The sequence below is a fragment of the Paroedura picta genome, chromosome 4 (assembly GCF_049243985.1).
Source record: "Paroedura picta isolate Pp20150507F chromosome 4, Ppicta_v3.0, whole genome shotgun sequence".
Lineage (NCBI taxonomy): Eukaryota > Metazoa > Chordata > Lepidosauria > Squamata > Gekkonidae > Paroedura > Paroedura picta.
This window is the reverse complement of record NC_135372.1, coordinates 26,521,963-26,808,645: the sequence shown is the minus strand read 5'-3', so window position 1 is coordinate 26,808,645 and position 286,683 is coordinate 26,521,963. Positions and strand designations below refer to the sequence as shown.

Genomic DNA, 286,683 nt, shown 5'->3' with positions numbered 1-286,683 from the left:
TAAAACACAAGGAATAAGCCGCCGTCCTTGCAGATTCTGGACCAGTCGCTCTTACAATGGCAACCATTCAGAGGCATCTTTCCACCATCTCCTGTCCTCAGAAGGCACAAAGTTCTTCCGACACAGCGATCGATATTCCCCAGTCCTCTCCCGGCTGCCTGACAGCTCTGCACCTTTCCTCGCGCTGGACCTTAACTGGCCAATTTCACTAATAAAGAGCTTACACTGGGAAATTAACCAAAGAAAGTCCTTTAATGAAGCTCAAAACCTTGATCGATAACTCAGACAAAAGGAGGCTTTGGTGACGGACCGGGGATCAGCCACTAACTCCCAGAGAGTCACGCCGGGGGATTCGCGCACAGAAGGAGACACATGTTAGCGCAACAGCCTCCCAGTGGCAAAGGTCACGTCAGCTCAGGCTCACCTTTGACCCCAAGATGAAGGTACGCTGCCCCCGTCCAGGGGCGCAGAGGAGATGAGACTGTGTCCCCGATTTCACTGCATCGGGAGGATCAAACACTCTGCAGAACTGTTTCCCCAGTGCCTGTTGTTTAAAAACTATTTAAGGTATTGTTTTTAGATCAAGAATTTTATGTTGTGATGCACAAGCATGAAGAACGGCGCAGAATCGCACAGAGCGGGAAGAGACCACAGGGGGGCCATCCAGTCCAGCCCCCCGATATCTCGGGGGCCATCCAATTCAGCCCCCACCCCCCACCCCAACTTTTTATCACACACACTCCCAACAGGTGCTCATCTAGTCTCTGCCAAAAAACTTCCAACAAAGGTAACTCCACCAGCCTCCAAGGCAGCATAGGTTCTGTGGTGTCCCCTATGGCCAAAAAAGGACCTGTTGTTCTTGAATTGTGTGTACAAAAGAATCAAGGGCAGGTTCCATAGCCTTGAGCTTTAACAGTCTTATTTATAGCCTAAACCCATGTCCTGAACAGGTACCCTGTGTGGCAATATTAGCACTAAATGCTTTGCAGCTTAATAACAAGGCATGCGTGAAGATCTCAAAGTCATGGGAGACAGCACTTAGAGCAGGGATTCCTATCCCACCGCCCCATGAGTTCTCTTGTGGTTTCTGTGCCTGGGAGGGGGGCTTACACCTGGCTTAAACCACCTCCTGTTTCTCCCGCCCCACAGTCCTCCTCCAGCCTGCCTAGTAACAATGGTGGTGATGTCACTTCCAGTGATATGTCACTTCCGGGGGCATAACAGGGAAGCAGGGTCAGCTGACATCACTTCCAGGGCTCCTCCCCCTCGGCACAGCCAAGACAGACAGGGATTAAGGGGCAGGGGGTCATTTTTACCCTAGCAACCGCTCCACTTTGGTTAACGAGAAGCCATCAAACGAGAAACCTGAAGCCATCAAACCTTATCCCCTGAGATGGCCAACAGGCCTCCAGCTCCCGTTCTGTATCAGTGATGGGAGGAAGGTCCTGGTGGTGCTGAACCACTGAATAATAATAATAATAATAATAATAATAATAATAATAACAACAACAACAACAACAACAACAACAATAACAATAACAATAACAATAACAACAGTTATTGTTATTTTTATTGTTAAATTTCTTAACCGCCTCTCCCAAAAAGGCTTGTAGCAGGTTGCAAAATGTGCATTAAAAAACCAGTAAAACTTCCCTTAAAACACAGACAAAAATTACAATCAAAAGATAAATGCATAAGATACGGCGGAATCTCAGTACAATTCGACTCAGCCCATTCCCCTAATATAACCTGCTAGAGGAGGAAAGAAGGGGGGTCGATAGCACCCAAGCTATTTCCCCACATTCAGCAGTGATTCTTTGGTGATGGCTGTGAGATGGCATGTTGCATCTCAGCACCAATGGTGTCTTTGGCATTGATGCTGACTCATTTGGTCTTGGTGCCAAATAATGATGTTCAACATTGCAGCCAGCGATGACTTCCATCATCTGGCCCTCCGGTTACCAGTATTGTTTGAGAGTGTCGGCTGACATTGGCGCATCTCAGCATCAAGGAGATAGAATCATAGAATCATAGAACTGGAAGGGACCTCAGGGTCATCTAGTCCAACCCTGTGCACCATGCAGGAACTCACAACTACCTGCCTACCCACAGTGACCCCAATTTCATGGCTAAGTGATCCCTCCACCAAAAATCTCCAGAATCTAGCCTGGCCTGGAGGAAATTCATGAGATGGTGCCTGCCAACATAGAGGAGTCAAACCGTCTCTAGATGATAGCAATAAATGGGGCAACGCCCAACTCTTTCCTCCATCTCCTTCACCGATGGGATAGGTGTGGCCCTAGACAAGGCAGAGTCCTCATTCAAGTTAGGCACCACCAGGACTGGCACTGAGGTCACCGAGGTGGTTACTGGGCCATTTATCAGCCCCTTGGGCTATCGCTCCTTGTGGGCTTGAAGGCCTGAGACCATTTCCTACCAGAGGGTCTCCAGACGAGCTGCTCTTCCTTCCCTCAATTTTTGGAGTGATTCGGTGGCCAGATTGAGGTGTTCTCAAGCTCTTCTCTCAGCCACAGGGGGTGGGCAGGCTCAGTTGCTTTCATTCGGGGCCATTTTCTCTCCACGTTTAACACACACATTCATTTATTTAGTCAAACAAGGTCATGTCCTCACAACGATAATATAAGAATTGCAAGTCACTCACCTCAATCTGAGGTAAATATTCTGCTTTAGCTTGCTGAACAGTCCTCTCAGGGGTGGCAGAAGGAGAACTGAAGGAAGAGGCTTAGTCCCTGCCACTTCAAATGACTTTTGGGCAGGAAATTCAGCCTCCTCTGTGAGGGGCGGGTAGAGCACTCCTGGGATCTAAAAACTTCATTTAAAAGCTTGTTTGGCCTTCTCTGCGGCAGGACAGCGAAAGCGTAGGCCCCCGTGTGCCTGCACAGAAGCCACAAAAATGAATTTTTAAATTCCATAAATATGTCCAATACTGCAATTTTATATTGTATACTAGGGGCCAAGCCCATTGCATTCAGGAATACAATGGGCACTAGATTGGGATGGGCTGGAAGAACTCTGTGGACGGCCTCCCCCTCCTCCCAGGACTGGGCAGCTCTCACACGGCAGGGATCTGCAGCCTCCGAGCCTCGGAGGGAAGTAAAAGGAGGAGGGGGTGGTCAGGAGTGGGGGGCGGAAGGCAATTGGCTGGCCGCTGGACAGACAGGCAAGCCGGTTGGAGAAAGAGGCAGTCAGGGGTGGGACAGCCTCCCTGAGTGGGTGTTAAGCGCTGAGTGGCACTTACGCCATGAGACACACTCCTCCTCCTATCCCCTTACCAGAAATATATCATGTGGAACAGATATTTAAATAAATGAGCATTTTATATGCTATATAAGTTAGTGTTACTGTACTCTTACTGTTACTGCACTGACCAGTTCCACAGGGCCTGTAAAATGGAGCTCTTCCACCAGGCGTTAGGTTGAGGCCGGAGTGAGCTGGTGGAAGATCTTGCTTCCCGCTCTGGTGCTCCGGTAGCCCTATTACCCTGTCCCTGGATCAACTTCAGGAACTGTTTGGTTTAAGGGTGGGAACTGGAGGTGGGTTAGGGAGGGTGTTTTTTTTTTAAATTAATGTTTCATGGATATTATATTGTACAAGATTTTTAATGATTGTTGTTACCTGCTGCTCGCTGGCTAGGAGCAGTGGAAATCAAATGATTTAAATAAATGATAAAATATGGTGTTATAAGTTATAAAAGATGCATTTGAATGTGTCAAAACAGTAAATTTAATTTAGGTTTGAGAGGACACCAACCAAGTATTGCATAGAATTCAATCCCCCCCAAAATGCCCGTTTTTCCCTCCCAAAAAGAAATGCTGGGTTCTGAAGGGCTGGGCTTCAAAAGTTCTGGAAATTTTGCACGTCTAAGCCAAAGGCCTCCCTAGCAGTGAAGCTAGACAGGTGTTCAACCTCCCTCTGAGTTAGTATTCATCACATGCTATACTGCCTATGCCAACTGGGGGCTTCCACGCCCCTCCTGGCCACTGGTGGGGAAGGGAAGGAGATGCTGATTTATCAGAGCCTATTCTGCACACAACAGATAATGCACTTTAGAAGTAGATTTTCCTGTCCCACACAGGAAAATCCAGGTGCCAAAGCACATTGAAAATACATTATCCTGTGTGTGCAGAATGGGTCCAGGTTAAGCAACTCCTGCCCATTTGGGGGTGGAGTCTGGAGAGGGTATGGACCTCAGTGGGCACAAGGCTACAGAGTACACCCCCCCCCAAAAGCAGCCATTTTCTCTGCATTATGGAGATGAGCTATAATTCCAAGGGATTCATGCGTCCCATCAAGAGGCTGGCATCCCTGTGCCAACCCCTTTCCAGGAACCTCAGGCTGAGAGGGCTTTCCCCTTACCCGAGATGCTAGGTATGGAAGGTGGGCACTTCTGCATGCCAAGCTGGTGATACAGAAGCCCCCTCTCCATTCTTTAACTTTACCCCGATTGTGCTTTTCTTTTTTCACGGATGTCGAAGGGACATAAACCTATCGAGTGGTCAAGGTCCCACCCAGGCAGAAAGGAAACCCACTTAGCGCTCATGTAGCATCCTCTTCCTTCAGACTGCAGTGTAGCACTATATGAGGGTCTTTAAAACCAAAGAGAATTCCAGTTCAGCTACAAATCCCAGACCAGGGTGGGGTGGGGGGGAGCAAATGACTTACGTCTCCGCAGCTGGAAAATGGACGAGTGCAAAAGCTACTCCAGAATGCATCAAGAGACACCCCACCTTCCAGATCATATCATTTTTGCTAGTGAAATTAAGAGGTCGGGGTTTGTGCTTTTTGGATCCTGGACACTGCTGTCCTTCTGTGTGCCAGCCCCTATGGTGTAGTAATCAGGATGCCAGAACGACGTCTAAGACACACCCAGGTTTCAAACCTTGCCACCCTCCCAGCCTATTCTGCCTCAGAAGAGTTCCTGTGAGTCTAAAATGTTATCCTGCTTTAGTTGTCCCCCCACCAGACCCAAATAAGGTACAGCATAAATGGAGTACGCCTGAATGTGTCTTCTAATCCAATGACTGACATAAGATGAGCCCTATTGGATCAGACAAGTGGTCCATCAAGCCAATCAGTTCCTCTGGACAACCTTATCCTGATGTTGCTTCCTGCCACTGGGATTCAGAGGTTAACTGCCTCTGAAAGTGGAGGTTCCCTGTAGGCACCGTGGCTATTAGCCACTGCATGATAGCCTCTCCTGCATGAATCTCTCTAATCCTTTGAAAGCCTTTTTGTACTTGTAATTTGCCCTGAGTCCCAGTGAAAAAGCTGAATATCCCCCCCAAGGATCTTTTTATTATGCCAGATTTTTTTAAGTCTTAAAAAGCTTTCCTTCGGGCAAGCTTTAAATCCTTTAAATCTCGCTGCCTACAGAAAGGAGGGCTTAAGTGAAAGATGCAGGAAAACAAAATGATGTTAAAGGCGTAATATTTGTGTGGTAAAAGGTAAAGGTATCCCCTGTGCAAGCACCGAGTCATGTCTGACCCTTGGGGTGATGCCCTCTAGCGTTTTCATGGCAGACTCAATACGGGGTGGTTTGCCAGTGCCTTCCCCAGTCATTACCCTTTACCCCCCCAGTAGCAAGCTGGGTACTCATTTTACCGACCTCAGAAGGATGGAAGGCTGAGTCAACCTTGAGCCGGCTGCTGGGATCGAACTCCCAGCCTCATGGGCAAAGCTTCAGACTGCATGTCTGCTGCCTTACCACTCTGCGCCACAAGAGGCTCTTTGTGTGGTATGGGACGCCAACTCATAGGGCAGTCCTTTCTTACCCTTGAGAAACCCCTGAAACATTCTCCTGGCTTCGAGAAACCCCAGATGTGGCCCAAATGTACAGAACATGGTTGGGAAGCAGAGCTGTGGACACGCCCACCAGAGGCCCCTCCCCTTCCCGCCCCCACCAGGCCCATCAGTGGCCTTTTGGGGAGGAGTAAAAGGTGAATAAGACTATATGTATATGTATAAAAAATTAAAGAACACCCACTCAGTCAGCAAACCCTCGCAGGGCTCTCAGGAAACGCCGTTTATCAGATGACCCCAATTCAACTGCACCCCCCCCCCCAAAAAAAAATCAGAACAACTTGTTTGGAATTTTGTTTTTATTAGAAAGATTTACAAAATAGTGTTAAACAGGTATACAGTCGCTATGTACAATGTCTACATGTTTTCATTATTATTCCTGTTCAGTGTTCAACAGCCCGTGGGGGAGAGGCAGGGAGAATTTGGGCAGGGCACAGAATGAAGAACTCTCTGACGTCTATGAGCAATATAATGGGAGGGGGGGGGAGTAAGCAGTGCCAAAAAGGCTTGCTTGACCTGTGGGCATGGGAACAAGCAAACCTCAAGCAGCCGGCAAACATCACACCTGCAGCCAAGTTTCAAGGAGCGTGTCAGGAAACGGCCATCCCCGCCCCGAGGGCAGAGAGGGCCCAGGCCGTCTCCAACGCAGGAGGGTGAGACGCTCTTGCCAAGCAACGACTCCCTGAAATCCCAAGGCTGGCGCAAAACTGGTGGATACTTCAGACAGTACGAAAACAGACTTGCAGGTGTGGTGCGCTAAACACCCGTGCGGCGTTTCCTTTTGTCCGGCTCCCCAAAAAATGGCACTCAAAGGGTGTGTGACTGAAGCCAGCCAGCCAAGGAACCTTAACTGCTGATCTGTATCTGAGCACCGCTTGGGGTGAAATCGACCCGATTTCCGGCTGAGGCCTCCAAAATGATATGGAGCAAGCTGGTGACCGTGGGATATATGTCAAGGAATCACACTCTCAATGCACACCCAAGCTCGTTCCCGCCAGACTCAAGTGTCATGGGCGCTCTTGGAAGTGCAAGGGCTGAAAAGCACAGGGAAGAGAGGCAGTCACAGCCCTATCCCCTCTGCAGGGAGGGGGGAAGGACCGAAGCCTTCTAGTGCTCCCTTCCGACAGCCATCCCGGCCCCTAGCTGCTGTTACGGACAAGGCACAGCTACTCTACTGCCTCTTGTCCTGGGCAATACCACACAGGCTGCAGATCCCAAGTCCGATGGGCTGGAGAAAAACAGGGTGTCTGAATACTGTCCCCCAAACCACCTCTTCTGGCCACTGTTTGGGGAAGGTTATAAGGCTACGGGGTCAAATGGAGACTGAAGCTAAGGAGGGCAAGCCCTCGCCATGAAGCACCACAGGGGAAGGAGGTCAAAGATGCTCATTTGTTGCTGGCAGTCGAGCGTATTTGATGGCAGCTGACAATCGGGGAACGTGTCCACTGCCCCCTTTCTGCTAAGGGTGTAACAGCCCCATTGCCGGGCCCTCTGAAACTTATATGCAGCTCCCGTTACAGGGGGTCTGGAGTCTTCGCACATCCCGAGGGCCTTCAGTACTTTCAGGTGGGTAGCCCAGGGATAGTCAAACTGTGGCCCTCCAGATGCCCATGGACTACAATTCCCATGAGCCCCTGCCAGCAAATGCTGGCAGGGGCTCATGGGAATTGTAGTCCATGGACATCTGGAGGGCCGCAGTTTGACTACCTCTGGTTAGCCACATTGGTCTAAAGCAACTGAACGATGATTCAATCCAGTGGCACCTTTAGGACAAGCCGAGCTTGATTCTGGGCATGAGGACTTCTTCCAGTGCCCCAGAATCAAACTTTGTTAGTCTAAAAGCTGCCACTGGACTCAAACTTTGCTCCTTCGACGCGTGTGAGCAAAAAAAGCCCATAGAGGTGTTAGATCTGGTGGGGAAAAGATGAGTTAATGGCCTGCCTGTGCCCTTCCAGAGGCAGTACCCACTAAAGTACCAGTTAGGAACGAATTCCACTCTGAGGCTTTGGTAGGAGGGACCGCCCGGGGCCTTGGGAAGCTGAAGACTCGGGGAAATGTTTAAAGTAAAAAAATAATAAACTGTTTGGGAGCATGGGGTCCACGAAGCGTGCCCCTCTGCTGGAAGGAGAGGACCTGTTGGCCGGTTCAAGAACGGCAGATGCCTTGGGCTAGTGGGCTACCCTTTAGTGCAGGGTGGGGGGCGAAGGAGGAGAAAAGGGACAGACTGAATGATGAAGACACGAGGCAAAGGAAGGGGGCATAGTTGTGTCCTTTCTCTCTCTGCAGTTCAGCATATACCCCCCCTTTGGCCTCTGAGTGCAAGCCTTTCTGCCCAGCTGTGCCTGACAGGGCCACAGGGGTAAGGTCACACCAGCCCTAGGAAAGACCACTCCTTCCACCCCCAGTGGGTGGCAGCACCCCCCCCCCTTTCCCAAACTAGGTGCTCAAATGAGGCACCAGCCAGTTTAAATCACACTGGCAGGGCCCCGGAGGTGTAGTTCTCCATGCACCCCAGCTTGTCCGCACACCACCCCCCACCCCCACAGGCACATCTCCATCTCGGACCATCTGTGGTTTGATGTTCCCCTGTCAAGAGAGGCCCCGTGACCAACATCAGCCGGTCCCAGACCTCAGTCCTGTTGCCCTTGATGCAGTTCGTGGCCCCTCCCCTCCTCTCCCCACCCCAAACTCCCTCTTGTCCACATCCCTGGCCGATTCAACGCTGCAGCCGAATCCTGCAGAAACATCCTCGAGCGGGCAAAATTAAATTAGAAGGTTTCTCGTCATGTCCATAAATAAAAACGGGGAAGGGGAAATAGTGCTCTAGAGCCCACCTAGAGCTGGGCTGCATGGGGTCTCACATCCCAGCCTGTGTGCCCGGAAAGGGCGGGTGCCTGGTTCCCATGCCAGTAGCAGCTCCCTCCTGAGACCCAGGGATTCCTCCTAAAGATGGAGGGGGGAAAGGCAGAGAGAGACCCTTTGCAGGGACACAGGCGGGCTGCTCTGGAGACTTTTATTGCACTGTGCCAAAGCCGGAAGGAAAGGCGGGGGGGGGGGGGACGGGAGAGAGAGGAGGTCATCGCTTTACTTTTGCATCCTCTTTGATCTTCCAGATCATCAGTTCCATGCAGGCTCGGGCATCCTCACTGGAGTCATGACCTTCCACTGGCAAGAAAAAGAAATGGGAAGTTAGATCACCTGGAGCAAGCAACTGTTGCCGCAGGGCAACCAAAATGGCGAAAAAAATATGCGTGCAGCCCTCTGGCAGCTCTCCTGCTCCAAGTGGAGAGGAAATTACCTCACTATCGGCGTGGGCTGGTTCTCTGACATTGGCATGACGGCCCACCCAAGTTTTCTACTTGGGCTGCCCATCAGTGTGTGAAACCCACAGCAGACATGCATCAAATATCCTCCCACGGACCAATATGGAAGGAACAGAGGGGACATAACTACTTGAGTCTACCCATCTCTGGAAGCCCCGGGCCTTAATTTTAAGGAAAAGACTTCTGAAAGGCATTCTCTCCCTGTCCACATATAGCAATAAAAGCAAGGGAAGGGAAGGAAGATACAAATTTTGTAAAAGAAATAAATAAAAGAGAGGGATGGACCAGAATCAATGTAGTGAAATTAATTCAAAATAAATTCCGTCTCAACACCCGGAAGAAGTTCCTGACAGTCAGAGTGGTTCCTCAGTGGAGCAGGCTTCCTCGGGAGGTGGTGGGTTCTCCATCTTTGGAGATTTTTAAACAGAGGCTAGATAGCCATCTGACGGAGAGGCTGATTCTGTGAAGGCTCAAGGGGGTGGCAGGTGACAGTGGATGAGCGATTGGGGATGTGAGTGTCCTGCATAGTGCAGGGGGTTGGACTAGATGACCCAGGAGGTCCCTTCCAACTTCATTATTCCATGATTCCGTGAGAGCAACTGATACAGTTAAGCACTGCTTCATGTTGTGGGGAGTCAGTCTGAGGCACATGGCGTTTAGCCGGACAACTGAAAAAGTCAGCGGTCCACTGGACAGGAAGCAGTGCAAATTTCCACCCAAGACCAAAGGGGTCATTGGCTGGGGCATGCTAAAAATCCCATTAATAAGCTCCAGTCTTGTGACACACGTTCTCTCTGCCCTCCTCTGGGTGACCTCACCCCAGTCGCTTTGACATCAGCCTACCCTACTTTGAAGAGCTGTTAATAGGCTAAAAATGGAGGAAAGCGCCAGGTGTGGAAGAAAAACTTGTAGAAAGGCTTCCCAGGAAGGCAGGGCCCCAATTTTAATCGCCTGTGTAATTGACAGTCTTTGCCTTTCCTCTTTATTCCTCCTCCACGGATTCCTGGAAACGTGCAGGATCTAGCCCAGTGGTCCCCAACCTTTTTATCACCGGGGACCACTCAACGCTTGACAATTTTACTGAGGCCCAGTGTGTGTGTGTGTGTGTGTGGGATAGTTTACTCCTCTACTCTTAACCACTGCCCTAACGCTCTCTGATCGCTCTGGTCATGTTTAAACACCCCTTCAAAATAAGATACAGACACGCCACAACAATGAACATAAGGAACATTTTATTTTCATGGAAATTTTAACTCATGACAATGACAAATCAATGGGAACCTGGAGCTTGTTTCTCTGCAACGAGATAGTCCCATCTGGGAGTGATGGGAGACAATGACACCCGAAGTGTGTTGTAAAGGGCCGGGGGGGGATGAAGTAAAGGGCTGGGGGGGGGGGAGAAGGCGTCCTCCGGGGCCCACCTCCAATTAGTCCACAGACCACGTGGTCCGCCACCCACGGGTTGGGGATCGCTATTCTAAATCACGGGCTCTCCTTTTGAGATCCAAGTGACTCTATTTCCCATGCGCCGGTTGTGAAACCCAGTTCATCGGAGGGCTATCCCTGCAGTTTGATTTTATTGCTCTTTAATTGTGAAATCCAGTTTCACCACAATACTCAGCGAGTGGCAGTGCTCTGCTGGTAATTAGGGCCAGGTTTTCCCTATAAAACTTGTTTGGCCCTCAAGATTCAACAACACACCAAGTAAAAACAAGCTGATCCCATAAGGCGGTGTGAAATCCAAGGAAGAAAAGATGGGATGGGCTCACACTTCCTGTGAGAATGCGAGGCTTTTTAAAATGGATGAAAGGAAGAAGAGTTGGTTTTTAGACTGGTTTCTCAGTGGAACAGGCTTCCTTGGGAGGTGGTGGGTTCTCCATCTTTGGAAAATTTTAAACAGAGGCTGGAGAGCCATCTGACAGAGAGACTGATTCAGGTTACAGTGGATGAGCGATAGGGATGTGAGTGTCCTGCATAGTGCAGGGGGTTGGACTAGATGACCCAGGAGGTCCCTTCCAACTCTATTATTCTATGATTTATACCCTACTTTTCACTGCCCAAAGGAGTCTCACAGCAGATTCCAGTCACCTTCCCTTTCCTCTCCCCACAACAGACACCCTTGTAAGGTAGGTGAGGCTGAGAGAGCCCTGATATTCTTGCTGGGTCAGAACAGATTTATCAGTGCTGCAGGGAGCCCAATGTCACCCAGCTGGGTGCATGTGGAGGAGCAGGGAATCAAACCCGGCTCGCCAGATTAGAAGCTGCCACCCTAAACCACGACACCACTCCGGCTTCTGGGAGTTTCAGGGACGCTACGGGGCAGCCTCACCCCCCCCCCCTTCTCCCCATCCCCGGGTCTCACCACTGTCCTGGATGATGCGCTTGAGGTAGTCAGCCATCAAGGTGCGCAGCGCCCGCTTGTAAGGAAACCCCAGCCGATGGGGAAAGACAACAGCTGTGTCGACCACCGTGCTGTGGAGGAGCTGGTGGAGGGAAGGCAGAAAACACACCCTGGTCACTGCTACATTCCACAACTCACTTGAAGTCTGAGACCCAGCAACCTTCAGAAGGCTTGGAAGAGTGACCTGCTCAGTTCAAGGATGGCCAACTTCTTCGACCTGAAAGGCCATATTTCAGCCACCCAAGGCACGTGTTATAGTACCTTTCCTCCCAACTACAGTACCCCCCCTGCCACCTAGAGCACCCAGACAGACAAAGGAAGGTCCTTCTGCCTGTTACCTTTAGTGCAAATAAGTCGCTCTCCAAACTGTGCCCTATGAGAATGGTGTCCGCACTGAACATGTTCAAGAGAACCGCCTGGACATCTCGCAAGGTTACGGTCACGTCCTCCAGATCTGCCTCCGTGACTCCTGAGAATCTGCCGAGGGAAAGCTGGCACTGAAGACACTCAACGAGACTAAACTATGTTCTGGGCAGGGCAGGGGGCAGGGGGCAGGGGGCAGGGGAGGCCGTCCTGAGAGCGCTGGCCTTGCGGTCTGGTTTACAGATTCTGAACTTCCAACAACCGAGACCTTATTTCCAGAATTGGGTCAACGCTAAGAATGATCAGAAATCCAACCCAGCCATCTTTCCCCCTCCCAGCAGGAGTCCCCAATCTGGGCTGGAAGAAATCAAAATAGCCGTTACCAGTAACTCATGCTGAGACACAATGGGCAGCTTCCGCCGTAGAACAGCATTTTGGGATTCCCAGGAGATATTTCTCCTGGAAACCCTGCTTCCCGAGGCCTCCGCGCCTGCTGCTGGCCAGTTCCGCTCTCACCGGCTCATCAGATCGGGCCCTGCCGGAAACGCAGTTGACCCAGGCGACCCCTTTGCCCCTCCGAGCCCCTCACCTTGTGTTGAAGTCCACCACTTTGCGGTCTGGCTTGACAAAAGTGTCGTAGACCACTTTCAGCTCCGAGTTGATCACCGTAACCCGGGTCAGCTCCAGGCCTTGCTTGGTGTAAGACTGCGAAAGCCAAGGGCCGAGAGTCACGACAGGAGCCCTTCGGAAGGGAGAAGGGGCCGAAGACTCCGCAACCAAATCTTTCTCGGCCAGCGGTTTTGTGTAGGATCTCTTTTGGCAACTCACGAGTAATATTTAAGAAGAATTTTGTTGTCACACAAAACCAAAAAGGGGGGGGGAAGCACGTGCTATGGCGAAGAGAAGAGCCTAATGCTGGGAGCGAGTGAGGGCAAAAGAAGAAGGGGACGACAGAGAATGAGGTGGCTGGATGGAGTCACTGAAGCAGTAGGTTCAAACTTAAATAGACTCCGGGGAATGGTAGAGGACAGGAAGGCCTGGAGGATCATTGTCCATGGGGTCGCGATGGGTCGGACACGACTTCGCACCTAACAACATAACAATGGCTATCCCACCCCACCCCACATCTCGTGTACTGTATATTTAATATTTATTTTCCTGCATTTTATGTATGCTGTTCTATTTAAACTTGGCCACTGATAAAGGCTGCCATGCCGAAACAAGCCTGGTCAGTGTAGGCTTTAGTCTGAATGTACGCATGGATTATAATGAGGCCATACTTTAAGCCTTGGGTTTTTAATCTTAATGAATATTAATATTCAATTTTACATTACGTTCTACCCGATAGAGCAGTGGTCCTCAACCTTTTTATCACCGGGGACCACTCAATGTGTGACAATTTTACTGAGGCCCGGTGGGGGGGGGGTAGTTTACTCCTCTACTCTCAACCACTGCCCTATCGCTCTCTGATCGCTATGGTAATGTTTAAACATCCCTTCAAAATAAGATACAGACACGCCACAACAATGAACATAAGGAACATTTTATTTTCATGGAAATTTTAACTCATGACAATGACAAATCAATGGGGACCCTGAGCTTGTTTCTCTGCAATGAGATAGTCCCATCTGGGAGTGATGGGAGACAATGACACCCAAAGTGTGTTGTAAAGGGATGGGGGGGGGATGAAGTAAAGGGCCGGGGGGGGGGAAGAAGGCGTCCTTCGGGGCCCACCTCCATTAGTCGAAGAACCACATGTGGTCCGCGGCCCACAGGTTGGGGATGGCTACTATAGAGGCTTCAGCACACTTTCTTTATTTTGACCCTTTTGGGGTGGGGGAGGACTTTTTGAAGTCAGCCAGAGGTGGGCTAATGCTAAAGGGGCCTTCAAAACTCTCACAATGAGGCTTCTGGAAGCAGGGCTGATTTCCTGGACGGCACCACGCCCGTCAGCCATGCTTGGATCCCCTCGATTTGGGTGCCAACTCTGGCTTGAGAAATTCCTGGAAATCCTGGGATATAGGTTCGGGGGAACAGGGTCTCGGAAGGCGGGGTGCCTCCTCCAAAGAATCCTTGATCACTTTTTTAATTCTGGGAGATTGCCAGGCCCCACCTGGAGGTTGCCCACACTAATATACACCTGCCCAACCCCACAGAAGAAAAAGAAGAATTGGTTCTTATGCCGCCTTTCTCTACCAGGAGGAGTCTCAAAGTGGCTTACAGTCCCCTTCCCTTTCCTCTCCCCACAACAGACACCCTGAGAGGGAGGGGAGGCTGAGATAGCCCTGATATTACTGAAGAAGGTTGGTTCTTATATGCCGCTTTTCTCTACCCGAAGGAGGCTCAGAGCGGCTTACAGTCTCCTTTACTTCCTCTCCCCACAACAGACACCCTGTGGGGTGGGTGAGGCTGGGAGAGCCCTGATATTCCTGCTTGGTCAGAACAGCTTTCTCAGTGCCATGGGGAGCCCAAGGTCACCCAGATGTCTGCATGTGGAGGAGGAGCAGGGAATCAAACCCGGCTCGCCAGATTAGAAGTCTGCACTCTGGGGCAGTGATTTTCCTGCAGGGCAGGAAATCCCATCTCTCCTGCGCAACTTGGCTTCCTAGTGTCAGGTGTGAACCGGTGTGTTAATGCCAATTTTATTTTTAAATAAGGTTGTATTCTTGGGAAACAAATCAAGATGAGTAGCTGTGTTAGTCTTCCTGTTGCAACAGAAAGGAGCAGTGACTCACAAAAGCTCACACCCTGCCACACATTTGATTAGCCTCTAAGGTGCTCCTGGGCTCTTTGCGGGTTATTTTTTAAAGCGGATTTTAAATATCTTTCTTTTTAACTTGCCATATTGGGGGAAAGGAGAGGAACGCCTGCATCTCCCCCCGGCTGCCAGAGTCCTCGCTAGGGCTCACAAGACACCCTGTGCTCACACAACTGCATTGGCTCCCAGTGGAGCACCAGATTAGGTTCAACATGCTGGTTTTAACCTTTAAGGCCGTTTGCGGTTGGAGCTCAGCATACCTGAGGGACTGCCTCTCTGAATATGTCCCCTGAAGAGCGTTATGCTCTGCCGGTTCCAACAGGCTGGTGGTCCCTGGCCCAAGAGTGGTTCACCTGGCCTCGACCAGGGTCAGGGTCTTTTCAGTCCTGGCCCCTACCTGGTAGAATGAGCTCCCAAAGACACTGCCCCTGTTGGAACTCACCCAGTTCTGCAAGACCTGCAAAACAGAGCTCTTCCACCAGGCATTTGGTTGAGGCTGCCCTCCTCCCTCCTCGAAACACTCTCCCTCGTAATATCTGGACCTCAATTATAGTAAGGGAGGGCCGTGTGGGTGAACAAAATGAACAGGCCTGGACGCAAGGGATGTCAATGTTTTAATGGGCGGATTGATTTTGGTTTTAATTCTGTCGTTTTTAAGCTGCTGTACATCGCCCCGAGACAGCTGGTCCAAGAGGAGCAGGCCTATAAATCTAATTCCGAAGAAGTGAACAAACAAACAAACTGGGACAGCACTTTCAAAATCTGTGATATCCAGCCTACTTTTGCAACCTGAAGCTCACAGGTAGCACATACCCAGAATTTCTTCTAGCCAGACCCAGAACAGAGAGGTAGCCAAAACAGACCCCAGGTGCTTGGGGAGCAAAGCAGAGGCATTCCAAGGGGCAGCAGCGAATGCAAGGTTGGCCGATACGCTATTTAGTCAGGTGGGAAACTGTGGAATCAATCCAGACACTGAATCCCACTGTCAGGTCTATCTACTTATATATTCGGACTGCCAATGGCTCTCCAGGGTCTTGGCCAAAGAAAGCTCTTTCGCAACTCCTCCTTTTAAGTGCCTATGCCAGGGATCAATCCAGGAACAAGCAGGTGCTCTGCCACTGAGCTGTGGCCCGTCCTCACCCAGCCCTCCCACCTAAGCCCAGGTTGCTCACCATTTCACAGTCTAAGGCATAGATGCTCGGATAGCCGTCTGCACTGGGCAGTTTTTCAAAGGTCTTCACAAAGCCCGTCAGATTCTCCTTCCGGCCATCGTGGACGTGTTGCTGGGGGGAAAAAAGACAGGGAAGTGAGGACGCTAACTCTACTCCAGATTTTTAAAAGGGGGGAGTGGGGGGCACTGCTGGCTGTGCCGAGGCTTTTCCATTTAAACCAGTCAACACCGGGAGAGCCTGGTTTGTCAAAGCCACACTAAATAAATTGCTTTCTAGATTTCAGTAGAGAGGAACAGGTGAACTCTAGATCTGCTCTACGTCCCACTGGCTAGGTGAGGAGTGATGGGTGGGGATGCAGGCCAGGGCTTTCTTTACAGTGGAACTCCTGGCTACATGAAGTTCAGTCAGCTAGATCTCCAGAAGGCTGATCCAAACTAGGTTTTATTGCTGTTGTTGTTCTGGATTTTAAGTTTCTCACTGGCCCGAGTCATTCTTAAGGGTGCCGTGGGCAGACAGTGGTCTGTTTTAAGGACTGGACTCCTGCCACATCTCAAGGTCATTCCCAGGTCAAGCGTGCTGGCCCAAAGGTGGGCAAGGGTGGCTTGTCCAACAGGCCCATGGGGGCGGCACTTGTCTTCCCAGCTCTTATGGTTGCATGTGCCACTTTTTCAGAACTCCCTGCCCCAGGGGAGAGGGGATGAGAAAGCAAATCAACCCCATCCCTGGTTTTCCCCAAATTACTCGGAACTGAATTATTCAAGAGGGTTTGTCATGAAGTTACTTGGAGAAACAACAGGAGTGTGTACAGTTGCAGACAGGCTGCTGTGGGCTGGCTCCCACCGGGTGATTCTGCATCACTTAGTATGTCATATTAACACTTCTGCTTTGCTCTGGGTCTGTTTTTCAGACTTATGGGTCAATCTACAACCCAAATCTTAGTTGATGGCTGACTGACAGTCCCACCGTCTTGATAGGAGCCTCTGAACCTTGTCTCAGAGGCAGACCATCTGCTTGGCAGCTGGACAGTCCCAGTATCCTCTCCAGTAGAAAAGGACCCGGTAACATGTGAAAGACCTCTGCATGAGACCCCGGAGAGCTGTTGCCAGTCTGAGGAGCCCCAACAGACCTTGTTGGAACAAGGGTCTGACTTGGTAGAAGGCAGATTCATGTGTGTTCAAAGTCTGCCTCAAGTCCCAGTGAGAAAAGCAGACTCTGTTTCCTGAGGGGATTGGCCCACTCAGAGGTCTCCTTCATTGCCCAAGGCTGAGGCAAACACAGGAGAGAAATAGGATAAAGACAGAGCTCCTTAAGAGTTGCAGAGGAAGCAACACTGGGCCCGTTCTCTCTTCCACGTGTAGGGCCAGTCCCACTGGCACTTCAGATCCATGAACATGATGGTCACCGAAAGAAGGCGCCACCCAGAAACTCTCCGAGGAGGAGGAGGTTCGACTGGACCAGAGAGAAGGCAGCTGCACATGCAGGCTCCCCATCATGCTTTGCACACACACACACACAGTCCCAGGTCCAGTCCTTAGCATGTGCGATTACAAAATTCTGGGGCAGTAAAGCGGAGATACCGATGGCCCCACTCCATGGAAGGCAGTATCACACTCACCTTTGCCACCTGGCAGCCTGGTGAGCCTACCACTCCCGAGCAGCAGCTGTAGTGCGTCTCCCAGCCACCGGGCACTGCAGAGAAAGAGCAATGCAAAGTGAGAAGGCACCTGACACGCACATACACCAGGAAACAGGACAAGCCCTGCTGGATCAGGCCAATGGTCCATCCAGTCCACCATCCTGCCTCACACCCTGGCCAACCAGTGCCTCTGGACAGCCAACAGCAGGGCACAGAGGTCAAGGGTTTCCCCTGATAAGAACACCAGCCCTATTCTAGACTACGCTATGGGAGATCTCACCACGTGAGAACTGTGGTAGGCAACGGCGGCTGGAGCGGCGGAGTTATGGGCTTTCCTTTTGAACTGTTCCGCCATCTCGATGCTGTTTATATTAGATCGCTTTAATTGTGGTTGGGGATGTTTTAATTGTTGATTCATTGCTTTGTGTTTTGATTGTTTTACTGTGAGATGCCTCAGGCTGGCAGTTGCCGGGAGAGGCGTGAGTGAATGAATGAATGAATGAATGAATGAATGAATGAATGAATGAATGAATGAATGAATGAATGAATGAATGAATGAATGAATGAATGGTCCTGCTGAATCAGACCAGTGGTCCAACTCATCCAGCATCCTATCTCACACGGTAGCTGACCATGTCCTCTGGTGGGCGAACAGGAGGGCAGAGAGACAAAGTGTTTCTCCTGAAAAGAACACCAGTGGCTCAGACCAATGAAGCTCCCTCTAGTCCAGCATCCTGCCTCACAGAGTGGCCAACCAGTTCCTCTGGAGAGCCAACAACAGAGCACAGAGGTTGACGCCTTCCCTGATGTTGCCTCCTGGTACTAGCATAAAGACATCGACTGTCTCTGAACACAAGAAGCCTGGAATCCACTCAAGTCAAGAAGCAGGAGAAGTATGAAGGGCCCAATTCAGTTCAAGCAAGCGCACAACCCCAACACTGCCCCCTCCACCTTGGTGAATGATGTGGTCTGAGCATCAGACTGGGAGCCCCAGTGCGATCTCCCCCCCCCCCATCAACTCTGCTATGAAGCCCTCCAAGGTGATCATGGGCCAGTCACTGTCCAACCCTCACAGGACTGTTGAGGATCAAAAAGAGCACTAAGGCTGTAGCCCTCACTGCTTTCATATGAGGTTGAGATCTGGGGCTGGAATCTATTCAAAAGCTCTTTTTAAACTCTAGCCCTGGGCGACCCCAATGCAGGGAGAACTTGGTGTTTTGCCTTCAGGCAGGGTCTGCTGGGTGTATGCTGTCGCGCTTAGATTTTGGAGAAAGCCAAGAAGTGACACACTCCTGGTCTACGGACTCTGCCCTGCGTCTCCTAGACAAATGGCCAGGAAAAAACTGGACTGCTAGATAGCCTCTAGAAGGTTCTCTCAGCACTTGTGGGAAGGACAGGCTGGCATTCAAGCTGCAACTATGAAGACAGACCACGTTGTTCCCCCCCCCCCATGTAGCAACCCATGTGAGCTTCTCAGCACACCATCCTCACAACTAGTGAACAAAGTAAGGCGAAGCCCTGGGGCCGTACAGGAATCCAGACCTCCTCTCCTTGGCCCGAGGTTCTGAACTCTTCTCCAAACGTGCAAACCGAGGATGAGGGAGAAGCCCCTCAAGGTGCACCTTACCCCTTTGCTTGCGCAGCCTTCCCCAGTGGTGCACGCATTCTTCCTTCCGGACGCAGTTCCCAGCCGGGGTCACCATGTACTCCGTCCCACAGCGGCAGCAGACCCTGCAGGAATCTTCGAGCACATAAAAGGGGGGGTGTGGAGGGGCAAAGATCCCCGCTGCACCCTCTTGTCTTCTTTTCCTCCATTTACACGGAGATCTTTGGGAAGCCGCCCCCATGCTGCAACAGACTCTGTCGTTTCTGCAGCTTGCTTAAACAACACGGGCCGCGCCAAAGAGAAAAAAGGATTCGAGAGCTTCAGGTGTTCTGGATTTAGCATCACAGTGCCACTCTGTGGCATATCCAAGATCTGCAGCACGGAGCCGGAGGCAAAGAATGAAACAAAACATGGATGCCCTGAACTGCTATAGGCCCCACTGGAGTCAACAACCTTGATCATTTTGGGGGGCAGCAGGGATAGAGGAGACACACTGGGAGCAGGGATAGAGGAGGCACACTGGGAGAGTCACCCTTATAGCTTTCTCAAACATCGGGACTGCCAACTTTTGCCTCCCTGCTGTTGAATGGGAAAAAAGTTCTCAAGCAGCTGAATCCCGTGACCCTGTCTCATGTACTTATATTCCAATAAACTGCAGCTCCCGGGGATTCTCAAGTCTCCAGCCCTCAGGAGTTGTCTCCTTCTGTTTTAGTATACAGCTCAACCTTCCCAGAGGGGCAAGGAAGGCTGCCATACTTCCAGCAGGCCCCATCCCCAAGCCAGCACAACAATGTAATTAGAACTGTTAGCCCCATGGGGAGAGGACTGGGGGAGGGAGGAATGGTAAGTGATGCTCTGAATCCTTGGTGCTTGGGGGGGCATAAGAAAACCCACATGCACGGTCTCGCGGCCTGCCACTGCCTTCACCAACAGGGCACTTACTGTCGGCCGTTTTCTTCTCTTCTGCCGTGAATACGATGGCTCGGCCAGGCTTCTCGGGGCAAGGCATTGGGTAACCGTTCTCTTGCAGCTGCTCCTCGTTCATCACGTACTCCTTGAGCCTCCGATACAAGGTGGCTCCTGAGGATGAGAAGGGGGAGGAAAGAGAGACGCGGAAGTGGTCAGAACTAGGGATGTGCACTTTGGAGCCTCAGCAATCACCAAAGCCCGAGGTGGCGCATAGGAGGCCCGCAGGTGTGGCAGTGGCTGTGTTAGCTGGCGGCTACACATGGGCACCTACTAGATCCTTTCATTGGAGATACCAAGGATTGAACCTGGGGCCTTCTGCATGCCAAGCAGATGCTCTTTCACTGAACCACACCACCTCCTTTCACAAATGGCTTTTAACCACAAGGTATAGATGGAAAACTATTTATTTATTTGTTTTGCAACTTCTATGCCACTCCCTTGCAATTGGAAGCCTTAACAGAACACATAGCAACCAATATAAAAACCAAGAACCATCTCAGTAAACATCTAGCAGAATATTTAAAAGATAAATTAGCATAACGTGAATTAAAATTAGAACTGTTAGCCCCATGGGGGGGGGAGAGGACTGGGGGAGGGAGGAATGGTAAGTGATGCTCTGAATCCTTGGTGCTTGGGGGGCAACAATGGGGGGGCTCCTGGAATTGCGGTCCTGTTGGTGGACCTCCTGACAGCATTTGAGGTTTGGCCATTGTGTGACGGTGTTGGACTAGATGAGCCGTTGGCCTGATCCAACGTGGCTTCACTTATATTCTCACGTTTTTGCTCTGAGAACCAGCTTGGTGTAGTAGGTTAAGGGGGGGTGGGCACTGTAATCTGGAGAACTGGGTTTGATTCCCCACTTCTCCACACGCAGCCAGCTGGGTGACCTTGGGCCAGTCACAGTTCTGTCAAAGGTCGCTCAGCCCCACCTACCTCACAGGGAGCCTGCTGTGGGGAGAGGAAGGGTAGGTGACTTTAAACCACTTTGAGACCGCTTTGGGGAGTAAAAAATGGGGTACAAAAAAACCAGCTCTTTTCTTTTTCTGTTCCCCCCACCCCTCCGCCCCCAAGTAGAAAGGAGGGACAAGCAGGAGTGAATGAAAACCAATCCCGTTGAGCAAAACCCACTGGAGCCATCCCCAAGGGCTACAGAAAAAGAGACGCACCTGTCAGGTCCTCCGCCTGCAAGCTAGTGGACCGGTTGAGCGAGAAGCTGATCTTGGTGGCCAGTTTGCCTCCCAGCATGGCTTCGTGGGACACCAGCTTCCTGTTGCTGGGCTCTGGAAGAGGAGGAGGAAAACAAAAGACTCACGGCATAACACCCACATACCATGCAAGAGGGCTTGCTCCCGGACCCAAGGCAAGGCCTCCTGTCCAATGAGATGGCTGGCTTGACTAGCCCAGCGAGGCCTGCTAATGGGTTGCGGGTTTCCCAGGACCTTAACGAGACCAGCTATGGGATATCCTTGTTGCTGGAAATGCTGGGGATTCGAATTGGGGTCTCTTTAAAGCAGGGGTGGGCCAACTGTGGCCCTCCAGATGTCCATGGACTACAATTCCCATGAGCCCCTGCCAGCAATGGGAATTGTAGTCCATGGACATCTGGAGGGCCACAGTTTGCTCACCCCTGCTTTAAAGGGACAGCTTCTACTCACAAGCTAGGGGCTTTCAGTCAACACCAAGCATGTGGCAGGGAAGACACACAAAAAGAACCCTACCCGTTGTCTGAAAACTCTTGGTGGACAGCAGCTAAGGTGTCAGTGGGCCCTGAGGCATTCACAGGCACCATGCTGGGGACCCCCTGGTACAGACCAGTTCCCCTAACTCGTGGCTGAGCTCATTAAGGCAGGAGGGGAAAGCTGTCTGGAGCTCCCATGGACTTCTGCGGACCCACAGACCCCTGGTTGGGAATCCCTGACCTAGCAGCAAGAAGAAACAGCCATAACATAAAACATGTGATAAGGAACCAGATGGCCCCAGAGCCTGAAAGAGCTTGAGAACACGGGAAGGGGGAGCTCAAGGAGTACAGCCAACCAACCAACTGCCCAAGGAGTACATTGGGGTGTGGCCAAGCTGCTATGACATGAGACAAAGGCGAAGATGACGTGAACGACATGGTCCGTTCCACTTCTTTGAGGCTCGAGTGTAGTCTCGACAAGGTGAGCTGAGGCCTGAAGGACAAGTACGTACTGCTTGTGCCCTGGGAAGGGCTGGGCAACAGGCTCCGAAGCTTCTTCAGGGTGTTGACTGCCACGTTCAGGTATATGTTCCGGCTGGTGCTGCGCTCATAAGCCACCTTCTCCTCCGACAGCGCCTGTGGAGGACACCGGGATTCTATTGTCACCTTCTCTGGCCCACCAGTGTGGGGCAAGGAGAAGCTGGCCCAGATAGATAGAAACCAGACAAAGTAAACCCCACATACACTCAGTCCTGGGGGGGGGGGTGTCAGGAACCAAGTGGTTGAGACCCCGCAGACTCACTCCACAGACATCTCTCTCTGGCTTCAGGGTGAAGCTTAAAGCAAAAGTCTTTATTGGTGGAATCAGGATCAACACATCACATATGACCACAGACAGGAATCTTGACGGAGATGCGGACAAAGGGGGTAGCTTAGAACAGGGGCAGTCAACCTGTGGTCCTCCAGATGTCCATGGACTACGATTCCCATGAGCCCCTGCCAGCTCAAACTAGGGAGCCAGTGTGGCATAGCAGAGTTTTGGAATAGGCTCTAGGACAGGGGGTGGCCAAACTGTGGCTCTGCAGATGGCCATGGGCTACGATTCCCGTGAGCCTGCCAGCCATTTGGTGTCTGCAGGAGAGGCATTTAAAGGCCCAGCCAAATGGGTGCTAGAGGGCTATATGTCAGCCCCACATCCACCCTTCCCGATCCTGCTGGGGCTGGGCTCACCGGACCCCAAGGCTGCCTTGCGGCCCTCTCTGCACAGCCCTGGCTGTTCAGGAAGGGCAAGTTGGAGGCACTTATTTATTTATTTTATTTATTTATCATACTTCTATACCGCCCTCCCCGGAGGCTCAGGGCGGTTTACATTATAACAGAGAACCATACATAAAACAGTCTGTAGAACATGTACATCGATAACCAACAATTGCAACCAAACACAACACAGTATAACAGTAAACAATCGTAATACAAACAGGTACAGGGCTTGTTGATGGGATTCTGAGGGGGGTGGCTTATTGATTGAATTCTGAGGGGGGGGGCTCCTAGGACCCTTTAAATGCCTCCCAAGCCACCAAACAGCTGATTCTCAAAGAGGCTTCTCTCCTCAGCCGGATCAGCTGTCTGGCAGCAGATTCGGCTGGATCGGTTCACGTTTTCCGAATCAGCTAAGCTCGAATCGATATACCGAATCAGCGATTCGGTCCATTCAAGTTTTACCGAATCAAGAAAACTCAAATACAAAAAGTAGTGATTTTTTTCCTTTGTGAGCAACCCTAGTTGTGAAGATAACACAGTGAAGAAGAGAGTGACGTAAGCTGCTTTGGGTGGGGTATAAATTAAGTAAACAAATTAACTAGCAGGTGCAGCCACAGTGGGAGGCAATTGCTTCCATGCCCTTAGTCACAGGCTTCCAGAGGCATTTCAGCAGCTGCCTTGGGAAACTTGGGCACTGGGTGAATGGTGAAATCCAGCAGGGCTTCTCATGTTTAGACTGACTGCTCTTCTATATCAAATATTTGCCACATACCCTAACTTTTAGTGGTACAAAGGACTGAACAAAGGCAGTCCTGAGCAATTCTGCATTAAAAAAAAAATTCTGGTTGCTCTCTTTCAAAACTTTTGTCTCTGTTCCCTTCTGGCTTTGTCCAGAACTAAGTCTTACAGCAGAGCCTCTTGTGGCGCAGGGTGGTAAGGCAGTGACTTGCTGTCTGAAGCTCTGACTGTGAGTTCGATCCCAGCAGCCGGCTCAAGGTTGACTCAGCCTTCTATCCTTCTGAGGTCAGTAAAATTACCCAGCTTGCTGGGGGTAAAACGGTAATGACTGGGGAAGGCACTGGCAAACCACCCCGAATTGAGTCTGCCAAGAAAACCCTAGAGGGTGTCACCCCAAGGGTCAGACATGACTCGGTGCTTGCACAAGGGATACCTTTACGTCTTACAGCACTAACATGTCACGATTATTTCAGCAGGAAATTCTTTCTAGATTCAGAGGTGTTCATACCGTGTCTTCAGAAGGAAGTAATCAAATGGTTTTGATAGAGTCATTCACATCACCGGGCTTCTATAGGATAGCAACATCCAAAACACCCCTGGATCTCCAAGATGTGGTTTTCATTAGGCTATCTAATCTTTCTGAACACAAGTGGTCTTTGGCAAGGGGAATATGAGGGTTTTCACTTGGGCACCTGGATTAGCAAGCTTCTGATCTCTTCAAGTCAAGAGAGCCTGTAAAGATGGTTACGGCAGGGAATAATCATCTTGATGCGGTCCTGTGATTTACTGATTAATACACTGCTCTGGAACAGACAAAGGGGATCTTATAGTCACCATGTGTCTGCTTTAACAGGAATGCTTCCCCCAGGGGAGGAGTAAAAAAATCTCTGTGTCAACCACCATGTAGAAAGCTAGTACTTCACGGAGAAAAGTTCAAGCTTCGCCTTCTTTCTAATATGCTGGTTTTCCTCAGAGAAGATTCTTCTGGCTTTTGCTGGACAAGGCGGTTTATTTCCATTGCTTCCTGCAGTTTAAAATGCTTATGGCTGAAACAGCACCACTGCAGAGTCTCAAGTCATGCAGCATTTTTTTATGAGAGCTTCTACTGCACTTCTTTGCTTGACTACATTTTTTTCTAAAACAGGGACCGGCCCCTCAGCCAATTAAGAAAAAGGGTGGGGGAATCAAGCACAGGCTTCAGTGTGTTTCATGGGGCTTCTAAATTTCCGGACCACATCCCTCCAACACAGAGAGTTTCTTGCCACGCCTCGGCCCAGCTGCCACCGGGAGCTTGCGGTAAACGAAGAGGTGTCGACAGCAATGGATGAGGTGTTGCTTGTGACCCACCCAAAAAACACATTGCCCCCTCCCCTCCCCGAGCATGCGCTCACCTTGTCAAAGGCCTCCTGCTGTGAGGAACAGATCTTCAAGCACTCGTCGATAAAAAGGTTGAGGTACCTCTGGCGGATGTTGGTGGGAACCTTGGCACCAAACTCAGTCGGGATAACCGGCCGCTTCAGGGCGGCGCTCTGGAAAGAATAAAGGGGGGGAGGCAGCCAATGATGCTTAAGTGACCCAGCCTCTGCCTGGTTCCAAGAAGCTCAAGCTCTCTGACTGAACAGCTGCTGGATCATTATTTGTTTTTCAAAACATTTATGCCCCACTTTTCCTTGTGGCCCAAAGTGGCTTACAGTAGCTCGTTAAAAGGCATTTCGGTTTAAGACACAAAATATTATTATTATTATTATTATTATTATTATTATTATTATTATTATTATTTAATTTTTAGACCGCCCTTCTCCCAATAGGTCTCAGGGCGGTTTACAACATAGTTAAAACACAATAAAATCCCCATAAAAACCCCAATTAACATCAGCAAAAGTTACATATAACATATAGCGGCGGTGGTCACAATTCTGATCTTAGTTCAGCCTGGTGGAGAGAATAATATTCAGAAGAGGGTGGCACCAATACAATAGATCTAACAATGATCTCGATGTTAGAGATCTCAATATTGGAGGGGATCCTCTGATGGATTAGTGGGATATATATAACATATAACAACAAAACCCCAAATGTCTCCACCATTAAAAGATAGCTGCTAATTCAAACCCTGCCCCCACCTCCATGCCATAGCAAACAGCCAGCCCTTGTGTCACTTCCAGAAAATCTCCAAGGAAGATCCCACCCTTCAGCCCTTCAGGGAGCCCATATCACTGAGCAGGAGGTCCCTTCTGACCCTGGAGGTCTCTTCCAACTCTATGATTCTATGAGACAATGGTGGAAAAGGCCCGGGCTCAGGCCCATACCCAACAGGCCACCCTAAGCACTGGCATAACCAATGAGTGGCCACGAGACAACCATACTCAGTGCACAGGGATATGTAGAAGGAAATAGTCGGGGGGGGGGGGGGCTAGTGGGAGGGCTTCTAGAGTTCTACCCCTGCTGGTTGACCTCTTAATGGCACCTGGGTTTTGGCCTCTGTGTGACACAGGAGTGTTGGACTGGACAGACCACTGGCCTGATTCAACACGGCTTCTCTTCTTTTCTTCGGGTCCCACTCTGCAGAAGGCAGCTTGTGGTTTCATGAAGGCTCACACAACTTTCAAAAGTAAAATTCAAATTCTATTCTTGATCGGTACTTCACAGCTAAGATTAAGAGCCCAGGACAAATCATGCTGCTGTCATTACCAGAGCGACACCCCCACCCATCATGAAAGACTCACAGCATCGTAGAGTTGGAAGGGGCTATACAGGCCATCTAGACCAACCCTCTGCACAATGTAGGATCAGCCTCAAGCATCCAGGAGAAGGATCTGTCCAGCTGCTGCTTGAAAACGGCCAATGAGGGGGAGCTCACCACCTCCTGAGGCAGCCCATTCCACGGCTGAACTACTCGGACTGTAAATTTTCTCCCCTGAGATCTAGCCGACATCGTTCTCCATGTAGTTTAAGCCCATTCCTGCGGATCCTCCTCTCTGCTGCCCACAGGAACTTCTCGTGTCCATGTGAGTTTTACCTGCAGCGTGGGGGCATGTGCTACCCTCTTGGGGGCGTTTGTGGTGGTCGTCTTGGACGCCATCCCAGCCAGCGTGCGAGCTTTCAAGGACAATGCATCGGTGCCATTTAAAGATGCCGTGCTCTTGGGTGGAATGGTTTTCTGAGGGCCTCCAGGGGCTAGAAGGAAAAAAAATGATGAAGTGACAGCAGACTCTCGAGTGGCTCTAAAGAATATGCATGCCCCCTAAGCAAAGAACAGTCCCATGTTTGACTTAAAACCCAAACACGGCAGAGGGGACCAAATGACTGGATGTTCGGACCCAGAGCAAACCAAGTCAGGCATCATTAGAGCCTGCTGGGATTTTGGCGGGTGGGGGAGCTGCATTAAGACTAATCCAATCAGGAAGACCCCAGAATTAAAACTTCACCCTATTAAAAAAACAAGCCACTGGACATAAACAGCATAAAACAGAGGCAGACCCTTACAAAGCTGGTAAGATAAAAACTAGTTAAAAGTCTGGAGGGAATAAAAGGAGTTTGGGCTTGGTGCCTAAAAGAAACTAAAGAAGGCAGCAGACAAGTCTCGACAGGGAAGGCGTTGAGAGAGGTGCCACCACCAAAAATACCCTGTGTCTAGCTGTCACCTGCCTGATCACTGAAAGCTGGGGCTGGCAGGGGCACATGGGAACTGTAGTCCATGGACATCTGGAGGACCACAGGTTGACTACCCCTGCCATAGAGCATGTTGCTATTATTATTAGATTTATTACCCGCCGCTATCAGCAAAGCCGTCTCGCGGCGGGTTATGTAGTAATAAAACCCTACATAAAATACAGTTATATTATTAATCCAACCCCATCAAAATTATATATCTGGGCAGCAAAAACCTATCCTCCCCCCACTGTTCAGAGGGTTCCAGCACAGTTCTGGGTTTTCAAAATAAGCAATTGGAGACAGTCATTTCACTGACAGATCGCAGCTAGGGAAACGTCCTGCTATAAAAAGACATCAAATGTTCTCACTGTCTCATCTGCTTGTCCTCGGCATCTAGTAATCAGAGATGGAGTCCCTTCTGGTCTTTCAGCCCCCACAGATAAATCCATAATTCCTTAAGGAACCATTCTGGTCTTTCAGATAAATCCATAATTCCTTAAGGAACCATTCTGGTCTTTCAGATAAATCTATAATTCCTTAAGGAACCAGGCTACAGGCAACACGGTACAGGGAGTATGCTGCTCAGACAGTTCCCCTACGCCAGGCTCCCTCAACTCTTATTTATTGATTTGATTTATATACCGCCACACTCCCAAGACTCACGGCAGTTTACAATAGATGATAAAACAGCGATACCCATAAAATCCCCCATACCAAAAAGATGGCTTATCAGTGGAGTTAGAACAATACAGACGCACTGGGAAACCAATATGGCAATAAAATATCCAAACCGGATTTATTAAGGAATCTCTTTATAAGAGTATAAAGGTAAAGGTATCCCCTGTGCAAGCACGGGGTCATGTCTGCGTTTTCATGGCAGACTCAATACGGGGTGGTTAGCCAGTGCCTTCCCCAGTCATTACCGTTTTAACTCCCAGCAAGCTGGGTGCTCATTTTACCAACTTCAGAAGGATGGAAGGCTGAGTCAACCTTGAGCCGGCTGCTGGGATTGAACTCCCAGCCTCATGAGCAGACAGCATGTCTGCTGCCTTACCACTCTGCGCCACAAGAGGCTCTTTGTGTGGTATGGGACGCCAACTCATAGGGCAGTCCTTTCTTACCCTTGAGAAACCCCTGAGTCCACCTTGAGCCGACTGCTGGGGTTGAACTCCCAGCCTCATGGCCAGAGCTTTCAGACAACATTTCTGCTGCCTTACTACTCTGCGCCACAAGAGGCTCATTGATAGAGTATAAGGTCATACAGTAGCTAAACTTAGCTTGTGGCACGTCTGAGTTTAGCTATTGTATGACCTTATACTCTATCAAGAGTTTCCTTAATAAGTTGAAGTTGGTCCCTAAATATAAAAACCGTCCGTTGAAAAAGCTGTAAGGCGAAACGCATCGGGACTTGTGTGAAATAAGAATAAAAGAATTTCTGAAGATAGACGATTCTATATAAGTCCAGTTTGGATATTTTATTGCCATATTGGTTTCCCAGTGCGTCTGTATTGTTCTATATTTGTTTCTTCACTGGGACCCACGCCTCCATTATCAGTGGAGTTGGCTCCCCTTTAATCTCCCCCCACCCACCTGTCCAGGTAGCAGTCCAGAGCTCTTCCAGTAGGAGCAAGGGACCTGATCTCAGTAATTCAAGGGGACTCACTGATGGTAATTCTGGGACCTCAACCTGGCCTCAACCGAATGCCTGGCAGAAGAGTTCCATCTTGCAGGCCCAGCGGAAAGCTGTTTATTCCAGCAGGGCCCTTAGCTCTTCCAGGAGCTCATTTCACCAGGCTGGAGCCAGGGCCAAAAAAGTCCTGGCCCTGGTTGAAGCCAGGCGAATGTTCCGGAGGCCTGAGACAACCAGCAGATTCATACCCACAGAGTAAAGTGCCCTGTGGGAGGCATAGGCAGACAAGCAGTCCCGCAGATATGCTGGGCCCAAGCCCTTAAAAGCAATACCTTAAACTTGATCTGGAAACAGACTGGTAACCAGTGCAGACGATACAGCACTGGCTGGATATGGGCCCTCTAAGATGTATCAGTGAAGACCTTCGCAGCTGCATTTTGTACCAGCTGTAATTTCCGGGACAAAGCTAAGGGTAGGCCCGCGTACAGCGAGTTACAGTAGTCTAGTCTGGAAGTGATCGTTGCATGGATCACTGTGGCCACATGATCAGAGGACAGGTAGGGCTGGTGCAGATGAAAAAAAGCTGTTCAGGCTATCTTAGTGACCTGAGCCTCTGTAGAAAGGGAGGCATGAAAGATCACCCCCAAATTCCTGGCGGTTGGTGCAGACGTCAGCTGATAGAACTGTTCTCACAGATCAGTTCTGCCAGAGCTTTCTCAGCCCCACCTGTCACAGGATGACTGTTATGGTGAGACGAAGGGAAAGGTCTTTGTAAGCTGCTTTAAGACTCCTTTGGGTAGTGAAAAGTGGGGTATAAAAACCAACCCTTCTTCTTTGGAAGAGTTTCCAGTGAATAAGGGCTACATTCTCTACTGATCACAAAGGTTTCCAGGTGAGCAGTTAACCTGACTCAGAGGTGGCAGCTGACTGGAAACAAAAAGGTCTCCACAAGAAGCGTGGAGCAGTCCACCATGCCGCAAGAGTGCATCCACATCTGAGCCTCCAATGACCAGCCAGGTATGGGCACCAATTCTCCTCCACCCCAGAATGGACAGTGGGGACCCAAAACAGAGAAGAATTCCTGGGCACCACTTGTGCTGCAGCTGTTGAACACAGAGAAAGCAGAAAACTTTCCCAGAAAACCATTCCCAGAAAACCTCTTGGGCCAGGCAGAAGGGACTACAGGATACTAGAAGGCAAAATTGACCAGACAGATTGGGTTAAGAAAAAAGGATGCTTAGGCTGCTTTGGAAACCAATCAGGGGAGAAACGGGTGCACCCTTTTCCCTGTCAAGTTGCTACCAACTTATGATGACCCCAAAGGATTTTCGAGGCAAGAGACGTACTGAAGAGATGTTCAGTCTGCTTCTGAGCAGCACCCCTGGGCCTCCTTGGTGGTCGCCCATCCGAGGACTAACTGGGGCCGACCCAGACAAGATTGGGCTGGTGGGGTACTACTAGAGATGGTTTGCCACAGTCCACCTCTGGGCTTCCTGGGTGGTCCCCCATCCAAGGAATAATCAAGACTGACCTTTGGAGATCTGACAAGATCAAGCTGGCCTGGGCCATCCAGGTCAGGATGTGCCTCCCATTACAGAGCACAAACAAAAGGTGGCAGCGTTAAGCATCAAAATAGGCTACAAGGCACTGTCGAGGATCACCGGGCCAGGTCCAGGACACACCCAGGCTAGTATTGACCTGCACCAAGGGTTAAGGTCAACAAGCATTTGTCCCTAGTGGTGCGATGTACCAGGTTCCCCCCCCCCCCACACACACACACACTCAAGAAGTGCTCCCTTACCGCGTTGGGTGGTCACGGGCCGAACCACATTGCCGGGCACGTGGGCAATCCGCTTCTTTTCTCCTTTGTGCAGCATGAGGGAGCTCCTTGCAGGTGCCGGGGGGGCCAGCACAGGTGGCTGGAAGGCCAGCTGTGCTGCCTGCTGCTGTGCCAGGCGGATCCTCTGGTAGCAGACCTCTTGGGCGGTGGGTGGGCGGTAAGGCCGGACCACTGGCTTGCTCGGGACTTCCACCTGCAAGGGCCGAGAGGCACAAGAGTCGGTTTGCACTGGGGCAAGAGTCTGAGGCAGCTCAGGCCAGGTGGGATCTGGCACCTGGGGAGGCGGCCATGCGCATTCTTAGGGAGAGGCTGTGTTTTGAACAGGTGGATTGTGGAAGGAAGGCTTGCACTGCCAAGAGGGAGGCAAGAAGCCACTGAAAAGCCCTTTGGCCACTTTTTGTACTTTTGCTCCCATTTTCCTTTGTCCGAGTCTTCATAAGGGAGCGATCAACTGAAAGCGAGGAAAGGATTCACGGGGCAGAGAGGGTTAAAGAACGCACGGCCCGAGTCTAACCCAAGAGGCACGCTCGGGTTATCGCAGCACACACTGTCCTCCCCATCTCCACACGCACAGCTTTGCAAAGTGGTTTGCCACTGCAAATATTTGAGTTCAGGGCTTTCCGATCCATTTCACGCCAATCTCTTATCATTTGCTTTTGTGGGAGGGAGGTATTGGTGGGGAAGAAAGAAGTTAACGGGGGAAATTGACAGACGATGCATGACAGGCCCAGGGCATATTTGTGCTGACGGCAAAAGTTTTTCCTAGTGACAACAGAGAGCTTATTGATCGGGGGGGGGGGGGGGGGCAGGCACGGGAGCAAAGCAGGAAGTTGCGTTGTGAATAGGAGACCATCTGGTTTTGGGAAACAGGCTAGCATCAACCTCCCCCCCCCCCCAACAGGGGTGGAACATCCTAAGGAAGTGGTGAGCCAAAGGAGTTTGTGTCACATAATGGGAGGTTGGGTGCGAACCTGTGCTGTCCCAAGTTGCATGCATGCATTTGAACGCTGGTGTTTGTGTGAATGTACACATTCCCAGAGAAAAGTGCGCTGTATCTAAAGCAGCAAACTGCACCCTAGTAGGAGCCAGGGCAGTGTGTGGCCGTTAAAGTGCTGGTTTAGGATCTGGCAGATCCAGGTTCCAATCCTCACTCTGCTATGGAAGCTTGCTGGGTGTTCTTGGCCCAGTCACACAGGGACTGACCTACTTCACAGGGCTGTTGTGAGGGCAAAATGGAGGCAACTAAGATTATGAAAGCTGTTTTGGACCCCTACCATGGAGAAAGGTGGGGTCAAGAAGTAAAAAAAAAAGTAAGAAAAGCTGACGGCAGTTTTCATAGGGAGCAATCTGTCTTTTTCAACCTTCTGACCATGGAGATAACTTTTCAGGCTTCAAGGATTCCCAGAAGCAGTGTCAGCCTCCTGCCACACACCCCGGAGGTGATGTCTCACCAGAAGTGACAGCACTGCCTATGTTAGCAGGCAGGCTTGAGGAAGACAGGGGTGGGGCGAGAGGCAGAAGGTGGTTTACCCCGCAAGGCTGGTCTGTGGATGGTGCCCCCGCCCCTACCAAGTTGCTTGCTCTGCCACAACCCCAGTGAAAGGGTTGTTCGACCCCCAAAGGGGTCCTGACCCCCAGGTTGAGAACCACTGCTCTACACCTTATGTTTTCATCATCCATACCACAAGTATAGTGATTATTTTATTTTTATAAGCCTACCCTTCCTGGTTGACTCAGGGCAGGTTAACAACAAGCATATTGGTTTTTTCTGCTGTATCGTATTTCTCTTATGTCATTTTTGATTGTATTTTATGTCTGGGGTATAAAGGGGAGTTTGTTGGGGTTTTTATACAGACTTTGTAACCCACCACAAGCCATTCGGGAGTGGTAAGAAATTGAATGAATGAATGAATGCATGAATGAGCATGCAATGAAAATATAGTAATAAAAGTTGATAACAATGTAACTTTCCAAATAAAATTATTAATTAAATTATATTATTAGCTTATTAGACGACCTCTATTAAGGTCTTGTGAAAGGGGTGGGGGGAGCTTAATTTCTGCTGGATAGTTACTTTGAGAGTGGTGTGTTTTGAGGAGGGAGGCCAGCGTTGGCTGGTGTTAATTTCCTGGCCTTGACTGTAGACCTGGCAGAACAGCTCTGTCCTCTAGGATCTTGTCAGGGGAAGCGTTCCACCAGGTTGGGGCCAGGACCAAATTAATCCTGGTTCTGACTGAGACCAGTCTTATCTCTTTGGGAATGGGTATCCGGGGCAAGTGTTGGTCACTGGATCCTTGCAGGGGTGTAGCTAAATCATAGAATCATAGAATCATAGAGTTGGAAGGGGCCATACAGACCATCTAGTCCAACCCCCTGCTCAACGCAGGATTAGCCCTAAGCATCCTAAAGCATCCAAGAATAGTGTGTATCCAACCTTTGCTTGAAGACTGCCAGGGAGGGGGAGCTCACCACCTCCTTAGGCAGCCTATTCCACTGCTGAACTACTCTGACTGTGAAATTTTTTTCCCTGATATCTAGCCTATATCGTTGTACTTGAAGTTTAAACCCATTACTGTGTGTCCTCTCCTCTGCAGCCAACAGAAACAGCATCCTGCCCTCCTCCAAGTGACAACCTTTCAGATACTTAAAGAGGGCTATCATGTCCCCTCTCAGCCTCCTTTTCTCCAGGCTGAACATTCCCAAGTCCCTCAACCTATCTTCATAGGGCTTGGTCCCTTGGCCCCCGATCATCTTCGTTGCTCTCCTCTGTACCCTTTCAATTTTATCTACGTCCTTCTTGAAGTGAGGCCTCCAGAACTGCACGCAGTACTCCAGGTGTACTCAAAGCAAATGCTATTCTCAATCCTTTTGGGTTGGACTGGTGGGTGGTGCATAAAATCTCTAATCAGCAAGAGATCAAGGATGAAGGCTGGTGCCAGCTGCCGGAGTCTGTGTGCGGGAACCCCCCCCCCCCCCAAAACCATGGTATTTCGCACCTACAGTGTTGCTCCACTTACGTTTCCTTGCTTGGACACGTGGGAGATCCTCCTCTTCTGACCAGGAAAAAGGGTGGTCAAACTGTCTTCCACTACTTTCTCATCACTCTCTTCCTCTTTGGACGGCTAGAAAGGGAAGGAGGGAGCAGAGAGAAAAGTTACAACATGATATTTTAAAGAACTGACACACATGTGTCTCTGCTTTTCTCCTTGGCCATCACCTACATGGACTTCCCCATCAGCACGGCGAAGTTGGGAACATGGCGTGGGTGAACTGCTTGCATAAAAATGTAAAGGTGAGTCCCACCAGAAGCCCTGGGCCCCAGCAGCTGCCCCAACCAAGGGTATGCTTAGGGTTGTGTGCTTCGGCGCACTTCGGCTGCCTCGGCAATTGGCCAGCACCGTGGCACGGAGATGAGCCACCACCACCTCTCCTCTCTCTGCCGCAGTGCTGGCCTCCTATGCAACGCCTCGGGCTTCGGTTATCACGGAGGCAGTTGAACCGAGCCGAAGCTGTCAACCCTAGATGCCAACCCTGCAAAGGACATAAGCTAACAAACAAAAACTACACCTTGTCCAGGCCTGGCGTTCAGGAGAATGTCTCCAGTTCTTCCTTTTAAAGAAGAGTTGGGTTTTGTACTCCACTTTTTCACTACCAGAAGGCGTCTCAAAGCAGCTTGCAATCACCTGTTCCTTTCTCTGCCCCCAACAGATACCCTGTGAGGAAGCTCTGACAGAACCGCTTTGCTAGAACAGCTCTAACAGAATGGTGACTGGCCCAAGGTCACCCAGCTGGCTGCATGTGGAGGAGTGGGGAATCGAACCCAGTTCTCCAGATTAGAGGCCGCTGCTCTTAACCACTCCAACAATGCGACATCTCCATTTCATTCATTTTGAATTTTGACAGGCAGACTTTGCTTTTCATTTTTAAAACATATGTATTTCCTTTGGGCCAAAGGAGGTTCGTCTGGCCTCGACCTGGGCCAGGAATCTTTTCAGTCCTGGCCCTGACCTGATGGAATGAGCTCCTGGGAGAGACGAGGGTCCTGACGGAGCTCACACAGTTCTGCAGGGGCTGTAAGACCTATTCCGCCAAGTCTTTGGTTGAGGCCAGGGTAGATAACATCTGCCCCCCCACACACACTGAGAACAAAATAATGTGGTCATCACATTGCTCCCTATTAACCACCCCATTATTATGGGGAGGAATTTTATTGTGGGGTTTTATGGTATAGCGGGATATAAATCAAACAAACAAAGAAACACCTGCCTGTACCAGTAACCCACGATATACTGCTACTTCCACAGAAACTAGAGATGGCTCTGCCTCCAATAAGAATAAGCAGCCTGATAGTCCGGGTTAACCTGATGCAGTCAGATTTTGGCAGCTCTAGCTAGTATTTGGATGGGAGACCTCCCCATTCAGGGTTGCTACGCAGAGGTGGGCAATGGCGAACTACCTCTACTGATCTCTTCCCTTGAAAACGACCATTGGATACTAACCGAAAAGGGTCCTTCCCCTCTTAGGTGAGGGGGACAGCTTGGTGGGTGTTTCCCATCTCGAGAGATGGGAAACACCCACCAACCTCCTGACCTAGAGGGAGAACTGCAGGGGGTTGCCATGAGCCCGCTGCGAACACAACGGAAATCAATGATTATAAGTTCAATATCAGCCCGCAGGTTTGGTAACACCCCCCCCCTTCCCCCAATCCAATTTTTACCTGTTTACCCAGCCGGCCCTTGTCTTCCGTCTTCACGTCTGTGGACTCGTTGAAAATCCGAAGGCACTCCTCCATTGGATCCGACTCGAAATCCAGGTCCTTCTCGAGGATTGAAAAAGCAACGTCATCCAAAGAGGTGGAGGAGGAAGAGGAGGAGGAGGAGGGGGACGCCGGAACGGCCTTGGACAGCTTGGGACGTTTCAGAGTCGGCACCCCGTTGTAACATGGCAAGGGCGAGCCACCGTCGTCGCCATCCGAGTCTGAGCTGACGTTGGGGAAAACCACCGGAGGGGGCCGAGCCACGGGCTCCTCGTCCCCACTTTCATCGCCAAAGAGGTCAGCGTGGCTCAGGGTCCGTTGCCTTGCCTGGCACCCTCCCTTGGAGCTGCTGCCCTTGCTCTGGGAGCCCGCCAGTTTTGCCTTGGGCCGCTCCGAGGACAGCGGCTTGGCCTTTCCGTCTTTCTGCTTTGCCCCGTGCGCCTCTTTCTTGCCTGCCGCAGCCGCAGACCTTAGCCTGGAGTCCTTCTTGGAGCTTTTGGCTTTCTCGCCACCAGAGGCTTTGCCGAGGCTCTCGTTCGCGTTCTTCCCAGAGGTCTCCGGCCGCCCTTTCCCGGATTTCAGCTGGTCGGTTTTCTTTGCAGATCCGTCAGTGTGGGGCTTGTCGTGCTTCTTCCCGTTCCTCTCCCCATTTCTCCTATGAGACTTTGCACTCGGCTTCTCCTTGTTGGCGGTTTTTCCTTCGTGCTTCTTGCCCTCGGCGCTTTTCGCTTTTGCTGGGTCTTTTGCGGCCTCTTTATTCTTCCCTTTCTCTTTCTCATTCCTGTCGGAAAGTGCCTTCGCCAACTTCGCGTTGCTCTCTGGAGCATCTCTGGTGATGGCCCCCCGTTTGCTTTCGATATCCCCCATGTCATACTGCACCGCCGTCTCCTTCATCTGCCGAGAACGCAAACCTTCCTGCGGGGTCTCCTTGGCTTCGGTGACCGGCAAGTCGCCCCCCCTGCTATCTGAGCTGCCTTTCCGTTTGGACTGGCTGGCCAAAGCCCCTTCGCTTCCCAAATCCTGATCGTCTTCTGAGTCAGAGAACTTGGCGATGGGCTCCGGGCTGGCAGCCGCGTCACAGTGTTTCTTGAGCGGAGGAGAGTACGTGTCCCTGCGGTCAACCGCTCTATTCCTTTTGGTCCCCTTGGGCTCCTTGCTGGCTTTGCCCAAAAGCCTCGCCGAGTAATTGGAAAGAGGGTCATACTCCAAGTCTGTCGAAGGCTTGGAGTTGTCTATGATGTACTTGCTATTGGCGAAGGAGCGGCTGTACTTCTTCGGCTGAGTGACCACCGTGGGAATGTACTCCAGCGAGCTGCCCTTCAGTTTGGCACCGTCGGAAAAATCCAAGGTGTACTTGCTTGATCGGCTCGTGGCGGCCGCAGTGAGAGGAGTAGGGTTGTAATCAGTGCTGCTCCTTGTGCTGTAGCTACTCGGGGTGTATTCCAAGGGAGTGAAGGAGGCAGCTTTGGTCATGGAAGACGGCCCAGCAACCTTGGAGACCAGCGACGGGGACTCAGACGCGCCATACTCCTTAGTGGTCTCCAGAAGTTCCTCGTACTTCTTCTGCTCGCGCTCAACTTCATTTCTGACAGCCTCGATCGCCTGGTTGACCAGCTCCAGTTCCAGAATACTCGGGGCTGAGTCGGCGACGTCCTCCAAACTCCCGTTCCTGCTTTGGCCCGAAGGGTTGGGGAGTTCGGGGTTGTAAGGGTCATAGCCGCACTCTGTAACAGGGGGAAGAGTACATTAGATCAAATTGCTCCCTGGATGCCAAAACAACCAAGCTTGAGGCTATCGTACTTTGGTCACATTGTGAGAATAAAAGACTCAGTCGAAAAGACAATTGTGCTAAGGAAAGTTTAAGGCTGCAAAAAAACCAGGAAGACCCAGCAGGAGATGGATTGAATTAAGGAAGCCACGGCCCACAGTCTGTACGGCCTCAGCAAGCCTGTCAATGATGGGACATTTTGGAGGACATTCATTCATAAGGTCATCATAGAAGTGACTTAATGGCACCTCCCACCCATACACACACCTCAAACATACTGACTCACATCTCAGAATTCACAGCAAGCGGCAGAGAACAAAGAGCTATAAAGCAGGGATGGTCGATCTTATGGTTATCACACAGGGCTTGACAAAACTCAAGCACCACAGAGCCAGTTTGGTGTAGTGGTTAGGAGTGCGGGCTTCTAATCTGGCGAGCCAGGTTCAATTCTGCGCTCCCCCACATGCAGTCAGCTGGGTGACCTTGGGCTTGCCAAGGCTCTGATAAAGCTGTTCTGACCGAGCAACAATATCAGGGCTCTCTCAGCCTCACCCACCTCACAGGGTGTCTGTTGTGGGGAGAGGAAAGGGAAGGCGATTGTAAGCCGCTTTGAGACTCCTTCGGGTAGGGAAAAGCGGCATATAGGAACCAACTCTTCTTCTTCTTCAGTGATATTAGGGCTCTCTCAGCCTCACCCACCCCACAGGATGTCTGTTGTGGGGAGAGGAAAGGGAAGGCGATTGTAAGCCGCTTTGAGACTCCTTCGGGTAGGGAAAAGCGGCATATAAGAACCAACTCTTCTTCTTCTAAAAGTTTTATTGTAGTGCCTAGTACAGGCTTTCTCATCCAGGGCTTCTTGAAGAGCTGGAACTTTTTACTACCCGAAGAAGTCAAGGCTTACAATCCTCAACCAGGGCTTCTTGATGGCCCTGGAAGGGTTTCCCGAATGGGTGGGTCTTAATTAATTTTATATAATTAATTAAGTTAGCAGACAATGGAAAGCATTTAGGATTAGGTTTTGCGGAAGCAATAATTAGAAAGTGTCATCATTAAAATATAAAACTCCTAAAAATAAGTCTGGTCCCTAAATTTTTGGAGTGGCTCAGAAAGCCCAAGAAGACTTGCCAGGGCCTTCTAGTGCAATTGTTACGCATGCTACTTTCAGAAGCTTGGGGTGGTACAAATAGGACAACCCCCTTTTTATTTATGCAACTACACACACCGGAGTCAATTAGAATGTGAAACAAGAACTCACCCAAGACCTCTCTCCAGTAAGAATCTGCCACAGTTCTGTATACCCTCCGCTTCAGCCCTCCAGGCTATGCAAGCTTACTCATCTATGTACCTGGACTGTCAGAAACACCTTAGTTTTCCCTGAGGCATGGAGGGAGGCTATTGCATTTGGGGGGTGAGAGTTGAGACTTTGCCACCAGGTTGTCATTTTTATTGAGGGGGTCGAGTAATTCAATTTGGGGGGAGTTATCTTATGTAACCCACCATGAGAAGGCTTTGTTAATAGAGGTGGGCAATAAACCTAATAAACCTAATAATAACAACAACAACAACAATAATAATCTGTTCCACTTAATATTTCTGGTAAAGGTTAGGAGGAGGAGCTGGTCTCATGGCTTAAGTGCCACAATGCTTTACACCAACTCAGGCTGGCTCTTCCTAAGTGTCTCTTCCTCCTCCAGCTTGCTTGTCCTTCCAGCCTTCCATCCCCCTCCCCTGACCACCCCCTCCTCCTTCCACTTCCCTCTGAGGCTGCAGATCCATGCTGCATGAGAGCTGCCCCTGCTGGTGAGTTCCCTTCCCTGGGGCCTGCAGCCTTTCCAGGTCGGAGGGGGGGGGAGTCATCTGCAGAGTTCTTCCACCACACCCCTCCAATTTATCAAGTGATATGACCGTATTTGGTCATGCCAAACTGCCCCCCCCCTCCCAATGGCCAATGATGGGCCTGGAGGGGGTGGGAAGGGGAGGGGCCCGAGGTGGACGTTTCTACAGCTGTGCTTCCTAACCATGTTCTGAATGACTGTGCCACTTCTGGGGTTTCTCGAAGCCTGAAGATTGTTTCAGGGGTTTCTCAAAGGTAAAAAAGTTGAGAAAGGCTGCATGAAAGGAAGGCTCAAGGTGTCTCTGCCAGTAGAATGGATGTGCAGGTTCCAACCCAACGGAAGACAAGGAAGGAGCTAATTCATCAACTGAAGAGCAACACATGGAAGACTCAGAGCATCTTATGCCACTTAAGTCTTGAATGTGTCAAAGATTTTTACTGCCAAATGGGCAAAGCACAAAGTCCTGTGTAATATTTAGGAATAGCATCCAAACTCCAGATCTTGATAATTCATCCTGAAGGAATCCCGGAACCAAAGTGGACACACGCATTACCCAATCAGCCATACCCATGTGGCCAAAAGCAACTCTTGCCAGTGTGAGATGGCTACAAAGGATAAAATCACAGCAGGGCGAATGGAAGAGCAAAGAAGGATGCTTAGCTAATGAGGCAAGGGTGGCCCAATGAGAGCCAGTTTGGAGTAGTGATTAGGAGTGCAGACTTCTAATCTGGCAAGCTGGGTTCAGTTCTACACCCCCACACATGCAGCCAGCTGGGTGACCTTCGGCTCCCATGGAGCTGATAAAGCTGTTCTGACCAGGCAGTGATATCAGGGCTCTCTCAGCCTCACCCACCTCACAGGGTGTCTGTTATGGGGAGAGGAAAGGGAAGGCGACTGTAAGCCGCTTCGAGACTCCTTCGGGTAGAGAAAAACAGCATATAAGAACCAACTCTTCCTCTTCTTCTTCAATGCAGGCTGAAAACACCAAGGAGGTGGTGGCAGAGAAAGCCACCCGGATCTCCTGTCTTAGAGGTGCCCCTGTAATGGCATGTGGACCACAGCAATCAAAGCAGGGCTATAAAATCCTGGAAAACACTACTGAACAGCTGGTTCTTAAAAGTACAATTCCCAGAATCTTGTGCAATTGCAGCCCGTGTATTGAGGGGTGTCTCCCAGCCTCTTGACTTGGTTAGAGGAGCCGAGAGTTCAAAATAAAAACCCAGCAGCCATTTGGGATGACCTAGGTATTTATTTTAACTATTCCATTCTGTTATATTTTTTTTAATTAAGATTTTTCGGCAAATATGTGGGTTTCCCCAGATTTGTAGAAACAGCTCCCTTTCTGTATCTAGCCCAGACGTACAGATTCACTCATCTGAACTCTGAGGCCAGGCTCAGAATTAGCCTAAAAACAATCCTCTCACAATATACCTGTAACCTAATTTGAAAACCTAAAAGGTGAATAGGCTGGGGGGAGGGTTCTTCAAGAGGGACAAAACCTGCACCCAGATATTGGGGCTTTTAAGAGTGTGGGCTCTAAAAAGACTGCTTAGATTGTGCTAAGCTCTAAGGAAGGCAAGAAACGATAACTGAAAACGCAACTCAAAAGTTACTTAAAAATACCTCCCCCATGGGTTTCACTCTTGGAACCAGGGATTAAAAATGGCAAACAACTGAACCGCTGATGAGCACCTGTGGAACAAAGCATAGCCTCTTGCGTATCAGCAGTGGCATAAGACGAGTACAAGCACGGAATATTTAAAACGTAATGCAAACACCTGCCCCTCCTGCCCCACACAATGCCCTTTTTAAAAAGTAACCTCCTAAAAAGCAATCTCAAAACTACAGCAAAGCACTATTTTGTTAGGGCTGCAGTAGAACAGTAAGAATGCTTTTGAGCTCACGATAATATTCTGCACATGCTGGTACTCGGATACAGTACTACAGGGCACGACAAAAAAAGCCCGAAAATGTAGAATAGACTAAGAGCATGCATGGTGCGGTGGTTACAGCATCAGACTCGGACAGGTGAGATCTGAACTCGAATCCCCACTCTGCCGCTCTAACCCTGGGTGAGGCTGGAGCAAGTCACGTGCACAGCCTGACTCCCAGAGGTGTATTAATTACAATAAAATGGAGAAAGGAACTACGTTGAAAATCGCCTTGGGTCCCTACTGGGGAGGAAAGTGGGGTATAAAAATAAGTCGGTAAAAGAGAGCCGAGAAGGCGTGATGCAGATGGGCAATAGGACCGTCCCGACTGCCCTGACCCTGCATTCTCGCTCCTTGCAGGTGTGCAATCCCTGGGGGAACGGAACGCAGGCTTGCAGTGGGGATGGGGAAGGAATAATCTTGCGTGCATGGGATGCAGCACAGATTAGGCTGTGCTCGCTACGACAAAGACTCCAAGTCACATGCAACTGGAGTGAAGGGGAAATGGCTGCTCTCTTTTTGAAGACGCAAACAGATTGGAGCCTCAGATATGTGTCTAGTGCCAATATAAGGTCTCTTGAAGAGCCATAAAAGCCATTCGTTCTCATATCAAGCAAGGCTGCTTAATTCTGGGTTGTTTGTTATCATGGAGAGCCAACTGGAGCACCCTTTGGCTGGCGTTATCTAGTGGGTTGGACTGCATGCAGCCTCCATAGGCCAACTATCATCAGGCGAGGGAAAAGGAGGAAGGCTCCCTTAAGAACAGAAGTCATGTTGGATCAGGCCAATGGCCCATCCAGTTCAATACAGTGTCAGACAGTGGCTTCAACCCCGGTACCATCAGGAGGTCCACCAGCAAGGCCAGAACTCCAGAAGCTCTCTCACTGTGGCCCCCAAGCATCAAGAAGACAGAGCATCCCTGCCCCAGACAAAGTGCTCCATCTGGACCTTGGGGCTCAGAGCAACTGATGGACCTCTGCTCCAGATGTTTATCCAATTCCCACCAACCCTTCCCTGCAGCAGTCAATGACATATGTTAATTATTTTGGGGGTGAGTAAGTACTTTTATCTGCTCCAAGCTGACTGCTTATTAGTTGTATTGAGTTTTTTTGTATTGTGAGAAAGGCAGAAAATTACTTCTTTCTCTACCTTCTCTATCCCATGCATACTTTTGCAAATCACAATCATGTCACCCCTCAATCGTTGCTTCTCCAAGCTAAACATTTATTTTATTTTATTTCTATACCACCCTTCCATATGGTTCATGGATACATGGGGGATACATGGAACGAGTCAACATACAACATAGTCAATATCTAACAATAACAATCCAACAGTGGTTCTAAACAGCACTAACTTTGACCTTTTTTTCTAAAAAGCACTAACTTTGACCTTTTTTTCCACAGGGAAGGAATTCCATGTCCTTCGTCATTTTAGTTACTTTCAAAGACCTCTCCCATTGACTATCAGACCCCGTTGTTTCCAACTGGGGTCTACCAGACATGATCAAAAAGCTTTTTCCAAAGAATCCATGACCGCAAAAGCATCACACAAAGGCATGAGCAAGCTTCCGAGTCAACCAGAGCTCTTTCATCGCACAACTCCCTGAAATGCTTACGCCCTTTCCTTAACAAAGTAAGCAGAGAGCCACAGGAGCCGCTGGGCCTAACAGATAACACAATACGTCCAATGGGTAACATCCTTTTTCATATTAAAAGCGATTACCGTCTTTTATCATGCCACTTTGCTCAACAGACTTGAATAAGCGAAAGGTAGCATTGATCAGGACATCTTGCTTAATTCCCCTGGAAAAGCTGCTTCCCCATAAAGACATGAGCCTGGCTGCATTCTGAAGACATGAACAATTTCGGTTTCCTGTGAGGAGAGTCAGCCAGGAGGGTCCCTCAACCTATACGCATTCTATCTGGAGTGGGTCAAGATCATGAAAAGCGACCAAACTTTCAAAACTGTGCTTGGCTTTTTGCCTACAAATGAGGATTCCCAACCACAATTAAAACCTCTGGCTTTCGGAGCCCAAAATGCACACCCAAACTTCAGAATCTGTTAGAGGCCTATGTAGTCATTTCAACAAATTCAGGTTAGACTGTAAACTCTCTAAAAACAGGAAAGATGGCACAGAAACGTGAGAGAGCTTTAATAGTTGTTCTTCTATATTAGGATCTTTGTTCTGATCTGTCAGTCAGAACAGCTGCATTGTATCAAAAGAGGCTCGCACTGGCCCTATGCAATTATTTGTTTCCTATGAATTTTGAAATCCTCAGCTGCATCAGAGCAGTTCTGGCCACCTAGCAAGGACATGGCGAATGTTCCAATGAAATCTGCCAGTGAAATCTTCTGGGCTTTGAATGCTCCAATTAAATCGTCTGGGCTCTGAGAACTAGCGCCCCAGTTTCTTTGGCCGATGATCAACATTCCCAATCTCTCACAAGTTTCTTTAACAAGTTACTCATTATGAAGAAGAAGAGTAGGTTCTTATGCGCTGCTTTTCTCAACCAGGAGGAGTCTCAAAGCAGCTTACATTTGCCTTCCCTTTCCTCTCCCCACAACAGACAACCTGAGAGGTGGGTGAGGCTGAGAGAGCCCTGATATTACTGAAGAAGAAGAGTTGGTTCTTATGCGCTGCTTTTCTCTACCCAAAGGAGTCTCAAAGCAGCTTACATTTGCCTTCCCTTTCCTCTCCCCACAACAGACACCCTGGGAGGGCGGTGAGGCTGAGAGAGCCCTGCTATTCCTGCTCGGTCAGTTTTAGAGGTTCTTATTTATTGGCCTCATTTTGGACACATCATGCGCTCAAATTTGTTAGAAAAATCATTAATGCTCAGCATGGTCAGTGGCAAATGGAAACGTGGTCACCAAAGGATCCGCTGGCTCGACATGATCAAAGCCAATACAGGGATGACCATGAATCAACTAAAAGAAGCAGTCAGAGACAGGGACGCATGGCGAAGACTTTCCTATAGAATCGCTGAGGGTTGGACATGACTGAGCAGATAACATCATCATCATTTATGATGATGCAGCAGCAGCAGCAGCAGCATCACTTAAGCCCACAAAGATGACAGAGAAGTCGAATAGGTCTTGATATTCCGCTTTTCTCTATCTTAAAGTGGCTTACAATCACTTTTCCCTTCCTCTCCCCACCACGGAGAGCACACAAGGGTATAGCCTACACTCTACACTCTCCATCCCTTTATCCGAGCTCCTTCCTGGATCATTACAGTCTTATTACCCGAGTGAAAAAGCTCTCCTGAATAATGACAGAAAGCCAAAAGGTACAAGCCTTTCTAAACATATCCAACAGGCCGTTCCGCAAGGCGGGCACCACAACACAGAATAAGCGTATGCAGGCAAGTTGCCAATTTTGCCCATTGGCAGGGTGGCTCCTACAGAAGGACCCATGCTCAGAGGAGCGAGCCTGCCATGGTGGCCCATGTCACATTCAGTTGAGTTTCCAGTTTTGCACTGTTTCTGACTCTAACAACTAAGTCGCGAGTGCTTTTTCTGCATGTCCAGGAGGGCAAAAACAAAAGAGAACAAGCAACACTCCACAGCACAGAAGAGTTAAGCGCACAAACACACACAAATTGGGTGGAGGGGCCTTCCAACCTACTAAGGAGTTTCCCAGCAGGTAGGGCAGGCAGGCTTCCCCACCATGGGAACTACCTTCTTGTGCATGTTGAGGGGAAATGCAATTCTGGCTGGACTCTTCCACAGCCAAAGCAGGAGAGAAACAGAGGGGCATTTTACCTGTGCTCTCATGAGTTAGCAAGCAACGGAGGTACTTGTTCATGCTCTCCTTGAGGCCTCTCTCCCACATCCCTCCTGGTGCCCTCCTGGTGCTCCTGCCCGCGAGGATGTCACAGTACCCAGCCATGACTGCACGGGCTCTGCACAACAGAGATAACTTGGGCTGAAGGAGCGCAAGCAGGAAACCGGTCAGGGCCCCCACCTTTGCACATGTGCTGCTCTTAAAGAGACACTGATCTCCACAAAATGAATGACCCCTCCCCTCAGCAGAGGGCAGGTAAAAACAAAAGCCACAAAGCACCAACTTCATCAGTTGGTGTGCCTAAAAAGCTTTAATTGGTTAAAGCAACCCCTGGGTCCTGAAAGCCAAACAAAAATGGAGTCCCATCTTTCCCTCATAATAAAGCAGTAAGAGGGGTTGGGGTGGTCCGAGTCCGTGATCAAAACTCATGCCCCCGGACTGACACATGGAGAGGCCAATCGGGAGGCACTTGTGTGTCAGTCCGCCCCTCATGGCCGTATTGAACAGTGCGCAAAGTGTACTGCCCAAACCCACCCTTGCACTCACCGTCGGCGCGGAGCGCAGACTCCCCCAACCATTGCCCCAAATGCGGCGGCGTCCACACGGCCCCCCCCCATGATCCCGTTCTCTCCAGGCTCCACCCCGCCAGCAGAGAAGACCCCACTTTTGTCCAGGGATCGCCGCCGCACCGCTTGCGGCTCCCTCTGGCCGCGTCCCCACCCTCCTCGCCGCCCCGACATGCAGCCATGTCTGGCCCCAACGTCGCCACCAGGACTCCTAAGTTAGGTACTGGAGCCGTGCCGTGATCCCTGCCCTCCTAAACGGCTTCCCTCTCCCTTCTGGCAGCGGCCTGCCTCCAGCACCCATGGCCACACAAGCCCCTCGCCGGGTGCCAGGGAGGGGGCCCGCCTGACCCGGCCCCTTCCAGCCCCCGGCTGGTGCCCATTTAATTTCAGAGTGCAATGGGCTATATTTCTAGTTTTTAATAAAAGGTATCAGCCGTTTGTGTTTGCTTGCAAGTTTACAAGCAGGCATTGGGATCTTGGGTGCTGTCACTATTTTTTCACTTTCCCCATGGTGCTCTCATTGACTTCATTTTATCCTGGAAGTGACCCCAGGAATTACAACAGGCTGAGAGAGTGGGACTGCTCTACGGGACTTCATGGCAGGCAGGGATCTAAATCTGAGCCTGGAACACATGGGGAAGTGGGCTCCAGTGATGTCTAGAGATGTCAGCGGCCATCCGAATTTCTGGGAAAGGCCACGTAACCCCTGGGGAGCTCTTGAGTAATCCCACGGTTCCCTAGAACCTCAGTTGTGAATCCCTGGTATAGGGTCACTAAGGCATCTTCAGAAAACAGAGCCACAAATAAGGAAGTCAGAGCACAGCCACATTCGCTAAGGCAATCTGCCCTTCCACCATCGACTCGTTCCCAGCTCATTTTCTTATAGCCCGATCATGCCTATACATGGAAAAAGGAAATTACACAAAAATAGCTGGACAGAAACATTTTTTACAAACCTCAAGCATAAGAATTCAGGATGCTAAAGGTAGGCCGTAATATTTCATTGGAAGAATGGGAAGGGCTATGGTTTAAGTTACCTAAGCTTACAAAATGTCAATCTAAAGAGAAAATTGGTACAAAATGTTTTATCGTTGGTAAAGGTAAAGGTATCCCCTGTGCAAGCACCGAGTCATGTCTGACCCTTGGGGTGACGCCCTCCAGCGTTTTCTTGGCAGACTCAATACGGGGTGGTTTGCCAGTGCCTTCCCCAGTCATTACCGTTTACCCCCCAGCAAGCTGGGTACTCATTTTACCGACCTCGGAAGGATGGAAGGCTGAGTCAACCTTGAGCCGGCTGCTGGGATTGAACTCCCAGCCTCATGAGCAAAGTTTTCAGACAGCTGCCTTACCACTCTGCGCCACAAGAGGCTCTTTATCGTTGGTATATCGCAGCTAAGGTTAGGAGTAAAATAGCAAATGATCACAAATGATATTTTTGGAAATGCAATGATAAATCTGGCTCCTTCTTTCATATGTGGCGGAGGTACAGTAAAGTTAGAAAATTTGGGGGCAAAAATTCATTCTGTATTAGAGTGTATGCTTAATGTTACATTTTCTATGAAACCTGAATATATTACAGAATCTACCACGTCAAGCAGAAGCCTTCTTTTTCTACACCACGACATCAGCGAGAATGAACTTGGCTAAAGACTGGAAAATTTCGAGAGTATCTTCAATAACGGTTTGGCTTGATAGAGTGGCAGAACTTTCAAAAATGGCCAAATTAACCAGTTTGGTTAACGGGAGAACAGCTCAAGGATTTCAAGAACAGTGGCATTATTATACAGACTTCCTTGCTAAACAGAAATAAATAATGGGGCCAGGGGATTAGAAAACCTGATTGGGGGGTCATTATGTTAAACAACTGTTATATCTATAGTCATTCCTTTTCTATTTGTTATACTGTAAAATTTAATAAAATAACTTTTTTTTTAAGCATAAGAATTCAGAAAGAAATGATAGTCCATGGGCATCTGGAAAGCCGCAGTTCGGCCACCCCTGCCTTATACTGATTCAGACCATTGGCGCATCAAGGTCAGTGGCTCTCTGGGGTCTTGGCCAGAGATCTTTCACATCGCCTACTGCCTGATGCTATTTAACTGGAGATGCCGGGGCCTGAACCTGGGACGTTCGAGGTTCTTCCACTGTGCCACAACACCTCCCTAGTTAGGAAGAGATGCCCTGCTGGCATTCTATGGAATGGGCTGCTGGAAGATTTAAAAAAAAAAAAAACCTTGAAAGCAAAAGTGATTTTTGTGTCAGACAGAAAATGAAAAAAAAAAAAAAAACCCTGCAAAAGCTGGCAACTAGGTGACGTCAGTTCATATTCGGGAAATGGAAGAATCTATGGCCCACACCTTGTCATATCTGCTGTTAAGATAGAAATGACACAAAACAGCCATTTGCTACTGCTCTTCATCATGTTTGTTGTCACACTAACCCCCCCAAGACACATTTACACCAACAAACTGATTATCAGCCTTTTTAAACCTTTTGACCATGGAGGAGCCGCTGAAACAATTTTTTAGGAGCCCCAGAAGTAGTGTCAGCTGGCCACATTTCCCCAGCACACCTCCAGGAAGTGACATCACTGCCCACATTAACAGGCAGCCTGGAAGAGGACTGAGAAGGGAGAGGCAGAGAGTAGGCATGCAGACTCCGCCCCTTACCAGGCACAGAATCCACAAGAGAACTCACACTTGGAAAGAAGGAGGGGGAGAAATAGAAGCGGCTGATTCTCTAGGTTGTGGCTGGGTCTATTAAGGCAGGAGGAAGGGCCACGGACCCCCTCTGGAGTTCCTGCGGATGCCTGGAGGTCCACGGACCAGACTGGAAATCCCTGGATTAAGTATTAAACATTAAAGCTCTGACTTCTTAGTTTAACCCCCCCACCGCACACACATACAAGAGACAATTTATCAACATGTTTGATACTCCAATTAGGCATGAAAACAACAGTCCATCCCCACCAGCTTGCAGGTAGACTGCCCTTAAGCATGCAGGTTCCATTCTACTACTATGCAGTTTTTAAAAGAAGGCAGCCACACCTAACCATCACCCTTGTCCTAACTACATAAGCAGCGTGGGAGGCGAGGGATATGCAGCAAGGCCCCTTTCCACCCACATGCTTTGTACAGAGCTGATTTTTTATACCTTGCACTTCACTACCTGAAGGAGTCCCAAAGCAGCTTAAAAACACTTTCTCCTTCCACTCCCCACAACAAACATCCTGTGAGATAGGTGGGGCTGAGAGAGTTCTAAGAGAATTGTGACTAGCGCAAGGTCACCCAGCAGGAATTTATTTTTTTAGATTTTTACATCACCTCTTCTGGGATGACCGACTTGGGGCAGTTCACAAGCATAGTTCTAAAAATGCGGTTTTCATAGTTCTCTTCATTCTGTAGTCAGCCAACTGCATGGGTTGACTTATGCAGTCTGATTACATAGGTTTTTATGCTTTGTGTAATCTGCCTTGGGGGGAAAATGATACAGTACAACCAGATTTCAGCAGAAGCTTGGAATATACAAACCATTACGGAAGGCTCCACAGAAGAAAGGCAATGGCAAACCACCTCTGTTTCTCACTTGCATTGACATTTCCTTCATGAGGTCTCCAGTAAGCTACTATGACTCGGCAGGGATGTAATCCATCTTGAGTATTGGCAAAAATGGGTGCATATGTTGTTACCTGTCCTGAGCCCTCAGGGAAGGGTGGGCTATAAATAAAATCATTCTAGTCTAACAATAGATAAAATAAAACAAATTCAGAGTTCAGTGGCACCTTTAAGACCAACAAAGATTTATTCAGGGCATGAGCGTTCGAGTGCAAGCCCTCTTCCTCAGACTATGAACTGACCATCATGACAGTGGGAATATAATATTACATAAATGTTTGTTCTTCGAGGAATGGTAGAGGACAGGAAGGCCTGGAGGATCATTGTCCATGGGGTCGCAATGGGTCAGACACGACCGCACCCAACAACAACAACAACAACAACAAATGTTTGTTGGTCTCAAAGGTGCCACTGGACTCTGATTTTGTTTTGTAGTGCTGCTTCAGACCAACATGGCTACCCACTTGAATCAATCAATAAAATAATAAACAGAACAAAGGACGCATTTCTGCAGGGAGTAACCCAGGGACACCTTCCTCGCTCCTTCGCTGAGGCGGTCTCTGAGCATCTACAGAGTGCTCTCTCCCATCTCCCCTTAGAATCCGGGGTGGAGAGAGAGAGAGAATTCGGAGCATGCGCAATGCAATGAGCCTTCCTCAGATCTGGGGTGCTCACCGACCCCCCTTCCCTTTGCGCATGCGCAGGGCACCCCTTGGGGGAAGGCCCACAGCGCACCCCCTTCTATTCGGTTTACCTGCCGCTGAGGCGGAGGGGCGCCCGCTGGGACCGGCCTGGCCACTGAGGCGGCGGGCGGGGACGGCTGCGTCGGTGGCTCCCGGCGTGTGTCGGAAATGGCAATAGGGCCTCCCACAGACCGGCCCGAAGGGGCACTCGACGCCGCGGAAGAACCCCTTGGAGCGGAGCATCGCGACGGCATCGGGAGAAGGGGGGAGGAGCCGCCTCTCGAGACGCTTAACCGTCGCCTCTGAGACAGGTTTTCCCCGTCAGGCCGCTGCCATCTTAGGTGAGGGCAAGGGAGGTCGTGCGCCTGCGCGTCCCCGAGAAAACGGAAGAGCAGCCATCGCGAAGACGGGCAAATAAAAGAGAGCGCATGCGCTCCCGGGTGATCTTGAGGGAGGGGCGCCGGAGGCGGTAGTTCGCCACCACCTGATGTAGGGGCGTGAAGGCAAGTAGTGAAGAACGCAGGAGCAGGGAAGGACCCTCTCTCGGAATGGGCGGCTACTGACAATCGGGAGGTAACTACGTTACTGCCTGATAAAAAGTTGAAAATAGGAAGGGGGGGCAGGGACCAGTAGGTTGGAATGTCGTCAATAAGACTGTAACTGTAGTCTTGCATAGACTCTCTTAGGTATTAATGTTGTTTTTAATCTTCCTGATGTGAACTTAATACTTGGATCTTCCAGAATAGGAGATGGTTTCCACTATTTTTGCTTTCTGTGTTCTATGGAAATTTTTGTTGCTCCATATAGACCAAAATTTTAATCACCCCCCCTCCCGGGTCAATGGTGTCCTGCTTTACCAATGTTAAAATCTGGTCATCTTAGTGTAAATGGTAGTGAAAATTCCACAATACCCTTTTGAAAACAAACTTATAACTCTGTGGAAGAGGATGCTAGATGGACCATTGATCTAATCCAACCTTGTTCAGCATTTTGACCATGAAGGAACCCATGAGATGCTTTGCAGGCTTTGAGGAACAGAAGTGGGCACAGAAATAAGATGTAGGAGCCTGCCAATCAAGCGATCACTGACCGTTTTCATTGTGGAGAAAGAGACCAGGCCCGAAGAGCAACAGGGGAAGTGGGTTCCACTGACATCTAGAGATGACAGTGACCATCCAAACCACTGGAAAAGGCTCCATAACCCCTGGGGAGCTCTCACATAACCCCTAATCCATCAGGGTACCCCTTAACTCAAGCCACCTGACAAACTCCAACAGCAAGGCTGCCAACTTTTCTCTGGGAGGGCATTTCTGCTTTAAAAACTCTACCGCTACAGGATTTGTCTTTCTTTGCAGTGACAGGAGTCCCTTCTACCAATGCTAATTGTACTTTAAAAGGATAGATTCAAATGAGTAGCCATGTTGGTCTGAAGTAGCACAATAAAATCAGCGTCCAGTAGCAACAAAGATTTATTCAAGGCATGAACTTTCGAGTGCAAGCACTCTTCCTCAGACTAAGAACTACCATCATAACAGTAGGAATATATAAGCAAAAGTTAATCCTATTACATTAGTAAACTGTGGCACAGCTGCCAGCTTAGCTTCTACTTGTAAAAAAGTTTCACACTGGTATGGAGACAGATGGGCCAACAGTAAATAGTAGGGTGTGAGCCATGACAGTTTTATTCCTGATATATCTTTGTCAACTACAAATGGGTTCGAGGGGTTTGATTGGCTAGTTTGGCAGGGAGTTATCATGTGGCTGTGTTTGGATGCTGTGACACAGTTTACTATTGTAACAGGATTAACTTTTGCTTATATATTCCTACTATTATGATGGTCAGTTCTTAGTCTGACAAAGAGTGCTTGCACTTGAAAGCTCACACCGTGAATAAATCTTTGTTGGTCTTAAAGGTGCTACTGTACTTTAAAAGGATAAGAACCTAGTTAGGGTAAAGAAGGTGGCAAACCCAAGTAAATTATTTGGCAGGGGAGATGAACAATGAAGATATGTTTCACCTTCAGAACTGCTAATGCTTCAAGCTGAGCCTCTGACCATGTGCAGAGTGAAACCTTCCCTCACTGAGAGATAGGGTTGCAAGCCAATACATATCTGGCTTGGAGCAGACATGTGAATAATGCACACAGGATCACAGGCTTACTTAGCTGTCCCAATGCATTCTATCGGTGTTATTCCTGAGTAAATAGCGTGTGAGCAAGGGATGAGATCATTCTGTCCAGAAACAACACACAGACACAACAAATTAAAATACAACTTTTAAAAATTAAAAACCTCACTTGAGAAAAATACACAAGATTTTCAGTGCTTATATATAAAAAAAGGAACACGCAGACTTGGAAAAATACCCACTTGGGACTCTACACAGTACCCAGCAATCTACAAATCCAGATATACAGGCTCTAAAAAGAAAAACAACAACAGATTCTGAACTCATTACCAGGTAAATATTAACACATTCATTCAGTCATTCCTAGGGAATGACCAGAGCTTAGCAATTAAAGTGATTAAAGCAGAAGCCCTGGGTGCTCATAGCTCCTCCGCCCAAATTATGGCTATTTTAAAGTAAAATTATATGTTAAGGACTGATGTGACCCATTTAAAGTACCCCTGATGCTACTGCCTCATGAGGTGACTTTTCCATCCATGAAAATGATACACACAAATGATGCTAGGCACACGGAATGAAGTGCTCCTTGCACATGGAAATGCATCACCGCACCACCGCTCCCCACACCTCTCATCCTGCACCTCATACAGGACAAGGACATGTGGAACCCATTAAATCTCATCAAAAACAAATAGAGCTCTAGTACTCCGGTCCCTTTTCTAAAGCTTGCCAATACAACTTGATCCTTGCTTTGAAAAATACCTTGTGCCGGGGCAGAGGATATCGACATACATACATCTACATATCTACGTACCTCTTTCAAATGTTTGCAACTTGGAATTCATAGCCAGGCAGAATGGTCACTGAAATTCCCCCACACACGTACACACACTACCAGAAAAGCATGTGGGAATAATGGCTGCTTCTACATTGTTCCACATGCACGCATGGGATTTTATGCAGGGTTCAGAACAGCTGGTGCTATATTCTGTTCTTTTCCCAGAAGTTGGAGATTCCTTCTCCCCCTTCCTATTCTATTTGGGCAAGCAACCTGTGAGATATGAAGACCTTGGGGGGAATATACTATTCCCAACATATTAACATTCACTTATTTTATTTTTGCATTTATACTCCACCCTTCCTTGGAGGCTCAAGGTGGCTTACAAGAGGATTAAAATAAAAATTGAAATTAAAAATTAAGGTTTATTTTTTTTTAATTAATAATATTAAAGCAATTAATTCAAGCCATCCCTTCCTCAAGTGAAAAATGGGTGAGAAATAATAAAATTCCTTCAGATTGAATTAGCTGGGAAGCCAGCAACTTTAGAAGGTGCTTCTAGGCCTCAACTATAGGCATGGCAGAACAACCTGTATCTTGCAGCACCTGCAGAATTGTTTAAGATCCCTGGTCTCATTTGGCGGAGTATTCCACTAGGCAGCTTTAACATCCTTGGGGCCAGGGATCCTAAGCAGATGTTTTTTGCTAGAATAATAATATTCTTTGCGGCACAAAATGGAAGAGGTAGTCCGGTAGATTAAAAAGTCCCTGGCCATTTAGGGCTCTCAAAGTGAGAACCAACCCTTGAATCCAACCTGGTCCTCAGACCAGTGCCAGTGCAACTGGGGAAGCACAGATCATAACAAAGAACTTCCAAGGAGAAACTGGGAATGTGGAAGAACATTTTTTTTAAGACACCCTAAATTACATCAGCTGTTAAAAGGAAAAAAAAATGCTTTCTAAGGCATGTTTTGTTGGTCTCTGTGGCACTTTGGGCCTCAAATCTAAAAGCTAAATTAGGGGTCTGCAGTCTTTTTTTAGCCTGTGGGCGACTTTGGAATTCTGACAGTGTTGTGCTAACATTTTGATGTCCCCCTTAAATCCAGGGACTTCTTGTGTTGCATGCAGAGGGAAAGCTACTTGTGGAAGCTGGCAAACTTAAGAAAAAAATCTCCCCCCCCCCCAATTTTCTATTCCTCTCCAGGTCTGTCTTTTCCCCATGGTTTGTATCTCTGAGCCAGGCAGTGCACTTTTGGTAGCAACTCTCACTCTGAGAAATATGGCCTGCTTTACAAAATCCATGAATCTCAAGTTCAAAGCGTGGGGATACCACAGCTTGCCTGACCTGGGGATGTCAGGAAGAATTGCTGGGCACTAAACCCTGGGGTTCATCAGATTCTCTTAATACTGCCCCAACCAAAATTTATCTGACTAAACCAGCCCCAGACATTTTGGTCACCCAATACTTGCAGTGAGTTTTCTCAAGTACCCTGTTGCCCAAAAATTCATGCACAGAGCCAGCAACTGTGGGTCTGGCCAACGGTTACTCTCCCCAAAATAAATGCTTATGCAAATAATGGCTTGATGTATCATAATTTCTACAAATGTTGTTGTCCAGTCTTTTACTTCAGTTCATGGCTCGAAGTGTGTACAGGTAAATAAATAAATCAAGACGATTGTTACTGTCAATGACCGTTTACGCACTGGGAACTTCACTGCCCCAGCTCCCGTGCAGGAGCACAAATCCGGGCGGATGAGGCGCACCAGGCCAAATGCTCCCCCGTGTGGGTGCAGGAAGAAGTGGGGCAACCTGCCACGGCTAAAACTCCAGCCTGCAGCCCGGCATAAAACCTCTAGTCCGTAAATGGTCAATGTGACTTTTCTCAATGGATATAACGCATATAAAATTTCTCACACACTCCAGAAAGAGGTTTCCAAAAGGCATTAGAAGTTTATCGCAGCTTAACCTACATTCATCCCTCAGGCTTCAAACTGAGAAAAGTCATATTGACAGAAATGACTGTCTTGATTTACCTGTACGCTGCAAGCAATGGACTGAAGTAAAAGACTTTGAACAACAACATTTGTAGAAATTATTATACATCAAGCCATTATTTGCATAGGCATTTATTTTGGGGAGAGTAACGGTTGGCCAGACCCACAGTTGCTGGCTCTGTGCATGAATTTTTGGGCAAACCCTTATTCTAATTGGTTATTCTCCCCACCCCACTGATTTCTTTTTTAGAAGATTCCAGCTGTTGCCATTATATAAAAACGTCTGTGAATGGCCATCTCCACATTCAGGCACCACTGGCCTTGCTTCAAAAAAGGCAACACCTAGGGAACGGACCTCATCCTGCACGAAACATTAAAATTCCCAAAAGCAGACAGCTGCAAAGAGTGCGACAATGTTCCACATGAAGAACAGGACCCTAATTTCTGAGCACTAGCTCTCTGGAAATCAGGCATACCCATGGGGCCTCTGCCATCACACCCAGGCACCAGAATTCAGTCTTTAGAAAAATTAATCTCTGATTTTCCAGGGGTTGCCAAAGGCATGGCCCCTTGTGCAAAAAAGTGCTTTGATGCTCTTCAACTCATGCTAGGAAACGTGATTTGCTCCCGATTGGCTGCAGCCTGGCCACACCCATTCGACCCGTATTTCAAGCAGCTCCTCCCCTTCAGCTGAAGAGGGGAAAGCCATTTTTTTGCCTGATTCCTACCTCCTGCAGCAGACTCCTGGTCTGCACCATGAGCCCTTCCTTCAACTCCACTGAGCTAAAGCAGCACCATTTGGGTGGTCAAAGAAGGCTTCAGTGGGTGAGGGGGAAGCTCCTTTCCTTATTCATTTATGTTTCAATTCATGGCTCGTAGTGGGTCACAATCGACAATCATCATACAACACCCCCATACAAGCCTAAAAATCCCACGCCCCCATTAAAACTCTATAAACCCCTCCCTGGCAGCAACCAAATTATCACCGCTTGGCTCACAGACTCATTCATACATATTCCCCAGCAGGCAAAGTCGGGGGGGGGGGGGCAGGATCGCACTTCTCTGGCCTTGACTGAAGATCTGGCAGAAAAGTATGTTTTGCAGGCCCTCTGGAGCCGAGACAGTTCCATCATGGCCCGCAGCTCACCCAGGAGTTCATTCCACCAGGACTGGAGCCAGGACCAAAAAGGCCCTGACCCAGGTCAAGGCCAGGCACATCTCCCTCGGGCCAGGGACCTCCTCCAGCACCACTCTCCTCACACTGAAGCTATTAAGCCTCAGCTATCTTCCAGATTTGCAACTGGTGACAGGGTTGGTGGGGGAGCATCCAGGTTGGAAACTAAGGTCTCATCGACTTACAGGAAGTTCTATCCCTACAAGATCCTAGCAATTCCTAGAGCTGTCTTATACGTCTGGCTACCTCTAGGAATCATACAGACATCTTGGAGAAAAGTTCTTCAAAGATTTTCTTGTTAGTTTCCAGTTCAGCTTGTTTTGACTTGCAGCACTCCAGAAAATTATCTTCGTTAGCTTCATGGATGTTGAAACACACTGCACTAGCTGCTTGCCACTCCACAACAACCAGAAACTGTACCTGAAGTTAAGGATAAAGAAAATCTAAGCGGACAACTGTATGAAGAACCTTTCTTCGACACACCTTCATATTATTTCTACAGCCAGCAATGCACGGATGGCGGTTTTTCCTATTGCTCAATTCTGTGTATCCTTTTTTGTATATTATCCATAGGAATCACCAGGATCTCCAGGAACTTCCTGTAAACCAGTGGCTCTCAACCTTCCTAATGTTGCAACCCTTTAATACAGTTCCTCATGTTGTGGTGACCCCCCAATCATAAAATTAGGCAAGTGTTCCTTCACAGAAATTAAACCGAAACTGACCAATGACATGAAGATCCATTGTTCATGATTGTATATAAATTGGGTATTTTCCGGGGTTTCTCAGTTCAGTTCTGCCTCTTGTCCCACCATGCCGATCTCGTGGCAATGCTACCCCACCCCACCCCCAGCCAAGCTGCTCGCCCTGCCACAACCCCTGTGAAAAGGTTGTTCGACCCCCAAAGGCAGGGGTAGTCAAACTGCGGCCCTCCAGATGTCCATGGACTACCGTTCCCATGAGCCCCTGCTAGCATCCACTGGCAGGGGCTCATGGGAATTGTCTATGAACATCTGGAGGGCCGCAGTTTGACTACCCGCGCCCAAAGGGGTCCCAACCCTCAGGCTGAGAACGACTGCTATAAACTGACAAGGACTTATTTTCCTTTTTAATTGCCCCCTACCCAGGACAATGACCCCTCCCCAGGACATCCCCCCCCCCTCGCACCCCTGTGTCTGTTTGCTGAAGGTACAAATCACCCGCAGGTCTCTCACCATAAGTGGGCATAGGGCAACCCCACCCCACTGCTGACATTCACGCAGTTTTACACTTTTAATAAAAATAAGCAGATTATTTAAAAAAAACACACAAAAAGACAACAGCCACCATACCCGTTAAAAACTTCACCTCTCAAGACAAGGGGGGGAAATTATTTACAACTGGCATCAGTTAGCACAGAATAAGTACCATTGAGATACATCCTGGGGCACAAACCAACCACACGCTCCATTCATCCTTCCCTTGGTGGGTGGGAAAATGCGGACATTCAAACCACAGGGGAGCAATTCTGGAAGGTAGGGAGAAGGAAACGGGGTAGCCAAGTTTTGCTCAGTTCGGCAGATGAAACGGTCTCACATTTGAAATTCTTTCGATATCTAAACAGTCAACAGAATTCAGGACGAAAAGGGGGTTCTGTTTAAAAAGATTTGACCCATCCAGGAAGGGTGGTGATGTTGTCCATCAATCGCTACCAGTCATGACAGTGAAAAATGGAGCCTCCGCATTCAGGGGCAGAATACCTTTGGTGCTAGGAACAACACTTTCCGGGCAGCTCCAGCTTGGGACTGGCCACCGTTGGAAACAGAGCACTGGGTCTTCTGTTCTCAAATGCCGAGGAAATGGTCCAGTCTGGGAGTTGTAGAAAGCTGAACATGATGACAAAGGGCAGGTTAAAAATCCTCATGATCAGGACATTAGTTGCAGAACTGGGGAGTCTCAAACACGAAGCAACTTGGGAAGACTCCAAACCAAAAGTCATCAGCCGAAGAAGAGGGAGAAAGGAACTTTGATGAGAAATATTCTTTCTGCTTGGTGTGCTTATGTCGGAGATCTCACTCGAGCAGCTCCAAACCGGGGGGGGGGGGGAGTAAATTGGATCACAAAGCTCTCCTGTGGAGAACGGCTCCCTGGGGTCTTCCACAGTTCAGGATGGGGTCTTCCCAAGCCGTTTGGGGAGCACCAGGTGTATCAGGGCTCCTGCCCTCCAGCAGTTCAAGGAGCAGGGCTGTCCGAGGCGGGGCTGTCCGGAATGGGGCTTCCCGCCAAGCTGCTTGCGACTGAGTCACTGGGGGATGCGCTGTAGCAGTGGGGCCGGCGGACCATGCCCGGCTGGAAGGCAGGATGGCGCCGGGCGTGCTTGGTCAGGTGGTCACTGCGCGTGAAGAGCTTCTCGCAGAGTGGGCAGGCAAAGCGCTTCTCCCCGGTGTGGGTGCGGAAGTGACGGGCCAGCTCGTCGGATCGGCCGAACCTCTTCTGGCAGCCGGGCCAGCTGCAGGGGAAAGGCCGCTCACCTGCAGAGGGGAGAGAAAGGTCACAGTTCACCTTGGCAGAACCTTCATAAACAGAGGGTGCCATATGGAGGATGGAGCAGAGTTGTTCTCTCTTGCCCCAGAGGCACAGACCAGAACGAATGGGATTAAATTAATTCAAAAGAAATCCCGTCTAAACATCCGGAAGAAGTTCCTGACAGTTAGAGCGGTTCCTCAGTGGAACAGGCTTCCTCGGGAGGTGGCGGGTTATCCATTTCTGGAAATTTTTAAACAGAGGCTGGATAGCCACCTGATGGAGAGGCTGATTCTATGAAGCCTTAATGGGGTGGCAGGTTGCAGTGGATGAGCGACAGAGTTGTGAGTGTTCTGCATTGTGCAGAGGGTTGGCCTAGATCAGAGGTCTCCAACCTGCGGGCCGCGGCCTGGCGCCGGGCCGCAGCTCCCTCTCCCCGCCCCCCCCCCGCAGTAAAAAACTTCCCGGGCCGCAAGCTTGCGGCCCGGGAAGCTTCTTACTGCAAGTGGGCGGGGAGAAGGAATCAGGGCCGGGCCGCGCCCACGGGTGCGGCCCGATCCACGGGCGCGGCCCGGGGGTGTGGCCCGATCCGCGGGCGTGGCTCGCGGATGCGGCCCGATCCGCGGGCGTGGCTCACGGGCACGACCCTTCGCATGGCCGTGGACCGTGCGCCCGCGGTCCCCGCGGGCGCGGCCCGATGCCCTGCTGGTCCCCAGCCTCATAAAGGTTGGGGACCACTGGCCTAGATGACCCATGAGGTCCCTTGCAACTCTATCGTTAACCGCTCCTAGCGGAGCGGATAAAATAAAAGAGTAAGGGCTCCGTCGGCAGGCCCTGTCCAGGATGAGGAAGGGTGCCGATAGGCCCCTTCCCCCGGACTGACGAATCCACCCCCCTCCCAGTTCGCTCAGACGCCGCAGCCCGCTGCCATTCCCTCGCTTATCCTCAACGCCGCAGGTTGCCGCCTGCCTGCGGGGACAGGAGCGCCCAGCCGCCGTGCCTGTGCCACCAGTGCCGCCGTGCCCACCACCACCAGCCTCAAGCCTCCCCACTGGCCCCCGCACACGACAACGGCCCTCGCCGGCACCCGCCACCACGTTACACGGAGCCGTCACCGCGGGCTGCCCTCCACCCCACCCGCACCCAATATGGCTTGCCCGAGGACGCATGCAGCCGCCACCGCCCAGCGTCGCTTCTCCCGTGGCCCTGCCCCAGCCACTGCCAGCTCCCACCACGGAGCACCCTTCTCTGTCGCTGCCACCCCGCCGCGCGCTCCAGCCTCCCGCCAGCACCTGCCTCCTGCCGTCCACGCCGCACACCGCCGGCCCACCTCCAGACATCCAGGTAGGCCGCAGCGCCCCGGCCCCCGTCCAACAGTCTCGCCGCCTCACTGGTCGCCCCGCGCGCGCCCTTCGGTCTGAGGCCTGGCCCCAGAGAGCCGCGCCACTGAACTCCCCAGCCCCACTAGCGCCCGCTGCATTTCGGCCACAGCAGGCTTATCTACTAGTTATTCTATGATTCTAGAGGCAGTCTACCTTCTAATGCCTGGGGGCAAACAACCAGATGGAAGGGATGTGCCCAGGTTAAAAAGGACTGGACCCTAAGGCTTCCCAGCAAATCTTTAAGGTCTGTGCCAGGAAAAGCACAGATTATTAATGTCTTCTGCAAACCCCAAAGTTACCACTCAGAAAGGAGGCGGCCTACCACATCTCTGCATGCCTTAACCTAGTCTCCTGCTCATCTGTGTCCTCTGGGGCTGGGGATAGTAATTCTGCTGCCTGCACAGGATACAATTAAATTATCACAGTCACTCATAAAACACAGAGGCCCATTCTAAGAAGCTGGCTGTCTCATCTCTATATCACTGGTCTGGCCTTGCAAACCTTCACTCCAGGTAGAGTTTTAAAAAGTGGATCAACACACATACACAAAGCAAGAAGTGAATTTGTCTGAGGTCAGGGAGGAGAGAGCAGATTCCTATTCCTATTCATTCACACGCCAAAAGCAAAGTTTCAAAGCAGAGATTACCAGCCAGGAATCCTTGGGTGTCTGTGGGAGCTCTGAAAGGTGCACTACTTTTTTCTTTGCCTTTTGCCAAGTGCTCTCTGGCAAGCCATGCATTATCCAAATCGCAACCCCACCTCAACCCAGAATCTGCTGCATGTGATAATATTGCCCTACCTTCTGTGGTTGATGTAAAGATTACAAGTCATAAACGCACTCCCTCAGAGCGCCAGCATGGTGTGGTGGTTGAGAGCAGCAGCTTCTAATCTGGTGAAGTGGGTTTGATTCCCCAATCCTCCTCCACCTGCAGCCAGCTGGGTGACCTTGGGCCAATCACAGTTCTCTTAGGGCTGTTCTCGCAGGGCAGTTCTCTTAGAGCTCTCTCAGCCCCACCTACCTCACAAGGTGTCTGTTGTGGGGAGAAGAAGGGAAAGGTTTTCCTAATCTGCTTCAGGTTGCAAAAAGTGGGATATAAAAACCAACTCTTCTTCTTCTTGAATTTGCAGGTTTGCGGAGAGGCTTAGTAAGGGCAGCAGGCCAGGTGAAAAGCAGGGTATAAAAAACCAACTCTTATATAAGGCTTTAAAGCCTCCTGTTACCGCAAGCAACTAGCACAGTGCAGCTCCAAAAAATATCACAGTGGAATCCCTACTTGTGTGCAAAATTCACAGGAGATGGCACTGCTCTCTCTCAGCCTAACCTACCTTTCGTGGGGGGGGGGGGGGCGTTGAAAAAACAGAAATGGAAGAGGCGAGAACGTTGCCCTGAGGTCCTAGAAGGCAGGGCTGAGGTTATAATAAAAAACAAACACACAAGATGCTAACTGTTGTAAATGCAGCCTTACCCACTACACCCTGCTGAATATGCGTGAATTTACATGCCATGATCCACTTTTTTCCCACCTAAGAATCCTGCCCTGCTGGGAAACATTCTGGTTTCTTCTCCTGCCAAAGGAGAGGAGGAGAACATGGTTCCCAGTGGGCACGGCTAATCCCAAAAGCACCAGCTCTCCCACATACATATACGCATAGCAGGCACACCAGATTTCCCTGCCGAGGTGGGCCCCAGAGGTCCTCAGGGAGGCTGTGGGCATCTCATCTTGCCAGGATGAGTCAATGCCATCTGTGGAGGGAGGAGAAAGGGAGGGGAGCAAAGGGGGAGAGTCCTGCCTTTGTCTCTCAACAAGAAAGCACAGAGGGAACACAAAAGGCTGCGCACACATCATAAGGGTGGAGGCAGAACCACAGACAAGCAGCCCAGCAGAGAATCCCTGGCAGGGAAAGGAATATAAAATGAAAAACCTACCTGGAATGAGTTAGGACCTGAGATGTCAGATGTGCGTGCAAATTGGACGACAGGTAGCAAAAACGTATAAACGTTTATTGTGCGCAGCTTTTCGAAAAATTCTTTAAGGTTAAAAACACACACAAAGCTCATAGGCCATTGTTGAAAAATTATCATGTGCACTGTACAATCTTTGGTCTTAAGACCTGGTGGGTTTTGACCCTCACCTGCCTCTGTACGTGTGCTGATTTCATGGGGACACATCAGAATTTCTTGGCAGCCTGAAAGAAGGGGACTATCATCTGATAAATGGACATTTTCCATCTGATTCATTTTGCTTGATTTGGGCACGCTACAAAATTTCTCATAATTTATGTATTTTATATTTTATCCATGGAGGGGTGTCAAAATTAGACCTGTGAGGAAGACCCAGTGAGGGTCGAAACACGCCAGGTCTAAGACCTAAGATTGTACACATGGCACGTGATAATTTTTCAAGAATGCCCTATGGGCTTTGTATGTGTTTTTAACTTTAAAGAATTTTTTTTAAGCCACGCACAATAAGTGCTTATATATTTTTGTAACCTGTTGTCCAATCTGCACAGGCAAATTGTCCTAACTCATTCCAGGTAAGGGAGACAGGTTCAGGTGGGCAGCCGTGCGGGACTGAAGGAAGAGAACAAAGTCCAGCGGCATCTTTAAGACCTATAAAGTTTAATTCTGGGTATAAGCTCTTGTGGCAGAAAAGGTGTGCATGCACACTAGTGCATTGACACCCAGAATGAAACTTTGTTGGTCTTACAGGTGCCACTGGGCTCAGACTATGCTGTCACTTGAATGCCGTACAGGAACCTTTTTTACCACGGTGCTGAACAGCCGAGCCGCCCAACACCTCTAGCCAAACTGCCAGCTGCTTTGCCACAACCAACGGCAGCTGCCCAGGAAGATCCTCCCCTCCCTCCGAGTCGAGGGTTTGAATCACCGTGTGAAGTGGTCCAGAACTCCTTGGCCCAAATATCCCAGGATCTGACTGCTTTTTCCCCAGCTCAGGAGGTTGTTTCAGGAATCACAATACCGATGATGCTCCAGAAGGCCTAACAGTAGAAGAAGAGTCCGGATGGCTTTATGGCAGTGGTCCCCAACCCGCGGGCTGCGGCCCGGTGCCGGGCCGCGAAGGCCATGGTGCCAGGCCGCGGCTCCCTCTCCCCGCCCCCCCCCGCAGTAAAAAACTTCCCAGGTTGCAAGCTTGCGGCCCGGGAAGCTTCTTACTGCGGGAAGGGGGGAGAGGGAATCAGGGCCGCGTTCGCGCATCGCGCATGTGTGGCCGGGCTGCGCATGCGGACATGCGCCATGCACGGCCGAAATTGTGCATGCACGAAAGTGCCGCGCATGCGGATGCGCATGCGCAGCATGCACAGGCGGGCAGTTGCCCTGCCAGTCCCCAGCCTCAAAAAGGTTGGGGACCACTGCTTTATGGCATTCAGAAGCACACATCCTCCGGAGGATCCATTTAGATGCTTTTGGTAACGGCCATCAGCCAGAAACAGAACTCTCCCTTTCCCCCCCCTCCCAGCAAGGCAGAGCTGACTCATGGGAACCTCACAGGTTGCTGTAACAGAGGTGATTTGCCATTTGCAACCCTGGGCTTCCTTCTTAGCTGTCCTATTGCCCTGTTGGCTCCTATTCCACTTATTGTCCCACAGATCTCCTAGGATAGTGATCACATGGATCACTATCAAGCCAGATATACTCCAACGAATGTTTATGCATTGCGTGTTTCTATAAATATAAGATGGGAAATACCTGACTCGCTAGTGGTATATGTGAAAGGGACTTAGGAGTTCTGGTGGGCCATAAGTGGAATAGGAGCCAACAGTGTGATGTGGCAGCTAAGAAGGCCAATGTGATACTAGGCTGCCTTGCTAGGAGCCTAGAACCTAGAGAGCAAGGGAAGTCATAACCCCACTCTATTCTGCATTGGTTAGACCTCATGTGGAATCTTGTGTCCAGTTCTGGGTGCTGCAGTTCAAGAAGGATCTTGGCAAGTTGGAGCGTGTTCAGGGAAGGGTGAGTGGGGCTGGAATCCACGCCTTACGAGGAGAGGTGGAGAGAGCTGGGTCTGTGTGGACTGGAGAAGAAGAGGGCAGGGGACAAGAGGAGAGCTGTGTTTAACTACAGAAACGGTGGACATGTTCAAGAGGGGGCCAATTAGTTTCCTGCAGCTTTAGAGACAAAGATGGGTTCAAATTACAGGAAAGGAAGTTTCGCTTAAATACTAAGAATCATTTTCTGACGGTGAGGGCTGTTCATAGATGGAACATGTTGCCTCAGAGGGTGAAATCTCCTTCAATAGACAGTTTTAGGGGGAAACTGGATAAGCATGTCAAGCGTGTGCATTTTTAAAGTGGGGGGCTGGACTGGATTGGCTCTTTGTGGTCTCTTCCAGCTCTGTATGCGATTCTGAGATTCCTTCATGGTTTCCCATCCAAATACTAACCAGGGCCAACCCTGCTTAGCTTCCAAGATCTGACAAGATCAGGCTAGCCTGGGCCATCCGGGGTCAGAGCTTTCTTCCTCCTCCTTCCTAAATCTGCCTGGATCCTTTGAAAGGCCATCTTGGACAGTGAGGACACTGTATATTCATTCATTCATTCATTCATTCATTCGTACTCTGCTGTTCTCCCTGGATGGAACTCAAACAACAACCTCATGAGGCAAGCCGCACTGGGCATTTGTAACTTGCCCAAATTCACCCCAAAAGCTTCCCTGGGGCACCTGAGAATTCAGACCCAAGCCGCCCAGGCTCCCAACCTGCCACTCTATCCCAATACTACACACTGGTTGTCCTCTATCTAGCAAGGAGTTCCACAAGTTAATCCAACAACATGCAAAGGACTTACCTTCCATGGTCCTTAGACCTACTGCCCGCCATCTCTCTAAATTCTAGCCTATTTGCAAAAGTCAGGTTACCATGAAAACATGTCAGATTTAAAATACATGGGGTTTGGGCACAGGATTCCCATTTTACAATGTAATATTTAAGCCACCCCACATCTGAATGGGGCAGGGAGGGATCTCTCTTTCTCTCCCCTCTTCCCTCAACCTCATGCTTTTGTCTTTCATTACAAAATATAAATACAGTGGGTTATCCCCCTTATATCAAGTGCTGGACTCCCGTTCTATACATACAGGGCTCCTCTGGGGTTACATGCATGACAAAAGCTGGATGTTTCAAGAAATCCCAAATTATTATTGCTCAGATAGACTGCTCCTGTCCCTTTTCCAGCTTGCTTTTGTCCAGTATCATGTGCCAGGTTTTCTTCAGAATTCACTGATCCACATAGGCATGAGAGCTGCAAAAACTGCCTCTCTTTCCAATGTGACTGGCCTGCTGCCCCTACTAAGCCTCACGGCAAGCCCAGTATTCAAGAAGAGTTGTTTTTTATATCCCACTTTTCTCTACCAGGAGCAGTCTCAGAGCTGTTTACAATGGCCTTTCCTTCCTCTCCCCACAACAGGCACCCTGTGAGACAGGTGGGGCTGGCACAGCCCTATCAGGCCTGTGATGAGCCCAAAGACACTGTAAGGAACTAGCCTGTCCTCACAGTCACCCAGCTGGCTGCATGTGGAGGAACAGGGAATCAAACCTTGCTCGCCAGTTTCAAAGCCCCCACTCTTAACCTCTACACCAAGCATGAGAACAACAAATTGCCTCTTCACCAAGACTTTCATTCTGCATACATTGGATAATGCTCTTTAGAAGTAAATCCAGGACAGAATCTGCACTTACTTTGTTTATTCCATTGTCAATCCTGTTGAATTCAGATCGATTTGAACTCGGGTCTTCCTCTCCCCCCCCCATTGAAACAGGAAAGTGTTCTGCACGTGATTAGGGTAGTTCAGAAGGGGGGGAGCCAAGCCTCTTTCTTTCTTTTCTTGAAGGGGGGGAGAGGAGCCAAGCAGGGAGCTTCTTTCTTTTCTTGGAGGGGGGGGAGAGGATTGAAGAAGGCAGAGGGAGAAAAAATCCAAGACCAACAGAAGTTGAGAGAAATTAGGGGCTTCTCCTTTAAGGCAAGCTTGTCACATGGCCACCTTTGGCCAATCAGGGCATCTCTACCACGTTCAAAAAAGCCTGCTTTCCCAATCCAAATCTTGAAATATTGAGCATTAAAAGCACTATAAGATATCGCACAATAAAGGTAGGGTCATTCCGGATCAATCTTTCTGGCTGCAGAAGGAAAATTTAAATAGCCCAAAATCAAAACGGAAATCGCATTCTGTGTAGACGGCAAGGACTGAATCAACTTGGGATTGGAATAAAAGCTCTGTGCAGTTTACACCCAGGTGCAAAAGCACACTGAAAGTGCATTATCCAACACGTGCAGAATGGGCTTTTCATAACAGGGTCACCACATTAAATGCCTTTCAAGACTCATTCCACATGCCTGCCCAAGCTATGCCAGGTACCCCTAGACCTCAGCTGCAGAGATATTCTGCCCGAATGCACAACCACGCACAAAGGCCTACACAAGCTTGCCTGGTGAACAGACAGTTGGCTACAGATGGTTGGTAGGCAGTAAGTTCACAATGTAAAACTCCCCCCACCACCACCCCCACCAAGCAGGGCACAGAAGTTTTGAGGAACACATTGTTTAAACCAGATGGCATTTGGGTAAACAGCCTCCCCCCAAAAAAACAAGATTTTCAGCCTCTGTGTGTGTATGTAAGTGCAAGACTGGCAGCTGCCAACCCAACCCTCTGCCTACGAAGGCGTTAATGGCATGGGCCAGTCCTTGGCACACGCCAGGCAGTGAAGACACTTCACACGGTTCAGTGGAAGAGTCTTTGTCAGGGCAACACCCAATCCGGCTTGCTCCGTTACTCTCTCCGTTGCCTGTTTGTCTGGGAGTTGAAAACCCGGCCACGTTCCTCGGGCTGTACTTCCTTGGTGCCCGGACGGAAGCACTGCACAACCAAACACCCTGTGGACTAGAAACTTGTAAATGGCTGCCCAGAACTCACTCGCCCACTTAGAAAGAGGGAAAAATTAATTCCCTGGTGCAGGGAATTGGGTCTCAGTTCAAATCCTCAGTCTGCTATAGACCTCCTTGCATAGCTCAGAGCCTGCTATTCTCTCCCCCAACCAATCCACCTCACAGGATCGTTGTGAGGTTAAATGGAAAAGGGCAAAAAGGCCGTATTCCGCCCTGAACTTCTCAGAGGAAAGGATAAAAATGTGTTATGGTATTCAGAAGTTTCTCTCCCCCCCTCCTTTCTCATAGGGACCCTGAGCAATGGAATGAAATTTAAGCCTCCCCCTTTTTACGATGCCATTGGTCCCCCCCCCTCAAGCCCTGCCCATATCGAAAGCCAACTCTGCTATCCACAGCTCCCAACTTCCATGGTCAACCTGTGTGTGCGTCCTGAAAGATCACTCTTTCCTAGAACTTACTCCAGAGAAGACCTGCCCACCCTTCCTCTCCCCACTGCAGTCACCTTGTGAGATAGGTGACGCCGAGAGAGCTCTGAGGGAACTGCGACTGGCCCAAGGTCACCCAGGTGGGTGCATGGGCAGCGGGGGGGGGGGCTAATCCAACGCGGTTCTCCACATTAGAGGCCACCGCTCCTAGCCATGACGCCAAGCCGCCTTTCTAAGCTAAGCAGCTAGTTCTTTGGACCGGAGGCCGCCAAAGCAAGCAAGGGCGACCCACCTCGGTTCCGATCTTACCTCGAAAACCACGCGGGGTCACCCTAAATCGGCGGCACCCCAAGCGCCCATGCAGGCACGATCAGCCCACCGCCCACGGAACGCCCACCCACTCCAAACCAGGGGTAGTCAAACTACGGCCCTCCAGATGTCCATGACTACAATCCCCATGAGCCCCTGCCAGAGAATGCTGGCAGCTACTCATGGGAATTGTAGTCTATGGACATCTGGAGGACCGCAGTTTGACTACCCCCGCTCCAAACTTTGCACAAGATCAGAGGGCGGGGGCCGGACGCAGGACATGCCTCCGCCCCGCTCACCAAACGCGGCCACAGCCCAATCGGGCCACACCGCGCCCGGCCACACCTCCCAGCCGCGGCCTCGGCGCAACCAGCCGGGAGTGGGCGGGACTGGAGATTCGACGAGATCTTCCAAGGAACCGGGGGGAGGGGGGTTTGGAAAAATGCATCGCCCTCCCCCCCAACACACCACGGAAAATGTTAATTAAAACGGCTCTCCCCCCCAAGCGGGAAACCAGAGAAACCGCAGTCTCCCCGTTCGCTGATAGACGGCCTCGGGACGTGGAGGCTCCACCGAGCCAGACGGACGCAGGTTTCACGTGTCCGGGGCGGGGGCAGGGGGACGGCTTCCCTCCGCTCCCCACTCCTCCATTCAGCAAAAGTACTTTCGCTTTCGCGGCAGTCACGTGGGGGCACGCTTTCTTCTTTCTCCCCCCACCCCTTCTCCCCCAAATCGACGGGATCCAAGCCGGCCCGGCTGGCGGGAGGCGCGGACCCCACGTGGGCGCCGGCGAGCCAGCCGGGGCGCGGGACTGGGAGGTCATGCGGGGCCGCCCTTACCGGTGTGAGTCCGGAGATGCGCCTTCAGATGCGACGACTTCCCGTAGATTTTGGCGCAGCCCTGGAAAGGGCACCGGTGCCTCCTGGGCAAGGCGGCGGCCGGGCTAGGGGCGCTCCGGGGTCCCTCCTGGAAAGCCCGCGGCGACGCGTGGAGGCCGTCGGGCTGGAGAGCCGTGGCGCGGCATCCGGGCCGCGCCGTCCGGTCGTCCTGGGGGGCGGCGGCGGCAACCGGGTGGACCAGGGCTCCGCTGGAAATGGACACGAGGCACTCGGCCGCCAGGTAGTCCAAGCCCGACATGCCGCCGTCGGGGCCGTGCCGGGCAGCTCTGGGGTGTGGCGCGGCCGGGCTGGCGCGGAGGGGAGCCGGCCGGGGGCTCCGCCCAGTCGGGGTGCCGTCAGGTTGGCTGGCGGAGGGCAGCCGAGGCGGTGACCCGACCCTCTTCCTCCTCCCCGGCGAGTCTCCACCTCTTGGCACGTCGGGGCGCGGGGCGGGCCGGGGCGGAGCGCCTGCTCGCGCCCGGCTCCTCCACCCGGAGCCAAGAGGTCGGGCCACGACTGGAGCCCGCGGCGCCGCTGTTCCCTGGCCAGGGCGCCGCAGGGGAGGCGGGCGCTTGTTTCCCTCCTCCGCCCGCGGGGTCGTTTTCTCGAGCCAGAAGGGCTGCTCGCCCCCCTTTCGGACTGAACCCTCGCGGGGGAGGACTGGGCTGGAAAGAAAACAAAAGTTGGTTTTTATATGCCGCTTTTCTTTACCGAGAGGAGTCTCAAAGCGGCTTACAATTGCCTTCCCTTCCGTCTCCCCACAACAGACACCCTGGGAAGTTGGTGGGGCTGAGAGAGCGCTGACAGGACTGCTCTGTGTGAACAGCTCCAACAGGACTGCAGTGAACGGAAGGTCGCCCAGCTGGCTGCATGTGGAGGAGTGGGGGATCAAACCTGGGTCACCAGATAAGAAGTTGCCTCTCCTAACCATTACAGCTGGCACAAGATGTGCAGGGGGTGGGGGGCTGGTCGGTCTCCACGGTTTGAGAAATCTGGAGTTTGACTCCCTGACTCGTGTCTGGGAAGATGTCTGGGTGACCCACCTCGGGGGGCTGTTGTGCAGATGCAACGGAGTAGACTGGCACTTATTTATTACTAGTAGTACAGCCTGTTGCATTCTGTAATACACAGGCGCTGGCTCTTGGTTTGGTGTGGGTTTAGTGGATCACTTGGAAGGTGGCAACCCTAAGAGGAGGTCTCTGTGCACAGCAGTCTTGACCCTAGTCAGATTTATGCACACCTAGGAAGTATGGAATTCCAGAACATGACCGTACACCAATCTGGCAACCTTACCTCCTCTCTGCAATGTTTACTTGCTATGTGGCTGGTTGGGTGGCTGCAGAGGCAGTACATACTTTTGAGGCCCCACTTCCAAACCTCAAGGAATACGTTAAGAGCAGGGACAGCCAACCTCCAGGTGGGGCCTGGAGATCTCCTGGAATTGCTGCTCATCTCCAGACTATAAATATCAGCTCCCTAGGCAAAAAGGGCTGCTTTGGAGGGGTGACTTTGTAGTATTGTATCCCACTGATGTTTAATGATGCCAGCCTCCAAGTTGGGGTCTGAGAATTCCCTGGAAGTACAGCTCATCTCCAGGCATTTAGGCTGAAAGGAAAGCTCTCCCCCCTCACATTGATTCCTTCAAAAGGAACGCACATGGAACGCACATGGCCCCACGGCTAGCACAGTCTGTTGCTTGTCTCGTGATGTCTGCCCTTCTCAAGCCTGAAGCCTACTGCTGGCAACTGCAGTCCCTGTTGTTATCTCACTGTCTACTTTCATGTAAACCTAGCGCCACTTGAAATTCTGGGCCTCATGCCTTTGATTTCATAGGACCTTCCTGGCAAATACTGATTTTTATTTACCAGGCCAAGCTTGAGCAAAGTCACTTCAGTTCCTATGTCTCTCTAGCCATTTAGTTGTTCACCATTTACAGTTTCAGGCTGTAAATATTCTTTATTTAGATCTTCCTGCAATTTCCTGTCTGTGCTCCAAAATACAAACAGTTGCTGGTAAGAGCTGACCAAAGCCCATAGCCTAGGAGGGATACACCCACACCACTCCACCCCAACCTCAGTCTGCAAGCCTCTACCAGAGTCTCTAGTGTCACTTCTCATCTCTAGATTATAATGATCAGTTCTGCCGGCAAAAGTGGCTACTTTGAAGGGTGGACTCTGAGGCACTGTACCATTTGAAGGCCCTCTTCCAACCCAGGGGTAGCCAACCTCTAGGTGAGGCCTGGAGAGCTGGAATTACAGATCACCTCCAGACTATATAGATCAGTTCCCCAGGCAAAAAGGGCTGCTTTGGAGGCTGGACAGGGTAGAAACATTTAAGGCCTCCCACACAGGTTATTGTGGAGTTGAAACACTTGAGGCCTACTGCACAGGGTTGCTGTGCAGATAAAACAGGAGGCAAAAGCACCTCCACAACCGCATCCAGTTTCATCTGCACAACAACCCTGTGTGGTAGGCCTCAAATCTACAAAGTTGTGGAGAAGAAATACACATGGCTTGGCTGCATCTTCCCTCCAGCGGTGAGGCCGGCCAGAGCAATATTTTAAGTGAGAAGGGGCTTTTCTGTGGCCTCCCTGTCAGCCAACTGCTAGGTAGAAGGGAAAAGCTCCCCCCCCCCAAGGAAAAGCACAAGTACGCCCACAGACTTCTCTGCATTGCTCTCAGAAGGAAATGCCTCCCTCAGCTCAGTCAGGGGCTGTTAGAGGCTTCCTTCACAGCAGGCCTGAAGGGAAGGGGGGAGTTAGCTGCCAGGGGTGACTAATTCACCAGGTGATGGACTCCGAAGAACTGAAAGAACAGTGAGGTGAAAGAGCTACGAGGAGACGGTCAGGGGTGGGACACACACGCTGATTGGGTGGCCACTGGGTGAACGGCCAATCAGGCTGGAGGAGGACACAGCTAGGAGTCATACAGGTGACCTGATTGGCCAGTAAATGGTGAGGCCCAACTCCTCCTAGGACCCCTTACTGTCTTTATTATAATGCTAATGGTTACTGATTTGCATTTATATACCACCCTCCCTTGCAGCTCAGGGCGGTTTACAGACAACTTTAGATGGGTAACACAGTACAGGTAAGTTTGGCAATTGTCAAATATTTTACCAACAATTTTAACAGCAGTCATAACATCCAAACATGTTCAGTAAGTATCTCAACAATCTTAGCATCAACCACAGCCACAGCATGACATATGTTTCAGGTAATATTTCTTCAATCCCATAGTGTGTGCTCATTTCTCCTATGGCACGTGTGTCATGGAGTCAGGAGAGCCTTAGATTGTGTGGCTGCTAGGCAAGACACTGTTTGGAGGTGGTTTTGCCATTGCCTGCCTCCGAGCCATGCCCTTCATGTTCCTTGAAGGTCTCCCATCCAAATACTAGACAGAGCCAACCCAGCTTAGTTTCCGGGATGGGATTTGGCTCGTGGAGGTTTGTTTCTGCCTTGACTTTCTGCCGCCATCAGGGCCATACGCTCAAGTCTCTCAAAACAGCATTTGGAGCCCCTGAAACAATAGTAAGAACCAGGCCTAGAGGCGATATAACAGGGCACTCGGGGTTAGTGTTTCGTGCCCCTATAGTATTATTATTATTATTATTATTATTATTATTATTATTATTATTATTATTATTATTATTATTATTATTATTATTATTTAATTTTTAGACCGCCCTTCTCCCAATAGGTCTCAGGGCGGTTTACAACATAAATAGTTAAAACACAATAAAATCCCCATAAAAACCCCAATTAACATCAGCAAAAGTTACATATAACATATAGCGGCGGTGGTCACAATTCTGATCTTAGTTCAGCCTGGTGGAGAGAATAATGTTCAGAAGAGGGTGGCACCAATACAATAGATCTAACCATGATCTCGGTGTTAGAGATCTCAATATTGGAGGGGATCCTCTGATGGATTAGTGGGAGAGCTGCCCTGGCCTCAACCATATGCCTGGCGGAAGAGCTCCGTCTTACAGGCCCTGCGGAAAGCTGGTAGATCCCGCAGAGCCCTTAGCTCTTCTGGGAGCTCATTCCACCAGGTTGGGGCCAGGACTGAAAAGGCCTTGGCCCAGGTCAAGGCCAGGTGAACATCCTGTGGGCCCGGGACAACCAGTAAATTCATACCCGCAGAGCGGAGTGCCCTGCGGGGCTATTTATAGACACTTTGAAAAGGTTGTACGCTGCCCCAAGCCTATCTTGGGAGGGATGGCTTATACATCTAATAAATAAACATGTTTCAGGCATTGAGGAACCGCGGAAGTGGTGACATGCCCCTTCAGAGAAGTGGGCGTGGAAGGAAGAGGCGAGAGCCTGCCAGTCCATCTGTCAATCACTGGCCTTTTCGATCCATTGTAGAGAAGGAGGCCAGTAGAACAACAGGGGAAGGGGTCTCCAGTGTCAACGGCCATCCAAATTTCTGGGAAGGGCGGTGTAGCCTGTGGGAGAGGGGGGCTCTCACAGAGACTCGGGGATTCACTGCTCTGAAAGTTTAATTCTAACAAGGGCAGATTTAGGGGAGGGGGGGGGGTATTCCGATGCACTACAGTTCCCCAGTTTGTTACTGTTCTCAGTACGACATAATGCTAATCACAGTATTTTGTTGTTTATTGGGGAGGAGCCCTCCCCCCAACAGAGCTAGATTCCTCAAAATACGGAAATAAATATAATGGTGTCTCTGGCCTCCAGCGCCTCCGTCCCTTGGGCGTGCTGGAAATCAAATACCGTCTTCAGAGAAGTTGTGGAGCTCTGCCTTGGCTCCAGTAGGTGGCAGTAGACCTCCAGAACAGGGGTAGTCAACCTCTGGTCCTCCAGATGTTCATGGACTACAATCCCCATGAGCCCCTGCCAGCAAACGCTTGACGACTCCTAACACTGCATGGCTTTCAAGAAAAGCCCGTGCGCCAAGGTGGCTCCAGTCGAAAGACTGAAAAAGGCCGGAAAACAAACCTAAAAAGAAAGACTCTGGCAACCTACCTTTAGCTTTTCAGGGGCTTGGCATTTGGTTAGCATTTTCCAGGTCTGCTCGTAACTGTTAACGTTGTTACAGCAGCCCTGTAAAGTGGGCCAGCTTGATGAACCGTGTCTTGCAGGGAGAGGTATACAGTGGAAAGCAGTCTTCCTTGAGGCACCCCCCCCCCCCCAGTGAACTTCTGGCAGCAGTAGAATTTGATCCTCTCACTTTCTGCAGGCATTTATAGGCCTCTTGTCCCTTGTGATTGTTTGTATCATGGGCAAATAAGTCCTTTCTGGTTACCTGCTGTGGATGGGGGGGTAGGGTTGCCAGATCCTGGTTGGGGAACTCCTGGAGATTTGGGGATGGGGCCTGGGGGGCACAGGGACCTCAGTGGGGCACAATACCCCAGAGCCAACCTTCCAAAGCAGCCCTTTTCTCTGTAGTCTGGAGATGAGCTGTAATCCCTGGGCTCCACTTGGAGGCTGGCATCACTGCAAACCTCCCAGGGCTTTTCTGTGCAACAGACAAGGGAGTTGTAACACACACCAATGAACCACATTGATTTGTATAAGCCGATCAATAAAAGTGATTTATTGCAGTCTCCGAAAGCTACGTCGTCGGCTTGATGAAGAGAAACAATCTGATGCAAGCAAGCTGGCAGGGAAGTAAACACTGCAGACTGGTTTCTCCTGAAATCAAAATGGTGGGGCTTTTTTTCTTTTTTTTCTTTTCGGGCTAAAGCAACAGGGAGGAGGTGGGATAAGTCATCCTGAATCACAGCTTCCCCTTTTCTCCTTTGGCATATTATGCGCGCGGGCTACGACCGCAGTGTATTTTATTACAGTTTTCACTAGGCAGTATAGCTAACCTCTCCTCTTTACTGCAGCAACCCTCCTCTGTATATTAGGTGCATCCCAATGAGCCTGTTCTATTTAGGATTAGAACCACAGAATCCTAGAGTTGGAAGGGACACCCAGGGTCATCTAGTCCAACCCCCTGCAGAATGCAGGAAATTCACAACTACCTGCCGATCCACAGTGACCCCAGTTCCATCCCAAGATGATGCCCTGCCTCAAAAAAGGTAGAATCCCTGGCCAGTCTGGCCTAGAGGAAATTTGCCTCCTGATCCCAAAGTGGCAATTGGCATTCAAGAAAGGGCCACAGGAGCCAAGCACCGACACAGTCCCTTCTGCCCACCCGCTCACCAGCTTGGTGTAGTGGTTAGGAGTGTGAACTTCTAATCTGGCGAGCCGGGTTTGAATCTGCACTCCCCCACCTGCAGCCAGCTGGGTGACCTTGGGCTCGCCACGACACTGATAAAACTCTTCTGACCGAGCAGGAATATCAGGGCACTCTCGGCCTCACCTCCCTCACAGGGTGTCTGTTGTAGGGAGAGGAAAGGGAAGGGGACTGGAAGCCATTTTGAGACTCCTTTGGGTAAAGGAAAGTGGCATATAAGAACCAACTCTTCTTCAGTGATATCAGGGCTCTCTCAGCCTCACCTCCCTCACAGGGTGTCTGTTGTGGGGAGAGGAAGGGAAGGCGATTGGAAGCCGCCTTGAGCCTCCTTTGGGTAAAGAAAAGCAGCATATAAGAACCAACTCTTCTTCTTCTTCTGCCTAAGTTCACAGAATCAGCATTTCTGTCCGATGGCTCTCTAGCCTCTGCTTAAGTGTACTGGCAGAAAGAGAAAGTTTCAAACCTTCCAGGAGATTTCCTGCCCGAGTGGAAACTCGAACCCAGGACTGTGTCATCCATACTTGTGCCTCCACTGGAACCAGAAAAAAAAACAGCTGGCAACAGTTAGGAACTACAAAGATTGAATGTCTGTATTGTTGTTAAAATTATATTACTTTTATTGTGTACAATTTAAAAAGAAACAACTATAGGAATTAAAAGCATATGTCCCGCCCATAGGCTATTGCAAACCGGCCTGCTATGCACTATATGAACCACTAGACTGATGCATTTCGGCCCAGTTCTGAATACGTATTAAATATGTACAGCAGCCAATAAAAGCTCCAAAGTAAAAGCTGTAAAGTATCAGAGTCACTTAATGAAAGAAGATGTCTAGTTTTCCGTCATGAGCTCTCTTCCACAGGCTGATCGAAATTTTCAATGGTGTGTTTCCTTATTTAGTGCATGTATTACAATGAGGGAAGCTTTTATCAATGGTCAGGCATAAATAAAACGGAATACATAAAATGCAGGAAAATAAATATTGAATATACAATTGGCTCCTTTACATACAATGATATAAAATGTTAACTGTTTAGGAGACTAAGGACCTTAATCGATTCTGTGGACCAGAAGGCCAGATTCAATTCTTTGAGGCCTCAAAGAATTTTATCTGGCCTTCAGGTTTTTAATTTTAATAAATATTAAATTTTACATTGCGTTCTACCCTACAGAGGCTTGAGCACATGTTCCTTATTTTGACCCTTTTTGGGGCAGGAGAGGGGGTTTGCTATAGGACTCCAACAAGGGGGGGTAGGTTAGGAGTCAAACCCCTGATTTGCATGCCAAAAAAAGCCCTGGGTTCCACCTCCTGGCATCTCCATTGAAAAGCAAGTCAGGTGTTGAGTAGATAGAATCATAGCGCTGGAAGGAACCTCCAGGGTCATCTAGTCCAGCAGAATGCAAGACATTCACAACCCTAGTGTTGGGACTTCTTGGAGATTTGGGGGCCAGACCTGAGGAGGGCAAAGTTTAGGAGGTGAGGGATGTGTTGCCAATGAGTCCACTGTTTTCCCCAGGGAAACAGAGTGTTGTAGTCTGGAAATTAGTTCCTGGAAATCTCCAGCCACCATGCTGTGATTGGCAGCTCTTCTGGCTCAACAGTCGTGGCCAATCAGAAGAGACTTTGTTGGACCCGCCAGCACCACTGACTTCCCGCCACTCACTGGGGGGACGCTGCCAGCAGCAGCTGTGCAATGCCATGTCGAGGGGGGAGCCCCAGCCATGGCAGCCACCGGAGAGCACCAAAGGTGAGCCGGTGGCAGAGTGGCAGGGCAGCCCCCGAGGCAGCAGCCGGGGAGGAGGACAAGGAGGAGTTGCTGACCAGTACTGACTGATCCACGGACCGGGACCGGTCCCCGGACTGGGAGTTGGGGACCACTGGGCTTGAGAATCTGGCAGCTACCAAACGCTGGCCTTGAAAGGTGACTCTTCCTGCCCCAGCTGGATCTGCAGTCCCGTGGCCTTCCCTTCAGCGTCCCAGCCTCCAAGAGTCTCCCAGGCATAGGATGACAAAGGGAAAGCCACACAACCAGGGAAGGGGGGCCATGTTTTGTCTGCTGAGAGTGAAGGAGGATCCACGGCCTTCTCCCGGAATTGACGGTAGAAGAGGACATCGGCGCCCTGCCAAAGGGAAAGAAAAGAGCCATTGAATGAGCAACAAGCCAAAGGGGAAAGGTCTCTGCCCCTAAGACGCTTGCAGTATGAACAGTGAGCTTTCGTGGAGTCCACGCTATAAATGCTCTGACATCTCCTTCAGTTGCACCAAAGAGAAAAACATGACCCACCAATACCAAGTTGAGTGCTGGCCACTGGGCCTCCGTGCTTGAATCGTTCTTTGATCTGTCGACTAGAAGTCAGAGAAGATTCATTCACTTGAAACTAACTGGCACCCCAGAAATTAAAAGCCCAGCTGCTGGTAGTTTGGAAACATAAAATTATAGTGTTGGAAGGGACCTCCTGGGTCGTCTAGTCCAACCCCCTGCAGGATACCCACAACCCTATCGCTAACACAGTAATCTGCCACCCCCTTGAATCTTCACAGAATCAGCCTCTTCGTCAGATGGCTATCCGGCCTCTGTTTAAAAGTGTGTAGATGGAGAGCCTACCACCTCCTGAGGAAACAGGACAGGGGGGGGGACGGACCTGATTTGGAAGAGGTCTCCAGCATATTTATTTCAGCGTCTTGTTTTCCAGGTAGCCTACAAGGCACAGAGGTTGAAGTCTCCCCGGATGATTATTCCCCAGGAACTGGCATTCACAGAAAAAGTGCTTTGGGACATGGAGGTTCTGTTTAGACATTGTGACTAACAGCCCTGGAAAGTCTTATCTGTCATGAATTGCTCTACTGGCCTTTTACAGCCATCTGTGCTATCAGTTGTTCCCTATACACTGTGGCAGTGAGTTCCACAGGTTAATTATGCATCATGAGAAAAGGCACTTTGCAATAGAATGAACTTACCACCCGGATTTTTGGGGAACATGCACATTTTCTGCATCGGGGCATTGCAAGCAGCACAAAACTTGCCGATCCCAGGTCATTTTTCTCCCCCTTCAAAGCCAAAGATGAGAAAGGCTTTTCTATACAGTTTTATTTGTGACGGCATTGGATCAGTTCTGCTTACCAGCAATTTTAATGTATTGACTTTAGCTAGGGAAGGTTAAGTATTGTATTGTATTATATTATTGTATTGTATAAGGATATGATTTACACTGTAAGCCGCCTTGAGTTCCTATAAGGCGGAAAGGTGGCGAATAAATGCTTTAAATAGATGATTGAAGAAAAACAGAAGAGAGTCAGAGCACAGGGTACCTCTCGGTGAAGAACACAGAGGTGCATGCTGGGAACGGTCCCAAGAAGTGGACCCTTCCCCCCCTGCACACAGGTGACCTGCCGTATGGGCAAGCAGGGTACAACATACCTTACTTCACGGACACCTCTGGCCCTTGATACATCATGTAGCCTGGGAGAGTGATATTTTGGGCCTCACCAACAGAAGGCACACCAAGCTGCATACCATTCCCCAAATTAGGGTTTGCCAGGTCTTTTGGGCCAGCCTCGGGATAGGCTTGCAAGATCCAGGTTGGGAAACTCCTGCAGATTTGGGATAGGGCTGCGTGGTTCAGCAGTCTCGGCGATCACCAAAGCCTGGGTTGGCCAGCACCGTGGTGCAGAGAGGAGAGGAGAAGCAGCAGCGTGCTGTACCTGTATGCAGCCACTGGCTGGTACGCTGCTGCCACCCCTCCTCGCCACACCATGGCGCTGGCCTCCTACATGCCGCCTGGGGCTTCAGTGATCGCCGGGACGGCCAAACCGAGCCGAAGCACTCAACACTAATTTGGGGAGAACCACCCTCCAGACCAGGGGTAGTCAACCTGTGGTCCTCCAGATGTCCATGGACTACAATTCCCATGAGCCCCTGCCAGCGTTTGCTGGCAGGGGCTCATGGGAATTGTAGTCCACAGACATCTGGAGGACCACAGGTTGACTACCCCTGCTCCAGACCATCCATTTTCTCCAGGGGAAGTGATCGCTGCGGTCTGAAGATGAGCTGTAATTCCAGGGGATCCCCCGGCCCCACCTGGAAGCAGGCAGCCCTACCCCAAATCCCCACCCATAGAAAAACAGCATATTCTAGAGCTTGAAAGGGGCTGGCAGTACACCCTTCCCGGCCACGCAGACTCACATTCACCGCCAGTGCCACCCGCGAGAATGATGTCTCTTCTCCATTTCCTTACCAACCACATCTCCGGCTTGGGAAAGGGCATCTCCCCGGCGTCCTGTCCTTGACCGCGGCGAGCGGAGCGCCCCCCGGTCTCCTACTTCCTTCTGGGCAGTGGAACCCGGGTCTCTCCACGGTGCCTTTTATGCCGTAGCCATTCAGATGACAAGCACGTGAAAAGCTAAAGAGGGGAGGAGGTGGGCTGGGGGAGGTAGGAGTGGAATGAAAAAATCCCCTTTAAGAAGTCTTAATTCAGTTTGCCGGATCCCATGACCGGCCTGTGCTGCTGGAGGGGCATCCCATGACTGGGGCATGCCAGGCCCCAAACGTCAAAGGGGTCTTTATTCTTCTTCGTGACCTCTACTCCCTTTGCTGGGTGATTTACCGTCCAGGGTTGCCAACTGAGCGGGCCTCACAGTTCTGTGCAGGGATTAGATACGTCCCTCCCTCCCTCCCTCCCCAGGATGTGGATGACCGGAAGATTTCCAGCTGTGTTGGTGGAGCCCTTTCCCCAAAATTAGTGAGGTCACGGGTCAGCCAAATCTAGAGCAGGCCATATTTAGGGAGACAGGGGTCCTCAACATGGTGGACCCCCTGTGGCCCATCAACAAATTTACTGCCACCTGCCAATTGCTTTTGGACAGGACCAGGTGTAGGATGCCAAGTTTGGCTTTGGAAATTCCTGGAGATTTGAAGTGGACCCCAGGAAGGTGGAGTTTAGGGAGGGGGGGGACCTTGGTCAAGTATAAGGATATAAAGTCCTTCTTCCAAAGCAGCCATTTTTTCCCCAAGAGAAGCAGGATAAAGGTTTAAATAAATATATAATTAACAAATAAGCAGTCTATGTAGCCTGGGGATCAGTGCTCATTTTAGGGGACCTCCAGCCACACCCCCTGGAGTTTGGAACCCCTAGGTGGGTCTTTTGTCCGGCCACATTGCTATTTACCCATGGAGGCTCAGTTTGCTGTGGGAGGTTTTTAAAAATATTGTTTTGGTGGCAGCTGTTTAGGGTCTGGTCTTGCCTCTTTGGCAGCCATCTTAAGGCGGCTATTTCACCACCCTTCTTACTGCCGATCACACTGTGTCAGAAGGGATGTGCAAGGAGAAGATTCAGACTTGGTCCGAACTGATTCGTTTTCGATTTGGTCCGAACTGATTCGTTCAGATCACCTATAGTGTTAGTTTTGATTCAGCAGAATCGATTTGGATACAGCCAAATCGATTCAGCACCATTGAAGCCAGTGGTGCCACTCAAGTCTATGGGGATTTTTTTTGTTTCTGTCCTGTCCCCCCACCCCAGGATCTGTGTGTGTGTGTATGTGTGAGTGTGTAGGTTTGAGATAGAAGTGCCAGACTTGCAGCTTGGCTGCAGGAGCCTCTCCTTAAAAGAACCCTCCAAGTTGCAAAACGATCAGACCAGAGAGCCCATTTGACCATTATTTCCTATGGTGAGAAAAGACCAGGAAATGTTTTTTTCATTGTATGAAATAATGGAGAGCGGATGGGAGCACCTTCACTGGATGCCCCTAGAATTGGACCTCCTGGTCCAATCATTTTGCAACTTGGGAGATCTTTTGAGGAGAGGCTTCTGCAGCCATGCTGCAAAATTCATGCCTCTACCTCACCCACTTCTACCCCCCGAGCTCAGGAAAGATGGAAAAGGAAAAATACCCATAGACTTGAATGAGTAGCACCATTGAATCCATTGGGCTGTATCCGAATGGATTCAGCCAAATCAAAACTACACTGCAGGTGGTTTGGATGAATCGATTCGGTCAAAATCGATTCACATTGAATCGATTCCAACCAAATAGAAAACAGTCCAAATCTTTGTTTCCTTGCACATATGGGGTATGGAGTTCTGTGGTGATTTATGTCAAGTGTGCAGAGACTTCCAAGTGATATACAGATTGCTAGTTTTATTACTCCTTATTTTCATTGGTTGTTAGGAAAGAAAAAAGGGATTTTTCTCCCCTTTCCCTTTAAAGATCCACTTGCTTGAATCGTCGAACCACACTTAGTCACGAATTCAGCAATTGGAACAAAGGTTCATTTGATTATTTAAACATTGGGAAATGGCCATTTGAACCGGATTTGGCCAATTTGTGCCTGAATCAACGCTGGCTTGGATATTTTTTGGCTGGATCAAATTACACCTACCTGGTTGATACCCCTGCACTAATTCATGGAGGGACAGTCATTTCCTTCTAATGGCACTTGGGTTTCAGCCACTATGGAGCATAGGGCTGGACTGAATCGGCCATTGGCCTGATCCAACATGGTTTCTCTTATGTTCTTAATACAGCAGTGAGGACTTTATAAGCCTCCATCTCATCCTCTTATTAACCAGACATGGTTGTGGCCATCTAGCATTGTGATGGGAGAGAGGCCCTCCCCCCTCCTTGCTCCACTCACCCCAAATGCAGGCCTCCACCCCTGCAGCCCAGTTTTCTGTGGACTTCAACCTCACGCTATTCCTCCTGGCTCTCCCCAACAGGAAATCCATAGCTAAGAGGATAAACATATCCCCCCCCCCTTTGGCACAAGCCAGTCCTCTGTTGGGATTAAAGCGTTCCGGGCTGTTCCATCAGCTTTATGAATCAGAGCTCCCCTCCCCACCGCCCCGGGTGGGATAAGCAGGGACTGTGTGTGGGAAAGCTGGGTGGAGGGGGGGGGCTGGAGCCAGGAAATGGGGGGGGGCGTGAAATGAGAAAGTCTTAAGATGGAGGCAGGCCGTAACTCCAACCCCCCAAGCCCTTTTTTGCCTGCTCTCTGCCATTGTCTCCCCATGACCACGTGAAGCAGCCGCATGCTAAATCAAAACCTCCATCCACCAAGGTCAGTATCGGCTACTCCAAAGTCTCAGGCTGAGATCTTTCCCATCCCCCTTCTGCCGGGTTCCTATAACTGGACCAAACCAGCGACCTTCGGCATGCCAAGCAGAAGCTCTTCCCCTGAGCCACAGGGCTTCCCCATGTCAACATTTGGATTGTTCACGACAGGGAGCTGATCGGCAAGTGCTCTTCTGATCCAGTCCCAAACACCCCTCAAGCACTTGGGGCAGGGAGCATGTCAGCTTTGAAGCCGGCACCCAAAATCGTTCTAGGCGGCATTGCCAGTATTTTCAACATGTGCATGTTCTCACTGTGCTCTCCTGTGGTGCTCCCTTCCCTTCAATCCAGCTCAATACCTGGTTTGCATGACGGGCAAGCCTCCAGGGAAGAATGTGTTCTTCTGTTCGGCAAGTATTCACAACTGGATCGGGATCCTATGCCAGTTCAATGTCATTTGACCCAGCAAGTTATGAACATGCTCCACAATACGGCACTCTTCCAGGCAGGGATAAAGTCATAAGACACATTACAAAGTATAAGATTCATCAGGCCAAGGGAGCTTGATTGTCAAAAACTCATACCCCAAAAACCTTTTGGTTTCATAGAATCATAAAATCATAGAATTGGAAGGGACCTCCTGGGTCATCTAGTCCAATCCCCTGCACTATGCAGGACACTCACATCTCTATCGCTCATCCACTGTCACCTGCCACCCCCTTGAGCCTTCACAGAATCAGCCTCTCCGTCAGATGGCTATCCAGCCTCTGTTTAAAAATTTCCAAAGATGGAGAACCCACCACCTCCCGAGGAAGCCTGTTCCACTGAGAAACCGCTCTGACTGTCAGGAACTTCTTCCGGATGTTTAGACAGAATTTCTTTTTAATTAATTTCACCCCATTGGTTCTGGTCCATCCCTCTGGGGCAAGAGAGAAGAACTCTGTTCCATCCTATATATGGCAGCCTTTCAAATACTTGAAGATGGTTATCAGATCTCCTCTCCAGGCTAAACAGACCAAGCTCCCCCAACTTTTCCTCATACATCTTGGTCTCCAAACCCCTCACCATCTTTGTTGCCCTCCTCTGGACATGCCCCAGTTTGTCTACAAACTGGAATACCTAGATCTAGGTGTTCTACTGACTGGTACAGCTTACCCTCTGAAATGGATTCAGAATGCGTTCTTAAACTCTGCTGTCCGAGAGACTAAAGATCAGGTCAGAGACCTTCTTTGGCCAAAATGTGGCATACTAATATCAGTGTAGGGTATCCCAACCATGGCACTGCCATACTATACAGTACCATGGAAGCCCCTTAATGGTACTGTAGGGGGGGGTTCAAAACAGTGGCTGGTTAGAGCCCTCCCACCTTGTGCCTACTATGCCCGACTCCAAGTGAAGAGGAAAGAAAAGGATATTCAGTTTTTAAAATTTCTACCCTTATTTGGGCAATGATGGGCCTGGAGGGGGTGGGAAAAGGAGGGCCCCCGGCCATGGGAATGTTTGCTGCTGAAGGTCTCCTCTTCTTTCTGGGAGGGGTGTGGCAGGTAGGTGTGGCCAGCTGACATCACTTCCTGGTTCCTCAAAGCTTGAAAAATATTTCAGTGGTCCCTCTGCAGTCAAAAGGCTGAAAAAGGCTGATTTGGACTGTTAGATTCAAGCCGGGTAGCACCTTAAGAGACCGACAAGGTCTTGGGAGAAGAGGGCTTTTGACCGTCAAAGCTCTCTGGTCTCTCAAGGGCTCCTGGGCTCGCATCTAGTTGACCTACTGCAGACCAAACACCGCTCCCTTTGGAAACGGTACCCAACAAGAGATGGCCATCCTAGGCAGACTTACCTGGGCGTGAAGCCCCTCGAACACAGCGGGGCTTTCTACGCCCAGTTTGGTGTAGTGGTTAGGAGTGCGGACTTCTAATCTGGCATGCCAGGTTCGATTCTGCGCTCCCCCACATGCAACCAGCTGGGTGACCTTGGGCTTGCCACAGCACTGATAAAACTGTTCTGACCAGGCCGCTTTGAGACTCCTTCGGATAGAGAAAAGTGGCATATAAGAACCAGCTCTTCTTCTTCTTCAGGAATATCAGGGCTCTCTCAGCCTCACCCACCCCACAGGGTGTCAGTTGTGGGGAGAGGAATGGGAAGGTGACTGGAAGCCGCTTTGAGCCTCCTTCGGGTAGGGAAAAGCGGCATATAAGAACCAACTCTTCTTCTTCTTTTTCCTTAGGAGCATAAGGAGAGCTTAAGTTTATTTAGCCACATGGTCTTAGATCGGAATACAAAAGACAAAAAAAAAACGTAGAAAGATCATAAGGAGAGCTCTGCAGTCACACCACACAGCCGTCATCAGCAGAATTAAGTTTCACAAAGGTGCTGGAATGTATTGCAACATTCTTTTTAAAATCTTGTTCAGGGGTCTACCTGACCCTGCCTTAAGGAAAAGACATACAGGGAACATGATACCCAATAAGTAAACAGGCGTCCCACCCTTCTGGCATTCTGACCAATGACTGCCACTGGAAATTACTGGCAAGTGGCAGGGGTTGGGCACAGCAGAGCAATTGGTCCCATTCTCCAAACTGCTGCTTTTTGGCAGATCTCCTCAGGACTGGCCTTTTGTCGCCCCAGCTCCATACAATTTGGGAGCGTAAGCCGTAGCGTGCAAACCTGTCCTCATTTCAGGCTCTCTCATCGCCAGTCCTTTTCTTCGCCCCAGATAGCCGCTGCACGCCATGGTAGACTGGGCCCAGCCCCCGTGCATAAATCTCAAGGGCAAAGATCACAAGGAAGGAAGAGAGCCGGAAGCTGCCCCTGAACAACCCTTCCGACTGGCAAGCTGGAACTGGTGAGAGAGAAGAAGAGTTGGTTCTTATACCCCGCTTTTCATTACCCAAAGGAGTCTCCAAGTGCCTTCCCCTCCTCTCCTCACCACAGGCACCCTGTGAGGGAGGTTGGGTTGAGAGAGCTCTGAGAGAACTGTTTGATGAGAACAGCTGTCTGTAACCGGCCCAAGGTCACCCAGCTGCCTGCACGTGGAGGAGTGGGGGATCAAACTCAGCTCTCCAGCTCAGAAGCCATCAAATAACCACTGATTCATGGGGACACCATAGGGCAGGGGCGGCCAATCACTGGCTCTCCAGATGTCCATGGACTACAGTTCCCACGAGCCCCTGGGAATGGTAGTCCATGGACATCTGGAGAGCCAGAGCTTGGCCACCCCTGCTGGGTTTTTGAGGCGAGACATTCAAAAGAGAGTTTTATACTCTTGCTTTTCTCTGCCCAAAGGAGCCCCACAAGCAGGTGGGGCTGAGAGCTCTGAGAGAACAGTGACAAGCCCAAGGCCACCCAGAAGGCTTCACGCAGGGGAAGGGGGGGAAATTAGACCCGGACTTCCAGGGAAATCAGACCCGGACTTCCAGTCCCCTGCTCTGAACCACTCTAGCACGTTGGTTCAGAAGTAGTTTGCCATCACCTGCCCCTGCATACCAATCTCGGACTTCCTTAGCAGCCTCTCACTCAAGTACAGACCAGGCCCGTCCCGGCTTTGCTTCTGAGATACACCTAGCTTGGGCCATGAAGCTCAGGGCAATGCCACTTCCTGGAACTCTCTGATGAAATCTTTCATCAAGGAATGGGCACCAGGTCTCCCCTGCCCCCTCCCCCATTGAAGCCAGCAGCAAGGACCCAGCAGGTGCTCCTACCTGGGCCTGTTCAGTGGTGGCCCACCCTTCTGTGGAACTCCAAGCCACCCGCCGTTTCCGAGGGCCTTTGGGGACCCACGGGGGTTGGCCTTGGGGAACGTTTTCCTCCCGTCTGGAATTTAGAAATTATTAAGCAGCTATTTTTAGGCAGGGATGCTGAACGTGTCACTGTACAGTCCCTGCTTCTAGCATTTTCCTCTCCAAGTTCTTTCGTTTGTTTTGTTTTTTTTTAATCAGTGGGCTTCCTTTCCTGTACAGCCTCAGATGGTTAGCAGGCACCTCTGGCATCTTAACGCGTCTTAGTGTTTCGTTTCATTTTTCTTCCGATGAGGAGCTGTGCTCTAATGTTCCTCGACAGACAGAAAAATAACTTACCTCTTCGTAAACTTGGAACTAAAGCATGCACAAGCAAACAAAACGAAGCTAACAGCCACACACATCGTGTGAACCTTAGCGTTCTCTGGGAGACCCCAAATCCTCCCTCAGCCATCCCTACCCTTGGGAATACCGATTACACTCTTCGGCCCTCGCCTACCTCGTAGGGATGTTGTGGGAGCGAAAGTAGAGGAGGGGCCAATAAGTGGAGAACCCTGGAGAACATACAAAAAGACAGACACATCATCCCCCGGAGCCACCAGAGTAAACCAGGCAACGTTTCTTGGAAAAACAGTCCAGACCTTTAAAACTTTTATTCCATGTTGCTTGCAAAATGATTGGGTCAGAGACTTCATACTTCTATATCTGCCTATCTGGAATTAAGGGAAGCACAGGCTGAACACAGGGAAATTTTCGGATGGGGGAGGGAAGAGGCTAGAACAAGGGAATCCAGAAAGTGGCCAATGGATCCTTCCCCCCAAAACGACTGGCATTCACCCCCCCCAGCCCCCTCCCCCCTATTCAGTGCTGGCTTCTAAGGATCCGCAGCTGGAAGCAGCAGGATCCAGATGGCCATCGTCTCCAGCCTGATTGCTCTTCCCCTGACAGGGGAGGCTGGATGCCAGAAGTTGTTACCATCTTGATACCAGGAGGCAGCATTGGGGTTCATCCAGGCCTTCCCCTTTTCTCCCCCCCCCCCCCTTCAATGGCCTTATTGCTATTGCTTGACGCGGGGGAAATCGAGAGTTTGACACAAGATGGCATAGTGGCGGCCGAAGACGCAGGGCGGTCCCGGCGGACGTGGTCATTTCAAAAGAAAGGATGGCGGCCGTAGGCCAGTCTGTTGCCGTCTGAAGCCAAAGGGAGGGGGTGGAGGGAGGGCACCAATCCTCGGTGCGTTTTCACAGACAGATACGCCATCGCCAAAGATGGCAGCCTCACGCCGGAACCGCTGGCGTCATCCTATGACAAGACACGGCTGGTAGAGACCCGGGGTCCGTAGGGACGACGAGCCCGCCTCGGAGGGCGCAAGGGCCAGTTTCGCTTTGATGGGAGGGGGTATTGAAGTCGCGGCACCGACAGCGTCCCACTTTTCGGGTTTGCGAACATCTCCCTGCCTCCTCAACCGAGGAGCACGGGGGCAGGCGGTCCCCGGAGGGAACGGCGCAAACGGGGGTCTCAGTTATGCTGGCCGGACAGATCTTGGGAGATGAACTTGCGGAGGCGCTCCAGGTACTGGCTGTAGAGTTCGATGTCGTTGTGGCCGGCCCCTTCCACCCACAGAGGCTCGACGGCCTTGGGGCAGCGTTCAAAGAGGGCCAGGCCGTGCGAGAAGTCGATCACCTCGTCTTCCGTGCCGTGGATGAACAGGACGGGGGACGTGATGCGGGACACTTTGTCGATGCTGCAGGAGAGAAAGGAGATGAGGAGGCTGCGTGGGGCTTAGGCCGAGCTCAGAGAGTCGACTAAGCCCTGGAGAAAACGGGCATTGAAGCCATGACCTTAGACATGCCAAGGTGGTGCTGCGGCCATTTGACCAATAAAAGGCCCGCCATTTAAGCATGGGGTTGAACAGCTTTGTGCTGGCAGCGGAGTCCAAACCACACGTGACATTGGAGGTTCACAACCGTAAGGACGTAAGAGCCCTGCTTGGTCAAAGCCCATCTTAGCAATGTAAGAAGAGTCTTGCTGGATCAGACCAGCGGTCCCTCTAGTCCAGCATCCTGTCTCACATTGTGGCCAAACATTTCCTCTGAATGGCCAAAAACCGGGCATAGAGGCCAAGGCCTTCCCTGACAAGAACATAAGAACAGACCTACTAGATTGGACCAGTGGTCCACCTAGCCCAGCCTCCTACCTGGTTGGCCAACAACAGGGCACAGAGACCAAGGCCTTCCCTGACAAGAACATTAAAAGAGCCCTGCTGGATCGGACCACTGGTCCACTTAGTCCAGCATCCTGTCTCACACGGTGGTCAGCCAGTTCCTCTGGAAGGCCAACAACGGGGCAGGGAGGCCAAGCCGTTCCCTGATAAGACTATCTAGTCAAGCATCCTGCTATTACAATGGATGCCATTTGTAATTAACTCCCACACTGGGGGCTTCGATCATGCGTATGGATCCCGTGTGGTTTGGCCCAGAGGTGGTCGGAAATCCTGGCAGGCAGGCAGGCAGAGCAGGCCAAGATGTATCCAGTGTCTGATCCGGAGTCACAGCATTCACACGCCAATTTGACACCCATCGGCCATGAACTTAGCCATTGGTGTCTACGCCAACTCCGTAAGAATGGCCAGCACTCTTGAAGCCGCACCCAGGAGTTGTGAGCTGTTTAGATCAGGCCTCCATTTTTAAGCAATAAAAGTATACTAGGGGGATTCAAACACAGAAGCTCCAAGAGACTTAGCATGTCTCTGTCTCTATTAGGGTGGTGGCCAGAGCTGTGGCATGGAGAGGAGGGGCAGTGGCGGCGTGCAAGCCGCCAGCTGGTGCACCTCCGCCACCCCTCTTCTCTCCAGCACTGGCCGCCTCAGACATCAGCGATCACCGAGGCAGCCAAACCGAGCCGAAGCGCACATCCTAGTCTCTATCAACCCTCCCTGCACAAATCCACAGGCTGCACCATGAAGCGAGACCCAAGTTCAAATCCCGCACACTACCGTGAAGCTTATTGGGGAAGGAGACAGCTTGATCCTGTCACTCTTTCTCTGCCTGTTTCTCCTTACAGGAACATGGTGAGGATAAAAGGAGGGCCGTATACCCCAGCCCTTGAAGGAAAGGAAGGTTAAAAGTATCTTAGAAGAGGGTGACCCATGGGCTTACTTTGGGAAAGCATCAAAGCAATACGTCTTCTTGGTTTCCGGAAAGGCGACGCGCATGCCTGAGGTCAGGGGCGAGTGCAGGATGACTGCGGCACACTCGTAGCGAGAGGCGAGGTCCACGGTGGGTACGGTGCCAATGCTCTGCCCATACAGAATGATGTTCTCCGGGCTGATCCCATAGCTGCAGAGTGGGGAGAAGATTCCAGAGGGAGATACATTCACTGTTCCAAGTTCAGCTACTTCTCTAGGCCACGGGGTGCCCCACTTACACCTTTACTGGTGCCCAAGCATCTCTAGGAAGTGGCGTTTTGCCAAGTGAGGCTTGTCACTGGGTTATAGGGATGTGCACAGAAAAAGAAATGGTATATATTGGATTCGGCCAAATCCGAACCGGTCGAATCGATGGTTTGGCATAGTGATTTGGATCCCGATAATTTGGCTTTTGTGAAATCGATTTGATGCTATCACAACCAGCGAGGGGCGATATAGAAATTGAAGGAATAAAATAAATAAATAAAAACCTATCTGCCATTAAAGTCAATGGGGGAATTTGGCTTTTTTATCCATTCCACCGTCTGGGGGTGGGGGAGTTGAGATCGAGGCACCGAATTTGCAGCGTAACTGCTGGGGCCTCACTTCAAAAGCACCCCCAAGCTTCAAAAAAGTTGGACCCAGTGATCCAGTTCTACAGGGACCCAAAAAGAGTGCCCCCATCCAACCTCCATCGTTTCCTATGGCGGGGAGAAGGTTAAGGCCAGAGAAACAGAGAACCGGGGTGGCTTCAATTCATCTTTTTCCTCTCAGTCAGCTGCAGGGATTCTCAATCATTGGTGCATCACGGGAGCCCACAAGGTGTGCTGTGGCATGGGGGGGGATTAATTAATCTTTTAAAAGCTCCCCCCACCCCTGTATATGGGGAGGCCAACCCACCCCCTCCCAAAGCCCCCTCCCAAAGCCATTCAAACCTTTAAAAGCTGAGGCTCCTCTCATGTCGGTGGCAACTCAATGAGTGAGGGGAGTGTTTTTGTTTTAAAACTGGGGTTGGGGGGCAGGGGGGCCTGGTTCAGCCTAGCACGCAGCCATGGCTTGGCTCTAGCCCAAGCCAGGTTCCTGGTGAGGTCCGGGGCAGGGGGGGGGGGGGGGCTGCATTTGAAGCCTGCAAAAATGGCTATACAGCAAAGCTTGAAAATTCTTCCAGTAGCGCCTGCATCAGGGGTTGCCAAACTGTGCATCTCCAGATGCCCATGGGCTACAATTCCCATGAGCCCCTTGTCACAGGGCTCATGGGAATTGTAGTCCATGGACCTCTGGAGAGCCACAGTTTGGCTACCCCTGGCCTATGTGGTTAAAGGTTGAAAAAGGGCTAGTCTACTGGGTCCCCACTCCTGTGACTCAGCTCCTTGGGGGCACAGCCCTACTGATGTCTCCCTCTGCCACTCGGTAAGGTTCTGTGAGCACAAGGAAGAGACAAAGATTGCACAATCATGCCATTGTTCCCCGCCCACATTTCTTCACAGGCCCCCCAGTTTGTAGCAGTAATATAGAACGTCAAGGGATGCTTGCAGGAGGAGCTATATCGTTGGGTGTACAACGTGTACACAACTAGGAATATCAGTACTATAGGCCAGGGGTAGTCAACCTGTGGTCCTCCAGATGTCCAGGGACTACAATTCCCATGAGCCCCTGCCAGCGTTCGCTGGCAGGGGCTCATGGGAATTGTAGTCCCTGGACATCTGGAGGACCACAGGTTGACTACCCCTGCCATAGGCCATTGTGAGGCAGCAGACTCTCCCGTCTTTTGCACCCCTGCCTGTTGCTCACAGATACACTGCCTCTGCATGAGGAGGCTCCTTTCCCTAGCCGTCACGGTTTACCAAACCTCCGCAGACACCTTATTCCCTCCACCTGAAGGCATACCGGGTGCGGAGGGCCTGCCAGGCCGCGTCGACATCGGCATAGAGGTTCTTCTCCGAGGGCTTCCCCGTGCTGACCCCATATCCGGAGTAATCGTAGGAGAAGATGTTGCAGCTGATCCGGGTCCCCAGGCTGATATAGAAGCTGCACATCTGGCCCAAGTCGACGGCGTTGCCGTGGGAGAAGAGAACCGTGAACCTGGAGGAGAGGAAGGAGGCATTGGCACGAGCGGGAGTCAGGCACACTCCACAGGAAGCGGTAGAGTCCTGAGACGGTAGACAGCGCTGTACCACATCCATCACAAGTTTACATAAACCTTGAGGAGGCCCATTTAAGAAAACATACAGCAGCAGAGAGACGTTTGCTGAATTTGCAGTTAATACGGTAACTGCTCTGGCGAACAGACTGAACGCACTGGGGAGATCTAGCAACTTTTTCATGTTTCTCACGTGTCATATCAACAAGCATACTATAGAGCTATCGAATCAGAGGGATTCGTGCTCTCGGCGAAAAGGCGCCTGATATAAAATGTGCACTGAAATACATAAGAAGTCCAAAACAGAGTCATGGGAACAAAAGTTTGCCCCCAGCACCACAGGGGCATAATCTGTCTTCAGCGGGTATCCCCCAAAATCTGCCTTCCAAGGTTCAATGTGATGCCTTCCGTAGTTTTGGAAGGCAGATTTTGGGGGATACCCGCTGAAGACATTAAAATACTAATATATGGGGCCATTTGGCCCGGGTGGGGGGAGGATACCAAAGGTCAGGGGAGAGCATGTTTTGTAAGCGTCGAGAATTAATAGGTATTCTAACTCAGTCAGCCTTTTTTTAATACAAGAAAAGATCTCCCTCTCTGATAGTCGGCAGGAAATCGTAGCCAAATCCGAGTTCTTTAAGCATATCCTCACCAATTTGATTCCAACCGATTTCGGATTCTTTGAGTATGTATTGAACAGGACTCCCCTCTTCACTATCTGAGTGAACTCTTTACCACCATCACAAGTTCTAGATAATATCTAAACCAGGGGTAGTCAAACTGCGGCCCTGCAGATGTCCATGGACTACAATTCCCAGGAGCCCCTGCCAGCATTCCCAGGGCTCCTGGGAATTGTAGTCCATGGACATCTGGAGGGCCGCAGTTTGACTACCCCTGATCTAAACACTAAGGCTCCAAGTCCCAGAGCCAGGAGGCTATATCAGGGGAAGGCCTTGGCTTCTCTGCCCTGTTGCTGCCCCTCCAGAGGAACTGGCTGGCCCCTGTGTGAGGCAGGAGGCTGGACTAGATGGATCCTCACTGGTCTGATCCAGCAGGGCTCTTCTGATGTTCTTCTCAGGGAAGGCCTCTCTATGCCCTGTTGCTGGCCCTCCAGAGGGACTGGCTGGCCCCTGTGTGAGGCAGGATGCTGGACTAGGACCTCTGGTCTGATCCAGTAAAGCGCTTCTTACATCCCAGTCACTCAATCTGACCTACCTCGGAGGGCTGTTGTGAGGATAAAATGGACAAGTGGAGAAATGGTCAGCTGCTTGGAATCCCCACTGGGAAGAAAGGTGGGATGTAAATCAATGCTGAGACCCTGGGAGCTCTAGGCCTGCAGCCAATTTTTCATGCTCTAAAGCTGTCTTGAGGGTTTCCGTCTCAATAGCATTTCAGCTGGCGGCGGAGCATAGCAGTGCCCCAAAAGACCCCCTATTGCACTACCTAATAACAGCCTTTGACTGTTGAGAACCCCTTGAAACATTCTTCAGGCTTTGATTAACCCCAGAAGTGGCACAATAGTGCAGAATATGGTTGGGAAGCAGAGCTGTGGACACGCCCACCCAAGGCCCCTCCCCTCCCCACCCCCCTCCAGCCCCAGCATTGGCCATTTTGGGAGGGGGGAGGGCAGGTCGACATGCCAATATACTGTCATGTTACCTGATAAACCAGGGGTAGTCAAACTGCGGCCCTCCAGATGTCCGTGGACTACAATTCCCAGAAGCCCCTGCCAGCGAATGCTGGCAGGGGCTCCTGGGAATTGTAGTCCATGGACATCTGGAGGGCTGCAGTTTGACTACCCCTGTGATAAACGTTTCATGAAACCCTGGTTGAGAAAAACCTGACTTAACAGGTCAGCTCTTTTTAAAAACTGCACATAGATTGGCTGCTCCTTCCTCCAGACCCAAGCACAGCAAGGGAGTCTCTGTCCAATCACAGGGTCACCTGAAGTTGCCACCTGTGAAATCGGACCCTTGGTCCATCGCAGTTGACTCAGGAGGGCAGCAGACTGTTGGAGTCTCAAGCGGGGATTGTACATGGTCCCTTTGCCTGGTCTTTTTAAGGGGACGTGCCAGGACCAAACCCAGCAACCTTCAGCCTTCCACTGAGACACGGCTGCTCCCCCTCATGTGCCGAGTTCCTCCAAAGGAAGAAGAAGAAGTTGGTTCTTATATGCCGCTTTTCTCTACCCAAAGGAGTCTCAAAGCGGCTTACAGACGCCTTCCCTTTCCTCTCCCCACAACAGACACCCTGTGAGGTGGGTGAGGCTGAGAGAGCCCTGATATTACTGAAGAAGAAGAAGAGTTGGTTCTTATATGCCGCTTTTCTCTACCCGAAGGAGTCTCAAAGCGGCTTACAGTCGCCTTCCCTTTCCTCTCCCCACAACAGACACCCTGTGAGGGAGGTGAGGCTGAGAGAGCCCTGATATTATTGAAGAAGAAGAAGAGTTGGTTCTTATATGCCGCTTTTCTCTACCCGAAGGAGTCTCAAAGCGGCTTACATTTGCCTTCCCTTTCCTCTCCCCACAACAGACACCCTGTGAGATGGGTGAGGCTGAGAGAGCCCTGAGATTATTGAAGAAGAAGAAGAGCTGGTTCCTATATGCTGCTCTTCTCTACCCAAAGGAGTCTGAAAGCGGCTTACAGTCACCTTCAATTTCCTCTCCCCACAACAGACACCCTAAGAGGGAGGGGAGGCTGAGAGAGCCCTGATATCACTGCTCGGTCAGAACAATTTTATCAGTGCCGTGGCGAGCCCAAGGTCACCCAGCTGGTTGCATGTGGGGAAGCGCAGAATCGAACCCGGCATACCAGATTAGAAGTCTGCACTCCTAACCACTGTACCAAACTAGCTCACCACCAACAGGAAGCCCCACTGCGTTTGGCGAGGCTGCTGCCCCAGTGATTTATGCGCAGGCAACCCTGCTCTGAACGGGATTATTCCCTGCCCTCTGGCCAGAGACCCTTTCAGCTCGAGATGCCCTCATTAGAACTTCAGTAGGCCTTCTGCAAGCACACAGTCTTCGAAATGGAGATTCCTCTGGCCTTCCTCCTTCCCTGGAAAAACATGCTCAGCTCTAGGGAGTCTTGCCGCCAAAATGGCGGCCATCTTGGAGAGGGCGTCTGTACGCTTCAGATGTGAAAAGGGGTCTTTCCCACGAGAATTCAACTGCCTTTCCACAGCCAATCCCCACAATGCACAAAACTGCATAAGACATGTGGTCAGGGGTATGAAGGAAACTCTAAAAGGTACAGAAGTTCTGCCGCAAAAAGAATTTCCTTCACTGGAACATGTACGTGCTCAAAGGCTTTGTATATAAAAGCCAAGAATTGGGTGACCCAAATAGATCTAGAATCTGAAAGGGCAAACTGGTCAAAGGTACAGAATTAATCGCAGCTTAGAAGCACAGAGATATTCGGTGGGTTTGTTAATTGAGAGAAGACGACTGGCGTAATTTTTTTCCAGGCTGAAACAGTCTCTGTTCACACAGAAGAAAGTCCAGTTTGCTTACAAACGATCTTACTGTTACAGAAAGGAGAAGAGGTGGGTTTATTATTATCCTGCTTTCCACTACCCAAAGGGAGTCTCAGGGCAACAGGCACTCTGTGAGGTAGGTGAGGCTGACAGAGCTCGGACAGAACTGCTCTGCGAGAACAGCTCTAGCAGGACTGTCACTAGCGCAAGGTCACCCAGCTGGCTGCATGTGTCAAACTATTGCACAGTCAATATAGTTGGGGCTGGGGGGGGGGGCGGGAATTGGCCTTTACAGCTGGCTAAGCTAAGATAGAGTTGGCTACCAATCCAGGAGGAAACCGGAGGGGGCCAGCCCCGAACCGGATTGGCTCTGCCCACAAACATAAAGGGAAGAGGAGTGGCCCTCCGCATCCGCCAGAGAAAAACTGGGAATAATGGATCCTAAAAGCAGCGGCGAGAGGACAGGAAATTCCAACGAGAGTACGGCACTCCACCCAGTTCCCCTTGTCTGCCCCACACAGGGCTCATCTTTCTCACAGAGCCCTTCCCTGGCTTTTCCTTCTTTCCTTCTCTTCCTCTCCCCTGCCCACGTACGTTCTACAGCAACGCTGACTAATAACGCCAATCCGTTTCAAGACTCATCCCAAGGCCCCCAAGCCGTGTCCACTTCCCCTTCAGGAGGGAGAATTTCCACACGTGCCCGTTTTCCTGCTAGGAGGGACAAGGTACCCAAGCTGAAGACCCCTGGGACGACTTAGGCTTGCCTTTCTCAACCAGGGTTTCATGAACCCCCCTGGAAGGGTTTCCTGAATGGGTAGGGAGTTAATGGATTTATTTGTCGTTGGTTTTTAGAAAAGTTTATCGGATTAGATTTCATTTTTTATTAAACGTATTGCTGGAAGCGATCTTTGACAACAGTTCTGTGTTTAAACAGCATAGAGTGTTTTTTTAAAAATTACAATCTTAAGGCAGGCTTCCTCGGGAGGTGGTGGGTTCTCCATCTTTGGAAATTTTTAACCAGAGGCTGGACAGCCATCTGACAGAGAGGCTGATTCAGGTGACAGTAGATGAGCGATAGGGATGTGAGTGTCCTGCAAAGTGCAGGGGGTTGGACTAGATGACCCAGGAGGTCCCTTCCAACTCTCTTATTCTATGATTCTATGAAAGCTTTTATTGCTGTAGTCTGATGTTTTCCCAGGAAGCCCTGGGATATTCCACAGCAATATCAGTGAGACATCCTATCATGCATTGATTTTTAATGTATTCTTAAAATTGGTTAAACATTTATCGGGTGATATGACCATATGTAGTCCTGTCAACTCATCCTCCCCTCCCAAAATGGCCACTGGTGGGTCTGGAGAGGTGGGGAGGAGCCCCAGGTGGGCATGTTTCAGGGGTTTCTCAATGGTAACAAAAGGTGAGACACTTCTTCTGGGGTCACCCGCTGCTTTTAGAAAGCGGGCAGAGCCAGGTAGCACCTGGTAGGGCTTCTGTCCAGCAAGCCTTCTGATTGACTAAGGGACATTTGAGTTGCTGGGCAGATTTTTTTTTTTAATATTGCTTTTGCAGTAGCAGCCACCCCAGCCCAAGGATGAGCACAGCCCTGAAGATAATCCTCCCCTGGCAGGCAGTTTGTGGCAGCCCTTTTATGCTGTGCCCACTATAGCCTCTAAGAATGCCCATGAAATCAGTGGGTGGACCAAGGCGCACGTCAGAATTCCTTGGCAGAATTCCCAAAAGAAGGGGACTAGTATGTGATAAATGGACATTTTTCATCTGATCCATTACGATTGATTTTGGCACCCTACAAAATAAGTTCTCATAATTTATTTATTTTATACAGGCTGCTTTATGTATTTTATATTTTATCCATGGAGGTGTATCGAAATTAGACCTCTGAGAAAGACCCAGCGAGGGTCAAAACACATCAGGTCTAAGACCTAAGATTGTACAGTGTACGTTATAATTTTTCAACAATGGCCTATAGGCTTTGTTTGTGTTTTTAATCTTAAAGGTTTTTTTTTTTAAGCGTTCATATATTTTTGTAATCTGTTGCCCAATTTACATAGACATCCAACCTTTCCGGTCCTAACGCATTCCAGGTAGGTCTTTTGTCTTCTGTTCTGCGCAACATTTCTCCCCTCCAGCAGGCTCAAAAAGGCTGGGGATCCCTGATTTAAACTGACACGTTGGCTGCTGTTCTACTGGTCTTGCAAGCACCCTCCAGCAATGCCAATTTATCTTCACAAGAACCATGAGAGGAATGGCAAGCTGGACATGGAACTGGCCTCATTGTGGGTGGGCAGGTAGCTGCAAATTTCCTGCATTGTGCATTGGGTTGGACTAGATGACCTGGAGGTCCCCTTCCAACTTCATTATTCTATGACTCAGCCGAGGTCACCCAGGGAGCTTCACAGCTGTATGAGATTTGAACTCAGATCTCCCAACCTTGCCCCTTGCAAACTTTTCAAAATCTTCTCTATTGCCAGCTTTGAAGGGAGTAATCCCAGCCATCCCTACAACAGCCCTGTTAGGCGGGCCCGTGTTATATTACAGAGAGGTACACAAGAAGACATAGAGGTGGGATTGGAATCCATGGCTCACAGACCTTGACGTTTCTTAGGTCTTTTAACATTCAGGCAACGGACCCAAAGGAGCATTCTCCCTGGCGAGATCAAGCCCACCTCAACCTTGAACAGTTCAGCAGGGGTCTTCCACCAGGCCTGTGGCTGAAAATGCTGGCTCCCTTCTTGAGAACCTACAAAATCTCCACTAGCTAACCCAGGTTTTCCCAACCAGGGTCTCAGGAAACCCCGGGGTGTCCCGATGACCCTGGAAGGGTTTCCAGAATAGGTGGGAGTTAATTAACTTCTTATATGTTTTTAAAATTTGTTAAACACTTTGACAACCCATGCTTCCCCTCCAAAATGGCCAGGGATGGGCCTGGAGGGGGTGGGAAAGAGAGGGGTCCCAGGTGGGCGTGTCCTCAGCTCTGTTTCCCAACCATATTCTGCACAATCACACCACTTCTGGCGTTTCTTGAAGCCTGCAGAACGTTTCAACGTTAAAAATGTAACCCTCGGTTATTTAAACTACAAGGCGGGCTGTTTTAACCATGATTTTAAAGACTTTAAAACCTATCCTTTAATTTTAAATTGTTTATTTATATGTTGTACTGTGGTGTGTTTTTATCTGATGTCACCCGCCCTGCATCTATTGAGAAGGGCAGGTTGCAAGAATAGATGTGTTGTTGTTGTCGCTGTTACAACTAAGTTCACTGTGTCATTTCCCGACCATCCACAATTCAGTTTTAAAACACGATTGGCTGTGTGTTGGAGACAGTCTGCCCTGCAGGGTAGGCCACCCCACCGACGTAAAGCATTGGACTAAAATGTCAAGATCTGGATTCCACCCCCTAACAAATTTCTAGGCTGTGATGGAAACAGTTTGGGCAGGGGTGGGCTTGATCCAACCTGGATTTCCTCTTTCACGGTTTTCTCCCTAAGTCCTCTAAAGCAGCGGGCCCCAGTCTTTCTGAGGTCAGGGACCGCCTCCGGGGGTGAGGGGAGAGCCGACGGCCCGGGTGCCGCGCAAACGCGCATGCGCAGTTGCCGCGCGTGCACATTTTCACCACCAGGGGCGCAAACGCTTATGTGCAGCAACTGCGCGCATGCGCGTTTGCGTCACCGGCATGCCGGCGGCCACACCTGCCTCTTCCCTTCCTTCTCGCTGTGGGGGGGCTGTGGCCTTCGCGGCCCAGTACCGGGCTGCAGACCGGGGGTTGATGACCCCCGCTCTAAAGGCCACGTAGCCCTCTCCACTCCAGCAAAGGACAGAGAGCTAGAAGGTAAGGGTGTTGGAAGGACCAGGGAGTATCCAAGAATCCAGGAAATTGCTCAGAACAGCGATTCCAAACGGCCAGATTGCACCTAGAGATGGAGACCAGGAAGGGGGCGGAAGTTCAGGCCAAGGATACAAACCGGAGTACAATTTTGGATCAGCCACTCCCTCTAGACTCTTTCAGACAAGCCCTTTGTTTACGATACTTCTAGTCCTTAAGGTGGAAAAAATGCAGAGGAGTGCAGCCAAGATAATCAGGGGGCTGGAGCCCCTTCCCTATGAAGAAAGGCTCTGAGACTATTCCATTTAAGAAAGAGTCAACTAAAGGGGAACATGAATCCTAGAATCATAGAGTTGGAAGGCACCTCCTGGGTCATCTAGTCCAACCCCCTGCAGTATGCAGGACACTCACAACCCTATCGCTCATCTACTGTAACCTGCCACCCCCTTGAGCCTTCACAGAATCAGCCTCTCCGTCAGATGGCTATCCAGCCTCTGTTTAAAAATTTCCAAAGATGGAGAACCCACCACCTCCCGAGGAAGCCTGTTCCACTGAGGAACCACTCTGACTGTCAGGAACTTCTTCCGGATGTTTAGACGGAATTTCTTTTGAATTAATTTCACCCCATTGGTTCTGGTCCATCCCTCTGGGGCAAGAGAGAACAACTCTGCTCCATCCTCTATGGCAGCCTCTATATGAGGAAGGTTTATAAAATTAAATTATATTATAAAATGATACATGGGGTGGAGGGAGATGACAAAGATACATTTTTTCTCCCCATTCCCAAATACCAGAAGTCAAGCACTGCCAATGAAGCTGATGGGCAGTAGGGTCAGGTTAGATAAAAGAGAAGACAACTTTACATAGAGTGATTAAATGTGGGATTCTTTACCAGAGGATGTTATGACAGCCACCGGAACAAACAGCATTAAAATAATCACAGGTCAACCACCTCCCTTCTCTGGGCTGTTTCCTGTGACAGAAATTATCACTGGCGACTAGCCAGGATGCCTAAAGGAAGCCTCCACAGTGGCTAAAGACAACCTCTGAATGCCAGAGCCAGGAGGCACCATCAGAGGAAGACCTCGACTCTCTGCCCCATTGCTGGCCTTCCAGAAGAACTGGTTGGCCCCTGTGTGAGGCAAGATACTGGACTAGATGGACCACTGATCTGATCCAGCAGGGCTCTTCTGATGTTCTTACCAAGGAAGGCCTCGGCCTCTATGCCCAATTGTTGGATGTTCAGAGGAAACGTTTGGCCACAATGTGAGACAGGATGCTGGACTAGAGGGACCATTGGTCTGATCCAGCAAGGATCTTCTTACGTTGCTAAGATGGGCTTTGACCAAGGTACACAACTGAGCAAGAGAATTTTCCCTTCCCAAAAGACAGAACATCCTGGCAGATAAGTCGGGTGACACCCAGATCTTGGTTCCTGGGAGAGGCATCTGTTGATCCTCGGCTACCATTTTGTACACACAAGCACACACACACACAGACCCCAACCCTCCTGTTCTACCTTCCCGGTCACGGCTCACCTGGCACCTGGGACACAACGGACGTACATGCAGCTGACCCGGTTCCCTCGGTTGCTCTTGGTCAGGAACACCTCGATGGTGTCCAGATCCCGTTGGTTATACTGAAAATCCGCCCGGTCCGTTAAGTGGAGCTTCCATCGGGTCATGGCACCACTCCGCAGGGAGCTGGTGCTGGAACTCCCAGCTGGTTCTGGTTCCGGGACAATCGTGTAGGTGGGCTCCGGAGGCAAGAAAGCTAACTTGGCCGCAATCCGACCAGGGCAGGGCGGGCAACAGAAGAGACAGCACAGTTCGCTCACTGAAAGCCCGTTCATGGCTGCTGGTGATAATTCACAGACTTGGGTGACGAGATAATTTTCAGGGGAGAGGGCGGAGAACAACCAACGCTTCCCAAGAATTGAGGAAATCTAGCCAGTTAGGAAAGTGTTTCAGCTTCCGGGGAGATAAACAGAACCTTTATGACATGCCTCTCTGGAACAGCCATGGTCGGGGTCTCCCGCATTCCGGCGTGGGGCTTGAGAACCGCAAGGACTCTTGCTGAACACATGCTCTGCTGCGCAGCCTCCTAAAGCCTGGGGGAAAGAGGGGGAACTGGTTACCGGAGCACCCGAAGAGCACATGACGGCACACTGATCCCAAACACGCGCGTCAAGAAACCCATGGGCCTATCTGAAGGTACAAACCTCCCCATACACACAGGGCACACCCTCCGCCAACCATGCACACATGACAGACGTTCACCTCCAATGGAATGCACATGCCATGATTTTGTGGCATGGATGGAACCCTCAAATGCAAGGGACTGCGTCTCCTCTGGTGCGTGTGTGAGGAGGGAGATACTCTCTCATTCTGGACTGCAAAATGATGCAAGAGCAGCCTGGGGAACTGCCTGGACAATTCTCAGAAGTCTGACAGCTTTCTCAAGAATTTGGGAACACACTGGATACTGTCTCTCCCCAGGAACCCTGGGGGATTTTGAACCACAGGGATAGGAGGAAAGAAAATAGCCACTGTGTCATTCCCCAGATCGATAGTTACAAACTCTACAAAGGGTTGGGCAACCCTTTGGAGGCCATTGGATGGCCCTGATGGCTAAATGGAACCTCCAGGCTCAGAGGCAGTCTACCGTTGAACACAAGATGTGCAGGGGAGGGACTCTTTTATTGTGCTACCACATCTACACCTGCTGTCATTCCTTTCCTAGATTGCACCACCTTCTGGACCATAAAATCTAGGGCAGGGGTGGCCAAACCAGGGCTCTCCAGGTGTCCATACATGAGCCCCTGCCAGCAGTTTAGCCACCCCTGGCCCAGGGAATTTCAAGACGCAGCTTTCCCAGAATGTCCACATCCTCAGGTGAGACAAAATTACACACTTGGAGCCAATTCCAACAGGCCTGCCCCCTCCCCTTCCAAAATCTTCCCCTGATGCTGCCCCCTGTGGCTCCCCAGATGCCCAAAGACTACCATTACCATGAGCCCCTGCCAGTCACACCACGGAGAGGTGAGTAATTCAGGCAGTCACGGGCCACGTACTCTCAACACAAAAGCCAAGCCCCGTGACTCATGAGAGAGCCCACACAAGCACACACACACGCCCCACGGCCAGGAATTCGAAACCGCGTCTCGGTCAGCATGGCCCTCTCCCCCTTCCCCCAGCAAACTCTCAATCCGGTTGGGCCAGGAAGCAAGGTGGAAGGGGCAGTGGGCAAGCAACAGGTGAACAAGAACCGTAGGAGCTGGGCCCTGGCATGCAACAGGTCCACAAAAGCGTGACCAAGTCCAGACTGGGGAAGAGAAGGTCTGTGGCAGGGGGTCTCTGTAGGGGGTGATGCTGCCCAATCCACCTGCCAAGACAGCCCTTTCCTCCAGAGGGACCTGAGCAGGGGTCTGCACGGATCCTGACCCCCACCCCCCACCCCCCTGCACCGTCACAACAAGCAGCCAAACAGGAGGGATCCCGGCATCTATCAGCTGCAGACCAGGGTGGACTGAGCTCTTCCACATCAAGGGAGGGGCGGGGATTGAGGTCCCTCTTTGCCCAAAACAAGGGGACAGACAAACAGCCGGGTGGTGACGTCAGCCGGGACAGACGCATCTCAGGGTAGGGATGCCAGCCTCCAGGGGAGGCCTGGAATTCCAGGTCCTCTCCAATCTACAGAGCTCCATTCCACTGGAGAAACGGAGGCTTTTTTTGGGGGGGGGACTCTACGGCATTGCACCTTGCTGTCAGGGATGCCACCTTCCAGGTGGGACCTGGGGAACCCCCCCCCCCGGCATTGCAGCAGCTAAAGGCGAAAAGGGATGCTGTGGAGAGGGGGCTCTAGGGCACGGTGGTCCCTCCCCACCCCCAAATCTCCCGGAATTCCCCGACCCGTAGCTGGCAGCCCTCTCTCGGGAGAGGAAAGGGGAGGAAGCGGACCCAAGCCACGCAGCAGCGGCCATTTCCTCCGAGGGCTGGCCAGGGGTCTTTGGGCCCCGAGGCAGCCCCCCACCCTCACCCCCGCCCGCCCGGCTCACCGCCAGGAGGATCCGGCCGAGCCGAGCCTTGCGGGGCTGCGCCAAGCCCAGGGCCCAGCGCCCAAGCGCCGCGGAGCCAAGCGGACGCATTCCCGGGTCCTCCTCCGGGAAGGGCCGGGGGGGGGGGGGGGAGAGAGAAAGCAAGACGGGCACGCGCCCCCCCTCCCCGCGCCGCATCCTCCGCGCGCGCCCGCGACCTCCCCCCTCCCTCCCTTTCCCCGCGTCGTCGTCCCCCCCCGAAGGCTAATCACCGGCGCGCGCGCCCCTCGCCCAGTCCGGGGTCTGTCCAGGGCGGCGCGGTGGCGCTGCGGCTCCTGCCCGGCTCAGGCGGCCAGCCCCCGGCCGGCCCCGCTCCGCCCCTGCGCCGCCCCCGCATGACGCGCCCGCCGCCCGCCTCGCCGCCGTCCGCTCCCGGGAGGCGGATGTGACGGGCGAGGGAGGAGGCTGCGCTGGAGACGACGGCGCCCCCCCCCCCCGGCGCCCCCAAAGCCGGCCGGCCGCTCCACACGCACCCCGCGCGCGCAAGAGGCTTCCCGCCGCGCTCCTGCATGAGTCTCGGCCCGGGCGACGCAGTGTTGGCCGCTCTGGGAACCGGGGGGAGGGGGGGCTTCTTGCATCCCTGACATCTCTGGGGTTTAACCGGGGGGGGGGGGCTTCTTGCATCCCTGACATCTCTGGGGTTTAACCGGGGGGGGGGCTTCTTGCATCCCTGACATCTCTACCGGTTTATTCCCCCCTAAAGGTAAAGGTAAAGGTGTCCCCTGTGCAAGCACCGAGTCATGTCTGACCCTTGGGGTGACGCCCTCTAGCGTTTTCATGGCAGACTCAATACGGGGTGGTTTGCCAGTGCCTTCCCCAGTCATTACTGCTTTACCCCCCAGCAAGCTGGGTACTCCCCCCCTACCTCCCCCCCAAAAACTAGACCTCAGCCCTTGCTACCCGCAGGCCTCAGTCTTTCTGCCCCAAGAAACCGCCGGGAGAACCCAGGGGAGGCCTGGAGAAAACGGGCCAGGGGCGGAGGGAGGTTAAAGCCCCACCTGTTTTTCTAATTCAAACTGGGGAGCCCCGCAGTCAAAGAGCCCTGCTGGGTCAGACGGCGGGTCCGTTTAGTCCAGCATCCGGTCTCACACAGGGGTCAACCAGCGGGGCTCTTCTTAATCCAGCGTCCTGTCTTTGCACAAGGCCTTCCCCTGATACGGTGTCTCCTGGCTCTGAGATGGAGAGGTTGAGCACCTCTGAATGTGGAGGTTCTCCTCATTAACCTCACCTTAGGCATTCTTAGCCTAGCCGTCCTCACAGGATTGTTGTAAAAGCAACACAGAAAAAATATTCCAGAGAGATGCAGGCAAATAGAAGCCACTGGGATGCTGTGCACACAGCCTCTGTAGACTGGGGCAGAACCCATGAAACTGCCTCAAGTGGTAAGGAGGAGTCTGAGGGTGTGTATGTGTCTGAGAGAGAGGAAGTGAGGAGACACCAGGGAGGAGGCCGGGGAAGCAAGAGGGTAGGTGGGAGTGGGGGGGGGGGGGGAAGGAGTCTGCGTGTTTGTGTGTCTGTCTGACAGCGAGGGCGGGCAGGTGAGGGACCTAGGAGCCCTAAAGCAGGTATGTGTTCCACATACCTGTGAGAGTCGGGCTGTCACTACATTTTTTCTGAATGAAAACTGGAGGCAGTGACTCACGGCTTAAGCAAAGATGTACCAGAATGCCATGCCCTTGGCAGAGACCATCAGGAGACAATGCCAGCATGGCAACTCATACAGAGATGCAACAGGCAGCCACTTCTAAGATTGCGCCTCACAGCATTGTGAGATACTGAAGTCTCCAGTGGGATCAGATTCCTGAACATTGCAGGATCATAGATTCCAGCCCTGGATTAACCATTAAGCAAAATAAGCACCTACTTAGAACACCAAGGGAAATGGGAAGCACAGAGCCCCCCCCCCCCGGGGCCTTAGACTTGGAAGGGGCCTTAGAGGCCATCTAGTCAATGCAGTATCAGCCTCAAGCACCCAGGATAAGGAGCTGTCCAGCTGCTGCTGGAAGACCACCAGTGAGGGGGAGCTCCCCACCTCCTGAGGCAGCCCATTCCACTGCTGAATTACTCAGACTGTGAATCCCCCCCCCCCCGGTCATCTAGCAGGTACCATTCTACCCATAGTTTAAAGCCATGACTGGGGGTTCTACCATCTGCTGCTAACAGGAACTTTCCCCTGTCCTCCTCCAAAGGACAGCCTTTCAAATACCTCAAGGGAGCCTCCGTGTCCCCTCTCAGCCTCCCCTTCTCTAGGCTGAACATTCCTAAGCCCCCCAGCCTTTCCTCATGGAGCTTGGTCCCCAGGCCCTGGATGATCCTCCTTGCTCTTCTCTACACCCTTTCCACTTTGTCCACCTCCTTTTTGAAGCGTGGCCTCCAGAACTGCACACAGGACTCCAGGTGGGGTCTGGCCAATGAAGGACTAGGACACGGAGCAATTCTGATGTGACGAGGAAGTAGAAGAAGAGTTACTTTATATAAATACTAGAAAATAAGCCAGCCACAGGTAAAATGCAGCGGGCGCTAGCGGGGCGCGCCATGAGGGCGGCGGGGCTCTGCGGCCTGGTTTGGGAAGTCCGAGGTCGTCCGGGAGGGGCACCTCAGGGCCTACTGGTGTCCGGGGGAGCGAGCGGTGGGCGAGGTAGAGGGGAGGAGAAAGTGGATGGGCTGTAGTGACTTGCGCAGGGTTCCCGAGCTTGTGGGCTGCAGCCCACGCTGCCGCCTGGTCAGAACAGGTCGCCGCCGCCGCGGCCAACACATCGTCCCCCGGCCCAGCCAGTTAGCCAGCAGCGGCCGCCGGAGGAGGCTTTGGGACCGCTCGCAGCGGCGGCGCGACACACCACGGAGCCCCAGCTGCCCAGCTCCTGCGACACTGGCTGCAGCTGCTCCTGACTGCCGCGCACGCTCAGGACGCCCTGCTGCCGCCTGCGGGCTTGCAAGGCTTGTAGGTAATGGAGGCGGTCGGACGTCTGCTTCGGAGCGTGGAGGGGGTCTTCGCGCCTCCCGATTCGTCCGTCTGGCAGCAAGGGACCAATTGTGAGCCTCGCTGTGCGAGGCTCACAATTGGTCCCTTGCCGCCAGACTGACACTCGGAGGGCCCAATTGGCAAGTGCTTTGCACCTGCCAATTGGGCCCTCCGAGTGTCAGTCCAGGGGAAGGGGCCTACTGGCACCCTTCCTCATCCCAGACAGGGCCTGCCGATGGAGCCCTTACTCTTTTATTTTATCTGCTCCGTGAGGAGCGGTTAAAGATAAATGCTGCTGTTCTCTACCAGGAGGCTCAAAGCGTCTTACAGTCGCCTTCCCTTTCCTCTCCCCACAACAGACACCCTGTGGGGTGGGTGAGGCTGAGAGAGCCCTGCTCGGTCAGAACAGTTTTATCAGTACCGCGGCAAGCCCAAGGTCACCCAAGTGGCTGCATGTGGGGGAGGAGCGGGGAATCAAACCCAGCTCACTAGGTTAGTTGGAGCTCCTAACCACTACACCAAACTGGCTTGGGATCAGGAAAGCAGGAAAGGGGTGTTCCCAAACTACCCAAAATGGCCGGTGCAGGGAAAAACCAGATTGCATGCATTTCCACGTTTAGCAGTCCCAATTTAGACCCTGCTAAATCCTCCTTTAAAAATGAAAAACAGTTTTCTGGGGATTCCTTTGCTGCAGGGCAAGTGAGGGGGCAATTCAGGCCTGCATCCGTCAATGTAGCGTGGCGCGGCCAGGGGGGTGCAGGCGCAGAGCTCGGGGCCAAGGCCTTCAGGCGCAGCAGTCTTGTCGGGTCGAGGCGTGGCCTGAGCGGTTGCAGGTAAGGCCGCGAGATGGGGGAAGCGACTCAGCGTGTTCCTGGAGGGGCCAGCGTTCACCGAGGCAGCAGGGCGGCGGGGCCATGGTGAAGGGAGTCTATGTTCGTGGCGGCGGCGAGGAGTCGAAATGGGGAGGGAAGGGCGATGGTTCGTCGGCAGGAAAGGAGCAGGGCGGCCGCCATATGGGGACAGAGTGTGGGTGCGGAGTCCGGAACAGGCCAAGTGGCCAATAGGGAGGCACGCTACGCACGCCTCCCAATTGGCCACTTGGCCCCTGAGTGGCTCCCGGAGAGGGTCAATCAGGAGCTGCAAAGCGGCTCCTGATTGGCCCTCTCTGAATTTTTATCCTGGACGGGTCCCGCCCTAACTCCTCCCCAAGAGTCCTTACTCCTTTATTTATTCCGCGCCGCGGGGCGGGTTTAAAGATTCTATGATTCTATGATTCTATTTGCCCACCTCCAATCATCTAGCACCTCACCTGTTCTCTAAAAAGTGTCATAAAGAATGGACAGAAGTTCAGAGATAATATCTGCAAGTTCTTTTAGTACCCTTGGATGCAATTCATCTGGCGCAGAAGACTTTGTTACATTTAAAGAAACTAGGTGTCTATGCACTGCCCCCACAGTAGTCCTAGGACACCATTCCCATCCCCCCATTGTGTTATGTTTTTGCCACATTGAGCACCATTTCTTCACAAGGAGAAATAGGAGTTAAGCAGTTCAGCCCTCTCTTCATCATCTTTAAACCGCTCAGGGAGCGGCATACATATTTGGTTAAGGGCTAATTGGGTGGAAAGTGGGCGTGGCCAGTCCTGCCCACCTAGCTGGCCAATGGGCTTGCTTTCGCCATTGTCAGCAATTTGCCCCAGACGCTCCCCAGGACACATGGAAGTGCCCTGGGATGGGGGGAAGGGAGGGGGTTCCCTTCCCCATTGGCCCGCAGGAAGCCACAGCTTCAGCGGGGAGGGCCGGGGATGGCTCCCCCATGGTCCCAGAGCACACCCACAGCCTCCCTGGGCTGATGGGTGTGCTCGGCGCCAGGAAGGGGGCAACAGGGGGGGGGCCTTTCAAAGCCCGTTCTAACAAACGGGCTTTCAATCTAGTCTGTTATAATTTCACTTTCTTGTCCTCGCAGTGGTCCTACGGTGTCCCTATTCCTTTTCTCACTTGAAATATAACTAAAGAAGCCTTTTTTTGCTATGTTTAGCACTTCTTGCTAGCCTAAGCTCATTTTGAGCTTTAGCTTTTCTAACACTCCGCTACAATTATTGGTTATTTGTTTGTACTCATCCTTGGTAATAAGGCCTTCCTTCCATTTCCTAAATGACTCTTTTTTTATTCCTCGAATCAATTGACAACTGCTTGTGGAGACACCTTGGCTTCCTTAGGCTCCTTCCATCTTTTCTTCTCAAGGGCATTGTAGTCCATGGACATCTGGGGAGCTGCAGTTTTGGCCCCCTCTGCCCTGCAGCCCTTTACACCCACACAGAGCGAAATGCTAGCCAGAGAGGAAAACCTTCTCGGAACAGGGGCCTACCTTTTGAACAGCGGGGAATTTTTGGATTGGCTCGCTTCACCAGCAGGTGGCAGTGCAGGCCCACAATTTAGGGGTTTTGAGGCTCTGAAGAGGTGACAGCCAGAGGTCAGGCGAGATTCTAGGCCAGGGGTAGTCAAACTGCGGCCCTCCAGATGTCCATGGACTACAATTCCCAGAAGCCCCTGCCAGCATTCTGGGAATTGTGGTCCATGGACATCTGGTGGGCCGCAGTTTGACTACCCCTGTTCTAGGCCTTCACACTTGGATTGAGTGAAAGTATAAAAGAAATTAAGAGTTCACAATATTTAAAGTTAGCCTTTCAATGAATATTTATAGACGCCACAGCAAGGGACATGGTTGAGGTCCACTGAATATCCACTGGCCTCCCTAAGGACACGGAGAAATAATATCTGGACACTACGGAATTACGTTATTTCTATAGGAAAAGGGCTGGTGCAAAGGTGAGTATGGACTATGATTGAAGGCGTTGGATTTGGTCTCCTTTGGTCCATTTCCTGATATGATTATGATATTCTTCAGCATTACGTGGTTATTGGAACAAAGCACACAATATAAAGGACTGCACGAAATTTATTGGAAATAAGGCATGCTGCACTATGGATTCTTGTAAATACTTTTATTATGTATAGTTACTAGGTCATTTAAGAATTTTTGGAAAAACAGTGTTTTTCTTTGTTTTATTGCAGGAGAGAGCTCCAGAGGAAAGTGGCTGAAAATGAGTGTAAACCCTTCTAACTCTTTGGCTCTTGTGATTTAACAATAAAGAAGAAATTTCCCACCTGATGGCTGGTAACCCCAATGACAGCCCCTCCCCCAGCACTTACCTGTTTCCAGGACCATTTTCTCTCACTGTACGTTGCTTGAGTCTCTCGATTCTAGCCCTGCTGTGTTTATCACTTAGTGGCACTTCGGGGAATGTTGCTTTCCCCCCAATGCTGAACCAGTTTTTCTTTTTTCCCCATCTGGTGTGTTTTGAGTGAGGACTCGTGATCAAGGGGAAACTAACTTGAAATCCCACCATGCCCACCCAAACCTCCCTTTACAGTTTCTCTGTGCGGTCCGAGGGCAGCCTGGCTGGCCTGCTACATAGCCATTTGATCCGAGTCCCCTGGCATCCCTGGAGAAAGGACAGGGCACAGTGGTCAATCCAGCTGTCTACAGGTTACCAAAAGTAGCAAATTATCATATCATTCTTGCATGTGTTGTGCCAATGGGCTGCATGGGTTGTGTTCATATATGCCGTGCTCCAGTTCAATCTCATAGATTTCTGGTTGGTGCCAAACTTCTACATTCCTAATATAAATTGATTGATTGATTGATTGATTGATTAATTGAATGAATGAATGAATGATACACCGTTTAGTGCAGTGCTCCCCAACCCCCGGTCTGGAGACCGGTCCCGGTCCGTAGATCAGTCGGTACCGGGCTGTGGCTCCTCCTCATCCTCCTCTCCAGCAGTTGCCATGGCTGGGGCTCCCCTTCGGTGTGGCACTTTGCAGCTGCTGCTGGCAGCGCCCCCCAGCAGGCGGCGGGAAGTCAGGGGCGCTGGCAGGAAAGCAAGCGGAGCAGGGGCTCAGGCAGCAGTGACGTCCTTCAGCAAAAGACTACCACCCCTCGGGCCTCAGTAAAATTGTCAAGCCTTGACCGGTCCCCGGAGATAAAAAGGTTGGGGACCACTGTTTTAGTGCAGGGGTCCCCAACCCCCGGACTGCGGCCCGGTACCAAGCCGCAAAGGCCATCATACCGGTCCGCCAGCGGCCGCGCCTGCCTCCCCCCCTGCAGCGAGAGGGGGGGAAAAAGGCCGGCACGGCAGCCGGCGCACCAGCCGACGCGCCAGTGACGCTAACGTGCACGCGCGGAAGTGCTGCGCATGAGCGTTTACGCCCCCTGGTGGACAAAACGCGCACGCGCGGCAACTCTGCGTGTGCGTGTTAGCGCCACCTGGTGGCCAAAACGCGCATGCGCAGCAATTGGGCATGCGCGTTTATGAGCAACTGCGGCAGCCGGGCTGCTGGCTCTCCCCCACCCCCAGACGTGGTCCCCGACTAGATGAAGGTTGGGGACCGCTGTTTTAGTGGACATCTTGTCTTGCCAATTGTATTAACTCACTCGGTGTAATCCGCCTTGAGTCTAACAAGTGAGGCTCTTCCACCAAACCTTTCGCCAAGGAAGCATCACCACTGACTAGAGCCCCCAGAAGCCCCTGTCCCTACCACTAACTGCACCCAGCAGATACAGCACAGGGCAACTCCTAATCCGGCCACACACTCTGTTACAGTCACGCTATAGTTGTGCAGCTTATGGTTATACTATATACTATACTATATATTAGAAATTAAACCAGCTGGATCAAAAATACAGCGGGCGCTAGTGGGCAGTGGGTCGGTGGGTGCGGGAGGCCCCCCCTGGCCTCCCCCAGCCACCCTCCCCCCCCAAGCCCCCAGCTTCAGAGCAGGGCTTGGAGACCCGCGCTGAAGCCTCCCCCGCTGTCGTAGCTGCCCCCTCCTCCCCAAACCCCTGGCTTCAGCGCGGGGCTCGGAGCAGGCCCACCACATCTGTGATGTGGTGGACCTGCTCCGAGCCCCATGCTGAAGCTTGGCCCGGCCGAGTCTGGGACGGGCTGCATGGCTCCCTATTGGCCCCGGACTGATACTCGGAGAGGCCAATTGGCCCCTTCAAGTTTTTATCCAGGACTCGCCCCGCCCCTTTCTCCACCCACTTACCCCTTACTCCTTTATTTTTACCGCCCCCGCAGGAGCAGTTTACGGATAATGTTAGTAATGTTATAAGTTCATCATTGTAATGCATTCTGTAATGCTGTAATGTGAATCCTCCTTGTAAACCAGTCTGAGCCGCAAGGGAGAGCAGTATAAAAATATAATAAAATAAATAAATGCAATTATTATTATTATAAATAGATAAAGATTAGCCAGGGTGGCTTGGGCTAGCCTGTGCTCCTCAGATCTCAGAAGCTAAGCAGGGCCAGCCTTTGTTAGTATTTGGGTGGGAGACCTTCAGGGAAGTCCGGGGTCAACTACATAGAGGAAGGCAATGGCAAACCACCTCTGAATGCCATTTGCCTTGACCACCACCCCTCCTGCAGTTGCCGTAAATCACCTTCCACTCTAAGGCACTTTCCACCATCAGCAGCCAGGGTGACTGAAGGGAACCTCCATGTTCAGGAGCAGTCTGTCTTGGAACACCAGGGAAGAGGCGTCGGCAGCTGTGGTTTGCTTGTGTGTTGCCCAGGCATCTGTGGGGGTATCAGTGTACCAAGCGAGATGGCCTAGTCCAGCTAGGCTCCATTTACGTTCCCTGCGTGAACAGCACAGTTGTGGGGAGCATGAGGTCCTGTGTGGTTCTGGGCCCAGGTGCAGTCCTGACATCCCCTCTCCCCGATTTCCATGAGGGCAGGCTTCTATAACGCAGGCTGTCACCCCCGCTTGCTGGGCACACCAGCCTTGCAATGAAATCCCTTTCACGTGTCACAAAGAGGATGCCTGCAGCTGCAGCCAGTCTCTCTGTGAGGGCTCTGGGAACAAATCCATGGACATGGCGGCCACAGTACAGGGGTACCAACCTCCAGGTGGCGCCTGGGGATCTCCCATAAGACCAACCAGTTTCCAGGCTACAGAGATCAGCAGCCCCAGAGAAAACGGCTGCTTTGGAAGGGGGGGTGGAATCTGAGGGGTTCTGCCCCACTGAGCTGTCTCCCCTCAGCAAACCCTGCCCTCCCTAGGCTTCACCCTTGCCAACCTCCAGGTGGTCGAAAAAGGGGCCAAAAACCATTTGAGGCCAAATAAACAAGGTAAGGATCGTCTTTTAATTCAGATTCCACAAAAGGGGGGGATCTTTTTAACCATGTAAGGTGATAGATAAATCATGATATATACATACAGTTAGAGAACGCCATCTGAATTAGAGATAGATAGATAGATAGATAGATAGATAGATAGATAGATAGATAGATAGATAGATAGATAGATAGATAGATAGATAGATAGATAGATAGATAGACAGATAGACAGATAGACAGACAGACAGACAGACAGACAGATAGACAGATAGACAGATAGATAGATAGACACACAGACGCACAGACGCACAGACAGATCATTCAAAGTTAACATAATTAGAGAAAGACACACACACACATATATATATACCTTTCTCTAATTCAGACGCCATTCTCTAATTATTGTTTTTAAGGACAAAACAGCGCATCAACACTGAAGAAAAAATGTCTCTGTAGTAGGTAAATAGTGAATGAAGAGTCTCTCTCTAGCAACCTCCAGTAAAGGAGCTTTCGACTTTAAAGTCTTCATCAGGATTTGTATTGCAGCTGCGCTTCCATAAAGAACATGGTTTGATAGAAGCCTCAAATGATTTTCGCCTCTTTTTCAATCTCTCCTGTACGGCCATGTACAGTTGCCACCTCCAGGTGGTGGCTGGAGATCTCCCGGAATCACAACTGCTTTCCTTGTCAAAGGGACCAGTTCCCCTGGAGAAAATGGCTTCTTTGGAAGGCAAACTTTACAGCATTATATCCTGCAGAATCTCCCCTTTCCCTAAGCCCTGCCCTCCACAGGTTCCACCCCCCCCCCGGCCTCCCAAAAATCTCCAGAAAATATACAGTCTGGAGCTGGCAACATTACCACCCTCAAATCTCCAGGAATTTCCCCAGCCAAAGCTGGCAACCCTGCTCCCCTGCCGCCTACGAAGAATTCACTTTATTGAGTTAAAAGGGGGCTTTTTAAAACGGAGGGAGGGTAATTTTTAAAACCTCACCAGGTTTTGTTTTTTTTTTTTAAATCCCCAAACCCGGCGGCCTTTATTGTCCCTGAGAGCGATGCTAGGAGGGAGGCATTGTGTTGAGCCGCAGCACCAAGGCCGCCTGCAGGCAGGAGGCAGGCCGCGTCCTGGCAGAGAGCAGCGTCAGCGTTTCTGGGGACTGCTTTGCGGCAGAATTGAAAGCACTCTGGGCCTGGAGGCGGCAGGCCGGGGAGGGAGAGAAGCCGCTTTGCCTTCCTGGGTGACCTTGGCGCAGGGAGGAACCAGCCCCATCCCCCGCCCCTGCATTTTCTTGTCTATGCCGAGGGATGGCTTGTGGTCCTTGCACTTCTTCAGCCGTGCCGTTTTGACACAAATGTGCTTTTGGACAAGCACGGACAGCGGGGCATGTCTACTGGTGGGTGCACAGGTAACTGAAGTGTGCACAATTTCCAGGGGGGGAATGGCGTGGGTATAAGCCAGGGTTCCAGGGGGTTCCCCAGGGGCCCCGCAGCCTTTCCCAGAAGTTCAGATGGCCGCTGACATCACTAGACGTCCCTGGACCCCCTTCCCCTGTTGCTTAACGGGCCGGTCTCTTTTTCCACAATGGAAGAATGGTAAGTGATCAATGGAAGGATTGATCGGCTGGCTCCTGCATCTTATTTCTTTGTCCACTTACAGCAGTGGTCCCCAACCTTTTTATCGCCGGGGACCACTCAACGCCGGGGACCACTCAACGCCTTTTACTGAGGCCCAGTGGGGGGGGGGGTAGTTTACTCCTCTACTCTCAACCACTGCCCTAACACTCTCTGATCGCTATGGTAATGTTTAAACACCCCTTCAAAATAAGATACAGACGCGCCACAACAATGAAGTGTGTTGTAAAGGGCTGGGGGGGATGAAGTAAAGGGCCAGAGGGGGGGAAAGGTGTCCTTCGGGGCCCACCTCCAATTAGTCGAAGGACCACATGTGGTCCATGGCCCACAGGTTGGGAATCGCTAACTTACCGGGTTCCCCAAAACCTGAAAAAAATATTTCAGGGGTCAAAAGGTTGGAAGAGGCTGATATAATCCTCCCCAGATTCAATTTGCAAAAGGTAGGCAGCCAGACCTGGAGCTTGAAAATGATCCGGGTGAGCCGTTCCAAAGCAGCCATCATTTCAGGATATTCCCCACTTACCAACCCCCAAGTCGACAGATGATTTGGCTCTCTGGCAAGAACACCTCTCTGCGTTGGGCAGAGAAAAAAATAAATGCACCTGATTCAGAATTGCTATTGTGGCCAGAGAGTCCTTTATGCATTCAGTAGGGAGAAGGAGTAGCAGGGAGTTGGTGGGTTTGGGTTGTTGTTGTTTTTTTTTACACAGATGCAACACAGCCTTGATTTATGGACTACTTGCTGCTGCAAGATGCAGTCGCTGCTAGCTTGGAGAGTTAAAAAAAAAAAGATTTCACATGTTTGTCGAGGAGGAGATCGATCGGCAGCCCCTGGCTGTGCTAACTCAAACTTCACATGATGTCGGCGTCTGCAAAGCCAGATGTATTATATAGCCTTATATAGCCTTCAAAGGCAGCTGTCGGGAAGCCCCGCGATGCATTTGGAAAGTGTGTCTGCCATGCAGGTTTCCTGATCTATCCCACCGCCCCTCAGGCTTGCTTAAGCCCTGGCAAGAAAAACCAAAAAGACCAATAGCTGAGTTACACTTCCAACAGGGTGATTTTCAAGTGGGGAAGGCTGTTCATGACCCTGGAGACCCTGACCCGGATGGCCCGGCCTAGCCCAAGCACAGCAGATCTAGGGTCAGCCCTATTTTGTCTTTGGATGGCAGAGCCAGTTTGGGGTTAGTGGTTAGGACTGTGGATCTGGAGATTAGAAGATTCTACCTTTCCACATTTGAGCTTTCATTCCCTTCTTTCCCCAGTCAATATCTGCAACATGTAAATGATGGAGGCAACCTCCCATCATGCATTGCTCCCTTCCCCTTTTCCCAAATTGTATTTTTCACGACATGGTGCCTTTGTTTTCATTGTGCCCCTTAATCCCACCATTCTGCACCTTCGATCACCTCCCCTCTCCCTTCCCCCAGTGTCCGGAGTTATAACGAGGAAAGGGACGTTCCCAAAATAAATATAAATGGTGGGCATGGGGAAGAACCTGATTGCATGCATTCCCGTACTTGGCAGCCCTCTCTGTGCAGCGGCTGGACAGATCCTTCTCCTGGATGCTTGAGGCTGATTCTGCACTGAGCAGGGGGTGGGACTAGATGGCCTGCATGGCCCCTTCCCACTCTAGGATTCTGTGAGTCTAGTTCAGCAGTGGAATGGGCTGCCAAAGGAGGTGGGGAGCTCCCCCTCACTGGCGGTTTTCAAGCAGCGGCTGGACAGATCCTTATCCTGGATGCTTGAGGCTGATCCTGCACTGAGCAGGGGGTGAGACTAGATGGCCTGTTGAACTCCTTCCAGATCTATGCTTCTATGAATATTTGGCTGAGGACTGTATAAAATACACCTGTCATCCAGGAGGCACAGCTATTAATGGAGACAGTGGGAGGGATCAAAGCAGCAGAAGGGTAACATGTGCTGCTTCTTCCTCCAAGAACATTTCCCTTCCCAAAGAGGAAGATCGGAATCAGAAGCAATTTCCCCCCCTCTTCCCTTCACACACACCTGGGACGTTTGCACAAAATCATGGGGAAACTGTGCACCTTTCGAGTGTCCCCCTGCCTCACTAAATTGTTTCCCAAGCCTCGAAGGGAAAGCGTGGATTTTCTGACCTTGTATGAGTCTAGCGTTGCCAACCTCCCAGTGGGAAGTGCAGGGCTCTCTGAATCACACTTGATCTGCAGGCAACCAGGATCAAGTCCCACAGAGAAAGTATGATTACAACACGAAAAAAAAGAAGGTTCCCCCAGAGAAAATGTCAGCTTTGGAGGGTGGATTCTGTGACATTTGATGAACTCCCCCCCCCCCTCAATTTGTTCATTAGGACATGGCCTCTGAGCCCATGCAGAGAATCCATCCCAGGAGCCTTGGTAGCATTTCATAGAAAATTCTGAAAGTCCATGTTTTCTAGAGCAGCAAATTTTCTCAGAGGTCAAAAGCAGACACAGAGACAGTACGACAGTTGAAAGCATAGCTTATTTAATTTTTTATACATTTTTCTCAATTTTTTTTGTTCTTTTCTTATTTTTTTCCACTTTTTTTTTCCCTTTTTTAAAATTGTCCTTTTGGATTTTTTTTCCTTTTGCATAGGGGAGAAAATTGAGAGAGAGAGAGAGAGAGAGAGAGAGAGAGTAGAAAACCAGCGTCAACTTTTCAGTACATAAAAAGGGAGGCGCATTAGCTAACAGTAACGCATAGAAATGCTATTGAGAGAGCATCAGGGAACAGAGCCATTATCAGGAGGGGGGAATGTGTGTGAGAGGGGGCATTATTGTTGTTGCTCAAATGGAGCAGTAAGCTTCCAATTGCTGGAACCAGATTGCCAATGGAAACAGAAAAGGAAATCTGGATTACGCATGGAACCCAGTGCATTGAAAATGCATGCTTTTAGAGAGGTACCGGGTTTATATCAATCATCAACTTCCCCTTGCAAGGAATCCTGGGAATTGTAGTTTGAAGAGGGTGCTGAAAAACAGCCTCAGAAGAATAAAGAAAGATTGGACCAGTTTCTACCTGGTGTGTGTGTCTGTGGGCGGGGCGTGTAGATTTGCCATCTATGAGGAGGGAATGGCTCACGTTTCCCTGTTGCGTCAGTGTGATTTTGTACTGTGTTAATATGAAATAGCAAGCAAGAAGCAAAACAAAAACAAAAAGTGTGAGTGAGTAACTAATTATTTCTGTAAAATATAAATGACAAAGAATGGGGGCACAGGGGCGGGGTGGAGCAGAAGAAATATACTCCAAAATTAGGAATACAAAAAAGAATACGGGGATGGGGTGTGTGGAAGGGAAAGGGGCGGGAAGGGAAAAAGGACATTAAAAACTTCCCATTTGGATCTTAGGCATGCTCCTTCTCTTTGCCTCTCCTCTGGACTCTGCCTTCAACATGGCCCTCCTCAAGAGTAATACAAAGACAATGGAAATCAGAGCCAAAAGATGAGGTTCCCCAAACTGAACAATGTTGGATGACAGATAAGGAGTGTCCATTGAAGATAATGGGGAGTATAGACAAACTGGGCAGTCAGGAAGGGACAGACCTCAACAGGACAGACCTCAACCCCCTCCCCACACACACACACACATGGACCACAACCAGGCTCCCAGAGGAGCTAAGTGACAGTGGACCTCTGATCCACACCCAAGCTTTGCTCCCCATCCCAGTCATATTTGGGGTCTGTGAAAAAATGATGAAACCAAGCTAGTATGGGGGAAGGGGGTTGCCTCACCCACTGTAAATATGCCATCCTATTCACATTTGGGGAGGGGGGCATAAGTCTGAATGAAAGATATGGAACTTCACCCCACGCTGACATCCTTCAGAGCACATCGATACTTCTCTAACTGGTTTGGTTCACTGGAGAAAATTCTTTAGACTGGATTTAGAGAGTGCCTCCAAATTCAAATAAATTAGAAACCAAACGTATGTGTATGTATAAGCAAGAGACAATAGCCCCCTCAGAAGAGGCATCTTCCTTCTCTCACATGTAGGAAGGAATGACTGAGGAATGCCACTTCCAACAACAATGAAAAAGGGAATGCCTCTCCCAATACAACCTCAGAGGAAGCATTCCCCTTTCTCGCGTAAGGTGGAACGCCTAACATTGGCGTCAATTCCCTCCTTAGTTTACTCCTGCCATTTCCGGGTTTTTCCTCCCCTTTTCTGCATGTGTTTTGCTCTCTGCAGAGGTTCATTCCATGTCACACTGCTTTAGGTCCAGCAGAAATATAATAAAGACAGATTGAAAAAGAAATCTTTTCATGCGAGATATGAAACAGTGTGCTATCAAACCAACCAGCAGAGGGTGCAAAATGTGTGCTGAACGGGGGGGGGGGGGGGGGAAGCATAAGCTACAGGAATGCCGAAAATAGGAATGAGGAGAAGCCCATTTTAGCAAAGGCAGTTTTTCTGTTCAGGCCCAGAAGGTAAATGTCTCCTCTAAGACCGTTTACGCACTGGAGGTTTCATGCTGGGCTGCAGGCTGGAGTTTTAGTCATGGCAGGTTGCCCCACCTCTTCCTGCACCCACATGGGGGAGCATTTGGCCTGGTGCACCTCATCTGCCCCCAATTTGGGCTCCTGCATGGGAGCTGGGGCACTGAAGTTCCCAGTGCATAAACGGTCTAAGAGATGCTTCCCATGACATGGGAATGAAAGATTGAAAAGCAAAACAAGGATCTCCCCTCCCATTATCCAAACTAACCCCATATGCAAATTTAGTGTGTTAATTAATTGCTTACAAAGTGTACAGTTAATCCACTATGCTTCCTTCGGAGAAGTCACAATCCTAATATAGAAAAAAAAACACAAAACACCAGGCAGTGGTAGCCCTACCCTCCATGTTCCTTCTTGACCCCCCCCCCCAGCCAGTCCCAAAAGCACACTACCTTGGTGTAAAGGGGAAAGTGTACATCGGGTACCAAATCCCCCCCCCCCGATCCCCCCCGTACACACAAAAAGAAGGCCACAGATTGCAATTCGAGGAAGAAGAAATTTAATTTGGGGGGGGGAGCACGAAGGAGCTACTTGCCAGCAGTAAAGTGAAGAGGCACGGCTTGTAAATATTTTTGGTATTTCGTGTATTTCATACTTCTGCTGGCTTCTCTTTCTTTTCTTTTCCTTTTGTCGCTTGCTTATTCTGAACAGTTAATTACTTTTAATTTGACTGACTACAACTAACCCGCTGTGTTTAAGTTGACTGGCATCCAGGCCCTCTCCCGAACGGAGGCGTGGTGTGAGAGGTACCAGGAAAGACCTCAGGCCCGTCTTGGTATTCCCGAGATGACGATCCTTTCAAACACACATGCAGAGGCACTCATGTCCTTCCTCGAGGAAAATGCACACAAGCATACGGCTGGGGTGGCCAAACTGGCTTGCCAAATGTCCGTGGACTACAATTCCCATGGGCCCCTGCCAGCACTGGCAGGGGATCCTGGGGATTGTAATCCATGGACATTTGGCCACCTCCGCACCGGAAGGTCTGCAGGATGAGCTTTATGTCTATGCAGCAAACATAAACTGGTTTGAATCTAGTTTTGAGTCCCAGTTCTACGACAGGGCAGCAAAGAGTCATCGCTAACCCCAGGAAATTATCTGCTGTAGGAGCGAAACCAGATTCAAACCATTTTCTGGCTGTGTCAATGGACATGAGTGTTTACTGGTTCAGAAGCAGTCCAAAACGCTGGACCTATCACTTCCTGACCCCTATAAGTGTCTTTTTTTGGGGGCGGGGGTCCGAGCCTTGAACTGCAACCTTTTAATATTATGCCAAGATTTGGCTGGGGCTTGTCAAAGACTTCATATCCCACAGCCAAACAAAAAATTCTCCAAATTGGACACTTTACGTTTAGATATAATTCTGTTCCTTATTACTCCCTCGACTATACAAACCACCAATGCTCAAATCTAAGATCAGCCGTGTTCTAGCCAAGACGGACTCTCTCTCTTTTCTTAAAAAAAGCAGCAATTTAATAAACACATATTGCAAAAAGTATTATTTCTTTTTAATATACGCCTTACCCCCCTCACACTTAGCAAAGTTTCCTGGCTTTTATGGAAGGATTGTCTAACCCGATCGTGTGGTTCCCCCCCCCCCAGCCCCCTCCTTCAGCCAGTGACTTCTAAGAACAAGGTTGCCAACTCAAGGTTAGGAAATGCTGGAGAATTTGGGGGTGGAGCCCAGGGAGAATGGGGTTTGGGGCAGGGAAGGGTTTCAACAGGGTGGCTAAGCTATGGCTCTCCAGATGTCCAGGGACTACAATTCCCAGGAGCCCCTGACCATGCATTAGCAGCGACTCATGGGAATTGTAGTTCATGGACATCTGGAGAGCCACAGTTTTGGCCACCCCACTATAGAGTCCACCCTCCAAAGCAGCCCTTTTCTCCAGGGGGATGATCCAGATGCTGGCAATCCTATCTAAGAAGAAAGAAACTCCCCACTTTTGATGAAGTCAGAATGTTGCTGTCTGGTATGGGGTAGGGCAGAGACGCAATGTACAGCTGATATGGGTAACTGTATTCCCGATAGCACCATAAAGGTCTATATAATATGTACATTATTTATTCCCCCTTTCTTTTAAAACACGAGAACTCCACACGCACACCCCAAATTTAAAAGTGTCTTAAGGGAACTTGTAGTGCATGAAACGCAGGCAAGTGTTCGGCCTGGCCTAGAAGGGAAGCAGCCAAGGGCCGACACCCTTCCTGTAGGGCAGGGGTAGTCAAACTGCGGCCCTCCAGATGTCCATGGACTACAATTCCCAGGAGCCCCTGCCAGCATTTGCTGGCAGGGGCTCCTGGGAATTGTAGTCCATGGACATCTGGAGGGCCGCAGTTTGACTACCCTTGCTGTAGGGTTACTCTGGTGGGAATCAGGTGGAACTGGCAACCAATAGGTCTACTTTGCCTGCCCCCTACTAAGAGCCAACAGTCCCCCCCCCATCCCATTTAATCCCTTTCCTGATTGTCTAGAATAGGCTTGTGATTATTTTCCCGCTCCCCTAGGATGGGAAAAAAATCACGTCATCTGCACTGGGATTCCCCACTCCTCCACAGGCAGCCAGCTGTTCGCCTAGAGCTGTTCTTGCAGAGCAGTTGGAGCTCTCTCAGCCCCCCCCCCCACCTCACGGGGTGTCTGTTGTAGGAAGAGGAAGGGAAAGGTGCTTTGCAACTCCTTCAGACAGTGAAAAGCGGGGTATAAAACACCAGCTCTCTCTTCTCTCCAGCTACAGATGGGCAAGCAGGGCAGCCACTTCCGAAGTCCGGCTTGAAGACGCTGCGGAAGGGGGAGCAAATGGACACATCTGGGATGTCGCTGTCCAAGGTCCGTTGTCTTTGGGCAGAAGCTTCTAACAAGACTCCTGAAGGCATACACTCGTAGCCACACACCCAGAATGGTGAATGATAAGAGCCCTCATAAGATGAGTTTAGCCAAAGAGCCAAACTGAAAAGCAGGTGTCGAAGCCTGAGAAAAAGGTCAAAGTCTCTCGCAGTGCTGCTGCCCCAGGTCACAAGAGTTTCTGGGACTAGCTATGACTGGGTTAGCTGTAGCTCTGCAAAGGATGTTCCCAGGTTCTGGAAAGCGCATATATGTGTCCAGATTTTCCAGTCTTCCTGTAGCCATGAAACCAGAGGGCGAGAGGTGGGGAGAGAGCTAGAAGATCTTGCAATCCGAAGGGAAACATGAAAGGATCCCTTTACCTGGGAAGCTTCTGAATACAAGGCCTGGTTTAGGATTTTGGCCCTAATTCTCCCTTGAAACATTTTTTGCAGGGAGGACTGCACAAACGGTCCACCTTCCCCAGGCTCCTCTCATATTTGGATGATATCCTGGTGACTACTACCACCATCCTCACATGCCCAGAGGAGCAGGGGATTTATGCAGAGCAACTGGGTCAGAAAGTGCAAATAGGAGGCTTGTTCTCTTCGTTTCACAGGTGGCCCCATGTTGGAGAAGAACGTGGGAGAACTCTCAGTGGGCATGGCTGGCTCATGGTACTTCATAAGGTGCATTTATTTCTGAGATTCCTCCTTGGCTGGCTTCAGTTTCAGAAACAAGCAAGCCGACCTTAAGTGCTATATAATAATGATGATGCAGAGATGACATGTGTGTGGTTGGCAGTATTCCAACGGGTGCTACAAACGGATGCATCCAATGAGGCTAGGAAAGATTTCTTGCCCACCTCGAAGCACTCTTGTAATCCAGATGGGATGTCTGCACAACGGAAGATGAGCACAGGGCCAGAGTTATGGTTAGTGCGCGTGAGTGCGCGCACTCTTGTGCACAGGGGCAGTTCAGACTTGCTGGATCATGGAGTCTGAACCAGACAAGATTGGACTGTCCGGATTCAGGGTGCACGTTCCTCCTCTAGCTACAAAATCTGTATTATTTTGAGACTACTCTGATTGTTTGCAATCCTTCTGCTTCTCTCCTTACAGGTTGTCCAGCAAGCAAGATACAGACAGACCTGCAGGGCATGCCTTGAACATTTTGTGTTGGAATTATTGCTGGACAATTTTTTTAAAAATCAATTACTTCCTAGTTTGAAGGACAAGCCTGCTTTTCAAGAAACACTACAATGGGCAGTGCTTCCCGCCCCTCGTGTCCTGCAGTCGACTGTTTCCTTATTGCCAATGTAGTCAAGGATTTCCCAGCTTCACACTTCTGATATAGTGGCTTCTAGTCCACAGAAACCTCTGCCACCACATGTGGCTATCAAGAAGCATAAGACTCCTAGCCAAAGCACAAGGAGACGAACACAGCTGTCGCTCTGGAATGAAATGCTGCAATGAGCTCAGCTATGGCTCTCCAGATATCCATGGACTACAATTCCCAGGAGCCGTGGCTAGCAACATGCTGGAAGAGGCTCCTGGGAATTGTAGTCCATTGACAACTGGAGAAACGCCTTGGGCCACCCTTGCTGTAATGTATGCCAAAGAGTCTAATATAGCATTTTTTTTATAGATGCTTTTCTGAACAACGGCAGCTTGATCTCCATCACCCAAAAGGAAAGCTGCACAAAGAGCATGAATGTATACATATGTGTTTATTTTGGGAGAAACAGTAGGACTGAGAAAGATGTTAGAATGCATGCTATGCCTTAGCACATTATTGTTTAGGTGTCTATTTGTATGCCTCTAGGGTCTGAGGACCCCAACCCAACCCGGACTCCTATATCCAGCCCTGGATGTTTCCAATTTCTCAGCAAATTCCCTGCCCGCACACCCACACCCACAATCTATCCATTCCATGACACATGAAACTAATTTTCTTTAAAAAATAGTAGTTGCAGGGTTCTGTGTGCAGATTTCGAACCCCAGTCAAGGTCCCTCGGCTCCACACTGTTTTCTCCACAAGCTAAAGTTCTTCCCGGCCCTGCACTGTTCTTGCACTTACAGAATCTCTGGACTTTTGCACAAGGGCCCTTTGCGGCTTGGACAAAGCAAGACTTTTCTCTTCATTCATCTAGAAAAAAAATCTACACAAACGGAATAAAACAAAAAGGAACAAAGGGGAAGGGGAAGCCATACTCTACCCTTCTCAATTACCCTAAAACATTCTTTAAAAAAAACAGAAAGGAACCCTCCCCACCCCCCCTAATGCTTTTGACACAAATGTTTTCTCACAAAACAAAGCAAATCTTTCCATGGGCAAGCGGCTTAGGGAGCTGTCACTGTTTGCGGAGTGTGGCGGGACAAAAAACCATTCCCAGAGCCTGTGATGGACTCCTTTCTATGGACACTTTGGGATAAATGCAACTCATCAAACATTGGTTTCTGGTTAAGTGAGATGTTGCCAAGGAGAAGCACGAAAAAGCGGAGACTGGCGGGAACAGAAAGGAAGATGGTGAGCCGGAATTCACTCACCGATTGGACAAGTGTTTCAATGCGGCCAAGTCCGTCCTTAGGCCTGGTAATCAAACCTGCACCATGAATGACGTTCTGGGTCTCTTGAAGGGGACAAGGTGTTTGCGTGACAGATTGCTCCCAAAAGAGTCTGTTCTTTTGGTGTGGGCTCAAGCCTTGACGGTAGAGTCTGAGATGGTTTGGGGCAGGAGTTAGCAAATTGAGCCCTAACCAGCAGCAGCCGGGAGGCCATTAAAAGGATGGGACACTCCCAGTCTGCACTAAGAATTTGAGGACTGTGTGACTTCTATTTCCACATTCTAAATACATGCTTGTGTGGGTGAATTACACCATTTTAAAAAAAAATCTTGTAACACACAAAGCTGAAGCTTGGGAAGACATGTCGCCTGAAAGCGAAATCATGAATACCAAGCCTTGTACCGGAATTTAGGGGTTCCCACTTGGAAAATAAAATCTGAGAATGAGGTTTTGTAAAGACTAGCAGCGTTGCTCAGGTATCAGGGGCGATTTCATCTGCAAGGCAAAGGAAAGCTACTCCCTAGTGTGGGACAGTTCATGGCCAGTGGAGACATGTGGTCCATACCATCCACTCCTCACCATGAGATCTGGAATAGTTGCCAAATTCGGTTCAGATAACACTCCCAGATACTTTTGGAGGTTCTCGCTTGGAAGAAACGGCCAATCAGTCTTGAGAAAAGCGAGGAGAACTTCCGTAGGGTGAGAATGGTTCTCATGCAAATGTTGATGCTGAAACGAAACTGCTTAGCTTTTAAGTTGCCAAATGAGCCTTTGTTGTTTTGGTTACAAGTGGCTACCCTTCTAGAATCTTGACTCAGCTTTGGAAACAAAACTGACAACGGGAGAAAGTTAGTAGTTAAAGGCCGGGGGGTGGAAGCAAAACACAGCAGGACTGAAAATCAGGACGTGCTTCTCGTGAATCTGACATGAATGGTACAAGTATTGTTGAACGACGGGAATACCCCATCCGTCTGGGGCTTCCCACAAGCCGCTGCCACGGAAGTTTTTTTTTTTCCTTTTTATTTTTCCTTTTTATAAAACATTAAGCCCCCACAACTATCCCATCTGCCCAGCCAAATAAAACGAAGCGAAAATAATTACAAGAAAGCCACCAAAACTCTTACTCTATTCTGTTTCCACATTATGCCTTTCTACTATACAAATTTAGGTCTGGAATGTTTCCCCAGTGGGAAAACGTTTTGCAGGGTCGGAAAAGCGTAGTGCCGGGAATTGTGGCTCAAAGGTAGGGTGCATGGGGTGGGCCATACTCCACAGTATCCCATATACACATAGCAGGGCCTTTAGAAATTCCAAGATTGCCCCTCAGACGATGCTGTAAACGGGATCTATGATCATTACTGAAACCCAAATCCTCCAAATTTGATAGAAGAGTCATTCTTCAATTAGAAATGAAGGCACACTCTAAGCCAGGGGTAGTCAAACTGCAGCCCTCCAGATGTCCGTGGACTACAATTCCCATGAGCCCCTGCCAGCATTCGCTGGCAGGGACTCATGGGAATTGTAGTCCACGGACATCTGGAGGGCCGCAGTTTGACTACCCCTGCTCTAAGCCTCCAAGAAGGTTTACTTAAGTGTTCGTGAAAATTAACTGTGCAGAGTCCACCCACCCACTGAGTCCTTGTACAAGATGGTTCTGGCAAGCCTCCAGTGATTCACAAAGAGACTCAACAGGCAGCCTCCTTTGCTAGTAGACCATTTATGAATTTATGCGAAGGAACCAACAAGATTTGTCAGAAGGTTGACTCTCAATAGCTTCTACCTCACAAATCTTGTTGGCTCAATAAGGTACTGCTCGGATCAGATCTAGATCTTCTCTTTCAGGCCAACATGGCTGCTCTCCTGAAATGTTAATTTTCGCAGTGGGGGTGACAGAATGTTGCATTAGATTCAATGGACAGAGGGGGCTTAATCACGCATCTCAAGCCAAGGCTGGCTGAAGGACACAAACTTAGAACAGGGACTCATGCACAGACTCCAAAGAGACTTTAGTTCACTCTTAGTTCAGAAAGGCTTTATATTCATCCATTTTTTATGATATATATCAGGAGAGGCCAAACTGCAGCTCTCCGGATGTCCCTAGGCTACAATTCCCACGAGGTCCTAAGTGAGAGTTCAGCCCATTGCTCCAAGGTTTTGTTGAAGATAATCTCTTTATTGAAGATATGACAATGCTAACATCTCTAAACCTTTGCTAAGACTAAAGCGCCCAGGAGCCGTTGCCCCTTCTTAATCTCCAGTCCCCTGGCTGCCCCCTGCATGCCCATTGGGGCACGAAACACTCCAGATGCCATCCCTCCTAGCCAGGCCTGGAAGACACAACTGGTATCTCTGGCCCCAAGGCCAAGGAAAGATAACCACACATTTCCAAGCATAAAACAGTTTTGCAACCGGAATCCCTGGTGCAAACTACATCATCCTAAACCTTCACACCTAAAACAAGCAATTACACAGAATGAAAAGCAGATAAAAATATGGCAAAAGCTCGAATACAGGGTTCTGATACTCTGTCAGCACAGGCTGGGCTCATGGGAATTGTAGTCCCTAGACATCTGGAGAGCCACAGTGTGGCCACCCCAGGTATATACTTTATGAATGAAAGTCAGAGCAGCAAAAATGCAGAACGGCAGTATGATGGGAATTACTAGAAGCAAGCTGTATAAAAGACAGTTGTGTAGAGCTCCATACAATAAACAACTGAATTAAATTTCAAAGATGTTGCTTCTTTGTATCTGGTCATAAAACAGATGCCCCACAATCATGGCCCACGGGTCATTCAGAGGGTCTAAATTTTCCACCTCCACCCTCCCCATGAGGCGGGGCAAAATCTGGTTTCAAAAAAGCACACTTAAAAAAAAAAAAAACAACAACAACTTTAAGAATTGTGGTCCGATTTCAAACTTGGGAGCCTGACAATGAAATTGGCTGCCACCGGCTTAGCACCAAAGTTTTCCACGGCGGAGGGGACAAAACCCAATAACAGCACTTAAACTGATCCCAGTCAGGAACCTTTCCAGACCTAAAAACAAACAAAGCAGACTGGGATCTCCAGGAAAATGCACACCTGAAGGTTGCGATCTCTTTCCTCCTCACCCCGTACTTCCGCGCACGGTTCAGCACATCTCCCAAATAAATGGCAGGATGGCCCGCAGGCTGCATTTGAACAAGGCCCTCCTTTGAAAGCAAACGTTTCTGGCAGAATGGGGAGGGGGACAGGTTTGAGATGCTTGAACAACTGCTGAATTTGATCAACTGAAAAACAAAGGCCAGTACATCAGACACCCCTTCTCTGGGACCACCGCTCCTTCCTAGCTTCTTGCATTCACATAATCACAGACCACAACCACCCCTGACAAACTATGTAAGGCAGTGGTCCCCAACCCCGGTCCGGAGACCGGAACCGGTCCGTGGAGCAGTTGGTACCGGGCCGTGGCACTTCCTTGTCCTCCTCTCCAGCTGCTGCCTCGGGGGCTGCCCTGCCACTCTGCCACCGGCTCACCTTTGGTGCTCTCCAGCTGTCACCATGGCTGGGGCTCCCCCCTTGATGTGGTACTATGCAGCTGCTGCTGGCAGCGCCCCCCAGCGGGCGGCGGGAAGACAGGGGCGCCGGCGGGAAAGCAAGTGGAGCAGGGGCTCAGGCATCCCTCGTCAAAAGACTAGCCTCCTCCCCCTGGGCCTCAGTAAAATTATCAAGCGTTGATCGGTCCACGGTGATAAAAAGGTTGGGGACCACTGATGTAAAGGACATATATGCATGGGCATTTGAAAGGTGAGAGAAATGATTTTTTTTTCTAGAGATCTATCCCCAGTAGCACAGGAGGATGGTGGGAATTGCATATTTATATTTCTGGATGCAATTGGTATTTACAGCTGGAAGACAATTTGAAAGATTAGAGGGGTCGCTAGTTCGGGGAGGGGGGAGACCTCACCCCTCACCTCCTCTCTGTGAGAAGAATACATGGCTTAGAAGAAGGAGAAAAGCACACTGCCTCCCACCCCCACTTGGCACATATCTAGGTAATTTCTGGGCAGTTGCAGTGCCTAAACTACCGTTTTCTGGGTATTTCACAAATGTTTTAAACATTCGAACTTCCCTCCTGCACCCCAAAGGAACTGTGGGAACTTTAGCAATTGTAACAACCAGGAGTTACAATAGCTCAATGGAACTGCCACCTACAAAGGCAGTCTATCAGTGATTAGCAAACAGTAGCTAAAAACAGCAGGGGGGGGGGGGAACTCTTGCCTTCATTACCTGCTTGTCGGCTCCCTCAGCCCAGGTAGCATGCAAGAAAATGCAAGAAAATCTCAGAGACCACCTGCTTGCTTTCCGAACTACAATTCCCAGAGTTCCGTGGGAAGGGGGGGAGGAGCAACAGCATGACAACTGGGTTATGCTTGTAGTGCAGTGGCTACACAAAGTACACACAGTGACCTCTTTTTAAACGATTACTTCAGAATGGTGTTAGACACTTTTTAATGCAGCATAACCTCCATATTTAATATGGGCCCAAGGGTGGGGTGGGATGGGGTGGGGTGGGGTGACCAGAATGAACCTCTTCCTCTCTCAAGAGACAAGGGGGGGTTTGTGCTGGATTGTCAGTGTCTAGAGATGGCCTAATAACAAAACAAAACAAAAACATTTTAAGGGAACTGAAGGTGGCTCTAGCTTCTCACAGTGGCATACACAATATTGGATCGGTCACACAGGCACCTCCGGTCAAAGAAGTTCAGTGGGTTTGGGGAACTGTACACCCTCCCCCACAACCCCACCCCACTGTCAACCAGTCTCTGATTCTCCAAGTTGGACTCTTCCCAATCATAAGCTGAACCTTGCCCAATTCTCGTCTTGTTACATTCCCATCCTACCCGGCTTTGGTTCACACACGTTGCATGATCCCCAATGCGGTCTTTTTGGGGGTGGTGAAAGCAGACCCCCCTCCCCTCCCCACACACACACTCCCTCTCTCACCTAGGGAAAATCTAGCAGGTTCAATCCTCTTCCCTCTTAAGGAATTCTGGGGGGGGGGGACCCCAATTCCAGACAATGAGAATTCTCTGAGGGCGAGCCGTTGTCTGACCCTCCTGCGCACGTTGCGCATGTTTTTTGGGGGGTGGGGGGGAGAGAAGAAGGCGATGCCATTTGAACCCATTTGCCGTTCGTAGTGCAAATGTACCCTTCAAGAGGTAGCAAAGACCGGCCTCACGTGTCAAAAACAATCCCCCCCTCTCCCCGCAGGGCCCATCGTCTCTTCCCCCCGCCCATCACCAGATCATGTAAAAGAGCACTGAAATTTTAAACCAAACTTGAAGAAATAGAAAAATCTCACGTCTCTTCCCCTATTGCAACCTGCCCTGTCTTCACACAGCAATCTGCTTATTATTAATTTTTTTTTTCCACAAGGGTGATGCGCACACCCTCTTCCCCACCCCCACCCCGTTTTCTCTTTCATTTCCCCTCCCATGCACGCATCAAAAGCATGCAAAAACACACACCTGTGCAGTGATCTCATTAGAGTTAATACGTATTTTGTAGAAGGCAAGGCACATTATGTGATATAAAACTTATTTTTCTTTCCTTTTTTTTTTTCTCGTGCAAATTAGGAAAACGTGGATTGTTTCTGCCGTCGTCCCTCATCAAAGAGGTGGACCGAAGGGAAAGGAAGAAGAGGGGAGGGAGGGAATGGGGGAAAGAATAGCCCCTATACATATTTGCCATGCAAAATCTCAGCCAGCTGTTTGGTTGAGCTAGGTCACATGAGTTCCTGTTTCAAAGCACCATGCAATCTATATTTGTAAGGGATAATCTGGTTTTGTTTTTTTCCTTAAACATTTCCTCTCTACCAATTGCAGCTTTAAAAAAAAATTCACTTTGTAAAAATGTCCTGGGTCAACCACTCTCAGGAACTCCCTTGTTGACCCCACTGTACAGTCTAGCTTGAAGATCTCCTAGGGTGGGCTGATGGAAAAACTCTCCCCGTCCTGCCCAGTGTTCACCCTACCCATCCCTGGTTGAACCTGGCATCCACTTTTTGTATTGCAAAAGTGTTGGGATTTAAACAAGAGCTGCCGGAGACTTCCCTTCCCCCCCACCATAATATGCCAAGTTCGGGGTGGGGAAATCTAGCAAAGTTTTAGAAGGTGGAAGGGGCTAAGGAAGAGGTTTTGCAGATGCAAGCCCAAGATGTCTGTCAGACATATTTCAGCTCCAGAGGCAGAGCAGACCTTTCGTGAAGCATGGGGGTTGAGGGGACATGTTAGTTGCTAGGGCTTTTCCTCTGGGAAGTTTCACCAAAGATGGAGAGTTTTTCGTTGGGGAGGGATGGACTTCTGTTAAGCTGGAAGAGCCCCCTTAGAAACGGTAATGGATGACTGCCTCTCCTTCTGCAGGACAGAGTCTTTCATTTCTGCCACGTTCACTCGGGGATCCCAAGTGACCTTCAGGGAGAGGGTCTCCAAATATGCGAGAGTTCCACTGGGACGAGAACTGCCCCAGAAGGTCACCAGTTTTTGGGGGGTGAAGACTCACACTGGGTCAGAAACTGGAAATGTCAGGTGCTGGGAACAGACTTTGAGAACGGTGCTGGGTTATTTTGAAACAGGCTCGGGGGGATTTGTGGAACAGGATCTGGGTTTCTCTCAGAACTTGTGTCTGGTCAAAGGCATCAGTGCAATGGAGGGGTTCTGGAGACCTGAAGGGGTGCTTGAATCTTGACATCTTCCTGCTCTGGAAAACGAAGGACGGACGCCATCTCATGGCACCCGGAAGGTACATTCACACTGCAAACTGAGTCTGTTTTGACATCTGTTTCACCTCTGTGAGCACCCCTACAAAGGGATCTTGGGAGGATACGGACAATTCAGCGGACGGGACAGCTCTATTCCCTCTTGCCTAGAATAACTGTTCCAAGAAAGCGAGAGCGGATGAAGCCGCCCTAGTGATGCACCTTGGATTATTTTGTTAAAATGTAGCTTCGTTTTTAAGGGTGGAGGCGGTGTCCCTGCCGCGGCTTAAGCCAATGTGCAACCGACAACAGACATGACAGTCCGCTCTCTGCGGCAGAACGTTTTCACGTATGGATTCCGCAGCTTCCCTGTACAGTCTAAGGAAGAGATCCACGGCTGTCTGCGACCACGGGGCCCGTTTGACCTTGCTGTGTATCTGCTCGTCCGGTAAAAACTCTGCTTCGGGGAGATATGCTGCCGGAGGGATCCTTCGGTTCCCGTTTGTTTCTTTCTCGATCCCGATACTTTGGCACAAGGCTCGCTGGCGGGCTTGGAGGTCATGATCAGCAAAGGTCATGATCGGCATCGTTGTACCTTGAGGAATGGGCGAGTTCGGAGTCCATGTGTAGCTGTTATCAATTCTGCCCTCACAGAGGACTTTGATCCTTGACGGGGAGGAAGGGGTCTGATCCGTGGCATTTAAAGCTTTGGTCTTGGTTAAGAATGGGGTGCATTGCAGTGCAAATAGACCTCAGTTGCTAAGGGTGACTTGACCCCCCCCCGCCCCTCCCTCATCTCATTCCTCCCTACAGACGGGCATCCTTTGCATCCTGGCAAAGAGGACTGAAGCATTAAGATGTAGGCACTTGAACCAGTCCAAGATGGCTTCGAGACTCAGTGTAAGAAGTTGTGGGGGACCGAGCCCTACTAGATATCGTATTCCCAACTCCTCGTATCAAATCTAGCTTTAACTTCCTCCCCTCTGGCCCCATGCCTTCAGTTTCAGATTCACAATCCCATCCCCCCCAAAAAAAATAACCCCACTTGGAACCCCACACATCCCCACCCCTCACATTTTCTTTCTTTCTCTCCCTCCCCCTTTTCAAAGTGCATTTCCTACAAAAAAAAAATGTGCAATCCATATTAGCGATCATCTCTTAGCTGGGTTCCCATGCATAGCTCTTTGTATACAAGGTTGGGGCAGGCAGGGGGGAGGGAGGAGGACGGAGAACCCACCCCTTGATGCCTTGTTCGATCCCTTCCCCTCCCAAGGTTGCCTCCAAGATGCAACCCCCCCCCGCAACCCCCCTGGCTTTCGGCCCATTTCCTGCCTGAGTTTCAGATACACACACACACACACAAAGGGGTGTGTGTGTGTCTGTATAAGTATGTGTGTCTTCAAGCAGGGGATCACAGCAGACAGCAACAAACTCTGCAACAGCTGGTAGGCCATGTACACTGTGTTCTCCAGCCTCGGGTGCAAGCCCAACCCCCACTTCAGGTCAACAAACTCTATCCAGACCAAACTGGATGAAAACAAGTCTGGATGTTAGATCCAACTTTAAGGAGGACGTTAAAGTTAGATCTCCAGTCATGGTGGGCCGGCAGATGCGGGGGATGCTGGGTCAACACCAGGCGGTAACAGAATGCTTCCCGGCTATGTCACACCCCACCCCACCCCCCTGCCCAACCCCCATCCACCCCATGCAGCTCGAGAAAACGTGCTTGTTTTCGACATTCACAGCCACGTTTTTGTCGTACCCCACCCCCTAAATCCTCCATCAACCCCAACCCTTCCCCAGCCCAGGATTGCACTGCTCCATCATAATCACTTCCTGTGGCTTAAATCCATTCCTATCTCTATCTCCGCCCCGCCCCGCCCCCTCCACTCCCGCTGGCCTCTGCTGGACCGGTCCAGCCCATTCACACACAACCCCCCCCACCCAACACACATTTGGCCCTTTCAAAAGATCATGGAAGCAAAAGCATTACACACCAAGAGTACAGAAAACAAGCGACATGCCCTTTCTGTAGTCTCAGCAGCGCCCTCTCGGTAAACGGTGGGGTTGCGTGAACCCCCATCCGAAAGCCAAACATAAGGTGTGGGGGGGTGGGGGGGGGAAAAAGATACAGGTTAAAAGGTGACCCACATTTTTTCTCTCTCGGGAGGAAGGTTGTACTAACTCTGCATCTCGCACCGGATCCTCCCGACCTCTGGCTCCGCAGTCTCTTGGACATCTGGCCAACATCCCCTCCCCTCCGAGAGGGTTACAAAAAACAGGGGGAGGCGTCTGCAGCTGGCGTGGGCGACTTTGTTCTTTCTACTCACAAGAGATGGAAAAACAATCACAAACTTTTGCATATACGTCCCTTGGGAGAACGTAGCAGGACGGTGTTTTGCCGGCAAGAAGGCTGTGATGGCAGGAATTCCCCTCGCCGTCTTCCGTCCACCTTCCATCGGTAGGCGCATAGTGTTTCTGGGCAGAAGCCCCATCCAAGAGGACTGTTCAGTTTTGGGGGGGTGGGTTCTGGCAGGGAGAGGCGTTTTATAACTTTTTCAAAAAGTCTGAACCTTTCCTCCTTGCGTTCTGTCCTTCCGTAGTCTCTCGCAACGTTGTCGTTAGGTTTCTCTGGCTCTCTTTGCGTTGCCACCAAAGGTTTGCGCTGAAAGGGTAGGGGGCGGGTGGGGTGGGGCTGCGTCGCTCTCCTCGAAGAAAGCCCATAGCACAGGAGGAAAGGGAGGTGAAGATCCAGCAAGCGGCAACTACCCTAAATACCAGGACTGGGAGAAAACAGCAAAGAGAATCGTTGGATGGGGAACAGTTTCACCTTCCCCAATTTCCTCCCTTTCACAAATATCCACCCACATCACCCTTTAATTGGGATTGGGAGAGGGGGGGGGGGTCATTCAATTCTTTCCACACACATACAGAATTGTCCACCCCTACTTATCACTAGCATCTAGTACTCAGAGATACACTGCCTCTGAATATGGAGGTTCCCCTTAGCACTCCTTTCTCAAGCACTCGACACAAGTGGAACCCACCAAATCTGACGTATGTTCTTTATTTTGTTTCTTTTTTGTGTTCGGAAAGTATGAATCTTCCCCTTTTGCAATTCTCCTCCTTTGTGTATATCATTAACATACACATCTTTCTGCACTGCCCATTTTCACTGCAAGTATTTCCCAATTCACTCACTTTTTTGGCATTATTTTTGTCCAGTTTTTAAAATTATTTTTGTCCCATCATTTATGGTCCATATATATGGTAATATTACCATATATGTGTGAACGAGACCTTGGGATACTTGTGGATTGTAAACTAAACATGAGCAGGCAGTGTGATGCAGCGGTAAAAAAGGCAAATGCCATTTGGGGCTGTATCAACAGGGGCATCACATCAAAATCACAAGATGTCATAGTCCCATTGTATACGGCACTGGTCAGACCACACCTGGAGTACTGTGTGCAGTTCTGGAGGCCTCACTTCAAGAAGGACGTAGATAAAATTGAAAGGGTACAGAGGAGAGCGACGAAGATGATCTGGGGCCAAGGGACCAAGCCCTATGAAGATAGGTTGAGGGACTTGGGAATGTTCAGCCTGGAGAAAAGGAGGCTGAGAGGGGACATGATAGCCGCCTTTAAGTATTTGAAAGGTTGTCATTTGGAGGAGGGCAGGATGCTGTTCCCATTGGCTGCAGAGGAAAGGGCGCGCAGTAATGGGTTTAAACTACAAGTACAACGATATAGGCTAGATATCAGGAAAAAAATTTTCACAGTCAGAGTAGTTCAGCAGTGGAATAGGCTGCCTAAGGAGGTGGTGAGCTCCCCCTCACTGGCAGTCTTCAAGCAAAGGTTGGATACACACTTTTCTTGGATGCTTTAGGATGCTTTGGGCTGATCCTGCGTTGAGCAGGGGGTTGGACTAGATGGCCTGAATGGCCCCTTCCAACTCTATGATTCTATTCTAAACATTTTTAAAAAATTTAAATATAGAAAAAATTTACTCCCACCCATTCAGGAAATGCTTCCATTAAACCTGATTGAGAAACCTGAGTTAGGGTCATGTTTAGGAAAGGCCATGAAATTAATGAGTAGTTTTTCACTTTATTTTACATGTAAAATATGCAAAGAATGATGGATTCATATTGGGGTTTTAGGGTTAGGGGTAGCTTAGGTATGGTTCAGTTTGGAGATTGGTTAGTTTTAGGGGTTGTGTTAGGAATAGGGAAGAGTTAGAGACATGGTTAAGTGATGCCGTGGGATGTAGAAATATTTGTATATTATTTTATAAGTTAAATTTAAATATAAATATTATTTCACATGTAAAAATCTGAATTCATATTAGAAGAAGAAGAAGAAGAAGAAGAAGAAGAGTTGGTTCTTATATGCCGCTTTTCCCTACCCGAAGGAGGCTCAAAGCGGCTTACAATTGCCTTCCTATTCTTCTCCCCACAACAGACACCCTGTGGGGTGGGTGAGGCTGAGAGAGCCCTGATATCACTGCCTGGTCAGAACAGTTTTATCAGTGCCGAGGCGAGCCTAAGGTCACCCAGCTGGTTGCATGTGGGGGAGCGCAGGATTGAACCCGGCATGCCAGATTAGAAGTCCGCACTCCTAACCACTACACCGAACTGACTCAAATTTTAGGAAAAATTTGGAACTAGGGTCAGGGTTAGCATAGGTATGGTTTAGGGAGTGGTTAGGTTTATTGGGAGCTTTAGAGAGAAGGAGGAGTTAGAGTCATGATTATGAATTGGCCATGAGATGTATCATTTTTAAAATATTATTCCATAAAATTTATTTTTAAAACTAGTAGTAAAGCCTGTTGCGTGCTATAATACAACGGGTGCTAGCTCATGGTTTGCTGTGGGTTTAGTCTCACTTCCAAGCCTCAAAGATTATTTCCTACCCAGGGGTACCTGACATACAGGTACCCCTGGGTGGGGCCTAAACATCTCCTGGAATTACTGCTCATCTCCAGAGTATAAAGATAAGCTCCCAAGGCAAAAAAACACTGCTTTGGTGGTGTGACTTTGTAGCATTGTACCCCATTGAGGTTTAGTGATGTCAGCCTCCAGTTGCAATCTGAGGATGCCCTGGAAGTACAGCTCGCCTCCAGGCAGTTAGGCTGAAGTGAAAGCTTCATGTGCTCCTTCAAAAGGAATGAACGTGGCCACAGACACCCATTGGCTAGCACAGTCTGTTACTTAACTGGTAAAGTCTGCCCTTGTGAAGCCTGAGGCCTACTGCTGGGAACTGCAGTCTGCAAGGCCAAGTTGTTGACTAATAAAAGTGGAACACCTAGCTCCCCCCCCCTCCCCAAAGTCTCACTGTCTACTTCCCTGTAAAGCTAGCTCAACTTGAAATTCTGGGCCACTTATGCCTTTGATTTCATAGGACCTTCCTGGGAAATACTGATTTTTATTTACCAGGCCAAACTTGAGCAAAGTCACTTCAGTTCCTATGTCTCTCCAGCCATTTAGTTGTTCACCATTTACAGTCACAGGCTCTAAATATTCCTTATTTAGATCTTCCTGCACTTTCCAGACTCGCAGGACCCATGCTGGTCTGTCTGTCTGTGCCCCAAAATACAAACAGTTGCTGGTAAGGGCTGGCCAGAGCCCAGGTGGGACACACCTGCACCATGCCACCCAACCTCAGCCTGAAAGCTTCTACCATCATCTCTACTATCTCTGCTCATCTATAGATTACAATGATCAGCTCTGCAGGCAAAAAAGGCTACTTTGGAGGATGGTCTATTGTACCATTTTAAGGCTTTCATCTATACTTCCAGGAATATTTCCATCCCAGGGGTAGCCAACCTCCAGGTGGGGCCAGGAGAGCTCCTGGAATTACAGCTCATCCCCATCATATAAAGATCAGCTCCCCAGGCAGAAACAGCAGCTTTGGAGGTTGGACAGGGTTGTTATGCAGAAGAAACACTTAAGGCCTCCTATGTAGGTTGTTGTGGAGATGAAACATTTGAGGCCTACTGCACAGGTTTGTTGTGCATATGGAACAGGAGGCAAAAGAACCCCCATAACAGCATCCAGGTTTAGCTGCACAACAACCTTATGCGGTAGGCCTCCACAACAGAGAGTTGTGGAGAAGATATATGGATGGGTTGGCTGCATCTTCCCTCCAGCGGTAAGGCCTGCCGCAGCAGTATTTTGAGTGACAAGGGGCTTTTCTGTGGCCTCCCTGTCAGCCAGCTATTAGGCAGAAGTGGAACACTTTTAGATGAAATACTCTTTAAATTGCTGTTAAATATCTTTGTGTTGAGAAGGAGGAGGAGGAGGAGGAGGAGGAGGAGGAATTTATTAGGCAAACCACTGGAATGTGAAATTCAAAACGACCCCTTGTTTATATTTTGTCATTCATTTTGGTTCCCCACTTTTTGCTTTTGGTTCCCCACTTGGTTCATTTTGGTTCCCCACTTGTCTGCTTTCTTTCTAAAAACCCTGTTTTCATTTCTCCCTTGACTGAAGTGAATCTGTGGATCTTTACTATAAATTGTGGTCAAAAATATGAACAAATGGACAATGAAACAAAATAGAGAACACTGGCTTCTCCCTACAGTAGTGAATGCTTGGCAGCCATTGGCTGGACTGCTCTGACATCACACAGATGTTCTGACTGAAAGGCCAACTGGACAAGATATCCACATGATTTTGATGAGGGGGGTGGTGGAACGACTTATTAACAACAGAAATTTGTGACTAGTTCTACTATAGTATACACAGGAAGCAAATGCCACAGATCAAGACAATAACTCTTTTGCTGCATCAGACCCTGTTTCACGGGCCCACCAGATTCTCTGGAAAGCCCACAAGCTGAGGAATGGAGATCGAGGGCACCCCCTCCCATTCCTGCAACTAGTGTTCAGGGACACACTGCCTCTGAATATGGAAGTTCCATTTAGCCATTATGCCTACAAGCTGTTGATAGACTTCTCCTCTGTCTGTTTGGCTAATCCTTTTGTAAAGCCATCCAAGGTGGTTAAACGGCCTGAATGTTCATCTGCCCCTCACCAGGCCACTGGCAGTTCAGGGGTGTTTAAGAAGTCCGCCACGCTTTGGCCGAGACTGGAGTAATTTTTTCCTTGTTGCCATCAAGTCACAGCAATAAACATCCCAAAACATCCCAAGAGTTGCAACCCTGGACTTCCCAGCCAAATACGGACCCTGCTTAGCTTCTGAGTTCTGATGGGATTGGGCTGCCTGGGACCACCCAGGTCTGGGCGGAGACACACACCGGTGGTTGGCCATTGCCAGCCCCTATGTAGCAGCCCTGGATTTCCTGGGGGGGTTCCCATTCAATTGTTCGCCAAGGCCAACTCTGCGTACCACCTAAGATCACATGAGATCAGGCTAGTCTGGGTTATCCAGGTCATGGGGAATTTCTTTACACATCTCCAGAAATGCCAGAATTGGAAGCAAAGGGAGAAGAAACCTATGCCTCCCTAAGATATCATCTTGGGAAAGATGCAGGAGGCCCAGCCTTACCCTGCTGGGAAGTCAAAGGAGCACACTAACGCTTCCCTTCGCTTCTTGGATCGTGACCCCTATAATTTGCAGCTTAATTTCAGAAGAAGGAACTCAGGGAGAGGTGGCCAGTCTTCAGGGCCACACCAGGAGCATGCTGCCTGCAGAAACCACACTGAAGGTGAGTAGGCGGCCCAGTGGGCCTTTGGTGTGGCTTGTGTGGGAAGTGATCCTCAGTAGTGTGACTGTGCTTTTGTGGGTAGCTGGGCAGCGTCGGACTGCCTATTTTAGGCCTGCTTAGTACTCTTCTCCGATCCTGTAACAGCAGATCCCTACATAACAAATCTGTTGCAAAAGAACAGGAGGGCTGCTATATCACAGGGACTTTGTGAATTTGTTGATGCTCCCTTCTTGTATTGTATAGTTCAGGGGTGGCAAAATTGTGCCTCTCTAGATGTCCATGGACTACAGTTTCCATGAGCCCCTGCCGGCATGTTGGCAGGGACTCATGGGAATTGTAGTTCATGGACATCTGGAGAGCCACATGGGAAAAGCCTTTGCTGTTTGTTTCACTTTTCACTAGTTATGTTGGTGTGGCCTAGCCTGTGTTCTAATGAAGTTCTGAGAGCCAGTTTAGTGTAGTGGTTAGGAGTGCGGACTTCTAATTTGGCATGCCAGGTTCGGTTCTGCACTCCTCCACATGCAGCCAGCTGGGTGACCTTGGGCTCGCCATGGCACTGTTCTGACAGGGCAGTGATATCAGGGCTCTCTCAGCCTCACCCACCTCACAGGGTGTCTGTTGTGGGGAGAGGAAAGGGAAGGCGCTTTGAGACTCCTTTGGGTAGAGAAAGGCGGCATATAAGAACCAACTCTTCTTCTACTCTTCTTCTTCTTTTCGTCCTACATGAAGTGATTATAAGGGTGTCCTCTGAAGCTTCATCTCTGGCACCTAGTTTAGAACCAGAGTCTGTCCTGACTCCCAGACCTGAGAATTTGGGGGAGGATGGGGTTTGTGGAGGTAAAATGCCATAGAGCTCCAGGGGAGCTGACCTCTTTTGCCCAGAGATCAGTTGTAATAGAGGGAGGCCCTGCCTAGACCTCTTGTACATTCCCATCAGCCATTCCTCACAGTCACTCAATTTGGCTTAAGGGGGATTTCCTGGCTAATAGGGAAGCTTTGCCAAAGGCCCTTCAGAACCAGTGTACTTCTTCTGGTGTAGCAAGAAGCTCACAAGTAGAAGAAGAAGAAGAGTTGGTTCTTATATGCCGCTTTTCCCTACCCGAAGGAGGCTCAAAGCGTCTTACAGTCGCCTTCCCATTCCTCTCCCCACAACAGACACCCTGTGGGGTGGGTGAGGCTGAGAGAGCCCTGATATTCCTGCTCAGTCAGAACAGTTTTATCAGTGCCGTGGCGAGCCCAAGGTCACCCAGCTTGCTGTAAGGGGGGAGGGCAGAATCGAACCCGGCATGCCAGATTAGAAGTCCGCACTCCTAACCACTACACCAAACTGGCTAGAGCACAAAGGCAATGGAGAACTCTTTTTACCTGTTCCCAATGTCTGATATTCACAGATATATTGCATCTGAGCATGGAGGTTCCATCTTAATCATAGAATCACAGAGTTGGAAGGAGCCCAACAGGCCATCTAGTCCAACCCCCTGCTCAATGCAGGATCAACCTAAAACATCCAGGATCTGTCGAACTGCTGCTTGAAGACGGCCAGTGAGGGGGAGCTCCCCACCTCCTGAGGCAGCCCATTCCACTGCTGACCTAGACTCAGAGAATCCTAGAGTGGGAAGGGGCCACCCAGCCCCTTGCTCAATGCAGTCTCAGACTCAAGCATCCAGGAGAATGATCTGTCTAGCCGCTGCTTGAAGGCCATCAGTGAGGGGGGAGCTCCCCACCTCCTCAGGCAGCCCATTCCTGATTACCAACTTTAAGAAATTGCCTTGGCTAGATCAGATCGAAAGAAATGCCTAACAGGGAAGAGCAGCAAAGTATTTGGATTTTTCCAACAAGGAGGTTCCATTAAGCCTCTGGGGTTAAGGCTTGTTGCTAGGGACCATTGGTAGGACAACTGTTTTGCATGCAGAAGGCCTGGGGGATGCTAAAGACCTCCATTTGAGCGCTTGGAGAACCACCCTAGAGAGGTAGAGGAGACTGTCCCTTCTGCACACACTTTCAATGCACTTTAGAAGTAGATGTTCCTGTTTTGCGCAGGAAAACCCAGCTGCAAAAACACAATGAGCATGTGTGGAATGAACCAAGAATGATCTTGGCACTGCTTTATGTGGGCACCAGCTCTGGCATTGAAGGTCTGGCATTGAAGCAGCTCTGGCATTGAATCCAGCCAATCAGACTTTTCAAAAATTGGATTGACCCATGATTGGCTTTGCTATAAAGTGGATTCGTTTGCTCATCAGAGACTAGCGGCGCAGGCTGCGGAAGCCCCTGAACCTGTGCATCCCCATAGCTGGGAGCAGGGCTTGGGCAAAGGGGCACCCCACATCCCACAGAGGGCTTGACCTTTTGTGAGGGCCAAGACTGGCATCCTCGTTATGACTGCTGGAGCTTGCCAGCCTCTGGCGCCAGTCAAAGGAAAAGGGATTTGTTGCTTGTGTTAGCTGCCAGGCTCCTGGCCGAGGCAGGGAGGCCGTAAATATAGAGAAGGCGTTCGGCTCAAACCCAGACTGCCGAGGCTGCTGGAAATTCCAGGGCTGCAAATAATTCATGAGTTTGGGCCTCCAAGCGGGCGGGCCAAGCTTCAAACGAAGGCTCGGCACGGTTTCTTGGCAGGGGGTACGGCTGGAACAGCAGGAGGGCACCAGCACTCAGGAGAAGGTCTTCACTAATGCAACAGACTGTGGGGCGGGGGAGAGTTCATGGTCAGCGCTGGGCCTAAGCTCTTAGGCGGGATGCTTCCGGACACACTTCCAGCTGGGTTGCTGTCCCCTAAGCCCCTAGTCACGTGAAACTGACGGATCTCAACCCTGTCATTTTGAACATCTCCAGAAGGTGGCAGTGCAGGCCTCTCCTAGCACCATCCTGGACCAAGCAGTTCCCCAGACCAGGAATATCTCCAGCAACCCTGTGCCTCCCCCCCCCCCGCCCACTAAGTTTTGGAATTCCTTTTTTAAAAAATTGCAATCACGACTGATTGCTCAATGTCACCTGTCCGATCCATCCCAGCAATGATCGTTTTGCATATTTGGATTTGTAAACTTTTCATCTATTCACGCCGTAGATAAGCAAATTTATGTTTATGGGAGCTTTTAACAGTGTGTTAGGAGAACTGGAATGGAAGAAGAGTTGGTTTTTATGCTCCACTTTTCACTGTTCAAAGGAGTCTCAAAGTGGCTCACCTTCCCTCCCGCTCCCCACAAGAGACACCCTGTGAGGTAGGTGGGGTTGAGAGAGCTCTAAGAGAAATGCTTTGCAAGAACAGCTGTCAGAGGACTGTGGCTAGTCTAAGGTCACCCAGGTGGCTGCATGTGGAGGAATGGGGACCCAAATCCAGCTCTCCATATTAAAAGTTGCCGTTCTGAACCACCAAAAATCACGCTACTTCAGAGTGTGCCAGAATGAAATTCCATTCCAGGGGATTAGTCCCCATCTTGCAGGCTGCCAAGAAATCAGTAGATGTACAAAAGCAGGTGAGGTCATTTCCACAAGCTGCAAAACTTCCTTGGGGCACTGAGTCTAGTATTATTCTCACCATCAGCTGGTCCCAAACTTTCTAACGTTGGCCATTAAGACTAAAATCAGGAATTGCTGTGCTTGGGGCCAGCCAATCACAGACTATGTTCCTCTGATGCTGGAGATCTGGGACTGAAATGGCAGATAAGGGTTTTGTCCCCCCAAAAGCAACCAATGGTGAGGAAGGGGTTTACAGATTTGGGTGTTAGTGCAGGGTGGGTGGGTAAAGAGGAACTACCATGTCCATACCATTTCCCGGTCAAAAGATGCCTGTCGGGTAGGAAAAAGGACAGCTGTCTTTGTGACTCTCCCCTCCCCCCCCCCAGTCTGAAAAAAAACAGAGCGCATTCCTGATCAAGGGAATGACACAGGAGCAAGTGTTAACTCCCTCCCTGCACTGCAATCCAATCCAGATCCCTTCCCATACGGTGTGTTTTTGGAGCCAATTACACATCCCAAGCTCCAGCCATGTAATTCTGGAATGACACGTTTGGCCCCACAATATTGGGGGGCGGGGGCAGCATTCAGAAGCACCGCTTGAGAATTTGACTACAAGCTATCCTTGGAGGTGGGGGCTAGTTGCATGGGGCTCCCCCCTGCACTCCGCTGGCGGGTTTGCAAAATCAGCAAATCCAGGCTGGCAAACGCAATTCTCTCTCTCTCTCTCTCTCTCTCTCTTGGTTTGATCCCGCCAGCCATAACGGCCCAACCACCCCTTTGCTGCGGGCTGCTGAGGGATCAGACGCCTCTTCCCACTGCTGGGAGATGACGAACCACAGAATGGGCACAAATAAAGTTCCCCCAGGTCTCTCTCCCGCTCCCAGGAGAGGATAAATCAACCCCACAACATGACTTTCCCCTTTCCCGTTCTTACTCTGGCGGTGAGAAATGCCGATCAAGTCACGGTTGACTTCTGAGAACCCCGTATGGCAGAGGTGGCCATACTGTGGCTCTCTAGAAGACCATGGACTACAATTCCCATCAGGGCAAGGGCTCATGGGAATTGTAGTTCATGGACGTCTGGAGAATCAGTCTGGCCACCCCTGCCGTAGGGTTTTCAAGGCACGAGATGTTCAGAGACGGCCTGACATCCTGGGATTTCCTGGGATTTTCTCAGCAGTCTCCCATCCAAGCACTAATCAGGGATGACCTTGCTTAGCTCCAAGGTGTGCTTAGAGAGGGCTAGCTGGGGCTATCCAGGTCATGGCAGGCTTAAAACCTCCCCGCAGTAGAAGTCAAGCCAGCCCCAGGATTGGCCTGGCTTTTAAAATCTTTTTTTTTCCTTCTCAGGTCTATTCTGAAAAACCCTGGATCCGAATACCACACTGGTTTTCGGGTATTCGAATCCAGGACTTTTCAGAAATACCCAGATATGTGCTGGTTCAATAGACCTGAATTGAAAACAAAAATTATTATTATTATTATTATTATTATTATTATTATTGCACACCCTTAGTCAACGTGCAGAGCCTCTTGTGACGCAGAGTGGTAAGGCAGCGACATGCTGTCTGAAGCTGTCTGCCCATGAGGCTGGGAGTTTGATCCCAGCAGCCGGCTCAAGGTTGACTCAGCCTTCCATCCTTCCGAGGTCGGTAAAATGAATGCCCAGCTTGCTGGGGGGTAAACGGTAATGACTGGGGAAGGCACTGGCAAACCACCCCGTATTGAGTCTGCCAAGAAAACGCTGGAGGGCGTCACCCCAAGGGTCAGACATGACTTGGTTCTTGCACAGGGGATACCTTTACCTTTAGTCAACGTGCAAGGCCTGGCCGGCTACTTCCAGCACTGGTCAACCCTGGGCAAAAGTCGCTAGCAACCCTGTCCCTCCCCTGTCCTTGGATCCAAGAAGTCTGACTTTTCCCTACCCGAAGGAGGCTCAAAGCGGCTTACAATCGCCTTCCCTTTCCTCTCCCCACAACAGACACCCTGTGAGGTGGGTGAGGCTGAGAGAGCCCTGATATCACTGCCCGGTCAGAACAGTTTTATCAGTGCCGTGGCAAGCCCAAGGTCACCCAGCTGGCTGCATGTGGGGGAGCGCAGAATCGAACCCGGCATGCCAGATTAGAAGTCCGCACTCCTAACCACTACACCAAACTGGCTCTCTGTCCATCTGGACAGAAGAATCTGTGTGAGCAGAAGCTCACTTTCAACCCAAGAGCTGCCTGCCCCACACAGAGACCCACTGGATCTCTCCTGAACTCTCTCCCCCATCCCCAGGTGAAACCAACGGGGGCCGTGCCCCACTTTGCCCCCCCCCTTTTCCCTTTCCCAAGCCATCCGTGCCTCCCCAACGGTGCCCTGCAACCCTGCCAGGTGTCTGGCATTCCCCCGCCCCTCCCCAGCTGCGCCGCTCACAGACGCGGCTTCCCAGCCCACAGACTCTCCAGGTGCTCCTAGGCTGGCAGCGATTCCCCGCTAAGGGCATCTGTGCAGTCTGGGGCAACATTCCTAGAGCCTGCCAGCCACAGCTAAAAACAAAACAAAACCGTAGGGGGGAAAAAAAACCCCAGCAGAAACCGAAAAACCCAGCCTATTCAAAACCGGTCTTTGAAAGCCATCTGGAGAACTGGGGGAGGGGGAGAACACACCTCCAGCCGAAGCGGTGCCTAACAGCCAGTGCCAGGTGCCAAGCGCACGGGGAAAGGGGGGGGGGGTGGAGAGGAAGAGAAATCCCATTGGCGAGCGGCCATCATATGAAGAGAGCCAGCCAATCCTATCTGGCCGAGACAGGAGGGAAAGCAGGGGGCGGGGAGGAGGGGAAGAGGAGCTTAGATTCGGCCTGCAAACTTGCTTCCTGCCAAGGTTTCCCCCTCCCTCCCCTTCTTTCCATTGGCATTTAACATCTCTTTCTTTATTTAAAAAAAAAAAGCAGCTCTCCTGAGGGTGCTTGGACAGGTGCCAGCCAAGATCCTGGCAGGACTTGCTCAGCAAAAGCTGGCGAATCCGAGCCAAAACGTGGAGATGGAATCCGGGACGAGAAGGGACTGGAAACGGCGGGGGGGGGGGGGATTAATCTGGGGCAGGAGACCAGAGCCCTGATTTTAAATGAAACTGAACAGCAAAACAGAACTTCCATATTCAGCATAGTATACCTCCGAGTCACAGTGCCAAGGGTCGAAGCCTGGGGGTGGGGACCATGGCTGTCTGTAGCCCCCCTCCCCACCCTGTCCAGGTGTCTGGTGACTGTATGTTAACGCAGGCATTTATGGAGAAGAAGGGCCTTGCTGTTAAGCTGAACTGGCTTTACAGCTAAATGGAACCTCCAAATTCAGCAGCAGAATACCTGTGAGAACCGGATTCTGGGCTCAAACAGTGGGGAGGGGGGGGGGGGGTACCAGCGGCTTTTGTCTGACAGTTTTGCTGGAGTCAGTTGTCTGACCATTGCTGGAAACAATCCCGCTAGGATGGTTGTTATTAACGAATTAACATATCATACGCAAACACGCAAGGGTTGAGATAGACATCTAGGGGGAATGGCAGCTCTATCCAGCCACCCAGCGTTTATATTCTAACAAAGAAAAAAACTTCCTTGTGGGCAGGCCGTTCAAGCATTTATGAACAAAGATAGCCAGGGGGAGCCTGCAGGTGCAGCTGCAGTCTACCCTAAATCCCAACTGTTGAAAGGACAAGCCGGGAAGGACTTTGACTTACTGGGCTCTCCCAGAGGTTACTGGATGAGAGGAGCACAGGGCCGAGACAGCTAGGGTGCCTTGCAGAACAGCCCCGCTGCACAGCAGCTCAAAGAAAGATTCTGCTAAACTCACCTGGGCCTGATAGATGCTGCCAGGATCTCGTGGTCCTAATCCCACGAAGCGGTTCGCAGGGGGTGTGCCTGGGGCGGAGTAGGCTGCAGAGAGGGGGGCGGGGAAGAAGGGAAAGGAAGGAACAAAGACTATTTTTCAAACTCAATCAATGCCCAAATCAACACCAAATCCCACGCGCCATTTAGGGATGAGCAGATGTCTCCCACGCCCACCCACCCCCTTCCTTTACTGCTCCCAAATTTTCACAAGGAACGTTTCTGAAACGTCATCCCAGAAGTAGAGCAACTGTGGACAGCTACAGTTTCCGGTCCCATCAGGACACTGGTCTCTTCCGTACCACTACATCACTGAAGAGTCATAGCACATGGACCTGCCACGGTGAACGCAACATCCCGGATGCCATGGCATTCAGATTCTTTGCACATGGCGTTCTGCAAACACCGACATGCACTCCTTGGAATGGATGAAACAACTTCAGGAAGAGAGTGGGCGCAGCTATGAGGTATGCTCACGTTTTCGCTATGCAGCATGACCGTCATTAAAGCGGGACACAAGGAGATGTGAATGGAGGGGGAGAACCAAAATCTGCGGCACACTGTAGATCAGGGATTACCAACCTGGGTTTTGGGGAGCCCTAGGGTTACAGGAGAGCTCCCCAGGGGTTATGCGGCCTTTCCCAGAAGTTCAGATGGCCGCTGACACCACTATTAATCACTGGAGCCCCCTTCCCCTGTTGCTCTACGGGCGCAGTTTCTCCCTCCGGAATGTAAACAGTAAATAATCCAACAATTGATTGGCTAGCTCCTGCATCTTACATCTGATCCTACTTCTCTGAAGGGGCCTATCACCACTTATGGGGTTCTTTAAAGCCTAGAAATGATTTCTGGGGTTCCATGTTCAAAAGCTTGCGAAGGGCAATAGGGTTGTGCAATTCGGTTTGGTTCGGCCACCCTGGCGAACACCGAAGCCTGAAACGGTGCGTAGGAGACCAGCGCCGCGGTGCAGAGAGGAGGGGCATCAGTGCCAGGGGTGTGCCAGCCGGTGGCCGCACGCAGGCGCAGAGCTCTGCACCTGTGTGCGGCTGGCGGCTGCTGCACCACCAGTGCTGACACCCCCTCCTCTTTGTGGCGCTGGCCGCCTCAGGCTTCGGTGACCGCCAAGGTGGCCGAACCGAACCGAGCCGAACCGAACCGCACAACCCTAAAAGGCAACCATAGATGTGTGTGCTCTGTCCCAAGCTCAGAAAGTTATCAAAAGGGAATCCTGGAAAGATTCCTCAGGTGTCTATTCAGGAACAACGCCAGATACAATCAAGAGAGAGAAACGCCAAACGTTTTGGACGCCTCCCTGTCTTCTCCAACCTCGATTTTGCAGAGGGGGGCTTGGAAGATAAACACTGGGCTGCAGAGTCACATTTGTTCTTAACTGGAAAAGCTTTCACTGATTCCTGCCCCCCCCAAAAAACAAAACAAAACTATTCAAGCCTGTGCATTTCCTCCATCCCAGAGCCGCCTCTGTAAGCCAGGGAAAGCGACACATGTTTTGCAAACTGCTTTCCATGCTTCAACACTTCATTTGGTTTCTGAGACCTTGCCACCTGCTTTATTTGCTCACCTGAAGACTAGCTGCGTACTTTAAAAGCAAAGAAAAGAGCAACTAGGTTTGCAAGCCAGTGGCATTTCTGGTGCTTCCACTGATACAAGTCTGCTGGATCCTTACGGATGACCCAAAAACCCTCCCAATTTTCAAGGGAAATTAGTTGCAAGCTCCCATTCTAATAGCCTGTCGAAGTGAGCAGTGACTGTCAAAGTGAGCAGTGACTGACAAAAGTTCATACTCCACTGCGAATTTTGTAAGTCTTTGAGGTGCTAGTGGACTCTTGCTCTGATGCATATTGTTTGGATATTTGTATATTGCTTTATATCGTGAATGCAATTAAAGGTTTTGTATTGTATTGCAGTGGTCCCCAACCTTTCTGAGGCTGGGGACCGGCAGGGCATCGTATGGCGCATTCGCGCATGTGCGGCCCGTGCGGGCGTGGCCCGATGCGCGGGCGTGGCCCGGCCCTGATTCCCTCTCCCCGCCCTCCCGCAGTAAGAAGCTTCCCGGGACGCAAGCTTGCGGCCTGGGAAGTTTTTTACTGCAGGGGGGGGGCGGGGAGAGGGAGCCACGGCCCGACGCCATGGCCTTCGCGGCCCGGCACCGGGCCGTGGCCCGCAGGTTGGGGACCACTGTTGTATTGTATTCTGATACATGGGAGTTTCCTGTCCGGAGGTGAGAGTTCGAATTCTACCCACTTCTATGCATCTTCTTGCTTACTGGTTCGAATTTCTAAGCTGCCTTCCCCACAAACCATTCTCAAAGCAAAGAACTGCAGCGGCAATGAATTTAAACCACAGAGATAAAAGCAGAGGGGAAAATAAACTCTCCCCGTTAGCAGCCAACCAGACACTAGCCAATAAGGAGAAATAAAATTACGCGTCGATTTTAAGGAGCCAAATCCTGTTGAAATAGATAGTGAAAGACTTTTTTTTTTAAGAGCCAAAACTCCCACATTAGGGGGATCTAAGCAGGCAGCTCTTTCTGCACTCTGGAAGTCATAAACGGGTAACCGAAATCAAAATATATACTCCCTGGTGTGTTGTAATGTTGGGTACAGGGTTCAGGTTTTCCAGGGGGCATGCTTTCCATTATGTGAGGGGGCAGAGTGTTCTTTTTAAGAATTATTTGGGGCCACAATTTTGGGCTTTGGCGACTTCAGCACCTGCAAAGCGTGCTCCGTCGAAAAACCCTGTGTGGGCAAGAAGTGTCGCTTCCGACTTTTGTTTATTTATTTATTGGCCTTGCCAACGGAGGACTATAGCTCCCTTGATGGAGTCCATCGGTCTCCTTTTGGGTCCTCCTCTTTCCCCGCCGTCTTCAGCGTTTCCTTGACTTGATCTGAAGAAACTCAGAGGGTCAGACCAGAGCCAATGGTTTGAAATGAATTCAAAAGAATTTCCGGCTAAACATCCGGAAGAAGTGCCTGACAGTGAGAGCGGTTCCTCAGTGGAACAGGCTTCCTCAGGAGGTGGTGAGTTCTCCTTCTTTGGAAGTTTTTAAGCAGAGGCTAGAGAGCCACCTCACAGAAATGCTGATTCTATGAACTTAGGCAGCTGGTGAGTCAGTGGGCAGAAGGGACTGTGCTGGTGCTTGGCGTTCGTGGCCCTTTCTTGCATGCCCAGGGAAATGCCAATCGCCACTTTGGGGTCGGGTGGCAAATCTCCTCCAGGCCAAACTGGCCAGGGATTCATCTGGGCATGGAATTGGGGTCACTATAGGTGGGCAGGCAGATTTCCTGCATTCTGCAGGGGGTTGAGGACCCTGGAGGACCCTTCCAACTCTATGATTCTATGGTTCTATGAATCTAGCCCTACTACCAAAATTAGAGAGTCCCCTCACTGGTCCTTTAAAGCTTTAAACATTAAAAAGGGAAAGAAGGTCATGACTCAGGGCCACGGTGGAACCACAAATAACAGCGCTGGATCACTGCTGGGCCGCATATTCCCCTTGATTCCCTACTTGGCCCCCATGGACCTGGCTACAATATGGCTCATTCACATTTAATTTTTCTTCTTCACCTTTCCTTCCGACGGAGGCAGGGTCCACCTTGGCCCCCAAAACCACAGGACGAATGCCAGGCTTCCGGGCCAGTACGTGAAGCATTTATCGGGGGATAATTTGTGAAGCATTTATTGGGGGATATGACCCAGCCCTTCCCCTCCCAACGTGGCCAAGGGTGGGTCTGGAAGGGGTGGGAAAGAGAGGGGCTCCATGTGGGCATGGACACAGCTCTGCTTCCCAACCATGAATGTGCCATTTCTGGGGTTTCTCGAGGCCTGAAGAATGTTTCAGGGGCTTCTCAACAGTAAACAAGTTCAGAGAGGCTGCCCCTGAGAGCTGTTAAGAGAAGCACAATAGGAGGACACAAAACGACAGCAAAGTAAAAGAAACAACGGATCGCGTGGCCGAATCGATGTTTTAGGAGCGCAATGAAGAAAGGCTAAATAACGAGACTTTTTATTTAGCCTTTCTTCACAGTGCGCCTAAGACATAGATTTGGCCACATGACTCCTTCTTTCTTTTGCTTGGCCAGAGAGCTAAGTCATGCCTCCTGCCCTGGTTCTCTTTCTTTTTTACATTAAAGCGGCATAGCCAGAAGGAAGAACCTGGAACCCGAACAGACTCTGAAAGTTTTGAGAGATAATTTTTTTGCTACTCCTGGAGTTCCAGAAGGGATTGTCTTTCATTTGGATACACCCAAGCCAAAAAGGCAAATTTGGGGTGTATTTTTGGCTTGGGTATTCCAGATCCACACCCATCATCCCACGCTCGAGGCCGGTCCTGGGTTCGGTCCCCCGGGTCTCCTCTTAAAGCAGTGGTTCTCAACCTGGGGGTCGGGACCTCTTTGGGGTCAAACGACCCTTTCACAGGGGTCACGGCAGGGCAAGCAGCTTGGCTGGAGGGGGGGTGCCATCCACACAACAGCCTTGCGGGGTAGATCGAGAGAGAGCGTTCGTCTGTCTGGAGCAGCGGAAAAGAGTGAGATCGGCACGGTGGGACAAGAGGCAGAACTGAACTGAGAAACCCCAGGGAAAAAACCCAATTAATGTACAAATGAACAATGGATCTTCACGCTGTTGGTCAGTTTCGGTTTAATTTATGTGAAAGGACACTTGCATAATTTTAGGGTTGGGGGTCACCACAACATGAGGAAATGTATTAAAGGGTCGCGGCATTAGGAAGGTTGAAAACCACTGTCTTAAAGGGTGCCAGGTGGTCAGAAAGAGCACCTGAGAGGCTGGAGAGCAGCTCCCAGGAAGAGGGAAGTTTTAGAGATTCTGGATCAGATCTCCCAGTTTAGCTGTGAAAACGAACTTGACACCAAAGGGGGGGGGGGTATGGATCAGGATGTTGAGAAAGGTGCAGTTAACTGTTTGCCTGTTTCCTGGACTCACTCTATGGACATGATAACGGCACAAGGAGATATTTACTTCCCCTGATAGGAATTCAAACAGTTAGGGGTCCACATTGAATCAAGGAAATGGAATGGAAACCAGGTTAGACCCTGGTCCCTGGTGTCCTCGGGCCATCTCCTGTCTTGAATTCTAAAGACAAAAAAGAACAACACACCATCCTGGTTTACAAAGCTGGTAACTCTGCTGTTTAGAGTTTGCACGGGTTACTTTTTGACCAAGGGCAGGTAGGGAACCAGCAACAGCCCGTGAAACTGTCTCGGGAGGAGTTTAAGGAAGACAGAATGCCTGCAGGGTAGACAAATCCCAGCTCTGCCCAGATCTATGTTGTCATGAGGTCTAGAAACTTGCTTTGTGCATTCAAACAGAGATTTCTCAGAAATATAACATCCGGCACCAGAAACCAGGGCCTGGCCTATCAACCCCTCCCTCCAAATCTTTATACAGTACCTCTTCACCCATACACACATACACACACATCAATAATCTTCCAAATGCAGCCGCATCGTACATTCCTTCAGTTCTGGAAACATGTATCATTTGTCCAAAGTCGGAGAGTGATTATGGGCAGAAGGAACAGAGGGAAGCCCGGCAAGCCAAATCGGCCTTAGGACAGAAGAGTCAAGAGAGCAGGATCAAAAAGATCCCTGATCCTGCTGCCATGTTGTCCAGAAGTCAATTCTCTAAATCAGGGATTCCCAACCAGGGGTCCAGGGGTCCGTGGGCACTCCAAAGGGTGGCCGCAGCCATTCCCCTCCTGCCTGAACGGACTTGGCCACCAGCTGGTGAATTGGCCCCCTCCACCCCAGAGGGCTTGATGGGTAGATCCTGGGTATAAAAATCAAAGAGGGCGGGGGGAGTTGGTTGTGCCATAGTATGGGGGGTTCTCAGCTTTTCCTCTTCTTTCCAGCCTACATGAGGTGGAGTTGCCATAGTGGCAGTAAAGATGGGGAGAGGGAGCAAAAGGCAGGCTAAGCGTGTGGGGCTTGGTGTCCCTTTGGGAGACGTGTCACTTCCGGGGGCGTGGCCAGCTGACCATTTCCCAGGGTCCTCAAAGCCTGCAAATTTATTTCAGGGTCAAAAGGTTGCAAAAGGCCACTCTAATGGATTCCCCAAAGTTGAACGGCTTCTAGTTTAGCTTTCCTTCAGAGAAAGGGGCCAAGGAAAGTCTCCAAAATATGTGATTCTGAACAAAAGCACAGGGTTTAGGAAGACCTTTGTTTCTATGCAACTGAAGAGAGAGCAAAATAAGCTCCGCGCAAATGCGCCAGGGTTGGTGGTGGTGGTGGACACCCTGAATCCTGTAAAATGGAAGTGCAGGCAGATGAGAGGCGAGAAAGACAAGCACGGCGCTAATTGACTGGTTAAAATATATGTGTGGCAAAACATCTTAATTCCCTGGTAAGAAGAGAAGTGATATAAGCTTTGCTGAAACTCAGCTGTCAGAGGACAGCAAGGATCCTTGCAAGAACTCAGCTCCTTGGCATGTTCGGATAAGCAGCATAAGCTTTGCGGGATGCTGGACAGATGAAGCCCGGCACAGCTCCTTGAAAGAGCTCTCCTGCAACTTGGCATAAGCAGACCTTGAGCTACCGAAACAGAGCTCCTTGGAAGAACCTCAGCTCCACCGAAAACCAAAATAAGCACAGTTGAAGCCAACATTCTTGCAAGACCACAGCTCCACTGCAAGGCGAGCCAAGGCTTGTGAGAAATTCCTACCCGTATTGTGATACAAGAGCAGGGGAGTTATGATGGAGGGTTATTAAACGATACATCTGTACACCGCCCGTGGCGCCGCGGGCGCCACGGACTAAATAAAAGAGTAAGGGGTTCTGGGGCGGGATGTGTCCGGGATGAGGAAGGGTCCGGATTGGACCCTTCCTCATGACAGACAATCGGAGGGACCAATCGGCAGGCGCGAAGCGCCTGCCGATTGGTCCCTCCGATTCCCAGCCCGAGCAACTGCGAGCCGCGCGCAGCGCGGCTCGCAGTTGCTCCCGGCCTGACGCGGTGAGAGGCGCGAAGCGCCTCTCGCCGCATCAGACCGGCCCCCGAGGGAGACCCCGGCAGTCGCGCAGAGCGCGGCTGCCGGGGGCTCCCTGCCCGGCAGCCTGATGCGGTGAGAGGCGCGAAGCGCCTCTCGCCGCGTCAGGCTGCCGCCACCGAAAACACAGAACTCCAGCTGCTCACCTGACCTCCAAAGCCACAGCCTCCGAGGCCCCAAGGGAGCCTCCGGCAGTCACCGCAGCCCTGGGAGCCCCGGCAGCCGCAACATGGAACCAAAAAACAAACCCCGGAGCAGCCTTCCGCCCCTTCAAGCCGGCGCGCCGCCGAGAAGCGGCAGGATAAAAAAAAACAAACCCCGGAGCAGCCTTTTGCCCCTTCGAGCCGGCGCGCCGGCGAGAAGCGGCAGGATAAAAAGAAAAAAAACGGAGCAGCCTTTCGCCCCTTCAAGCCGGCTTCGTGCCTCCCGAGGTATTCCTTCTGCTTCCCAGACCCAGCAACTGCAAGCCACGCACAGCGCGGCTCGCAGTTGCTCCCGGCCCGCCGCCCGAAGCCTCCCTGCTTCGGGCCTCCCGATCCAACCCCCTCCAACCTCGCCCGGCTGCTGAGAAGACGCCCCATCCCCGGCCAGCCCCAAGAGGCAGCAAGAGGATGACGCCAAGGCCGCGGCTTGCATGCCCTGCCCACGCCCACAGACTGGAGGAAAAGCCCGACGCGAGAGCCGCTGGCCGCCGATCGCCAGAGAGCCGGTGCCCGGAGGACACAGACGCCGGGAGAGGCACCCGGCCCCGCCCACCCGTGCGCGCACCCCGCGCCATCGCTAGCCGCCCGACCCCGCTCTCTCCTGAGCCTAACCTCTGCAGTCTCGCCCAGATTCGCCCAGCTGCCGCCATTGGCTGCAGAGCCACCCACACGACCCAACAGCCTCTGCAGCCGCTACGAAGACGAAGACGCCCCACCCACGACCAGGCCCAAGAGGCGGAGCCCGCCAGCCGCGCCCGCCTACCACCACCAGCAGCAAAACAACAATGTCACGCCCGCGGCTCACGTGCCCTGCCAAGAGCCAATGACCGCCCAGAAAGCCCGCTGCGAGAGCCGCTGCCCCCCCGCCGCCGATCGCAAGAGGGCTGCTGCCCGAGAATGTGGACGCTGCAACAAGCACCTGGCCCCGCCCGCACCCAGCACCGCCGCCGCCAATGAGCTGCCCAACCCCGCTCTCTCCCGAGCCCACCTCTGACGCTCCGTTCTACGCAGACACCACCAACGGTAGGAAGGCTCCAAGCACGCCACCTGGCCAGCCTCACCTGCGGGGGGCCCGGTTTGGATGCTGCCAGCCGGTCCGGGAAGGGTCTCATTGTGCCTAGCTCCCGCTGTATTTAGGAGACAGCGGGCTTATTTACTAGTATTTCTATAAATTGGAGGCACCTGATGAATTGGATGGGCAGTGGGTTCAGGAATATATGGACAATTAACTTGTGCAACTCCATGTCACATGATGTAGTGGTGACTGGTTTAGATTACTTTAACAGGGGATAACAAGTTTATGAAAGGTAGGTCCATCAGCAGGTGTTACCTGGGTTGGATATTCGCAGCACGGCAGGCCAAAATTTTCTGGTCAAAACAGAGAGACTTAAAAATCTTTTTTTTTAATTAGTTGGCTACATTTTCACAAGCCTGAATGGTGCTGCGATTAAAGAGAGATGCTTTTGAAGGTTTCTGAAAGCCCACTGGTGTTTTTGTATAATCAGATTTATTTTTTAACTAAAGCGTGAATCACCGGGTTTAAAATGATACCTGAATGTAACAGAGGGTTACTGAAGTCTACCTTCTGTTTTCTTCTCTCTGTGAAACATATTGGATTAAAGCTTGGTTTTACATGGAAAACAACCGTCTTCAGCAGAAACGTAAGTCTTTTGTGGTCATGCATTATCCATGTGACAGTGTCACAATTATTGCGTAAATTGAGAGTCCATCAACCAAGCAAACGGGGACAGTTTTATTTCCGGGATCAGAAAGAAAATGTCTTTTGGCTGGATGGGGGGGGGGAACGCTCCCAGTTCCTTGAAAGTCAGGAACCCTTCAAGGGAGACAACCTGATCGGTGACCTTGGCTACAAAAGCTCAAGGATATCTTTAATTCTGCCCCCCCACACACAGGAATGAAATGTCACGGCACCAAGGCAGGCTGCAAGACCAGAAAATATGGCTTTTGTTCCAGGCTCTCATGACTTAGCCAAACAACAATTTTAAAGTTTGCTCTAGGGACTAATTTGATTGCATGCTTATCGCAGACATCATGAGAAAGCTGGAAATTGGCTGGAAATGGGTCCCCCCTTCCACCCCCATCCCCCACTGGATGATTCAAACCAGGTTGCAAACCTATAGTTTGAAGCGCCTTGTCTGAAATCCATCTCTCTCCAGCAGCTGTCCCGTCCAGAAGCCCTCCCCAAAGCTTGCCCCTCCCGGCCAGGACCACACTACACCCTGAGTCTGAAAACATGGCAGAGGATGGGTGGGTGGGTGGGGGTGGAATCAGAGATGGGGAGGCGGGCAGGGCTTGGGCATTCGGGAGTGGGTAGGTGGGTGTCGGGCGGGCGGGCGGGCTTGCTTACTGGGTGATGTCGGCGAAGAGGTCCCTCCCTCGGAAGTTGTCGTGGTGGATTTGGTATCAGGCGAGATTGCCAGGCGGGGCATACCGGGGGGCGGCGGTGCCAACATCTGTGTGGGAAGGTAGTGCCCGGGTACCTTCACTTGGCCACTTCCATTTAACTAGGGACACAACACAAAATAAAACAAACAAACAAACAAACACACACACACACACAGCAAGCCATTAGCACTACCCACTGGAGCTGCCTGCCCGCCCCAGGGGAACCTCCCCCCACCCTCACAACGGGTCTGGCTTCTGCAGCGACCGCATCAGCCTCTTGGGGGCGCTCCTGGACGGCTTGCCTGACTCGCAGCATGGCGCCCCCTCCAAAAACCATTGCATTGCTAACAAGGCAAGAAACGCACGTCTCTCTTTTAACTTCCAGCGAAGACTTCCTCTTCCCTCCACTATCCAGTAACCCAGAGTTTGGCTAATGATGCTCCTAGCCCAGTTTATTGGTCTAGAGCAGGGGTAGTCAAACTGCGGCCCTCCAGATGTCCATGGACTACAATTCCCAGGAGCCCTTGCCAGCATTCGCCAGCGAATGCTGGCAAGGGCTCCTGGGAATTGTAGTCCATGGACATCTGGAGGGCCGCAGTTTGACTACCCCTGCTCTAGAGAGATGACAGGCAGTTTCCTAGGGTGGCCTCTACAGAATAGGTTGCAAACCAACAGATCTAGGTTGCTTTTCTCTATTGCTGAACGTGTAGTCAAGAGCGGGGCCATGGGGCAGGGAGCAGAGAGGGGGAAAGACTTTTTTTTTTTTTACTTTTAGGGAAGGGGGGAAATATTGGGAAAGTATACTTTAAAAAAAAAAAAAAAAAGATGCTTTTTGATGCCTGCAAACAAGAAAGGAGATACGAGGTTGAAATGAAGATAGTGATGCTGATGAAGAAAGGAATGATGCCCCCAGTCAGGGCCGGTAAGGGCGACAGTAGATGGTGTCATGGCCTGGTCAGTCCCTTGGCAGGCGTCTAGTCTAGGAGAGCTTGGGAAAATCTAGGGCAACCCAGAGAAGGAAACAGAATGCGGGGGAATCAGGGATTCTGCCATCTCCTTTGGGTGTTACTCCCGCCTGAAAACAGGTTATCGCCTTCAGAAAAAGATGAATTTTGGCCTCCTTTTAAACACCTGGAATGGCTGGGGCAAAACACACATCCAAGAGACTTATACACAGTCCTTCTGAATTGGAGAATCAATTGGGGAGGGAGGGAAGAGGAAGAGAACAGCAGGGCAGACGAAGAAGAGGGACACCAAAACAACTACCGTTGCATTGACTTCCCAGAATCGGAGTCATCTAGCAGTTGGGCTAGGGCTGAGGAGACCCGGGTTCCAATCCCCACTTGGCCACAACACTCAAAGGATGACCCGGGGCCAGCCACTCTCGCTCAGCCTAACCTACCTCGCAGGGTTGTCGTGAAGAGGAAAAGGGGAGAGGAGGCCCCTGCATGGCGCCCCGAACTCTTTGGAAGAAGGGCGGGTTAAAAACGTGACAGACTGCAGGAAGGTTGTTGCCTATCCTGGGAAGGACCCCATTTTGAGATGAAAAAAAAATCTAAAAGCAGAACACACACAAAAAAAAGAGGAGGACACAAGAAAGATGAAAAGGAACATATTTCCAGAAAACCAATAAAGAAATGAAGGGCAGTCCTGGCGGTACATCTGCGTTTAGCTCAAATCTCGGGCACGGCGGGCGTGGGTGCAATGCAGGTGACAAAGAAAATCAACCTGCAACTTGGGGCCATTGTTGGAGTCACTAATTTTGGAGCATTAAAAGTTAGTTGCAGCTGCACACTTCATCTGGACCGGTTTGCAAATAGTCAAGCCGGTATTTTCGCCTGAGACTTTGGGAAAGATGGGAGACGACTATTTAAATAAACAAAGGGGGGGCCAGGCACTTCAAGTTCAGGCACTTCAAGTTTTCAGTCCTCCCTAGTTAAAACTGACTGCTTCGTGCGATAATTAATCTGCAGGACGTGGTGGTGAGGGGTGGGGCATAAAGCCTCAAGGGTGCCCACGGGTCATGTAAGCAAACATGTGAACACCCTTGATCCATCAGTCCGTACTGTCTACTCAAATGAGCAGCAGCTCTCCCGGGTCTCAGGCCTACTACCTGTAATTCTTAGCTGGAGATGTCGGGGATTGAACCTGGGACGTTCTGCATGCTAAGCAGATGTTCCACCACTGAGGCACAACCCATCAAGTAGGGTGTACGCAAGCCCCACCCCCCTTCACAGAGTCCGCAATTTTCATTGTGGTTTCCCACAGTTCAGGTTTCTATGTGGTGTAATGTTTACGGCAGGAATTCCTAGCCAGGGGTCTGCACTCCAGAGGGGGCCCGCAGCCTTCCCCTCCTGCTTTAATGGACTCAGCCACAAGCTGGAGAACTTCCATTGCTCCTCTCCCCCACTCCGAGCGTGAGTGAATTCTTTTTTGGTTTCTACGTCTGGGAGGGGGCAGAGTCTGCCCAGCTACTCCTACCCTAAGCCACCTCCTGTCACTTCTCCCCCCCCCACTCCTCCTTGAGCCCGCCTGAAACTGTGGGTGGTGATGTCACTTCCAGTGGCATGTCACTTCCAGGGGGCATGGCGGGGAGGCGTGGCCAGCCGACATCACTTCCGAGGCTCCTTGGAGCCTGAAAAATTATTTCAGAGGCTCCTCTACAGTCAAAAGGTTGAAAAAGGCTGGGTGAGGGTGTCATATCAGGACTGTTAGATCCAATTTTCATTCGCATCTAAGAGACCAACAAGATTTTTGGAGGATAAGCTGTCAAGAGCCAAAGCTTCCTTTGTCAGAGGGAGCTTTGACTTATGATGGATTGACTGATTATTTATTGTGGTTGTGTGGTTTGTGATTATTTATTTATTTGCAAACTTTTAGTTTGCCCTTTCTCGGGGGCTCAGGGCAGGGTGCCGCAAATAAAATCACAGTCCAACAATTTCCTAAAACCTGCCTGTAAAATACATAATAAACTCAAAATCTTGTTGATCCCAAAGCTGCTACCGGAGTTGAATCTAACCATTCTATTGCAGGCCAACAGAGCTATCCTCTGAAACTACATTAGGTCCAGAGAGGCCCAGGTTCAAATCCTGACTCACACAAGGTGAACAATGCACTTTAATCCCTTTGCAATGCACTTTGGTTATCATCCACAAGTGGATTTTGCCATTTCACGCCATAAGATCCAGTTCAGTTTGGGTGAAAGTGATCATAGTTTCCAAATGTGCTGTATGACTTTAGTCCAGCCTTTCTCTGTCTCTCTCTCCCTCCCTGCCTAGCCTACCTCTTAGGGCTCTTGTGAAAATTAAAAGGAAGGCTCTGTTCATGCCACCATGATGTGGTTGGGGAGAGCAGGTGGGCAGGACAAGATCCAAATGATGTGAAGCAGAAATATTTTTAATTGCCAAAAATGTAACACGGAGTCAAAAATGTGTGGGCAGTGTGAACGACAAGGGCGTTGTTTCACGGCCGTGACTTCTGTGGGCCGGCCATCACCTCTGGCTAAAACAGATCCTACCAAGTTGCTGAAAAGGGGGCAAAGGAACGGCATCCCAGGTTGGTCCAGCCGCCTCTAGCTTACGGGAGGGGAGGGAGGCAGCCAGATAGTGGCAAGGGGGGGGGTCTCGGATGCCCTGCTGGCATCCTCCTTCAGCAGCCCTTTGATGGGACCACCTGCCGGGAAGGGTGAAGAAGGGCCAGGTGGGGAGCACGCCGTACATCAAACAGCAGGTCGATGTGCACGTTTGCATGGCTGTGAGTACATGCGCTATGGGAGGCGTCCTGACGGCAGGGGTGGAATTCGATAAGGAGACCTCCCCCATCCCTGTAGAAACACCTGGTATCAAAGCATCAAACCTGAACTCATCCCCTCCAACTCAGCACCTTTACCCCCAGCCCTGGTTTCAAAGTCTTCCTGGAGATTTCTCTAACGTGAGCGCAGGGAGGGGCTGTTCTTTTACAGTTCTGGGGATATAGGCGGTTAGCCCTACTGCTCTGATCATTTCGGTCTCTCGCACCTTCTGTTCCCCCAACACACATCGGCTACGGAACAGCTCTGGGCTTTGGTGAATGTGGTGGAAGCTCTCAGCCCAGGGACACAGCAAAGGTCCCTCCTTGTTCCCACCTCCCCAGATCCTAAGAGGGTAAATGCACACCCTGCTTCTCAGCAGTTCTAACACACAACCTCGCCTCTAATCAGCTCTTCAAGAGCATCTGCCAGTGTCTAACTTCACTCTGAAGTGAGCAGTGACTCACAAAAGCTCCTCATCCCCTGCCAAAATTTTGTTAGTCTAAGAGGTGCTCCTGGACTCTGGCTCTCTTCTATTAGTTCACTCAGGCGAATCCACCGATGGCATTCTTGCGAGCTACAGCAAAGGCACACTCTAAGGAGGCATGGATTTTACGGCTGCAGTACAGAAGTCATACGGTAAAACCAAACCAAAACAAAGCAGGTTGCTAGACCTCATGACAGCAGACCAAAGGTGTAGAAATGGGGGGTGGGTGGGGGTGGAATGGTGGTGGTGCTTGTCCCACAGGCTTTGGGGAGAACCAGGTGGATAGGTCCCCCTTGCACCTCTTTAAACCACACCCTGAGCAGGGCAGCAGCCTGGAACCCCCCAGTCCTATCACATGTGAGCACAGAAAGAGGGTGGGCGGAGGTAGCCCTTGGCAGCTCCTTACCGGTCCTGGCTGTTGATTGGACGGGTCACAGGCCAACGAGACGAGGTCTTTCAGAGGATCCTGCGGATTCAGATGAGGCGGGTACCTTATGGCTGTGTGGGGGAAGTAGGTGGAGGCCGTCTGGGACAGGATCGAGGTGGTGGGGAAATGCAGAGCGGAGGAAGGGTGGGGGCTTCGGGCGATACCTGCAGGGGGCAAGAGAGACAGAAAGGAGACCGGGCGGCTTGGGTCGCCAGCACGCACCCAGCCCCTCCTGCTCCCGGGCACCACTGCGGAGACTACGGAGGAAGGGGGGAGGCAGCGGCAGTCCCACGTGACCTGGTCTTCCTCCATCCTTCCTCTGGGGCCCCCTTTCCCAGCATCCTTGGGGAAATCACCAGACCTTTTGAGAATACCTCAACAGCTTCCCACTCCATTCCACCTGTCTACACTACACACCTGGCTGAACTGAAGAGTCCAGTTGGCACTGGTAGAACTCTTTGATTGTACTCTGGTAACTGGTCCCAAAACTGGTTTCCTGTCCATACCCCCGCACCATTACAAGCTGCAGGAGCCCCCCTCCCACACAAATACTGCATCAAGATTCTTTGGGTGTGTTGTTTTGCCAATGTGCACATGTGCGTCCAAGAATATTGTGCTCTACACATATCCTCCTGTGCATGGGGGTGGGGGGTGGGGGATGACACTAAACACAAAGAATGTTATTTTACTGATGCCCATGGATGCTCCTGTCCCTTTTGTCTTCTCAAGGATACTAGGACATCTCAAGGATGCCAAGTAGAACTCCCTGATCAGTTTTTAAAAGGTCACATTTCACAGGCCCCAAAATGTTAAAATGATACTTGTGGTGGGCCAGATCCTTTAAATAAAGCAACATTAGTTGATTGTTGAGAACACTCTGAAGGCAAGCAAGAATCCATCTGCCAAATTCAGTCTTTAACACAAAGACACATACAAACCAAAAACAAGATGCTATAACCCCCGGGAATATATATACTTTCTGAAGAGGCAAACAAACAAACAAACAAACATCAAGTTGGGTTTTGTTTTTTGTTTTTTTGCAAGAGTCAAATTTGAGCAAGTTTGTTCCTGACCTATTCCGCAGCTTTTGAGCCTAACTATATTAAAGACTGAGGGAATCTTCTTGGCTTCTGTTTTTTGCTGTTGTTTTTTTCAGAATTCTGACCAATGCTTTGATTCACTATTCTGAGTTCACTAGTAGCACTTAAATTCTGCAATCAGAATCGCCTCAGCTTTAGTCCTTCCTGAAAATTCTCTGAGACTGACCAAACCAATCAACATCCATAGATTCCCCCTCAGACATCCATGCCCTGAACCAGTCTGACCTCTGGGGGCCTATCTAAGTTATCGTTCCCATTATATTGTTGATTAAAATTCAGAACCACTGTTGGAGGATTGTTGATGTTATTTTTGACTATGTTATATGTCCGATCGTTCCATGTATCCCCCCGTGACGTTATATGTAAACCGCCCTGAGCTGTATGGAAGGGTAGTATGAAAATCTAATAACATAAATACATAAATAAAATTTGACTAAATAAGCTTGACTGTACAGATTTCCATGACAATTCTTTTGATACAGTATTAAACTGACATACACATAGATTCCTGTACATGAAGTATATATGTGAACCTGGCTGTGGTGTTTTACTGGAACGAAGCACATGGGGTAGGGAACGCTTGACGTCAAAAGAATCCTCATGCTTCCCAGAATACAATCACATCAAGGTTAGCCTTATGTTAGGATTGCATCCATGGACTTGGCACAAGTCAATAATGCAGATGTGCATGAACGGAAAGCTGTAGTCAACAACGCGTGCATGTACCCGGTACAAATTTTGGAAATAAAAAAACAAACAAACAGAACAATGGAGAATTCCTAACATTGCTAATGCCTCAGAAACAAAGGCGGATACTTTGGGTCTTCAAAATCAGTGCATAAACTCAAATTGAGAGAATTTCGGAAGCAGCCCCCTTGCCCGGTTACGATAAAACTGAGTTGCACTGCATTTTGCAACATGCCTGAATCAAGCGATGACAAAAGTTGAAGGTATGTAATATTCCGCAAGAGAATCATAAAATCCTAGAGTTGGAAGGGGCCAGACAGGCCCTCTATTCCAACCCCCTACTCAATGCCTCAAATGTCCATAATAAGTAGCTCCATAGGCAGCTGATTCCACGGGTAAACTGACTGGGAAAAAATGTTTCCTGATATCTAGCCGATATTGTTCTACATGCGACTTAAACCCATTACAGTGGGTCCTCTCCTCTGCTGCCAACAGGAACCTTTCCCTGCCCTCCTCTAAGTGACAACCTTTCAAATACTTCAAGAAAGCCATCCTGTCCCCTCCCAACCTCCTCTTCTCCAGGCTGAACCTTCCCAAGAAAGAGAAAGAGAGAGAGAGCTCAGAACAGGCTCCTAAACCAACTTTTCTCCAGCTTTGCACGGGAAATGACAGGCATGCAGAGCAACAAATCAAACACTGGCTTAGCATTCATTGGGGACCTTTTCCATCTTTTTATACATACATTCGTTGACTAATTTGTCACCTGATCGATGAATGGGGGCTGTAGATGCACTTCCTTTTTTAAAAGGGGAAAAAACGAACTGCCGCTATTGGGAGGTGCAGCGGATCCTTAGTGCCAGGGGTAGTCAAACTGCGGCCCTCCAGATGTCCATGGACTACAATTCCCATGAGCCCCTGCCAGCAATCGCTCGTGGGAATTGTAGTCCATGGACATCTGGAGGGCCGCAGTTTGACTTCCCCTGCGCCATCAAGGGGCATGCAGAGGCGGCATTCAGCTCCTGCCTTCTCCTTGAAATCTGCAGAGCCATTCATTCCTGCCCCCCCCCGCCCCCCCTCCTAGTAGTTGACCCTGGAGAGGGATCTCGGTGACTGCGGAAAACCACTGCCAGAACATCCCTTCTGCTGAACCCATGTGGCTTTACCCACTAGCCAATGTTCCCTCTAATTTCCCCCTCTGCTGGGCCGAGCAGTGCACTTCACATCCTGAGCAGAATATCCCTGTGGTGGTCCTAAAACAGGCAGTGGGCGGCACAAGGCCCTGTGTGACTCCAGACTGCCGCTGAGCAGGGCGCCCGATGTTAATAAGTGACCACTCACCCACACCGCTTCGAGGGAACGCTGCCAATAACCTTTCTCATTCAGCATCTCATAATTTTGCAGGACCCTCCCATTTCTCTCTGGAGAAATTAGCAGTACAGGGCCCCTAAAAGGTAAAAGGTATCCCCTGTGCAAGCACCTTGGGGTGACGCCCTCTAGTGTTTTCATGGCAGACTCAATACGGGGTGGTTTGCCAGTGCCTTCCCCAGTCATTACCGTTTACCCCCCAGCAAGCTGGGTACTCATTTTACCGACCTCGGAAGGATGGAAGGCTGAGTCAACCTTGAGCTGGCTGCTGGGATCGAACTCCCAGCCTCATGGGCAGAGCTTCAGACAGCATACAGGGCCCCTACAGAAGGTTAAAGGGCTTGTCTGTTCTACACGTCTCTACTGGCTTTATACCATTTTAAGTGTGGCGGCTGCCCCCAACAAAGAGCAACGGAAGGTGTCATTTAGCAAAAGGTTACGAGAATTCCCTGGAACAGATTCTCCTCGGAAGACCACCGAATCCGAAGGTTTCCTAGAACGGCAAATGAGTGCTAGGGAAAATAAACCAGGTTAAGTCTGTAATACATTGTGTTGCGAGAGGCAGGGTATAAGACACCCTACTTGGAGAATTATACGCCTGAAGCCTGGATCTGTAAGGCTTAATCTCATCCCCCACAGAACAAGGCAGGAGAATCCCAGAGCGATGGAATGAACTGTACCATTTTCAAACTCAGCTTCCTGCATTTAGAGAGCTAGCACCACAGTGAGAAAAAGGAAACCTTAAGTGCTAGATTTCTGCTTGTAGGAAAGTTTTTTTTTTTTTTACTTGAATGAGGGAATTATTTAAAATGGCACTGTCTGACAAGGTCCAGTCGCTACCAGGACGTTTTCCTGCATGTGGAAACTGAGCCCAAGTCCAGCAATCCACCTTCCCCAGCCTTCCCTGATGGTAGTTGACGTACCACTGTGAACGGCAATGACAGGCCGGTGATGCTGAGTGTAGCTGGTCAGCCGGGGGGATGAATCCTGTGGTGACGGGCTGTTGAAAGGAGACTTGTCCATGTCCTTTTTGATAGTCGGGGAGATGCCTGGGGGTGGGGAGAGAAACCAAAGGAGAACTGGTCTGCTAATAATTTAGATTTTGTTGACAAAGCAATACCAGAAGATCAGAGTGCCAGTATTCGTACCCATACTCTAGAGGCCTCACCCCCCCACCCCCGTGAAAGCTCACAAGAAACAAGTATTCCAAGGTAGACTACCTTTGAACATGGATGCCCCATTTAAGCACCACTGTATATATTTAAACGGATCATCAAAAGCCATCGAGAGTCCTCCACTAATGTGTATTTGTTTTTCCTGTTGCCGTCATGGAGTCCCAGTTTTCAAGGCAAAAGACGTCAAGAGGTTGTTTGCCGCCGGCTACCTCCACATCATAACCCTGGTGTTCCTTCATGGTCTCCCAAGCCCCATCCAAATACTAGTCAGGACCCCCCTCCCCATTTCACTTCCAAGTTCTGACGAGATTGGGCTAGCCTGGGTCAGGGATAAATGTGTACACAATCCCCCTTTCCAAAAGCATCCAAGCTGGAGGCTATTGCAGCCTTTCTCCAATTTTTTTTTTTACCCTTGAGAAACCCCTGAAACACTCTTCAGGCTTTGAGAAATCCCAAAAGTGGTGTGATTGTGCAGAATGTGGTTGGGAAGCACAGTTGTGCACATGCCCAGCTAGGGCCCCTTCCCTTCCCACCCCCCTCCAGGCCCATCATTGGCCATTGGGGTATGTATGTGATATGGCCATATATGGTCATGTCACACACCCCAAATATGGATGGATGGATGGATGGATGGATGGATGGATGGATGGATGGATGGATGGATGGTGGATGGATGGATGGATGGATGGAAGGAAGGATGGATGGATGGATGGATGGATAGATGATAGATAGATAGATAGATAGATAGATAGATAGATAGATAGATAGATAGATAGATAGATAGATAGATAGATAGATAGATGGATGGATGGATGGATGGATGGATGGATGGATGGATGGATGGATGGATGGATGGATGGATGGATGGATGGATGGATGGATGGATGGATGGATGGATGGATGGATGGATGGATGGAGACAGACAGACAGACGATAGATAGATAGATAGATAGATAGATAGATAGATAGATAGATAGATAGATAGATAGATAGATAGATAGATAGATAGATAGATAGATAGATAGATAGATAGATAGATAGATAGATAGATAGATGATGGATGGATGGATGGATGGATGGATGGATGGATGGATGGATGGATGGATGGATGGATGGATGGATGGATAGAGACAGACGATAGATAGATAGATAGATAGATAGATAGATAGATAGATAGATAGATAGATAGATAGATAGATAGATAGATAGATAGATAGATAGATAGATAGATAGATAGATAGATAGATAGATAGATAGATAGATAGATAGATACACACAACTCTCTCTCATCCAGGAAACCCATCGCAATAAAAAAATCTCGGGTCTCATGAAACCCTGGCTGAGAAAGCTTGGGCTATTGCAACACCCTGTGGCAGTGAGTTCCGCAAGTTGGTCAACGCACTGCCCTGGACGATTTAGAAGTTGGATGTTCCCCAAGTTGGGATTATGAAGAGGTGAATGTTGGGGGTGAAAAAGGACAATATTTCTGCTAGGGAGGTTATTTGGACGCGGAGGTGGCGTCCAGTGCAGAAGGGGTTAATCTCCCTCCTCTCCACTGCTCTCCCTCCCATCCTCAGTATATCTGGGACAGTCGGTTGAAGCAATGCCACTAAAGGGTTTAGTCCCTTCTCAGAGGCTCATTTAGGAGGATTTTATAGAACATCCAGTACAGGATTGAGGCTAACCCTTTCCTGCACGGCATCTGAGTGCATCTGTGGGAAGGAAAGGGAAGGGAAGGGAAGTGGAAGGGGAAGGGGAAGGGGAAGGGGAAGAGGAAGAGGAGCCCCAAACACAAACAGAGAGTGCTAGTGAGAGATTTCTAGGTAGAAATGTAAAGCCAGCATGGTGTAGCGGTTAAGAGAAGTGGCCTCTAATCTCAGGAACCGGGTTTGATTTCCCACTGGTCCACATGCAGCCACCCTGGGCTAGTCACAGCTCCCTTAGGGCTGTTCTTACAGAGCAGTTCTCCTAGAGCTCTCTCAGCCCAACCTACCTCGCAGGGTGCCTGTGGTGGGGACAGAAAGGGTTTGTAAGCAGCTTTGGGGTGCCTTCGGATGGTGAATGGTGGGGGTCTAAAAAGCCAGCTCATCTCTTCTATGACTGTAATTATGATAATTACCATCATCATTATTCTTAATATTATAATTCTTATTATTATTAAGAGTAGAATCATAGAATCATGGAATAATGAAGTTGCAAGGGACATCATGGGTCATCTAGTCCAACCCCCTGCACTATGCAGGACACTCACATCCCAATCGCTCATCTACTGTCACCTGCCACCCCCTTGAGCCTCCACAGAATCAGCCTCTCTATCAGATGGCTCTCCAGCCTCTGTTTAAAAAAGATGGAGAACCCACCACCTCCCGAGGAAGCCTGTTCCACTGAGGAACCACTCTAACTGTCAGGAACTTCTTCCGGATATCTAGACGGAATTTCTTTTGAATTAATTTCATCCCATGAATTTCATCTGGTCCATCCCTCCGGGGCAAGAGAGTAGTTGCAGTCATAACTGTTCTTAGCCCAAAAGTGGTATTAATAACAGTAACAAGGCAAAAAAAAAAAAACCCCATTCATTTGTAAAGCGCTTTTAGACTACTCAGTGTGATGCAGCTTTGTTATCCTAAAGATACTTCCCATTGTCCTAGAAAGGAAGCCCATGGGATGATCGCCACAAGATAAGATGTCTGTGGCAAGCACAAAGGGGAACAGGAATTAAATGATGGGGATACTGCCCCCCCCCCACTCCTCTCGGGTCCTCAGGCCTCATGGACAGACATCCGGTTCGCCTTCTGCCTCCCCCTGCCTCTTAGCTGATTCAGGACAACTCAAGACACCAGAGGAGCTGGACATTTTCTACTCTTTTTAAAATTTAACTTCAGATTTTTCTGCACCAACATGCCTGAGAGAGCAGTAACCCTGGCTTTATCTGCGGGTGGCTTCATTTTGCTGTTTTTGGGCTAACCCAGGTTTTCTTGATGGTCCTGGAATGGTTTCCCGAATGGGTGGGAGCTTCCTCCTGCTTTCACTGACTCTTCCTGGAGCCTGCTCAAGCCTCCCCAGGTTGGAGCATCATTCAGATACCTGGAGATTAGGGATGCCAGGTCTCCCACTACGTAGTTTGAAGCGCTTAGTGCGCAACCTGAGGTCCTGGGAGTTTGATTGTACCAACTGGTACATGTTGGCTTGGAGAAAAAAAGCAAAGAGTCAGGCAAAACAGGAATTGACTGTAGCCCTCTCTGCCTTGCCTTGGGATACTTCACAAGAACATACAAGAATTGGCCCTTGCCAGCTTTCCACCGTTCTCCAGGATGCATTTTGAGCTTCCAAGGAAGGTCATAGGGAGAAAGAATGGAATGGATTCACCGGCACGAGGTTCTTTTAAACCTGCCCCAGGACTATTCTGACTACTGTGACTGCACAGGCCAGGGATTCCCAACCAGGGGAAACCTACCCAAAGTCAGGGAGTGATTACGGGCAGAAAGAAAAGAGGGAAGCCAGGCCAGCCAAATCGGCCTTAGAACAGAAGAGTCAAGAGAGCCATATAAAAAAAAATCCCTGATTTTCAGAGTGTGAGCTCTCAAAAGTCAGACTCTCAAAAACTTATAACCTTGCTGGAATCTAAAGTGGACTCAAATTTGACTATTCCGCTGGAAACCGACACGGCTACTCACTGAAACTCTCTCTCTCTGGTTAGAGTTTCCGCTGGCTTGGTGGAGTGGTTAAGAGTGGAGGCCTCTAATCTGGAGACCCAGGTTTAATTCCCCACTCCTCCTCCACATGCAACCAGCCAGGTGTCCTTGGGCTAGTCACAGTTCTCTCAGAGCTCTCCCAGCCTCATCAACCTCAGAGGGTGTCTGTTGTGGGGAAAGGAAGGGACAGCCGCTTTGAGACTCCTTTGGGTAGTGAAAAGCAGGATATAAAAGCCGACTCTTCTTATTCTGAATCCCAGAATAAGATTCAGTCATCACTTCTGGGGTGATGGGTCATCACTTCCGGGGTCATCACTTCCGGGGTCATCCCGGAAATGACATCCTGTTGTCCACACACCTCCCACTGAGTGCCAGCCGCCAGTAAAGCAACCTTTACTGGGGAGAACCCTTGCGTGTGTAAAAACTCCCATCTCATCTACAGATAGCTGGCTTACACTGTTTCTGTGACTAGCACAGGGGGCTAGCCGCTGGACTATTAGCTATGATGATAATTAATGACGCTGCAGATGAGGGCAGCTTCCTGACAGCCACTTAGTGAAGCAAGATTCACTAATTCATGGCTGAAGCCAGATTTGAGGAAGAGAAAAGGGGGGGGGGACAGCAAGGGGGAAATGCAGCCGGCTAAGCCAATTAGGGGTAGTATTCACTTAATAATCATTTCATGAACGATTCCCCAAACATTTCTATTTAATCTTCAGCTGGGGAAATTATCGAAGTCTTCTAATAAATACAGACTGCAACCCTTTGCAAGCCTACGTGAGAATAAGACCCATTCGAATTCAACAGGGCTTACTTCCAGATAAAAGAGCCTAGGATCAGCTGACCAATTTGATTTCCCTGGTCAAACGGCAGCAGGTTATTCCATCATACACAAGAAAGGCCAAAGGCAGAGTCAGAACAAAGATCTACCCAATTCTATTATTTTCTTTCTCAGACTGGCTTGGCAGATGCTCCTTTACACCCCATTGCCAACCACTGGCATGTGATAATCAGAGGAAGACTGCTCCTGAATGTGGAGGCTCCACTTAGTTGCCTTGGCTAACAGGCAGCAGTAGGCTTTATCCTCCACAGGAATATTGCTTTGCTACACCAAATCATCAGAGGCTGGTGCACGACTCACAGGACACAGGAAGCTGCCTTACACTGATTCGTCCAAGTCAGTACAGTCGACTCAGAATCACACTGGCTCTCCAGGATTTCAAGCAAGAATCTCCCACTATCTACCCAACCCTTTTAACTGGAGATACCAGGGAATGAACCCAGCAGGTGTTCTACCACCAAGCATCATCCCCAAACAGTTTCTCCTTCCATGAATCACTGAAGCCCTGATATTCATCCCCAACACCCTTATGACTATTATTTATCAGATTGATAAATCTCCCCATAAATATAAACTCTGATTGAAAGATTAAAACAGTAAACAGCATAACCGTCAACCTGAGTGCCCAAGTTGCCTCACCTCTCAGGCCTTGTTCTTATCCCGATCTCTTTAGGTCATCAGTGTTGTTATACGCTAGAGGGTGGAAGCCCAATGGCTTCGTTTGTTTGCCCTGGCCTCACCTGTATGCCTAGTGGGTTAGAGCTGCTTCACAGGCCCTGTGGAACTTTGGCAGTCTAAGGCAGAGATCTACATTGAGAGGGAGTCTGCTTCTGGAGGGCACAGAGTTTGAGGCCTTCCCTGATAGGAACATCAGAAGAGCCCTGCTGGATCAGACCAGTGAGGGTCCCTCTAGTCTAGCATCCTGTCTCACACAGGGGTCAATCAGTTCCTCTGGAGGGCCAGCGACAGGGCAGAGAGGCTGAGGATTTCGCTGATAAGAACATCAGAAGAGCCTAGTGGTCCATGTAGTCCTACTTCCTGCCGCACACAGTAGCCAGCCAGTTCCTCTGGAGGGCCAACAACAGGGCACAGAGGTCGAGGCCTTCCCCCAATGTTGCCTCCCAGCTCTGGGATTCAGAGGATTAGTGCCTCTAAATGTGGAGGTTCCCCTCAGGCAGCATGGCTAGGAGCCATTGACAGACTTAACCTCCATGAATTGATCTAATCCCCCTTTAAAGCTATTTAAAACTTGAAGCCCACCCTTCTCCCCAGTAAGAACAGACTTGACCCCTCCCACGAAGAGAGTGGAAGGCAGATACCCCCAACCCTTAAAAAAATAATAATAATCCTGACCCACTTACCCCCTTCCATGTCTTCTGTCCAGTTGCGGCTGCTACTTGTGGGTGAGCTGGGAGAAGTGTAATATTCACCACCTGGACTCGTATCCAGGTCATCCTCCATGGAACCCGACTTGTGCCGTTTACTCCTGGAGGGGGAACAAAAGCCACCGTCGGCATCATTCACTCCGTGCAATGCTAGAAGAGCTGCTCCCCATACTGATCGCACCTGAGGTGGCTGCTGGCCATAAATCAGATGCTGGGGCTCTCTCTCCTCGCAGGACTGAGACGCTGAGGCCGTTTCCCAGAGACATCCAGACCAGGGGTAGTCAAACTGCGGCCCTCCAGATGTCCATGGACTACAATTCCCAGGAGCCCTCCTGGGCTCCTGGGAATTGTAGTCCATGGACATCTGGAGGGCCGCAGTTTGACTACCCCTGTTCCAGACAAACTGCTCTTCTTCCCCTCGATTTCTGGGGTGGTTTGGCAGCAAGGCTAAGGCATTATCTTCTGTCCGAACAGAGGTGAAGGACTCAGCTTTCCATTTGGGGCTATTTCACCCCACTTTATTCTCTCTCTCTTTTTAAAAAAATTATTTATTTACTTATTTAAACAAGGCCCATAATATTTAAAACCGTGGCCCATATTATCAGAATTCTGAGTCATTCGCCTCTGCGTCTGAACCGTAGGTAAAAATCTCTCTTCAGCTTCTTCCAGTTAGTGCTTGGAGGCGGTTCAAAAGATCTCACCGCCCCAGGGACTAGAATGGAAGGCGCACTCCGGATATGCTCAGAAGTGCTGTGGTCTCCGGACATGCAGAGCCAAATCCTTCACAGTCATGAAGAAGGGCCTTTGGATCATTCCCCACCCAACCCCGCTTGAGACTTACCCGCTGGAGGAGGTGCTCGGAAGAGTCCGTCTCATCCCTGTGCTGGAGGGGTTGAGGTCATAAGCCAGGTGTCCTTGTAACTCCCCCAGGGAGAAATTTGGCCCCGTGCCCGTCACCACTGGCGCTGCAGAGGACAGAGATGAAGTCCCATCAACACACAGCCAGGTGCCCAGTTCAGAAAGCAGGACGGCAAAACTCGCCTGTTTTCCACCTGTGATATTGAACAGCCCGATCCTCTTTAATGGGGATCTCATGAAAGATTCTGTGGTTTTCTGTAGATACGCAGAAACACTCCCTTTCCCTTCCTGCCCATCCTACCTGCCCTCCTTCCATTCATGATGGACATTTGACTATAACACACAGTCATAACTCCATCATCTGTGGTCTCTTGGAAAGAGGGCAGCAAACAGTTTCTGTTGACAGCAGACGACAGAACCCGCAATAATGGCTTTAAACTGGTAGAAAAGTACCAGCTAGATATCGGGGGAGGGGGAGGAATGTCACATTCACAATAGTTCAGCAGTGTATGAGGCTGCCTAAGGTGGTGTTGAGCTCCCTTTCACTGGCATCTTTAAGTTGGGGATGGACAGAGACTTATCCTGGAAGCTTGAGGCTAATCCTGCATTGAGCAGGGAGTGGGACTAGATGGCCTGCATGGCCCCTTCCAAGTCTAGGATTCTGTGAGTCTAGTTCAGCAGAGGAATGGGCTGCCTCAGGAGGTGGGGAGCTCCCCCTCACTGGCGGTCTTCAAGCAGCGGTTGGACAGAGACTTATCCTGGATGCTTGAGGCTGATCCTGCATAGAGCAGAGGGTGGGACTAGATGGCCTGCATGGCCCCTTCCCACTCTAGGATTCTAGGAGTCAAATTCAGCAGTGGAATGGGCTGCCTAAGGAGGTGGGGAGCTCCCCCTCACTGGCAGTCTTTATGCAGCAGTTGGACAGGTCCTTAACCTGGATGCTTGAGGCTGATCCTGCACTGAGCAGGGGGTGGGACTACATGGCCTGCATGGCCCCTTCCAACTCTATCCAGTACCAGCGTTTAGGAGTTGGTCAATGGAAGCTTCAAACAACCTAGTGCCATCCAGAAATTAGATAGAACAACAGTGGCACTTGAAGACTAACAGAATTTGAAGCAGGGGAGGGTCTTTCATAAGTCACTGCTCACTTCTTCAGAGGAGGAGGGGAGGAGGGCAAATCTGAATGGATGAATGCCGCGACCCTGATTGAAAATATGTCCCTCCCAAAATGCTTTAAGCAGCACAGACCCCTGCATAGTGTTTCCTCACTTTCCTACCACGTCTTAAGGCCTTGGGAAGAGGGGACATTTGAGTAAGGAACTTACATGGAGAAGAACAGTTAACCTTCCCCTTAATTCACATCGCCTCCCGCAAATCCTTTTTAGAGCCAAATTGCACATCTGGAATCCCTATCATGGAACTCCAGCTCTGGGTGAAGTTTGGCCCAAAGTCAAGCCAGGAAGCCATTTTTACTTAAACCTAAATTTAGTATCTGAACAACTAGTCAGGTTTCAGGCTGAACCACTTGAACTTTTAAAAAGGGAAGAAGGGGCAGGGAGGAGTGGGGAAATCAGAATTTTGTGTTGAGTAGCCTCAAGAGTTAGAATCATACTTTTTAAAGGCAACCCTTTCTTAACAAGACTGTCCCAAATTATTATTATTATTATTATTATTATTATTATTATTATTATTATTATTATTATTATTATTATCATCATCATCATCATCATCATCATCATCATCATCATCATCATTCCATTTTCATTTTCATTATCATTATTATATTTTTTATTTTTATTTTTTTTCTAGGACTCCTTGTTCCCACTGGGCTTGTTGGGTTAGCACATGAGATGTCTGTTTCAGGCAAAGAAAGACTGGACTGAGGATTTCAATTTTTATTTAAAAAGCAAAAAGTTAAATCATCAGGCCCTGTGGCAAGAAATCATGCAGAAATTGGTGGCTGAACAGGATTTCCAGTGGTCTGAAAGGAAACGTGTTCCCAAGCTCCTGTCAGAAATCCCTGCTCTTCACTAGTACCACCCAGAGTTTACTAGGGTTGGCAGTATAAAAGTCTAATAAACAAACAAAAAAAGAACAAATAAATTAAAATGAATTTATGCACACACAAAAAGGGAAATGTTGCAGAATATATTCTGTCAAGGCCTGCTGGTCAGTGCAGTGAGGGAAATCGGCAGGATTGTGTCTGAACCCGGAAGTGACGTCACTTCTGGGCAATGCTTTGGGAACCCCCCCCCCCCAAATCTCTATAGTAAAGCCCACAGAGATTTGGGGAGGGAACCCATCACTTCTGGGTTCGGATGCAATGCCCTCCCCCACTTGCTCCCACCACCGTAATCACCAGCCGGGGAAGAGCAGATGGTAATCCTATATGGAAAACAGAAAAGGTACAGGTTTGAATAAATCACTACAAAATGTAGCTTTGCTTGGTGCATAATACGTATCATGGAGGCAGAGTGATTGTGTGTCAACCCCCCCCCCCCCATTGATGGGGCCAATGACAGTACAATCCTGGCATCTTTCAACTGTACTCTGTTTTCAGCACTGAGATGGCTGCAATCAATATCCTACCTATACATCTTTATTTCTAATTTCTCCTTACTATTCTTTTCATCAGATTATTTAATTACATTTCCAGCTATTTTAAATATTTGGATTCTGCATTTCCCCCTAGGTTCTCTTCCCTCCTGTGTGTATTATTGTGCCAAAAAGGCATTCCTCCCACGAGCCTCGGTGTTTTAACGTATTTACTTAGGCGGAGAAGAATACTTGTAAATACCTCCAAAGCTGGCTTCTGGGAGGAAGGCCTTTTGCCTCAATAAGCAAAAGAGCTGTAAAGGGAAGGAAAAAGAAATGGTTTGGGGATTGGTTTTGGTTTGAAGGTTCCCAGCGTTTGGGAAGACAAGCTCCTGGATTACAAAGCCTTTTCGTTCTGAGGATCCGGAGAGAGCTTTCCCACTGTTCAATGGAGCCTTTGGGAATGCCTGTTTGGTTCACATGGATCTCTATATGATGCGTGGGCCTGCTTTGCACCTGGACATTGAAGCACCCCAAAAGCCCTCTGTGACAGAACAGTGGCCTTATGTTTCCAGCTGGAAGAGATGCTCAGAGAGGATCAGTGGAGCCAGGGCTTCTTCAGGGTTCTCCTCCATGGCCATCAGCAATCAGGGGACAGCTGTGGGCTCATTTGGGGGCAGCTGCTCAGATATCCCAGCCCTCTATCCCATCCTGCACACAATCCCACCACCTCCCCCCCTCCCCAAAGAAGCAGCTGTGATCTACTCACTTCGGGAGACTTGGATAAGCTCCGTGACACTGAAGACGCCTGACGTGACAAAATTTTCTTGGAAATCTGTCGCATCTACACAAAAGAGATCATTTTCACTCATCAACGAAAATTCCCCCCAAATTCGTTTTCATTCTTTCTTTTTTTCAGCCTGAGTTGTTAAAATGTTGAGTTTTTACACTTGGAGAGACACAGAAAATGGGCTGGCATGTCCGTTTAGCAAGCTGCCCATCACAGCCTCTGTGGTATCATGATGCTGAGATGTATACACATGACCTTTTTTTCTTTCTGTAAATTGTCACAGAGGGCATTGCCGATTTGTTGCTCACTATAATGCCATGTTTTCCCAAGTTGCATAAAATTAACTGGGGAGGGAACCTCCCCTAAATAAACACAAAACAGAGCAAATCGAAAAACTCCTGGATTTGATTAATACAAGAGAGCAGTAAAATTAAAATTAAAAATTTCAGCCAAAATTTCAGGATTATAAAATACAATACAGGCCCATCTAGGGAGATTGAGTCAAACTTTTATTCTGAAGAAAGCTTTCGTGTGTGATTGATTTTAGTTTGATTTAGTTTTAGTTTGTTATTTTTCCTTATCAGGTTTAACGTGTGTGTGTGTGTGTGTGTGTGGAGGGGGGGTAACGTTCTCTCCTTGGAGAACTCTTTTTGAGATGAAAAGCAAATGGAAAATCTTCAGATAACTAAAATATTTGCATACCTTAGGCCTCCCTTCCCTTCCACACACGCCAGAACCCAACAAATGACATTTTAAAAATTTTTAATAAATTAAATAAGCCGACCAGGAAAGAGTAGAATAAAATAAAATATTTTTAAAATGTTATCCTGCCCTCCTCTGGTCAGCTTAGCACGGGGTAACAACCGGCTTTAAAAACAGTCATAGAAATTTAATAAAAACATTACAACAATTAAACTGCCCTTTCTGAGGTTGGTCAGGGCTTGGAGGGGCTTCTGCGGGTGGATGGGTTCTGATGCAGGGAAGCCAGTACCTTGGTTTATACCTGGCCTCAACCATAGGCCAGGCGGAATATCTGTGTTTTGTAGGTCCTCTAGACTAGCGATCCCCAACCTGTGGGCCACGGACCACCTGTGGTCCTTCGACTAATGGGAGGTAGGCTGCGAAGGACGCCTTCTTCCCCCCCCCCCTGGCCCTTTACTTCATCCCCCCCGGCCCTTTACAACACACTTTGGGTGTCATTGTCTCCCATCACTCCCAGATGGGACTATCTCGTTGCAGAGAAACAAGCTCAGGGTTCCCATTGATTTGTCATTGTCATGAGGTAAAAGTTCCATGAAAATAAAATGTTCCTTATGTTCATTGTTGTGGCGTGTCTGTATCTTATTTTGAAGGGATGTTTAAACATTACCATAGCGATCAGAGAGCGTTAGGGCAGTGGTTGAGAGTAGAGGAGTAAACTAACCCCCCCCCCCCACCGGGCCTCGGTAAAATTGTCAAGCGTTGAGCGGTCCCCAGTGATAAAAAGGTTGGGGACCACTGCTCTAGACCCATTTAAGATGTTAGTCATGAGGAATCTCTACACCAGAATGATTCAGGTGGGTCAGAAGCAGCAGCACAAAATCTGAGTCCGGCGGCACCTTTACAATTAACGAATCTTCATTCAAGGCGTAAGCTATCATGTGCAAGCACGCTTCCTCAGATCTCTTCAGGGCATGCAGCAAATCCTCAGCCATATGAAAGAATGCGTTTGCACATGAAATCTCACACCTTGAATAAAATTCTGGATGTCTTAAAGGTGCCACCGGACTCAAACTTCCTTTGAGTCGATTAATTAACTAATAACCTTGTAATTCATAAAAGTTCATTTTGAGATGAAATGAGCTTTTCAGCCCAGGGCACAACAAGATTCTAGCCTTGCTGCTGCAAATCTTCTGGCAGGTTTCAGCCTTCTCTCCCCAAAGAAGCATTTCCCTGCCTTAATTCCCTGCTTGGCTGCACACCTTCCCAGTTTCCCTTGCCCACTTCCCTGCCTTCTGACCTGCCTCCAAGTTTTTCACTTTCTTGGCTGGTCTGCCATATGTTTTGAAGTGCAGTTCGCAAAAAAAAAAAGAAAGAAATCAATACAATGCGTTCAGTTAGGAATCAGAAACACATCAATGAACTGGAACAGGAGCGGGTGCTAAGCAAACACACGGGCATCGATTCTGGAGCCAAATGAGACCTCCAACACATGGGGCCAAATTTGCTGCAAATGGAGTTGCGGATTATGTGCCTGCTGCAAATTGGGTGGGGGTTCCCCAAATTACTGGCATGTGTGAGCTCAGGGGATGAAGGTTCCCAAGCATGTTGAGGCCTGATTCAGCTCAAGAGCATGACTTTGTGAAAGAAGGGGCTTCAGTCTCCCCCCCCCCCCCCCGTGCTATTTTCCTTAGCAGAATCGGGCCCCAGTACACTTGGGAATGTCAGTTCCCTGATGTCCCATCTGTTTGTAAATCGGAGAATCCTGGCCCAATTTGTGGCTGATGTCACATCTAGTCTGATCCTAAGCGAGATCTTATAGCAATAGAAGAAGAAAAAGAGGAGGAGGAGGAGGAAGAGGAGTTGGCTTCTATATCCCGCTTTTGGCTACCTGAAGGAGCCCCAAAGCAGGTTACTATTGCCTTCCCTTCCTCTCCCTACAACAGGCACCCTGTGAGGTAGGTGGGACTGAGTGAGCTCTGACAGAATTGTTCTGTGATAACAGCTCTAGCAGGACTGTGACTAGCTCAAGGTCACCTAGCTGCCTGCATGGAGGAGGGGAAGCTGCTGTTCTTAACCACTACACCAAGCTGGCTCTCTAGACATGGAGGCACCTGACTCTTATCACAGCCAGGGCTGTGGGGGCCCTGGGCAGAGAGTACCCATTTGTCTCCCACCCCTGCCTCTCTCCAGACACCCCCCCTCCCTTATTGCTTGTGCCTCCTTTTCCTTCTTCCTCTTACTTCCCATCCGCACAGCTGCCTAGTCCACCAGCCTCCCCTCTCCCTGACCATGCTGGGCAGTGCATGCAGCTGGGGGCATGGATGGTAGAGCACTTTTAAACAGTTGGGTGGGGGTAGAACGGGCAGGTGGGCTTGTGGGTCACCAACAGTGGGTCTCACCAGCTGTCCCGGGCCCCAGCAGCCGCCCCAACTCAGGGTATGCTGACACTGGCCCTGAATACCACCACAAGAGGCTCCGAATGTGATCAAGACGGAGAAACAGGAGCAGGACTAATTCCTTTTCCCGTGAGCCATTTCTCCGTCCCAAGTCTTCCTCTTGCAGCCTTCCTTTCTCTTCTTAGGGGAAAAGAAATCTGGGTTCAGAGCTTCAAAGCCGCTTGAGAGGGAAATCTGGATACGGCATATTTGGAAGATACGGGTTTGGGTGTGCGCCCCACACGGCTCTATTAAGTTTTTGAAGAAGTCATGAGACATTGTACGTGCGTCCTGAAAGCTGCATTGTAATTGGCTTTTCCGACCCTTCTCTGCATTGATTAAACTCTGTGGGGGGAAAGAAAAGATCCTAGATGCACACAGAAGTAGGAGCTGTATTGTTACGTGATGTGCACAAGTGGTCCTAGGTCAGCCTTTTCCCATCTTTTGACCATGAAGGAACCCCTGAAATATTTTTCAGGCTTTGGGGAACCCTAGAAGTGGGGATATGGCCCTTCAGAGAAGTGGGCACGGAAGGAAGACCTAGACAGAGACTAGAGCAACAGGGGAAGGGGGCTCCAGGGAAGTGTAGGAAAGGAGTCATAGTTGGGACTCCCTGTCCTAGGTGCTCACAAAACCACCCTCCCCAAAAATAATCCAGATAAAACTGTACATAAAGTCATATCAATATCCCATTATTCCTGTTTTCTATGCACATGTTGGTAGCATAGATGGGGGGAAGAACAGGCACATGAAAGGAAATCACTGAGCACTAGGGCAAAAGAACGCATGCACGACTTGTACAAAAAATCAGAAATACAATACGGAACAAAGAAGGATTTCCTAATGTTTCAGTCTGGAAACAAGACCAGGTAACTGGGAACTTCAAAACCCAGGAAGAAATCCTAACAAGTAGGATTTTGGAAGGATCCTGAACAACAGTGAAGCCCCACCCAGTGAGCAAATTGCCCTGGGAGGTCTGTGTGGGAGGATGCAGAGTCTAGGACTTTGAACTGATCCGAAGCCAATTCCACCTCAGATGTAATGAGCTTTCTTCTGCCTGCTCCATTCAACAAGTAGCGTTTCACCAAGAATGAAATTTCATCACCGTGGTCCAGCTTGGACGGGTGATCTGGGCTGATTCTGCACTTACTTTGTTTTTTTCCATTGTGGATCCTGCTGAATTCAGATTGATTTGAACTCGGGTCTTCTTCTATCCCCCCCCCCCCGCCACTCCCTGTAGGCTCGTAGCGGGTCACAATAGTTTTATTCCCCATTAAAATACCCATTAAAAGACTTTAAAAACAATCCCAACATGGCGGAAGCTCTCATTATTCCTATCTCCTGCTATCAGAGCGGCAGGGCGGGTGGGAAGGAGATCTAACTTACTAGGTCCAGGGGGGGGGGAATGCTGGCACTCATTCGCTGACCCCGGCCTCAACCAAAAACCTGGCGGAAGAGCTCCATCTTGCTGGCCCTGCGGAAAGCTGGTAAGTCCTGCAGGGCCCGCAGCTCACCCGGGAGCTCATTCCACCAGGTAGGGGCCAGGACCGAAAAGGCCCTGGCCCTGGTCAACGCCAGGCGTGATTCTCTAGGGCCAGGAATTATCAGGAGATTCTCCCCCGCTGAGCGAAAAGCCCTGCGGGGGATATAGGGCAGTAGGCGGTCCCTCAGGTATGTGGGTCCCAACCCGCGTATAGCCTTAAAGGTCAAAACCAGAACCTTAAACCTGATCCGGGCAGGTTCTTTCTATTCTTGAAGGGGGGGGGGGAGGATTGGAGACAGCAGAAGAGGGGGAAAAAATCCAAGAGGCAAATGTCTGCTGAGAGAAGTTAGGGCTTCTGAAGCACAGTCACTTTAAGACAAGACTTGCAACCAGGAACCAGGAAGTCTTTGAACTGACGCCCTGGCCATTCAGGGAAGACTGCTTTGCTACAGCGTTGGAGGCATGAGGAAGGAATTTAATTCGCAAAAAGCAGCGATCTGCACCCTTACACGGATGCCGATTTTTGAAATATCAAGGGTTATATCCACTTCTGGATATCACGGGGGAAAGGTAGGGTCACTCCAGATCAACCATGCATGTTGCAGAGGGGAAATTTAAAGCGCCCCAAAACAAAGTGTAAATCGACTTCAGTGTAGACAGACGGCAGGGATTTTTTCGAACAGGGACTTGGGTAAAAAGCCCTGTGCAGACTACATCCTGGTCCTTCAACCCAGATCTAATCCTGCACACAGGTTTTCCCTCTGGGTTGGTTCTCTTGTACTTGTCTTACAGCTCTAGTTCCGATCCTCCCAGGATTCTGGAAACAGCCTTGCCCACCCACAATGCCCTCAAGCTGACCACTTGTTCAGTTTTGACCCAAGGGTGCTTGCAAATGATCAGAGGGCTGAGAAAAGTGCCAAAAAGAAACAACCAGAAAAATCAAGAGCAGATCCATCCCCGGCGTGGGGGCGGGGTCTGGCAGGGGTGTGCCCCTTCTAAAATTTGCCCTGTCCACTCAGTGTCCGCCTATTAACAGTGATAACAGTGAATGAGCAGTGGTTGTAGGGCTTAGTGGTGGAGCTGGTGAGCCCGGGCAGGTAAGGTATGGTGCGGTGATAGTGCTGGTGCACATACAGGTATGAGTGCAGAGAGTGCAGTGGTGTGCCCCTGCCATGTCGCTGCTGCAGGGCTCTGCTGCCACTGCCACCCGTTTCGTGGGAAAAGGAAGCGATGGCAGCTGGGACGGTAGCTGGCGTGGCAGCGGCTGCTGGAGCTACCTGAACTCCATGTTCATCATCCCAGTCCCTGCACCCTGGACTGGCTTGCATCTCACACACCTGCCGCTTTTGAGGGAGCTGCTTTGCCAGCTCCCATCAGGAACCAGCCAGAAGGCTCACGTGACCGGAGGGGGGGGGGCTTGTACCCTGGAGGAGGAGGGTGCAGAAGAGGAGGAGGGTTTTGGGTGAGGCAGGGTAGGAAGCCAGCAGCCAAGTCTGCGGCCTCAGGTGACTGCCCTTTAAAAAAAAATATCCCCCCCCCCCCCCAGCAAATAAATTCTGGCTGCGGGGCTGATCCAGGGCTTCATGTACTCTGTTCTCCCTAATGCAGACTTCCTTCATTTAATACTTTGAGAAGAGATTGATAGAAACAGATTCCTGTACACATCCCCCTTTCCATTCTCGCTCACCCAACGTGATGATCGGCTTGCTGTCCTCTTGGTCTGAACCGATTCCTGTCCTCGGGCTGCTGCTTTGATCTGAATCTGAAAATTAAAAAAACACAAGTTGTGCTTGAGTCCGGTGCCTCTAGCAGTCTTATTTGCCACCTTTCGACAATCCAAAATGGAGAGATTTAGGGCTAGATTTAGAGCCAGGCTAAGACCAGGAGGCAGCCCAATCATTCCTAAAACAGTGGAATTCCAGGAATGCCATGGAAATATCACTCTTTCTGCCTACCTATGCCAGGATTTAAGAACCTGACTTGACGGCCATTCAATTTAAAACCTGTATGGTGTGAAGACCGGGGGGGGGGGGGGGGGAGAGTTGTTGGAATTCTTTAGTGATTGTACAGCAAAACCCCAAACAGAATGGACTTCAATGGATTTAGAAGCGTATCATTCTGCTCAAAATTGCAGGGAATCAAATCTCTGCTCAGCCACTAAGCCTACTGGATGACCTCAGACCGGTCATTAATTAATTCATTAATTTAATAACTGCATCAATCAACAACTACAATCCTTATCCATTATTGTTCCTCTATACATTTATGAAACAGCCTAGGGGTGGGACATGTCCAGCTGTCCAAGTTAGAATAGGGCCAATCAGGGTGCAGCCAGCTTTGCCCTGATTGGCCCTGCCCCTGCAGCTCCCGCCTTCTGTCCCTGGACGGTAGCCTCTTTGCCTTCAGATGCGCCTCAGTGCCTGGAGCCAGCAGCAGGCAAGGGGAGAGGCCCTGGGCAAAGGGTCCTGGTGGAGGGCCCACTAATGAGTGCCTCCCGGCCTGCTAGGCTGGGCCTGCTGACAAGGGCCTCCCAGCCTGCTGACTGCCTGCTAAGGAGCTGTGTCCCTGGCCTGCTAACGAGGTGCCCAGCCCCCGCCGCCCCCCACTTGATATGGCTGCGAGATGCAGCCCAAAGCCACCTTAAGCTGCCTGGCCAGGGGCTAGGGGATGGGGCCCTTTCACGGCCCGTTCTTAGGAACGGGCTTTGCACCTAGTAACATCAATAACTCGAATATTTAATTTTTCGCTGTTTAACTACAAACCTTCCGACCATAACTCTGCAGTTTAGGGCTAGATTTAGTCAGATCGGGAAGGGGGTTCTGGAGGGCCCGGTAAATGTTGACAGTTTCACCGGCTTTAACCAAATGCTTGGCGGAAGATCTCTGTTTTGCAGGCCCTGCGGAACTGTGCCACCTCCGTCAGGGCCCAAATCTCCTCTGGGATCTCATTCCACCAAGTGGGGTCCAGGGCAGAGAACAACCTTGCCCTGGTTGAGGCCTAATGGGCTTCCTTGGGGCCTGGGATCACCAGCCCGTTGGAATTAACTGAGCACAACACTTTTTGAGGGCCGTAGACAGAACGGTGGTCCCTCAGGGACACTGGGCCCATTCTGTGTATCCTGCATTTGCAGCTTAGCCAACCTTGCAGGAATGTTGTGAGGATCCAATTGGGGTTGGGGGTCGATTAATGCTGCCTTGATCTTCCTGGAGGGAAGACGGATTAAAAAAACATTACACTTTCCAATGTGTGTGAGTATTCACGCGTGCAACTGCGAGTTACAGGAAATCAAGTCTGCATTGTGTGGTCCTAAACTAAAACTGGGGAGAACTGGGAATAATTCAACCAAAAAACATATTGGATGACTTTGGCCCAGGTGTTCTCTCAACCTTTGCAGCTTTGTGGTAGGGATAAACTGGGAGGGTGGTCCGTGTATGCTCTCCTGGGCTCCTTAGAGCAGCCATTCTCAATCTTTTTGGGGGCCACGGCCCTTTTAGGAGCTCTTCTCAGGTCACAGGGTCTCCTGCAGAAGGCTACCCGCTTGTGCAATGAACTGGGCTACGAAAGGCCTAAATTAAGAGTGAACTAACTAGACTCGACATATCCGTCTTAGATATAAGTGAATCAGATTTCTAGAGCGTTCAACTAAGAGAAGTACGTGCATTCATTTTTTTTTCTTGAATACATAAATTTAACCTCACACAAGGGAATGAAACAAACAAACAAACAAACAAACAAACAAAAATCCCCCCTCCCCGATGAAGGTCAAACTTCCAAGCAATTCATGACATATGTGACCAAAAGGGTATTTCAGTCGTACAGTTACCAGGCCCCCCATAAGCCCTTTGGCCTCCCTTTTCCACATTGTTCAGTCTGTGGACCCCCTGTGGACCCCCCAGGGGGCCGTAAGGTCCCAGAGGAGAATGGCTTCCTTACAGGAAGCGTGCAATTTAAACAAAAAATAAACTTCTGCCACCCCTCGGGTCAGAAGAAGGCTTCTTTCATGAATATTTGAACATTTTAACAAAATATGGCTGTCATAAAGGAACAACGGCCCAGAAACCGGCAACCCCCAGTGCTACATCCTCACACAGTTTGGAATCAAGCAGTGGCTGACCACAAGATCGCCGTCTGCGTTCACTCTGGATGCTAATGGCTGTTCTTTGTAATATCATTTTAGCAGTAATGGACAACCGCCGCTCCCCCCCACGCCCGGTGCTCCCCTGACAGCACTCTCTTTGGCTGCCGGCGTGGTGATTAAAAAGCTGCTGCCACAGATTGGAGCTTCCCCCGCCTCCTCCCTTTGCTGGCTGCCAGATGGAGAACTGACCTCAGAACCTCCATGGCGCCACCAAACCAGGACGGGCGGCACGACTGCAGATCCTGGGCCAGGAGAAACGGCGGGGTTTTGCTTCAGTACCAAACCTGGCGGAGACAGTGCTTGGGGCTCACGTCCCCCGCCTGCCCCCCAAACCAGAGAGATCGGGGACGGCCATGCTGCAGCCTAATTTGGAATACTGTGTGCCCTTCTGGTCACTGCTCCTCAAAGACGATATTATAGCACTAGCAAGAAAGCCCATTGCAACCAGGAATGCAATGGGCGCTAGGACCCAGGGGACACCAGGAGGTGTTTTTTTTTCTGCTGCGTGGAGCTGTGAAAGGCTCCGACAGGGTTTTTTTGTTTTCTGCTGCTTGGAGCTGGGAAAGGCTCCTACAGGGTTTTGTTTTCTGCTGCTTGGATCTGCGAAAGGCTCCTTCCGGGGTTTTTTTTCTGCTGCTTGGATCTGTGAAAGGCTCCTGCAGGGTTTTTTTTTTCTGCTAGCTCTCGTGGGCGTGCCGGCTTGGAGCTCCTACAGGGAGCTGCTGCTTGGAGCTGGGAAAGGCTCCTTCAGGGTTTTGTTTTCTGCTGCTTGGATCTGCGAAAGGCTCCTACAGGGTTTTTTGTTCTGCTGCTTGGATCTGTGAAAGGCTCCTGCAGGGTTTTTTTTTTCTGCTAGCTCTCGTGGGCGTGCCGGCTTGGAGCTCCTTCAGGGGTTTTTTTTCCTGCTGCTTGGAGCTGGGAAAGGCTCCTTCAGGGTTTTGTTTTCTGCTGCTTGGATCTGCGAAAGGCTCCTACAGGGTTTTTTTTTCTGCTGCTTGGAGCTGTGAAAGGCTCCTTCCGGGGTTTTTTTTCTGCTGCTTGGAGCTGTGAAAGGCTCCTGCAGGGTTTTTTTTTTCTGCTAGCTCTCGTCGGCGCGGCGGCTTGGAGCTCCTACAGGGGTTTTTTTTTCTGCTGCCTCTCGTCGCGCTAGCGGCGAAAGGCTCCTCCGGGGGTGTTTTTTTTTTTTCTGCAGCTTCTCGGCGGCTGGAGTCTTGTGTTGTGTTTGCGGCGGGGGCTTCCTTGGGGCCGGCCTGACGCGGTGAGAGACGCTTCGCGCCTCTCACCACGTCAGGCCGGGAGCAACTGCGAGCCGCGCTGAGCGCGGCTCGCAGTTGCTGGGGCTGGGAATCGGAGGGACCAATCGGCAGGCGCTTCGCGCCTGCCGTTTGGTCCCTCCGGTTGTCTGTCATGAGGAAGGGTCCAATCCGGACCCTTCCTCATCCCGGACACATCCCGCCCCAGAACCCCTTACTGTTTTATTTAGTCCGTGGCGCCCGCGGCGCCACGGGCGGTGTACAGATTAGAAATGATATAGAAAAGGGTCACTGAATTATTAAGGGAGTGGAACACCTTCCCTAGGAGGAAAGGTTAGGTTAGGGCTTTTTAGGTCAGAGGGACAAGGATTGAGGTTTACAAATTAAGCACAGGATAAAGGAGTAAAAGTCATAGAATCCTTGAGTGGGAAGGGCCATACAGGCCATCTAGTCCCACCCTCTGCTTAAGGCAGGATCAGCATCCATGAGAAGTATTTGTCTAGCCGCTGCTTAAAGACCACCAGTGAGGGGGAGGTCCCCACCTTCTGAGGCAGCCCATTCCACTGCTGAACTACTTTGACTATGAATTTCTGCCCTCTGATATCTAGCTAATATCATTTTCCACAAGGAAGAGCCCTCGGCCAACTTGCCAGAGTCCTCCTGTGCCTCCCTCAACATGCACCTAGAGGATGCGCTCTGGTGGCCATACCCTGAGTACACAACTGGAGGTCCATCAGTGGCTATTAGCCACAAGGTATAGAAGGAACACTATCTGGGGCAGTAACATTCTGTGTTCTTGGTGCTTGGGGAGTGGGCAAGGGTGGGAGGGCTTCTGAAGATCTGGCCTTGCTGGTGGACATCCTGATGGTAGCTGGGTTTTGGTCAACGTGTGACACAGCGTTTTGGACTGAATGGACCTTTGCCCTGATCCAACATGGATTCTCTTATGAGCTTTCTTTCTTTCTTTCTTTCTTTCTTTCTTTCTTTCTTTCTTTCTTTCTTTCTTTCTTTCTTTCTTTCTTTCTTTCTTTCTTTCTTGTTTGTTTGTTTGTTTGTTTGTTTGTTTGTTTGTTTGTTTGTTTATTTATTTATTTATTTATTTATTTATTTATTTATTTCCCACCTTTCTCAACAGTCGTCTCGAGGCGGCTTACAGAATAAAAATATAAAACAATGCACCCATAAAAACCCCTACAAAATTAAAACCCAGTCTTCCAAACAACTCACAAAACGACAGCAGATGGCAGAATAAAACAACCCTTCTCACTATTCCAGCCAGTTATTACAACCTACAGCTGCATCCACCTGCTGATATCACTCAAGGCCTCAGATCTTCCTCGCTAGCAGATAACATTTAGCGTTGGCCGGTACCCCCGGTTCATAACTCTGGGCAATCCCCCTCTTAGCCTCAACCAAATGCCTGCTGGAAGAGCTCTGTCTTGCAAGCCCTGTGGAAACTTAACAGCTCTGTCAGGGCCCTCAGTCCTTCCGGGAGCTCATTCCACCAGGTTGGGACCAGGGTCAAAAAGGCTCTGGCCCTGGTCAAGGCGAGGCGAGTGTCCTGGGGGGCACGCCAACCAGCAGATTCATACCCACAGAGCAAAGAGCCCTGCAGGGAGCATAAGAAGATAAGTGGTCCCCTCAAATAGGCAGGACCCAAGCCGTGTATAGCCTTAGTCAAAACCAAAACCTTGAACTTGATCTGGAAGCACCAGTGCAGTGGTCTCAGCATCGTCAGCCCTCCAGGGTGTCCTAGCAAGGACCCTCACAGTTGCATTCTGTACCAGTTCCAGGTCAAGGACAAGGGTAGGCCCATGCAGAGCGAGTTACAGAAGTCTAACCTGGAAGTGACCATTATATGGATCACTGAGGCCAAGTGTCCAAGCTACATTAGTGATCCGAACCTCCATAGAAAGGAAGGCATCAAAGACCACTCCCAAATTCCTAGCTGCGGCTGCAGGTGTTAATTGCACCCCGTCCAGGCATGGGAACCACGCTACCTGTTCCTGTCCCTTCCCACAGGACCTCATCCCCTCAGCAACCCTCTGTGTCCAATTCGGGAGGAAGGAGATCAGATATTCCAGTGCAGTCCCCCCTCACCCCAGTCATGGCTTGGTGGTGGGCCAGCAACTCATGGTCGACCACATCAAGTGCAGCCAACAGATCTAAAAGAACAAGGAAGGCTGAACCACCCAGTCCAGCTGACACTGGATATAATCTGTTCGAGTGACCAGCACAGTCTACACCCCGTGGCCAGGACAGAAGCCTGAGTGGTATGGATCTAGGATCGAAGTTTCCTCCCAAAATGCCAGGAGCTGGTCCGCCGCAGCCCACTGCACTATCTTTCCCAGGAACTGAAGATGTGAAACCGGGCGGTAGTTGGCGGGGTCCTGCGTGTTCAGCAATGTTTTTTTTCAGTAGAGGACCAACCACTTCCTCCTTAAACCCTTCCGGGAAGTCCCCCGTTGTAAGGAAGAGGTTCACAATCTCCCTTAAAGGGCCTCCTATCCTCCTGTCGCCTGATTTGAACAGCCAGGATGGACAGGGATCTATGGGACAAGTGGCCACCCTGACCCCAGCAATTTGTCCAGTTCGGTTAATGAGAGCCGTCTGAAGCCATCAAACACTATCCCCCATGACGGTCACGGAGCTTCCAGTCTGCGAAATGTATCAACCGTGGCAGGTGGGTCCCAGTGGAGTGACAGGACTTTGTCCGCAAAATGGCTCACTAAAGATCCAATCCAATTTCCTAAAATTTTGGTGCCCTTCCTCGAGGGCGGTAAGAGATCTAATCGCCAACAGGTCAATTTCTACACCCGTGCCAAAGATCAAATCAAGGGTATGGCCAGCCTGATGAGTGGGACCAGCAACAAATTACGAGAACCTTAGTATTTCCATGGCTGCCACCAGATCCGGCCCCCAGCCCTAAATTCTCTTAGGGCTGAATGGGGTAGCCACCAATATCTCACCCACCAAGCAATTTTATCCACCATGCAGATGAAATAAAGATGTGGATTTAACAAAATATATATCAAAGGGGTTACAATCAGAAGGGGAAATCAGTGGGTTAATAATGATGCTGTAGCAGTGAGGCTAACAACATCCCAATAAGGTAGGCCAGCTTTATTCTCACTGCCATACTTCAAAAGGTTGTCATCTCTGCCATTCCTTGGATCCTGGAAAGCGTAATCCCGTGGGAATCCTCTTTTGCTCTCTGCAGAGGAAGCAAGGTGGTGGCTTGTCAAAGGTGACCACGCAAGTTCATAGCAGAGAGACTCCTTCTAACGGGGGACCTCCTCTCCTTTCCTTCACCTGTGAACAACCCATAGTCTAAACACAGACTACTTTTGGGGAGATCCCTGTTCAAATCCCGCCGTGTCTCCCTTGAAGCTCACTCGGGGACCGTATCTGACCAACACGGCTACCTGCTGAATTGATACCTGGGGATAGGATTAGTTAACGCCAACTTGGAAAATGCCTAGAGATTTGGGGGTAGAGCCCTGGGAAGCAGGGTTTATGGAGGGGAAGGACATCATCAGCACAATACAATGTCATAGAGACCTCCCCTCCAAAGCAACCCTTTTCTCCAGGGTAACTGATCTCTACAGGCTGGGAAGGTAGACGCCCTCTTAGTCGTGCAGCCATTGTAGATGTACACCAGGAATGCTTTGGTCTACGGCCTTTCCCCTTCTGCTTTAATGGATTCAGCCACAAGCTAGGGCACTGGCTCCTTCCACTGCTCTCCCTTCCAAGCGTGAGTGAGTTATCTCTTGGCCTATGTGCCTGCATGCCTCCTCCGCCTCCTCCTGTCTCTCCCCCACTCGGTGTACCTTGAGCCTGCCTGTTAACGTGGACGGTGATGTCACTTCCGGGGGTGTGGTCAGGAGGCGTGACCAGCTGACATCACTTCCAGGGCTCCTCAAAGCCTGAAAAACTATTTCAGGGGCTCCTCCATGGTCAAAGGGTAGAAAAGGACAGCGTTACAGCCCCCCAACCAATACCAGCTTCACTTTTAGGAGCTGGGAGAGTGTTGCGCTTTGGACTTTCTCTGTATTTAAATTTTTTTTAAACTCTACCTGGGGACCCGGGGCGCAACACGTCCCCTCAAGGCGATGAGAACTTTTTCGTTTTCGTCATAAAGTGGGTAACCTTTGCAAGGGCACAGACCTCATGGCTTCCTTGGCAACCCCGTGCTATATTGCATGCCTCCCCCCTCCCCTTCAGCCCTTTCCTCAAGAAGGGAACGGGCTTTGCCATTTGGACCGCAAAAAAAAAAGAGAGAGAGAAACGAATGTTGCCGCAACCCTCCCCCCCCCCCGCCGCCCCACACACGCACCACCTCCTGCTTTCTCTTCCTCATCAGAAACACAACTCACGCCTCATGCGGGCTGCAGCCCAGAACGTGGCGTGCTTTGCTTTCCATCTTATCTAAAAATAATCAAGTTCCCTGGGCAGCCTCTGCAGACGCTGAGCTCAGCATTATCGGTTCCTACTGGCATCCTGGATTAGCCTCCCCCCCTCCCTCCGCACACACACACTCACACACACACACACACAAACTTCAATTCAGGCTCCACTTTCTCTCTCCCAACTCAACAGAGAGAGAGAGAGAGAGAGAGCTCAGATTCTGATGCAGAAACCTTTGGCTGGAACCCACACACGTCCCTGAATATCCTTGAAGCAGGAGCGTTTTGTGGGGTTTTTTTTTCAAGCAAGAGGACGTGGCAGAGAGGCAATCCAAGCTGGTGAGACCTCTATGCCAAGGATCGCTCCTTTGTCCTGATGCCCATCTCAAGCCGAAATGTTGGCCCGGTTTTGCATTTTATGGAGGCTTTGGGGATGCCTTTTGTAGCAAGCACAAGCATGAGCGCTTAGGAACCCGGATGCATTCGTGTTTCAGCCCCCCTTCCGTTAATCTCGGGGGTGGGGTAAATCAGGACGGGACAGGGAGTGGTTTTTAATATTACATGCCAGTTTGGGAACCCTATTTAGGTGGAACGGAAGCACAGAAATGCAAGGCCGGTGTCAGCGTACCCTTAAGTGCGGCAGCTACAAAGGCCCATATTTTCCAGTAGGGCTCAATGCAGCTGACCCCGCCAACCCCCCCCCCCTTTCCCTGGCAGCTCACTGGTCTGTGCTCCACTGCTGGTGATCCCAGCTGCACCGACTGCTCTGGGGCATTAGGGCAATGCAGGTGATAACTATGACAAGACCAGTGGGTAGGCTTGTGTGAACATCGGTGGGGAGGGATTTGGTGCATCCAACAAGATTTATGGATGTTGGGGTGGGAAGGAGGCTCCTGGGAGTTTTCTGTCCTTGGCTTCCCACAATCTGGAACCTGACTATTTGATAATCAGCTCAACAGTTCGTCAACCAGTTCGCGACCGTCCGGCAGGTTGCTATACTGTATTCCTTCCTAACCAAGGTATTCGCAGCGACCAGTTATCCTGGTCAAAAGCTCCCATGAAGGCTGCATAACTACTCCCCTAAAAGGTAAAGGTATCCCCTGTGCAAGCACCGGGTCATGTCTGACCTTTGGGGTGACGCCCTCTAGCGTTTTCATGGCAGACTCAATACGGGGTGGTTTGCCAGTGCCTTCCCCAGTCATTACCGTTTACCCCCCAGCAAGCTGGGTACTCATTTTACCGACCTCGGAAGGATGGAAGTCTGAGTCAACCTTGAGCCGGCTGCTGGGATCGAACTCCCAGCCTCATGGGCAGACAGCTTCAGACAGCATGACTGTTGCCTTACCACCCTGCGCCACAAGAGGCTCTTGAAACTACTCCCCTAGTTAGCTGTTAAAGCCTCCCAACATATACCACCAATAGTTAGCTTGACAATTGGATCAGTCATAAATCATATAAATCGGAGATAAATGCTATGCTTTAATAAAATACTAGCTGTCGTTGTTCATCACGGTATTCCTGAGTGATGCTAACGATTGCCAAACAGTTCGAATTCCATTTTTATAAACGTTGCTTTATTTGCACTGCAAGCCACCTTGAGTTCCGCAGGGTAGAAAGGCAGCTCACAAATGTTTTGAATACATAAACAGATAATACGATTTTGCAAGTGCACAGTTTTGCAAAAGCCTGTTCCAAACCAATGGCCATTTGCGGCTGTTCGCCATGAAACGAACAGGCTGGATGTTTGCTTCATGTTTGGTTAAGACTGCCAACTCTGGATTGGGAAGTTACTGAAGATTTGGGGGTGAAGCCTGGGGAGGGGAGGGTCTTCAGCAGGGTATAATGGTTTTGTTTCCGCAGGGCATGCAAAGCTGAATTGGCCTTTGGAGAGTAGGGATGCCAACCTCCAGGTGGGACCTGGGGGCAGTTCCGCACATTGAAAAAAATAGCGTTACACCAGCACAATGATGTAACGCTAAAAAATAACGCACCTCCGGCCATTTCTCACCTTCTGGCTCTCTCACTTTTGTCTGCTGCCTTCTTGCGTTTCTTAGCACTCCACATGTCTGTTTGAAATGGTGGAAGAGAGCAATACGCTTTACTCGTGACTCTCCTCCACCTGTCAATCAAGCCAGGCAGCCAATCACCTTTCTCCACATTTTAAAGGGCCCGCAATGCCAGCTAATTTTTTTTTTAGTAAAATTTCTCCATTGAGATGCCTATGCATCTAATCATACATGCAGAGTGCTTTTTTTTAATGCCACTCCTTTTGGAAACATGAGCTTTAAAGCTTTTAAAAATTAATTTCGTTCCTGATTTTTTGGGGGAGGGAGCTTTAGAGAGGCATGCTTTGTGTTTTAACTGGGGGGTATTTTTTATTTTTATTATATTTTTTTACTTTTTTGCTTTGCATGCACAATTTAACGCCTATTCGTTGCTCCAGGCAGTTTGCTTTAAAATAATGTCCCCAGGAGAAGGGAGAGGGAGGCGGGTACAAGGGCGGGCACTGGAGGTGGAGAAAGTGCTACTTCGGTTCCTCACATTTCCTTGGCATGTGGCTTGTTGGCTGCTCTCCTAGTTGAGGCCAGAAGTAACATCAGGAACCTCTGGCCTCTCTGTACAATTCCGCCAGACTAAAATCTTTACTGAAACCTTCTATATGACCCTGCTCCCACGCCCATGAGAGAAAGTATTATAGGGAATTTTAATAGTTTAATATTTGATTTGGTATTTTAATGTTTTAAAACTCAGACATAGAGTTTAGTTTGAGTAACAAAATTTGAATCCAATGGTCTCTGTGACATTGTATTGTGCTGATGTCCTTCCCCTCCAGAAACCCTGCTTCCCAAGGCTCTACCCCCAAATCTCTAGGCATTTTCCAAGTTGGAGTTAGCTAATCCTATCCCCAGGTATCAATTCAAGCGGGTAGGCGTGTTGGTCTGAAGCAGCAGAATAAAGGTTGAGTCCAGTAGCACTTTAAGACCTTGTTATTTGTTGTTGTTATGTGCGAAGTCGTGTCCGACCCATCGCGACCCCATGGACAATGATCCTCCAGGCCTTCCTGTCCTCTACCATTCCCCGGAGTCCATTTAAGTTTGCACCGACTGCTTCAGTGACTCCATCCAGCCACCTCATTCTCTGTCGTCCCCTTCTTCTTTTGCCCTCGATCGCTCCCAGCATTAGGCTCTTCTCCAGGGAGTCCTTCCTTCTCATGAGGTGGCCAAAGTATTTGAGTTTCATCTTCAGGATCTGGCCTTCTAAAGAGCAGTCAGGGTTGATCTCCTCTAGGACTGACCGGTTTGTTCGCCTTGCAGTCCTACAGAGATTTATTCTAGGTGTGAGTTTTCATGTGCATTCACACTGCCTCGGAGAAAGTAAATTAGCGGTAAGTAAACAGTATCATGAAGGTACCCAACGAAGATGGAGCATAATGAAGATGTTGATCACAATCAAATAATGCCTTGCTAGAATTATTTTATTGTGACAAACATCTTCATTATGCTGCATATTCCTGTGATGTCTTCATGATACTGTTTTCTAATTTACTGCTAATTTACTTGTTTGCATGCTGATTACTTCCATTTCATCGCCTGAGGAAGTGTGCATGCACATGAAAGCTCACACGTAGGCTGATTCTGCACTTTATTCCGTTGTGGATCCTGCTGAATTCAGATCAATTTGAACTCGGGTCTTTCTGAACCCGACCCCCCAAATGAAACAGAAAGAGTTCTGCACTTGATTGGGAAGCTTAGAGCGGGGAGTGGAGCCAAGCGCAACAGGAATCTTTCTTTTCTTGAACGAGAGGGAGGGACAGAGAATTGGAGACAGCAGAGGAGGAGGGAATAACAAGAGGCGAATCTCTGCTGAGAGAAGTTAGGGCTTCTGGAGCACAGTCACTTTAAGACAAGCCTTGCAACCAGGAACCAGGAAGTCTTTGAACTGACGCCCTGGCCAATCAAGAAAGCCACCGTTTCACGAACTTCTGGTTGAGAAAGCCTGCTCCACAAACATGTAAACACCAATCCCCACAGCCCTCTGGGACTGCATCCCCAGACCTGCAGGCTGAGCAGAGAGGTGTGCGAACTCAGAAACCTGAGCCAGTATTAATGCGACTGTGCTGGCTCCCAACTTATCAGTGAGGCCGCCACTGATGCGAAGGGGTTCTGTTTGATTGCTGCAGGCATTGTCCTGCCATGCAGAAGCCTCCACTCCGCCCACTCCCCCCCCAGCCTCCGCCTAAGCCCCCCCCCCCGCCCACTCCCTCACCAGTTCTTGCAGGCTGGATAAGAGGTCTGGACAGGCCAATTCCAGCCCCTGGGCCTTATGTTTGACACCCCTGGTCTAGGGGCCAAATGACATTTTTGGGGTTTCAAGGAGCTGGTTCTAAGAAATAGCAGTTCTCCATAGCCTCACAGTAGCTGCAGAGAATGGATCTGAAAAAATAATGAAGAGATCACATGGTCCTAGAACAGCCCCTTGGGAGAAGGTCTTCTGCCTTCCATCCTATGCCCTTTTCTTGGGTGGAAACAGTGCTGATGGGAGTTATTTTCCTATTCTGCTGCTCTGGGGAGACAATACTCCATGTGGAGTAGCTAAAACAAGTAAATAACTCCCCTGCATCCTACATTGTTGCTTTTTGTTTGGGGGAGGGTTTTGCTTGGGAAAATGGTTGGGGGGGGGGGAAAGGATCCCTTCCTGTATACTGCAGGGGGGTTGGACTAGATGACCCTGGAGGTCTCTTCCAACTCTATGATTCTATGATTCCTACCCCCATGGTGGCATTTAAAACCCCATTCCCTGCAGCTGTTCTGCAGCTGCAAGAATCCCAGGTTGGGTCTGGGCAACCAGGATCCCATCTTTCAAAATCCGGACGTGTCATTTGACCCTAGCCCTACCTCGCAGGGTTAGTCGAAGGCTAAAATGGTGAACGCTGCCCTGAGCAACTTGGAGGAACACTAGGAGAAAAGGACGCCAAATTTAGCAGGAAAACAGTTTTTATACAGAGTGCAAATTGCAAGCTGCCGTCCTGGTGTGCGTGTATATGTGTGGTTAATAAAGGCCAATTCGATTCCCGAACGGGAGTCTTGGTACAGTAACCCAGCTGGATTCAAGAGCCCAAAATCAGCTCCTCAGCCTGCCAGTGAGGGCCGTTCTTGCTCTTCCCTAAAAGTCTGGCCCACCGTTTCCTTCCACCCCAGCCTACGCACAGCCTCAGAAACTGGTCGGGAGCCAGAGTGCCTTGCCAAAATATTTCTCTCCTATCTCCTTCCATCTCTCTCTCTCTCACACACACACACATACACTCTCTTTTTCTTTCTCTCTCCATCCTCCGCCTCTTTCGCCCGCCGGCACAGCCTATGGCATTTCACAGCCTGAGGCCAACATGGGGATCAATTGCGTGATTGATAGGGGTGATGGGGGGGGGGGAGAGAGGATTTGTGGGAGAAAATCCAAGAGGATCCAAACCCACCGCAATCAATGCACAGAGCCCCAGGTCTGCCACGCAATCTGGCCCTGTGTTCTCTGCCCCACCATGTGCTTCTGAACGCCATTCCAAAAGAGGGTTTCCGAAACGCACGCCGTACTCCCTCGGTGGCGGGAAGGACGGAAACATGGTCTAGGTACGAGCTGGCTTCCCCCCCTTCCCCCCTCCCCCCCAAATTTTTGCTGTAGAATTTTGCTTAACCCCTTTGTAGGTGATGGGAACTCAAAGCCAAGGGGAGAGAGGGCCCCCGGGGAAAGGCTTTCTGAGCACCTCCTCCTGGCTGAACGTCACGGACTAAGGCAGCCATTTTGTTTTCCCCCCTCTTCGCTTGCCAAACGTTTACTCCCCCCGTGCGGCCATTTTGTGCTCCTTTTGCAACAAAATCGTCTCCTGAGGACCTAAGGAAACAATCCCCAAATTTAATTTCTCTCAAGTGTCCCCCCTCCCCAAAAGGAGGGGTTTGTTCTAGCTGCGCGGACAAACTTTTCTTCCCTCGCACAAAATGGAGGTCCACGTACAATTTTACTGAGCTCCCCTTCCAAAAACGCACCCGTTCTTAATTTAAAAGCACGATGGTTTTTTTTGTTTTTTTTTTAAGAAATGCCCCGTATTATGTGCAAAGCAACTTCCAGCATACGGAGCGATGGAATCCTCTTACACGATGCCCTTGCTCTCTCTGGACAGGGAAATAAAAATTTAAAAGGGGAGGGAGGTAGGATCAGGGTTTGCAAAAGACCGGGGAGGGGGAAGAGAACACACAGTTCACGAGTTGTTTACTTTGGAACTGGAATTTTGGCTCTTGGTTTTCATCCTCCTTGCACAACGGAGGGATTTTTTATTTTTCAGATTTATTTGCAGCCCACCCCCACCCCATTCCCCTCCCCAGCTTCTATCCAGCTTCTCCCCCCCTTGCAAAAACACACACCACAGCGACTCCCGGGCAGCCATTTTGAAAGGAAAACCAGAAGCAAACAGAGTGAACCGCGCACTCCGAAAAAGTTTTTCCTGCCCTCCCCTTCCTTTCTCTTCTTGGCAGCCATTTTTGTCATGAATTCCTGCATCTATCCTGGCGAGAGGAAAGGGAGGCGGGGGGGGGGACGGGGGACAACGCAAACAACGTGTCAGCCAAGGGAAGAAAAGGGTGCCAGTGCTCGGAGAGGGTGAGGGGGGGCATTTGTTGCCTGCTGCTCCTTTCCTTTCCAGTTTTAAACTTAGTAACAAGCCGCTACTCCCTGGCAGGGAGAACAAGAGGTGACAGAGAATCCACGGGAAGTCTTGGAGTGTGAGCAATTTGAGCCAGGGAAGAAATCGGAAGGAAGAGAGCCAGCGGGCACACGGAGGGAGAAATTGTGCGAGGAAGGGGATACCTGGGAAGGCACCCCTGCACACATGCCCTTCTGCTCACACTCAGAGGCACCCTCCCCCTCTTCCCCCCCCCCTCATGTGTGGCTTGCAAAAAGTTAAAAACATGCACAGCCGCTTTCTGGAAATCATTAGCGGTGGAGAACCGCCAAAGCATGCCGCCCAGGGAACGGGCGGCGTCTCCCACTTGGCACAGGGACGTGAGAAGGGAATCCAGGAATCTCAGCCTATGAAGAAGGGACAGTGAGGCAGGGCAGTTAGAACACCCCGAGTGCTAGAGAAATGAAGTAGCAGCATTCGGCATGCAAAATAAGAGAGAGTTGAAATAGATTCCTGTGCAGAGTCAGACTGGTGACAGTTTCCCCATCCGAGAGCAATGGCAGAGTGCCAGTTGAGCTGGAGTAGCAAAGCCGCAGGGGCCCCTTGGCTCTGACCTAGCTAGCGCAAGCATCAGCCATGTGGATGGGCCAGCCCACTGCCTCCTGAGGCGCCACCACTAGCAAGGCCCTGGCTCCGGGTCTCCAGCAGCCCTCTAGAGCTGAGCCCTACCAGTAGGTTTCTCAGTAGGTTTCCCATCCACCCCAGTAATGACATACTAGCTCACACACATGTGTCCTCCATAGGCTGGACTGCTTGATGCCACGGAATACTGACAGATAATCTAACTTCTGAGAAGAAAGCTGCTAGAAATTGAATTAATCAACACCACTGCTGCCGAATTAATTGAATTAATCAAATTTCGCTTCAAAAGAAAGGGGGAGGGGGGGGTTGTTTCTACCATATCTTGTTTTAGGCAAGTAGGGAGCGCAATCACTCGGCGTACGATAAAGAGGAACAAGAACACCACGTCCTGTAAAAACATACAAAACCCAGGAGCATGACTGCTTAGGACTGCCCTGTAGAAGAAGAAGAAGAAGAAGAAGAAGAAGAAGAAGAAGAAGAAGAAGAAGAAGAAGAAGTTGGTTCTTATGTGCCACTTTTCCCTACCCGAAGGAGGCTCAAAGCGGCTTACAGTCGCCTTCCCTTTCCTCTCCTCACAACAGACACCCTGTGGGGTGGGTGAGGCTGAGAGAGCCCTGATATCACTGAAGAAGAAGAGTTGGTTCTTATGTGCCACTTTTCCCTACCCGAAGGAGGCTCAAAGCGGCTTACAGTCACCTTCCCTTTCCTCTCCCCACAACAGACACCCTGTGGGGCAGGTGAGGCTGATATCACTGCTCGGTCAGAACAGTTTTATCAGTGCTGTGGCAAGCCCAAGGTCACCCAGCTGGCTGCATGTGGGGGAGCAGGGAATCAAACCCGGCATGCCAGATTAGAAGTCTGCACTCCTAACCACTACTCCAAATTGGCTCCTAACCACGACACCAAACTGTAGATCATGTGCATGAAAGTTTTTCAACTCCCGAAGCTTGTGCGCTGCTAGAAATGTGGGAAGGGAGAGCCATCAGGCGTGGTGGATTAAGGGTGGACAGATTTCAGCTTGCTAACCGTTCATGGAAACTCCTGTACTTCCTCTTGCAATGTAATGAGTCAGCGGGACCAAACAGCGCAGAAAGAGGACGGACAACAGAAGCCATTTCTGTCCTGCAGGCAACCTTCCCATCAGATGAGGTTCAACCTGCCGTGTCTGAATCCAGTCCCTTGTCTTTGGCAGGCCGATAAAACCACATGCACACAACCAATGTGCCGTGCATTCCTCACAATTCCTGAAACCTCCAGCTGTCTGTTGCACTACTGAGATGAAGACTCTTGTTCACTCTGTCAGAGTACAAGGTCTTTTCTCTACAACAAGCGTGGAAAAGCTGTGTCTCTCCAGAGGTCCGTGGGCTACAATTCCCTGCATGGTGGCAGGGGCTCATGGGAATTGTAGTCCATGGACCTCTGGGGAGCTACAGTCTGGCCACCCCTGCTCTAGATTCCCGAAAGCTTGGTCTTCAAGTTGCCCGGGGAATTAGCCAGTCTAGCTGAACAGCCCACATTGACAAGACCATTTTTGTTACAAGTTACAAGACCATTTTTGCAATCTAATGGACCTTCTCCTCCATGGACATCTGGAGGGCCGCAGTTTGACTACCCCTGATCTATTTAATTACTTTTCTCGTCACCTATTGGAAACAAGAACAGAAGTAATTTTATCACATGACCGGTCTGGGTTACTTCCTCGAGAGACAGCACAGTGTGGTGGTTAAGAGAGGCGACCTAGGGCCAGACACAGTTCTCTCAGAGCTCTCTTTCCTTCCCACCCCACCCACCTCACAGGTGTCTGTTGTGGCGGGAGGAAGCACAGGCAACTGTAAGCCACTTTGAGAGCCCTTTAAGCAGTAGAAAGCGGGATACAAAAAAAAAACAGTTCTTCCTGATCCACACAGGAAGTGTTCCATTTGGCGTTTTCACTATATCCCTACAACTTCCTTTACAGTCATTTATTATTTGGTTACTCAGGGGGAGTCAAACTGTGGCCCTTCAGATGTCCATGGACTACAATTCCCATGAGCCCCTGCCAGCATCTGGAGGGCCGCAGTTTGACTAACCCAACTTATTCCCAACAGGGAGGTTTGAAAGTATTCCCTGGATTGAAAGATTTTTTTTTCTTGTGCATCTGATTGACAGAAACCATCTCATATGCGTTGTCACCCTGTTCCTTTGTTTACCGAAGCTAGGCTTGATCTCTTGTCAAGGCTGACGTTCAGGGCTCTAGTAATTATATTACGCTGAAACGGCTGTTTCCAAATGATGCGAGATGGCTGGGAGCGGTGGTTAGATTTCTTATCTATCTTTTGAAATGATCTTACCATTTATTGCTTTAGGGATCTGCTCTGTTTTCGTTTTATCCACAATCCCACCAGCTTACAGCTTAAGGGTCTGAGAATGAAGGAAAGGTTTGTAAAGAATCTATTTCATGTCCCCAGCCACTCTGTCGGTCTTTTCATTTTTAGTGAGCACCAACACCATGGCAGCGACTTCAACCAGGGCCAGAGCATTCCTGGACCCCACCTGGTGGAATGAGTTTCCCCAACAGATCCGGGGCCCTGACAGAACTAGCCCAGGTCCTCAGGGGCTGCAAGATGGAGCTCTTCTTCCAGGCTTTTGGTTAGAGCTAGTGAATCTTCAGCAGGATACACCAAATTTATTCATTCGGTGATATTTAGTTACAGTTTTAAATCTGTTAATTTATAAATTTAATGGTTTTAAATGGTATTGATGTATTTTATATGATATGATGTACACCACCCTGAGCCACCTGAGAGAGCGGTATAAAATCAAAGTATTATTATTATTATTATTATTATTATTATTATTATTATTATTATTATTATTATTATTATTATTATTATTATTATGTGGTATAAAATCAAGGTGTTGTTGTTGTTGTTGTTGTTGTTATTATTATTATTATTATTATTATTATTATTATTATTATTATTATTATTATTATTGCTGCTGCTTGAAATAGATTCAGATAGGTAGCTGTACTGGTCTGCAGTAAAAGAGAAAGATTCCAGCCCAGTAGGTGAAAAATGGGGCACTCTGGGTCATAGTTTTATGGTTTTACTTTTTATGGTTCATTAGAATTTATAGAGAATTTGTACACCACCCTGAGCCTACATAGAAAGGGGCGGTTTAAAAAGCCAATAAATTAAATTGTAGAATCATAGAGTTGGAAGAGACCATACAGGCCATCTAGTCCCACCCCCTGCTCAATGCAGGATCAGCCTCAAGCATCCAAGATAAGGATCTGTCCAGCTACTGCTTGAAGACCGCCAGTGAGGGGAATCTCCCCACCTCCTGAGGCAGCCCATTCCACTGCTGACTTACTCCGACTATGAAGATTTATTCCCTGATATCCAGCCGGTACCTTTCTAAAGATAGTTTAAACCCATTACTGCGCGTTCTCACCTCTGCTGCCCACAGGAACCGCTCCCTGCCCTCCTCCAGGTGACAACCTTTCAAGTACTTAAAGAGAGCCATCACGTCTTCTCTAGCATCCACAAGATTTCCATGGAACAAGCTTTCGTAACTTTCCTATTTGTATCTGACGCAGGGTGCTCTGACTCTCAAAAGCTGGACATCTTTGAGGTGCTGCTGGACTCAGATCTTGTTCGTCATACTGTTCTGAATGGTGTTCCTACATAACTCCCATCCCAATTTGGCCAGAACATGGTTGCACTGAACAGATTGTTGGACTGGATGGCCTGGATGGCCCCTTCCAGCTCTACAATTCTGATTCTAATCAAGCCTTCAAAACTTTGCTGGTCTCGTCTGCGTGGACTGGCCTCACGTGTATGCCTGGTGGCTGGGTGGTGGAATGCCTGGTGGAATAGTACCATTTTGCACGAACATTGATAGTTCCATTAGGGCCTATGTCTCCGCCAGCAACATATTCCACCAGGTAGGGGCCAGGACCAAAAAGGCCCTGGCCCTGGTTGCAGCCAGTCACACTTCTTTAGGGCCAGGGACCACTGGCATATTTGCATTTGTAGATTCATCTGGGGGTATATTGGGAGAGGCATTCCTTAAGATATGCAGGGCCCACACTGCACAATAAGGGCTTTTGGTTAGCTGTTTTCTGGGCGGCTGACATCTAATCTATGGAGGCACATATATTTTATAGGTGAAGGGTTCCCAGGCTGCTTGATCTCCAGCAAAAGAAAGTTTCCACAACATTTTCTGCATGAGGAGCACACTTATAAAACAAATAAAAACTGGCAACCTAACTTTTGGCCGAAACCTAGAGGAGTAAACTAGAAAGCATTAGAGGGTCCTTCCTCTGCGTGCCATGGCAGATGTCCAAGGCTGCCTCCTGCAGCATGTGTCAATGCCTGTTAGCCCTTCCCTCCCCCCCCTCCCAATAGAATACAACATGCAGAAGCCAGAGATTTTACAGCGTAAGAACATCAGAAGAACCCTGCTGGACCAGACCAGCGGTCCCTCTAGCCCAGCATCCTGTCTCTTACACAGCAGCCAGCCAATTCCTCTGGAGGGCCAAGAACACAGCATAGAGGCCAAAAACTTGTCTTAATGTTGCCTCCTGGCTGTGAGATTCAGAAGATTAGTTACTCTGAATATGGAGGTTCCCTTCAGCCATCATGATACTTATCTTCCCTTAATCCCTCTTTGAAGATGCTTATACCTGTAGTCTCCCTTTGGGCCCTGATTTGAAATCAGATGGGCCAGCTCGGAGGAAGAGGAGGGGGATGAAGTCTTAGATTCCACAGCAGGAGGTATCAGAATGGCACCGTCAGCAATTCAGCAAAGAGATTTGCAATGCCGTTAGCCGTGGAAGCAAATTAAAACAAGCCGGTGGGCACTGGGTTCTCTAACCAGCCACCTGGCTGGTGAAACCACGTTCAGTCGAGGATCTGAAAAACAAGTCACTCAAACTAGTAGCAGGGAATGGGATCAGGACCCCAAAGTAGGTCTCAAACAGGTGGACAGTGAGACCAGGAAGGAGGAAGAAGGGTGGAGCCAGGATTGAAAAGTCTGGGGTGCCCCATAACAAATCTGGGCTCGCTTCTGTGTAGATTGTGTGAAATGGCTGGGGAAAGTAGCCTCTTGCCCAGAGTGCTCTAGAATTACAAATGGTCAACAAGAGCAACAAAACAAGGACTTGTTCTGTATTAACTGTAGAGAGATTCTTGCAGGGAAGAAAGTAACATGGGTTACACAACAAGTAGTTTAACAAAAACTGAGAAAAAATTTAGAACAGGGTCCACTTCATAGTCTAGATTTTCTCAGGTTCCATCACTAACTTTGAGCATTCTGCACCGGCTCCACTGTGAGCTGGCCTGATTTCCCCCAAACTATCCCCCCCCCCAAGATGTTTCTGCCTCTTTCTTTCTTTCTTTCTTTCTTTCTTTCTTTCTTTCTTTCTTTCTTTCTTTCTTTCTTTCTTTCTTTCTTTCTTTCTTTCCAATAAATAGAATATGTTTATTGACTTTGTTGCAACATGTTATGTTTCTTTGACACCATAACCGTGTTTTTCTTTTGCTCATGCTGCAGTGGATGGGATACATGATAAGACATGATTTGCGTTTTTCGACTACATTTTAATCAGAAGAACTGCTGCCTTCTTGGTTTTTAAGCCTGTAGAGAAGGGGCTATTTTAGCGAAACCCCAGCAAGGACAGCAGAGCACCTTCATAAACAGGTACCCACTGGAGGAAAAGAGAGAACAAAACTCAGGATCCTTAGTGAGAGAACGGGAGCAGAATCACAGAATCATAGAGCAGGAAGGGATCTTCAGAGTCATCTAGTCCAACCCCCTGCAGAATGAAGGAAATTCACAACTACCTCACCAACCATAGTGACCCCGATGCCATGCCCAGATGACGCCCCCTCCAGGCCTGGCGAGCTTCTCTCAGGGGGGGGGAGGCAGGTGCAGCTGCCGGCGGCCCAGTACCGTGGCCTTCGCGGCCCGGTACCGGGCCACGGACTGGGGGTTGATGACCCCCGCACTAGAGGTTTCATGCCGGGCTGCAGGCTGGAGTTTTAGTTGTGGCAGGGTGCCCCACTTCTTCCTGCACCCACACGGGGGAGCCTTTGGCCCGGTGCACCTCATCTGCCCCCGATTTGTGCTCCTGCACGAGAGCTGGGGCAGTGAATTTCCCAGTGCGTAAACAGTCAGAAAGTCTTGCACCTTTAAATGTGGATTTAATAGGCATCCATGGGTGACAGAAGAAAAAGAGTACATTTTTCTACTCTAGAATCATAGAGTTGGAAGGGGCCATACAGGCCATCTAGTCCAACCCCCTGCTCAACGCAGGATTAGCCCTAAGCATCCTAAAGCATCCAAGAAAAGTGTGTATCCAACCTTTGCTTGAAGACTGCCAGTGAGGGGGAGCTCACCACCTCCTTAGGCAGCCTATTCCACTGCTGAACTACTCTGACTGTGAAAAACTTTTTCCTGATATCTAGCCTAAATCGTTGTACTTGAAGTTTAAACCCATTACTGCGTGTCCTCTCCTCTGCAGCCAGCAGAAACAGCATCCTGCCCTCCTTCAAGTGACAACCTTTCAAATACTTAAAGAGGGCTATCATGTCCCCTCTCAACCTCCTTTTCTCCAGGCTGAACATTCCCAAGTCCCTCAACCTATCTTCACAGGGCTTGGTCCCTTGGCCCCAGATCATCTTCATCACTCTCCTCTGTACCCTTTCAATTTTATCGACGTCCTTCTTGAAGTGAGGCCTCCAGAACTGCACACAGTACTCCAGGTGTGGTCTGACCAGTGCCGTATAAAATGGAACTATGACATCTTGTGATTTTGATGTGATGCCTCTGTTGATACAGCCCAAAATGGCATTTGCCTTTTTTACCGCTGCATCACACTGCCTGCTCATGTTTAGTTTACAATCCACAAGTACCCCAAGGTCTCGTTCACACACAGTGCTACCTAGAAGCGTATCCCCCATCCAGTAGGCATGCTTTTCATTTTTCTGACCCAGATGCAGAACTTTACACTTATCTTTATTAAATTGCATCTTGTTCTCATTTGCCCATTTTTCCATTGTGTTCAGATCTCGTTGAACTCTGTCTCTATCTTCCGGAGTATTTGCCAGTCCTCTCAATTTGGTGTCATCTGCAAACTTGATGAGTAGTCCCTCCACCCCCTCATCTAGATCATTAATAAATATGTTAAAAAGTACCGGGCCGAGCACCGAGCCCTGAGGTACCCCGCTACTCACCTCTCTCCAGTCTGATGAAACACCATTGACAACAACTCTTTGAGTGCGGTTCTCTAACCAATTCCCTATCCACCTGACTATCTGAAAATCCAGATTGCAGTCCTTCAATTTATCCATCAGAACATCATGGGGAACCTTGTCAAAAGCTTTACTAAAATCCAAGTAAATGACATCAACCGAATTTCCCCGATCCAGCAAACCTGTTACTTGGTCAAAAAAGGAAACCACGTTGGTCTGGCAGGACCTGTTGGAGACAAATCCATGCTGACTTCCTTGGATCACCAAATTGTCCTCCAAATGTTTGCAGATCGCTCCCTTTAATATCTGCTCCATTATCTTCCCCACAACAGAGGTCAGACTCACTGGTCTGTAGTTTTCCGGGTCATCCTTCCTCCCTTTTTTGAAGATCTACTCTACTTTTCTATACTTTTAAGGCATTTCAAAGCAGCTTATAATTGCCTTCCCTTCCTCTCCCCACAACAGGCTCCCTTGTCTCCGCTACACATTGCCCAAACCTTAAGACTGAAAGAGTTGTTTCACAAGCACGAACTGTGCAAACACCTGAGCCGTGAAAAGAAGCTCCAAAGTTTCTATAAATTAAGATTTGCAAATTCAGGTTTGCTGAATCTGAGGTGTGGCTGCTTTCTTGGACTCCCGACAAGACATTCAGGTCTTTTTTATACCTCCTTACTGCTCACAGACACAAATTATGCTATAACATACAGTGTTGCCAGGTTCTGTGCTGCAGCCACGAAAATTCGGCAGAACATAACTAACACCTAACTGATTCAGAGAGCTGTGATCAGAATAATTCCCTAGATGTATTTCCTATATGTATAATCTAATTTACGCTTAAGCAGTTTTATGATCTAAGCTATTTTATATTGTTAGCAAATTTGTGTGTTTAGCTGTATTCTGTTTTGTAACGAATCGACTGTGAATTGGTCTACGACCATAATAAAGGTCTGAATCTGTCATCCAGAGATGGTATTTAGCAGATATCGACTCAGACTACCTAACCATTTGCATTCAAAGCTCAAAAGAGCCCTGCTGGATCATATCATCCTTGTAGTTTGGCATCCTGTGTCCAATGAAGGTCAGTGAGATTCCCAAACGTGATAAGGTGTCCACCTGTTGATTCCCCCCACCCATAATCACCACTCCAAAGCAGACTGCTGCTGCATATGGAAGCTCCAAAGATAATATGTTTAGTGGACCTCTCATCCTCCATGAATTTGCCTAATTATCTCCTAAAGCCTTATGAACTAGGGGCCCCCACATTATCCTTGTGGCTGCGAGTTCAGCCTCCAATCCTCTCCCCTCCCACTCGTTCAAGAAAAGAGATTCCTGCTGCGCTTGGCTCCCCTCCCCGCTCTGAGCTTCCCCAGTCAAGTGCAGAACACTTTTTTGTTTCAATTGGGGGACGGGGGTGTAGAGGAAGGCCCAAGTTCAAATCGATCTGAAGGATCCAGGACGGAAAAAACAAAGGAAGTGCAGAATCAGCCCAGAATTCCCTGGGAGACAATGGCTGCTTTAGAAAATGGACATTCTTGCATTATATATATTTTACCAATTCTGCCCTCCCCAGTTCCCCTCCCAAATCTCCAGGGATTTCCCAATCCAGAGTTGGCAACTCTAAAAAATCCATAAATGCTGGAACATAAAGACATTTGGGAGTCTGGCCACAAAAGTTTCCATGGGTTATGCGGAAACCACCAATTCCCCATTCTTTTCTTTGAAGCCTCATATTCCCCTTGGAGTGTCAGAAAGAGGTATCTCCTCTTTTACTGACCTGGTCATTCAGTTCTACTGGGTCACAAAAACTAGGGGCAGATTCACGTCCATTTACTATAATTTCACTCGTCCTGGCGGAGATTCACACTCCATATTTTGAGTAGACCATTTCAACACAGAATATAACTATCACATTGATTCATTGGCATGCAAAAGAAAAGAATCAATGTTTTAAGGGGGGGGAATTGTGGCAAAGAAAACAAAGAATCCGTGCGCAGCTGCGTTTGACACGTGAAAGGCAAAAGTACAATTATTTTATTTAGTTTTTAAATGGGAAATGGGGGGGGATAGAAACAAGAACTCAACCTTAACAATCAGTGGTTTTAAGAAGAAAGCCACAAATGAGCCTTCCTCATAATCTCAGTTTTGCAATGGCAAGCTGACTCAGCAATGACGGGGAAACTCTGCATATGCTCAGAGGCCCTGGCCTCATTTTGTCCGTCTGATACGTGACAAATCTGCCTCCACTCTCTCTTGCCAACCTCCTGGTGGTGGCTGGAGTTCTCCCACTATAACAGTGGAACTCCAGGTGACACAGAGAGCAGTTCCTCTGAAGAAAATGGCTGCTTTGGAAGGTGGACTTTATAGCATCATTCATTCATTCATTCATTCATTCATTCATTCATTCATTCATTCATTCAATCAATCAATCAATCAATCAATCAATCATTCATTATTCCACCCTCCCTGAAGGCTCAGAATGGTTCACATAAAACAGAAACAATACAGATAACTTAGTTTAACAATAATAAAGTGATAACAACAAGCTACATAGTACAGTAGAAAAATATGGAAAACATTAAATTAACGCATACTGACAGCCCAGTGAATTGGGCGGAATTGTAGAGGGTGCCCTACTGAATACCCCATTGAGGTCCATCCACTCCACAAGCCCAGTCCTCCCTAGGCTCTCTCCCCCCCCAAAATAATCTCCAGCTATTCCTCCACCCAGAATATGTAACCCTAACTCCTTCCTTGTTCATTGCCAGGGACCACTGAAGACGATTGGGGGGGGGGGGATATTCTCTACCTGCATTTTGGAAGAAGGAAAAAGAGGAGGTGGAGCTTTGCTCCTGCAAGGCGCAAAAGATCCGCGTGAGGCCAGGGAGAGCCTTGGGCTTGGCCGGCTGCCCAGGCAATTACTGTAAGAGGGGCACCAAAGTTACCATCAATAGCAGCTGGGAGAGGCCCAAGATGGAGAGCCAAGGGGGGGGGGGGAGAGAGGAGGAAGGCGAGGAAGCAGCAGGCTTTTTCAGCTGACTCCAAACTTCGCTTCCTCCAGCCTCCTTCACACACAACTGGAATTTTGTCATCCGCAGGAAGAGAAGCCTTTTCAAATCAGACCGCTGGAATAGGAGCCACGCTGGATCTGGCCAAAGAGCCATTCAGGCCAGCCTCCCTTGTTTCCCACAGCGGCCCAAAACATATGGCCCCTGATGACCCACAGAGGCCAAAGCCTCTTGTCCAAACAAGAGCCGGCGTGGGGGGGGGAGTGATTAGGAGCAGCGGCCGCTAGTTTGGGTGACCTTGGCCTAGTCACAGTTCTGCTAGAGCTGTTCTCAAAGAGCAGTTCTCTCAGAACTCCCTCAGCCCCACTGACCTCACAGGGTGTCTGTTGTGGGGAGAGGAAAGGAAATGTTATTATAAGTCATTTTGAGACTCCTTCAGGTAATGAAAAACAGAGTATAAAAACCAGCTCTTCTTCTGTTCCGAGGTACGCCGCTTCTGAAGTTGGAGTTTCCAGTGTGAAACACGCGTGGAGGGACCTGTCGTCTGTGAATTTGTCTAAGACTGCAGCCCTTGCTGCATCCTGCAGGTCAGGTCTGCTTCACATAAAGAAGCCACCTCTCCCTGCTTTGCTTCCTGCCATGCTTTAAAAAAAAAAAATAAATTGGCGGGGATAGGAGCTGGAACCTTATCCTCCCCCCTCCCCCCAAAAGCACTTTACATCTCTTTTAGGAAAAAGCATCAAATGCAAAGCATTTGTTTCCATCCCCTAAAGCCAGGGGTGGCCAAACTGTGGCTCTCTAGTGACAAGCTGGCAGGGGCTCATGGTAAGTGTAGTCCACAGTCATCTGGAGAGCCACAGCTTGGCCACCCTTGCCCTGAAGCATAGCTGCCCTCTTTCAGTAGGCCAGCGGTGGACTGCTTCGTTACATGGAGGTTTCACTGAGCCACCATGGATGGCACCTAGAATCATAAAGGTAACGCTCAGGAGCTGTTTGTCCCGCCTCGTCTGCAGCTCTAAATTTGGTAATTGGAGATCCAAGGGTAAACATGTCCAGAACTATGCTTCACATGAGGTGAATTCCATGTTGCCAGCCATGGGAGAACCGGTCTCAGTCTCTCTTTGTGCTCCATCCTCCCCCCCCCCCCCGCCCAATCATCTCAACAACTGGAGCTGTGCCTTTGATCTGACTGTAAGTCGTCCATTTTACAGCCACAAATCAGGATCACTCTGGGGTATTTGGACCATCTACGCCAGGGGTAGTCAAACTGCGGCCCTCCAGATGTCCATGGACTACAGTTCCCATGAGCCCCTGCAGAGGGAGTCTCGAACAAGCGCACCTTTGTTTTTCGGGCGATTCATTTCTACTTCCCGCATTGGAGGTTTTGCCTGCACTGCATACGGACTTTGCACAGGTTTTGCGCGCAATTTGTACACTGTACATCTAAAGAGACCAAAAACCACCGTTGTTTTTTTTCCACGCTCCGACCACACTAAAACTTACAGCACCTTACAGGAAAAAAAATTCAGAGCGAGGAGACGAGGGCCACAAACCCGCCCTCGAAACAGCGATTTGCGGGGTCAAAACGACAGGGAGGAGAGAGTTGAAACTTCAGATAAAGTCGCAGCCTTCAAGCTGCCCGACTGACACACCGCTGATGCCCCAGTGTCCGCCTGCAGCGTTCATTTACTCAAGAACAGCATGTACTAGGCTCCTTGGAACAAGAGAAGGATTTGTTCTTCTGTTTGAAGGTATACCCGGAGGGGGTGGGACCAATTACATTTCCTGGGAATACTCTGTCGCCACTTCAAAACAGCATGCTACACAGATTCTCACCTCTTCATGCCTGTGCACGAGAATCTAAACACCCTGAGACCCTGTGGATGTGGGAAGATCTGCCGTTCTACCCTGGTGGCTATCACAGCCTTCTCTATCTCTCTCTCTCTCCTGGCATTTTGGCCTGTGCCTCCTTTCTCCCTTGGCATGCATCCCACCTTTTTCTTCCTCGGCCCCTCCTCAGCCAAGCAGGGGCTGCCGTATGCCACCCTTCCTCGTCCTCCACCTCATCTGAGCCAGCTTCCAGGAGTCCCCGCTGGCAACTAGAAGGGAAGGCCCACAAACAAGGGCAGCTTTTGCTCCTAACAGCAAGGGCGGTTCATTTGCCCAAGCAGGTCTACCCACTTGCAAGGGGAACTGTTTCTCTCCTGCCCCCACGTCTGCCAAGGTCCCTCCAAATTCCATGCATCTATTACCCTGCAGAGAGCTTTGACTTTTCGGATCCCAGAGGGAGGGGACAGGCAAGGACCGCACGGCTGCAAGGAGCATGAAGATCGCCCGGGACAAAACTGAGAAAGGATCTATCGGAGTGCCGAAAAATGAAGCCTGTTCTTGGTAAACAGGGACCATTGGAGTATTACGCACTGGAAAGACCATCACACTTTAAGCAGCTCTGTTTGCTGTTTGCCCCAGCAGCTCTTTACATAAAACCCAGAACATTTCTGCTTGTATAATCACTTCTTATGTAAGAACGTCAATGATACAATTTGTTCCCCTCGCAAATCCTGGCTGGACTTGTTGGAGGAGGGCTGGCTATATGAAGCCTTAAGTTTCTAGCAGAGAAGACTGGGAATGGGGGGGGGGGGCTTTGCTGGGGTATAGGAAGGGCAGATGAAGTTGGGTGACAACTTTTCCCCTCTGCTCCTGAGACCCAACAGTGCACTGACATGCCGCAATTATTAATTGCTGAAGGCAGCTGTGAGCCAAAAGTACCGGCCAAGAGAAGAGGCTGCCGGATGCATCTCTGAGTGATTCATTGGTCCGGGCTCTCTTCTTCTGGGGAACAGATTATTCTGGCCAGTCTCTCCAATGGATATGATTGGATCATTCATTCCAGCCACAGAAAGCAAGCAGGATCGGCTATTCACAAGTGAGGATGATTACTGCAACTCTGCATGAGTTGCTGCTCAGGACAACAGCCTTCCAATCCAAGGGCAAACTCAGAACAGCAAGGCATGCAGATACTCAAAGGGTGGATTCCTCTGCCAGAGGCAATACTTAATCATGTATGTCTGAGATTGCCTTCAATTTTCACTCAGAATGGGGAAAATACCTTGGCTGAGTGAAGAGCATTACTTCCAGTAACAACGTAAGAACAGCCCTGCTGGACCAGGCCAGTGAGGGTCCATCTAGTCCAGCATCCTCTCTCACACAGGGCCCAACCAGTTCCTATGGAGGGGCAACAACAGGGCAAGAGGCCAAAGCCTTCCTAAAAACGTGAGAAGAACCCTGCTGGACGAGACCGGTGGTCCATCTGGGCTAGCATCCTCTCTCACACAGTGGCCAGCCAGCTGATACCTTCCCTCAGTCTTGTTACCTAATACTGGTATTCAGAGATCGACTGTCTCTGAACATGGAGGCTCCCTATAGTCACGATGGCTAGTAGCCCTGGAGAGATCTATTCCGCATTAAACAATTGAATCCCACTTTTCAAGCCAGCTGTACATCACTGTGAGGACTAGTCACTTGACAATGGCCAAAGACCTGATGTGGGTAATCATTAACAGTGCCAACCTAAGCAGAGTCTCACACTCCTAAGGCCACTGACGTCAATGTCAGAGAGAGCGTGATCTCTGCTTAGGACTGGATGGTAAGGCGCTCTCTTTTCCACGTCACATTATCATCTTCCATGGCAGACCACCAACATTTCTTAGCTGAAACCCAGGAAACATCCCCTACACCTAAGAACAGGGGTAGTCAAACTGCGGCCCTCCAGATGTCCATGGACTACAATTCCCATGAGCCCCTGCCAGCGTTCACTGGCAAGGGCTCATGGGAACTGTAGTCCATGGACATCTGGAGGGCCGCAGTTTGACTACCCCTGCCTAAGAACACTGCAAGGGAGCTTTCCCTGTGACTGGAAATTTCTTCATTGGCTTTCTCTGCTGATGAAGAAGAGTTGGTTCTTATATGCTGCATTTCCCTACCCGAAGGAGGCTCAGAGTGGCTTACAGTCGCCTTCCCTTTCCTCTCCCCACAACAGACACCCTGTGGGGTGGGTGAGGCTGAGAGAGCCCTGATATCATTGAAGAAGAAGAAGAGTTGGTTCTTATATGCCACATTTCTCTATCTGAGAGAGCCCTGATATCACTGCCCGGTCAGAACAGTTTTATCAGTGCCGTGGCGAGCCCAAGGCCACCCAGCTGGCTGCATGTGGGGGAGCGCAGAATCGAACCCGTCATGCCAGATTAGAAGTCTGCACTCCTAACCACTACACCAAACTGAATCAGCCAGTTTCATCAGGCCCCTGTATAGATCTATGGTACAGCCTCACTTGGAATCCTTTGTTTAGTTCTGGTCATCATGTATCAAAACAAACACTATAGCATTGGAAAAGGTGCAGAAACAGGGCAAGTAAAACTATGAAGGGGATGGAACGCCTTCCCCGGTTGGGGCTTTTTAGCTCGGAGAAACGGCCATCGAGGGGTGACATGACAGAGATTTACAAAATGATGCACGGGATCGAGAAGGGAGAGAAAGAAGGACCTTTCTCCCTTGGTCACAATACAAGAACACGTGGGTGCGCGCAGTCGGTTCAGAACAGGTTAAAGACAGTACTTCTGCACCCGAAGAGGAATGAACATGTGGAATTGGCGGCTGCAGGAAGTGGTGGCAGCTACAAGCAGACTGTAAAAGCAAAGATGGGATTGGATAAACATCTGGAGCAGAGGACCATCGGTGATTATGAGCCACAAGACACACTCTGTCTTGGGCAGTGATGCGCAGTATTCTTGTTGGTTGGTGGGCTCCAGTAGGAGGGCTTCTGAAATTCTGGCCTTGCTGGTGGACCTTCTGATGCCCACTGGGTTTTGGCCACTGTGTGACACGGAGTGTTGGACTGGATGGGCCATTGATCTGATCCAATACAGCTTCTCTTAAATTCTCATATGTTCTTACGATTCTGCGACAGTAACCTTTGCAGTGGGGTCCTTTTGGATATGAATCGGTCCAGACAAGACCAAACATGCTTTAAATGGTACTGCATTTCATCCAAACCGTGCTGTGCCCTTTGCCCTTTCGGTTTAAATTATACCTTTAAAAAAGAAACCAATGATCTGATTGTTAGAATATATTACACGCTTTGCATGTCAAAGGACTGGGAGCCTTCTGGGTCGTTGTGTCTAAAATAGCAAGCTATACTGACTCTGTAAGATTTCATTTCTTCTGGTTCAAATCCCCACTCCACAACAAAGCATAGATCATACCCAGTGATCTATGCCGCAACCTACCCTACCTTACAGGGTTGTTGAGAAGATTAACATTGATGCAACTTGAGCTTTTGGGGAAAATATCAAAATATGCAAGTAATACATTGCAGACGACTTGTGAAAGACCAAAGGTATGTGTGTGTGTGTGTGGGGGGGGGGGTACAATTAACTGGGTCTCAGGAACTGGGGGGGTGGCCTTGGACTTCAAACCCATTGCTAGGATATTTTTAACTCTTCAATTCTCACCTCATGAGGTGGTATATGTATTTCCGGGGGGGGTGTGTGTGGAAAGTTTACCACAATCCGAAAAAAAACAACACTGAGATCTCCAGGTCCCAGCTGGAGGTTGGCAAGCCTGCACACCCACACGAATGCTAAAGACGCCCTAAGGCAGCCGTTTAATCTGGGGTCTGAGCTGCACTTATTCTGGCAAGTGGGGCAGCCCTTCACTCTCCCCGTTTTTTAGCTCTTCCTTCCCTCTAAACCAGGGGTAGTCAAACTGCGGCCCTCCAGATGTCCATGGACTACAATTCCCATGAGCCCCTGCCAGCAAATGCTGGCAGGGGCTCATGGGAATTGTAGTCCATGGACATCTGGAGGGCCGCAAGTTGATTGCCCCTGCTCTAAACCTCAAAGCACCAGATTCTTTGGTTCCTCCTTAAAAAGTGTCTCTGCTGCTGCTGCTGCTGCTATTCATCTGGCTCCACGGAGAAGGAAAAGGCAGCAGGATAGATCCCGCCCTGCCCCCTCCACACACACACACACACACACACACAGAAGCGTGTGCAGCCGTGGCCAAGGCCTGCACACACAGTGGGAGGCCCCTGTGCAGGGAAACAGATGGAGTGCCACGTCAGGCCAACGCTGACGGCAAGCAGGACCTGTTGGCTCAGCTGCGTCAGACAGGGCTAAGCTGAGGAGGGAAGGAAAAGGGAGAGCCAGGCAGATGCCGTGCACGGGGGGGGGGGGGGGGGCTGCCGCCGCTGTGCCTTTAAGCGGAGTGTCTGCAGAGCCTCGTCCTCGGATGACCCCTGGCGCATGCATGGCGGCAACCACAGTCCTTCCATGGGCGGGTCTGACCCACATTCCTGGCCAGGGCGAGGGAGCCGGGCAGGAAAGGGAGATGGAAAAACTGAGTCCCCGGGTGCAAGAGAGAGGAAAGAGAAAAGCCAAGCCGGATTCCAAAGGGGGGGGGGGTGGATTTAAAATCAGGACGGGCTGCGGGGAAATAACAGAGGGGGCCCGAAACAAAGCAAAAGCCGAGGCTCGATAAAGGAGGGAGAAAGAACGGAAGAGGGCCTTTGGCTACCTTCAGCGTCAGTTCTGGCCTTCAGTGTTTTTTTCAGAGGCTGGTTCTCATTTATTATAGTCTGGCCTTTCCCATGCAGAAAGCACTTCAAACACCCTGGAATGGCAGTGTATAAAATGTGTTAAATACAATAAATAAATAAAAAGAGATGAGCACAGCAAAGGACTGAAGAGATGCCACAAGGGGCTCACAAGATGTTCACAAGAGTAATTCAAAGATGACCTCAAAAGAATAGAAAGTAGAAACGGCCTTCCCTCAAGAGGGGCCGATGAACTCATTTAGTTTCTAGGCTGGCACACGCAGAACAGTGACTCACTCAGATGCAAGTGGGCAGCCTCCTCCAGAATCAGAGAATTCTGTTGCCCTCTTGCATTGGCCGCAATTGACCAAACTGACCACACCTCGTTCATAGAGGCAATAAAGGTGCTCGCCACAACTCAGGCTGCGTGGAAGTGGGTTGGGCCAGAGCAGGAACTCACGCAGAGATCCAGTGAACAGCCTCTTCTGGAGAAAGATAACTATGGGCTCTGTAATCCTTTAATTAACGGTATGGAGGCGCACCAAAGAAGGTCTCCTGCGACACACCATCTGGGAATTACGGCTCTAAAATGACATGTTTTCCCTCTCGTGCGCAATTTTACGTATGACATGTGAACGGTGCCACCAACATGAGGGAACAAAGGGAGGAAATGCCACGTGAAACATCAGATCTGTTCTGAAGCAGCTCTTTCACCAGCCAAAGATTCTTGCAAAGAGAGGGGCTGCTGGTCCTCACCCCCACCCCCATTTGTAGATTGACAGGTACAACTCAAATATCTCTATTAGACATTCAGTGACACGCGATTTTGTTATTTGGGGCTGCGCACGACTAGTAGTTATTCCATTTTGATACAATTTTTATATGCATGAAGAATCAGAGAGCCAGTTTGGTGTAGTGGTTAGGAGTGCGGACTTCTAATCTGGCATGCCGGGTTCGATTCTGCTCTCCCCCACATGCAGCCAGCTGGGTGACCTTAGGCTCGCCACGGCACTGATAAAACTGTTCTGACTGAGCAGGAATATCAGGGCTCTCTCAGCCTCACCTCCCTCACAGGGTGTCTGTTGTGGGGAGAGGAATGGGAAGGTGACTGTAAGCCGCTTTGAGCCTCCTTCGGGTTGGGAAAAGCGGCATATAAGAACCAACTCTTCTTCTTCTTCTTCTTCAACCATAACGGTTTCTAGATAATTTCTGTTTTCAATATCTTCTTCAGCCTTTGAGTCCTCCAATATAGGATTGTTGTAACAACGGTGAAAGATCGGTGTGGAAAAATCCTACAGTATGTCCTTATATCCGTGTTTTAATAATATCAATAGGCCATCGGCTCAAAGGTATCAGGGTCTTTGACTAACATATTGATGATACTGAAAATGGAAATTATCTAGAAGCCGTTATGGTTGATTCTCCATGTATGTAAAAAATTGTGTTAAAAACGAATATATATATTGTTAGAACAACTAATATTGCCTTGGATAGGTTCCTTGTTCTTCTGTTGGAATTCTATTGTGAACCTTCCTTTTTTCGTGTTACAACCAGTGGTGGGAAGGGTTACCCATACAGGCATCCTTTCCTTGCTCAAAGTAGCTTGGGGTGGAGTGAGGGCAGGTCCTGTTTTCTCTCTGCACAACAACCCCATGCAGAAGGCCTGAACGAACTTCGGGGACTCGGCCTACGCTCCTAAAATCCGAGCGACTCATCCTCAGCACCGTCCTGGGCAAAGCGTGTCATCCTGTCATTCATTCTTTAGCAGTTGGTGGCATTTGAGAGATGATGTGGTGTGTAGCATTTGGCAGCTCCGGAGATTCTGCAGGCTGCGCTATATGGGAAAGTTAAAAAAACAAGACGACGAAACATTGTGGAGGCAGGGAGCGGCCCGGAAGACAAGCCAAACGCTGGGATCGGGCCCACGGCCTCCTAGGCCAGCATCAGATATCCGAAAAAGACCTGCCGGGTGCCCTGAATGGCCAACCCATTCAAAGCCCTTGCTCCAAGCTGTGGCAGCTACCCAAAGAACATTAGACCTTGCAAGAAGAAAAGATTTCTTTCATCTGTCCTGAATCTGCTGCCCGTCCATTTTATCCGATAATCATTGCACCCAAACCCAGTACTCACAAGAAAGGGGGAGGGGGAATGACACTCTCTCCGTTTCTGCCCGAACTGTGCACAATTTAACAAAATCAGAGTCCAGTAGCACCTTTAAGACCAACAAAGATTTATTCAAGGCGTGAGCTTTCGAGTGCTTGCACTCGAAATCTCACGCCTTGAATCAATCTTTGTTGGTCTTAAAGGTGCTACTGGACTCTGATTTTATTGTGCCACTTTAGACCGACACGGTCTGAATCTGTGCACAATTTAGTAAATTTCTTATTGCGGCCCCATCTCATTCGGCTCCCCCAAACGAACTCTCCTAACGGAAAAATGAAACGGAGGCCCCTGTAGGAGGTGGGGCACCCCCGGCTTCAAGGCATGTCAGCTCCGTGCTCCACACATGATTCTCCGTTCCCCCCTCCCCGAACAGAAAAAGCACTCGCCACCACTGTGGTTATTCAACCATGCAAAAAGACTTTGCCAGTTAAGACAGGGCAGGGATGCCAGATTCAAGCAGCCATCTGGTGCCCACTGCCCCCACTTCCCCCCCCCCAAAAAGAGACAAGAGCCCCTCTCCTCCCTCCCCACCTCCCACCCCCAGCCCTGCTCCCCTCTCAGGCGCCTTCCCACCTGCCGCCATCTGCCCAGAACTGGCACTGCCATCTGCTTGGCCTCATCAACCAAGTGCCCGCTAGTGCCCGGGTGACAGCTGCTGTTGGGCTTCCCCCGGCAAATGGAGATGCCAGGGCCATGACGCTCCAAATGGCAGGCGTCTGTCTGCTTCTTTGAGGAAGGTGGCATGGAAGGGTGCCAGTGATGGGCATCGGACTCCCTTCCTCAGAGGCAGGGGGCTACCCTCATGCCAAGAAAGGGGAGGAGGGGGAAATGGGGCCAGGATCTCAGTATAGGAGGGGGGGGGGAGCCAGATGGCTAGTCAGCTTGGAACGTAGTTCAGACATTCATGCTCGAATTAGCGTAATTATTGATCTAAATGCCTACTTCGTCGTTCTGCTGCTCAGTCAAGCTACTGAAAGGCCCTAGGAGCTGTACAAAGATTGGCAGAAGCGAAATTCTAGGTATAGATTGGGGGGGGGCATCTGATGCTATTTCTCAAGTGTTTCCAGGGATGAGCTCACAGCGGCATGCGCCCCCCAAAAGTGTTGAGAATCGGATTGTGGCGTAAGATGTATGAGCAAACATCAAACAGGTTTTTTTTTTTAAACACAAAATGTTATTGCATTAAGTTTCCCGTTTGCGGTAAACAAATTAAAGATTTCAAGGAGACAAAACTGTTGGTTTTTAAAGTCTTCAAATTCTCAAGAAAATAACAGAGATATCACGATGCGACGCTGGAGTGTCATGCTTGCTGCCTGTGGTGGTACCATGTGAGTATAGCTCATTGGTGAAACGCACACCTCATGCTTGGCCCCCTGGATGTTCTCTGCTTGTGTTTCCACGTCTTTCCAACCGGAGGGATGGACCAGAACCAATGGGATGAAATTAATTCAAAAGAAATTCTGTCTAAACATCCGGAAGAAGTTCCTGACAGTCAGAGCGGTTCCTCAGTGGAACAGGCTTCCTTGGGAGGTGGTGGGTTCTCCATCTTTGGAAATTTTTAAACAGAGGCTGGATAGCCATCTGACGGAGAGGCTGATTCTGTGAAGGTTCAAGGGGGTGGCAGGTTACAGTGGATGAGCGATAGGGTTGTGAGTGTCCTGCATAGTGCAGGGGGTTGGACTAGATGACCCAGGAGGTCCTTTCCAACTCTATTATTCTGTGATTCTATGTAATGGATTTCCGTTGCATTTTTTTGTTGCACACCTTAAAAGACTTTTCCCCATGGCTGCTAGATGAGATGTTTTCACATCGAAAAGAATTTAATCTTCCAAGTCTAACTTTGCCCAAACATTACGCAACATTCTGGATTGAACCTTCAGCAAATCATATCTTCTTGAATATAGGAAACTAGTATATAATGATTATGCTCCCAAGAGATGCACCACCAACAGCATGTTCCCAAGCTGGCACATCAGAGGGAAACATGATGCTTTGTCATAGAACAGCCAAAGGTTTAATACATACCCGCCCCGACTGAAATGAGATCAAGAACTCTACAACCTGATCACATGGGGCGGGGCCATGACTCAGAGCATCTGCTTTGCATGCCGAAAGTCCAAGGTTCCAACTCCGGAATCTCCCGTTAAAAAGAGTGTTCAGTATAAGGCAGTTTCAATTGGCCCCATATTCAGAATGAACGGCCACGCTAGCTAGAAACTGTTGTAGAATCAGGGGAGGAGGGTGTCCCCAACATTGAAAAAGCCCCCACTAAGAGAAAGCCACAATGACAAGCGACTGGGGAGGGGGGGGAGAGAGAGAACCTTCCTCTCCAGTACTTTTCTATGCGCAGGGAGTTCTGCGTTTTGTTTTTAAATGTCAAATGAGAACCCACTCTGAATTGACTACCTGCTCCAAGCGCTGCCCCCATGTTTTCCTGCGGTTATGTAAGCCAGGCCTAAAACACACAGAGGACATTTCTTTGGCCAATGATAGATCAAGGTGGGTAGCCGTGTTCGTTTGTTGGCAATTTCGTTTGTAGCAATTTAAAGGCTAACAACATTTGTGGCAGGGTAGGAGCTTTAGTGAGTCATTGCTCACGTCTTCAGAAGTAAGAAGTACCGTATTTGCCGGCGTATAAGACGACTGGGCGTATAAGACGACCCCCCAACATTTCCACTCAAAATATAGAGTTTGTTACATTACATTACAGTACTATGGGCCACTATGGGCAGCTATGTCTATCCCACCTGAAGTGCACCCGGCGTATAGGACGACCCCCCCCCCACTTGGAGGCATGTTTTTCAGGGGGGGGGGAAGTAGTCTTATACGCCAGCAAATACTGTAACTCACAAAAGCTCATCTCCTGCCACAAATTTTTGTTAGTCTTTAAGGTGCTCACAAAAGTTCTCCCACCACCACCACCACCACCAATTTGTTTTGAATGCTCTACCGGCCAACGAGGTACGTATGCTTTTGCTCACAGACTGCACGACAGACCAGGTTTATCAGTGCTGTGGCGAGCGCAAGGTCACCCAGCTGGCTGCATGTGGGGGAGAAGCGGGAATCAAACCCAGCTGGCCAGTTTAGAAGTTCTCACTCCTCACCACTACACCAAGCTGGCTCTTAACCACTGCACCACACCAGGTATGTTGATGCCGGCCCTGCTCCTGTTCGGAACTATGATACTGCTGGCCATACTTTTAGGGTGAGTTTAATTGTAGTGCATGCCCCTTGACCCTCCATGCCTCCCCGCTCCCCGATCTTTGGTGTCTTGTTTTCAGTGGTGTCAGAAGAGGTCCTCACGTGAAGATTCCAGCATTAGCAATAGCAGTTTCAACTCAAGGCCATAAAATCAGAAAGCAATTAACGAATTTAAAAGCCCTCTGTGAAAGATTCATCCTTTGTCTTCGCTTCTTCCTTATGGGGCCAGGTTGCAAGCAGCTTTCCTAGTAGGACATTTTAGAAATGGCGTGGAAGTGGCTTATGGCTTTCATCGAGCAATCGAGGTGCATGTGTGAACGTGTCCTGCACTGGAGTCTGGTTTAGTGCTTTACTTGCAGCTACTCACAGAACATCTTCACTAGCTAGAGAGGGTGGTCAGACTGTCCAAGCACAATCCAGGAGCCCAGGATTTAAAATCTTCCTTGCAGCCGAACCTACCTCACAGGGTTGTTGTGGGGAAGCGGGAACCCCAGAGCTCAGAGCGGAGCGCCTCACAGGACAGGAGAGACAAAGTGTGATAAAAATGTGTTTTTACTTTTTTTTCTTTTAAAATATGGAACCTCCATGTTTAGAGGCATGCTGCCTCCATACAGCAGGCTCTTTTAACGCTCCGCTTGTGAGATTCCTGAAGCCAGTATGACGTACCAGTGAAAAAAGGACTCAAAGGGGGGGGGGGGTGCTGTGGATCACTGGTAGAGCATCTAATCTGGCGAGACAGCTTTGATTCCCCGCTCCTCCACATGCAGCCAGCTGGGTGACCTCGGGCTCGTCACAGCCCTGATAAAGCTGTTCTGACCAAGCAGTCCTCTCACAGCTCACCTTCCTCACACGGCATCTGTTGTGGGAAGAGGAAGGGAAGGTGATTGTAAGCCACTTTGAGACTCCTTCTTCATCTGCTTGGCATGAAGAAGGTCCAAGGTTCGATCCCTGGCATCTCCAGTTGAAAAAGGAGCAGACGGCGGGTCAATCCTGACTCTGATGGATCAAAGGCCTGATTCTGTGGAGGGCTCAGGTTCAAATCCCCACAGTCTTGAAACCCTGAAGGGAAGAGGCCTTCAAAGATTTTCGAGAGACAGAGAGGAACAGAAGCTCCAGCCAATGCTCTTGTTTGAACCATGACAGGATCCCAGCATGGCTGAACAATGCTGGAAGACAGAATACTAGACCAGACGGGCTTTAGGCTGATTTGGCAGCGTGATTTTTAAGCTCCTGCTGAGCTCGCCAGCAAAGTCTCTTTCTGCAAACACGGGTACCAACAAACTTTTCAAAGAACATGGGCAAAATGGAGAGGGTTCAGAGGACAGCGATGATGACTATCCAGGGCCTGGGACCAAGCCTTCTGAGGAAAGGCCGAGGGAGTTGGGACCTGGAGAAGACACTGATTGCTGTTTTTGCTGTTTTTAAGTATCTGAAAGGCTGTCACTTGGAGGGAAAGGTTCCTGTTGGCAGCAGACAAAAAGACCCACAGTAATGGGTTTAAACTACATGGAGAATGATATCAGCTAGGTATCAGGGGCTGGGGGGGAGGGATTCACAGCTAGAGTAGTTCAGCAGGGGAATGGGCTGCCTAAGGAGGTGGGGAGCTCCCCCTCACTGGCAGTCTTCAAGCAGCAGCTGGACAGAGAATGACCCTGGATGCTTGAGGCTGATCCTGCACTGAGCAGGGGGTGGGACTAGATGGCCTGCATGGCCCCTTCCCACTCTAGGATTCTATGAGTCTAGTTCAGCAGTGGCATGGGCTGCCTAAGGTGGGGAGCTCCCCCTCACTGACAGTCTTCAAGCAGAGGCTGGACAGATCCTTATCCTGGATGCTTGAGGATGATCCTGCATTGAGCAGGAGCTGGGACTAGATGGCCTTCATGGCCCCTTCCCCACTCTAGGATTCTATGAGTCTAGGTCAGCAGTGGAAGGGGCTGCCTCAGGAGGTGGTGAGCTCCCCCTCACTGACAGTCTTCAAGCAGAGGCTGGACAGATCCTTATCCTGGATGCTTGAGGCTGACCCTGCATTGAGCAGGGGGTGGGACTATAGGGCCTGTCTGGCCCCTTCCCACTCTAGGATCCTATGAGTCTAAACTCAAGGGGATGCCAGCATGGCTGCACAAAACATGGATGGCCACCAAACTATTTGGGCAAGGGGATTCTAAAGTATCCCTCTGTCCAAGCTGGGAAATCCCTCTGCTCTGGCTGCCCTACCTCCAACGGCACATCAGTACACAGCACGCCCTTATTACACGGACATCCCTTCCTTGCTCCCTCCCCGCCCCAAATCCGCAGTTGTCAACTTTGGAAAGCAATCCCCCGGGGGAATTATTTTCTATGCGCCCTTTGAGCTGCTCGTGCTCCCCCTCCCACCCACCCACAACCTCAAACCTGGCATCTCTCTGTCTGCAGCGGCATTGCCAAACGAGATGGAGTGAACCCTTAATGGACTTCTTGGCAGGGGAAAGTCTGTACAATAAAGCAAGCGGCGGGGCTGGGGGGGGGGCGGGGGTGGGAAGCCCTGGCAGCTGCTGCTGCCGCCGCCATCGTGGCATTGAATGAAGGCAGGCCTCATGCCAGCTGGGTAACTGCAAACCCATTAGAGGGCAAGGAGGCTGCCAAAGGAGGAGGCTGGAGGAAAGGGGGGGGGAACAGGTGCAGGCCAGACACTTTCTAGCTCATCTTTAATTCATGGGGCACGGAGCGCAGGCATGCAGCAGCGGAGAGATGTTCCCATCCCACACGGCCGTGGGCACCACGGGTCTCCCTGCAAGAGGGTGACCCTCCGTCCTCAGTCTCTTGGCCTGCTGACTCACACAGTTGGGCGCGCTCCCATCCAGTGTGGGCCGGAAGCAGGGGGGAAGGGAGAGAACCCCAAAGTTAGGGTGCCCCCCTCTACCCTCCCCAAAGGGGCTGAATCAAGGGGACTTTCGGACAGAGCGAGCTGACTTCCCCTGCCTTTCGAAAAACAGTAAAGGCGGAGAAACTTGGAAATTCAGGGACCTAAAGCAGGGAGGAGAAACATTTCCAGCCTTTCCTTGCAACACTAGACTCCAGAGAAGGATTCCCAGGTTCCTCCTGGCCACTGATGGGGGAGGGGGTGGGATGGGGGTAGGGTTGGGGAATTCCCGGAGATTTGGGGTAAAGCCTGGGAGGACAGGGGTACCGTGCCAGAGAGTCCACCCTCCAAGGCAGCCCTTTTCTCCAGGGGAACTGATCTCTGTATCCTGGAGATGAGTTTAATTCCAGGGGATCCCCAAGTCCCACCTGGAGGCTGGCACCCTCAACCCAGAGGAGCCCAGGGAACAAATAATAGATATGTTGGGGGGGGGGGCAGTAGTTTACATAATTTCTGATTCACTTATGGAACTGCTCTGGGCTGTATGGAAGGGCGGAATAAAAATCTAAATAAATAAATAAACTCACTGGCACAATGATGCCTCCCCATTGTAGCTTATTTTTTTAAAAAAAGATTAAATGTAAATGTGGAAAAGAGGTTTCTGGGTGGTTACAAGCTATGACAGTTCAATGGAACCTCCACGTTCAGGGGTAGTCTTCATCTGAATACTCAACATGGGGGATGAAGAACAAAAGGAGAAGACCTTCATTCCCTTCTAGCTCCCCCATGACCCCACAGAATTAAAACTGAGGCAGAATCAAGTACTTCCCTCACCACCAACTCATTTTAGGGGAGCAAATATATCATCTCCTGCCATCAGTAGAGCATCCACAAAGTGGACATGGGAAGCTGGGGGGGGGGGAACGGGGACATCTGGCTACAATTAGCAGTAAAGGACAGTGGTTGACCCAACATAAATAAATCCAACTTCTCAAATCACATAGAAAAACATCACTGCCCAAGCCATCTTTCCTTCTGCCTTCCTGCACTCTAGAGCAGCCTTTTCCAAACTTTCGACCATGGAGGAGCCCCTGAAATAAGTTTTCAGGCTTTGAGAAGCCCAGGAAGTGATGTCAGCTGGACACGCCTTCCTGCCACGCCCCCAGAAGTGACATCACCACCCACATTAGCAGGGAAGCTTGAGAAGGACTGAGTGGGGATAGAGACTGGGGGTAGGCATGCAGACTCCGCCCCCTCCCAGGCAGAGAATCGACAAGAGAACTCACTCGCATTCGAGAGAAGGAGCAAGGGAAGAGGCTGGTTCCCTAGCTCGTGGCGGAGTCCATTAAGGCAGGAGGGGAAAGGCCGTGGACTCCCTCCAGTCCAGAGCTCCTGCAGAACCGTGAGGATCCGCGGACCCCTGGATGGGAATTCCTGCTCTAGAGGCTCCATAGAGAAATCTGAAGCCCATTCAGATGTTCCTACTCATGTGTCACCCCTTATGAACTCTATGGAAAACCCCAAATGTTCTGCACAAAACTCTGGGAGATGAAATTGGAGGACTTTGAACAAAATAAAATGTGAAGGGAGTGATGGGACCAGAGAGACAGCTCAAGAACTTTGAAGGGTTGGCAAAATGATTTTATTTCATTAACGTCTGATGGGGTCTGCATAAGCCCAGGATGTTCATATTTCACTTAGAGCGAAATCTGAAATGAATTCTTTGGTCAGAAGAAGGGAGAAATTTCAAGGAAAGACAATATGCATGTTTCTTAAAAGACTACCTAAGTTGATTATCTCTTATGGATTGAGAAAAAAGACTCATCATTGGGGCTGAAACTATTGCATGAATATTGTGGAATATTGGGTGGATATTGAGGAATACTGCACATATTCCCAAGGAATATTGAGGAATATTGCTCATGGGGAAAAAAATTCACAAAATGCCAAGCATATTTCCCGCACGCACACATTGGTCGAACCAAAATAACTGGGATACCTTCCGAAATTCTGCTCAACCAATCTACTTCTCATCTTTCAGACTTCCAGTTTTTGTATCCAAACTGGAACCAACATTTTAAGAATTCTCCAATGTTCCATTTTTCCATTCTGAATTCTGTACAAAGTATGCATGGGCCTCAATTAATTACTTTCATGCACATCTTTCCCGCATGTTATTGGAAGAGAGACGGCGTGATGCACCAGAGAAGCATGTCAGACCTCAACAAGAGCCAGAGCCTTCTCAGTCCTGGCCCCCGCCTGGTGGAATGAGCTCCACGAAGAGACCAGGGCCCTGCCCAAACTCCCACAATTCCACAGGGCCTGCAAAAGGGAGCTCCTCCTCCAGGCATTTGCTTGAGGCTGACTAGCCCCAATACACCCACTGCCCCCCCTAGACATCCCCTCCCATGACCGAAGAATCTGACCAACCCGAAGCTGTGTCAATGTTCCTGTTAAATATTGATAGATATATTTGTTATATTTGTTGCGATGTTCTATGTACAGTATTTGCTGGCGTATAAGACTACTTTCCCCCCCTGAAAAACATGCCTCCAAGTGGGGGGGTCGTCCTATACGCCGGGTGCACTTCAGTTGCGATAGACGTAGCTGCCCATAGTGGCCCATAGTACTGTAATGTAATGTAACAAACTCTATATTTTGAGTGGAAATTTTGGGGAGTCGTCTTATACGCCGGCAAATACGGTAATCATGTTATCTGTTATATGATGTTATATGTAAACTGCCCAGAGCCGTATGGGTGGGCGGTATAAAAACCTAAAATAAATGTAATTTTTTTAAAAATGTGGTTTGAACGCCAGGTTAGGATTTGGGGATCCAGGTTCCAATCCCCACATCGCCCTGTGTGACCTTGAGCCAATCACATACTCAGCCTAAACGCAAGGATCAACCAGCTGACTAGTATGTATTTTGTACAGTTGTTGTTTTTTCCAGTGTGATCCAGATTTTTTGAGCTTTTGGGATTGTAACATATTGGGGTGGGCATCACTAACCAAAATGCCCACCGCAGCCAGTGGAACCACACACGGAAGAAGCCCGTCCAGAGGAGAAGTGTGGCAATTTTAAGAAGAAGAAGAAGAAGAAGAGTTGGTTCTTATATGCTGCTTTTCCCTACCCGAAGGAGGCTCAAAGCGGCTTACAGTCGCCTTCCCATTCCTCTCCCCACAACAGACACCCTGTGAGGTGGGTGAGGCTGAGAGAGCCCTGATATCACTGAAGAAGAAGAGTTGGTTCTTATATGCCACTTTTCCCTACCCAAAGGAGGCTCAAAGCGGCTTACATTCGTCTTCCCTTTCCTCTCCCCACAACAGACACCCTGTGGGGTGGGTGAGGCTGAGAGAGCCCTGATATCGCTGCTCGGTCAGAACAGTTTTATCAGTGCCGTGGCGAGCCCAAGGTCACCCAGCTGGATGCATGTGGGGGAGCGTAGAATTGAACCTGGCATGCCAGATTAGAAGTCCACACTCCTAACCACTACACCAAACTGGCTCTCTTAAACATACCGTGGGAAAGAAGAGGGAGGCAGAATAAAACCAATACTGTGGGGGCAATTGCTCCTGAAACACTGTTAATTGGCATAGCCAATCAGATCTCCAGTGGCCATTCAGAAGTCTTGCTGGGTGAACAGCCCCATGTATGGCGTATTTATGTGACTTCTTCAAGACTATTTTAAAGTGTTTTATCAATTTGCATTTGAGCATTAGCGACGTGGAGAAGGGAAGAGGCAGAAAAATTTAAGCACCACATTTGCAGCCATCCACCTTTCAGAATAAATTTTTAAACTTTTTCAGGACAAAGCTAAATTAAAGATGGGAGGAATATAGTGCAGAGAGAAATTCTGGAAGAGGAGAGATCAAACCAGGGAATAACCTGACCGACTGTAACTACGAGCAACATTCAAACCTAACCCTCTGCAAATAACTAGTCAAAACGAAGGGATTCAAGAAAACAGCAAATTTTGTAAAGGAGTTTCTAAGCATTGCTCAGATGATTAAGAACTTTCACTCCAGGGGGGACGGGATTTGGACCAAGCAAATTAAGGGCATTCTTTTGTATATGAAACATTAGGCTTTTGAAATAAACTATTAAAAATTACAGAGGAAAAGCTGAGAAACAGACTCCACATTTCCTGTAAAGTACAGCTCATGCTAATCCCAAAAGAAACTGTGTTTAATATCATGCCAAGTCAGTCATGCTTCCCAATTGCCACATACATCCAAAGAGGACTCTGTTGACACTGTGATCAATTCTGGTTTCAAACGGGTCCCTAATCACTGCATGCGCGAACTCAATTCTGGAGTCAGGTCTGCACATGTACAACTGCATGCTTATCAAAAGAAGAGGAGTTGGTTTTTTGTACTACGCTTTGCACTGTCCGATGGAGCCTCCAAGCGGCTTACAATCGCCTCCCCTTTCCCCTCCCCACAAGAGACACCCTGCGAGACAGGTGGGGCTGAGAGAGTCCTGAGAGAAATGCTCTAACAGGACTGTGACTAGCCCAAAGTAACCTGACAGGTTTTTACCGCACAAGTTCCAAAGGAAATCAATTTGCCCCTTCCTCCCAAAATGGCCGATAAACCTGGAGGGGGGTGGGAAGGGGAGGGGCCCCAGGTGGGCGTGTACACAGCTCTGCTTCCCACCATATTCTGCATGACTGCTCCACTTCTGGGGTTTCTCGTTGCCTGAAGCATGGGGTTTCTCAACAGTAAAAAAGTTGAGAAAGGCTGGTCTACAGATTGTCTGTTTCAAGGATTCCTCAGTCTAGGGCAGTGGTTCTCAACCTTCCTAATGCCGTGACCCTTTAATACCGTTCCTCATGCTGTGGTGACCCCAAACCACAAAATTATGCAAGTGTATTAAACCGAAACTGACCAATGGCATGGAGATCCATTGTTCATGATTGTAGATAAATTGGGTTTTTCCCCCGGGGTTTCTCAGTTCAGTTCTGCCTCTGGTCCCACCATGCCGATCTCGCTCTTTTCCGCTGCTCCAGACAGACGAACGCTCTATCTCGATCTACCCCGCAAGGCTGTTGTGAAGATGGCGCCCCCGGCCAAGCTGCTTGACCTTCTGCAACCCCTGTGAAAGGGTCATTCGACCCCCAAAGGGGTCCCACCCCCTAGGTTGAGAACCACTGGTCTAGGGTGATTACAGGACTAGCTTTGGGGGCCCCAAACAATATTCACTGAAACAGTGGAATAGGACACAAAGGGTTTGTAGGTGAGTTGGAGCTAGATCTGGTATGATCGTACTAACCCCCATCCCCACTTTTTTAAAAAAGAAAAAAAATCCAAAAGATGCCTCAACACCCAAGGCCCTTCTCTTCTTGCCAATGGGTCTTTCACCCCATATGGGGAAAACATCTCGGCCATGTGCGTGGCACAGAAGAGTTGGCAAGGAAGCAACACCTGGCAGACAGACACAGACTGGCAGATTGGTGGCCATCTGTGTGCTTTTTTGTCCTTCCAGCGGTTGGGCTGCTAAACAGAGGTGGCCAACTGCGGGAAAGAAGCAACACAATGGCTGCTCCTTCCCCGGACCTTTCTCACAACATGTGGGTCTGAGAAGGGGCGGGTAGCTCTAGGGGGCTGTTTGCACCTGCTTGCATGTCGCAGAACTTGCACTTGAAAAAAAAATTGAACACAGTCACTACGGAAGCCCTGATGCGTGCTGCCCTCCAGGTTAAGGTGACCAGATTTCAACATTGGTAAAGCAAGACACCATTGACTGGGGGGATTCTTGATAAAAAATTTGGTCTATGTAGAGCAACAAAAAGTTTCACAGAACACATAGAACGCAAAAATAGTATTTTAATATATATTTTTTAATTTCGACATAAGTACAATTTGCCAGGTACCCCCAGATGCTCCTCCAGGTTCTCAGTATAGAAGTTTGCGCCTCACCAGCAAAGCACTAACTGCTTCTTCCTGCTCCCGCACGGGGGACCATTTGGCCTATTACACCTCGTCCGCCCCAGATTTGTGCTCCTGCAATGCAGCTAGGGCAGCAAGGTTCCTCCATGTGGCCGGGTGATGGGGTCCTTTTTGTTTGTTTAAGAACGTGGTATTGCGTACTAACGCAATACCGTTTTCTTTTTAAAAATGCCCCAGTTGGCTCTGCTGCGCAGCCCAGCATGGCAGAATTGCCTGGGAAATTTTTTTGTCCCTTCTGGGATGCTGTACCCAGGCAAAGGTAGGGAGGAGCTGGGACAGGAGAGCTCTATTCTTCCCTTCCGGACGGCCACATTGCCACCCAGGACAAAAAAGGGATATCCTTGCCCCTTGCTGCAGGGCAAATGAGGGCCTCATTCGGGCCAGGCCTGGGATGGCGCTGGCGTTATGCAGAACCAGGAATCTGCCCCGCCATGGTACGAATGGTGAGTCAGGGCAAATTCCTGGTGCAGAAAAGGTCCCTGAGACCCAATGTTCTTAGTTTTGCTGAGTCCTTCCCCGTTCTCTTTTTCTCCCCCTTCCCCTCTTTATTTTGCCACCCTCCTTTCTTTCAGAAAATGTAGAAAAATGCACTTTCAGTATGTTTTTGGAGCTGGATTTTCCTCTGCAGAGCAGGAAAACCTACTTCTGAAATGCACCGAAAGTGCATTAACCATTGTGTGCAAAACAGGCATTGATTTGTAATCCAACGGCAATCCTTAAGTCCCCTTTATTTTTTCACACTAAGCTATTAGTATCTGGAAAGTTCCCGAACTGTCCCTACGCATATTTGTCTCCGCTTAACAACCTCCTCCCAGATCTTCTAATTCTGAGAAGAGGAAACTCAATAAATCCCACCAAGCACACTGAGAAACTGAATCCAGAGCTGCCTCCACACAAGCAGATTTGCTTCTTCTACCCAATGACATTGAAATAAAGTGCCACAGGAGGGGAAACCCCTTACTTCTGAGTAGCCCTAAGGATGGGCCCTAGGCTGCCATTCAGATGAGGAAGCTGGGATACATACTCGCTAAAGAGTCGGCCTGATTATTCTATCCGTTTCATGTCTACTGAACCTTTCTCCCCAACAGAAACCCAAAGTACCTCGTATCATCCCTCCTTTCCTTCGTTTTATCTGCACAACCATCCTGCGAGGTAGGTTAACCTGAGAGCATGTGACTGGCCCCAAGTACACCCAGCAACTTTCAATGGGACAAGTGGGGATTCGAACCTGGATCTCCCAGATTCTAGCCTGACACCCTAACTCAGGCTTTCTCAACCAGGCTTTCTTGATGGCCCCGGAAGGGTTTCCTGAACGGGTGGGAGTTAATTAATTTGGTGTGCATTTTTAAAGTTTGTTCAACGTTCACGGGGTGATATGCCCATATATGGTCCTGTCGACAAACCCACCCACCCCGTCCCAAACTGGCCAATGATAGACCTGGAGGGGGTAGAAGGGGAGGGGCCCCGAGGTGGGCGTGCCCACAGCTCTACTTCCTAACCGTATTCTGCATGATCGCACCACTTCTGGGGTTTCTCAAAGCCCGAAGAATGTTTCGGGGGTTTCTCAACGGTAAAAAAAAGCTGAGAAAGACTGCTCTAGCCCCTACACTACATTCATAGACACACACACTGCTTTAGCGAACAGAAGTCTGGAGAACTTCCGTAGGAGGTGCGTCTACTCACGAGTAAACACCCTTGATTGTTGCCGCAAACCAGGGGTAGTCAAACTGCGGCCCTCCAGATGTCCATAGACTACAATTCCCATGAGCCCCTGCCAGGGGCTCATGGGAATTGTAGTCCATGGACATCTGGAGGGCCGCAGTTTGACTACCCCTGTCGCAAACCATCAAGCCTGCCATCTGCCCCTGGTGCTGCGGGGAGCAGGGCACGAATTTCATTAGGGTCTTTCTGACCATGCAGGGTTCCCCCCCCTCCCCTCCCCTCCCCCCCACGGCACAGAAGCCATTTTCTAGCTAGACCGGCTAAGCGGAGGAGCACTGCGGTTTGATCGATGTGGGAGATTGATTACCATTACACTGCGATGCTTTTGACTTTCAGCTGTGACCTCTTCTCCTGGTCTCAGCCAATGGCTGCAGGAGGAACATCCCCCCTCCCCCCTCCCCCCACTGCAGTCACCCTGCCAGGCCCTGAGCAGAATATCAGCCTGGGGAGGGAGGGGTGGGGTGGGGGAAGCAATGGAAGCGAGGGCCGCGATCGATCCGGTTCCAAATATAGATTTAGAATGGCCACGGCGTTGTGGTGTCCGGGGCCGCCGGGAGGCGGTCCAAAAGGGCTAGACGACGAAGCAATACAGTCCAAAGTGAAAAGGACAGACTAGATGGCCTCTTGAGGTGCCCACCTAAGCAGTCAGAGAAGCAGCAGTGCCTCTGGGGAGGGGGAGAGGGAGGGAGGGAGGCGAGCCGCCTTCGAGCTTTCCGATTGGCACGTAGCCTGCTCCGGGGTCGCCCATTGCAGAGAAACTGGCAGAGGGAATTTTTTGCTGACACAGGAGGAAGAAAAAAAAAAAAAGAGCATTATCTCAAGGATGGGGGGGGGGGGAGCCTGCGACTGCTTGAGACTGATAATGTCAAGGACGACGGCAGCGGCATCTTAACGAGGACCGGCCTGGCCCATCCCCACAGTGCTGCAAACACCACATCAGTCCCACCCATTTGAGCCACCTGGCCACTAAGGTAGGAACCTCCGAGACGGAGGATCTGTGGCTGGGTAGAAGGGGGCAGGAACAGGCAGCCCGCCTCCCCTGCCTGGACCGGGTGCAACTGACACCAGCACCAACCGCTAGGAATTTGGGTGTGAACTTTGATGCCTCCTTTTCCATGGAGGCTCAGATCACGAAGGTAGCCCGTACGGCGTTTTTCCACCTGCGCCAAGCTACATGGCTACTAGCACCCTACCTGTCCTCGGATCATTTGCTCACAGTGATCCGTGCAACAGTCACTTCCAAACTAGACTTCTGTAACTTGCTCTACGTGGGCCTACCCTTGTCTTTGACCCGGAAACTCCAGCTGGTACAGAATGCAGCTGCCGGAATCCTCACGAGGACATCTTGGAGGGCCCATATTCAGCCGGTGCTGTGAGAACTACACTGGTTACTAGTGGATCAAGTTCCAGGGTTTGATTTTGACCTTTAAGGCTATACGTGGCTTGGGTCCTACCTATCTGAGGGACCGCTTATCTGCTTACGTCCCCTGCAGGGCTCTTCACTCTGCAGGTATGAATCTACTAGTTGTCCCAGCCCCGGGGACATTCGCCTGACCTCAATCAGGGCCAAGGCCTTTTTGGCCCTGGCCCCAGCTTGGTGGAATGAGCTCCTGGAACAGCTAAGGGGCCTGATTGAGCTATCTAGGTTCCACATGTCCTTCAAGACAGAGCTCTTCCAACAGGTGTTTGGTTCAGGCCAGGGGGAGGGGGGGATGACCGGAGTTAAGAACTGGGGGTTCCTAAGCGTTTCCATGCTGAACGCGGAAGAGTTTACATCGTTAGGATCAAGGTATTTTTCCATAGGTTGGGATCAACTGAGCTGGTTTGGGGAATATTTGTTGAGTTTAGACCACCACCTTCATAACTCTTCTGATGTTGTGGGTCATGTTCTTTTAATGGGATTTTAAGGGTTACTCTGTTTTATCATTTAATTCTGTAAGCCGCCTCGAAACAATATCTGTCGAGAGGGGCAGGGAATAAAGCGAAAAATAAATTAAATAAATAAAAAATAATCAAACAAGCCCTTTCTGGATAAACCCCCGGAGCAGGAGTCCATCAGTGGCTCTTAGCCACCATGTATAGATGGACCATTCTGTCTGGGACAGAGATGCTCTGTGTTCTTGGTGTTTGAGGGGCAACGGTGGCAGAGCTTCCTGCTTTTTGGCCCTCTTGTGGACCACCTGATGTCACCTGGGATTATTGGTCTGGCCCAGCAGGGCTCTTCTTATGATTGTATCGGCCCTGTGCTGGCACATCTGCACCGCCTGCTCTTCTGCATCTAGGCATTAACCAAGGTGCTGGTTCTTATCTTTATGGCCCTAAATAGTTTTGAAATATAGTGCCTGGAGGACCAACTCCTCACGTTAGGCTGCCTGCTAAGGTCTTCTTCTCAAGCCATGATCTCTGCCCCTGCTGTCAGGGTGAGGTGGTGGATGACAGGAGACGGTGCTCTTCCGGTGGTGCCACTTGGCCAGTAGAATGCCCTCCTCCTTGGGGCTCAGCTGGCATCTACTCCAGGCACCAGGCACCAGATCAAATCCTTTCTTTTTACTCAGCCTTTTAACAAGGGCGATGATCTTTTAAAGTGTTTTTTACAACCTGCTCCTAGCCAGAGGAGCACTCGGGTTTCAAAACGTTTCGCGGTTCATTTTTTAAGGCTGGTTTTTTTTTAAAATCAGCGTGATAATTTTAACAATTGTTTGATTTTTAACTTTTGTTATTTTTGCGGGCCGCCTCAAGAAGCTCTCTGAAGAGGTGGCATAGAAAAGTGAAATTCAATCGATACACTTGCGAGGTTATACTGGAATACACCCAGATGAGCTATTAACCAAAGACAAATGCTGCAGAGGGGGGAGAATTTTGAGGCCCAAGGAGCATTAATGGGGGGGGGGGGGCTATACATGATTCTACAATTGACTTATGGGTAGTTTGAGAGTGTTTAGCAGCAGCAAGATTCTGCCCGGGTTAAATGATGTGGCCCTTATGCAGAGACCCCCCCAACCCACCTCCATCCTGCATTCTCAATGTATGCATTCAATTCAGCGCGTTGAACTCTGATTTCGCCTCTTAAGGAGCTCATGTTTGATCACACCAACATTTGATGCTACAAGACAGATTTTGAATGAGAGGGACTGGATGTCAGCAAGCCCAGTTCCCAGTCCATACATGGATTCAAACCCAGGCCTATGTTGCTCCATGCCTAATGCTTCCATTGACATGCCACCCCCAATACAGGTGACCGCATCCCTGCGTGATCCCAGAAGCGCTCAAAAAGGAAGCACGCAGCCCACGCAGACCTTCCTGCGATGCACAGGGCCCCTTGCACTAGGGCTGCACCCACACCCTTTTGGCACCCGCACAATTCCCACCGTCCGTGAGAACAATGCCGCACATGGCATCGCAGGCAAAGCATTCCAACGGCGCCAACACGGCTGTTGTGCTGTTTTCGTTTCCTCTCGATTCTGCAAGGTTTTAATCTGCCTCGTTTTCAGCTCGGCTGCCCCGTGTGCTTCTTGGATGCCGCTGGCATGCAAAGCTAACCTGGGGGGGGGAAAATATGTCCATTTTTCTTACAGGAAGAACTGGGCGCGAGGAAGCAGGTGAGAAAATAAAGAGCCGCGGGGCCTGATTTTAGGAGAGGGAACTAAAACAGGGGGATATTCCAACCAGTAAGCTTGTGTGACCATTCGGGCTCGGCCCTGATTTTCCTCCGAGCAGCTGGAGCTGAGACCCCAGGACCAGATTCTCCATTCTTCCTTAAGCTGTAGCTTGGAGCTACCTTAAAAAGGCCCACCTTTCGGCTGAGGGAAAGTGACAGGCTGAAGGAGGCCTTATCAGCTGTGTATTTACTGCCTAGGGTTGTTACCAATTAGGCGGATCAGGTGATTCCAAGGCCGCCTGGGAGACCCAGACTGTCTGGGGTCAAGTTTGGAAGGCTGCAGGAGCAAGGAAGAAAGCCAGAGGAAGGAAAGGGGGGGGGAAAGAGAGAGAGAAAAAGACAGAGAGACCAGACCGACCCGAGGTTTGGAAAAAACTACAAGGAAACAAGTTGCAACACCCTTCCATTCATGGCCTGAGCAAATGTCGTCTTTCCGGGCAAGGATCCTTCCGTTCCTGCGGAAGTTTGGAAGAAGTCATGCAGAGACAACCCCCCACGCAGGTCCAAAATGCGGTGCTTGGTCTTAGCCGAAAGGCTGAGAAGAAAGAGAAGGAGAACTTTTCCTCCCTGTCCCATTTATAGGAGAATTCACAGGCATCCAAGGTGGGGGACGGACCACCGATTTGGGACAGATTTCCTCACACGGTTCCGATGACCACTAGCCTAGGTAGCTTTAAGTGGGAATCAGACAAATTGGTTGCCCGTTGTGTACCGGATCAGTTTCAAGGTTTTGGTTTTGACCTATAAGGTCATACGTGCTCTGGGCCCAGTGTACGCCTTTCTCCATATGCCCCCCCCCCCAGACACACAAACGCTTTGCTGTGTGGGCCTGGATGAATTGGTGATCCCTGGCCCCCAGGAGGTCTGCCTGGCCTCGACTAGGCCAGGGCTTTTTTTGGTCCTGGCCCCTGCCTGCTGGAATGAGCTCCTGGAAGAGCTGAGAGCCCTGCCAGAACTGGGTCAGTTCCGCAGGGCCTGTAAGATGGAGCTCTTCCGCCAGGTTTTTGGTTGAGGTTGGGCAAACAAAAGATCTAGCCCCTCCTCAGAAGTTTCCCCATGATGGCATTGCCCCAGGGACTTGGCAGATTAGAGGAAGGATGTGTGGGGCGGGGAGGGGGGGGAGGCTGAGGTCAGGTGGAACAGGTTGGAGGATCTGTTTTGTTTTACTTTGTGTTTTTATTGATGTTAGCCGCTGTGAGACAGCAGGTTCCTGAGCGGTGGCATCTGAATGTAATTACAAGCAAACAAACGAATAATTAAATAAAATTCATGGGAGGAGGACCAGCAAATCAGCGGCTACTAGCTGTGACAGCTAAATGGAACCTCCATATTCAGAGGCAGTATATGTATGAATACAAGTTGCAAGGTGAGGGGGCAAAAACAAGGGAGGCCCTGATTTCTGTCCTCCTGTTTGCAAGGCCTGCAATGACACCCAAGGTGGAAAACAGGGCTTGGGACTATACCAGGGATTCCCAACCGGGGGTCCACAGATCCCTGGGGGTCCGTGAGAGCTCTGGAGGGAGACTGCAGCCTTAGGGGAATTGGCCATAAGCTAGAGAACTGGCCACTTTCATTGCTCTCCCTCCCAAGCATGAGTAAGTTAATAGACAGGCTCAAGGAGAATTAAAAGGGGCAGAGACAGGAGGCGGTTTAAGGTGGGAGTAGGCGTGTAGGTTCCACGGGAGTGGAACCTGCACACCTACTCCCACCTTAAACCGCCTCCTGTCTCTGCCCCGCTCAGTTCTCCTTGAGCCTGCCTGTTAACACAGACGGTGATGTCACTTCCACCAACATGTCACTTCCAGGGGCCTGTCAGGGGGCGTGGCCAGCTGACGTCACTTCCAGGGCTCCTGGAAGGCTGAAAAGTTATGTCAGTGGCTCCTCCGTGGCCAAAAGGTTGAAAAAGGCTGGGCTAGACGATCCTACAAAACCTTCTTAAGTTCTTATAAAACTGAATGTACCTGTTCAGAGAGGCTGTGCACGGATCAAAAGCTGAGAGCATTTTACAGAGACAGGGATATGAAATCCCCGATAAACCTATAATCATATCCAGCAGCTTGTTAGAAGCAGGTATGGCGAGCTTAAAAAAAGAACCCCAACCGCCCAAAATCAGCCAGATTTTCGTCTTCGCCTCTTTGCACAGCACAGGCTGCAAACACAAACCCCCTCTCCCCTGTTAGTTTTTACCTAAAGTGGTTGACCCTGGTGCCAATCCCAAAAGAAGCACAACCAGACCATTCATGAAAAAGGCAAGGGGTCTTTCCATATGCAGGGGACTCCTTGGGGTCGCAGAAAATTACAATTTCGTGAAATAACCATTTAAAAAAAACACCCCAAAGCACTGATGAGGGCTGAGCAATTTTTAGGAGGCATGGAAGAGAGAGTGAAGCTGGGACTCGGGGCAGAGGGGAGTAGGGGGCATAGGGAAGCTGGTCTACTGATGCCCCCGAGGGTTTCAAGAACCTTGGAAGCAGAGGTCTTTGCAGCAAAGGATCCAAACTGTTCCTCTCTCTGAATCTCCAGTTTGTCCCGTGAGTCTATCAATTTCAGCCTGAACATCTACTGCTTAGCTTACTGGTTAAGGAACTGAAGATGGCTTGCAAAATTCGATCAGAGAACTGGATGGATGGATGGATGGATGGATGGGTGGGTGGGTGGGTGGATGGGTGGGTGGGTGGATGGATGGGTGGGTGGGTGGGTGGGTGGGTGGGTGGGTGGATGGGTGGATGGGTGGGTGGGTGGGTGGGTGGATGGATGGATGGATGGATGGGTGGGTGGGTGGGTGGGTGGGTGGGTGGATGGATGGATGGATGGGTGGGTGGGTGGGTGGATGGATGGGTGGGTGGGTGGATGGATGGATGGGTGGGTGGGTGGGTGGGTGGATGGATGGATGGGTGGGTGGGTGGATGGATGGATGGGTGGGTGGGTGGGTGGGTGGGTGGGTGGATGGGTGGGTGGGTGGGTGGGTGGATGGATGGGTGGGTGGGTGGGTGGGTGGGTGGGTGGGTGGGTGGGTGGATGGATGGATGGGTGGGTGGGTGGGTGGGTGGATGGATGGGTGGATGGATGGGTGGGTGGGTGGGTGGATGGATGGGTGGGTGGGTGGGTGGGTGGATGGATGGGTGGGTGGGTGGATGGATGGATGGGTGGGTGGGTGGGTGGGTGGGTGGGTGGAAGGAAGGAAGGAAGGAAGGAAGGATGGATGGATGGGTGGGTGGGTGGGTGGGTGGATGGGTGGGTGGGTGGGTGGATGGATGGGTGGGTGGGTGGATGGATGGATGGGTGGGTGGGTGGGTGGGTGGATGGGTGGATGGGTGGGTGGGTGGATGGATGGATGGGTGGGTGGGTGGGTGGGTGGGTGGGTGGGTGGATGGGTGGATGGATGGGTGGGTGGGTGGGTGGATGGATGGGTGGGTGGGTGGGTGGGTGGGTGGATGGATGGATGGGTGGATGGGTGGGTGGGTGGGTGGGTGGGTGGATGGGTGGATGGATGGGTGGGTGGGTGGGTGGATGGATGGATGGGTGGGTGGGTGGGTGGGTGGGTGGGTGGAAGGAAGGAAGGAAGGAAGGAAGGAAGGAAGGATGGATGGATGGATGGGTGGGTGGGTGGGTGGGTGGGTGGAAGGAAGGAAGGGTGGGTGGGTGGGTGGGTGGGTGGAAGGAAGGAAGGAAGGAAGGAAGGAAGGAAGGATGGATGGATGGATGGATGGATGGATGGATGGATGGATGTTTATTCTAGTCCACCCTTGCAGGCCGGGTGACAACATCATTAAAACAATAATTGGGTTAAAAACATAGACATTCTCTAATTTCCCCCAACTATTAATTACATTATTGGGGGGGTTCAAGAGTTTACAGAGCAGATTGTTTTTCACCTCCAGCGGGGAGGCCTGACTACAGGCTTGGTCTACAGTTCTGTCTTGTGGACCCTGCAGAACTGGTTAAGGTTCCACAGCGCCCTAATCTCTTTCAGGAGAGCGTTCCACCAGGCTGAGGTCAGGGCCGGAAAAGCCCTGGTCCCGATCGAGGCCAATCTCCCTTCCTTTGGGGCTGGGGATCTTGAGCAGATGTTGTTCTGATGATCTGGGGTAGTCAAACTGCGGCCCTCCAGATGTCCACGGACTACAATTCCCATGAGCCCTTGCCAGTCCCTGCCAAGGGTTGACTACCCCTGATCTTAACCCTCTTTGGGGGGGGGGAGATATAAGGGAAAAGGTGGGTCCGTAGAAATGCCGGTCCCAGACCGTTTTAGGCCTTGAAGGTCAGCACCAAAACCTTGAATCTGATCCTGTCTCCGGTCTGAAGCCAATGCAGCTGGGAGAGCACTGGTATCAGGTGTGCCCTAAGGACTCGTGCCGCTGCATTTTGAAAAAGCTGGCGTTTCCAGAGCTGTCTCAAGAGAAGACCCTGCGGAGTATGAGTTGCAGAAGCCTGCAGTGAACTAGAAGAAGAAGAAGAGTTGGTTCTTATATGCCTCTTTTCTCTACCTGAAGGAGGCTCAAAGCGGCTTACAGTCGCCTTCCCTTTCCTCTCCCCACAACAGACACCCTGTGGGGTGGGTGAGGCTGAGAGAGCCCTGATATCACTGCCCGGTCAGAACAGTTTTATCAGAGTCATGGCGAGCCCAAGATCACCCAGCTGGTTGCCTGTGGGGGAGCGCAGAATCGAACCTGGCATTCCAGATTACAAGTCCGCACTCCTAACCACTACACCAAACTGGCTCTCTGTGCAGGACATCTTGGAATGAACTTGGTAGGGTTAGCCATTCAGAATATTTGACATCCCACAGCGATTTGCAAAACACGCCATGTTGCAAAGTCGCAAATGGGACAGCTGTCATTCAAGGAAGTTTGTCTTCCGTTGTGGTCACGGAGAACCCCCAATAAGCCAAAAAATATGAATGTGGACCAAAGAAACAAAGGCAGGTCCTTCCCCCTGGCATTATCCCTGCCTCTCCCATTGATGTTTCTGTAGAGAACAGTGGGGTTATTTATTAAGATCCAACCACTAGCCCCAATCTCCATTTCTCAACGGCAGAGTGACAGGATCTTACTAGCAAACCTTTTCCCCACCCTTCCTAGTCCCCCTTGTATCAAACCTTAGATTGTAAGCTCCTTGGAGCAGGGACCTATCTCCTCAAAAGTGTATACAGACAGCATTCTAGAAGCGATGCGGATATATAAAACACTTCTTTCCCTCCAGTCTTTCCCCCCAGTTCCCTTTCATACATCATTACTGGGATTCTTTTCCGTTCGACCCATTTCCATTCCCAGTTCCCTTGCTTTCTTTTCCCACCCCTTACTGAATTTCATTTGAGTGTCACACACCACCCTTCCCAGCAAGATGGCCCAGGGCGATCTCCAACACTGTAAAATCCGTCCACGTAATACATAACAATAATACAGAATTGATCATAATAGTTCAACACACTCAAATTAAAATATTAAAACAAGAAAATATTAAAATGAGTCACACCAGTTGCTAAGCCAGAACAGCATCTACACTGCTGAGTTTGGGTTGCGGGGGGGGGGGGGGGGGATAATCACATATCCCCCCGTTGATGTTAATCCAGTATTTTCATGATGTTCCTTGGCCCCAACCAAACACTTGGGGGATGAGCTCCATCTTGCAGGCCCTGAAGAACTGGTTCAGTTCTGTCAGGGCCCTCAAGTTTTCCAGAAGCTCATTCCCCCAAGTAGGGGCCAGGACCAAAAGGGCCCTGCCCTTGTTAAGGCCGGATGGCTTGACTTTTTATACCACATTTGCCCTTTTTGAGCCCCCTGAAGCCCCTTTTATACATCCAATGGAAAGACGATAGTCCATGTGTTTAAAGTGTCATCAGGTCGCCACTGACTTAAAGCAACCTAGCAAGGGGCCTTTCAAGGCAAGGGAGAAGCAGAGGTGGTTTGTCAAAGCCTTCTTCTGCAGAGTCTTCCTTGCAGCTCTCCCTTCCAAGGTCTGACCCTGCTTAGCTTCTGAAATAGGACAAAATCTGGCTGTACCATGCAGCTTTCCCTCCCAATGACAATCTCACAACTACATCAACACGAGAGAAAATTAGTCACTGGGATGTATACGGTGTTGGAAAATTATAAGTACAGAGGGTTCATTCACACCTTGGAAAAACGGGAATTTTCAAAATGTCAATAAGATATTAATAAACGGTCACAGAGGGAGGACAACAGGAAGTGATGGCCAACTAGCAACCTAATGTAAGTTCTGTAGCTTCACTGACACAGGATCTGCTGAGAGCCATTGGACAAAGTTTCCTTCTAGTTCCCCGCAAACACCGTCCCAACCCAACCGGCTTATGAACACAAATCACAGGCCTTGCTGTTAGGAGAGATTTTAATGCAAATTTGATTTTGTCCTGTTTATTATTTAAGCCCCCCTGAGCCCTCGGGAAGGGTGGCATAAAAATCTGAAAATAAATTTTAAAATTAAATAAACATGTCATGGAGGTCCCGGGCCTCCTCTGCCACACCATCTGAAAACTGCCAAGAGAAGCCCCACAATGTGGGCAGGGGAAGATACAACATGAATTCCACACACATGAGCCAATGTGTTTTCAATGCACTTTAGAAGCAGATTTTTCCTGTTCCGCACAGGAAAATCCAGCTACAAAAGCACACTGAAAGTGCATTATCCTACACATGCAGGATGAGAAGTGCCGGAGCGCCCACCACCACCACCACCATCACCACCACCAACAACAACCAAGAGAGCAGCCTACCTCTCTCGCGAACGAAATACGCCAGGTATAGATCAAGCTCTTTGACCGAGACGCTGATGTGGTGAGGCTGGACGCAGAGGATGGGGTTGGTGCACTGCCCAGCCTTGACGAGGCGCTCCCCGTCCGTGCTCTCCAGGGGGATGCCCTTGAAGAGGATGACCATGACGAGGTCCAGGCGCCACACTTTGTCGGCCTGGCGCAGGCAGTCGATCCGGCGCATCTTCCCCTTCTGGTCGGGGTTGGAGAGGACGCAGCACGAGGGCTTCTTGCCCGTAATAGAGAGGACAAAGTCTTCGCGGAACTCGGGCCGGATGTCCTTCCGCAGCTTGGCCAGCAAGCGGGAGGCCCACTTCTGCTTCACCTCGGGCTTCTCGTTCAGCAGCTCGTCCTTCACGGCCCGCTCCTCATCCTTGGTCATCCGCTTCTCGTGCTTCTTGAAGTACTTGCGCTTCCGGGCCTGCAGGTTGAACCAGGTGTAGGCGAAGGCCCGGACGTGAGGGAGGAGAGCTTCGATGAAGGGATGGAACTCATCCTGGAGGACAGAAAGGCAAGAGAGGGGGACGGTCAGGACTCAGGCTGCCGAGGCTTCAGCAGAGCATGGCTACGGAGGGAGGACAACGGGAAGCAACGCCAACCCAACCACGCGATGAACCCAAATCACAGGACTTGCTGTATGGACCAACTGCTATCCAGTCGCAGCTGACTAGGAATGATCCTCTAGGTCAGGGGTAGTCAAACTGCGGCCCTTCAGATGTCCATGGACTACAATTCCCATGAGCCCCTGCCAGCGTTTGCTTATGGGAATTGTAGTCCATGGACATCTGGAGGGCCGCAGTTTGACTACCCCTGCTCTAGGGCAAGGGTGGCTGAACTGTGGCTCTCCGGTGCTGGCAGGGGTTCATGGGAATTGTAGTCCATGGAAATCTGGAGAACCACAGTTTTGGCCACCCCTGCTGTAGGGTTTTGAAGGCCAATGATGCCTTTGCCTGTCTCTGTTTAGCGATTCTGGGCTTCCCTGGTGGTCCCTCTTCCAAGTGCTAGCCAGAGCTGATGCTGCTTAGCTTCCAAGATCTGATGAGACCAGGCTACTCTGGGCTAAAAATCCTTTTCCTGACATTATAGGTCACCCTTTCTCCAAACCGGCCCTCTCCCTACATTTCTGTCACAACACCCCTGCAAGGTAGACAAGGCCAACAGAGAACATCTGCCCCCAGCTTACACTTCCTCCTTCTCTCTGTCTCAACAAAGAGCACATCAAATTTATGATTGCCTACTTTGGCTACCCCTGAATTTTGTCCTGAGCCATTCCCCTTCCTTGTATGAAGACAACTCTGCTAAAGTCACACCCTTCCCCACCACATTATTTGGTAACCCCCCTTGTTCTCACATCCCCAGAACACTCTCTGTCCCGCATTCCCAAAAACCAGACATGCCACTTCCCCAGCAAGAGCACCAATCAAAAGTCCAGCATGTCTCCATTGACGAAAAAGAGCCATGAGCAGAAACAACATTTAGAAAAGGGGATTACAGATTTAACCCTCTCCCCCAGCTAACTAAAAATAATCTTGAAGGTCAGTAGGATTTTTAAAAATATCCAAATAAGCAAACTATCTAATTTGTGAATTCTTTTTAAATATGTACTATATGTGAACGCCGCTTTGGTTCAACAACTTATTGTGAATTACACTTTGTACATGCTCTGCGAAAAAGACCAGTTTTGTCAGTTTTTAAAATAATGTATCAGATATGTTCTGTCATTTCCCTGGATTTCCCCTGGCGAAGCTGCAAGCAAAATGCGCAGGGGCTGTAGAATTATTAGATTCTGCCTTCTTCTGCACCCATTTGTTTCTTGGACATTGTTTTGCCTTGGTGTGGCCTTCATTGTCCATTACTGAAAAGCAGCTGAGAGAGGGAACAACATTAGAAAAGGGGATGTACATACTCCCCCCCCCCCCCGGCTAAAACAAAGATAAAAAAGAATCCCCTTTCCTTGGTAATTTTGTCCCCCGTGAGTTTCAGGGGCAAATTTAAACCAACATTGGAAATCTGGGCAACAAGACTGTATGAGTTTCCATCAGCCCATGTTATCTACGCTGACAGGTGGCAGCTCTCCAAGGTCTCTGCATGAGGAGGGAGTCCCTCCCCCACCCAAACACCTGTGCTCAGGATCCTTTAAGACAGTGGTTCTCAAAGTTTTCTTTGCGTTGACCCTAACCTTGGCGGTGGCAGCATACACACTCATGTGCACAATTAGAATCATAGAATCATGGAGTTGGAAGGGGCCATACAGGCCATCTAGTCCAACCCCCTGCTCAATGCAGGATCAGCCCTAAGCATCCTAAAGCATCCAAGAAAAGTGTGTATCTAACCTTCGCTTGAAGACTGCCAGTGAGGGGGAGCTCACCACCTCCTCAGGCAGCCTACTCCACTGCTGAACTACTCTGACTGTGAAAATTTTTTCCTGATATCTAGCCTATATCGTTGTAGTTGAAACCCAGTACTGTGTGTCCTTTCCTCTGCAGCCAATGGGAACAGCATCCTGCCCTCCTCCAAGTGACAACCTTTCAAATACTTAAAGAGGGCTATCATGTCCCCTCTCAACCTCCTTTTCTCCAGGCTAAACATTCCCAAGTCCCTCAACCTATCTTCATAGGGCTTGGTCCCTTGGCCCCAGATCTTCGTCGCTCTCCAATTGAGGCGGTGTGGAGGCAGCTCACCTCCACTGGCCACCGGCCACCACCTCCGCTATCACACACCTCCACATGTCTCCGCCTTCCAGCTGGCTGCAGGTGGGGGAGTGCAGAATCGAATCCGGCTCTCCAGATTAGAACTCTGCCCTCCTCACCACTACACCAAAGGGGCTTCAAGAAAACCCTGAAGTGCAGACTATGATTAGGAAGCATGGCTGTGTACACACCCAACAGGGGCCCCTCTGCTCCCCACCCCCCAGGTCCATCATTGGTCATTTGGGGAGGGGGGTCAACATGACCATAAAAGGTCATATCACCCAATAAATATTTAACAAATTTTAAAAATATATAAAACATGAATTAACTTCTACCCATTTGGGAAACCCTTCCAGGGCCATCAAGAAGCCAAAGGGTTCACAAAACCCTGGTTGAGAAAGCCCGCCCTACCCAGTGTGGAGCTACTTGATCCCAGCTTGATGCCTGAGAGTTGGGACGGTGGGGAGGAATGTTTCCTATATTCTAGCACTTTCCTGGGTCTGAAGAGCTGAAGTAGCTCAACCTTAGTTCACTTGGGAAAAAGTACAAGAGTTCAGATCAATCCCCCCAACACAGGCGATTCCCTCCCAGTGGCAAATTCTTGACATGGGACTAGTTTAGCTGTGGACTTGAATATTGCTAGGGAGAAGGCGAAAGAAGACCTGATAGGAAACGCAGAACATGATTCAGCTAACAGAGAAAAGGGAAACTGGGGAGAAAAGAAAGCTCAAATTTCAGATTCCTCAAAGAGAAGAATCAGGGGGCTGCTTTGACCTCCCTTTCTGCAAAACTTGAAACTCCGTGCCACCAACCAGGCCAGATTTCCCGCCTCTGTGCACTTCCTTCCCTTGCTGAAATGCACTTAAACTAACCAGAGCTCTGGGAGAGCGGAAGGAAAGCGGGACTAGAAAACAGGAAAATTAGCAAATCCTGAACCGAGGTCAAGTGAGGACGCTGCTCCTTGCAACGGCGGAGGGGACGTTGAGGTCAGGCCAGGTGAGGTCTGCATGGGGAGTAATTCATTAGCCAGCCAGTACATCTGTGTTCAGTCTCGGATAATCCCCGATTGGATTTCAGACTTCCGAGAGGGCACACACCCACCCTGAGCTGTCCCCTTCCTGGCCTTTCCCCAGCTACACAATTCCTGGCAGCCATAAATTCCACGCTGGTGTCCGAATGGGGACCAAAGAGGCTTGCGCTCCACAAAAAGCCCTCAGATGCACAATTCAGCTTGGTAAAATGCTGTTGTCGTTTCTGTCTAAAACTACCACGTTCCTAGCCCTCATGGCCTTCAGATAAGCCTGCAGAAACACCTACAGAATCCCAGGGCCGGTGGAAAGAAGAACAGTGGTCATTGGGAGCTGGAACTTCTGTGTCGTATTCCCCACAGCCAGCGTACCCAGACTAAATTGCATATGAAATAATAATTTACAGAACGACATGAACCAAGAGAAAACAAAGAAAGCGGTTTTCATGGCTGGCCCGAGAGTGCAAAGTTCAACTTTTCCAGGTACAGAACATGGCTTACTTTTTAGAAACAAATCACCATGGGGCTTTCTCTTCCATCTCACAGGTCAAATCTACCCCCAAAGTTTGGCAGCAATTTACACCAAAGTGAAAAACTCAAATGAGGCATTAGAAAATATGAATTTGGAATCAGAAAAGTTGGCCCGCAAGACAGAAAGGTACCAAACTGAGAGCCAGTTTGGTGTAGTGGTTAGGAGTGCGGACTTCTAATCTTGCATGCCAGGTTCGATTCTATGCTCCCCCACATGCAGCCGGCTGGGTGACCTTGGGCTCGCCACAGCACTGATAAAAACTGTTCTGACTGGGCAGTGATATCAGGGCTCTCTCAGCCTCACCCACCCCACAGGGTGTCTGTTGTGGGGAGAGGAAAGGGAAGGTGACTGGAAGCTGCTTTGAGCCTCCTTCGGGTAGGGAAAAAGCGGCATATAAGAGCCAACTCTTCTTCTTCTTCTACATGCAGCGGACCAGGGTCAGGGGTGGCGAAACTGTGGCTCTCCAGATGTCCATGGACTACAATTCCCATGAGTCTAGGCTCATGGGAATTGTAGTCCATGGACATCTGGAGAGCCACAGTTTGGCCACCCTTGAACTAGGTCATATTGGTTTCAAAGAGATAATTCTGTGCAGTTGGGCCAAGGGTTAATCAGAGAGGGTTAGGAGCAGATCACATTGAGTCGTTTTAATCCATCTTCAGGATCATGTTGTTACAGTATATACAAGACTGAGTGTTTCCAAAGACATGGCATCAAAAAGAAAAGGGGTGTGTGTGTGTGTCGCCTAACATTTGCATAAAACTACAGTTATGCCCAATAACAATTTTGTACACATACATAACATTTTAAGGAGATCATCTTACTTCCTTTTGAGCAAATACACAATTTTCTCTGAGGCCTTCTTGGGTAGCCGAGCCTAAATTTTTCCACAGTTTGAGGAGAATTTCCTTCCCAGACAGAATCTTAGGATATTTTAGGCTGCCAAACTCCAGGTATGGCCTGAAGATTGTTCAGAATCACCAAGCAAGGGAGACCAGTTTTTCTGCGAGAAATGGCTGCTTTGGATGGTAAACTCTACAGAATTATATTCTGCTGAAGTTACCAAGCCCCCATCGCCTCCCCTAAATTCCCCATCGCCTCCCCTAAATTTCCAGGAATTCTACAGTCCAAAGTTGGCAACCCTACAATACTTCCTGCTTGCTTATTTTGTTAAGAAGCCACCCTTCCTTCCCATCCCTAGTCCTTAGTATTTACTAACATGATTTTGTCTATAGCAATTTTAAAATATCAGTTTCTGCACAGGAGCCTGCAAACCAAAATAAAGAAGAAGAAAATCTCCACTGCACAATATGCAATTGCTCTGCTTCAGGAGGAAACGGTCCTCAACTGAGACCAGAGGTGAAAATTACACTTTTGACTGAGCCACCTAGGGAAGCCTTGGGCAGAATTCCCCACTGATCCTTCTATGAATCAGCTAAATAAACACAATTCCTATTACCCCAGCTTCCAAACAGAGCTTCCTCGCTTCTCATAGCTTTTCCATAACACACACACACCTCCTTAAGACTTTCTCTTTTCTTCCAAGAAGCCCCAAGAAGCCTTCACAAAAGAAGATGACCTTACCCTGCTTGGATTTGGCACTCTGGCAGCAAAGAACCCCAAGGGCATCTCCAGCCTCAGTCCAAGAACTCTCCACCCTGCAACTTGGTTGCTCCTGAGCAGGCAAGCTACTACTTAAGGCCCAGGAGGTCTGCCTCCCAGTCTCTTAGGTCTGCCAGTTTGGTGTAGTGGTTAGGAGTGCGGACTTCTAATCTGGCATGCCGGGTTCGATTCTGCACTCCCCCACATGCAACCAGCTGGGTGACTTTGGGCTCGCCACGGCACTGATAAAGTTGTTCTGATCGAGCAGTGATATCAGGGCTCTCTCAGCCTCACCCACCCCACAGGGTGTCTGTTGTGGGGAGAGGAAAGGGAAGGCGACTGTAAGCCGCTTTGAGCCTCCTTCGGGTAGGGAAAAGCGGCATATAAGAACCAACTCTTCTTCTTCTTCCCAGTCTCTTAGGTCTGCCTCCCAGTCTCTCCACCTCCTCCAACCTCTTCTGAAAAGACGGCCTGAGAAACAGATAGGGTGTTTCCCAGTGTCGCTGGGGCAGAATGGCCTCCCCTCCAAAGCCAGACTTGCCAATTTAGGGGTGGAAAATCCCTGGAGACTTTTTTTTTGGAGGGGGGGTTGGGGGAAGTGAAACTGGGGGGGGCAGGGTTTCCAGAGGGAAAGGACCTCAGTGGCCATAGAAAAGTCCACCAGCCAAGGAAGCCATTTTTCTCCAGGGAAACTGATCTCTGTGATTTGGAGGTCAGTTGTGATGCAGGGGGGCTCCGTAGACCCCATGACTAACAACGATTGATGGATGAATTTTGCTAAATCGCCTAAGTCAGTGGATACTATTACATCTTGTGGCCAGTAGTTCCACAAGTTAATTTGTGCATTTTTGGCAAGAGCCACTTCCTTTTATTTGCCCTAAATGTTCTCTTTTGGTTACTCGTGGGAATTGTAGTCCATGGGCATCTTTTGGTTACTTCAAATGCTAGTGTTTAGGGAGAAAAGTTCTCTCTCCACTTCCTCTGTACCACATATCGTGCCACCTTAGTTTTTTTTCCAGAAACTCCCCCCCCCTCTTTCCTGTTCAACTACCTTTGGAATATTTCTTTTAAACGCCCATTTTACACTATCACAAGGGATTCTGGCAATGTGGCTTTCAGTTGGCCCCAGCCAAGGGTACGTTGGCCGTAGTCTGGTGGTACAAGCTCCTGAGTGAGATCAGGACCCTGTGGGCCTTAAAACAGTTCCACGGGGCATGAAACACAAGCCACGCCTATGGTTGAGGCCCATAAAACACCAAAGACGCTGGCCTTCCTACACACACACACACATGTGCCATCAAAGTATTTTACAGGTACATTACCAGTATCCCAATTCTGAGGACGGCATATACCCTTAGGCAAATGCAAATTAGTGGGAGGAATGCAAATTAGTGGGAGGAATATATATATATATATATTACAACACCAAATATTGCCCCAGCAGTTTTCTCTCTCCCAAAAGTAACAGTTCTGGAGGGCATCCAATGAAGCTGATGTGCAGTAGGTTCAGGACAAACAAAAGGAAATACTACTTTACGCAGAGAGTTATTAAAATGTGGAATTTGCTGCCAGAGGATGTAGTGATGGCCACAGGGATAAAAAGCTTTAAAGGGAGGATTAGGTAGATTAATGGAGGATAATCTGTCAAGGGCTACTAACCATTGTGAGTCAGGAGATACTCCAGGAGGCACTAATCCTCCTAATCCCAGAACCAGGAGGCAACATCAAGACAAGGCCTCGGCTTCTATGCTCTGTTGTTGGCTGTCCAGAGGTACTGGTTGGCCACTGTGACCTTTTCTGCACCGTGGCAGCTGCACTGGGCTGACACCAGTCCTGTGCATTGGGGCAATTAGCCCCGCTGCTTCCCAGGTCCTCACGGGGGAAGATTTTCCACCACAGACCCGGTCAGCCCTGAATTTCTGCCTCCCCATGGAGGCAGCTGGGGCAGGAAGGATCCAATGTGCCTAATGGTGGGTGTGTGTATAGTTTTTTTTGATTTTCACAATGGTGAAAAAATTTTCAGTGCCTCGGTCAGCACTGCGGAGCCAAGTGGGGCATTTTCTGTCCCCTCTGAGATGCCATTGGAGGTGGAGGAGCTGGGCCTTGTCCGCACAGCACCCGGATAGGCCCTGTTGGCCCCCGCGGCAGACCGAGGACTGCGGAAATATCCATGTTCTCTTGCCGCGGGGCAACGGAAGGCCCTCCAGGTCCAGGACAGGGAAGGGAAGGGAAGGGACGGTGCCAACGTCGTGTTGAAGCGGGGATTAGGCCCGCTGCCCTATGAGCATCAGCCCGGCCTTTTCCACCTGTGCAGAAAAGGTCTGTGTAAGGCAGGATGCTGGACTAGATGGACCACTGGTCTGATCCAGCAGGGCCCTTCTGATGCCCTTCCTCATGAGAATGGGTGACTTGGGTTTACAATGAAGCTTGTATGCTACATGTCTCCCACAGGTCTCTTGTACTTACAAGGTAAATTTTGTTTCCCCTTCACTAAATATTTGACTGGACTGTGTTGGCAAAACAGCTCATTTTCTTCAATGGGGGAAAAATAGACATAGAGTACGTATTATGACAGAGTACATGTAGAAAATTCCAGGTTAAATGGGAAAAATGACCAGCTGTAACCCAGAAATTGCAACCTTTCCCCCAAGAGATTTAATACTGGCCCACTCTACAATAAAGCTTTTTTCCCCTTTTCCCAGAACAATTAATTCAAGTTAGGACATTTCCACAAGTTTCCATTTGTACCCCACCATTCTTCCCAATGTGCTTCTCCTCACAACAACCCTGTGAGGTAGGTTACGCTGGCCTCAGGTCCCTCAGCGAGTACCTACAGTGCTATGGGGATTTGACTCAGGTCACCTAGATACTAGTCCTGCATTCTTAACTACTACACCCTTTCACCTCACAGCATCCAGTTCTCAGATATAGCCCAAGTCGATTTTGTACTTAGATGCTTTATCAATCACCGAAAAATTAGGTTTTTCTCCCCAGGGCTGTCCTAATCTTCCCTAAAAGCCAAATAAAAATCCTGGCTAAAGTGACAGTCCTATCCAGGGCCTTAAATATGAATGACAATGCTGTAAATCATATTTTTAAATTGCTCGAGTATTACAGATAATTGACAGATAATAAAAATTAATATTTCTCAAGAGGGTAATGAGGGAAGGATATTCACTCAAATTAGCTGCATGTCTACAGGTTTAAGTTTTGGAAGGGGGGTGAGGGGTTTGGCCAAGGTTTCTCCGGTAGAGAGCCAGTTTGGTGTAGTGGTTAGGAGTGCGGACTTCTAATCTGGCAAGCCGGGTTCAATTCTGCGCTCCCCCACATGCAGCCAGCTGGGTGACCTTGGGCTCTCCACGGCACTGATAAAACTGTTCTGACTGAGCGGTAATCTCAGGGCTCTCTCAGCCTCACCCACCTCACAGGGTGTCTGTGGTGGGGAGAGGAAAGGGAAGGCGCCTGTAAACCGCTTTCAGACTCCTTTGGGTAGAGAAAAGCAGCATATAAGAACCAACTTTTCATCTTCTTCAGTAATATCAGGGCTCTCTCAACCTCACCTCCCTCACAGGGTGTCTGTTGTGGGGAGAGGAAAGGGAAGGCAACTGTAAGCCGCTTTGAGCCTCCTTCGGGAAGAGAAAAGCGGCATATAAGACCCAACTCTTCTTCTTCAGTAATCTCAGGGCTCTCTCAGCCTCACCTCCCTCACAGGGTGTCTGTTGTGGGGAGAGGAAAGGGAAGGTGACTGTAAGCTGCTTTGAGACTCCTTCAGATAGAGAAAAGTGGCATATAAGAACCAACTCTTCTTCTTCTTCTTCTTCTTCTTCTTCTTCTTCTTCTTCTTCTTCTTCTTGACTCAGCTTGCCAGCTCTTGGTTGGGAAACATTGGCTACCTTGTAGATGTAGTTTGAGGAGGGCAGGCCATGGCAAAGAGAAGGCCCACTGGGGTATAACACATTAGATCACTATTAATGCCAGGAGATGTCCTGCCACCAGCTAATGAAAACTTACAGGATCACCATCTCAAGATGCCCCTGGGATTAGGCTGGGAGGTAGACTGAGCTGCAAAATGGGGATGAGGGGGCAATCTGATCACATACCTAGGCAACTTTTAGATTAGCACCAGCACCAAGAATTGTTTCATACACCCTGCTTTTCACTACCAGAAGGAGTGTCAAAGTGGTTTACAATCCCCTTCCCTGCCTTTCCCCACAACAGATCCTTGAGGTAGGTGGGGCAACATATGAAAGAGAACAGGGGGGAAAGACTGGGAGGAAAGAATTGTTTGTTATAGACAGATCAGTTCTAGAATGTTGTCTGCGTGCCCTTCTGACTGTATGAGGAGATAAGTCCCTGTGCTAAGGAGCTTACAATTTAAATTTGATACAAAGGAGAAGGAGGATACAAAGAAGAAGAGTTGTTTTTTTTTTATACCCCACTTTTCATTAACCGACTTCGAATTGCCAAAGATGCTGAGCTATGAAGACCAGTGTTTTTAAGGTTGCCAGCCTCCAGATGGTGGCTGAAAAGTTCCTGCTATCGCAATTTATCTCCAGATGCCCAGGATGAAGGGCTGCTTCAGAGGGTGCTCCATGATGATGTCCCTCCCCTCCGCAAACCCTGCCCTCTTCAGGCTCCGCCCCCCAAATCCCCCAGTATTCCCCAACCCAGAGCTGGCAGCCCTTTCGATGTTCAATCGAGGGCAGCCTTTCCCAACTTTTTAACCATGGAGAACCCCCTTAAGACATTCTTCTGGCTTCAAGAATTCCCAGAAGTGGCACGATTGTGCAGAACATGATTGGGAAACAGAGCTGCATCCACGTCCACCTGGGGCCCCTCCCCTCCCCACCCCCTCAGTGGCCATTTTGGGAGGAGAGGGCGACTTGACATGACCCTATCTGGTCATAGGTAAAGGTAAAGGTATCCCCCGTGCAAGCACCAGATCATGTCTGACCCTTGGGGTGACGCCCTCTACCGTTTTCATGGCAGACTCAATACGGGGTGGTTTGCCAGTGCCTTCCCCAGTCATTACCGTTTTACCCCCCAGCAGCAAGCTGGGTGCTCATTTTACCAACCTCAGAAGGATGGAAGGCTGAGTCAACCTTGAGCCAGCTGCTGGGATTGAACTCCCAGCCTCATGGGCAGACAGCTTCAGACAGCATTTCTGCCACTTACCACTCTGCGCCACAAGAGGCTCATTATCTGGTCATACCCACCAATAAATGTTTAACAAATTAAAAAAATATATTAAAAATTAGTTAACTCCCACCTATTTGGGAAACCCAGGCTGTCAAGAAACCCCGGGGTTTCAGAAAACCCTGGATGAGAAAGCCAGGTCTAGGGGGACCTATTAAAACAGGGCCAGTGCTAGAAGATCGAAAACAAAAGGCCAGAGCTTGGGGGGGGGGGGGTGTGGAGAAGCAGCTTGAGGGGTTAAATAGACAATGAAGCCTCAATATTTGACATCTTGCAATAATTTCTACAGAGAGAGAGAGAGAGTTGATAGGGCTGCGCTGAACAAGGAGCTGGTTAATTAAACCGATGCAGGATAATTGATGTGTAGAGGCTGCTTGGAAAGGAACTGTGGACAAAAAGACAATTCCCTCGACCAAGGACCGGCCATTCAGACGTTCAGGGAAACAGAGGGAAAGGAAGGGTAGAATGCCATGCCAAGGAGGAGGGAATTTCTGGCCTTTCCTAACCGAAGCAAAAAATTTCACCACAAAAATGGGGAGTGCATCAATGCTTCATTCTTACTTCTGAAGAGCAGAAGGCCACCCCAGACAAGCCTGAGCCCTGTCCTTTGGCAAGAGCGCATCCTGACTGGATGGCACCAAGCCCAGAATGGTGACTCATGCAGAGACGCAATGGGCAGCTGACTCCTCATAACGGTGAATCATTTTGCTGTGCGCCTAAATTGAAAAGAACTGAGCGTTTCACTCCTAGTCAAGGCAGAGGTTTGGCAAGAATGTGGGAGAGGTTGGTCTGGAGGAGAAAAATAAAACGGGGACTCATGCAGAGACACTGCAAAGAATTTCCTCTGTGGGGTGGGTCCCGAAGGCTCAAACATTACTCAATTTGTTTTTCTTGCAGTACAGTTGCAATTATTGCAAGACATTTGGTCATGAACATCATGCTGAATTCCCTCACAAACAAAAAACACACACAAAAACCCTGGTGAACGCAGTGAGCTTCCCACCCAGCAAATATCTCAGCAAAAAATAGCAATAAAATGATCCGTCCCTCCAGTTGCAGAGATGGCAGGACCAGTTGCCAATCCACCATGGAAGGACATTTATTTGGAGACTCGCCGTGGCACATTGGTGGTCAGGAAAATGCATTTCTGTGGCAGGTAGCCCGATACAGATATGCTCTCACCACAGACTCGCCCAAAACTTATTACGATCAGAATCAATTGCAAACACAAAGCAAATCTTTAAAATGAAAAATACCAATGATGTCTCGCGGTAATATTAGGATACCAATATGGCCAATCGAATAAGACAAAAATGACTTTTATGGAGTCTTCAAACTTTCATTCTTCTTTATTCTTTTATATAAATCCCAACGCGTTTCGCTCTTTGGCTTTATCAAGGGACTTTTGAATTTTCATATTTTGAAAAACAACTTCGGTATAGAGAAGCAATCTCTTAACAGAGCAAGATAGTTTCAAAAAATTGCTATTCGTAGCTAAGGGCATTCCAGACGCGCAAATTTTTAAAATGAAAAGTACCAATGATGTCTAGCGGTAATATTAAGCATTACTGTTGGGTTTTGAAAGAGGTTGCAAGTTGTATTTTAATCCTCAATCCCTAGAATAGCCCTGCAAGGTTGACCAGTACTAGACTTTCCATTTTAGGGATACAGGGAATCAAGGCTGAAGGTGAGAGAACGTTTTACTTAAGACTGCCTCTCAAAAAAGGGACATTGTATACGGCACTGGTCAGACCACACCTGGAGTACTGTGTGCAGTTCTGGAGGCCTCACTTCAAGAAGGATGTAGATAAAATTGAAAGGGTACAGAGGAGAGCAATGAGAATGATCTGGGGCCAAGGGACCAAGCCCTATGAAGATAGGTTGAGGGACTTGGGAATGTTCAGCCTGGAGCAAAGGAGGTTGAGAGGGGACATGATAGCCCTCTAAGTATTTGAAAGGTTGTCACTTGGAGGAGGGCAGGATGCTGTTCCCATTGGCTGCAGAGGAGAGGACACGCAGTAATGGGTTTAAACTGCAAGTACAACGATATAGGCTAGATATCAGGAAAAAAATTTTCACAGTCAGAGTAGTTCAGCAGTGGAGTAGGCTGCCTAAGGAAGTGGTGAGCTCCCCCTCCCTGGCAGTCTTCAAGCAAAGGTTGGATACACACTTTTCTTGGATGCTTTAGGATGCTTAGGGCTGATCCTGCGTTGAGCAGGAGGTTGGACTAGATGGCCTGTATGGCCCCTTCCAACTCTATGATTCTATGATTCTGTGATTCATGTTGAATGACTGTTCTCATCAGCTTCGATCTGCTACTTTGATCTGCCAATATGATAATATGCCACTGGCACTGAAACAACACTGAAAAATGCATTTCTTTTTACAGGAGAAGGGAGCCTGCTTTTTTTTTTTGCAAGCAAGAATGAAAACCCAACTGGGGGGAGTTCTAGCTGAAATAAGGAAACTTGCAGAATTCAGTTTGACCCTCCACTATGACCCTTTGCGTCTCATCCGCCACTTTCTCTGTTCCTTGTCACACCACTTTGTAAGGTCACTCATACACTATATGCCATTGGTCTGCCAAAATAGCACAGGAATGATGCTATAAAAACAAGGAGCTGAAGAGATGAGTCAAGAGGCAGAAAAGACTCACAGGTTTGAATGGTGCAAAATTGTATCAGAGGCTCTCAAACCAAATTAGCGGTTTTGTGATCTGGTTTCAACCCTGCAAACTACCCAACAGGGGTTATAACCTGGCCAGGATTTTACACTTTCCTTTTCCAGCCAATCAATTGTAATTTTTTGCCCCAAGGAGGTCAGAGCAGCTTACATGGCTCTCTGCGCCTCAATTTTATCCTCACAACAACCCTCCCAGGTAGGCTAGGTTGAAAGAGTGTGGGAGTGGCCTAAGGGGAAGCCAGAAAGGTTCCAAGGCACAGATTTGAACTCAAGCCTCCCAGATCTTTGTGGAAAACTTTAATCACTGCACCAGAGTGCCCAAAGGTGGGACCAGAATTATCAGAAGAAGGCATTATCACAGGCCTTATTGCAGGGGTAGACAAACTGCAGCCCTCCAGATGTCCATGGACTACAATTCCCATGAGCCCCTGCCAGCAAAAAAAGTTTGCTTACCCCTGCCTTATTGTAACAGCCCTTTTCTACCCTTTAACCACAGAGGAACCCATGAAATATTTTTCAGGCTTCGAAAAACCCCGAAAGTGTGGTGATGTGCCCCTTCAGAGAAGTGGGCGCAGAAGGAAGATGCAGGAGCCAGCCGATCAATCGATCGATCATTTACCACTTCTATTGTGGAGAAAGAGCCTGGACAGCCACCGGGGAAGGGGGCTCCAGTGACATCACTTGATGTCAGCAGACACCTGAACTTCTGGGAAAGGCTGAAGAACCCCTGGGGAGCTCTCGCGTAATCCCCCAGAACTATGATTGTAAATCACACATCAGATAGTGATTGCAACTCCTAAGGATGGCGCGAGGAGGCAAATAAGCCAACCAACCGTTTATAAATATCAAAAATGGGCCCCCACTGCCCCACAGCACAGCGGAACCTTGCTGACCTGGCTGCCTTGTCCAGAGGCACGAATCCAGGGCGGACCAGGTGTAGCGGGGAAAATGTTCCCCCATCTGGACCCAGGAAGAGGCGAGACAACCTGCCCCAACCCAAACACCCGGGGGTAGCCCGATACACCACCACCAGTGCGGAATGTGTCCTGGTGACTGAACCTGGGTCCTTCAGCATGCAAAGCGGTGATTGTGCTATTCACAACCAGAACCACGCCCCCAAGCAAATTATATTAGAGGGCAAGACCAAGATACTTTACCCTGGCTTCTCTTCCTCCTTCTCCTCAACAAACCAAGATCAGCCACAAGGGATGCCAATCCCCAGGTGAGACCTGGGGATCCCCCAGTTTTGCAGCTCATCTCCAGGTGACAGAGACTAGTTCCCCTAAAGAAAATGGTTGCTTTGGAAGGCAGACTCCATAGCATTATATTCCATCCCGGTCTCACCCCACCCCAAATCCCACCTGCTCCTGGCTCCACCCCCAAAATCTCCAGGGATTTCACAACCCAGAGTTGGCAAAATGACTGCCTGCAACAGTTTCCCAGAAGGCATTGTTAAGCAAGGATGCAACCAACTAGCACCTCACTGCTGCCAAGTCCATTTTCCTCCCTCTATTCTAGATCAATGGTCCCCAACCTTTTTATCACCAGGGACCGGTCAATGCTTGATAATTTTACTGAGGTCCGGGGGGGGTACTCTTTTGCCGAGGGATGTCGCTGCCTGAGCCCCTGCTCCACTTGCTTTCCTGACGGCGCCCCTGACTTCCTGCCACCAGCTGGGGAGCACTGCTAGCAGCAGCTGCGTAGTGCCGTGCCAAGGGGGAGCCCCAGCCATGGCAGCCACTGAAAAGCACCAAAGGTGAGCCGGCAGCAGACTGGCAGGGCAGCCCCCGAGGCAGCAGCCGGGGAGGATGAGGAGGTGCCGCGGCATGGTACCGACTGATCTACGGACCAGTACCGGTCCCCAGACTGGGGGTTGGGGACTACTGCTCTAGAATCCCCCACCACTTTGGCTGCAATTACCTATGGATAAGAGAGAGAAATGGAAAGATGGAAATGTGGGAGGGTTACCATCAAGAGAATCCCTAGACTCTATGGACTCTAGAATTTATGGAGAGACTCCAGAACAGGGGCGATCCAAACTGTGGCTCTCCAGATGTCCACGGGCTACAATCGACACGCCACAAGCACACTCCAGCAAAATTAGACTCTTCCTCGAAAGAAGAACCTTATTGCTGTTCACCTTCTGAAATCGGAAGGCCACGTTGAAATTCCTTAGCCAAACATTCCCCATTATGCCCTAGCCTGGCATCTAAGTCACCTCCTATAAGGAATAGAGCAGAAGGATATTTATTTACGAGAGAGAATATAAAAGACTCCGCTCCCTTCCGAAGGGGTTCTGAGAATGAGTTCGTAATGAGGGTAAATGTAAAAAATAAAAGAAAAATAAAAAATATATATATTATCCATAATATCCATAAAAAAGAGAGCCAGTTTGGTGTAGTGGTTAGGAGTGCAGACTTCTAATCTGGCAAGCTGGGTTCCATTCTGCACTCCCCCACATGCAGCCAGCTGGGTGACCTTGGGCTCGCCACGGCACTGATAAAACTGTTCTGACCAAGCAGTAATATCAGCAGTAACATCAAGCCACTTTGAGCCTCCTTCGGGTAGTGAAAAGAGGCATATAAGAACCAGTTAGTATGAGGAGCTATCTTCGTGATTCGTGCCTGTAGGCCGGTGGAAACTAAGATGCCCAGTCCTCCTGAAGGTCTTTCCCCTCTGTTACTTGGGGTGGCCAACGTAGTTATAGATTGGTAATTAGGAATAATCCGCCTGCTGGGGCCTTTTCAGAGCAGGGGGGGAAATGCTAGGGGTGACTCCGCTCCTACCCCCGCGATCCCCAAAAGGGCCTTTCCAGGGAGATGAGGAGGCACTGATGAGCAGTCTGCTCCTCCTCCCGCCACCCCGGCAGCCCTACCAAGGCCTGGCATGGCTGCAGCTGGAGCTGCTCGGGGCAGCGAGAGCATTGGCAGGGGCTCCCTCCCTCCTCTCCCTAACAGCCCACAGTCCAAGGCCCTCCGCCTGGTCTGGAACTCCTTCCAAATGGAAGAAGTTGAAGGGGGATGCATAGGGGACATCCTTCCTGATTGTTAGTTCATTGGATGGACAGCCAATCAGGAATGGGACAGCCAACCTGATTGGTGGTTAGGCGGTGAGTCCCAGGCTCCTCCCAGCACCCTCTTACTGTTTTATTTATAGAGGTACAGATACAGATTATAGAGGTATAGATAAGCTTGCATGTACACGTGCACACACACAAAAACATAGACCTTGAATAAAACTCTGTTGGTCTTAAAGGTGCCACTGGACTCCAACTTTGTTCTGTTCCTTCAGACTAACACAGCGACCCACCTGAATCCATCACACCTGAAGACAGTTTCTTCTTTATGCTCAGACTCCAAGATACTGGGGGTGGTTGGGGGAAATGTACCCAGATTCCCAGAAGCATAGATTTGCCTCTCCCTATTTGTGGGAAAGAAAAGGAACGGCCCTCTGCACAGGCTCAAGAGACCTATCTCCGCAGGACTCCCAGCACTGAAAACCAGTCCCGGCTTAAACCTGAGGCCAGATTCAAATGGTGACTCCTCGGGCTGCCGGAAGCCAAGTTCTGGTTTCCAGCAGCAAAACACCAAGTTGACAAACTTTCCTAGGCTTTGGCCAAAGGAAGTCCCCAATTTCCTACCATTTCAACTCTCCCCCCCTCTTTGCTGCCCCACTCACCCTCTGCATGACCGTCTGTTGCCCCCTTGCTCCTCTCCAGCAAAGAACGGGAGGGGGCGGTGGGAAACCAGGCCAGCAAACCACGTCGCAAACTAACTGGCAGTTTAAAAATAGCCTGGGACTTCTGTGCGGGGAGGGAGCTGGCCGCGACACAGGGGATTGGCTGGCGCAAGATCATGGGTCTCCCGTCCGGGGATCAGAGGGTGAAAAGTTCATAAGAGTGGGAAGGAAAGAAAAAAAAAAAAGAGTCTGGAGGAAGACAAGCAAGGAAGATCTCTGTTCTGGGTATGCAGCTGGGAGTCGGTCAAAGGAGAGGGGTCAGCCCCAGCAAGACACTAGAGCTCTCCTGCCGGGGGGGGGGGGGAGAGGGTTGCTGATGTGAAAACATCTTATGAGGCACCGTAGGGGAAATCTTTAAGACGTGCAACTAAAAATGCAACGGAAATCCATTACGGAAGTAATCATCGACTGGCAACCATTCAAAGGACATGGAGGCCCAAGCTGTGAACATCCACGAGGTCGGCTACAAGGTGCTACACTTCAGTAATGAGCCATACTCTGTACCAGGGGTAGTCAAACTGCGGACCTCCAGATGTCCATGGACTACGATTCCCAGAAGCCCCTGCCAGCGAATGCTGGCAGGGGCTTCTGGGAATTGTAGTTCATGGACATCTGGAGGGCCGCAGTTTGACTACCCCTGCTCTGTACAGTATGGCCGCCGGCAGCAAGCATCACAATTAGGGTCGGGCCCTTCAGCATGCCTCGGCCGCTTCGGTGATCGCAGACGCCTGAGTTGGCCAATGCTGCGGAGGGGAGGGCTGGCACTGGTGCAAGCATGCCAGCCGGCACCCGCACGCAGGCGCAGTTATTTTTCAGACGATTTCAAAACTTTAAAAATCTACCGTTCCATCTTGCCGAGATCTTTGACATTAAAATGATTTGACATTTTAAAAAAAAACCCTGAAAATTAAAAAAAGAAAAAAAATACGGAAGATACGTCAAACGAAAAAAATACATTTGTTGTTTTTGAATACATCTTAAATCACAATCCGATTCTCGCAACCTTTTTAGATGTCTATCATTCCGTCTCTATATTATACCCCTGAAATATTAATGCTCCTTTCGCACTTATATTCCCTGGGGGATCGACTGTGTGAATGGACCAAAAGGACTGCACGTTCCTTCTTCCTCCCCCCTCGTGTTGTCCCATTGGGCTGGCTGCCTCCTGACATCACAGCAGCCCAGCCAATGGCTGCTGAGGCTGAATTTTTTTCCTCTTCTGGGAGGAGGAATGAATGTTCTTTTAATATTCTTTTATATTTTTTGCCAGTGCTTTCACCCCGCTGTTGTTTTCTGCTGGGGGAGTAACTCTGTTCCACTGTAACTAAGCCTATTCATACATACCTCGAAGCATCATAGGGTTGCCAGATCCCCCATGGCCACCGACAGGGGACTGGATGGGCATAGGGGTGACCAATACAGGATGGGAAACTCCTGGAGATATGGGATGGAGTCTGGGGAGGACAGGGACCTCAGTGGGATACAATGCCATGGAGCCCACCAGTCTGAAGCATCCGTTTTCTCCAGGGAAAATTATCTCTGTAGTCTAGAGATGAGCTGAAATTCCAGGGGCTTCACTGAGCTGATTCTGCACTTACTTTGTTTTTTTCCGTTGTTGATCTTGCTGAATTCAGATCGATTTGAACCCGGGTCTTCCTCCTTCCTATCCCCCCCCCCGAATTGAAACAGAAAGTGTTCTGCACTTGATTGGGGAAGCTCAGAGCAGAGAGGGGAGCCAAGCACAGTAGGAGGCTCTTTCTTTCTTTCTTTTCCTGAAAGAGGGGGGGGGGAGAGGGTTGGAGACAGCAAACTCACAGGGGGAAATAAATCCAAGAGGCAAATCTCTTCTTAGAGAAGTGTGGACTCCTGGAGATCCCAAAATGAGGGCAAAAATAAGTCTTGGGAGGGAAGCCTTGCAGCCAGGAACCAGGAAGTCTTTGAACTGAATCCCTGGCCAATCAGGGAAGACTGCTTTGCTACATCAGCATTGCAGGCATGGGGCAGGAAGTTAATCTGCAAAACGCAGCACATCTACACTGTACTGGGGGCTTTAAAAGTTGGGTCTTCAAATATAGCGATTTATATCCACTCCTGGATATCACGGGGGGAAAAGGCAGGGTCACCGCGGATCAATGAGGGATGTTGCAGAGGGAAAATTTAAAGCGCCCCAAATCAAAATGGAAATCAAATTCAGTGCAGAGGGGAGGGATTTATTCAAGCTGGGAAAGGATAAAAAGCAAGGTGCAGATTCGACCATGGAGGCTGGCATCCCTAGGTACAACCAATGCCATAGGCCCTGTCCTCCACAGCATCCCTTTTCTCCAGGGGAACTGATCTCTGTAGTCTGGAGAGGAACCGCAATTCCAGGGGATCCCCAGGTTGCACCCGGAGGCTGACATCTTCACCAGGTGAGCAGGCATGAGCCGCCCCCAAATGACAAGGAACATTTCCCCAAAAGATAGCATGGTGTGCTTAAGGTGTTATTTCACACAAACTCAGCATCTCAAGGTGATGATGCCATTTAAGCTTATGCAAAAGCGTCATTGGATTCCGGCTGCAGCACGTCTACGTTTCAAGCAGATGAAGGAAACTTCCCTTGTTGCGATCCAGGGTCAGTGTGCCCTGCCAAATCCATTTGTGTAACGTATTCACAAAACAGCTTGCCAAGGAACTCTATTACGAGCCCGCCAGGAACTCTATTACCGGTGTGGGGCAAGGTATGTGTGTGTGTGTGGGGGGGAAATTACATGGCAGCACCGGAGAGGAAGCAAGGGAGGCAGCAGGCCACAAGCTAGGGAACTCCCTCCCAGGAAAGGCATAGAGAGACAAGCCTCAAGAATACTGCAGGCCAGCAGCAAGGGAACCCAAAGGAGAAGACGGAAGCCAAAAAGATTGGAAATCAGGCCCCGGGAAAAGCCAGGACTTTAAAATAGAGGTTCAGCCTGATGTTACAGCCTGGGCCCTTCCTTCTGATCTGAGCCAAACAAAGGCAGGCCTGCTGCTACTCTGCACAAGCCCAGGGGAAGCCTTGTTGTGAATTATTTTTTGAAATAATTTCACATCAACACAAGGATGTGGTTCAGGACAAAGATCCTTCTCATCCTGTGCTGGAATGAGATGCCCCTCGAAAACAGAGGAGGGGAACAGAGGAGGAAGCCTGCCCCTGTTGTGGCAATGGGCTTTCAAGGACAGACTGCCCCTGAATGTGGAGGCTCCATTTTGCGCTCGTGGCAATTAAACGACGACAGACCGGCCCAGACCTCCATTCATTTGCCTCAATCCCCTTTTAAAGCAATCTAAGCCGCCATTTTGTGGCGGTTAATCCCCTAAGTGAATTATGCATTTTATGGCAGGAAATTTCGTGCAGTCCGACCTGATTCAATTATCCCCCTCTCTTCCTTTTTATCCCTGCAGCCCTGCAAAACAGAAATGGAGGGACTTAGGGAAAGGACCTGCCGACAAGGCGTAGCGGCTGCCTTTCTGAAAAAGCGCATAAGTGCTGTTCAATCCAATTCAATGCCAATTTATCTGCGCGTGCCGCGTAGCATCACCGAGGAAGCCACAGGGTCGGTGGGAAAGCTCACCAAAGGGCCGGGGATCAGGGCCACCCCTTCTACATTGAGAAAATCCTGTGTGTTTGGGGGTGGGCGGAGAGGGCTTGGGCTCTATTCCATTTCCTCCATGGGAATTATCTCTGTCATCGGGAGATCAGCCACAAACCTTTCGAGTTCCTCAGGCACGCCTCCCAATACAGGGATGACACAGACAGGGGGGAGCAGGGGGGAGGTGGCCCGTGGGCTGGAAGGAAGGCATGAGCTAAGCTAAGGGATCTTGGTGGTGACTGGAGCAGGAAAGGGGAGTCCCTGGATCTGGCCCTGTTCCACCAAACCCCAAGCCCACGTGTCAACAGCTTCACCAAAGGAGCATTTAGCACAGCACGTTCCATGACTCTTGGCTTCGAGGGTCGGACAAAAGCCCCGTTCAGATCACTTTCGGGTGTTTTGTTTTTCTAGGTCTTCCCTTCCCTGCCGCTGCCTGGCCTCCCTGGTGCCTCCCATCGCCACGTGGTCCAAGCCGGCTGACTCCGTGCCCGAAGCATTCCACGGGCACTGGTGTTTTGCAGGCCCCTGTTGAATGCCGGCTATCTATAGCCGCGATGAGCTAAGCGAAGGGCACGCCACACGTTGTACTTCCTTCCCCGCTAAGGGCCGAGGCCTGGCAGAGAGAGAAAAATCACGCGCAACCAACCAAAGAGAAATCCTTGAGATCCTTGTAACCGGCAGGATCCGGGATTGGTCGCACAGCCGGCAAGGGCCTCTCCGTATGTCTGGTACTTCCCTTCCCTTGCTTATACCTTCCTTTCCTTCTACCGGTGTGATCACAGCCTCTAAGCTCCACTGAAACAGACCAAAATGTTACTGGACTAAGGCATGGCAATGCTTACAGGAAGCCCGCCAACTTCCTTTTTCCTGCAGTCATTGACATTAAGACATACTGCTCCTGGACCCGGAGGTTCCATTTAGCGACCCCACCTTTGACACTCCTTAAAATTCTCTCCTTCCCCCAATGAGAACCACTGGTCCAATAACCTTTTTCTTCCTTACAGCAACTAACAAAGCCTGTTGTTCATTTAAATGCTTCGGGTTATACAGAGGGACACCTGTATAGGTTGTTGTATCTAATAACTGCTCCCAGAATGTTCGTCTTCGTTGTCTTTGGCTGGTCCCATCAGTTTGCACACACCTCTTACCTAGGGTTGCCAACCTCCAGGTGGCACCTGGATCTCTCCTGATATTTCGGTTGATCTTTCAGACAGCCAAAATCAAGTCGGCCAGAGCAAATGGCTCCTTTTGAGAGTTGAGTTTATGGCATTATAGCCTGATGGGGTCCTTCCTTCCCCTCCCCAAACCTCCCTCTCCCCACATTTTACCCTCCAAACCTCCAGGTATTTCCCAGTGCAGAGCTGGCAACCCAACTCTCTAATCGACTCCTGGAACTAAATCTGCACTTTCTAACTCCGAAGTCCCATTCTCTAATACATGGATTCTGGTGGAGATAAATCCTAGATTTCATTGCTGCAATTTTGATAAATCTCGTTAATTCGTTTGCATCTTTCCCCCAGCCTGATTCCTGATACACACAAGTGCATTATTTAAACATTGCCCCTCCCCCCAAAAGCAACCTTAATGCCTTTGTAGCTATGACTTCATTTGTGTCTTATGAATGTGCGCATGAGCACTTGGGCATGGGAAGGGGTTTGGAAGAGAGGACGTCTAAGAAGCCCCCCAAGTAGATATTAGCTCTCCTGCTGCTTCTCCCTGAAACTACCCCTGCACGCGGACAAAAAGACAGAGATACACCCTAAGCCAGGGGTAGTCAAACTGCGGCCCTCCAGATGTCCATGGACTACAATTCCCAGGAGTCCCTGCCAGCATTTGCTGGCAGGGGCTCCTGGGAATTGCAGTCCATGGACATCTGGAGGGCCGCAGTTTGACTACCCCTGCCCTAAGCTGTTTGGGTCTTAGCGGCTGATTGTGTTCAGAAGAGGGGGGATGGGACGCGGGCAGGTGACGAAGGCTAATCCAATATTTATGCGCTCTTCAAAGCATTGGACACTTGACCAATAAATCTATTTGTGGCACAAAAACACATCTCAGCTGGCATGGATGCCTAAGAGCCCTTTGCAACTAAAAGGCGCTCCTTTATGTGGCACGTAGAGCTCGCAGAGAGACCAGTGGGCACATTATTGGCCCTCCCAGCAAAATCGTTGGCCTCCTAAATCCAGGAGGTTGACAGGAACATGCAATTTACTTACGGGACTCCCTGCAACCAGACAGATCAACAGACAGCACTTTGGGGGGGGGGGACAGGACTAGGTATATTCATGAGGCTTAGTGTAGTGCTTAAGAGCAGTGGCTTCTAATTTGGCAAACCAGATTTGATTCCCCACTCCTTCACATGCAGTGCGCTGGGTGTGCTTGGAATAGTCCTAGTCCTAGTCCTGTTAGAGCTGTTTTCTCAGAGTAGTCCTGTTAGAGCTCTCTCAGACTCACTGGGCCCATTCTGCACATGCTAGATAATGTGCTTTCAATGCACTTTCGAAGTAGATTTTCCTGTTCTGCACAGGAAAATCCAGCAGCAAAAGCACACTGAAAGTGCATTCCACATGTGCGGAATGGGCCGTGTTGTGGGGAGAGGATGGGAAGGCGATTGTAAGCTGCTGTGAGACTCCTTTAGGTAGTGAAAAGCGGGGTATAAAAACTAACTCTTCTTCTTCAACAGCAATAGGCTGATTGCTACACTGAACCCAGGTACACATTTCTGGGTGGGTTGAATAACGGAGGAAGATGCTGGTTTGCTACTTTTGGAAACAGAATTCTGGGCTAGTTAGAGCCTACGTTGTACTTATTACGAATCACAGGGATCTAGAATGCAGAGGTATATTGCCACTGAACCTGGAAGCTTTTTTGCTTCAATAATTAGCAGCATGTAGCTTAGATAAGGAAGTCGTACATGAGGTTCCACAGCTACCAGCCAGGAATAACAAACTAACCTCCCCTACACACACACACACACACACACACATACACACAGCCTGTTCCGAAATACCAGGAACAAAAAAGACAGGGTAAAACCCTGCATCTGGGAGGGGACGGAGGCAGGGTTGCCCAAACCAGAGCCCATTCCACACACATAGGATAATGCACTTTCAATGTGCTTTGGCAGCTGGATTTTCCTGTGCAGAACAGGAAAATCTACTTCTAAAGTGCACTGAAAGTGCATTATCTATTGTGTGCAGAATAGGCTGGTTATGATACTCCTAGATATTTGGGGATGGAACCTGAGGAGGACAGGGACCTCAATGGGGCACAATACCCCAGAGTCAACCCTCCAAAGCAGCCCCTTTCTCCAGGGGATCCAATCACTTTAGTCTGGAGCTGAGCTCTTACTCCGGAGGATCCCCAAGTCCCACCTGGAAGCTGGCATCCCTACACCATTGCTCATAACATAAACAACAAGCTTTCGGTTCCCTGTTGAGGTGGAAAGACTTTGAACCAGTCCACATCAACCAAGATGCTGTCTAAAAGTCCATGAGGGGCCTCCGCAGTCGTTTGTTGGGTGAAATTTCGCAGTGTGCACAAATAAATGTGTTTGAAAATTCAACCTCCTTCCTCCTTCCATTTTGTTTTGAGGCGAGCACACAGACACTTCCCTGACTCTCTAAAAGTGCCAAGGAGAGGGCAGATCAAGTGGGTAGCCATGTTCATCTGCAGCAGTGGAAAAGAGGAAGAATCTTGCAGTGCCTTAAAGGCTAACAAAATTTGTGGTAAGGGAGCAGATTTCTTGAGTCACTTCTCATTTCTTCAGAAAAGAGCAAAAGTCCAGGGCTGATTCTGCACTTACTTTGTTTATTCTCTTGTGGATCCTGCTGAATTCAGATCGATTTGAACTCGGGTCTCCCTCTATCCCCTCTCTCATTGAAACAGAAAAGTGTTCTGTACGTGATTCGGGAAGCTCAGAATGGGGGGGGGGAGAGCCAACTGCAGCAGGAATCCCTTTCTTTCTTTTCTTGAAGAGGGTGGGGGGAGAGGATTAGAGACAGCAGAGGAGGGGGAACAAACCCGAGAGGAAAATCTCTGCAGAGAGAAGTTATGGCCTCTGGAGCCCCTGCTGAGAGAAGTTAGAGCTTCCCCTTTAAGGGAAGCCTTGCAAACTGGGAACAAGGAAGGCCTATGAACTGATGCCCTGGCCAATCAGGGCTTTTCCTCAGCGTTGGAGGCTTGAGGCAGCAAGTTAATTCGGGACAAGCAGAGAACTGCACCTTTACTCATGCTGATTTTTCAAATATCGAGGGTTGTATCCACTCCAGGATATCACGGGGGAAAGGTGGGGTCACTCCAGATCAAGCATGCTTGTTGCAGAGAGAAAATTTAAATAGCCCAAAATCAAAATGGAAATTGCATTCAGTGTAGACGTCAGGGACTGAATCGACCTGGGATTGGAATAAAAGCTCTGTGCAGATTCAGCCCAGGAGCACCTTAGACTAGCCATTTGTGGATGGGCATGATTCAAGAGTCACAAGTTCTTAAAACTTGAGGGGTGACTCATGAACGTTCCACACGTTTAGTCTTTTTAAGGGCATCCTTAATGGATTCTTGAATTTTCTTTTCTTTTTTTTCATTTTTTAAAATCGATTTTATTTCTTCAGAAAACAAGAAAATAATGCTTTGACATATATTGGCATATATTTGGCATATATAAGGAGACAACACTAAGAGATTAGATCAGAACATTAAAAAAATCCTATTCTTTAGGTCGGGGTGGGAAAGGCTTGCTGTAAAATGATGCATTAATCCATTTATTAAAAATCACCTTCATGGAAAAAAAAGAAAATAAGAAGACATGGCAGGGAAGGAGAAAGTTACTATGAAAATGATTAAGATGATATGTCGCAATATATCTTATAGGTTTTTCAAAAATTATAATTTTCCTCCCTCGAGCTCATATTTCCATCAGTTAGGAATATCAATTAATTCTTTCCATCCTGCTCTTCTATTCAAATCTGATAGTGATCAGATCAAATCTGATTTTGCCACTGACACATATTCTATCATTTTATTTGTCCCTTCTGCGAGGTCAGGTGAAGATTCTTTTTCTTTCTTTTTTCCCCATTTTGATGCATATAAAATCCTGGCAGCTCTTACCATATATTTAACAAGTTCACTGTACATTTTAATATTGTTTGTTGTCATATTTAATAACACACGTTTTGGGTGCATTGTAAATATGATTTTCAATATCTTTTGCATTTCATCATGGATTATAATCCAATATTTCCTTTCCCACTGGCAGGTCCGCCACATATGATGAAATGATGCATTTATTTCATAAAATTTCCCACATTTTCTAAGGGAAAGGTTAGTAATTTTCAAGCAACATTTAAGAGCCATCTCCTGCAGGAATGCCCCCCCCCAGCTAAAGTTGCCATCTCCAACTTGGGAAATTCCTGATATTTGGGAGATGAGCCCAGGGTGGCCAAGGTCTGGACATCAGCAGGGATGCAATGCCATAGAGTCCACCCTCTGAAGCCTCCGTTTCCTGCAAGAGAACTGGTGATGAGAAGTAACTGAGAGATATAAAGACCATACCCAGAGGTTGGCACCCCTATGCCCACACACACACCATCATAAGTTAACATTTGAAGCTTTGGAAGAGGAGAGAACCGGTGGAGGGTAACCTATCTGTGTGCGCACATAACAAATACATTTGCACACTCCCCCCTTGAATGCTTACAAACACCAGTCGAGCATTTTTGAGTTCAGTAGTGGGATGCTTGTACAAGTAACGGGGGGCTGAACACAAGGGGTGTTTTCTCTTCACAGACTAAAACCATATGCCTTTGAAAAATCTGTCTTTGTTTTTCTGGCACCGGGACGTGGTCTACATGAAAGACGTCATCTTCTTGTCCTTACCAGGGCCTGGAGAAGAAGCCTGAGGCCAAGAAGCCCACGAAACCATTTCCCTTCCCACCTGCCCACACAAACTGAGACTGGGATTGTCTCGCCCAACAGCGAGGAAAGAATCCGCTTTCAGCCTTGCCAATAAGAATGGCCTTGGGATGAGCGAAGCAAATTGCTCTTTGCAAGCCTGTATTATGGCTAACCACAAGTTTGGTTTTCGGAGGTAGCAACACATGCCTCTCGAAAGCCAGCTGGTAAACTCAGCACAGGAGCGCCTGCATTCTTTGGTCCATCCATTAAATCAACAACTTCTATTGTTATTAAATTTGCCAATCTTTGTGTGGAAGTTGGAGTTCTCCCAGGACTGCAACTCCAAACTACAGAGATAAGTTTGAAAAAGTGGCAGAGGGCAGATTGTATGGTTATGTCGTGGATTCTACGTGAAATCTTTCCCCAGGTGCCCATCCCATAACAAGCATTGTCCCAGGACATCAGGAATTTCAACCCTATTTGCTCACCAAGTCACAGCTGATTCATGGTGACCCAGTAATTCTCAACCAAGGGGGTACACGGACCCATGGGGGTCCGTGGGAGATCCCGCGTGGGTCCGCGGCCTTTCCCCTCCTGCCTAAATGGACTTGACCACAAGCTAGGGGAGGATGCACTCAGGGGCGGGACAGCCGCCCTGAGTGGGTGTTAAGCGCTGAGTGGCACTTAAGCCATGAGACCATGCTCCTCCTCCAAGCCCTTACCAGAAATATTAAGTGGAACACATAACAGACAAGCTCCTTAATGTGAATTAATTATTAAGAAATGGGAGAGGCCAAGGTTCAAAACCCTCAACCCGCTGCCAAGCAGAAATTTGGGACGGATCCCACTCCAGAGGATTCTCCAGTCAGGCCTTGCTCCGGCTTGCCCAGTTTGAAGTAGCAGCCCCAAAAGATGCCTAAATAGACAGACAAACAGGAACCGTAAATGAGGGGGGAAACCTTCCAGCTCTCTGTTATAGCTCTCTTGGGGATTACAAATATTTTTATAGGGGTGCCGTCAGCTCCCTGTTGAGAAATACCGAGAGATTATGGGGCGGAGCTAGAGAAGGGTGGGGTTTGGGGACGGGATGGACCATTCCATAGAAGCCACATTCCAAAGAGGATATTTTCTCCAGGGGAAGTGATCCCCGTCACCTGGAGATAAGTTGTAATCTCAGGACGTCTTCAGCCACCACCCAGAGCAGCCTTTCTTAACTTTTTAACCCCTGAAAAACCCCTGAAACATTTTTCAGGCTTTGAGAAATCCTAGAAGTGGCACAATCATGCAGAATATGGTTGGGAAGCAGAGCTGTGGACACGCCCACCCGAGGCCCCTCCCCTTCCCACCCCCCTCCAGCCACAGCATTGGCCATTGGGGGGTCGACATGACCATATATGGTCGTATCACAATAGATATTTTACAAATTAAAAATATATTAAAAATTAACTGCCACCCATTCAGGAAACCCCTCCAGGGCTGTCAACAAACCCCAGGGCTTCACAAATGTCAGCGTGAAAAACCCATTTATGTAATACGCAGAAGGGACATATATTTGTAATTCATCCGGGTTTGCCAGCCCCAGGATAGGACAGAAAAAAATCTCTCAAAATTGCAACTGACCTCTGAACAATAAAGATAAGTTCCCCCCTGGAGAAAATGATGGCCTGGGGGGGGGGGCTCTATGCCATTAGACCCCCTCATCCACAAACGCCACCCAAATCGGTAGGAATTTCCCAACCCAGAATTGGCAACCTTATCAGCCCATGAATGAACCAAATCCCTCCATTCCTGGGAATCTATCTTTAAAAACAAAATAAAAAACACTGGATATGCTGCATTTACTATGGTTTGGCCCACTTATGAGCTTGTTCCACTCAGGATTCCTGTCCAAGCATTGGCCAGATGCAGACCAATTTGGCTTCAATCAGCTTGCTGGATTATGAGGCTTCTAGGGCTTACAGGAAGGGGAGAACTAGGGTATTCCAAGGTCCCATATCACTCTTGGAGCACGGGGAGTCATTCGCAGAGCATAAGAACATACAAAAATAAGAAGAGCCCTGTTGGACCAGAACAGTAGTCCATCTAATCCAGCATCCTGCCTCATACAGTGACCAAACGTGTCCTCTGGCGGGCCAGGAACAGGGCAGAGACCAAGACCTTTATAAGAACATCAGAAGAGCCTTGCCGGATAAGTGCAGTGGTCCAACACCCTGTCTCACTCAATGGCCAACCAGGTCTTCTGGAGGGCCAGCAGCAGAGTACAAAAGTCCAAGTCTTCCCTGGTAAGAACATCAGAAGAGCCCTGCTGGATCTATTCCAGCCTTTTCCAACTTTTTTACCCCAACTTTTTTACATTCTTCAGGCTTCAAGAAATCCCAGAAGTGGTGCAATTATGCATAATATGCACACACCTACTTGGGGCCCTTCCTCTTCCCAGGCCCAGCACTGGCCATTTGGGGAGGGGGCACAGGTTGACATGAACATATATGGTCATACCACCTGCTAAATGTTTAACAAATTTAAAATATATATAAGATATTAATTAACTCCTATGCATTTGGGGAACCTTTCCAGGGCCATTCAAGAAACCCCAGGGTTTCACGAAACCCTGGTTGAAAAAGCCTGATCTTGTCCAGCATCCTGCCTCACACAGGGCCAACAACAGGGCAGAGAGGCTGAGGCCTTCCTGATAAGAACATCAGATGAGCCCTGCTGGATCAGACCAGTGGTCCATCTAGTCCAGCATCCTAACTCACACAGTGGGCAATCAATTCCTCTGGAGGGCCAACAACAGGGCAGAGAGGCCAAGGCCTTCCCTGATAAGAACATCAGAAGAGCCCTTCTGGATCACACCAATGGTCCATCTAGACCAGGGGTAGTCAAACTGCAGCCCTCCAGATGTCCATGGACTACAGTTCCCATGAGCCCCTGCCAGTGAATGCTGGCAGGGGCTCATGGGAACTGTAGTCCATGGACATCTGGAGGGCCGCAGTTTGACTACCCCTGATCTAGACCCATGCAAGCACTGAATCATGTCTGACCCTTGGGGTGACTCCCTCTAGCATTTTCATGGCAGACTCATGGCAGACGCACTGGTTTGCCAGTGCCTTCCCCAGTCATTACCATTTACCCCCCAGCAAGCTGGGTACTGGGTAGAGCCTCTTGGGGCGCAGAGTGGTAAGGCAGCAGTCATGCAGTCTGAAAGCTCTGCCCATGAGGCTGGGAGTTCGATCCCAGCAGCTGGCTCAGGGTTGACTCAGCCTTCCATCCTTCCGAGGTCGGTAAAAAGAGTACCCAGCTTGCTTGCTGGGGGGTAAACGGTCATGACTGGGGAAGGCACTGGCAAACCACCCCGTATTGAGTCTGCCATGAAAACGCTGGAGGGTGTCACCCCAAGGGTCAGACATGACCCGGTGCTTGCACAGGGGATACCTTTACCTTTAGACCCCATATGCTACCCCTCAAATATCCAGGGATTTCCCAACCTGGAGTTGGCAATCCTACCCCACTGCTTTGCAACCCACCCACCCCTAGTGTCTACCAGATGGGAGAATTTTTTTCTCCAACCACAGAATTAAAATTACCAGTTTGAACAATTTTATATGTGCCCAGTTACACAGATATAGCTCCCCTCCTTTTCTCTCCCTTTTTTGTTCTATTGCAAAGACACATCAAGTCAGGGACGCAGGGTTTCTCTGTGCACACATGCACACACACACACACACACACACACACACACACACACACACACACACACAGAGTACCCCTCATCAGCCCCAGTTGTTTGGGGAACAGGGAATGCCAAAAGGAACATTTCGGAGTTGGTCCAGGTAGGGGAAGGAGAAGAAGGGAGAGAAAGATAAGATTGCGACACAGTTTTCGATTCTGCCCTCTGGTTTGGCAAATTGTTTGGAGAAAACACTGGGCCCTTTCTTTCCCCGTCGCCTTCCTCATTCTTTCTCTTTCATGTCAGAAGACTTGCTTTCTTGTTTCCCCGGCTTCCAAGCGGGTGCCCTTCCCACTGGCGTAATCAGCAGCGTTTCCGAAAAGTAAAGTTAACCCTACCGCCATTAAGGAAACCAGAGTAAATATTTTAATATTGGCACTCATGACCTTCTGTTCAGCGAGCGTTAAACGTTAAAGAGATTTCGGTTTTGCTTGCGTCTGTCTTTGTGTGTGTGTGTGTGCTGTCCCATGAAACGGCAGAGCCAGCACGTTGGGGAAACAGTGTGCAGCTTCAATGCATCCGGTAGTACTGGCAAGAGTTCCCTGGGCAGGTTAGGGAGGAAATTCCACTCCTTGAAACAGAAACTGGAGACTTTGCCACCAAAACTTTGTCTGGGTCCTCAAATCCGTGTGTGACTTCCGTGGCTTCCCAAGCTTCTCTGCCTGTCCTGCCTCTGACCGTTTATGCACTGGGAACTTCACTGCCCCAGCTCCCGTGCAGAAGCACAAATCGGGGGCAGATGAGGCACACTGGGGCAAAAGCTCCCCCGTGTGAGTGCAGGAAGAGGTGGGGCAACCTGCCACGGCTAAAACTCCAGCCTGCAGCCCGGCATGGAACCTCCAGTGCATAAACGGTCTCTTAGATGCTTCTCTTTGGCCTTCTCTCACTTATATTTTTCTGCAATGTTTTTTCTTCTTATCCTCTTTTCTTAGCCACCCCATTGCCCATTTTTTCCTTTGTCCTTCAGGGACTCCTGTCTCCTCTTGTATTTATTTCGGTATTGCCTTGGATTCAACATGGGTCTCCTATCAAAACACTGGCCCAAGCATCTGAGCTAAAACAGGGTTACCAATGTCCCAGTGGAGCAAGGAGATTTGCTGGAAATACAACTTTGCCGGTAATTGCAAGCAATACAAATTTTAATTTTAATTTTAATTTTAATTTTAATTTTAATTTTAATTTTAATTTTAATTTTAATTTTAATTTTAATTTTAATTTTAATTTTAATTTTAATTTTAATTTTAATTTTAATTTTAATTTTAATTTTAATTTTAATTTTAATTTTAATTTTAATTTTAATTTTAATTTTCTTATTTATTAGGCTAATAAACCACCCTTCCCTAATAGGCTTGGGAGAGTGGACAACATTTTAAAATTCTCCATAAATATAAAATGATTAAAAAACAGTAAAAACCATCAAACTATCAATGTGACTGCCCCAATTGTATCACTTTGTTCTTATTCCTATAAATTTTAGCCATCACACCAACATCTATTTTAATATAGCTTGGTGTGGGGGGGCAAACTGGCTCTCCAGAGGTTCATGAACTACAACTCCCATGAGCTGCTGGAGGGCGTGTATTCTGGAGGGGTAGGGGCAATGGTTTTAGTTGTTTGCCCTCACCTCAACCATTTACCTGGTGGGAAAGTGCCATTTTACAGGCCCTACTGAACTTTGGTGGTTTTGCCATCTCCAGACTACAAAGATCAGTTCCCTTGGAGAAAATGGTTCCTTTGGAGGGTGGACTCTATAGCATTATACTCCACTGAGGTCCCCCCATCCCAAATACCATCTTTCCAGGCTACACCCCCAAATCTCCAGGAATCCCCCAACCCAGAGCTGGCAACCACAAACTATATCATACTCTGGACCTCTCCTATATTGCTGTTCTCCTCCTTCTCCCCTAGCTTGCTGCTGCCTATCACACACACTCGGACAACCACAACTCTAAAAAAAAAAACCCACTTTCACCTGCCCTATGTGACATCACAACACGAAAAAACAGGTGGTTCTGAATAAATGTACTAACAGAAAAAAGAGAGAACCTGTCCCAGGCTATCAAAATCTGTATACAATATAATATTGATACAATACTCCTTAATAAGATATTGAATCCAACATCAAAATGTGTCTTGTCTCTATTTTAATGATTCACGAAGCAACCAAAACGGACTCTAGATTTGTGCCGTTTTCAAGGCTGAATTTTCATCGGTGGTTGTTTCCTCCTATGATTGTGAAACTTATCCTAGCAAGTTTCCAATGTTTCAATATTCATCCAAAGCTCTCCCATGCCTGTGAGCTGAAGCCCCGTGTTCTATGTATAGAGTTTATGCTACAACTTTGAGCTGGGTGAATATTGAAATATCGTCTGTGCCATGAATCCTGACAGTTTTGCATTTTCTTTGCGCTCTTCCTCTCTCCTGACCAGGGGTAGGCAAACTGTGGCCCTTCAGATTTCCATGAACTACAATTCCCATGAGCCCCTGATGGGGCTTATGGGAATTGTAATCCATGGATATCTGGAGGGCCACAGTTTGCCTACCCCTGCTCCTGACTGTCAAGTCCTGTCACTTCCTGCCATATGCTTACAGCTTATTGAGTCCCAGGGGTGAAAGGGAGACTTGGGTCTAGAAAGTCTAAATGTTCCAATCTAAATGGATGACAAACTTCAGCCTCTTTTTTTAAAAAATCACTGGCTATTGTGTTTCCTTACATCTTTGCCATGCCCGTAGAAATTCCCCTCCTGGAGATGCGAAAGGAGAAGAGTTATTTTTAACAGCAGAGACCAGCAGCGTTATTGAATAAGAGATTTTAAGTATTTTAAATATTTTAAATATTTAATGTTAAATGTTATTAGTTTTTAATGTTACCGTTATCTGGAATTGTTGTAAACAGGCCTGAGATGGTTGCCTGAGAGGGGAAGTTAAAAACCAAACCGAATCTTAGAATCACAGAGTTGGAAGGTACCTCCAAGGTCATCTAGTCCAACCCCCTGCAGAATGCAGGAAATTCACAAATAAATAAATAAATAAACAAACAAATAAATAAATAAATGAATAAATGAATAAATAAATAAATAAATAAAACAAAAACCAATGAAATAAATAAAATACATCGACTGCCAAAGGGGATGGGGAGCTCCCCCTCACTGGCCATCTTCAAGGAGCTGCTGGACAGAGACTTATCCTGGACAATTGAGGCTGATCCTGCATTGAGCATAGGGTGGGACTAGATGGCCTGTATGGCCCCTTCCCACTCTAGGATTCTATGAGTCTAGTTCAGCAGTGGAATGGGAGGGTGTGAGCTCCCCCTCACTGATGGTCTTCAAGCAGTGGCTGGACAGATCCTTATCCTGGATGCTTGAGGCTGATCCTGCACTGAACAGGGGGCAGGACTAGATGGCCTGTGTGGCCCCTTCCCACTCTAGGATTCTAGGATTCTAGGTAATAAATCCTTTCCTTTTCCTTTCCTTTTCCTTTCCTTTCTCAGTCCGCCTCTCTAAACTCTCCCCCTCCCTTTAGGACCAAACTCTTCCTTGAGCCCTTCTCCCTATTCATCTCTGTCCTTAGCTCCCTGTGATCGGGCTCACTCCAACAAAAGCAGCCCAGCCAACCACAAAAATGCACTAGCATATTAGAGTTGGGCTGATTAGGGCTATGTGGAGAAAACAAGAATCTATCTCAGAGACTGGCAAGACGTTAGAATCCCGTGGCACCTATAAGACCCAGTTTTATATCAGGCATAAGCTTTGGCGACCCTGCACATGTCTTCCAATACATTCCAGTGGGTCGCCATGTTGGTCTGAAGCAGCAGAAGGAAGTTAGAGTCCAATGGAACCTTGAAGGCCAACAAAGATTGATTCTGGGTATCAACATCTGCATGCATGCATATGTCAGGAGACCTCCCATCTATCTTCCATTAAAAGAATTCCAGGCATCAAATGCTTGGACTGAGACCTTGGAGACTCACTGCCTGGCAAAGGAAGCAATGACGGCCTGGCCCAGCAATCCCCAACATGGGAACTGACTACTGAGTTCCCTGCTGGCCATTTGCTGCTGTCTTTTGGATGCTGAACTGGCAGATCAGTGGCACTGCCTCTTCCATTACCCACCCATCCCCCCACCCCCCACAAAGAGCATTGAGGATGTCAGACCAAAATCTACTCAGGATCTCCAGCCCAAAAGAGGGGAGATTGAACTTGACCATGGGCAGGACATTTTTGGCCTTGGCCCCACCCTGGTGGAAGGCTCTGCTGAAAGAGATCAAAGCCCCTCAGGAACTTAACCAGTTCCACAGGGCCTGCAAGATAGAGCTATTGCACCAGGCCTGTGGTTGAGGCCAGCGAGAACACCAAAAGTGCTGGCTTCATTGCCAAAGTAGAAGACTATCTCTCCAGGAAGATCTAGAACATCCCCCTCCCTGAGTTTACTGAAGGGGGCTGAAATGATACATATAATATTTCAATGACTCACTGGTTTGATTGTTTTAATCGATGTCGTTTCCCTCCCTGAGCTACCTGGAAGGGCAGGATATAAGAAGAAGACTGTTGTGGTTATTATGATTATGCGTTTTGGACTGTCCTCCATTGGAGCAGAAAAACCCTCAGGAGTGCATGGGAAATAGTATTCTTGTACCTATCGGGAGCCCATGTTAGAATAGAGCTCTCCTCAACATAGAAGGATGCTGGTTTGGAACCTCCTAACATTTTGTGATCCCTTCAGGGCAGCCATTTTGTGGCGGCACCTGTTGCCCTTTTTTAAATGCCAAAATTGTGTCTGGTCTCAACGAACTTGGGGAGCCCCTGTTCTAGATGGACGACATCTGAATAAGCACAACAAAATTGGAGTCCAATGGCAACTTTAAGTCCAACAACGTTTTATCAAGGCGTAAGCTTTCATGCGCACGCACACTTCCTCACACAACAGAACAGGGATCATAAGAGTACAGGTAGAAAGAGAAAGTAAATTAGTAGCAAATTAGTAAACACCATCATGATGTCCAAATTATGCAGTATAATTCTTTGCTAGCAAAGCAAACCAGTCCTTTGGGTTCAGTTGTCCTTCACAAAAATGTTGGGGCAATAAAAATGTTAAGGTTGATGATTAATGGCAGACACTTTCCCAGTTGTGAAAAGAAGTAATTAAAAGAAAGTTATTGCTAGTCCCATCCATCTCCATCTAAGCATGGAGGCATCCCCAAAAGTGACAAGCCATACTGAGTTTGTTATCCTGTCCTGAGAACAAAGAGTTAGATTCGAAATAGCATTAGATGCTTACTTACATCACATAACAGTCTCATTATCCCAAATAAAATTAAAAGAAGAAAGGATTGTAAGGAATGTTGATATAAGAGTTGAATGAGATTAGCATACGTAGTGAGGTAAGAAAACCAATATCCTTGTTGAGTCCTGGGGATTCCATTGTTTGAAGTTTGTAATAACTTGTATTCGTTGAAAGGGGGATTGCAAACTAAGATTGCTTTATGGGCCCAGGTCTGAAAACTGACTGATAACCAAAGCAGAGCTTGTGAGGCAGATGCCACATTTCAGGCTACCACCAGTTGGTCTGATGGCCCCATTCTGGGCTGTCTCCAAGGGCAGCCCCAGGAGCAGTCCATAGCAGTAGTCATGTTAAATGATTTCCAGGGCACACAGGAAATGAATCAGGGCCAGCTATCAAATGTTCAGTGATCCACCAACATGAGATGCCCACAGGCTCCTCTATCATGGTAGCATTTGCCCCTCTCCCATTGTTCCTTTGCTGGAGGGACTCTCTCACACTACTTTCCACTCAAACAGTGCCAGCTAATCTAAAAGAACACCTCATTCCACAGCGTTGCTGTTCCCTCTAATTCCCTCGAATTTTCCTCCCGATAATTCATTTCCTGCAGGCCCGACTACATTGCCGTGGTGTCTGGGGTGACCTCCCAGGTTAAGGAGCCTCGCAGGGGGCGTATGGGACAGCCTCTCCTTTCCCACAACATGGCACGCCATCTTGGGGGTGATCTGCCATTTTGTGAGACGCGGCAGCAACCTCGTGAGAGTGGCCATGTTGCGATAGCAGGCAAGGCTGGAGGCAGCAGCAGGGTACACGGTATTCCTGTGCCCACAACGCCCGAGCCCCGGGCTTTGGGAGGTGGCCAACAATGCCAACCCCTGAAACCAACTCTGCTGGGAAAGGAGTCAGTCTTGGAACAGCACATTATCTGGAAAGTAAAAGGCAGTATTTGGCAACCTGTGCCAGATGGGCATTGTAATGTGAAACACATTTGAGAACCTCAGGATAAAACGCATCTTGAGCGAGAAAATCCCGCACACCCATTCATGCGAGAGGCTGCCTGTCGTCTCTGTAGCCGCCACTGCGGCCTATCCACCAGGAAGCCCTCCCCACCCCCAAACCGGACCACAGATTATACCAAACGCACACCCAAAACGTGCTTCCCAGGACGGAGGCTTTGGAGGCAAAGACAGAGGCCAACTTCCAAATTTTAAGTTTCGGAGGGGGAAAGGCACTCCTTGGCTACCACGGCGAACTCTGGGCTCAGACCCTGGATCCAGATGTCTTCAAAACAAATCCCAGTTTGAAGGCTGTCTTTGCAGGAGGCCAGATGGGAGGGAGATCCTTGGTGGAGGGAGAGAGAGAGACTCGGAGCAGAGCTGTCAAGGGCCGGGGATAAAAATCCAGCGGGTCACCGTGAAGTCCTGGCTAGGCCTGGCACAGGCTTTGCCAGGGCTATTTTTGGGCCTGCTGGATCGTGCCGGGCGAGAGGGAGGAGGGGAGGGAACTCCTGATGCAGCACTGCATGGGGAGCGGCAGACGTCGTCGGTGCCTGGCCAAGAAAAAGGATGTTCCCAAGTTAGGACTTAACTCTTGCGCGCACAACAGCACTCTGCCAGGGCGGATTCTCTCTCCGTACGACTCTAGTCAAGGCTGTAGCGTGAATGAAAACTGGGCCGCACGACAAGCAGGCCTGATCTCCAAGTTCCCGGAAGAGCGAGCAACAATTGACATCCCTTGATGATTGCTCTACCCATGCTCAGAGAAGAGCTGGGAAAAAATGGAAGGGGGGTCTCAAGCTAAGTCTTCTCCCTCGCTTTTTAGTGTGGGGGGAATCCTTTACTTATTGATTAAACATAAGGCCACAAGAACCTTGATAAGAACTGCAATTCCACACTGGCTGGACTTTCTCTAACCGAATTCTCTGGAGAGGCCCACTGAGCCAAAAGCATACAAATTCAAATGGAGGGGGGGGGGGGGGTTCAGATTTTTCACATCCCAGCAATAGGATCAAAAGTGGGAGGGAGCAATGAATGTTCATGGCCTGGGGGGGGGGGAAATTCAACCCCAGCCCACTTCCAAGACACCCCAATTCACCATCCAGAAAAGTCTCAATCACTCAAGTCCCCTGTGGAAAGCCTGACCAATCGTGGTTAAGAGCAGCAACTTCTAACATGGAAGAGCCAGCATTGATTCTCTACTTCCCCACATGCAGCCAGCTGGGGGACTGTGGTTCATTCACAGTTCTCTTAGAGCTGTTCTCACAGAGCAGGCCTCTCAGAGCTCTTTCAACCCCACCTCCCTCCCAGGGTGTCTGTTGTGAGGAGCAGAAGGGAAAGGCGTTTGCAAGCCGCTTTGAGACTCCTTCGAGTAGCGAAAAGCGGGGTATAAACGCCAACACATCTTCGAAGGGCTAGAAGCTTGGCTTACAGAAAGGGGAAACAAACCCCTGCTGCATTGTACAGCGCTTGTTCTCCTCGAGGTCCTGGTCGTGGGGCTTGAAAAAACGAATGCTTTGCAGATTACAAAATATGCTGTCGATGTATCGGGTAACCGATTAAGCTGCATGCATTTGTGGGTGGGGAGGAAATGCCCACAAAACTTAATCCTAAATGGACCACGCTTCTTCATTTTGGAAACAAGGCATTGTCTAAACCGGGGAAGGGGTGGGGTCATTCACCTGCCGACCCTCTCCCCAGGAGGAAAACGCCTTTTCTGCCCTGGAGCTTAGCACCGGCAGCTTTAATAGATGCTTGTATTGAAACATAACGAGGGAATGAGAGCCAACCTTGCTTGAGCCAATGAAAAAGTTCTGAGTCCGCTTAAATAAACTAAGATCGCCTGCCACATCATGGCTGTTATCACTGTTCAGCTCCAGAGGGCATATAGTCATGGCATATCTGAATCTCTTTCGTCTGAATCTCACAACGGCAGCCTTCTGAGGTTCAAAAAGAACGACCAGCAGGCCGGCAGCACATCTGAACTCTGTATTAACGCCGAGTTCAGATCTCCAACCAAACTGCCCTTCACACTGTGGAAGAGAGGAAAAGTCTGTAGGCCTTCCTTCTTGCCCCTCAAATGTGTACTGTGATTTCCCTTGCATGCCACACATGCTCAGAGAGAATGCCCCTTCAGTGTTGCATTGTTATATTGATGAAAAGGTTGTGCGTTAAACTGTCCCAAGCCCATTAAACCCCACCTGAGCTCTTAGGAACTTCCAGGGGAAATTAGCCAGGCCGGAAGCAGTGTCACGGAAGGTGGCATGTTTTGGCAAGTATTGGGACCTAGTGACAGAGAAACGCATGAGCACAAGTAGAGAAAAGAGAGGGAGAGAGAAGCGAGAGACTGGCTTTGCAGTCATACTACCCTCACCCACTCACATGTTCTCAGCCTCAGTTCCCTGGCCTGCAAAATGGGGACAGTGCAAATTTGATATGTGAATGGGAGGCCTCCTACATGCAAACCACACGCTCTCAAGACAAGCTATGACCCTGCTAATGGCCTACCTTGTCAGGCTGCCACGATGGAGGCAAATCATTTGCAAACCCACCCTCTTTCTCAAGATTGAAAGGGCGCAGAAAGGTTTATCAGTCTCATGCGCTGCCGTCATTTTTCCTGACACAGAATTTACTTCTGCAGGTGCAGGAGATTCCGAGACAAGCTCTCTGCTTGCATTCGGCTTGGGAAAGTTTACCATCCCTCCACAGTGCCTAGATTTATAAGAATAAAGGCCTGTCAGTTGAATTAAAATCAGATGCACTGTCCGCTCAAAAGCCACAAAAAAAAGGTTTCCAATCTGGAACTGCAGATATTGCCCTCTGTTTGCCTCTGCTTCAGTCACTGAACCGAGAATGGTTTTTGAATTGGAAAGAAGGGAGCAGAGAATAGGGACCGGACAGAAACCAGACCGCTTCAGCCGCTGTTTCAATTGCCCTGAAATTTACCAACGGTTACAGTTCTCATCAAAATTGCCAGCCCAAGATCTGTTCTAAAAATCTCAGGATTGAAAGACCGGGGTGGGGGCAGGAGTTATTTATTTATTTTGTTTATTAAGTTTTAGGCTTATAGGCCGCCCCTCTCCAAATGGTCTCACTGCAGCTCACATAAAATGGATCTGTGCAAACTGCCTGAGACACTGTTTCCTGAATAGGCAAAATACGTGGAATATAAAAACAGAGCTTTTAGAGCAACCTTCTGGGGAAAAAGCAGGCCTCCGGATCACTTTTACAAACTTAAGAAAAGTTGAAAGAAAGTCTGGGCCCAGAGCCACCTTTAAGACCCACAAAGTTTAATTCTGGATCTAAGTGTTCGCATGCATGCACATTTTTCGGCTGGAAATTCAACGCGCCGAATTTTCAAAATTCGGCCCAGTGCCTTGCTGCACTTGCCCCAAATTCTGGGCCAAGATTCCATATGGCCAGGTTTCAAAAACTCACTCATCATTTTGGATGTCCTGTTCCCCAAAGCAGAGGGAAGCCTCACTTGGAAGCACCCCCTTTCGAATAACGCCAAGATCACATCTAGGGACCAAGCACATGCCTTGGCGTGCGCACCCCCCACTCCCTGTTGTGGTATTCGGGCACCATTCTGGCCCAACTTGCAAGGGAGCTGATCGCCAGCAGAAATGTACTTCGGAAAACCTCTTCGACTAACAGAGTTTTCATTTAGTTAGCAGAGGAGGGAGACTTTACATGCGATCCGGGAGAGACTTGTTCAATAATTAAATAAATATCAGGAAGAGAGAGAGAGAGAGAGAGAGAGAGAGAGAGAACATCTGCCAAGGTCTGGGGGAGGCACTAAAACTCGGAATGCCCTTTCCTTATCCGACCAGAGTCTGAAAAGGTCCGCTCAACCGTTTGCCACACAATGTAACCCACTCACATACCCGATACAAAGTTGACCTCTCCTAATGCTCACAGAACTCTAGAGAAGAGCACAACACTACGCCAGGACAGAGAAATATCACGTCCTCTAAAATGGCGCGTGAAACATATACACAGTACATTGAAACAGAACCCCCCCTCCCCAAAAAAAAACCAGCCCTAGCACTACATCACAATGTGAGGTGCGCACCGACACAGCCGCCACGCAACCGACAAACACGGGCAGTGCCTTTCGCCTTCTAAAAGGCAGACTTTGGAGAGAAGCCAACAGGATAGCAGATATATATCTCAAATGCAGCACCATGGCGGTGGGCTTTTCGCCGATGATCTGGAAACTGCAAAGGGGAGGCCTCCCCACACCAGAGGGCTGAAGTCTCAGTCAAGAGGCCCATCAAACAGAGGGAACCGTAGAAATGCCCAGCCCCGGATTTTTCACAGCCTACACTAGATGCACGGTACACAGATTCCTGCAGAGGACTTTGCCATAAACTATACAGTACAGTGTGCGAATACTCGGTGCTCTAGTGCGACACAAGCGTCGTGAATTGATCGATGGCAGGCCAAGGGGTCAGCCGCACGCTTTGCCCGCTTTCTCCATGCGCAAGTGGTCTTCCAGAGACTTCACGGACATGTGGAACCACTGCAGAAATAAGAGAAGGAACGCTTGCACAGTTCCACATCCTACAAAACACCGAAAGCGCACATCCCGCACACGCGGTGCAGGAGACCCAGAGCCTCTTGCACAAGTACACATGCTTGGTGACACACACGTGTGCCCAGGGCCCTCGCACTGTGACACAGCCTCGCAAGGGCAAAAGTCCAGGGTTGCAAAGCCGTCGTGCGAGAGCACACCGGAGATGCATTCCTGCACATTGCTGGGCAGCAACGCATGCATGCACAAGCCACCTTTCACACGCTGCAGCACGGCCACTTTTTTTTTTGCATATCCTGTCACAGGACCCGTGCCTAACATGACACACACACTTTATTGTATTATATACATACGACGATTTATACATGCAATCCTATTATCAGGGCCACAGCCTATGTCATGCAAACACCTCCTGTCCTAGGTCAATGTGACCACCTACCTCAGTTTCCCACAGCTCTAACTTACCTGTCATCAGGCTGGGGGGGGGGGCTGGGGGGGACGGTTTTTACTAGCCTCATCTATGTGCCCCTCCCCCAATCAGGAAGGGGATTCCCTTGGACCCCCAGAAAAGAAAACCTCCTTTCATTCCAAACTATCTTCAAGCCCACCACATTGAGGAAAGGGAGGTAGCCCCCCCCCAGTCGTGCAAATCTAGAGTCCCCCCCCCCCACACACACACACACAGGCGGTAACTACTGCCCCCTCCATTTTCAGGATCAAACTCTATCAGCCCCGCCCTGTATGAAAAACTCCCAAAAGCAAAATAACTGTTTTGGCACGGGGGGGGGGGAGTAGAGCTGAGGCCGGGCACTTCCAATGAAGCGGTTCCAATTCGCCCTCTTCCAGTCTGCTGGAAAAGCGTCGTAGAAAGCGGAACGGCGCGGGGCGCGTGGGGGGGGGGCTCTTCCTAAAACTCCTCTGGCCCTCTTCTCTCCTCCCCCCCGGCCCCCATTTTTCCCGCAAATGGGAGGGGGGCTTTGCCTTTCTTTTCAACAGCAGGGCTTCGGGAAGGGTTTTTAAGAAGCGAAAATGAAAATCCAACTACGAACAGGAAACAGAGTTCTGAAAAATTAGCAATGCAAAACGCGCGGCGGCGGCGGCAGCGGCGGCGGGGGGGGGGTTACAAAGGGGAATGCAAAGGGGGAGGCTTTTTTCTCTTTTTTCTTTTTACCTGGGCGAGGCAGAGAGGCGACGAATACATCTCCAGGCTGCCGGGGGAACCAACGGTCTCGATGTTTTTTGGGGAGGGGGGGTGGGGGAGAAAGGAGGTGGAAAAAGCAGATTCCCAGCTGAAAAGTTACTGAGTCATGTTGGCGGGCGGCGGACTTTTCTTTTCACTCTTCCCCTTTCTCTCTCTCTCTCTCTCTCTCTCTCTCTCTCCCTCCCTCCCTCTCTCGCACACTCTCTCTTTCCTGGCGATGGATAGCGCGGGGGAGGGGAGGAGACGGGAGGGGAGGGGAGGGAGGGAAAGAGGAGGGGGTGGGACCAGGGGAAATCCTCCCCCCCCAAAAAAAAATCTGAAAGAAAGGACCAAACTTTGGAGGTGGGGTGGGGGTGGGGGAGAGATCCTATCAAGCTGTCAATTTTTAATGAAGTTTTTTCCCCTTCTCTCCCCCTTTTCTTTCTCAAAAATCTACGTTGCCACAGACAGGCGGACACAGGCAAGAGAATCCGGGGCCCGAAGAGGACAACATGACAATCTGGCATTCAAGCTTTTTTTGGGGGGGGATGCGTGTGTGTGTGTGTTTTCTCGAGGGGAAAAAAAATCACCAGAAAGGGAGGGGTTGGAAGAGAGAAAGAGGTATCCCCAACCGCCGATTCTGCCATTTCGAAAACTTTGCAAAAGATGGAGGGAAATAAAATAAGGCGTATTTCCTCCTGGTCGAGAGTCGGGGGTGGGTGGGGGGTGGTCTATGGAAGCTGGTCTTATAATAATAGTAATAATAATAATAATAATAATAATAGTAATAACAATAATGTCTTTCTAGGAGACTCAGATCCAGAGGAAGGTAAGCCAAAAAGAAAGAGGAAAATGAAAGGAGGGGGAGGGAGGAGGGAGAGGGAGGAATAGAGTACGTGAGGTCGATCTCGAAAATATTATATTAATACCCCCCCCTCGGGCACACACGCCGCCTCCGCCTTCTGCTGGGGGGGGGTCGGTAACTTCATCAGGAAATAGGATGGGGGGGGGAGGTAAAAGACCTGGGAAAAGTCTTTCCGCCGCAGCAGACTCCCGGAAAAATCTCTCTGCAAAAGTGCCCTTTCCCATGGAGTCCCTCCTGGCGATCAACCCCCCCCCCCCACACACACACACACCCATAGGAAAACCTTCATCCGCAGAATTTCATCTCCTCATTTTTTAAAGCCACTTTAGAAATTAGAACCCCTCCCCCAGCCACCCCTCCAGCGACAAGAAGGTGAGAAAAGGAGGGGGGGGCACTTTTGCGGCCAAAGAACCTTTCTCTCGTGCCTCCCCCCCCCCCAACTCCACGGAATTCTCACCGACCAAACTTTTGTACGACTCTCTCGTCTTCCTCCCCCGCAAAACCCCGGCGAAAAGCCCACAGTAGCTGTCTACTTCTCAAAATAATCAACCGGGAGCTTGGCACCTGGAGAGGGGAGGGTTTTTTAAAATGTGGGGGGTCTTTATTGCAGGCCATCGTTCGGGGTTATGGGACGGGGGGGGGCAGAGACCCAAGAAGCTCCGTAGGTGCCATATATCCTCCGCCCCCCGCCCCAGACCCTTTCCTTTCTTTCTCCAAACTTCAGCATTGGACAGATCTACTCCCGTGAAGTCCCCCCCCCCCCTCCTAATCTGGTGACCCCACGGTAAATGTGCCTTTTAACTGTGCGGTGGGGGGGGAGCGCATTTATTTTGGACAGGTGTCCCCCACCTTCCCTCCTTATCTCTAACGTCCGACCCACTCTCCTTGCCTAACATTTCCCGCTGAAATGTCGCCTTTCTCGGATTAATAATTGCCTAGATCCACAGGGGAAGGGGTAGGGTGGGGGTAATCTCCTTTTCCAGGAAATTTAACGCGCCCAAATGGACTAGAACGCCGAAGTTTGCGCGACTTGAAACTGACCGACCTGCGTCAATTTCACCTCCGAGAGAACTCGAGGAAGTTGGTCAATTTCACCTCCTAGATCACTCCAGGAGGTTGGTCAATTTCACTACCTTTCAATCCAGATAGGATTTTTTTAAAAATAACGCCTTCTTGTTAAGGGAGGGCAGGTTGGCCCCCGCCAAAAAAAAAATTAAAACCTCTCAGCTCCTGTCCTGCGACATGTTCAGACCGATTGCAGAAGACGTCAGATCACCTCCTCATTACGAGTAGCCCCGAAGCTTTCTCTCTTCCCTGGAAATGGGGAGGCTATTCCCAGAAGTTTCCGAATACAGGGATTTCCACTGGGCCTCGCCAGTTCTGGAAAGCCCCCCCCCCCAAAAGGCATTTCTTCCACAGTTGCCGTGAGAAGTTTGAATGCCACTCACAGGTTCTCCTGGGGAAATAAAAATCTTTAAACTGCGACCTCCGAAGAAGCCATCCAAGGACTGGCGGGTTTGTTAGGACCGAGAAGAGTCGACCTTAGGAATCCCTACTTGGCCGTCCCTCAGTATTATTATTAGAAACAACAGCCACGAATAAAAGTCCTTCTCAGGTTTAAAAAGAAGAGCCGATCTTTTTTTGTAAGGCGCCTTGCGGGGGACACGGGTGGAAAGCCGATCTAAACCAAAAGAGAAAATTAGACCGATCCGTAAAAGCGAGACTTTATTGATTGAACACCAGGGAGACGCGCTTTGCGTTTCCAAGCCCCCGGGACAGTGACGAGAGGGGAGGGCTGCCTAATTAAAAATACATCTAATTAGCAGTGGACGCGGTTTGTTAAGGCTTTGTGTGAAGTTGATTCTCCGGGCAAGTTTACCTCCAGGGACTGTGTTGGAAAGGCCAAAAGGAAAATTAAAGAGCGGGAGGAAAGATGGTAAACTTTTAGGAAGTCGTCCTTCAGAGCCCCAATCGAGCAAGCAGCTGGATTACTGGGCCCTGCAACCTGCAAGAGAAAAGTCCTCCCCACAGGCAGAAAGCTAGGGTATCTGGGGTAGCCCTTCTCCATGTTATTGCTTTTATCTGACATAATAATGCCTCTGGCAGTCACAGGTCAGGTTTTTCTTAATGCCATAATATGCATCCTAGGGACTAGTGACTCCCTTGGAACTAGCTTTCTAAGTGAAGGGACATTCATTTTTCAATTGCAGCCTAAACCCACGAGGACGCCCCCTTCTCTCCCCCCCCCTATTTAAACCTGAACTAGGCCTCAGTGTCTGGAATTTGATGCCTGGACTCTGCCTGCGTGGGAGAGGGGGGAGATACGATGAGGGGGGTGTCTAAAAGAGCGATTTGTTCTTCAAGGCCACTTCGGCATCGCCTTTAGGAACTTGGGCTCCCCAAAGCATCATTGCCCAAGTTGGAGCTTCTATGCAGAAGAGGGGAATTAAAACGCTTCTCCGGAAAGGTCAGTTATTAAACCAACATACACTTACCCTTCCTAACCCTAGTAGCTCCCCCTCCGCCCCCAGTTCCCCTTCTCTTCCCCGATATCCACTCCGGGTAGGATCAGTTTTGGGTTTACACGCAAGGTGTCCCTATCCCAGGGCGCTGCATGGAGCATCAAGGCAGATTTCGAAGTGAAGTTATGGGGCTAGTGTGTGTGTGTGTGTGTTACTTCTGAAACTTCTGTTTTGTATATCATTTACAGAAGCCGGGGAAGCCTCTAAGACTGGAAGATTTTGGGGGATGGGTGCGGGGAGGTGACCTGAAAGGAATTGGAGGGGTGGGGGGCTTTGGAAGGGCCAAACAAGACCCAAGCACTGCGGTAGATCGCCTGGGGAAAAAAAGTCTTCTAACTTCTTTCTCTCCGCCCCCCCCCCCGCCGCCGCCCTGTATTCAGTTTATTTCTTATTTAATTTCGAGGAACCGCTTGCTAGAAGTTAAGCGCCTGGCGGGCTCACGGGGCCCGATCCGCACCCTGACAAGTTTAATGAGAAGGGTTGTCTCACTCCTTTGCGGCGTTGATGGCCAAGGCGATAGGGAAGGGAGCGAGAAAGAAAGAAAGAAAGAAAGAAAGAAAGAAAGAAAGAAAGAAAGAAAGAAAGAAAGAAAGAAAGAAAGAAAGAAAGAAAGAAAGAAAGAATTCAGGCCCAAGATTCTCGAATAGGAACACAGACCGATGGGGCTCCCGCCTGCCATGGAGATTTTTTATTGTTATTCTTATCGAAGCAGAAGATCCGGGCCAGAGGCAGCGGCAGCAGCAACGCGCCCCGACTGTGTTTACTCGCGAGCCAGCCCCCTTGAACTCGCTGGGACTTCCTCTTCAGGCACGGTGGGAGGGAAGGAAGGAAGGACTGCGGCTGGAGAACCCGGAGCCCGGCTTATTTGCTCATTGAAAAGCCCACTATTTTTTTTGGGGGGGGGGGGCGGGGGAAGCAGGAAAGGGGCTGCAGGCCGGAGGAGAGATGGAGAGCGAAGGGGCTGGCGGGGTGTTTTATTTAAGGGAGGGGGGGCGATGCTGCAAGCTGCTGCTGCTGCGGCGGCGCTGGTGGCGCTCCCGCCGTCCCCTCGTGTGCTCCGCAGCGCCCTGGCGAGGCGGCCTGCTTGCCGCAGGGCCCCGTTGACTTTCCCCGGCGCGTGTCCTGGTGGCTTCCTCCGGGTGGGAGGGAAGAGGGGGGAGGTCTGGCGAGGATGGGGGGGGGGGGGGAGATCTGCGGGACCCTGGCCAGTTTCGGGGGGAGGGAGGGTCGGCGGGCGCCCCCGCGGCCAGCTCGGCCTCTCTCTCTGTCTCTCTGTCTCTCGCGGGCGCTCCGGCTGGCGGGCGTCATTTCCAAGTTCAACTCGGCTGGCCCTCCCTCCTTCCCCGCCCCCCTCGCCAGAGCGGCCATTTTCCGCTACATCTCGGGCTCTGCTGAGCTGGCTGCCAAGAGAGAAGGCGAGCGAGGGAGAGAGAGAGAGAGAGGGATTGCCATCCATGCTTCCCTCTCTTCTCCCCACCCGCCCCCCGGCGCAGATCTTACGCATTTCCCCCTCCCCAATTCCATGCGTAAAAGCGCACCGCGGACAACAGAATGTGGCCAGATACTCCACAGACTTAAAAGAGCCCTGGTCGGATCTCAACCCCCCCCCCCCCATCACCATCACTTCTCACAGAGAGGGGAGGGCGGCGCGGGAGGGGGGAGAGATCTTCCCCCGGATTATTGGCAGGGGATCACCTGCCAGGATGGTGACATAGATTACCCCCCCTCCATAACAGCTTTTAGTGCCTGCTTTGCTTTTGACAGGACAGACCCCCCCCCCTTTCTTTTCCCCTAATTCTGGGCCGCCAGCCTACGGCTCCCCCCCCCTCCCCCGCTCTCCCCCCTCCCTCGCTTTGCGAAGAAACCATAAAGTTCTGCCCCGCCACACCCCGACGAAGAGCCAAGCGAGAAGGAGGTGGAAACTGACATGAAACTTACCATCGCGCGGAGGAAATTGACCAGGGCGAAGGAGCGCGTCGAAGCCGGCGGAAGCCAACGTTGGGAGGGAAGAGGGGTGCTTATGGCAGGCGGGAGGGGGCAAACCTGCTGGGTCCCACCAAGTTCAAAGGCATAGATAGATACGTGCGGGCGGAGGACGGGGGTCGACCGAAGCGGGGGGGGGGGCGGAGGGGGGTCAAACCCGTGCGAGCTTCTCTCCTTTGCAGCGTCTGATCATCTCCCAGGTACCTTCTTGCTGGGGGTTAGCAGCATCTTTTGGGGGGGGGGGGCTGCGAGAGGCTTCTGTTTGGGTCCGAGTCAGAAACAGCCCGCACTGGAGGCGGCCCAAAATTCGACGGAAGATTTAAAGTGTGTGTGTGTGTATGTGTGTGTGTTGCTGGGAGGGGGGGGGAGGCTGATGGACTTCTTGCTCTCCTTGGCGCCCCCCCCCCCTCCAGCTTTCCCTCTCACGCCTCACGAGTCATTTGCGTCCCTAGCTCGGACCCCCCCCCCCTCCCCTCCAACCGGGTTGTGAAGTGGATGCTTTGAACTCTGGAGGAGAAGGAGGGGGAGGGGGCTGGTGAAATGGGGCAGAGGAGGGGAGGGGAGGATCGGGGTGAGAGGTGGGGGGAAGAGATGCCTCACTTTTCTTGGGACGCCCGCCCCCTCCAAAAAGTCGTT

The 286,683-nt window shown here is 49.9% G+C and overlaps 4 protein-coding genes and 1 long non-coding RNA gene across 10 annotated transcripts; 1 reads left to right on the top strand and 4 right to left on the bottom strand.

The window, feature by feature from the left end:
- Nucleotides 1–6,101: 6,101 nt before the first annotated feature.
- On the bottom strand, nt 6,102–50,169 carry REXO1 (RNA exonuclease 1 homolog). 2 transcript variants are annotated; one of them, XM_077332052.1, is made up of 16 exons: nt 49,863–50,169; nt 35,566–37,328; nt 33,866–33,970; nt 30,810–31,041; nt 26,744–26,901; nt 25,116–25,253; nt 22,239–22,362; nt 21,215–21,328; nt 20,022–20,159; nt 19,101–19,214; nt 17,453–17,526; nt 15,838–15,948; nt 12,497–12,612; nt 11,883–12,021; nt 11,506–11,626; nt 6,102–8,985 (listed from the first exon to the last, which is right to left on the bottom strand). In XM_077332052.1, exons 1-16 carry the CDS (start codon nt 50,032–50,034, stop codon nt 8,897–8,899), a joined length of 3,708 nt encoding a protein of 1,235 aa, XP_077188167.1. In that variant the 5' UTR covers nt 50,035–50,169; the 3' UTR covers nt 6,102–8,896. The 2 variants fall into 2 exon arrangements, with proteins under 2 accessions (XP_077188167.1, XP_077188168.1); XM_077332053.1 differs by lacking the exon at nt 49,863–50,169 and adding an exon at nt 44,907–45,060.
- Nucleotides 50,170–57,125: 6,956 nt separating this feature from the next.
- Nucleotides 57,126–68,708, bottom strand: KLF16 (KLF transcription factor 16). The gene is made up of 2 exons (XM_077332051.1): nt 68,224–68,708; nt 57,126–58,376 (listed from the first exon to the last, which is right to left on the bottom strand). Exons 1-2 carry the CDS (start codon nt 68,519–68,521, stop codon nt 58,078–58,080), a joined length of 597 nt encoding a protein of 198 aa, XP_077188166.1. The 5' UTR covers nt 68,522–68,708; the 3' UTR covers nt 57,126–58,077.
- A 17,180-nt stretch (nt 68,709–85,888) lies between these two features.
- Nucleotides 85,889–99,744, bottom strand: ABHD17A (abhydrolase domain containing 17A, depalmitoylase). The gene is made up of 4 exons (XM_077332050.1): nt 99,431–99,744; nt 90,325–90,519; nt 88,409–88,588; nt 85,889–86,994 (listed from the first exon to the last, which is right to left on the bottom strand). Exons 1-4 carry the CDS (start codon nt 99,742–99,744, stop codon nt 86,769–86,771), a joined length of 915 nt encoding a protein of 304 aa, XP_077188165.1. The 3' UTR covers nt 85,889–86,768.
- A 227-nt stretch (nt 99,745–99,971) lies between these two features.
- On the top strand, nt 99,972–108,121 carry LOC143835004 (uncharacterized). Its single transcript, XR_013229956.1, has 2 exons — nt 99,972–100,105; nt 108,025–108,121. It is a non-coding gene; the product is annotated as an uncharacterized LOC143835004 (long non-coding RNA).
- Nucleotides 108,122–131,195: 23,074 nt separating this feature from the next.
- On the bottom strand, nt 131,196–286,233 carry NFIC (nuclear factor I C). Of its 5 annotated transcripts, none has more exons than XM_077332048.1 (11): nt 286,003–286,233; nt 237,965–238,496; nt 179,444–179,518; nt 173,116–173,190; nt 169,795–169,918; nt 168,930–169,054; nt 162,784–162,909; nt 158,688–158,872; nt 153,970–154,126; nt 144,340–144,422; nt 131,197–132,172 (listed from the first exon to the last, which is right to left on the bottom strand). In XM_077332048.1, exons 1-11 carry the CDS (start codon nt 286,003–286,005, stop codon nt 132,155–132,157), a joined length of 1,503 nt encoding a protein of 500 aa, XP_077188163.1. In that variant the 5' UTR covers nt 286,006–286,233; the 3' UTR covers nt 131,197–132,154. The 5 variants fall into 5 exon arrangements, with proteins under 5 accessions (XP_077188162.1, XP_077188163.1, XP_077188161.1 ...); XM_077332049.1 differs by lacking the exon at nt 286,003–286,233 and adding an exon at nt 255,408–255,431 and having other exon boundaries at nt 131,199–132,172; XM_077332045.1 differs by lacking the exon at nt 286,003–286,233 and adding an exon at nt 280,669–281,143 and having other exon boundaries at nt 131,200–132,172.
- Between the last annotated feature and the right edge of the window lie 450 nt (nt 286,234–286,683).

Coding starts and splice junctions, on each gene's coding strand:
- REXO1 (XM_077332052.1), bottom strand. CDS start 50,034: ATGCTCCGCTCCAAGGGGTTCTTCCGCGGCGTCGAGTGCCCCTTCGGG. Junction 15,949..17,452: donor CAGGCTGCCAGGTGGCAAAG/GTGAGTGTGATA, acceptor TTTTCCCCCCAG/CAACACGTCCACGATGGCCG. Junction 8,986..11,505: donor GCGCATCATCCAGGACAGTG/GTGAGACCCGGG, acceptor TTTTCTTGCCAG/TGGAAGGTCATGACTCCAGT.
- KLF16 (XM_077332051.1), bottom strand. CDS start 68,521: ATGTCGGGCTTGGACTACCTGGCGGCCGAGTGCCTCGTGTCCATTTCC. Junction 58,377..68,223: donor GCATCTCCGGACTCACACCG/GTAAGGGCGGCC, acceptor TCCCCTCTGCAG/GTGAGCGGCCTTTCCCCTGC.
- ABHD17A (XM_077332050.1), bottom strand. CDS start 99,744: ATGAACGGGCTTTCAGTGAGCGAACTGTGCTGTCTCTTCTGTTGCCCG. Junction 90,520..99,430: donor CGTTGTGTCCCAGGTGCCAG/GTGAGCCGTGAC, acceptor CCTCTCCTCCAG/GTTCACGGTTCTCTTCTCCC. Junction 86,995..88,408: donor TGCTTTGATGCTTTCCCAAA/GTAAGCCCATGG, acceptor TCTCTCCTGCAG/CATCGACAAAGTGTCCCGCA.
- NFIC (XM_077332045.1), bottom strand. CDS start 280,698: ATGTATTCGTCGCCTCTCTGCCTCGCCCAG. Junction 162,910..168,929: donor GACAGAAGACATGGAAGGGG/GTAAGTGGGTCA, acceptor CCCCACCCCCAG/GCATCTCCCCGACTATCAAA. Junction 158,873..162,783: donor TGTCATTGCCGTTCACAGTG/GTACGTCAACTA, acceptor TGCCCCCTGCAG/GTATCGCCCGAAGCCCCCAC.